This window comes from Diplotaxodon limnothrissa, linkage group LG5 (genome assembly GCF_057381915.1).
Source record: "Diplotaxodon limnothrissa isolate DT_005_m linkage group LG5, D_limnothrissa_male_GT1.1, whole genome shotgun sequence".
NCBI lineage: Eukaryota > Metazoa > Chordata > Actinopteri > Cichliformes > Cichlidae > Diplotaxodon > Diplotaxodon limnothrissa.
In genome coordinates this window covers 15731394-16013777 of record NC_140600.1, presented here as the reverse complement: position 1 = coordinate 16013777, position 282384 = coordinate 15731394, and the positions used below count along the sequence as shown (strand labels likewise).

General features: G+C 40.2%; 8 protein-coding genes across 9 annotated transcripts; 7 read left to right on the top strand and 1 right to left on the bottom strand.

Annotated features, from left to right (window-relative positions):
- The first annotated feature begins 21415 nt into the window (after positions 1–21415).
- On the top strand, positions 21416–28142 carry LOC146631845 (uncharacterized). The gene is made up of 6 exons (XM_085353148.1): positions 21416–22146; positions 22257–22305; positions 25284–26309; positions 26469–26624; positions 27441–27533; positions 27807–28142. The coding sequence occupies exons 1-6, from the start codon at positions 22124–22126 to the stop codon at positions 28116–28118; spliced, it is 1659 nt and encodes a 552-aa protein (XP_085209274.1). The 5' UTR covers positions 21416–22123; the 3' UTR covers positions 28119–28142.
- Positions 28143–153619: 125477 nt separating this feature from the next.
- Positions 153620–177590, top strand: dlgap4b (discs, large (Drosophila) homolog-associated protein 4b). 2 transcript variants are annotated; one of them, XM_085353941.1, is made up of 12 exons: positions 153620–154846; positions 155024–155238; positions 156495–156596; positions 157323–157467; positions 158608–158863; positions 159159–159311; positions 169155–169594; positions 170206–170294; positions 171629–172101; positions 174175–174266; positions 176275–176445; positions 177325–177590. In XM_085353941.1, exons 1-12 carry the CDS (start codon positions 153620–153622, stop codon positions 177556–177558), a joined length of 3597 nt encoding a protein of 1198 aa, XP_085210067.1. In that variant the 3' UTR covers positions 177559–177590. The 2 variants fall into 2 exon arrangements, with proteins under 2 accessions (XP_085210067.1, XP_085210068.1); XM_085353942.1 differs by having other exon boundaries at positions 157323–157473.
- A 6714-nt stretch (positions 177591–184304) lies between these two features.
- Positions 184305–188521, top strand: tgif2 (TGFB-induced factor homeobox 2). Its single transcript, XM_085353940.1, has 4 exons — positions 184305–184325; positions 185757–185995; positions 186667–188082; positions 188492–188521. Exons 1-4 carry the CDS (start codon positions 184307–184309, stop codon positions 188519–188521), a joined length of 1704 nt encoding a protein of 567 aa, XP_085210066.1. The 5' UTR covers positions 184305–184306.
- Positions 188522–191286: 2765 nt separating this feature from the next.
- Positions 191287–198155, bottom strand: myl9b (myosin, light chain 9b, regulatory). The gene is made up of 4 exons (XM_085353147.1): positions 198068–198155; positions 194664–194867; positions 192266–192427; positions 191287–192168 (listed from the first exon to the last, which is right to left on the bottom strand). Exons 2-4 carry the CDS (start codon positions 194845–194847, stop codon positions 191993–191995), a joined length of 522 nt encoding a protein of 173 aa, XP_085209273.1. The 5' UTR covers positions 194848–194867; positions 198068–198155; the 3' UTR covers positions 191287–191992.
- Positions 198156–200194: 2039 nt separating this feature from the next.
- On the top strand, positions 200195–211883 carry LOC146631841 (phosphatidate phosphatase LPIN2). The gene is made up of 20 exons (XM_085353939.1): positions 200195–200394; positions 204245–204445; positions 204539–204634; positions 204726–204967; positions 205690–205797; positions 205922–206030; positions 206140–206896; positions 207000–207093; positions 207271–207458; positions 207543–207636; positions 207751–207820; positions 207962–208054; positions 208235–208293; positions 208671–208821; positions 208924–209072; positions 209254–209340; positions 209561–209713; positions 210017–210131; positions 210479–210582; positions 211311–211883. Exons 2-20 carry the CDS (start codon positions 204254–204256, stop codon positions 211459–211461), a joined length of 3012 nt encoding a protein of 1003 aa, XP_085210065.1. The 5' UTR covers positions 200195–200394; positions 204245–204253; the 3' UTR covers positions 211462–211883.
- Positions 211884–212717: 834 nt separating this feature from the next.
- Positions 212718–215949, top strand: trim107 (tripartite motif containing 107). The gene is made up of 2 exons (XM_085353938.1): positions 212718–212764; positions 214357–215949. The coding sequence occupies exon 2, from the start codon at positions 214368–214370 to the stop codon at positions 215913–215915; it is 1548 nt and encodes a 515-aa protein (XP_085210064.1). The 5' UTR covers positions 212718–212764; positions 214357–214367; the 3' UTR covers positions 215916–215949.
- Positions 215950–216527: 578 nt separating this feature from the next.
- Positions 216528–222944, top strand: tpra1 (transmembrane protein, adipocyte asscociated 1). The gene is made up of 11 exons (XM_085353937.1): positions 216528–216660; positions 217446–217629; positions 217803–217935; positions 218226–218312; positions 219025–219097; positions 219295–219374; positions 219480–219590; positions 219684–219744; positions 220405–220507; positions 220937–221017; positions 221439–222944. The coding sequence occupies exons 2-11, from the start codon at positions 217457–217459 to the stop codon at positions 221707–221709; spliced, it is 1173 nt and encodes a 390-aa protein (XP_085210063.1). The 5' UTR covers positions 216528–216660; positions 217446–217456; the 3' UTR covers positions 221710–222944.
- A 647-nt stretch (positions 222945–223591) lies between these two features.
- Positions 223592–278300, top strand: chchd6b (coiled-coil-helix-coiled-coil-helix domain containing 6b). Its single transcript, XM_085353145.1, has 8 exons — positions 223592–223828; positions 224521–224620; positions 224869–224923; positions 225717–225873; positions 244176–244259; positions 251659–251729; positions 265208–265343; positions 278115–278300. Exons 1-8 carry the CDS (start codon positions 223745–223747, stop codon positions 278136–278138), a joined length of 711 nt encoding a protein of 236 aa, XP_085209271.1. The 5' UTR covers positions 223592–223744; the 3' UTR covers positions 278139–278300.
- The last annotated feature ends 4084 nt before the right edge of the window (positions 278301–282384 follow it).

Genomic DNA, 282384 nt, shown 5'->3' with positions numbered 1-282384 from the left:
CTTTTCTCCTTTTTCAACACAATTTATTGTTTGAATAAAGCAGATCAGTTTCAAGTCCTTATCAAGATATTTCCCATAGACTTTTTTTTTTCAGAAAATTGTTATTTGAAGGCAGAAAATAGATAAGTTTCATTCCTCAAGGTTGACAACTTGATCCAGTAAGTAACAAAAATAAAGATCCAGGCATCTTTACAAACAACAGGCAGCTGACCCCGGAGAAGGCCACGGGAAGCTACTAGGTTATGACCTTCTGTCTTCAGACCTCGACACATCCCACAATTCCAGAAAGAAAATAACAGATACACATGCACATGTCAGTATCTGCAACAGACAGGTGGGATTTCTTGATGGGAGATGGATTCCTGAACAGAATAGTCAGTGAAACTTTTTTGTTCCTGTATTCCTTGAAAGGCTGTGGCGATCCTATGTGAAATAAGAAGCACCTTAAAGTAGCTTTGTATTTGAAAGACCTACAGGTTGGAAATTTGACTTCCTGTGTCATAAGAATGGATTTTTATAACCTAGAAAATGCATTGACCTACTTTGCTCACCTGGCCTTTGTCTAAAACTCAATCAGAATCAGGTCTGTGGTCTATCCCACTATTATTCTTATAAAATGAATACTTGTATCACCTTTCTAACAGGTTTTCGGGGTGGGTGAGGCTCAGGAGGTGAAGCGGGTCATCTAACCCGTCATCAGCTACTCCAGCTTGCATGCAGAACTATCCTTGGGCTAAACCACAAGTTGCCCCCTGTGAATCCCTGTGGGTGCTTGTATGAATGTGTAATAATAACTTGGGTATTTTTTGTTTTTTATAATGTGACCGAAATAAAATATACTAAAACAAATGCTAAGCTACACAGAAAATGTCACTGTGGTACCGAGATTTTATTTATTTCTATCTGTATGTTACCATCCATCATCCTTCCACAAAAACATCACTCTTTTTCCTTCCCTCAAAACCTAAAAGAACGAGAAAGCACGAGTTTCATGTGTGCAGACAGACCCTGAGGCAAAGTGTTTCGTACATTTGCACATTTACATACCTGGAGGCCAAAATCAACCTCTAAACTGGTGCCGTGCATCTTAAATCACTACTCATTCATTATTTCCTAATTTAAGCATCAAAAAAGCTTGATTGTTCTATTTGAGCCACACGTTTTGTTTTTTTTAAAAAGCATACAAAAAGAAAGATACAGTTGAAGAAAGAAAATAGAGAGAAAAGGGGGGATTTGAACATACCTTGACTCCTTTATGTGACTTGCCCAACTACCACGGGAAAATCATTTGTGCTCTGTGCTGTGTAACAGCGCTGGAGGCTGGAAGCATTGGTGAGCAAGCCTTAACAACAGCCTTGACCCATGCAACAGGTGTACCCTGCAAGGAAGGGTGGAGAAAAGGAAAGGAGGAGGGCCTAAACAAGAAAGCGATGGTAGTTTTTATCAGGTGAATGAAATGCTGCGGTCATGCTACAACACAGGTGTCAAACTCTGGCCATTTGGCCCGCGAAGCCATACCAAATTACTATTAGAGCTGGCCCACTGGTATTATACAGCTAATATATATATTGTTTAGTATAAAGCTTTGCTTGTTCCATATTCAGTTTTTCAGCAAAACTTGTTTGAGTCCATAAGAAAAGATTCATTCTTATATCTGGAGGAATAAATATATTTCAATAAATATTAACGTTAGCCCACGACTTTGTTCCAGTTTTGAATTTTGGCCCACTGTGTATTTGAGTTTGACACCCCTGTGCTACAACAAGCCCAGATATCATTTAGTTCACTCTCTCTGATTGTCTGTATCTGTATTTGTAAAGAGATCTGGTTCTACAAACACTGCTGTCATGTTTGGGGGGGGGTTTTGGCTGAGCGAGAAATCCATTTTAACACTTCATTTCCGGCCTTTTAACACTGTTTTTAATGAGTGCAACACTCGAAACAGAGAAATTCTGTCCTTGTTGTAGACACAGAACACAGTGGCCTTCATAAGAGTTCAGCTGGTGGTTGCTGGAGGTAACCTCTTTTGAATAAATATAGCTGTGTACATAGAGAGCCCAACCCTGTTCTCACTGTACTGTACCCAGTGTGCCTGCTTTCCTCCCCCGTCACAGAAAATGGAGCTTAAAATGTGGGTCAAGCAGCCCCAGGAGTCAAGAGGCCATCTTATTCCGATTGCAGCATCGTTGCATGTAAAATAGTGTGTCTGCATCATTTATCATAATCACAAGCTTCCTTTTTTCCTTTATGCAACATCCCTGAAATCGAAACCATTAAAAACTGTTGCGTGTAAATGCAAAAGTGGATTTGTGGCTTAGAACAGTGAGGGAACAGACCAGACTGAGACATCTACATTAAATAAATTTAAATAAAGCACAACCACCAAAATGTTTTGCATTTCTAAGGCAGTGTTTTGGTTTCTTGAAGAACTATGAAGAATTGTGTCAGTTCCAACAATGACATACAATACACAATTGCTTCTTTTACACTGTCAACAAGATGCTGTGCTTTTCTGCTGAGCTGCTTGCTTTCAGGTCCAAAAAATCTGTAAAAGACTATTTTATCTCTTTGTGATACATGACAAGCCGTGTCTCACTAGAAATGAATCCTATCCTCTCATCTAGATATATGAACGAAAAGAATTGATGAAATATGTATAAATATAACTGTATTTCAATGCCTTGGCAATATTTACCATTACCATTTATCTGGTATCTTATTTCACTAATAAAGAACTATGAATCATTAGGTAATATTTTATTATTCTGACACAGTTCAATTCATGCAAATAAAACTTGAATTAGTCCCTGTATACATTTTTTTTTTCATTTTAAAATATCACTATTTCACATTTTTGCCCTTCTTTAAACATTTTTTGTCTCACTATCTACAATAATTATTTTGCTCCCTGCTCACACTCTACTGAAATGTGTTGACTGTTCTCTACTGTATAAAACCACTGAGCTGCGGCCTTCAACATACTCTACAGAAATGACTTTCCACCAGCCTCAGGAATGTGTCAGATACATTTATTATTGTCATCACCTAGTTGTATTCTGACGGTTAGGGTTTAGCAATTCCACTCTGACATTTCTGACAGAAATGGGCCTTTGTACATATATAATCTTTGTCCAGAGAAAATAGTGTGATGTCAGAGACAGATGGCATGCTTTTAGACAATGAACTGGATTTACTGACTGCTGCCTCGTGTGCTCAACTGCACAGCCACTGCAGTCACGGTGCAGTATACCGAATACAGAGCCTTCCCACTCATAAGACTGCCTCAGTGTGAGCATACCTCCTCCTATAGAAACTATGTTATCTCCAGCTTCTTGCTGTGATGTTCATGCAGAGATGTAGGCCAGTGTAAGTCTGAGCACTAATCCTTCCTTCTTCAGGTCTTTAATTATTGACAATGGTTCAGAGACAGGGCACAGACATGATGTCGTTTTACTCTACATGCTATGCCTTCATGTTGATGATGCACTGAAGCTCAGATACACCAGAACAAAAAATATATATTTCCAAAATGAGAGGTGAGTCATCATAGCAAAAACCAACATTACAAACTGCTTTCAGGGTGAGAATTTAAAATTTGGCACCAAAATAAAAAATCTGTTAGAGGATTACACAGACTAATATTAGGAAATATCTTCAGAAGGAGGAAAATGTTTCATGCTGCAGAATTAAAACATATACAGCACAGCTGTTTAATAAAACAGAGAAAAATGCTGTACATGTCCAGCGCTACGTCTCATGTCCCACAGGGCTTCACCATGCATGGCATCGTTAATCCACAGATCCTGACTTTGGTCAAAGCCCTCAGGAAGTTTAACAGAGGGCTCTTATGGGACACAGAAGCATGCAATAGGTGTCAAGATACACAAAACCAACTGAGTTGTTTGATTACAACAAGGCAAATCTTGTTACTTTTTCTTCCTGTTTTCCGGCACGGCTGTTTTTAATGGCTCTCTTTTGCCACACACATTTGATTGAATACCCAATAGTAAGCTGCCTTTTCTCTATATTTCAAGCTTTGCTTCCAGTTCACTGATGCTAGGTTTCACTGCGTAAAATTTAGTTGCAATCAGCTGGTGGTTCTCTGTTAAGCTTACATTTCAGTGTTCACAGCTAAATTTACCCTCGCTACCTCTTGCTCACAGATAGAAAAGATCTCGCTCCAGGCAATCCAGATCTATGCAGCAAAACTACTAATGAAAGCACTTGATATGCAATGCCGAAAGTGCGTGTGCTGCTTCAAAAAACAGCTTGTAACACAAACAGAAACACTAATGAGTTGGGTTTTGATCTGTTGTAGGAGTTGCAGGTCTGAGACCAAAGTAAAATATTTGAAATTCAGCATTTGTTTGTGCTGCCTTTCAGATCTTATCAATGATATACGTGGTGATTGCTTACCCAAACATGACTACACTTGCAGGAATACTGCACGTCCTTAGGTTAACTCAGACTTCAAAGATGTGTATTTTTGGCAAATATGACTCATTTCCTCCTGTCAAGACCCGAGCATACATTTAAACAGACATGTTGTTGGAAGCGCAGATATTTGTATGCACTGTATCAGTGAAAGATGAACTGTAGGCCTTAACTTGCTGAGGTTAAAAAAATATATAAGAAAAATTCTGGTTGACGATATTCTCTTGATCATCCAATCCAATCCAATCCAACTTTATTTATATAGCACATTTAAAAACAACAAAGTTGACCAAAGTGCTTTCATGATCACAGTTGATTATGTTTTTAAAAAAAACTTGAAAGGATGCTATAACTTGCTTACAAATCTTCATCTGGTCTTAAGACAGCATTTCATGATAGATTTTAGTGTTTTCATTGAGGGCGATCTTGCCTCCAACTTGGATGTCATTAAAAAGCCTCACCATAGGCCCAATCAAAAGAGACAGTCCTGCTGTGCAGCTGCTTGCAGAGTAATTTAAACTGCATATGAACAGCTAAGCAATCAGCACTGCTCTCATGATGCCAAACTAGAATAGAAATTATCAGAGCGAAAACAAGCCTAATAGCTCAATAGCATGCTTTCCTTAATATGAACGTCATTTTAAATTAAACGTTGCAACCTGATAACTAATTTTAAACACACGGTAACACCCCCCTCCCCCCACTATGCAAATAAATCATCTGTTAGTGTAACTACAATGCCTTCATTTCAACAACAGAAATTTCAGATGCCTAGTTGAATACTTTGCTTTTCAAAAAATGCTAAATGTTTGCCATCATTCACAGGTGACCCACTAAAACGTTGCCGTCCTACAAAGGCGTGCATGAGCAATAGCAACCTCTAGTGGATCACGACATCTTGGTGTAGGGTGTCCGCTTGGTGGGAACACTGATTGAGAGACTGCCTTGGCTGCGGTGAGTTTGCGTCTGTGTGTCTGTGGGCGTGAGACAAATGAGTAAGTAAAGGGGGTTGACGGGGTGAGCATACATCAACAGTGTAACGTCTGCAGATACTGTAAAAGTGTGGGTGTGCGCCTGCAGAGCTCAGGAAGTTGTTAACACAGAAATGTAGCTGCAAGCTAAGTCTCTGTGTCCGTGTGTCTGTCTGTGTGTGTCTGTGTGTGTGTGTGTTGGCTCAAAGTGCGGTTATTGCTGTCTTGCTGTGTGTGTGAAATTTCTATTTAATTTCCAGTTGCTCTCATTAACGAGAGGATGTTGTTTAATGACGGCAACATGCAGCACTGCGCCGCAGTTGCGCACTGTTAATGAAAAACTAGCCTGTTGATACCCACACAACATCAGAACAGAGCTGCCATTGACATCTGCAGGTGTGAGATTCTAGGAACAGGCAGATTCAACATGTTAAAGTCCTCTGCCATGCAAATGCACTGTCATATATGTGTGCGTGTTTGATCATCGCACCTCTGCAGCACAGACTGATGAGAGCTGAATGCACTCATCTACAGAGACTGCCAGCTGTGATGCCATGTGAAGGCATGAATGATGCCTGGAAATTTCACTTCAATCAGATGCCGCTGCTTCCCCCTTTTCATCTTTTTAGCCAATCTTTCTCAGGGAATCTATAGAAGGAGATAAAAAACAAAAATAGGTGCCAGGCAAGGCAATTTTAAAGTATATGGCGCATATTATTATAAGTAAATCTATTCTTTATATTCAAAGGCACGAAGCAAAAAAGGAACATGCAAAGCAGACAGCATTATAGATGAGATGATACGTCAAAAAAAAGGGTGGGTGAACAAGAAAAACAGCACCCACCCACACCTAAGACAGTGCAGAAGTCCACATCGACCCTGCAGGCACATACAGAAGCAGTAAACAGTATCTAATCTTAAGCCCGATAAAAGAACGGTTTCTTTTTAAATGCAAATGAACACGTCTGAGTTTCTTTCTGATAAAATACTGAACATATTTATGTGTTAGGGCACATGAAGAATTTCAATGAACTCCTTCACCCTAAGGTCTTATGGTGACATTGTGCTATTGATACAAATAACTTTTTGTTAAGGGTTCACACCTGAAAATACAGTTTGGTTTACTAGCTTAGTTTCCAGCACAGTTACAAAATTCTTAAACAACTGGTTACACTCGAATAAAGTAAGAAGATTCTAATCATTTTCTAGCATCGCACACACTGCCAGGCTTAATATACATGTGATTAAAGGTGATACAGATTCATGATGGAGCGTGTAATTTTACTTCAGTTGGATATAATGACCATATGTCAGTTTAAAATGAAGAACCGAGGATGACCTAATGAGGAGAAAAAACAGATAGAAAAGTATGAATAATTGAATTCCTGCTTCACATGAGGCTAAATAAAGACACTAAAGTCATTAACACCTGGGCTTCATAATTGAACAAAACCAGACATTATAGGTAGCTAATTGTCAGGTATGAGCTTCACAATCAGTGACACCTGGCTCCCTGCAGCTTCCTGTGCAACATGGTATGCTATTTTTCCTATTAGCATCCTTCTTGAGACTCCTCATTGTTATAGAGGTTGCAAACCGGTGGTTTAACAGGGCACCTCTGATCAGAATGGATATAGAGTGAGACATCAAACTTCCAAAGCTATTCCACCATCAAAACCTGAGCCAAGGCAGAGGCACACTGATCACAGGTGGGTACAGCTATTGAGTACTTGCTGAAAAAAATTTTCATCATTAAAATACTCTCCAGTCCATTTCAAGAAGCTTCCAGCATGACGCAATCGCCAAGCATTTGTTTCTAGGATCGTAAGATCACACTTCTGCTTCCAGAACAACAAAACTTCTTGCATATCTGGATCAAGGTTTTTACATCCTGTGGACTGCATAGATGCTGATTTAATAAGACAACTATTCTTTTAACTCAAAGTCAGAGGAGATGAAGTGAGCTGCCTGGCACTGTGAAGCATTCCCAATTTTGGATAAAGAGAAAAGACTAATAAGTGCAAGCTGTACACCTGCGGCCCAACAGGTAATTGCCAGATCCAACAGGACCCACTTAACCCTTAGTGGATCCCAGTGTATTTGATCCCAAGGACAATTTTTTTTTCGAACTGTTTAAACAATGCAGTATAAGAAAAGCAATCCCCCATAATGATAAGATAAAAGCAAAGCAAGGCCAATCATTGCCCATGAGGCTAAACATGGGCCCATACAGTGGGGCAAAAAAGTATTTAGTCAGCCACCGATTGTGCAAGTTCCCCCACTTAAAATGATGACAGAGGTCAGTAATTTGCACCAGAGGTACACTTCAACTGTGAGAGACAGAATGTGAAAAAAAAATCCATGAATCCACATGGTAGGATTTGTAAAGAATTTATTCGTAAATTAGGGTGGAAAATAAGTATTTGGTCACCTCAAACAAGGAAAATCTCTGGCTCTCACAGACCTGTAATGTCTTCTGTACGAAGCTTTTCTGTCCCCCACTCGTTACCTGTATGAATGGCACCTGTTTGAACTCATCATCTGTATAAAAGACACCTGTCCACAGCCTCAAACAGTCAGACTCCAAACTCCGCCATGGCCAAGACCAAAGAGCTTTCGAAGGACACCAGGAAAAGTATTGTAGACCTGCACCAGACTGGGAAGAGTGAATCTACAATAGGCAAGCAGCTTGGTGTGAAAAAATCAACTGTGGGAGCAATCATCAGAAAATGGAAGACATACAAGACCACTGATAATCTCCCTCGATCTGGGGCTCCACGCAAGATCTCATCCCGTGGGGTCAAAATGATCATGAGAACGGTGAGCAAAGATCCCAGAACCACACGGGGGGACCTGGTGAATGACCTGCAGAGAGCTGGGACCAAAGTAACAAAGGTCACCATCAGTAACACACTACAACGGCAGGGAATCAAATCCCGCAGTGCCAGACGTGTTCCGCTGCTGAAGCCAGTGCATGTCCAGGCCCGTCTGAAGTTTGCCAGAGAGCACATGGATGATACAGCAGAGGATTGGGAGAATGTCATGTGGTCAGATGAAACCAAAGTAGAACTTTTTGGTATAAACTCAACTCGTCGTGTTTGGAGGAAGAAGAATACTGAGTTGCATCCCAAGAACACCATACCTACTGTGAAGCATGGGGGTGGAAACATCATGCTATGGGGCTGTTTTTCTGCCAAGGGGACAGGACGACTGATCCGTGTTAAGGACAGAATGAATGGGGCCATGTATCGTGAGATTTTGAGCCAAAACCTCCTTCCATCAGTGAGAACTTTGAAGATGAAACGAGGCTGGGTCTTCCAACATGACAATGATCCAAAACACACCGCCCGGGCAACAAAGGAGTGGCTCCGTAAGAAGCATTTGAAAGTCCTGGAGTGGCCTAGCCAGTCTCCAGACCTCAACCCCATAGAAAATCTGTGGCGGGAGTTGAAAGTCCGTGTTGCTCGGCGACAGCCCCAAAACATCACTGCTCTCGAGAAGATCTGCATGGAGGAATGGGCCAAAATACCAGCTACTGTGTGTGCAAACCTGGTAAAGACCTATAGTAAACGTTTGACCTCTGTTATTGCCAACAAAGGTTATGTTACAAAGTATTGAGTTGTATTTTTGTTATTGACCAAATACTTATTTTCCACCCTGATTTACGAATAAATTCTTTACAAATCCTACCATGTGGATTCATGGATTTTTTTTTCACATTCTGTCTCTCACAGTTGAAGTGTACCTCTGGTGCAAATTACTGACCTCTGTCATCATTTTAGGTGGGGGAACTTGCACAATCGGTGGCTGACTAAATACTTTTTTGCCCCACTGTAGATATATAGGTCGTCATTGGTACAAAGTCAACAAAAGTGACAGTTTTTCCTTTGTCATTGACAGTTAATCTGTCTCCCCATCCTCACAGAGTCTGCGTGTCTATAGTTCTCTGTCCTTCCTTTCCGTTATTAATAATATTACCCCGTGATTGTATTTTCCATATGTAACATCAAACCTTATTCGCCACATCCTCACTCCCCATACCGCTGCTATCTTTGTTCATAGCCTTCTTACTTCTCTCCTGGATTACTGTGACTCCCTCTTCTTTGGCCTTCCTCACAAATGCCTTCTTAAGCTTCAGCGAGTCCAGAATTCAGCTGCCATATTATCACAAAGCCCACTTCCTGCTTGTAGGCAAGACAAGCAATAGAATTAGCTGCAGTGACATGAGGGTAAGGCTATTAGTCACCAACACAGCTCCAAAGTCCCAATCAAACAGTGTATTGTAATTAAGGTAAAAGGCAGTCCACAAGATTGAGAATTTGGAGGGAAGGAAAATCCACAGATGGATCTGGACAGCTAAAGAAGTCAGGAGGGAGCAGGAAACAGGATGGACATGAGTGCACCGTTTGATTAATGCCATTAAGTTTTTATAAATAATGTCCTTGGTGTTCTGGGAAGTAGTGAATACTGTGTCTGTCTGCAGTATGCATGTATGTGAAAACGTGTTATGTGTAAACTTCTTAACACACAGTGTTATGCCTATGAAACAACAGTTAACATGTCATGTCATACTTAACACTGGAGAATGTTTTAGAGATAACTTTTAAGGTGACACAGTTGAAAGAGGCAGCGTTTACAGTCTGAGAACTGTCCCGTTCACCTCCTCGTCTGTGCGTTTGCTGTAAAGTTAACAATCAGCAGTGTCGCTACTCCGTTAGTGTCTAATACAGTATTCCACAAAGGAAAAGAAACACTTTCCATGATTGCACCAAATGTTTAGTAGGCTGACTAATACATCAGTGCAGTGGTGCAGAATAAATACAAAGTATCCTACATATTTATAATGCCTGACAGACAGTTCAAAGAATGAACGAGCAGCTGTTGCTTATTTTTCCCAGAAGAATCATGACTTGTCATTTTACATTCATGAGGATTTTCTGCACTTTGTACTCAAAGAAGTATTATGTATTCCATATGTTCTTTTGTGACTAGTTCCAAATTTGCTGAAAGGCTTACACAAAGTTTTTGCTCTCTAAGCCGAGCTGCTAAGAATCTGAAATACACTGAATATATTATCTTCCAAAACATGTCACTCTGTGGATAAGAATTTTTATGACATCAATGCACGCCTATTGTAAGCGCCAGACGTCTGCTTTATATTTTTATTTACGATTGAGTTCGTGTTTGTTTTATAATTCATAGATTCATTACATAAGTCATCTTTTCAGGATTAATAAATGTGAAAATATATGTGTTTACATAAAGTAATTTTAAGTCACTGTTTTGGGATTGGAACCTAAAAGGGGGTACCTCTCACTTTAAGTGTGTAAGTGCAATAGTAGCATGAAACCCTGTGTGAGAGAGAAGGGGTGGAGCATGGACAGACAGGTTAGGAGTCTCACGGTTTTCTGACCGTGTGCACAGGTAGTTCTGGATAACTGCTATTTTTTGGAACTTTCATGCTTATTTAGGAAGGACTTCATTGTTACATCTTAAGTTTGTAATAAATAAACAGTCTTCAAATCATAATGCAACTGGAAGCATTTCTTTTGGAAACCAGGAACACACGTCAGCCATAGACTCCCTTTTTGAACTTGGTTTATTGGAAATTACCCTACACCTATGAAGTCCCCACCCTAGTGTGGATACTTAAGCTCTTCACTTATGATCTTCATTTTCAGACATACCATTGGCAGCGTTAGATAATGGCCACCATGCTGGACAGAATCGTTCTCATCTGCTCATAAATCCTTCCAATAATCTTTGCCTAAACCACAGCTAATCTTCCACATGCCCAGCTGCAGTTGACAAACAATGACGACAGGAGCACTCAAGAAGAGGAATTCCATGTTACTATTATTTAAAAGGCACAAACATTTGAGCTTTGATCGCTTTGCACTCAAGCACTCATCCTAATCCTCCAGTCTCTTTTCCGCCTTTGTTGGAAAACAGCTTCTGCTCCCATTTGGCTGATTTCATGCCCCCCCCACCCCCCACACACATCTCTAAATGTCCATGCTAGCATTAAGGAACCATCTGTGGCTGTGTTTCATTGGACACTGGCTCAAGGCTCTGATTTTTAAATAGAAGCAAAGGAAGACTTAGCCCTAAATGGAGCATCGTTAGGCTTTGGTAATATTTGTGGATATATAAGCATGAATGTTTGCATGCATTACAGGACAAACATATTTTAAATGAATACACACTAAGCATCAGCAAAGAGAAAAGAGGATGAGCTGTGAATTGGGAGAGCTTCTTTTACAGCAGGTCAGGTCATGTCAGGCTTAAACCAAACACAAGTACAGTATTTTCATATACAGAAAAGGTGGACTGGGACCTTGAGACCTCCTAACATTACTTACTGCCTTTTTAATTGCAGTTTGTCTTTGCACCCTGGGGAAGACATTTCAGAGCCCATAAAACCACAGAGAGAACATGCAAACTGTGTCCAGAAGACTGCAGGGTCGCACTACTTTATTTCTTCTCCCAGCTGCTCTTAAATTTATTCTGTATTACCTGATCGTCGTTTGGTGAAAAGGACTTTAGCACACAGGAGTCATTTAGCAAATGTAAAAACCTCTTTATACGCCATGAACTGAACGGTTTGTGTGCATGTGTGAAAGAGTTCAGAGAAATAAGCCCACTTCTTCTGGTGAGTGAGAGACGGCACATTTTTTCTGACATTTCTTGTGATGACATTTCCAGTCCGACCGCGAGGAAAGGGAATAAAGAGACAAAGAAATGTAAAAACAACACAATGTAGCAATTTGGCTGCTCGTCTCACAATGGGCTTAGGTAGCTGGTCTTGCTTTGCTCCGCTTTCACACGGGAAATAATTGGTGTGACCTGTGGGAATCCAGCATAGATCGATTATGTGTGTTTTTTGTGTCAGAGCGGTCCTGCTGCAGCCTGACAGGGGAAAAGGTCAGAGAGGCAGCTAATTGAGCAGGTACTCATTCGGTGGAAGACGGCGAGGCAGGGCGTCTGGGCACTAGGTGAAATTGACAAAGGAATTACAATTTTTACACCAATATATTTTGAATAGAACAATGTCTCTGTAAACACAACAGATCTTTGGTTTTGTTTCAGAAAGAATGAATGCATGTTCTACAGATGCACAGATACTGCTGGAAGATGAATTGTGTAATAAAATTCTGTAAGAAAATAGAAAAAGAGCTAGAAGTGACATTTGAGAACAAACAAAATGAGTTATATTAAAGAGGGTGTGAAACTTTATTTGTATAATCATTGGGGGGGAAACTGGTCTAGAGAAGAGTGCAATAAAAAATACTGTATATATAAATATATCAAACAATATATCATCTGCTGTTTGTTTCCATTTATTTTTAATCAAAAAGAAAATAGCTTACTCTGACTACTTCGGAGAGACAGAGATAAATACATTTCATTTTCACTCAGTGTGGGATAAAGAATACAGCTCACGGTCCATTATAATGATGTAGGGCATCGTTACCATTATCCTTACCCTAAACAGGTTACTTTTAATGGGATGCAATAATAATTCTCAGAGCACTTTCTTCTGATTGCACAAAGATAAAAGTTCTCCTTCCACTGACAAAGTAAAAAAAAAAAATCCCGAGCTACAATGCAGTCCTGATTGCTAAAAGCCAAGGCAGCAACCTCTGCTGGCATAATCAACCAACAGCTTCTCCCAGTGCCCCATAAATGCGCCTTTGTTCCTGCCTCCGAATTTAAGTCTCATTTTTCAGCATTCACTTCAAGGATCAGAGTTATGGAAGGAAACCTGCCTAAAACCAAAAACAAGCTCTGCACGGTCCCCCTGTGACCTACTGTTAAAACTGTGAGCCCTGAAAGGCTTATCCATTGAGCTTTGGAAAATGTTGAATCTTAATCATCTGTATAATTAATGCTGATTGCATTTATTCTGCTATATTTCAGGTGTTTGCTGTCAAAATTGCTGTTGATGTGACGGGGGAGATGTGAACAACTCCAATTGTTGGCACAGGTTAAAAAAGGGAAATGTACAAAGGAACAGCTCTCATCGTATGAATGGCACAAAAAGATTTCTAGTATTTAAAGGAGGGACTTGTGCTCTTGAGAAGAGCAGCAGTGTGTGTTCCTGACTTGCAATCCCAGTCTGATGGTCCGTGTGTCAGTAGTAAGCCCACGACTGAAGTCCAGATACCTCTCAAATAGGTTGAATTAGGATGAATTGAATATGGATGCTTTATAAGGATGAATTATGGCCACTCTGATGATGATTTTTAATCAGATATGGTATAGATTTCAGTGTAAATGTTACTGTTAGCTATGTGGAATTATCTTGTAGACCCACATGAGAGACATGGAAAGCGGAAATAAGTGGAGAACACGGCTGAAGACAACATACCAGAAATGGGAAAGGTGAAATTAATGCAAGACATAGAAAACAATTGGTACAAAAATAAAACAAGTACACAGACACAACTAAATGTAACAAGATCAACTTGACACAGGAGACACCGAAGGACAAAAACCGAGAGTAGAGATGCAAATGGGAACTTTTAGAACTTCCAGAAAGACGCAGTAACTAAGCCTAAGAGCAGAAGAATCAAATAACAAGACAAGCACAAGAAGTGGGTGTCAGTGAGAAAAATGTGCACCAACTGTAGCTGGCAGCCATGTCTAATTCTGGAGCAGAGTTAACCACACCCATGCTCACACATGATAGAGAGGAGGAATACACTCAAAAAAATCAACTAGGGCATGTGTTTGATTAACAAAGTAGTAATATGTTTACATCACATGAAGAAATCATTTTTATGCTCATTAAATGATTCATTCTTTTTTGTTGAATATAAATCAAAGAAAACTTTGATGAGTTAAATTCGTTCATGGCAATCCAATGAGAATGAGGTCCATCAAACCAAAGGCTCTGATAGCGTCATGTATTGCGCATGCTCCACGCCCACCGGATGCGGAAAGGTCCGTTGAGAAGTTAACGAGCGCACGTGGAGTTACTTCTTTGGCATACCTGATAGTGAGGTAAGTAATATTTCTTGATATATTTATTTAGGTTAGTGGAGTGAGAGATAAATACTATTAGTTAAAAATTTTTACCTGTGTAGTGTGGAGATTTATATATAGCAGGGAGGTTGTAGACCCAAACATTTTTCAAATGTAAGTCGGTGAATTTAATGTTTTTTTTTAAAAACTTAACCGGAGTCGCTAATTGTTGCAACAGAGCAAAAACTGATGAGGTTATTTTGGTAAGTTCGTTTTTTGTTTTTGTTTCTGTCGACTTTGAATGAGGTGTGTTTCATGGTTATCTGTATGGAACGCCAGGACTGCCATAATGAATTAATTAAATACACCATTAAATAATTAATTAAATGTGGCAATAATTAATTAAAATTGGAATTAATTAATCAAATAAATAGTTATGACACATGTAATTAATTAATTATTGACACATTTAATTAATTATTTATGTATTTCACATTTTAATTAATTATTGACACATTTAATTAATTATTTATGTATTTCACATTTTAATTAATTATTGACACATTTCATTAATTATTGACACATTTAATTAATTATTTAATGATATATTTATTTATTTCATTTTGGCAGTCTTGGCGCCTGGCTCTCATCATGAAATAATTTTATCTGTCAGCCTCACCCATCAAACTCAGGGGGCGGGGTTAACGCTGATCGAGTCAAAACCATTGCTTTGGCCTGGTGGCCATTGTTTCTAGCACACAACAACCGGCATGTGGAAGCTAACAGAACTGAGCTTTGAAAAACCCTGTTTGTGTGTTACCAAATACCGTTTTAATATTTTTTTAGCCGAGAATGTAGTGGTTTAATCTTCATGTGTCTGGTCGGTTTGTCAAGATACAGCCTCTTTGCAAAAGTGTTTCGATGATTTCGGAGATGTCGTCCCAGTCTCACGGCAAAGCGTGGGATAGACCCGCTCGCCTCGCAAGCAATCCCACCGACAAAGCGCAGGCCCCGGTACACAGCTGTAGTAACCCCCGCTGACTTCTTTTACTGAGGTTATATTTATCGGTGTTTTATTTCCTGATGTTCTTATGTGTCCTACGTGTTTCAGTCGCCAATTCTGAATTATAACTAACATTAAAAACATGTTTAAGGAGGAGAGAGAGCAAATAAATCTGTTTAACATCTGATCTTTGGGTTTTTGTTCAGTAATCAGCGTGACCTGTGTATAAACACATAAAAGAGATAACGTTGGTGTTTCCGACATGTAGTAACTGCTGGCTTTAACTGTACAAAGGTTGTTCGACACTATGAAACACATACAGACTTCATGATGTTCGGCTAATATTTTTATTGTGAATATTAATCATGCTGACCTCGCTCTGTACACCACGCAGCGAGGTCAGCATATCCACGATATCCTCAGCTCCATGAGTTAACACAAAGTTTCCCAGCTGACTATCTAACTGCCAACTATTCCAGAGACGTGAAAATATACAGCATAAAGAAAAGTGTAAGAGACTCAGCAGCAGATTAGAATAACAGTTATACATTTAATAAATCACCAAATGAATCCAAGAAACGAGCAAACCTGTTCCGACAATTTGAATTTGTATTCCCTCAGCTGCAGACTCGCTGCTGTTTAAATGTTTGAAAAGGAAGATTAGATATAAAAAACGTCAAACATAGACTCAGTCTGCCTTCACATTTGATATGAGGCCAGCACGTATAGTGGCCTCAGCAGGCTATTACTGAAATACACGTGCTATATCATAAACTATGATATAAACAGGGAGGTCCTATTAACATGTTTAGTTTTAAAGGACACCTTCCTGCCTTTAGTCTCATTCATGAGCAGTATTAGTTTTCTTCTAACATCCAGAAGTCTGCACAATGTGTTTCATAGTTTGTAACAAGCCTTTGACAGGTAAACATAACATGACCGAAAAAGCAAAAAAAAAGAAAAAAAAAAGAGAGAGAGTGTTGACATAAGAAGAGAAAATTCTCTCAATTATGGAGACAGACAAATGGTTCATTTATGTTTGATGTGTGTTTATTCCTCCCTAAATATCGTCGGTGAAGTTCGCCATGCATGTCAGATTTTCCTGCGCATTTTTATACCTCTGCCAACAGAGAGAGAAAAAAAAATCACATTCTAACAGACAGCTGGTGCTTAGAATACAGTTGAATAACTATTAAAAAACAGATGATATTTAGATGATAGTTCAGTCTAACACATGTGCCAGTGAACCATTAAACGTCTGTGAAACTATGCAGTTATGAAACGTAACTTTAACCTCAGCCAAACCGATTTGCTCAGTTGTAAATAAAACAGCGAAGTAAACGTGACCCGACAGACAGAACCTGAGTGAATGAAGTCCAGCGTTTAACCACTGAGAGCTAAAACTCAGCTGAGGTTTCAAAGCTGTGTGCTGGTGATTGGACATCAGCCGCTGATAAAGCTGTTCGCCTATAAAGTGCTCTGTAAGGAAACGAGCTCCAGCAGCTCTGCGCTCGGGGAAAACACTATATTTACTTATCTTGTGCAGAAAAATGCGCTGACATTGCGTTATATCGAGCACCGGCTGCCCAGTTAAACTGTGACTATCACCAGGGCCCTGTTTCAGGAAGCCGGTTTGGAAAACTCAGAGTGAAAAACGACACTCACGGTTGAGTAACCCCGAACTGTCCAACTCGGAATATTCCGTTTCAGAAAGGCTGATAACAATTAGTTCAGTCAACGCGGAGTTGCTTTAACCCCAAGTGAAGCGCGCGGACGAGGATACATAAAGCCCTGATAAGCGGAGCACAGATTAAGCGAGTCACCATGGAGACGGAGGGAAAGAAGGCGCGGTCAATGTATTTCACAGCGCTTGAGGCCGAAATTCTGATGGCAGCATATGCCGATAACATGCAAATTCCGCGGAAAAAAGTAACACAGCCACAGCTGCAAAAGAAAGGGAGCATGCATGGCAAAACATAGCCGACAGAGTCAATGCGTGAGTGTTAATTTAAACATTGATCGAGGGATTTCCACCCATTTAACACGTTATTTTATCATATGTTATTTTATTTGTTATTTTATACATTTTATTTTGTGATGTGATGTGAGCGCAGGTGCAACCCAACAGGCCCCAAACGTGCCTGGCAGCAAGTAAAAATGAAATATAAAAATATAGTCCAAACAGGTAAGGTGTAATTGTATCATGGGCCATAGTGCTTGGTCTGTTTGTCCGATGTAAATCAATTGCAGTTAGAGGCTACATTAATTTTCTTTCTGTAAGCACTTATTGAAATTATCTGAGCACATTACAAGTACATATTTGCTTACTCTGTATGCTCAAATGTGGCCCGTTATAGCCAACAGAAAAAAGCGGAGGCCCGAAAAACAGGTGGGGGTCCTCCACCACCACCACTCACAGAGGCTGAGCAGTTGGCCCTCAGCCAAAACAGTGGGCGCCCTGTGGCCAAAGGCATCTCTGCGGGGACATCCTCTGAGGCAATAACCCCGCAAGACACAAGTGCCTACATAAGGGGTAAATTCAAAATAATACATGATGTGCATACATCCTTTCTTCACAGTCACCTTTGCAGTGCGACATATTCATTTGATAAACTCTCAGCCTTGGTTGTCTTTGAGAGCATAATGACAATGAAGTGTAAGGTGCTTGGTATGTTTGTTAATTGCCATTTGGTCCCTTGTAAGTTATAAGTGACCTGTATAAACCTCATATTCTATCAGTTGATGGTGGTGGTGTACTGCATCTGGTGCAGCCTCCTGTTGAGCCAGACCAACATGCAGTTGTGAGTAATACTCCACAGATTATATGAGTTTACAGTAGAACAGCAATGTTGTCTATTTCTTTACTACAGGAAAATAATGAAGAAACATTGACAGCTGTTACAGAGGAGGAAGCAACAGAGACACTTTATGAGGTTTACATCTTTTAATACTTTGTGTACAGGAAACACAGGCGACCAATAAAGCCAGTTGAACAAAAATCTGTTTATTCTTCTTTCAACATGTTGAGGTGATGGGTCAAAAGAAATGATTGTGACATATGGTGTCTCTGACTGCTCTTCCATCTTGTATGTCCGTGGGAGGGTCAGGATGTTCATGGTTTGGATCACTGCTGATGTTTGGTTCAGAAGGACAGTGTTCTCCTCTAATTGTGGCAATGTTGTGAAGAATCACACATGCCACAATAATGTCACATGCCCTTTCTGGGGTGACCCTGAGTCTTTGCAGGCACTGGAACCGGGCCTTAAGCATTCCGATAGTCATTTCAATTCTGGCTCTTGTCCTGCAATTAGCCAGATTATATCGCTGCTGTGGGCCCGGTTCAGGGTCAGAGTAAGGGGTAAGCAAATAGGGTAAACATGGATACCCCCTATCACCAAGCAAGTAGCCAGTGAACTCTCCTAAGACAGAAGGATACACTTCAGTTCAAATGTCCCTGAAGCAATTGGTCTTTATATATTTTAAAGTATTCTCAACTCACCATGTCCAAATTTTGTGCTCAGTGTACATTCACGGAATATTTGTGAGTCATGGACAGAGCCTGGCCACTTGGCTTCCACATTTGTGATAATGTTGGCAGCATCACATATGATCTTCACAGTGCAGAGAACACAAATTAGCATCCATTACTATAATGAAATGATTTGTTAGTTTGACATGCTACAGGGAACTATGTACCTGTACATTAATGCTGTGGAAAGACTTCCTGTTCACATAGTCTCCTTCATTTACTGAAGGAGCAATGATTGGAATGTGAGTGCCATCTGTACAGCCAATCACGCCTGGGAACCCTGAAAATAAATGTGCAATTTAAGTAGTAGTCCAAGTATCACCACATCATACATTAAGTTTTGGTCATCCTGATACCTGCAATTTTGTGGCATCCCTCTTTGATAAATCTTGTGGGTCTATGACCGGGGAACACCACAGACGAGTACAGGAGACGTTTCAGTGCAACTGTAACATTCCTGACTGCCCGACAGACGGTAGCCTTGGAAACGTGCTCAGCGTCACCAATATTATACAGAAAGCTCCCGTTTGCAAGAAACCGAAGTGCAATACAAATAATATGCAATGAACTGAGAGCATGTCCGCGATGTGTCACATGCGTAATATATGGCCTGAGGATGTTATCCAAATAAATTATAGATTGTGCTGAGAAACGGTAACGTTCGCACAGAAAATCATCAGGAAATGATAAAATGTCCAAACGCGCTCTGATCACTCTCTCCCGGCGGAGAGCTCTGCGGAGAATTTGGGCTTCACGATCTACTGGCTCTTCAAGGAAGTGGCACGCCATGTCCGACACTTCCTACTGTCAGGTTTCCGACAAAGGGGCGGAGACAGTCAGGGTTAGTTGTAGTAAACCTGCTAGGGGGCAGGTTAGCTTCACGGAGTGTGTCGTCATAGTGACTCACTCAGGCTGCAGCTGAACTCGCTTTGTGAAACCGAAAACCCAGAGTTTTCGTTAACTCAGGGTATACTTACTCAGTTTTTCCACTAAACCGGCTTCCTGAAACAGGGCCCAGGTAACTAGGCGTGTTTCTTGAATTAGCAGCAGGTGTTAAACAGCTGACAGATGAGGAGGAGGATGCATGCAGGTAAACTGAGGGTCTGTTGAGCTGATCGCTGGTTTCGTGAGAAAAATGTCAGCTCGTTCTTTATGTTACAGAAGCACAGAGACACAAGACCAGGCGGAAAGAGACGATCGTTCGGTGAAAATGAGAATCTGCGAATGCAACATGTGGAACACGGAGAGTGGAATATGTAAACAAACCGGTTAACGTAACCCCCTCGGTGCACTCTGCATGCTAACTGTTAGCAGAGCTAGTGAAATCTCTGAAAACATCTGAGCACTTTTGCAAACATGTTCTATGTTGACAACCTGACCAGACATACGTCGCGACATTCGCGGCTAAAACACTGTTAAAAGTGTAGCTGGTGACAGAAAAACGGGGTATTTTAAAACTACACCACCACCATTGCTGCTTGTGATTTGATCTGCATTCTGGGATAACTGGCTGCCCCAAGTCTACACAAGCAATCGATTTTCTAGGATCGACCTGTTTTGACTTACTTTGCACGGCAACCAATCAAATGTTAGAGAAGCTGCATGGGCAGCGTTAACCCCGCCCCCTGAGTTTGATGGGTGAGGCTGACAGATAAAATTATTTCATGACGAGAGCCAGGCGTCAGGACTGCCAAAATGAAATAAATAAATATATCATTAAATAATTAATTAAATGTGTCAATAATTAATTAAATGTGTCAATAATTAATTAAAATGTGAAATACATAAATAATTAATTAAATGTGTCAATAATTAATTAATTACATGTGTCATAACTATTTATTTAATTAATTAATTCCAATTTTAATTAATTATTGCCACATTTAATTAATTATTTAATGGTGTATTTAATTAATTCATTATGGCAGTCCTGGCGTTCCATATATCTGCGTTGGTAGGACTGTTTTTCTTCTCTGGAGTTAGCTAACTTTGAAGAGCGGGAAAGCCGCGTAGAGCCGTAACGTCTTCGCATATAGCTCCATGAATGAAGGGTTACTTTCTGCTTAACCGGAGTTGGTGATTGTTGGTAGTAGTGGTAAGACTGACCGACATGGTTTTGGTGATTTTATGAGTGTTTTATGATGCTCTATCTAAAATTCCTGTTTTTGTCAGTGGAGTTTAGTCGCGGGCAACCGCATTAACTGGATTGATGAAAGGTTTAATTCAACTAAACCAGCGTTTAGGGGAGTTAATAACAAGGAGTAAGATAAAATCTGTCACAATAATTGCATGTGCATTTTCTTTTTTTGTAATATATTCACTTAATTTTTGAATTCAGAATGATTTAGGTGGATAATTGTTTGGGTTATAGTTTCTCTGGTGCTCTGCATTAGGCTGACTAACGGTGCGTTCACACCGAACGCGATAGATGCCCCTAGCTGATCTCGTGCACATTTGTATGGCAAGCCATTAGTGCCATAAATCATACATTTGCACCTCGAAGCGCGTCCAGCATGAACTGGTCGAGGTTTATATGCAATTTTCACGCGTATGAAGAAGAGATCTGGGAGGAAGTAGTGCCAGACGGTATGTTATTAAAATGGCAGCTGTCAATCTAGCGTTTGAAGAAAGAGTCTCCCTTCTCTATTTGCTGTGGAGAGCAGAGCAGTGCCTAAAGGACGTCCTCACTGTACCTGGGTCCATCAGGTCTTCCACAAGCGTGAGCAGTTTGGTGAGTTTCACCACTTGCTCCAGAAGCTCCGTCTGGATGACGGCCGCTTTCAGCTGTACCACCTTCTGTCCCTTGCCGAGTTTGAGAAGCTGCTGTCCCGCAGATTTTACCAACTCGAGCGGTAGACGTGATAAGCGCGAATGCACAAAATGCACCACACAAACTGCAGTGCGTATTTTACTTCGCGCTTCAAAGGCGTCAGTCGTGTGAAGTAGGCAGAAAAGCGTTTTCTCAATGCAAATCTGCTTCCGAAGTTTAGCTGGACCCCCAGTCGCGCTTCATCGTGCTCCTCCATTGACTTTACATGTAAACCTGAAGCTCTGGTCGCGTCTATCGCGTTCGGTGTGTACGCACCGTAACAGTCTTCACATTTCACAGTATGTAGATATTAACACAAATTTGTCAGAGTAATAACTTTGTTTTAATTAATTTCTCTCCCCAGAAATACATCACAAAATAAAGCCACATTCCCATGCTCTGAGATTCTTATGCACCTCCTCAACAATACATGGTAAGTTCATGTTTGCCTTATTATTATTATGTTATTTATTTATTTTTTTTGGATGATGCAGAAGTTTAATCTCCTTGACGTTTTCTAATGCATATTTCATTTTTTATCAGTGACGTGTATGTGGCAGTGCAAGCATTGTGTTACCAGAGAGAGCAGCAGGTACAAATTACTTCAACATTATAAACTACATCATCATTACGGAATAGGTCAACATTATCTGTGCATATATGTTAATTGTCCGTGCACATTTAAGACTTGGAGTGGACTGAACACTCATGTCTATAAAGCTCATTCATCTCAGTTTACACAGACAGCTTCAAGTTCAGTAACTTTTAAATGTGAGTTATGTGACTGCAGTGACGTCTTCTCTGAGAGAGATTTTTTTGTCCATATTGGAACACATCTGCGAAGTAACGAGACAGTTAGTTGTGTGTTTCTTGGTTGCCCTTTCAAGACAAATATTTACAATACATTTTATACACACAAAAAGAGGAAGCATCATCCACACACACTTAAAGATTTTAAAGCCAGTGTAGTTACACGTGTGGACCCAGTTCAAGTGATAGAGTCCTCTGATAATGTAAGGGCTAGCTGTTCTGAAGATGTATCCTATGGTGAATTTGAAAGTGAGTCAGTGACAGAATGTGATAATAGTGCTGTTGAAAATCAGCCCGAACTAATTGAACGGAAATTAGCAGTAATATTGTTGAAATTGGAACACATATTTCATGTTCCAGCAAAAGGATTAGATGAGTTCTTAGAGGAGTTAGTTTTTCTGTTGAGTTCAGCTAGTGTACCTCTGACAAAACGTACAATTACAGAAATTTTTAAGAGCCATAACCTCCATATTAGTCAGGCTGTTATTGAAGAGCTTGCAAATTCTGTATGTGTTTCTAACCCTGTGGCTAAAATATTGGGAAAGTGTGGCCCTCTTGCCACTCCTTATAAAAGAAAACTATACTACATACAAAATTTTAGGGTTGTAGAGCCTGTTGAGTATTTTTTATCGATAGACCAAAGGAAGTCATTTCAGTACATCCCTTTATTACAGTTATTGCAGGAAATATTGAGTCACAATAAATTGCTGGATAGAGTGATTGAAGAACAAATAGCTCAAGAAAATAGAGAGAATCTGAATGGTGATCAGAGGGTTTACAGATCTTTTCGAGATGGGGAGCATTATAAAAGAAATAGCTTTCTAGATGGTGAGAAGTTGAGAATTTCTATTAACCTTTATATTGATGATTTTGAGGTTTGTAATCCTCTTGGGACCTCACGGAAAAAGCACAAGCTTTGTGGTGTATATTGGGTCTTGGGCAATTTACCACCTGGTTCTCATTCAGCCCTTTCATCCATTTATTTGGCAATCCTTTGCAAGAGTGAAGATTTGAGGACATTTGGGTTTGAAAAAGTCTTTGATCCACTTTTGAGAGATCTGGTAACTTTGGAGCAACATGGTGTGTTCATCAGTCAGTTGAACGAGTGTATTAAAGGAACTGTGAGCTGCGTCATAGCTGACAACCTAGGAGCCCATGGGCTGGCAGGTTTTGTGGAAAGTTTTTCTGCTGAATACATATGCAGATTCTGTACAGCTAAAAAATCTGAAATAAAGTCAGTGACTGCTGGTGATTTTGAGCATAGAACACTGGAACTTCATGAATTCCATTTGAAGCGTGCACAAGAAACAGCAAGTGCTTGTTGTGGAGTTAAGCGAGATTGTATTTTGAGTAAGAATCTGAGCCATTTTCATGTCACTGCAGGCTACCCTCCAGATGTAGCACATGATCTGCTAGAGGGCATAATACCAGTGGAGCTTGCGCATTGTTTTTCTTTTTTAATCTCTAAAAAGTATTTCACCTTAGAAAAACTTAACAACTTGATCCAAAATTTTGAGTATAAATGGGCAGATAAAACCAACCGGCCTCATGCAATTCCCCAGACTTTCTCATTAAAAAAAAATATTGGTGGAAATGCACATGAAAATTGGTCTCTGCTTCGTTTGTTGCCTCTAATTATTGGTCCACTTGTTCCAGAGGATGAACCTGCATGGCATATTGTTTTGGATCTGGAGGACATTGTGGAGCTTGTTGTAGCCCCTGTCCAGTCTGATGAGTCGATTTCCTACCTTGAGTGTAAAATCAGTGAACATCGCCAGAGATACCAAGAACTTTTTCCAAACAACAGTCTTCTCCCTAAACATCATTATTTGGAGCACTACCCTGCTCTGATTCGGCATTTTGGGCCTCTTGTCCACAAATGGACAATGAGATTTGAGGCGAAACATAGTTTTTTTAAACAAATTGCTCGCCATACAAACTGTTTTAAGAACATACCTGTTACACTTGCCAAAAAACATCAGCTCATGATTGCCTCTGACTTGCACTCTTCTGACCATAAGACACCTTTAATGGTAAATGTTGGCTCATCAGTACCAATTGATGTTCTGAAAAGTGATATCGCAGTAGCTATAAAGCAAAGATTACCAGATGAAACTGATGTCCATATTACAAAAAGCGTGTCATACAATGGCATGAACTGCAGCACAGGAATGATAGTTGTTCATGGGCAAATATTTGGTTTGCCAGAGTTTGCAGAAATTCTGCAGATTTTTATTTTGCATGGCAGAATATACTTTTTTGTAAAAAAGTTCTCTGCTTGGTATCGAGAGCACTTCAGAGCTTTTGAGCTTGACATGTCACATGCGAGAGAGGTGTCTCTGATTGAGCATGGGGAACTACTCGATGACTACCCGTTAGCTGCCTATTCAGTGGGAGGCCTGCGTCTGGTTACTCTGAAGAGACACACTAACTTGCAGGGTAAACAGGAGTGATGTTTGTAAGTATTTTCCCCCTATATCACCTGGCACAGTAAATAATACATCATACTTTGCAGACCAATTGCTACTTAATTTATTGAGAGTAGATTTCTTTTAAGCATCTTATGCAAGAATTGTCATTAATTAGAAGAATGCAAGACAAATCTGGAAAATGCACTATTCACTTCTCCAGTAAAAAAATTCCTCGAGGCCAAGGTGACATCATCAAATTATCGTTGACATTAGAATTTGTTACACACACTCGCACAATAGTCAATGAGTACATCTTTATTTATTTTTTAAATATTTGATATTTGTCCAGGTCAGCATGATGCCCCAGCCCATAAGACTGAGGATCATTCTCGGAGAAGATGATGCCAGGAAACTAATTTTACCAGCTGGGATATCAGACTCCATTGAGGAATTGTGTCAGGAAATAAAGACAAATTTTGGAGTGCAACAGGATTTTCGTCTTCAATATCAAGATCCTGATTTCGGAAATGATTTTGTAAATCTGACTGCGATCTCTGAAATTAATGATAAAGCAACTTTAAAGGTTGTATACTTGGATAGTGTGCAGTTGCAAAGTTTTACAGAAGATGGAGTGACATGTCAACCAGTGCGAAGTCCAACACATTCCTTTTCAAGCTCTTCAGACACAGACAATACAAGGCCCGTTTCATCGTCAGGTTCATCACCGTCTACAAGACTGTCAGTGTGGCCAAGTGTCTTCACAGTCCCTCATTTCAGCTATGAGGCTGAACTGCAACTTGAAAAGGCCAATGCTGAGTTCATTGCTGGTGGAACTCATTTGACCCCCTCACCAAAACTGAAATCCCACCTTTTAGAAAGGCTGGCTGAAGAAATAATAAAATTTAAAGTCTATCCAACTGACAATGACCTGAATGAAGTTGCAGAAGCCCTTGTCAAACAGCATCCTTGTCTGAGGGAGCAGGGATCCTTTAATGGCTGTTATGGTTGGAAAATTAGCCTCAAGTATAAAATGGCCAATGTCCGGACCAAACTGAGAGGCCTGGGCTGTGCTGAGGTGTTGGTAAATTCACTAAAGAACAAGGCCCAAGACAAAAGTAAGGCAGCATTGAATGTGAAAAAGCCTAGAAGAGCAGAAGTCAATTACTGTCCGCAGTATCCAAAAGGAGAAACCACTGACAGCCTGGAAAAAGAGAGAATTGCACTGCTTTCAGAGGTTCAGAAGAGAAACAATGACAATATAGTGACAATGAAAATGCAGAAGACTTTTTCGTACAGAAGGCAAGAAGTTATTCAAGGACAGCCCTTTATTGCAGATTTTAAAAGCAGATGGCCAGCTCTGTTCACCGAGAAAGAGGTGCATGTCCTATATGTCTAACTTTTAGAGTGTGTTTATGGTTGACCAGTTATTTCTTGCTTCACTAATATTGACATAACATAGTGATAAAACAGCTAATAATTCCTGGTATGTCCTTCCTCTGGTGCATATTATAAGTGCATTGTTCATGTTTTTCAGATTGACAAGGAATTCCTGCGCATATCGACAGTACCGCTGCTATCTAGATTCTTTTATGAGCTAGACTTGTACACTCCACGCATGATGGAGCTCTTTCGAGGCAAAGGTGGGGTGGCTGGCAGAAAAATGAGACACATCATGGTGGCCATCTCCAAGGTGGGTTAGATCTGTGCTTAAGAACTTTTTATGCCCATAATCTGGCAATTTTATGAGCAAAGATATCTATACATATGGTAGGCAAAAGTCCTAAGAGGTTTTCATATTTTATACAAATTATATAAGCATCAGTCTTATATTAATAAGTAATTGATAAAATCGTATGGTTAATTTTGATCAAAATGGGGAAAAAAACCCCAAAAAAAACATTAGTGTTGCCTCATTTTGTGTCTGATTTGGTTTAGACAGATGTTTTGAGGTGGCTGTAGCTCAGGTGGTAGAGCAGGTCAGCTACTAATCAGAAGCTTGGCGGGTTGGTCCCAAGCTCCTCCAGTGTGCATGCCAAATATCCTTGGGTAAGATACTAACCCCAAGTTGCTCACCGATGCATTCATCGGAGTGTGAATGTGTATGAATGTTAGACAGTAAGCACTAAACCCGGTGGCGCCAGTGTTCGACAGCCTCGACCTCTGTCAGTGCGCCCCAGGGTGGCTGTGGCTACAATGTAGCTTACCATCACCAGTGTGTGAATGTGTGTGTGAATGGGTGGATGACTGGATATGTAAAGCGCTTTGGGGTCCTTAGGGACTAGTAAAGTGCTATATAAATACAGGCCATTTAAACAGTTTAGAAAAAGTGATTGGGTGAATGAATTGTTGTATAAAGGCAGCTTTGAGTGCTCTGAGTAGAAAAACGCTATATAAGAACCAGTCTATTTACCATGTGGCCTTTTGGACTCTTCCAAACTAAGTATTCCTTTTTCAAACTGCTGCCTAAAAGTTAAATATTGTCATTATGGATTCCCTTTTTTCTTAGGATGACACAATACATACAAGACGAGCATGCATCCTGAAGTCCTTGTGTGTCTACCTGAATGAAGACCATGAGAAACTTGTGAAGGAATATACGGTCAGTTATATTCACAAGTTGTTCTGTGTTATGTAATTTGCTCCAGGAGTTATGGGTAATTTCGATATATGAAATGGTAAAATGTGACACCACGTGTGAATAAAAGATATTGCAATTGGTCCTTGTTTTGTTTCATGTCAAATTTCTGAGGTGTGAAACCAGAGACATAGAATTTAGTAAATATATCAGCATATTCACGCTGATTGCTGAATTCCTTTTTTTTTTTTTCATATGTAGACTCAAACAAATGTATTATTATATTTTACGTCACAGAACACTGAGGCCAACACTGAAGCCATGGAACAAACTGTGATGGGAGTGTATGTCATACATCAGGAGGGTGCGGAGCCTGGAGATGACCCAGAGAACATCGGTGTCCTGATTGAAGGCGTGGAGGTTCTCACTGGTTTGAGGAGCATTGCAATTGCTTGTGCTCTGTTATTTGGACTGATATACTGTCTGAACCTAAGCTACCCACCGGAGCTCAAATGCACTTTTGAAGTCTTGCAAAAGATTATCATGAAGCTGGATGGACAGAGGTTGTCATCCAAGGCACAGTTCCTAAAAAACAAGCTAATGGGGTGAATGAGCTTGAAACGGACTCATGCAAGCCAGATTTTTTTTTTTCAAGGTTTCTGCAATGCAAATATGTGTTTACTGTTTTAAAGTTTAAAATTGTAAGTTATAAAATGTTCATATAAACTATGTGGTTTGCTCTGTGGCTATTACACAAAGATTGTTCGTCCATAACTTAAAGTCTTATACACTTGAAGTGTAAACACTGATTTTTGCCAGATGGCAATTGTTACAAAGGCAAATGCACACTGGTTTTCACAAATTGTTTGAGTGGAGCAGTTATGCTCAAAATTGAATGTTTTCTCCACACGTTAAATAGCATAAAGTCACTATTAATGGATACAGCCTGATTAAATGGAGGACTAATGTATGCAAGCAACATAGTAATGTTGTAATATTATAGTAATGTTGAATGTTATGTCTGAGCTTTAAATTGTGTTAAAATTCATATTGTTGTTTGCAATGCATATTTTACTACATTTTACGAAAGTTGCTTTGGGGATAATATTTTTTGTCTGCAAACTATTCAACAGACTTATTTCATTTTTATTATTAGGGTTAGGGTTATTTTATTGTATTTTTTCTTTCAGTCAGCATGTCTTGATCTGGAAGTTCTGTGGTCTTGGTATGAGATCGTTAAAGGGGAGAAAGCTAGGCTGAACTGGGATCCTGCCAACTGTTTTAAGAATGTTCAAGCAAAATAAAAGATGGTTTTGCAAGTTATCATTTATGTATGTTTCATTAATTTAATTAAAAGTAATGTTTACATAAGCAATACAAACACTAACTGAAACATGATTGGTGTAAGTACTACAGACATAAATTACATTTGTTCATTCAACAAGATTAACATTGGTGAAACAAACAAATATTTTACTAGTTCATGTAACAAGACTGACTTTTGATGTGCCAAAGTGTTTAAACAATATAACATGAATTTAAATTAATTTAATTAGACTAACTTGGTACAAACATGTTAACTGAATAAAAATCAAATTAACTGAATGTTAATGTTTAAATTATGTTACACTTACAAACATATTTAGTGTTGAAACAACACAATCAAGATGGATTGATTTAACATGATTTGTTTAGATGGAATATAGGTGGCAAGATGAAATTAAGTTCATCCAATGAATTATTTTTTTGAGTGTAGATTTCCTTCTGCCTTCATGTTAGTATTAGTAGAAACATTGCTGTGCATGTATATAGCCACATAAAATCTCTATTGTGTTCTTAGTCTTGTCAATTTGGAGGAACTTAAACTACGACACACATCAGATGGCCCCGCCCTCCCTGAGCCTGGTTCTGCCGGAGGTTACTGGTTACTTCCTGTTAAAAGGGAGTTTTTCCTTCCCACTGTCGCCAAAGTCCTTCCTCATAGGGCGTCATATGGTTGTTGGGTTTTTCTCTGGATGTATTATTGTAGAGTCTACCTTACAATATAAAGCGCCTTGAGGCAACTGTTGTTGTGATTTGGCGCTATATAAATAAAACTGAATTGAACTGAATAACAGACACAAAACCAACAACAAAGATAACCTACTATTATTTAAGATTTGATGACCCTTCATAACAACATGCATTTTTATCAACATTTAGACTTAAAATGCTTAGCTCGGTCTTAAACATAGTGAAATGAACTAAATTCTACACATGTGCATACATTACTGACTGGAGAAGCTACACCCAGAATATACACATTTATCCTCATCTGTAAGCACCCAAGGTGGTAGTCAGTTAGATCGCGTTTGTATCATGTTGACATGGCATCAATATGTAGCACATAATTCTGAGTCTGCAGAAATCTCACATGTAGTATAGAGTTGTACTTTACACATTCTGTAAAACTGTATAATGTGTTCATTGCAGGCAGTGAGTCCTCATTAGATGCGCTAAGAAATTCTCATACATAACTATTTTTCCTAAAAACCATTTAATCAACATGAACTGAGTGAGTACGTGTGCAGAGGACCAAAGCAGCATGCCCTAAAATTGCTCTCAAATTCTCTGCATATTTTTTACTACATGACAATCTGGCATAAATGCAGCATTTACCAGTGTCAGCAATAGAAGCAATACATTCATCAGGCAGCCTCTACCTCATAGTTGAGTAGTGCATATGAAGGACAAGGCTGCGCAATTAATCAAAGTTTAAACTCAATCATGGTTTTGGGTCCCCACAATTAAATGAGCACGCTCCGCTATTTAAAATTCAAAGCAAAAGCAAATCAGCACTTGACCACATGCCACATGTTACAGCTGGTCCTTGCACAGTGCAGCTCGAAGTTTCCTCGACTAGCCTGAATGAGTAAGAAAATGTTGAAGGACAGATATACATCACAATTCAGATGTATGACACAGCAGAAGTTGAAGAGCTTGTTCCTCAAGCTGTTTGGAAATACTTTGGATTTAGAGCAAGTGAAGTTAACCAAGAAGAAATTATATATATGATCAGATACAGATACAAAAGATATAAAAATAGGTTAACTAATATACTTAGATTCAGCAAAAAGGAATACTATATGAAGCAATTAGATATAAATAGAAATAATAATAAAAGATTATGGGAAATACTGAACAGTGTTATAAAACGTGGGACTGGACAAAAGAACTATCCCAAGTATTTCATTTGTAATGAGCATGAAGAATACAATATGGATGTTGTGGCAAATAGTCTCAATGAATTCTTTGTAACTGCTGGACCAAATTTAGCAAGAACAATCACTCATCCTGGGAAAGCACAGGAAAAACCGGATACACTGATTGACAGAAATCCATATTCTATGTTTCTCACAGCCGTTGATAAAAATGAAGTTTTTGAAATTGTCAAAAAATGTAACAATCAGAAATCTTTGGATTGTAATGATATTGATATGATAGTGGTTAAAAGAGTCATTGAGGCTATTATAAAACCGTTTACATACAATTCATCATTTCAAACTGGTCGATTTCCAGATAGAATGAAAATAGCAAAAGTTATACCTCTATACAAATCTGGCAACAAACACCATTTCACAAACTACAGGCCTGTCTCTTTACTACCTCAATTCTCAAAAATTCTTGAAAGACTGTTTAAAAACCGACTGGAAATTTTTATAGATAAACATAAACTACTCACCGAGAGTCAGTACGGATTCAGATCAAGCAGATCAACATCATCGGCACTATTAGAGTCAATAGAATACATCACAAATTCCATAGACAAAAAGCAATATGTGGCTGGGTTATTCATAGACTTGACAAAGGCATTTGACACTATAGATCATGATATGTTAATAAGAAAACTGGAACGTTATGGTGTCAGAGGGGTAGCTTTAGATTGGGTCCGGAGTTATTTAGGTGACAGGAAGCAGAAATTAAATGGTGGTTGCTCCTTATGTATGGACATTGCTTGTGGTGTACCCCAAGGGTCAGTTTTGGGTCCAAAATTCTTCAACTTGTACATTAACGACATCTGTAAAGTGTCCAAAGTATTAAAAATGGTTCTCTTTGCTGACGATACAAACATTTTTTGCTCTGGTGATGATCTGCAGAATTTATTGGAGGATATGACTAATGAAATAAGTAAAGTGATGTTCTGGCTTGATAAAAACAAATTATCATTAAATTTGAATAAATCTAAACTTATGTTATTTGGAATTAGTAGTTTAAATACAAATGCAAAGATTCAAATAAATGGTGTTGTTATTGAAAGAGTCAGTGAAAATAAATTTCTGGGGGTAATAATAGATGAAAAACTTAACTGGAGAGCTCACGTAAGATATATTCATTCCAGAGTATCACGAAGCATTGCAGTACTAAACAAGGCAAAGCAGGTATTCGACAGAACATCACTTCATATTCTATACTGTTCACTGGTTTCACCATACTTACGCTATTGTGCAGAGGTCTGGGGCAATAACTATAAAACATTCACTTTTTACTCTTCAAAAAAAATTCAATTCGAATCATCCACAATGTAGGTTATAGGGAACATACAAACTCACTATTTTTGCAGTCTGAAAAATTGAAAATTGACAATCTGGTGAAATTCCAAACAGCACAAATTCTATTCAAAGCAAAAAATAAAGAACTGCCAGGTAATATTCTGAGTATGTTTTTTTTTTAAAGAAGGAAGTTATAATTTAAGGGGGTTTTGTAACTTCAAAACAGGGAAGGTACGTACTACAAGAAAAGGCTTTTGTGTTTCTGTTCATGGAGTGAAACTATGGAACAGTCTGAATATGGAATTAAAGCAACGTCCAAACATAAAACTGTTCAAAAAGAGTTATAAAAATATGATCCAACATCCAACATCAGCTCAGACGTCCACAAAAATCAGTCTGTACAGCGCATCATGGTAGCCATTCAGACAAACTGAAATCACCAACCAATCCATTTGATCAAAGATAATTGCCCACTAAACATGATGAGTAATGAAGGTTCAGGAAAAATGGGCTAAAGATATGTTATCCCTTCACACAGTTATTTTTTCCAAAGCGGCAATATCTGCACTGTATGCATGACGCATCACAGCCATCGAGTACTTTGCTACGCGTTTCATTTAACACTCGTTGTGGAGGCAAAAGCAATAGAGTGAAAAACTATTATATTAATTGTATTGTTGATTTCATATATTTCATACGTACTTCATATGCATGTACACATGTGAGCTCCATTACTTTTTTCTGTTTCCATTTTGAAACATTTTCCTATTTGTTGCTTTGTCAACTTCTCAGGGCCACCACTAATTTTATTTTGAAGCAAAATCAAAGCTCTGTTTACATGACAGTAAAACTAAAATAAAAATGTCTCTGAAATCAATGAATATTCATTAGAAATAACTGTGAACTCAATATTGAACAAAATAATTGGCCATTTTGGCCATGAGCCCTATGAAGGACAAACAGGTAGCAGCTGCATTTTTATTAAACCAACTGAAAGACCCTTAACAGAAACAAATTTAATATCTCTGCTTACATCCTCTTCAGCAATGCTGCCACCAACACATTGTGTGTGTTGGTTAGGTGACCATGCCCTCTCTGCGGTGCAGAAAGCTCTAAATCTGGAATTAAATTACCCAATGAGCAAAAAGATGTGCAACTGACACCAGCTGCCTGTTCAGATGGGAACATTTAGCAGAGGTGGACAGGTGCCTCAGTGTGACTGCATGCATGTGAATGTGAGTGTGTGGGCACGTGTGTGTGTGTTTGAGCAATCATGGAGGAGGACGGGTGTTTGGCATGGATAGATTCTCGCAAGTGGTTGGTCACAGCATTTCCAAACTGAGAGTCAGTAGGGAAAATCTTAAACTGCAGGCATTGTTTACATTGTAAATCATCCCCACTGAGAGCATCTTCGTATGCAGGCTTTTGTTTTTAATTAAAGTGATATGATTCCAAAATAACTAAATAAACAAACAAACAAACCAATTTTGTTATTAAACAGCTTTTAAGCTGCACTTCAAACCAAAAGAATTTCTGAATGAATGTTTAATTAATCTATTTACTACCAATAAATATGTGCTTTCATTCATTTTTATGTAGATTTTTTTATGTAGGTTATGTGATCCTGGTGACGCCTTCTGTACAAAGGCAAAGTGCTTTAAGTATTTTGGCAGGTGCTTTGTCTGTCTGTCTGTCTGTCTGTCTGTCTGTCTGTCTGTGGGTAGATTTTGTGAGAACAAAAGTGCAAGGGGGTGGAGCTGACATCAAGATGAAGGTCATATTTTAATTATTAACAGGTCCAACAAAAAATCCAAACTGCTTCAATTTTTGTTCCCAATTGTTAATATGCTGTCAAATTCTATTCTTACACCACATGCAGCTAATTGGTGTTGTCAGGGACGTTGATGAGCAGGTGCAGACATCATGCATAAACAGAACTATTTCCTTAATTAATCACACCATTGTTCGTGGAACAGAGTGAACGGTCCTGAAAGGTCCCTTGGTTTCTGTGAAATGACACTACTAATTCCCATATGCAACTTGAACCAGCAACGTACTGACTTTTTGTGACTGTGTCAAACTTTATGTTAAAGAAGAATCGGTGTGTGTGTGTGTGTGTGTGTGTGTGTGTGTGTGTGTGTGTGTGTGTGTGTGTGTGTGTGTGTGTGAGAGAGAGAGAGAGAGAGAGAGAGAGAGAGACCATCTGTTTATTAGTTGGACTATGACGTGCCATTACTAGTCTTCCAGAGTGACGTTCTTATATCTCATTTTAATCTATTAACAAATTGCAAACAGACATGTTTACCTCAAACATTGACATGGAGCTTAAATGTACTGTAGTGTATGAAATGTATCAAATCATTCAATCATATGGCAGAAGCCACTACATTTAGGCATTTAGACAGTGGTTAGGATGTCTTTCTGCTGAAGCTCAAACTGAGCATCAGAAGGGGGAGAAAGGTAAGTTAAGTGACTGAATGTGGTGTGGTGGACAAAAAAAAACCTGACAGGCTGGTATGAATATTCTGAATATTTCAGAAACGGCTGATCGACTGGGATTTTCCCACACAACCATCTGTAGGATTTAGAGAGAATGGTTTAAAAAGAAAATATCCACTGAGTAGCACTTCTCTGGACAAAGATTTCTTATTGATGTTAGAGGTCAGAGGAGAAGAACCAGACTCCTTCCACCTAACAGGAAGGCAGTGCTAACTTGAATAACAACTTGATACAACTAGAAAAAGCAGACGGGCTACCGACCACGGCAGGTGCCAACTGGTGCGCAACTCAAATTCACCAGCACAGCACAACAGATCTACTGATGAATTTTGATTTCTACTTCGACATTTGGATGGTTAAACAACATGAAACATGGATCCATCCTGTCTTGTTTCAGCAGTTCATCCTGATGGTAGTAATTAAATAATGTGGGGGTTGTTTTCTTGGCACACCTAGGGTCCTTAGTACCAGCTGAGCATCTTTTAAATGATACAGTCTACATGAGTATTTCTGCCGATCACCCTTTATGACCACAGTGTAAACATCTTCCTATGGATGCTTCCAGGAAGTCAATAACACAAAGCTCATTGATGTGAAGCTTGCTTCTATCATGTGTGATGCTATCATGTCAATATGAACCACTTTTAAAAGGCAAAAGAGAGTCCAGAGAGTCTAGAAAGGCACTCATAATAAAATGTCTGGTGAGTGTATGTGTTTATAGGGTCTAATAGAAGTTGCAATTACTCACTATCTTGTAAAGCGAATGCTTTGGGAAAGATTAAATAAATGGTGTTTGATTACTTATGATTACACTCCTGATGTATTGCCCTCACACTAACATACAAAGTTCCCTAATTAAGCAGGTAATCCTCCCTCACATTGCCTTCTCACAGCACAGATGCTGCTGAAGTACACGCTTAGAGAGAAAGGCAGCAGAAGGGAGTTGCTTTAATATTAATGCATGTGAGCCAGGATTATGCAGGCTTCGTGTTGCAGCAGATATGACAAGAACACATGTAGAAATGCCTGCCATGTGTTGCAAGAAAAGGTCTGGATCTTGAGAGTTTTACCATCAGAAAGCCTCCCTTTAGCTTCATTGTATAAGGCAGCAGAAATGCCAAGACACAGAGCCAATCATTTGTGCACCCTGGTGTATAGACTGTGTTCTTGCTCCAGGAGAAAGGTGTCAAGTGAACAGTGGCTGAGGCTTCACCTCATTACCAGTTCAGTTCAAAAATTTTGCTCAGAAGAAAGTGTAGAGATCTCTAATGGAAAAGTGATCAATAAGCAACAACACTGTCCTGTTTTGGAGAAAATTGCTTTCCGTAGTGTGTAGAAATGCTCTGAGAGAGACTGATGAGTTGGAATAGAACCGCGTTCTCTATCACCCCAGTGTTCTTCTATCAGTTTAACGCATTGATTTTTGTACTTCAAATACAAGAAAACTAAAATCATCAACTTTGGCAAAAATGTTTTTAAAAAAGTGCGACTAAAATAGAAGTCAAGTGCTAGTTTGTAATCGTATTGCTAATGAGAAAACTAATGAGCTAATTATAATTGGGGCTAATCTACCTGTGTGAGCGCATGTGTGTGAGCGAGACAGAGAGAGAGAAAGTGATCTTGTGTGTGTAAAAGGTAAAAAGTCAACCTTTTAACAAACACTTGTATTTTTCCACAGCTTTAACCTCCTGGGGGACAAAAGCAATCAAACGTGACAAGTGGAAACAGGCCTACAATAAAGCCATAAACATGTAGTGCTCTCGGTGCATTAGCTTGACTAAATCTTCACTGATGTCTCGCCACACTTGCCGTGCCTCCCTGTCTTTCTTAGTCAGTACACTAAGAGTTTGTGCCTCAGTTTGTGAACATCATAATTTTTTAGTACAATGGCTCTAATCTTAATATAAGTCTGTTCCGAGCTGAATTTAGATTAACTGACATAATTACAAAGGCGACAGCAAGAACAAGAGCAGCGTTTGGCCTAGTTAGGCTGCAGACCGTGAGCTGTCCATGGTACTGAATCATTTCATATCTGTGTCTTTTGCTCACTTTCATTTCAGCCTCTACTCTTTTTGCATAACATACAGACTTCATACAGAGGGCGACAAAATTAATTACTTTCCCTGTGCAAGAGAGGCCTGATAAAAACAGATGGGCAGGTCCAGTGTTATTTTCTGTTCATTAAGATAAGATAAGATAAGATAGAACTTTATTAATCCCTCGGGTGGGTTCCTCTGGGAAATTCGATTTCCAAAAAAGCACAGCACCGACAGAAGTTACAGAGTTATACACACACACATATATATAAATACAGAGACAATATAAATAAAATATACGAAGGGGATAAATAGAATAAATAGGAATAAAAATAAAAATACAAGTGAATTGCACATTTCAAGTATTGAGTCTATTGCACTGTTGACTATTTACAAAAGTATTGCACAAAAGGTATTGCACAGTGAGGTGAAGAGGCACTACAGCTTAGTTGTTCCCTCCTTTGTCCTCCTGTTTCCCCTCCCTCTCCCCTCCAGAGAGGAGTTAAACAGTCTGATGGCGTGTGGGACAAAGGAGTTTTTAAGTCTGTTAGTTCTCATTATGGTTCCCTATCTCCCTAAATGTGGAACATCTATCTCGCAGAAAGGGACTCAGTAAATATGTTGATTCTCTTTTGTCAGAGGAAAGCTCAACTGAAAAAGCTTTTGCATTATCATATAAGAGACGACAGGTTTCTAACGTGCATTTTTGAATGTTTTTGTTGTTGTTGTTGGGGGCCACTGGTATCTATTTATGGTTTGAAACCACAAACTGCTTAAATCTGTCTGTGAGCGGTTTTGTCACATTTAAATTGGGGGATATTTCAGTTTACAGTAGTTGCTGGATGATTCTGAAAATCTGCATTTTTATTGTTAGCTCATTGTGATATTAATAATTCAAAACACTCACACATACTATTGATGAACAGTAAATAGCCACAATTTCCTCAAATCCATGATAGAGTTTACATTTTCCTATCATGATTACCTTTTTATCCCAGCTGGAGTTTACAGATAAAGCCGAAAGCTGAATTTTTTTATTTTTTTTTTGCAGATGATTTTAACTGTGAAAAATGTCGAATCCAGTGTTTTTAGCTAGACTCGTGATTTGGATATAACGCTCAATAAGTCCATTATGGTAGTTAGTTAAGAGTCATCTTTGCAGATGGTTTTCATGGTGATGGATTACACAACTCCAGATTAAAGCCTTTTGCTAACTGAGAAGTCAATAGCTCACTTATGCCTCTCTCCCTCTCCCCCCCCCCCCCCCCCCCCCTCTCTCTCTTTAGAGTTTGTTGGTTGGTTGCAGCAGCGTCTCAGTCTCTCTCCTCGCTTGCCTGACAGACAGAGGCAGTCCTCCTCTCCTTCTTCTCACCTGCCTGTGTGTCTCTTTGTTCATGTGCCTGTCTGTCGTCTTTAAGCTTAGAAATATAGAGTGAACACAGAGCTCGGTTATGGAGACCACGGTGGACCGGCGTTCCCGCTTTTACCCCCGCGAGAGGCACACAAACTCACCGGACAAATAAGGCGTCAAAGGACGGCACGCCGGGTTTCAGCGGAAAGCGCCTGTCACTGCTAGTTACCACAGCGGCGCTCGCAAGTGTGATCTCCTTCATCCATCCTCCTCTTCCTCGCCGTCAGCACGTCTTGAAAAACAGATGCCCTGCACGGGAAGTTACGGACTAAACACGGATACATTCTCCAAGTCGTCTTCTCCAATTTCCCAAAAGCGCTCTCACCCGAAGGTAAAAAAAAATAATAATCATTTTTTTAAAAACCCAAAACGGCTCCACAGAGACTAAAACTGTTGATTTACTTGTTGTTGTTTGTGTCTAGGAGCCCACGTATCGCCCACTGAATTTCTCTGTGTTTTACATGTTAAGTCAAATCTGTTAGACAGGAGTGAACATTTCGTCCAAAGTGGGTGGGAAGGTGACTCATGCTGATTCAAAACGCTGTTTTTTGGTTTTTTCCTTTTTTTGGAGCCAGTATTTACACTGCGCCTTTGCGGGTTTAGAAGACATAACAGGCTAAAGGCTATTTCTTGAAAATTCACAGGCGCCCTCATATGATTTGGGGGCTTGCTGGTTTCTGTGTGGTTAAATAAAACAACATGGGGCTGTGGGATGTTTTGATGTGTGCCTGAAATGATTGATGCAGTTCCTCCTCCACAGCTTTCTCAGTGTCATTTTTTTTGACAGGCACCGAAGTGCTTATTGGGGGTTTGGACTCTGACATTTGACGAGTGGTTAACTATGTTGTAATAATCTGCAGGATTTGTTCACATTTTGTGTATGGAAATGAATAGAAATATAGCATACAACTGAGATAGTTGTAAAGTCTGAGAATTCATTTTTAACAGTTCCTTCTTACAAGCAGTTAAAAGCTTGATTATGGTTTCTCCTTTAAAAATAATCATATTCATGCTATAATTGGGTAATACTTATAATAAGAGCCTTGCTGGAAATCTAATGTATTCACAAGTTTTTTGTCACACATTGCCTATCAAAATCATGAACCTTTTCTCCACCAGCTTCTACAGAACCTGAAACGCCCGACTGTCCCTTAATCTTGATGTTCATTTATCAAGTTTTGTGTGTGTTGGTGACAGCCACCTGCTCCATGACTACTGGGAGCCATACATTTCATGAAATATTAGTTTTTATGTAAATGCTTGTACTGTTTCAAGTGCTAAAAAATGAAGAACGGCTAATTCAGAGATAATGATTTAGCACAGACTCCCAAGTTCCATATTTACAAGGTCAATTACTCCACAAACTCAAATGAATCACCCATCCGACTGAGCTGAACAGTCCCTTTTCCCACAGCATTGCTGAGTAGAGCCAGCTCATCATACTGAGGATAGGGACGATGTTTTCAGCAAAAGGAATCCGCAATGTTGACTAAAGACTTTGGCAACCTGCAACCTGAGTGGTATAAACAGTAAGAAGAGTATGGCAGTCTCTATTTGGCACCTTAAAAAAGGAGCAACACTGTCAACTGATTCAGAGCCAGCTGTGCTCAGCCAGTAATCAAGATTTTTAATTCAATCAAATTAACTCCGGTGTGGCTGTCCTGCACGCGTAACATGACGACATGAGACAACTTGTAGCGACACGTTGTGCGGCAGCATGCTTTGATCCTTTACTAGGTTGCGGTGTCTTTTATTCCATCAAATTAACAGTGGATTTAGGTCTAGCTACCCTTTTAGTACAGCTTTTTGAGTGACCTGAAAAGCAGCCTAACTGCTGCGTTAGTGGCCTCAATTTGCTTCAACTGTAATAAAAAAAAATAGTAGGCCATGCTAACTCATAGCCATTTATGTCTATCTTCCCTCTCTTGTTCTCTCGCTCATTCTCATCCACTTTCTCACACACACACACACACACACACACACACACACACACACACACACACACACACACACACACACACACACACACTATCCCCACCACCATCACGACCCCCACTAGTATGCACTCACTCAAACTGTGTCTCATCGCATCTCATCACTCTCAGCAGCACTCTGCCCACCCCCCTCGCTTGTCTCCATCACACATGCACACATGCACACATGCACAGAGAGAAGCATACCAGCCCTCAGCCATGTTGTTTCATTATCCACTTACCTCACATGTGCTTTAACATGCGTCAAAGCGCCTTTTTTCATGTCATTTATTGATAACCCTGCACTTATTCTGGAGTCGTTGGGGGGGTTTATCTTTGCGAGAACCTTTTGACCTCAAAAACAAGATAATTAATGTCACATATTGTATGGATGGAAACAGTGGGCACCAGAATAGGATTTCCACACCCTGGTGGTATTTCAAGGGCAGGCCGTTTCTAGCTTTGCTTTAGAAGGATGCAGCGGTGTATGGCTTAGGGCCATTTATTATGTATAGAACAGTCCTGTATTAAATATCTGCTCGGTCAGGGGGGCCAGATTACACCATATTGCATCAATGGAGTGACGATGGCAAAAAAATCTTTTCCTTCTTGGGTTTCTGCAGAGAGCCGTGAGGGACCTGTGACTTGTTGAACGTGTGGGCTCGGGGATGATTAATATTAAAATGGAAGTTTTAATGTTAGCGCAGTAAATATGAATTATTATGTTGACTTCCTAGAGGAAGAGTTCAGGACATAAAGCTGATGTCACTGCTGCTGAAGTTCAAGGATGGCAACGTAAAAGGAAGTCTGGTTCGCAAATCAACAGACTCTCACGCTGTAGGAACAGCTAAAGCAGCGGGAGTCTATATTTAAATGGCCTCACTGGAGAGATAAGATGTCGTCATTCCTCCCAGTTGGAAAAAGGGTCCTCAGAGGAAACCGAATCTCTTATATCTTGGTGTTCCTTTTTCTACTTGTTCCCAATAAACCTTTTTAGAAATAGATCACAGCTCTGCATCTATTTGCAACATTGTTTCGGGCTGTTTTGGATTAAGAGTGCGTTAGTGTTGGGGCGGTAACACACACACGCACACATTATTTCCTTGTTTACTTTCCGTAGCAGTTGGTATGTCGTAGCTGTAGTCAAAACTGATTAATGCACATGCTGAAAATCCCAAACAAACCTTTATGCTTATTGCCGGTCTGTTATTATCACACAAAAGATGCCTGTGAGATGTTAGATGACAAGCAACTTTCTTTTTATAATTTACTTGAGATGTGTTTTTTTTAGCAAGAGTGCTGTCAGAAAACCGGATTATGCTTAACAAAGGCTCAAAGTCTCTATTAGTTAGGCCTGATTTGTTTAGAAAACTGCGGTGATACGCAGAAAAGATCATGGAAGTTTTGTTTGCTATTCAAATTGTCATTGTCTGCTGATTACAGAACACAGCATTCAAGAAACCAAAACTGTGTGTAATTTTAGACAATTATCATGTCGGTGTCAGGGCTACATTTTCTTGTTTTCTGTACTTTTTTTAAAAACTCTTATCTGCTAGACATTTAGATTTCAGCTGTTACAAACATACTCTCTCTAATTTAAACCAAAGACTTGGTTTTACTGCCTCCCTTTTTCCCCAGTGAAATCACAACACCGCACAAAGTAAGATACTTCTGACATCAATTAAAGCCTCCCCTACTTGTCCAAAATGCCGTGCTATCTACTCTAATTAAACCTTACGTCTCACTTCTCCAGAGGCACCAGGCTGAGGAATGAGTGCCAAAGCCCCTTTTCCACCTGCACTGGAGCTAATATCCATGCTAGCCAGGCTGCGGTGGGATAGTGGGGTTGGCACAAGTTCAGGCTGGCCAGGGGGAGCTACACCGCTCAGGCTGTTGTAATTCTGCACACAACATGATGAGCTACTATTGCTGGTGTGATGCCAGGAAAGGCCCATTAACTGTATGAAAAAAAAATCTGTTTTGTGCGATCAGTAGTCAAAGATTTTAGCATGAATTAGAACACTTTTTACAGCGAAGCATAGCAAACATGATGTTTATTTTTCTTTCTACAGGAATCCACAAACCATGAGAAATGTATAAAGTTGTTTTAGGTCTTTGTATTAATAATTCCTGTGTTCAATAGGAATTATTTCCCTTTTTTCCATGTGATGATCAACATGACTGAGAGACAGTCGGTTTTCTTTAAGGTGATCTGGTGACTGTAGCTGGTCACTGAGTGTGATTCTAAGTCTTTTGATCTGTGTTGTAATAATATTTCTGTTCTAGCTGTATGAAATAATTTGCTGTATCCCTCAGCCAAATGGAGAAGAGAGATATTTCTTAAAGACAGTCATCTATTATAAGTGTCAGTGGTGAACTATTTTTAGATTGTAATGCGTTAGCGTTACACACCTCGAGAAGGAAAAATCACGAGGGAAAAGAAATCATTTGACGTTATTAAAGACAAAATAGTTAAGCATTCAAAATGTAATGGTAAAGTTACCTTTTCATTGAAAATATAATTAGATTTTAAGAGGTAAGATCTTTGAAAAAGTGCTAACTACTGGATTTTAGATAGCAAATGTTGTTATTTTCACAAGCAGCCACCCACCCACCCAGCCGCTGCTCTTTTTCCAGAGAGCCACCTAATAACAAGGCTGTTCCACACTCAGGCCTGCATTAAGATGCAGACCCTTCTCTCTCCTGCTCTTTCTCAATGGCCTTAATCCTTTCCTCCTCTGTGCTATGAATGATAGCCTCAGCAACTAGTCTCCTGTCTCTGGCAGGCAAAGGCCCATTGCTTAACATAATGGTGAGAAAATGGCCAGAGTCAAAAGATGTGTCTTAGTGAGAGGAGGTCAGCCTTTCAGCTGCTTAGCTACAGTGTTTGGGGCAAACAGAGCTGTGAACCTGGGGTAAAGAAAGGTTTCCTGTTGCATTGTAGACACACATCTCCTTGTCTTATTTTTAGATTCGGAAATACAAGATTAGTAAGTACAGTACAAGAGGTCAGGAAATTTGCTTATGCTGTGGTTGATAATTTTGTTTAGAATGCACAAAGCAAGCTCTGTCTTTAAATTCAGATCAGATTTTTGACTCTGAAGAATGTTTTCATGAGCAGCTCAGCAGTCGCGTCACACTAGTTCTGTTAATTGTAGCTTAATTCCATTATATATATATATATATATATATATATATATAAACACCCAGCACGCCCCTGCGGGTGGTTTATCCTTCAAGCTCGGGTCAGTATCTTAACTGTTCCCAGGACTGCGCTCTTCTGGACAGAGATCTCCGATGTTATTCCTGGAATCTGCTGGAGCCACTCGCCTAGCTTGGGAGTCACCGCACCTAGTGCTCCGATTACCACGGGGACCACCGTTACCTTCACCCTCCACATCCTCTCGAGCTCTTCTCTGAGCCCTTGGTATTTCTCCAGCTTCTCGTGTTCCTTCTTCCTGATATTGCTGCCATTCGGAACCGCTACATCGATCACTACGGCCGTCTTCTTCTGTTTGTCTACCACCACTATGTCCGGTTGGTTAGCCACCACCATTTTGTCCGTCTGTATCTGGAAGTCCCACAGGATCTTAGCTCGGTCATTCTCCACCACCTTTGGGGGCATCTCCGATTTTGACCTTGGGACTTCCAGGTTATACTCGGCACAGATGTTCCTGTACACTATGCCGGCCACTTGGTTATGGCGTTCCATGTTTGCCTTGCCTGCTAGCATCTTGCACCCTGCTGTTATGTGCTGGATTGTCTCTGGGGCATCTTTACACAGCCTGCACCTGGGGTCTTGCCTGGTGTGATAGACCCCAGCCTCTATGGATCTTGTGCTCAGAGCTTGTTCTTGTGCTGCCATGATTAGTGCCTCTGTGCTGTCTTTCAGTCCAGCTTTGTCCAGCCACTGGTAGGATTTCTGGATATCAGCCACCTCCTCTATCTGCCGGTGGTACATACCGTGCAGGGGCCTGTCCTTCCATGATGGTTCCTCGTCTCCCTCCTCTTTCTTGGGTTTCTGCTGCCTGAGGTATTCACTGAGCACTCGGTCAGTTGGGGCCATCTTCCCAATGTATTCTTGGATGTTCGTTGTCTCATCCTGGACTGTGGTGCTGACACTCACCAGTCCCCGGCCCCCTTCCTTCCGCTTAGCGTACAGCCTCAGGGTGCTGGACTTGGGGTGAAACCTCATGCATGGTAAGGAGCTTTCTTGTCTTTATGTCATACATATATATATATATATATATATATATATATATATATATATATATATATATATATATATATATATATATATATATATATATATATATATATGTATGTATGTATATGTATATATATATATATATATATATATATATATAGATACATATATATATATATATACACATATATAGATATATAGATATATAGATATATATATATATATAGATATATATATATATATATATATATATATATACATGTATATATATATATATATACATGTATAGATATATATATATATACATGTATATATATATATATATATATATACACATATACATATATATATATACACATATACATATATACATATACATATACATATACATATATATATATATATATATATATATATATATATATATATATATATATGTATATGTATATATATGTATATAGATATACTGGTAATATAACCAATATTAGCGATTTGCTAATATATCTATATTTATAGTTGCTTATAAATGAAATTTAAAAAGTATATTAAAGACAAGAAACACCCTTCAACTATGCACTGAGGTTTGTTGTTCTTACAGTTTGTCCACCAGAGGGCTCTCTGGGACCTCCCTGTTGCAACATGTGTTTGTAATGCCACAAAACAACAACCAGCTTGTCATATAATCTTAGTAAAAACTAGTAAGTAATAACTACACTCAAGCAATGCTAGAGAAATCTTTTTGTGTATCTAAAGGATAAAAAATGTCAGCCACGATATTATATTTTTACATCACCAAACATCGATATCAGTATTGGTCTTAAAATTCTTATATAAAGCAGTTCCCCAATAAAAAGCCACACCTTACCCACTTTGAGCTGTTTGTTAGGATCTAAGTTATATTTTTGTGATAGGAACAAAACTGGTATATTTTATGTATATTTTATGTATATGTACGAGTAATGTTCTTCAGATATTACTCATGAACATAAAGCAAATCAATGTTTCTAAAATTTATGTTAGAAATTAAACTTATTATATTATAAAGAAACTTTTTTAAGACAACAGTACAGTTGTGGACAGAAGTCTACATACTCTCATTATAGGCATGATAATTTGGGTTGTTCAGTAATTTCTTTTATATCTTCTTTTCCAGAGTGGCATGATTGTTGGATGATTTTAGTGTATAAGTTTGAATATATTTTATTTTTAGTATACAGATACTCCTTTACAATTCCACCCCAACCAGATGCTTTTGGGTTTTGGTCAATAAGCTTCCTGCACAATTCTAGCTGGATACTTGACTACTCTTCTTGACAGTTTGTTTAAATTAGTTGGTTTCTTGTGAATGTGTGGAGGTGCAAATTTCAGTCTAGCCTAGAGATGTTAATTTTAGAGCGGTAGCTTCTTTCTTGATCGGCACCCTCTCTGTTCATAGCAATGTAAATGGTAAACGGCCTGTATTTGTATAGCGCTTTACTTAGTCCCTAAGGACCCCAAAGCGCTTTACACTACATTCAGTCATTCACTCATTCACACACTGGTGATGGCAAGCTACATTGTAGCCACAGCTGCCCTGGGGTGCACTGACAGAGGCGAGGCTGCCGGACACTGGCGCCACCAGGCCCTCTGACCACCACCAGTAGGTAACGGGTGAAATGTCTTACCCAAGGACACAACGACCGAGGCTGTCTGAGCCGGGTCTCGAACCGCCAACCTTCCGATTACAAGACGAACTCCCAACTCTTGAGCCACGATCGACCCAATGTAAAACTCACTTCACTGTGGACAGTGACACTGTCACACAGTGAAAAATTCAATTAGAGAACAAAAGAACAAGCAGAGAGGCGGCCCACCTCTGTGTTCAATTTACTTGTTAAATCTACTCACGATGCCTGAGTAATCATCTCTCCCTGTCACTTACACATACAAAGACACACTCAAGTACATACAACGTGTAGAGAATGGATGTTTAATATTGTCTCTGTTGGTTGTGCAATGCGGGTGGCTAACCATGAATGTGTTTTACAGTTACACTCACTTTGTAACAAGAGTAAGGTGCTGTGAATCGATAAGGGTACGATGTCACATATTTCAAACATGCTTACAGAAACATGAAGTGTTACGTTCCCCTGAGGGGTCTAGGCGGGGAGGGGGAAGTAACAAAAGTGACCGGGTCAGAAAAAGGAGTCAGGGAGGCAAAACAGTTAAATAAAACAGTTTTATTGAAGTAATTCAACTAAAAGAGACGGACAAGCCGTTATCACCATAAAAGAAACAAACAAAAACTCAGGCGTCGGTCAGTAAGGCAAAAAGTCAAAAGGAAAGCGCAGCTCACTAGCTGGAAACCACAATACACAGCTCACTAACTGGAAACACCACAAGACACTCAGCTCACTAGCTGGGCCCACACAAAATGGCACTCTGGCCCAGAGCTCACCTTTCCCTGGGCTTAAATCTCCTTGATTACTGACGAGAATCAGCTGCACAAAAGGGAAAGGTGGCACCTCAGGCAGAAGAGGTAGTGTGACACGCCCACACAGGCACCTTCAGGAGGAGGCCCTGCTAGGGCCGTAACATGAAGCATGTATCTAACTCTCGCAAAAAAAGCACACGCACACAGACTACAAAAAACATTTGGTCTTTGATCACATTAATCGGGGCTTGATCTTAACACCCTCCAGTGATTGGTAACATGCTTTTTTAACTCTCTATCACTCTTCTGCTGCTCTCCTGTAACTTCAGAAATAACCCGTCTCTTAGCACCAGATAGCTGCATCAGTATCTGCTTTACCTGCATGGTTTCATCTGTGAAAGAAACTGGGTGATCTCTTTCTTTGAACTGGGATTGCCTGTCTTTTCTGTGGATGTAGTTGATGTACAGTAGTAGAGAGGAGTTTCTAGCTGTACACCGAGGTTCCTATTACTGCCCAAAAATGAAAACGAGATTTTGTTTAATACCTTAGGAAAGTGTACCTATTAATTAATGTCTAGAAGAGCTGATGGTATCAAATGGCCTGTAAATGGATCATCACTGGCTTGTGGCAAGGAAGTTGGTTATAAAATCATATCTAAGATTGTTTGGCAGCAAATTAAAGTGCATGGAATCCATGATGGATAATTGCATTGTTACAGTGGGCTGACTTTTTGCCACCATTTGTAAATTAACTAACACAGTGTGGCACAAATTAATGACGCTGAAAAGATTCAAGGAGCCAAGCGGCAGAAGAATATGGAGAACGCCTGGTTTTCCTCACTAATTGCCTGACATAATGCTAATTGAGCTGCACTCTGCTGCTGTTTCTGTTACACAAGACATGACTTATTAGTTGCCACATCACAACTGTTTATACCTAAAGAGGTTTTTCTGATTAGTTTATGCAGCTCTTGAGAGTGATTTAGGGTCTCATTTCCAAACTCAAACCAGAGTGTTTTTCCTAATGAGAGCTGGAAATGGTCAGGTTGATAATTATCTGGATTTGAAACGGTCTTATCCAACGAGGTGACTGATCGACTCATCTAGCTCGTTCGCACGAAAAGCAGTTGTCGATTAAAAAACGATCTTTCCAACCAGGATTGCGGCAGTACAACAATTAGCCAATCAGCACAATGGGTGGGATTAATACTGTTGTCAAGTTGTTGTTAAGAGTTCTCAATCTGTGATGCGCTACAGTAATAATTGCTTGCGTGTTTTGGACACCCCTGAGGCGTGTCTATTGACATGAAGGAAATGAAGGAACAAGCGGAACTGTTTTACTTCGTTCCACTCCACTCTTTAAACCCTTGCAAAACCTGTGTGCTGAGACGGTTATGCCTCAGTGTGTACTTAGAATAACATTAATTCAGGGTTGATAGGCCGGGCTCAAGTGATTGGTTAGGAGAAATCAAACCCCCCGTCCTCCACAGATGTTGTTTTGAGTAGACGCAGGAGATGGAGGCAGAGTGTAATAAATTCTGTTTGGTAAAAGACAAGCTTAATAAAACTTTATTAAGTGCTTCTTTATAACATGTGATTGTTTATGTAGTCTAATCACTGTAGTCAATGCTGCTTGCATACTGAATAGATGGTATGTTGCAGTTTACGTGAGCAATGTATTTGGACCAAAATGAACGAAATGTAATGAAATCCAGCCTTACACCTGTTGTGTTCACTGCTCTTTTTTATTATTTTCACCTTTTGCTTTGATTCTTTATTCATTCTTTTTATGCTACATTATCTACGCATCCTTTTGGTCTGTTGTGACATTTCTTTCCTTCCTTGAATTTTTTAAGGCGCTTTAATACACCCAGTCTTTGAAATATAAATAAACCTGCCAGGCCAGTTGTTCTGGAGTAATTATTGGAGTCCTCTGCAGCAGAGACCTGCAGGTGACTCATAAAGGATATCACTGAGTGAGAAGAAAAACAGGAAAGCAGGAAAGGGAGAATAGTGCAGATAAATAGACAGGCACCGAAACTGCCAGGTTCAGAAGCCAGCTCTCAAAATAAAAAAACGAACGAACAAAGATGCGGCAGAAGCTCTTGAGACACACACGTATACTTAATGGAGTGTATTAACAAATCTGCATATCAGGGCAATTTCCTTTAATCTGACACAACTGATGTCAGATTCATATTCAACAAGTCATTGTTTTCTCTCATTTTTTCCTGCAGTCACGTACAAGCACAATTTCTTTACTTTTCCAGCTGACGACATCTTTCAAAAGGCAGAATGCAAAAACAGATCATCGAGTTGTCTTTAAAAAGATGACAAGTTACTATTTGGTCATCAGTTTGTTGTATTTATACATTTCTGCAGACTGCATGATATATTTGCACAAGAGATTTTCTCTCTGTCTGGCAATGTTTGTCTGTCTCTTGGTGCACCACTGTACTATCTAAATGTGCTAAATGCAGTAAACATAATTACTATTATACCATCTAAATCAAATTTTAGCATTGTCGTCATCCATCTTCACGTGCGCACTGCAGCCCTGAAATTTTATAGACATTTACAGTGGGGCAAAAAAGTATTTAGTCAGCCACCGATTGTGCAAGTTCCCCCACTTAAAATGATGACAGAGGTCAGTAATTTGCACCAGAGGTACACTTCAACTGTGAGAGACAGAATGTGAAAAAAAAATCCATGAATCCACATGGTAGGATTTGTAAAGAATTTATTCGTAAATCAGGGTGGAAAATAAGTATTTGGTCACCTCAAACAAGGAAAATCTCTGGCTCTCACAGACCTGTAACGTCTTCTGTAAGACGCTTTTCTGTCCCCCACTCGTTACCTGTATGAATGGCACCTGTTTGAACTCATCATCTGTATAAAAGACACCTGTCCACAGCCTCAAACAGTCAGACTCCAAACTCCGCCATGGCCAAGACCAAAGAGCTTTCGAAGGACACCAGGAAAAGTATTGTAGACCTGCACCAGACTGGGAAGAGTGAATCTACAATAGGCAAGCAGCTTGGTGTGAAAAAATCAACTGTGGGAGCAATCATCAGAAAATGGAAGACATACAAGACCACTGATAATCTCCCTCGATCTGGGGCTCCACGCAAGATCTCATCCCGTGGGGTCAAAATGATCATGAGAACGGTGAGCAAAGATCCCAGAACCACACGGGGGGACCTGGTGAATGACCTGCAGAGAGCTGGGACCAAAGTAACAAAGGTCACCATCAGTAACACACTACAACGGCAGGGAATCAAATCCCGCAGTGCCAGACGTGTTCCGCTGCTGAAGCCAGTGCATGTCCAGGCCCGTCTGAAGTTTGCCAGAGAGCACATGGATGATACAGCAGAGGATTGGGAGAATGTCATGTGGTCAGATGAAACCAAAGTAGAACTTTTTGGTATAAACTCAACTCCTCGTGTTTGGAGGAAGAAGAATACTGAGTTGCATCCCAAGAACACCATACCTACTGTGAAGCATGGGGGTGGAAACATCATGCTATGGGGCTGTTTTTCTGCCAAGGGGACAGGACGACTGATCCGTGTTAAGGACAGAATGAATGGGGCCATGTATCGTGAGATTTTGAGCCAAAACCTCCTTCCATCAGTGAGAACTTTGAAGATGAAACGAGGCTGGGTCTTCCAACATGACAATGATCCAAAACACACCGCCCGGGCAACAAAGGAGTGGCTCCGTAAGAAGCATTTGAAAGTCCTGGAGTGGCCTAGCCAGTCTCCAGACCTCAACCCCATAGAAAATCTGTGGCGGGAGTTGAAAGTCCGTGTTGCTCGGCGACAGCCCCAAAACATCACTGCTCTCGAGAAGATCTGCATGGAGGAATGGGCCAAAATACCAGCTACTGTGTGTGCAAACCTGGTAAAGACCTATAGTAAACGTTTGACCTCTGTTATTGCCAACAAAGGTTATGTTACAAAGTATTGAGTTGTATTTTTGTTATTGACCAAATACTTATTTTCCACCCTGATTTACGAATAAATTCTTTACAAATCCTACCATGTGGATTCATGGATTTCTTTTCACATTCTGTCTCTCACAGTTGAAGTGTACCTCTGGTGCAAATTACTGACCTCTGTCATCATTTTAAGTGGGGGAACTTGCACAATCGGTGGCTGACTAAATACTTTTTTGCCCCACTGTACCTCAGTTGATTGGAAAAAGGTTTGCGCAATGTCCAACTGAGGCCATGTAACAGGGAGTGGTCTTTCTGTGTCATACTTCTGTGTGCTCTACCCATGCTTAAACCTAATGAAACTTTTCCTCTTAGACAATGTCTGCAGCAGACACTCTCCTTATGTGTGCACTGCATACGAGAAAGGGCAGCTTCAGACAATTTCCCAGTGTGATTATCCCAACCATTATCAGTATGTTGGCATGCTGATGTTAGTATTTAGGTTGAAGCACTGCTGCACCTAGGTATAACCTCACAGAGCTGTGGCTGTAGAGTCTAATGTAAATAGTTGCATTTAGCAGCCCTTATGCATCTGTTCTGAGTATTGAGGAAGACTAACAAGATGTTAGCAGCAGATCATTTAAGTCCTGGAAGCATTAATGGTTCAGACTTGTTTTTCTAGCCCATCCTTCAGTTCCTCAATTGGAGTCATCACCTTGAACTCTGTCACGTGCCGCAAACCATTGTTTAACAATGGTGGCTGTGTGGCACTGTGCATAAAACTTTAGAAAGAGCCAGTTAATATAAAGTGGAGTTTGTAGTTTGCAACAGCGACTAAATGGCTTATATCTGTCAGAGTAACAGCCACATGAATGCTAAAACCCAAGGTCTCTCTGCATAGCTTGCATACCTTCTTCCCACAGTGCATCCTGTTGGCATCTCGACATGAGGTTAGAGAATACACACAGCTAACAACATCATTTCAGGTAAACATTATTCATCAGACCAGACCACCACTCTTTAATTCCTCCATGTTCCCACTACTCTTATACCCACTGTAGGCACTTTCAGTGATGGACAGGCGGCAGCATGGGCCTTCTGACAGGTCTGCAGCTGCAGCTGGGAATAATTACTCCACACAGGAAACACCCTACAAGACCTGCCATGTTTACAATAGTCCAATTCAATACAATTGCAGTTGCTCAGTTCCTTGCCTGGACACTTAACTGTTTTTCCAGCAAGAACTCACTGTTTACTTGCTGCCTTATATATATCCTATCCCTTCAGGTGCCACTGTCAATAGATAGCTAATGTTCTAATGATAACCAGTATATATTTATTTATTTCTCAATACATCTAATTTGCCCTAATCATGTTTACATTACATGTTGCTCCTAACTAATCGTTGTCAAATAGACAGACAACTTTATATCTGTGATCAGTAAAAATGAACTGAGATGTTAGCTAGGCTCATGTATCATCCGAGCTTCACTTCTGCTTTTTTTATGATTTCGTTTTTTTAATACATCAGTCTGTTTTCAGACACACTGGACCCAGTGCATCCTCTTTAACCAGCTACAATAGAAAATATGATCACTTCTTTGAAAGTAATATCAAATGAAAACTTTGGCCTTCTAAATAACCTCAACCGTCATCAACCATGTAAAATAAGCTGAACTCTTAGTTTGTAACTTTAGCCATGCATCCCCTACTGCTAATCCAGTCATAGAGGATTAAGCAGGTTATCTATGCCATGGGTCATGGGTTAGTTTTGATCAAATGGCCTGAAGTGACCCTGGCTTGTATGAGAAGAGTGGAGCTAATGTTATTTCATCTTTATTTTTCTTTTTTTGCTGCGTCACCGCGGGTCAGCACTGGGGAGCTAATTCACACTAACCCTTCTCCGTCACTCTCATGGGGCTGAGTCATTGATGACTTGTCAGTGCATTTGAGAAGTTGTGAAGGGAGCAATAAGCCCTCTTGGCACTACAGCACTAATCATATTACACTTTGTATTGCACCAACACCAGCAAGGATAAAGGCTCCCGATACAATATTTCTGTTAAGAAGCAATAAAGTATAATTGTGTTAAGAATCAGGTCTGTGTTGATGATTATGTAAGGTGTGCAGGCTATAGCTGTTTTTTCAATTTAGCAATTTCTGTACATTCTGGGAAGCTTTTCCGATGTGAGAAAAACTTGAATACACTGCATGAAAGCATTGTTGCCCTTGACCTGAGTTGGACTTGTATTAAAGAGTGAAGGAGTTCAGACACATACCAACAAGATAAATGTTGTCAGTGATGCCAGACAAACTGCAACGAATTTAAAAATTGGATTACCAGCACACTGATGCCAGAGCCAGAGTTTTGTGATGGTTGATGCTGTATTCTAACTCTAACAGGCAAAGAAAGAAAAACATGCCCTTTACTTGATAGTTTGCTCTGCTCTCTAAGACGTTACCATAGCTTGTATCTTGGGATCTATTTGGTCTCTGGATGACTTTATTAGAGTTGATGCTCTGACTGATGCACCCATGGTGGAGGTTATTATGCTTTTATCAGTGAGTCATAAAAGGTACAAGCAAGTAATGAACAGCAGTACCACACAATAAAAGAGAAAACACTTTATAAACAAGTGCATTCGATATACGATCTCTTGGGCTCCGCCAGTGAACGCTCCACAATCACAACCTGGTTTTTAACTCTCGGATTCATCAACATCTGTGACTAACTAAAAAAAACTGTTTTTGAAGACTGTGATTGTGTTATAATTGCATCATTTTCCACCCCAAAATATTTCATTTTATATCAGGTGGAAATTTATTTATCTGATTACCTACCCCCTACCAGCAACGGCATTAAGTAAATGACGGGAAAACACAAATTCACACTCAGTTTAGTTTATTTGTGATATTTCTTCCATCTAAGTGTGTGTAGACTAAAATAAATGTGCCGTACACAGTATTGACTTGTTGTCTATTTTATAAATAAGACGATACACACTGAATAGCATACTGAGAAGAAAGAATATTAGTGCTGAGTGTTTTGTTAACCTTAAAAGTGCCGTCTGATCCAAACCTTGTGTCGTGTGGCAGCAATAATACACCCTGGTGTCTGTAATTTTAAATAGGCTTCATCACTGCGAGACAGAAGTTCATTTCAAAGGAATGAATCACTGTGGTAATAATGTTTCCCTTAGTTCTACTGTGAATTGGTGACATTTCCAATATTACTGACATCTTGTCATGTCACTGTATTGTTTCCTGCCATCATATGAGTCACGGCGCCTTCATATTAAATGCCCATGACCTGATTCTTTATTTTCATGCTCTATGTGTCAACTTAGGCAGGCGTACCAGCTGCATAGCTGCATATAGCCAGCTTGTATCTGGCCTATTTAAGATAATGCCATTACTGAGCAGATTATAATGAAATCATATTTGACCAAGAGCATTTGTTCGTACAGTAAGATGAAAAGAAAAACACAATCTCTCTAATAGAAATAATACATTACTGTAGTACTAGTGAGCTGTATGGTTGATGGTCTATGGCTGTCTTATCAGTATAATCTAACACTGTTATTTAACTCTGACAATGATATAAAAAGGAGCAAGAGGGAGGTTAGTGAAATTAGAGAAAATTACAAGCGTAAGGAGCATTTTCCTGTACAACAACACTTTGTGTGGTTAACTTAAATTTTTAGAATGAATAATGTGTTTTAAGACTTGAGGAGTTATATGAAACCAGAGTTATTTCAGTTGATCTTGAGAGGCTGCGAAAGTGTGTACAAAATATCAGTCCATTCAATAGTTTCTGAGACAAGAGCGCACTGACTGAAACAGGATGGTCATTGTTACCTCAGGACATGTCTCTTCCTCCTCCTGTGGTGGCAAGTACTTATCCTGAAGTATTTTTTGTGTAATACTGACCTACAGCGTGAGTCATGTTACTGGTTGCAGGAAAAAAAGGTGTAAGGATAAAATCTAACATTGTAGTCTTGCTGCAAGAGTGAGTGAAGCATTACTGTAAAATTTTCAAAAGCAGTGATTAGTCATTATGGCCCTAAACTGTGGTCTAAACTCCTTCAATTACTGAAATGTGTGCTCATCTCATTTTATTATAATAATACCAAAGTATAGCAGTGTGTACTGGAAGTCAATTTAATTACCAACTCATTAAAGCCTTAGAATTAGATTTGGAAAAACGAATCATGTACAGATGTTTGGGGATACAAATATTGGTTTGTAGTGGTAATACTTAGAAACATTAGGTCATCACTGTTTCAAGATCAATGACACGAGTAGTAATTAGTTCTTGTAGACTTCTGGGCTTTAGTCCATTCTCTGACTTGTGTAACATCTCGTACGTCATGTTGTGTGACCAAGGTCACAGACAGAATTAACAGCAGAATTCGCTCTCTGTGACATTGCAAGTAAAGACATATACTTAGTGTGCTGAGCCATCTGGATAACCACTGTGTGTGTGTGTGTGTGTGTGTGTGTGTGTGTGTGTGTGTGTGTGTGTGTGTGTGTGTGTGTGTGTGTGTGTGTGTGTGTGTGCTTGTGTCAAAGAGGCAGTAAGAAGGTTGACCTTCACAAAGACAGCTCTGCACTTGTCCTGGGCTGTTAGCTGGTCGCATGAGCCCGTGCATATTTGATACAAAGCCTCACTTGACCTCCTTTAAGGTGCAACAAAAAGCATGCTTTGTGAAACATCTCCTCAAGTGTGCATATTTAGATGTTTTTATGCCTAGCTTATGTGTTATTTACTCCAGCATAAGCGCTTAAATGACTAAACAAGCAAGAGGCCTTAAGTTTGTCGTGCCTTAAATAGGCCAACTGCTGACCTGATTGTCAGCCCTGCTGTTAATAGAAATAGGAGTGGTGCTTCTGTGGAGCTAAATGATGCTAAATGAAGAGGAAGTATATGTAAATGTACATGCTTCTAGGCTGTGCAGGCCGTTAAAATGGCCACACATGACCATTGCCTTTGTGAGCATGCACACACAAACAAAGACAAACAACTAGCCATTTGGACATATTAATAAAAGTGACATGAGGTAAAAGCCCTGCTTGGTAATCTGTAGCCCCAGCAAAGGGACTGTTTTTGTTAGGCAGAGACGGTGAAGTCTAGAGTGTGCTATGTTTATGTGAGTGGGAAGGACAGAGAAATGTTCGTGCATCCGTTTGTTGCGTCTTCTCACTAGTCAGTACCAATCAGGCTGATAGGATACTATCAAATGTGGATTATTTTACAGTGGAAAGCTCTGATTTTTCCAAATCCAGGCTCTGTTCTGAGCAAGCTAATGCCAGGGTGCTATGAGGTCAGCTTCTGTCTCTTTTAATGCTGTTGCTTTTATTCTCTCTGCATTCTTTACCTCCTTTTCTTTTCCTCTTTCTTTGTCCCATCCCCCCCTTCTTTCTCCCTCCCCTTGCAGAAACTGCCACTGTCCTTGTTTTTGACCTATATCATGACCTGGACAATGTCCTGACAACACAAGGAACCATCAGATTTTGTCCCTGTGCCAGCTTTAGCTCCACTCAGCCATGAGCCATCGTGGTTTAATATGTCTGGATTTCGTCATCGTTGACTCATAGCAAGACCAAATGTATTTTATGAACAAAGTGCTGGATCTTACATAGGCTTGATTTGTGTCATTATGCCTTCCAAAAATGCTAATGTTAATTTTAATAACTGACACGTCATCTTCAGTTATTTCAGTTTATTACTTAAGCATTTAAATATGGGGATAGGAGGATTATCACGGCACTGACAGTTGCTTAAGGGACTATATCATCTGTTAACACTGACGTGACTCATGCCATCAGAATCTGTTTTTCTTCTGCAGGATTTCATGCACTACTTTCTATTAATGCAGCCAAAGTATCTCGAGCATATGCTGCCATTCCTGGGAACGTTTATGTTAAATATGCAAGGAGAGAGAAGCGCCGTGAGATCCTCGACTGAAGCCGACTTACTTTTTAGCTCCTCCTCTCTCGTCTACTTGATCTCTTGCAGCAGATCACTTTGTTTTAATTTGAAAATAATTAAACAAAGAATAATCTCTCGAGAAGAAAAGTAACACAACAAAAGCAAACATCTGTCTAATAACAGCAGAAGAGGAAGCTCTGAACTTCTTGTGGTGACAGCTGCAACAGGATTAGTGAATCGCTGTGACAGCCTGACATCTGAACCCAAGGGTAGAGCTAGCTGGTAAAGTTATGCTGATAGTTGTTAGCGACTGGATTCTGACATTGCCTGTTGGTATTATTATAACTGTTTGTAGAGCAGTATCCATGCAAGAGCTTGTGTCATGGTTTTTATGATGAGGGCAGATTTAAGAAGGATTTCTGGTTAATCCTTTAGGGGTTGCCCATGCTGGGAGATAATAGCTCACTTCAGCTGTAGTGCTGACAGTACAGATGAAAGGTGGATATCTCCTCTGGTCACTGGATACTGATGTGTGGCAAAAACAATACCAGGAAGCGGTATTCTGGTACTTCAATAGAGAGAGGCTATTTAACTGTCAAGTTCTGATCCAATTCAAGTACAAAAAACACAGAATATTTGAGATGTTTGTACATTGCATGAAATGTAAGGACCTAGCAACTGTGACCCACCTTCCCGTATGTGTTCTTCCATTAGAAAGCCTCAAGTTTAGCATTTTGGCTGTCACGATCTTTGTTTATTGAAACCAGATGTTTTAATGATAGTTCGGAGCAGTCAGACTAGATTACAACTACAAGCTCGGTTTTCCTACCGATGCGTCCTTTTTTTCCGTATTTTTAGGTGTGTTACTAATTTTGGCTTCTGTTAAATATCATCCTTTTACACCTCTGGTAATTAGAAGAAAGTGATATTTCAGGGATTAGGGGGAGGGTTAGAGAAACCAGAAAAGAAACAGCTTGTTTCAGACAGAGGATAAAGCTGCATAAAGGGCCACCTGCTAATCACTCTAATACAGTTCTGGAATAAAATATAGAAGTTGAAAAGAACATAACAGTTCACCTTTAACGTCTGTGTTTCTGTGTGTCTCTGTTCTTTGCTGGATGACTGTTGCCCTGAAACATTTCAAAGATTTCAAGCATATAACATTTTAGATTATACTAAAAATAGCAAAGCTAATTTCAGTGAGGTGCTGTTAGTGCGCTCTACAAATTAGAAAAAAATCATCACCGATCACTTTCCCCACCTTTGTCTAATCCTAAGTGTGCTAATGCAGAGTGTCAGCTGTAGCCCTTGCTAAAATTGTAATCAGATTGAACCAGATCCTTATCTGTGCAAAGAGTTCATTATCTGACCACTTGGTAACCTCTTAGCGACCAGAACCTTCTCTGAGCGCAGAGGTCACACACAGACTCATTCAGCTCATTAAAATAATGTGCCACTACTACATCTGGATTGCGCTGTAAGCTTGTGAGTCAGCTTCATCAAGCACTGACCTCATTTGGTGATTTATGATGGGTTATGTGTTTATTCAAAGATGCTGAGGTATAAATTTGGCTCAGGAACTTCCTTGTGGCAATGAGGCGCTGACATTTGGGAGTTTTTTTAAAAAGTGGCATCCCGGCCCCGGATAAGCAGAAGAGGATGGATGGATGGAATTTCATCTTAACATGTTAATATGGTAAATGATGTCACAATAAAGTATTCGTTTTGGTCAGCTGCAGTCACATTGCCACAGAGCACAGATATGATCCTTAAACTCACCACATATTTCTGTAATGGGAATTTAATGCAAGTGCCAAAATGAGGGTTTTGTCCTAAGACAGTTAATATCCCAGAGCGCAAAGCAAATTCACGATTATTATAATTTTGTGCTCCCCTGGCTCCATTTTGTTCTTTCCACGCTAATTTAGTTTGCTCTGTGTTTGCATGGTTTACACCTCCACCACAAATGTAGCGAAATATTCATGTGCCTGCAGTCAAAAACAGCTCCAGCAACAAGATGTGATTAATTTATATGTGCAGAATTTGAGTTTTAAATATTACATTTTTGTATGTTTTGTCCTTCTCTTTATGACTGTAATTCTATTATGGATGGCCATGTACTTTTTTATTTAGTGTTACCATTAACACCGTGCTTGACTTGTGTATATGTAATTATCAGCTTGCTATCAGTACGGTATACTAGGATTGTCATCTTTTTATGACCATTTAGAGTATTTTTAAATGCTGATTACCTTATTTACCTATACAAATATTGTTTATTAATATTTGTTTTCCATCATAAAAAACGAATTAATCATACATTAATTTAATTAGGACAATTAATTAACTGTAAGGATTTAACACCGATAACTGGAGTTAAGAGATTACATTAAAGGTTGTCCACTGAGGGGCATAAAATAATTTGTCTGTGTTGGGAGAACAGTTGTCAATATTAATTATGTGTGAGGAATATTTTACTTCAACTTTTTTTATCCAGTGGTTTCATATAAAAAGCAGTGATTTCACATACTGAAAGCAAAGCACAGCAGATGGAAACAACACAAGGTAAACACAGGAAGATGGCTTTCATGCATTTCAAAGATCGTCTGCAACACATTTCATAGTAGCTCGAAGTAAAAGATAATGTAGGACAACACTATGCCTCCTTTAGGGCAGGTTGTAAAACACCTTTTAAAGCAGGAAAAGAGGCGTCGCCTTTGTGCTGCATGAAAGGTTAACTTGCTAGTATGTTGGTGTTAGATGGGAATCACCTTGAATGAAGACCAAGCGGCAACAACTGCTGCAAATTGACATGTCTTGTGTCCAGACATGGCTACTTTCTCCACAAAATCAAACTATTTCATTTTGTATAGCACCATCCTAACTTACTGCCATCCCTGCTCCCACTTCTTTACACCCTCTCTGTCAAGTGCCCTCTCATGCTTTTTATCAATGAAGGGGCAGAGATACAGAGGTGCTGCCATCCATCTATTCCTCCACAAATAGCTATTAGAGTGCACAGCTTGTTGTAGCCACACTGCTCTCAGTCAGCAAGGCCGAACCATTACATATGTTTGCATGACCTCATACATACAGAGGTAAGCTCATACACACTGTACTTTTGTGATTTGCACACATGCATATGCACAAACCCACATTAAGTAATTATTCCACTTGTGGTTTTCTCTGTTTTTGTACTTTTGTGCAGTTGTCTGAGAAACTGCTGAAGAGCTACACGTCAGACTCTGCAGGCCTTAGTTAGCATGTTAAATGTTAAAATTCAGTACTGTTGGGAATTATTTGGAAGGGCAGCCACCAGGAAGCTTCTTACATATCTAAAAAGAACATGGAAGTGCAGGTTTGTTTAGTAGCATGTGAATAAACCAAGACTTCTGGAGTAATGTCCATCGGACAGACAACATCAACTTAGAAATATTTGGCCACTACACACAGGGAAAAGATGTTGCGTTGGGTTTGTTGAGCAGTCACAGGACCTGAGCCACTTACAGCTATTCAGTCGACCATGAACTCCTCTGCATGTTCAGACCTCAACCTGACTGAACAGAAGCTGTCCATGAATGAATGTCTGCAAACCTCAATGAACTGAACTGTGGACCAAAATTCCTTCATACAGAAAACAATCACTTCAAGTTATTGCTGCTAAAGGTGATTCTACAAAATACTGAATCATTGGGTGCATTTAGTTTTTGATATGACCGCATAAAGTCCTATGAAAAACATTCTTTTTCACAGGACTATATGTGTAATTTGGGGAGAAGAACCCAGTAAGATTTGGCACACGAATGTGCAGTTCTCAGCTCGTCAGAGGATATTTTAGCATCTTTCAGCCATTTGTTTTGGTTTTCTCGCCCACACCTTTTATATTTTGGTTCTTTCTCACGTCTTTCATGAGCACTGCTAGCAAAAAAGCAAGTTTGAATTCCTAATACCAGCAAACAGACACTTTACTCTGCTTACTCAGCACCATATGAGTGACTCAAAACTTCCTATACTATAAATCCATATTCCTCTTTGAATGACTAAGGGAGTCTCAATAAGAGTTGAGTGAATATTAGATTTACATTAAAAATGTAGTTTCAAGTTCTATGAATGTTAATGTTGCACCTTGTTTGTTTGACTTATGACCTTTATGGAACAGCAATGAATCCATCCGGTAGTGAGCTTGTTCTGTCCTATAAGTCCAATAATAGTAACAGTAATACATGCTGCAATTACAAATGGAAATGGTACATTATAAACAATAGATTACATTTCTGACTCACTTGTGAGAAACGATATGTGGTACAATTTTGGGTTTATTTGACTCAAGATTAAACTGTTGCAGTCTGGCTCAAAGTTAAACACTCTGATTTCTGCTGCAGTCTGAAGTAAAACTCAGCAGCTTGCTGCACCTGAGGGAGTCAATGAAAGAGGCAGCCACAAGTGTTTCTTTCTAAAATAGTTTATTAAAAATGAATTTGGCCAGTGGCTTTTTTGCCTTAACATCTGTTCTCTTTTTTTCTCCTTCTTTGACTGGGGTTCAGTAGATACTGTGGTCCTCTGATGGTAATGTATACCGCAATCGTTCATGTAGCACACATATGTAGGCTATGCACTGCACAAAATAAACACATATATCGAACATAGTCTCTGTCATAGATCAAGTACTACCGTGTTTCTTTTATTTACTTAAGTATATCCTGTAAATATACATTTAGATTTAGAATCAATGCCTAGAAAAAAGGATGGCCCTAATATTGACAGGCAGCTGTGAATGTCTGCCTACGTCTGTGTGAGTGACGCATTGCAGACCTGATTGAATCTCACATACAAAACAACCAGTGGGCAGAAAATTTGTCAGTGAAAAAGCATGTTTTCCTTTTTTGGAATTCAAATGACTTTATGCTACTGAGTGTTCTCCTCTTTATGTATGTGAAATAGAGAATAACCGTGTCACACTGGAAAGGCAACACGAATTTCTTGTTTTTTACCCTTTTATCTTTGAATGATTTTCATGTACGTGCCACAGCTGGATTGTGAAATCATAACACGGATCAGAGCAGCTAAAGACAAGAAACTAATTGCTTATCAGCCCATTTTCGTACAAAGAGAAAAGCTCTTGCTGTGTACAAGCACATAGGTATATAAACCGTAGCTGCATTTGCGCTTTCAGTTTTTCTCACCTTATCAATTTTTGATCAAGGCTGCAACCGAATTTCCAACCGCATTTCTGCCACTAAGAGGTTTAAAACAACAAGAAATATGTGTTAACCACATAGAGACAAACGAAAATGTATTTATTCATCTTCTGCATGAAGACGGTCCAATCTAGTACTTTTATTTACTCTGCTCAAATCAGTGTTTACAGTTGATGCACATTAGCATGTGACAGAGTTTCAGGCATATTCAGCTGAGTAAACTACTGCTGGACAAAGTAAGCAGTGTGTCATCGTTTAATATGACACACACTTATTTGCTATCTTCCTCTAAGTGTTTTGGAAAAGGGGTCTAACTTCAGTACAAGGAGAGAAGATTTATTCTTTGGCCATGAAGACATTTGCCCCAGTCCAAGAATGCTATATCTCATTTTGGAAATTAGACTTATGGGTCTTTCAAAGCTGTTTAAAACAATAAACATATAACCTGGCAACTGATTTAAATGAAATACATATTAATCAGGACAAGAGCTATGCTTACCCTAGAAATCATGAAGTAACAAATCCAGAGAGACAGAGAATGACAGAGATGGCGAGTGCAAGTATCATAGTAATTTGAACCTGAGTGATGGGACTGTGAATCTGGAGTCAGAGAAAACACATCTGTAATGAATCTGCCTTCACCCCGTTGCTTTCTCATACTGCCTTTTCCTGTTGCCCCTCCCATCCCCCCTCTCTCTCCATAAGCATTATCCAGCTGGATGCCGTCTCCATGGCAATTCTTATGGATCCTTTTGACAAGGTCACCTTCACTTGAGAGAAAAAGTCAATAAGAAAAGAAGGCAGATGGCATCTTTAGGATACATAGAAAATAATATATTTTGTTAAATTTAAGTCTGTGATTAACAAGAAGAAAATGAGGAGAGAGGAAGATGATGGGTTTCTTACTGGGGAAGAAAGATGTCAAAGGAGATGGAAGAAGATGGTGGAAAACAACAGAAGAGAAGAGAGGGATGGGGGAAGGGCACATAAACAAATAGATCCGTTAGCAAATCTCAGACTGGAGAACTGTGCTTAGTCCACAAGGAATAAGGGAAAAAGGGGGGGAAGGGGGGAAAGCCACTCATTAGTTCACTCTTTTCTTACACACACATTCTTGGATAAAGCTCCAGATTACCTGGGAGCAAATTACCAGATGGATGTGAAGATGCCAGCTGGCAGTTGGGATAACATGGTTTTTCTCATACGCGCACATACTCCGTCATGTTTCACTGCACCTTGCCTCCATCCGCCAGGGCCATTCATCATGCTAAAGTTAACCCACTTTGACTCGACCTGGCTGTGGCCACAGCCTGTACCCCCTGCAGAGACTGCTGGAGGTTGCCATCGCCTAGGGACATCAATATTTCAGGCTCTCTCAGCACTCTCGCTCACACGGGCCACTCGCAGCCCAAGGGGAGGTGTTGATGGAGAGACAGAGGCAGGGAGAAGGTTAGAGCTGGAGACTCATAAAGAAAGGTAAATTACAGTGTGAGGGATGAGGTGGCAGAAGCCATGAGAGAGGTGAGAGGATATGATGCAAAAATTATAGTGTGCAACTTGAACAAATGAATAAGGATGCTAAAAAGAGGGGGATGGAAGAATCACTAGGGTGGGTGAATGACATTAGGTTGATAGACGAGGGAGCTGCTTAACACATATTGTTTCTGTTTTCTTTTTGGGTAGAAGCTGCTGCAAGAAATGAACAAAAGAGAGGAATACTGTAATGGGGATGATGGGAACAATTTCTGCATTTATGAACTGAAAATCCATTTGTCTGAGAATTAAGCGGTCAGTTATCTCTTGAAAATGAGGTAACCTACAGATAAAAGACAGATGAAGAGATTAAAAAACAGGATGAATCGAGAGGAGCTTCACCAGATGCTAATGCATGCCCCATCTGACTGCGGATGACAGAAAGCCTCCTGCCCTCTCCTCCTCCTCACCCTCTTGTCCTTTTGTCTCTGTGTGAAAAAGCTGCAATAGCCAACTGTTGCTACGACTGCAGCTGTTGCCACAATGGTGGTCATTAGTGGGGTTGTTACCATAGCAAGGAGTCCCATGGGCAATCAGATGAGAGACACTCTTAGCTCAATGATGGCTGATACACTGAAGTTGGTTTTAGGTGTATTTTTCCAAGCAGTCATCATGGTGATTTATAGTTCTCTAAGCAATATGATGTTATCATTGATCTAATACTGAGTGAATATTTCCAGTGACCAGTGATTTGTCTGCACTGGTTAGGCTGGATAAGCCATTGTACATCACATGGCAGTATGCGATTGTGTAACGTTTGGGCACATTTCACAGTTCAATATCTTATAGAACCTGTATTCTGTATGACTTTCTCGATCTCTCACATGCTTGCGGAGGAATTTTACCCTACTCTAGATTTTTGCCTCGTTTCATTTGCTGGCATTCATTTATAATGCTCACTTAAGGTGCCGACACAGCGTTTCAGTCAGGTTGACATTTGGACTTTGATCCTATTCATAACCCTGGACAGCACCTTGATTCCTTTCTTTTTGAGAGGTTCTTTTGTAGATTTGCTGTGCTTTGGATCATTGTCCTGTTGCATGACCCAGTTTGGGCCAAGTATTAACAGTTGTACAGATCATATTTCCCTCTAGAGTACATAGGTATACAGAGAAGTTTGTGGTCGACTTGAAGAGTGCAAGGTGCCCATCTCCTGGGGCTGCAAAACGAGACCAAATCTTCACCTCTCCACCACCATACTTGACAGTCAGTTTGAAGTGTTTGTGCTGACATGTTTCTGTGCTAAACATCTCCACTCTAGCCTCATCTGTCAGAAGCACATTGTTGCTGAAGTTTTGTGGTTTGTTCAGAGTCAACTTTGCGAGCCTAAGCCGGCTGCCATGTTCTTCTTAGAGAGTAGACTCTTTCTCCTGACAAGCCTTACAAGAAAGCTATACTTGTTCAGATATTTTCTAATTGTACTGTCATGAACTTTGACATGTTACATACTAGCTGAGGCCTGTAGAGTCTGAGATCTAACGGTTGAGTTTTTTCTAGTTTTTTTGAGGCATTGCATGGTCTGACCTCAGAGTGAATTTGGTGGTAGATCCATTTCTGGAAAAACTGGGAGCAAATTAGCTAAAAAGCTCAAGGCTGCTTTGCTTATGATCAGTTAATCAAATGCATCTCATTAGCAGTAGCTGGGTGCTGCTTATCCTCTTACTTCCAATGCAAGCAGTAATGATGTAGTTAGTTTTTCACAGGACAGCATAGATCCTATGCATCCTATAACTTGGTAAGTGGACTGATTATACTACTTTTCTGATTCTGGAGTACTCAAAGGGGCGACTTCAATCGTGAAACTGATTAAGCTGATCGGCTTTTCTGTCGCGAGTCCGTCTCTCTTGTTTGTTTATCACCCACTTCGCGCCAGAAAGAGGAAACCAGCAGCTGAACAACAGCAGCACGTTTAAGCTTGATAATCTGTCGTTAGAATTTATTTAATATTACTTTGTACACCAGGATCTTTTTCTACATAGCTGACGCTGGTAACTGTGCAGGGGCAGATCTAGCAAAGTTTAGCCAGGGGGGCCGATAGGGCATTAACAGGGAAAAGGGGGCACAAAGATATACTTTTCTTTCTTATTCTCATTTAAAATGTCTAGCTTTTAATAATGAATTATCTGAATCTTATACCCAAAGTTTTAATCTGATGTAAAATGAATAGAAGTCCATTACTGTATATAGTAACTATTAAGTCTAATAAGCTATACTACTTTTTCCTTTGGGAAGGTACCATCTGTGCAGTCTGCAGTTCTGTTGAAGAAAGATGTTGAATCTATTTAATTATTTGAAAAATAATTTAATTCTGTGCATTTTTTTCACACTGCATCAAATTAAAGTTGATTACGTCGATTAAGCATCATAAGGTGGAGGGTGGTTCCCTATTTTTTTTTTTTGCTGGGAGTTTGGAACCCTATTAGTTAGGTTGCTTACTCTTTAAAATACCAGAATAGGGAGGATAGACAGTATTGCTGAACTATGAAATATTTTGGGTGCAGTGTATTTTTTGCATACAGGTATAACAGAATAGCTTTAGTGTTTTATTTTTTAAAACTTGAGTTTGAACTTATACAAAATGCAGCAAGATATTAAAAAAACAGTTTTATTTATTAAAAACCACTTTATCGGATTCATATCGGTATCGGCCAATATCCAAATTTATGGTATCGGTATTGTCATGATCTGGTTATAGGGACTCAAACGCAGAGCGGTTAGATGTCTCCAAAATGCAGTTTATTTACAGTTCCAGTGCACAATATATATACAGTGAAGGGAATCCAAAACTCCAGGGAATCACAGGGTAGCTCTCTCACACTCGCTCACGTCTTCTTGCCCACACTCACACACGTTCACATGGCAGGGAGGTCGCAGGTCCGGGGGGGAAGGTCTGAAGCAGAAGAGAAGGGAAGTCACAAACTAATCACGAAGCACAAGTCCACAGGAGCTGTGAGAACACTAACGTCAGTAGTACAATCATCCAGCGACGAGAGGATCTGTGTTCCATCCTCAAATAGTGCTCCCGGTGATGACATTGTTGTTGTCAGGTGTGTGGGCCAAGGGCGGGAGCCCACAGTGAGCTCCACCCAGGCAGAGAGGGAGAGAACCGAAACAGCAAATGTAGCCTTGTGGGGCCGGCCGGGCAGGCACGGAGACCATGACAGGTATCGGACATAAAAAAGTGGTATCGTGCCATCTCTAATACAAATACAGGCCATTTACCATTTATACAACATGGCTGATTCATCCATATTCACCCATTATACTTAACCCTTGTGTGGTGTTCGTATTTTTGTTACTCAGCCAGTGTTCATGGGTCTGGTGGACCCGCTAGAGTTTTGGCTTTCCAAATTAACACTATCAAACAATTTTATGTTAAATTACTCAACAGATGTTTACTTCATCCCAATTACAAGACATATGAACAGCAAACATGGTTAATTTTTTCCCTTTACCTTTGTTAGATCACATTTATGAATTAATGTGCTTCTCGTTTTTCTTTTATATAAAATGTTATAAATAAATCAGTTATAATCAAGTGGAGTGAGTGGAAAGACACAACACATTTACACGTGAAAAAATAATTAATTGTTTAATTTTTCTTTTGAAAAAAACTGAACACGGGTCTCACAGACCCGAACACCATACAAGGGTTAAATGGTTTCTATCTACCAGTCATACTCCGATGGATGCATCAGAAAAAAAAACTTGGGGTTAGTATCTTGCCCAAGGATATTTGGTATGCAGACTGGAGCAGCCGGGGATCAAACCACCAAGTTTCTGATCAGTAGATGGCTCTAACTATCCAGCCTAGCCATCCCTATCCCAACTCTCTATCCCCGACTTCTATTTCACCCCGACTTCTTCAAACAACTACATCAGAGTCATCTCCAATTCTACTAGTCTTCTTAAGGGCACAGCAAAGCTTTGAAGTTTTAGTGAGTAGTGAGACAGAGAGCGATTGTACCAGTGGTCACAGAGTGAATGGTAAAAGTAAGTGGTGTTAATTTGAACAAGGCCGTGAAAATGAGGGACATATTTTTCTGATTGTTTCATGTGTTAAATTATAAAGCACAATGAAACACACCCTCCTCTGCAAAACCCTGAGGCAAGGTGCCGCATTGCAGAATTTTGTTTAATTGCTGTCTAACTGCAAGCTTGATCCACGTTTCGCTGCTCTGTGTGTGAGGCCAGTGGTTGACTGGGTATTTCACTCAAAACCAGAAATTGCATCTTCAGGGGGACCCAAAAGAGCAAATCCTGTTCACCAGGCTTGTTAACATTCATCGTCTCAGAACCGTAAATGCCTCTAAGAGTTTTCACAGTAATCACTGTATAAGATATTACAATCAAATTCATAGTGGTGGTTAGTTGGTGCTGTATCTTCTATTGTGTCTTGCCTTTTGTTATCTTACCATTTAAAAGGTTTTAAACATAATAAAGAAAAACTCTTACAATAGCATCAACATTTGTCAGCATTGATGGACTAGCTAAAGAAAGTATGCCACAGCAAGGTCACTTATAGGGGACAAGAAGTAGAGCAGGAAGTAGAGCAAGAAAGTAGCACTCACATAGCAAAGCAGCCTTTTGCAGTATTCTCTCAGGAGCGAGCTTCAGCAAGTGACATTTGATCACAATAGGGATAGCCAAACATTGCTGTTCAGAACAAAGGAAAAATATGAGAGCAAACTGAGCACTCTGCCCTGTAATTTAATGTAACCATGGAGCAAAGTGAGTGTGGTTGATTAAAAAAAAATACTCTATGTTTTGCTTACATGACTAACAGATGTAATGACCACATAGTCACCTAGTGGAAAAATTAGCATCATAGTGATCTTAACATGTGTGGGTGACAGTGAGCCCAGTAGTGGTGGTGACGGTGATGTACATGTGTTTTCTATCTACAAATCCTTTTCAAACAAACAGATAGATAGATAGATAGATAGATAGATAGATAGATATCATACGTATGTACAGTTTACTATATACTGCAGACAGAAACAAATGAGACAGGAATATGATGTGATGTTTATGTATTTGAAAACAGAATTTTTGGCATCAGTGTCTCAGTGGGGTATTCTCTGCTGGCATTACGCCTTTTGTTATGTGATAGTGAAAATGAAAAGAGCAGGATTAAGGAGAGGAGGGGAGCGTGTTGATTGTTTATTTGCAAAGCAGCTCCTCCAGTCAGATCAAAGCAGGATTGTGAATGATCAACTCCCAGCATGCAAAAAAAGATAAGAGAAAGAAAATCTGACATATGAAAAGCAATGTGTGCGCAGGGTTTATGAGAAAGCAATTAGACAGAGTGGCAAAAAAAAAAGTTTTGTGGGTGAACAATAAGAGGCAGAAGAGATGAATGAGTGATCACAAAGACCAGGGGCTGATGAGCAGCAGACATGCTATGCGACCTGCAATGAAATGTTTAGATCTTGCTCAGAGACGCTGCCTCCAAGCCAAAAGTGTGTCACAGGAAAGCTGAGCTAATTCAGCAGGATAATGTTGCTTCAGTGAGTTTCTGCTGCATTCAGGCCTCCTGGTTAGCACTTACTGTTACTGTTTGTGCAGTTCAAGCTGCGAGAAACCAGAACACCGTGAACTACAATGAGGAGTTTAGCTTGTACACGGGCGAGCCAGCCCTGCAGCAAAACTCTGCTGGGAGGATCTGCACTCGTCACTAAACACTGCTCAGTCACTTGAAATTGTTTTTTTTTTCCTCCTCATGTGACCCTAAGAGCTCCAGAGGCTGGCAGTGCACCATAATTCAAAATGCAAAAATCAAAGCCTTGTGCACTCTCCAAGATCAATGTTATATTGGCAGAATTAATGACCTCAATATATGCAGTAGTGTATATGCAGTAGTGTAAAGCCAATGTATTAGCCATCACATTATTGTTTCTTATTCATGCAGCTTTTGTTTTTCAACTTGGATGAACACTGCGGTACTGACCTCATTTATAATACGTTTGAGCAATGATCAGTCGTTTCCCAAAATCAACGCAATATATCAGCATACAACTAACTATATTATATACTAGAGGCTGGAATGATGTGTAATCTAAATGCAAATCTGAATGAGATATTAGACATATTATGAGCACTCTGAGCTCTTGACATACATATTTCTTCGTGAAATCATATACATAGTAATAGAACGTCATATATACATGTTTACTCATGGTTTTATGCATATGGCTTCAGCTGTTAGCTGTTTTCCAGGCAAAGTTAACATAACATGGTCATCTTTATGTGCATGTTGGTAGAAAAAGATTTAAAAAAAAGATCTGGTGGCCAAAAACACTTCCCTCATGCAAGCCCACTGAGTGTGAAGGGTTTTTTGGCCCTAGAAGATATGCTTCTCTGTCTTGTTTATGCTGTTTGTAATATTACTTTGGTGAAAAGGTTAATTACAGTTTCATGAATGCTACAGACACGTTGATTATGGCTTGAAGGCTGTCAGTTATGCTTCAGGAAAAATTTGGAGGGAGTTGGAAGTATTTGACATTTCTATGTGTGTGCGTGTGTGTGTGTGTGGGGGGGGGGGGGGTGAACTCATTCACTCATGCAAATTTTGTCACAGGGAACTTACTGTGGCACATTAACACACATGAAATGCACAAATGACCCGTGGCTAATGAAAGATGAACCCAAGGGAGCAGACTTAATTTATGCTTGAAGTAGTTCAAGGTTAGGCCTGAGGTGTTGGCCTTAAAGTTACTGATCAGCCCTACCTCTGTGGCTCATCACGGCCACATGATGTGGGGGCAAATAAAATAAACAATGTGCAACTCTGGAGCCGTGTCGTTCTCTTTCATGGAACTTAAATGTAAGAACAAGAAAAAAAGAAAAAACCTTTGCAGGTGAGCAACATAATCTTCACATTTTTTACATCTCACAAAGCCAGTGTGAGGATTTATTGTTGAAATACTAAGAAGTTAAACTTTCAGCAGTAAATACTTGATTAGAAATTCAAGTAATATGAGTTGAAGTCAAGTTTACCTTGAACTGCTATTTTTCAGTCATTTGGACCTTAAACGGTGGCTGTGCTTACGTAATAGAGAAACTGCTAAATTTAACAGCTTAATACATTACTTGGCCTCCACCAACAGCAAACAACAAATCATTTAACGAATACTAAAGACACAATATGTACTTTTCATTGTCTCAGTAGCAGATGATTAATTCCACCGTGAACTGTTGAAACTCTAACATTGTAAAATGTGCATATACCACTGTCTTGGTTCTGTTATTTTTCCAATACCTGCTGGGTTATATTCATATTCAAAACAAGAACTATCAGAAATTCCTTATAATCCAGTTATTGCAGCAATAAAAATGAAACAAAAATTAAACGTATAAAACAACAACAAAAATCAAAGATACTGTGCTCTGATCCAGTGTTTCAGACTCTTGAGTCTCTAAATTAGGGAACGGTTTACCAGCTTCCAGACTACTGTACTCTGGGTGAATACAGTGTTTATTAGTCCCTTGGTAATAGTTGTAGTAATAGATAGTGCATAGATCACTCCAGACATTACCAAGAAGTTCATCAGCAGTTCTTTGGAGATCTCGACAAAGTCACGTAGAATGACTTTCACAGGCTGGTAATCAACGTGTAACAAACGCTGGTAATGGATTACTATAACCAGGGCTGCTGCATCATCTCAGATCTGGCTCATCAGATCTAAGATGAATGAATGAGAGAGAGTGGTCGCAAACTAATCCACTAACTCACAAGATGGTTTTATGACAAGCCGTCTCTCCAATTCATCATCTTCATCGGAAAGGTGGTTTACGCTAGTTGAGACCCAGACGATTCTGCAAATTTTCATAATTATGTCTTTAAGCAGCTTTTGGTGTGTAGTAGTTATGTTACAACATGTAGGACAAAAAATTAAGTTCACAGTGTGGTTCATAATATCAAGAGTATGTTAGGAGAAGGTCAGGAGAGAGATATACCACTGAGTATCTGCAGCCGTCTCTAGAACATGATGGAGGCTGTGTCATGTTTGATGCTGGGTTTCAGCCAGTGGTGTTGGGGATCGTGTCAAAATTGATGGAATTATAAACACAGAAAAGTGCCTTCAGATTTTGATTGTGATCCACCATAAAATACTAGAAGGCAACTAATTGGAAACACCTTCGTGGCGATGATCCTAAACACACTGCCAATGCAGTAAAAGTATTGCAAGATAGAAAAACACAGAATGGAAAATTATAAGTCATGCACTGGACTCCCTTGAGCTCGGACCTCAGCATCATTAAAGCAGTGTGGCATCGTGTTAGGTCCAAAGAAGAGCTCTTTAATATCTTTTAAGAAACCAGGAGAATTATTCCTGAATGCTATTTAAAGAAATTACAAGAACGCTTGTCTAACAGTCTTCTGTAGTGATGAACTATAGCATCGCTGTAATTCTCCTTCTCCTGTCTTTTGTGCAATATTCATTCATTTTCTCTAGCATTTAGGCTGTATTGCATCAAAGTCATAGTCACTTACAGAACTGTGATTGTGCCAGCAGTCACATCCAGTGTCTGATTTTGAAGACCTTGCAGCTGTTTTAGCAAGAACAGTAACTTAATGGCTGGATGTAATGAGGTCTGCTCTACAGTGTAGCAGACCCAGCTGAAACACTTCAGTCCTCCTCAGAAAAGTATCAGTTATATATTCCACTTTGTCACTTGAAACAGTCGTCTGTTTTGCACAACACCGGGCTGATATAGATGTAGTCGGTGAGTTTTTATTTATTTATTTATTTTTTACAGTTTTCCTTCAGATAATTTGGCAGATTTATTGCAGCAACGGTTCTCAGCTCTCAGGGTGCATTTCCTAAATCAGGCGGTCTGCAATACAGCAACAAAGCATGAGTGAATCACTTCCTGTGTGAATGTCCCTGAAAAAGCCAGGCCACCAGATCAGGGAACACGCCGTCACTCCATTTTCACAAATTGTCACTGAACTCACACCAAATATTCCCCCTCGGGAATCAGAAAAGAGCTTACATCCACTGCTTCTTCCTGTATTTTGTTATCTTTTCCTCGCTGGGCCACCACATATCCTTATTCCTCTTCCGTGACACTGCTGTTTCCTCTGTAAAATGTTTATCTGAGGAAGTCCCTCCATGTTCACAGTTGTTTCTTTATTGCACTCAAGCTCTCTAAATACATTTGACAATACTTGGACTCGTGGCTCACAGCCGTGACAATTAGATGGACTGTGAAAATGTCAGAAACATTTTTGACTCTGCTTTGGTAGCAGATGCATATACATTATTACAATTATGCCTAGTTATTTGCCTAAATGTACGCAAATACTAACAAAGAGTGAGAAATTCTTTATTCTCTCCTGATGTGCTCACGTAACAAACTGTTTTGAAAGATGTCTCACATTTTTTGACAACTTCAACCTATCTTTCAGAAGAAAAAAAGAAAAGTAAAGCTAGAGTGACACAGCAGTCTATATTTAGTGCCTTTTTAAAAAATATTTGGCTTTTAAATTTCTGTATGACTGTCGCAGCACAGAGTAAAGCTGAATTGTTTAAAGCGTTTTCTGTTGCAGGAATTCAAAAAAAGAAAAAGAGCTTCTTGTAATTGATGTACATAGTCAAATTACTGCTTTATAATTTTAGTGAGCAATTTGTTGAAGGCATATTGCATAAGCAGAAAAATATTTCTCCTGTTCTAGTTCCTGCAGATTTATTGCCTCCAGAAGCATTTTCCTAATCTAATCTTGGGTTTTTAATTAAAATATTTTATCTCTTAAGATGTGATGTTTTCTTATCTTCAAAGACTTATTGAATTTCTAAATGAATGGAACACAATAAGCAATATTGAAGAGAATGAAAAACATGAAGAAAGGGCAATAATAATGCTCACTTCTGCAAGTCAAACTTAAGCTGTCTAGCGAAAGTCTGACAGAGTCTTAGAGGACTTGGCTCGTAACTTCATTTTCATCATACTATAAATTAAAATGACACAGTCTGTTATAATCCCTGAAGTTGATAAGGCATCTTTATTTTTACAGGATTTCTTCCTCTATGAGCCAGCTCTTCACTGACCTCAAAAACAAGCTCTTTGGCCGCCCCAGTGAGGTACAGTAGATCTACTTCTTTTTCCCTCCACCCCATCACCACTTTGATGTTCCGTCTTCATCTATTGCCTATTTTAGCATCTTATTGCCAGGAACAATATAAGTGCAGTACTAATGTGATGTTCGCTGTCTGGTTGCTGTTGTTGAATACATGAAAGCCGCTTAACCACCAGGAGAACTGGCTCATAAAGAGCTCCATAAAGACAGCACGCCTTGACCTTGCCTAGACTCATAGATCCTGAAGGCTGTGGGAGGCAGAACTTGTTGTCCTTTGCCGAGAATAATAAATCTCAGAGGGTGTGTGGTTGCTGAGGCTAAAACCCGATCAGAATAGAAATGTCAGAGTATTTGATTTTAAATCATTTGAATGTAACACGAGTACAGTAAGTATGCTAGTGTTGGATGAACATGAACAGACATGTTTTGTCATTTAGATGCTTGTACAGTGTTGCCCGCGAGCAGCAAGCATTGATGGAACGTAGCTGTGGTGCACAGCATCATGGCTACCCTCGCTCTTGCAGGGCTTCCCTGAGGTACAGCACTGACTGGACTGATGATTTCACACTGGATTAATTTCAGTCTGAGCACAAATCTCTTCTGCAGTGCTATCTATAGGAGAAAACTCCACCAAACAACCATGGGGAGGTACCTGAACGTCTTTATTCTGCTAGCAAAGGAAGAATTCGTGTATGATTAGATACATAGAGAGATTAAGAATGATGCTGGATTTCATAGTCAGTTCAAATGTGAAAGAAAGCAGATAGATTATGTTTTTTATTCTTTTGAACGTGCCAACAGAGAATAAGAAAATGTGCTTGAATGCCCTGTGAATGTGTATTTTGCTAACTTTGCAGCGTCATTAAATGTAGCTCCTTAGTTTTTGTACTCAAAGACACAAATCAATACCCTTCCTGCAGTTCCTGCATTAGTGATTTCTTTTTTCTTTTGCTTCACTGAGTTGCAACACAAACACACACAACAGTGGCCCATTCATTGGGGCATGCTGAAACATCACAGGTGACAAGTTTAAAAGCCTAACTCTTTTGCAGTCTTACAAACAAAAAGATCTTTGATAAATGTTTGAACACATACTGCCCCCTGTATTGTACTGACTGCATTGAATCAATGTTGCCTAAGAAAAGTACACTGAAGGGAGGAATCATACAACTCCAATACCAGAAGAGTTGAGAAGCTGTGTAAAATGTAAACAAGACTGCAATAATTTGTATATCTCTATCCATCCATCAATCCATTCATTCTGTTTGTCTAATTCAGTGTCGTGGGGGGCTGAAGCCTATCTCAGCTGCCATAGGGCGAGAGTCTCAAATCTCACACGTTCATATTTTATTCACAATAGAAAATCAAATGTTTAAACTGAGAAAATGTTTAATTTGAAGATAAATGTTTGCTCATTTTGAATTTGATGAGAGCAACACATGCAAAGAGCAAAGTTGGGACAGGGCTATGTTTACCACGGTGTAGCATCTTCTCTGTATTTAACAAAAGTCTGCAAACATCTGGGAACTAAGGAGTTTAGTTGCTGGACATTTAGGAGAGAAATGTTGTCCTATTCAAGTCCGATATAGGATTCTAGCAGATTAACAGTCCGGGGCCTTCTTTGCTGTATTTTTCATTTCGTGATGGTCCAAATGGTTTTAGTTGACGAAAGGTGCTGCTTGCAGGCTATGCTGCTGTAATAGATGCAGTATGCACTTAGCATTGTCTTGATGAAATGTGCAAGATCTTACCTGAAAAAACATCCTCTGGTTAGGAGCATATTGCTCTAAAACCTTTCAACACTAATGCTGTCAATTCCAAAGGCAGTAATTCTGCTCTGTACCATCAAAAATGCAGGTTTTTGGAGATCGCTGTTTGGTCGTGTTGGCGAACATAAGACAAAACTCAGACCACTAAAATGTCAGCATTTTTCCAACACACGCTTTCTAATGATGCCCTCGCACATTTCAAACTAGAATGACTCACCTCACATTCTTAAATGGATTTAAAGCACATGAACAATGTGCGTTAGCAGAGAGAAAAACAAGATATGCCTGTTATATTTGACTTTACAAAAATCAGCCTCTTCTTAGTTAACAGATGTACTTTGTCTCAATAATTTACATAATTCCCCTGTTTTCTCTACTCACCATTTAGTATCCTCTTAGGATTTGATCCAGTATTGCTGTTTATTAATCACACAAACATTATACGCTGCACTTTTGTTTGCTGTTAATATTGTGTTAATCAACGGCTGTAAGAAGCACCATCATATATAATACTGCATTTCATATTAGTGCTAATTAGATACATAAAATCACTACATGCAAAATTTTATTTTGTCCATTATGTGAATTTAATTGGTGACAGTGAACAATCGAACACTCACACATTTGGAATTCAAATGGTTATTGTCATAAATGCATATGTTAATCGTGTGGATGCTGTCTGCAAAGATAAAGTGAATGCATTTATTCAGGATTGTTTATGTAAAACTAAAAGGGCAGAGCTGTTTGCGATTATCCAGGAGAAGCAACTGTATGTAACTCCATCAAATATTTGCCCTGTTAAACTGAACTGAGCGCACAGTAAACATGCTCAGATTTTCCTTGTGTTCTTTTTTCAGGGAAACACACTGTAGAGCATCAATGTTGAAATAGGGATTATGGCGTGTTTAGTTGGTTTCTTCACATCTTGAAACTGGGCCTCACTGCATAAAAGACAGCCTGCTTTCAGCCTGCAATCGATTACTTTGATCAGACTTGGTTTCAATTTTCTGTTTTTATTTCTGTTTCTGTTTTTATTAAGCGCTGTACTGATCTGTCAGAAGCAACTGACACGCTGACAACCTTTACAACTTTCTTATTCAAGACAAAACAGACACTGTATTCTAATGTGTGGCCAGGAATATCTTCCGCCCACTCTAAGATCTTCTAATATATTTCTTTTGTTGTTCTAAACTTAAACTAATTACACAGCATTGTAGATAATGGTGGAGAAAATTATGTGCCTCTCAGCTGTATACAGGAGCCCTAAGCCAAGGTTGCAGTCCTGCAGGGGATTTTGTGTCTCATGAGAACACTTTGTTCCATTAATTTGCATAGAGGCAATGGATTGGCTTTAATGGAGTTGCAGTACATCGCCTCACACAAGGTGATTTCATACAACTTGTTTTTAGAATGCTGAGTCTACTTCGGCCAAACGAACAGAAGTATTGCTGACACGATAAAAGGCACAGCTTCGCTTGTTTTAATAATCACTGGGAACTATCCCTGTACAGTGAGTCATTAGATGTTTGCATCATTTTTTTATTATAAAATTTACATTAATATAATAGATTTAGTCTTTGTGCGTGTGTGTGTGTATGTGTGTGTTGAGCGAGAGTGCTGTGTGCACTGTGTCCAGTTTGTGTAGGCATGTGTTGTGTTGCATTAACATGGTTTAATCCTCACCATGGCTTATTGGATACAAATCCTTCCCAAAGCTTTTAAAGCTTCTGCCTTTTCATTTCTGTCTCTCTGCCTCTCTCCCTCCCTCTCAGTGTCTTCTTTCTTATTTTTAACCTTTTTTCCCAAAATCAACCTATGTGGGGGTTTGAATAGATTTTTTTTTTTTGACACAATGTTAATAAACCACTCCTGATGATTAGCTGACCTGCCATTGCCTGCATGCAGTATTGTCAAACCTAAGCGGTCACGATACAATTAATGAAAGTACATACACGTTGTAAACTTCAGTCTGTCTCTTTCCCTTTTGCTAATGTCTCTGTAAAAAAACGTCTGGGCAGCACAGAGAGTCTCTCTTACTCTGGACTACTTGTTTGACAACTTCTGCACGAATCACTAGCTTGTGCCTATCCCTGATTACCCTTTCGCTAGATATAGTTGTGTCTGTTTTAGAGCAGGGCGATATGACCAAAGATATTTATCACGATATACATTTGAAAATTTGCGATAACGATATAACTGACGATATAATTGACACTAGACAAAATACTTTACAACTCCACAACTTTATTAGTGCAAAATACCCCATCTATGTATTTTCACTTAAACAAGCAGCTGCTTTTTTATGTGCATTAAAGTTATATAAAAATGTAACAGTGCAAATTCCTTGCTGACAGTTTAACCAAAAGGCATTTCCAGTGGAAATTGGCAGACATACCCTGAGCATAACCATGTATAATATCCACAAAACTTAAAAAGAGGTTGGAAAAGAAATAGTAAAAACTTATATGTGATTACTCATGAAAGTCGCCACTTTCTCATTAATTTCATACATTGTTTTAGTAAGTATCCAAAACATACAAGTTTCATTATATAATTTTTCAAGGGATCTTATATCTGTTTTCACTCTTATATGCTTTTCATACAAGTTTCACACAAGACAGGTACAAACTTTATAAGATTTATATATATCTTTTCCATATGGGACACAATACAGTAATATTATGTTGAAGCGCAGTACGTATCACTCCACGAGGCGCCTGCCTAATATAGCCGTAATGCTCCGACAATCCATCATGTGGTGCGGCTTCGTAGCTTAGCAAAGTCGCACTAAAACATTTGACAGCTTTTCGAGCGCCATGTACATAAAATCGTTTCGAGGTCAGTAAACACAACCAGAATTCATACATAAGGCACACGGGATTATAAAGGGCACTGTCGATTTTCAGAAAAATCAAAGGATTGATTTTAAGTGTGCTGTATAATAACGGTAATAACGACGGCCTGCTAGCATGCGCTACCAAAAATAGTGCTTTGTTGTGTATCTGACGGACGAAAGCCTAACCAGTTCCACACCACTGAAGTTCCAGCATTTTTACAAACCAATTCTGGTTCATCTGTTTCATTTAACGATCCACTTTCGCTCTTCTCATTCTGCGTCGCCGCCATGTGCGTATGTAAACAAAGGCACTGCGCATGCGTGTTTTACCCATATTCTATCGCGATATGTCATTTTCCTATCGTTGCCCAAAATTACACCGGTATTACCGTGAATGGTATGATATAGCCCAGCCCTAGTCTGTTTCACTGTTTGCCATCATGAACCACCACCAGCTTTTATATCTCACAGACAGCTCTGCCTAAAAATGGAAATCACCAAAAATAGAAATACGTTTAATAGCAATGGTTTTATTCTGCTATTCTTTTTACTCATTATTCTCATTTGGTTATTTTGTGAAATGAGAAATTAATATCTGGGTAAATGTGCCTATTATTAACCCATGAGTTCTATTTTAATAACCTCACTTCCAATTAATGGTTCCCTTAAAAACCTCTATGATATGAATGATGTAACCTAATTACTGTGACAGTGATGGATGCTTCAGTTTCTCATGTGTGATCTCATTTCAGTTAACATTTGAAGAAAAAAAGTATGTTTAAATAGACATGCCGAGCCTCTATTAATATTATTTTAATGTATTAAAGAAACATTTACTATTGTTAGCATGTAACTGAGAAAAGGTCTCTGAAATGTCCAAATGATTACTATGAGAACCTAATGTAGGGCAACTGTGCATCTACAGATTATTAAAGAATACTTAATGCAAATAATAGGTTTATAATACAAATAATTAATAGGTTTTAATCCCTGTGGCGTGAAATGAAACATTCATTTCAGGTGCATCACCTGATCCTGTAAATTACATCAGATCCTTTGTATTCTTACATCCTCATTCTATATGGAATTAATATCAAAGTCCCAGATAAAGTTCTCATCTCAAGGTAATTTTTTCACCCAAGTAATTTATTTATAAGCTCTGTCTTATCTGCCACACTTGGAGACTTTTGTAGATTATCCCACCGTATGGCTGCTCTGCCTGTTATTTTTATCACCACCGAGGAGTGCAGTCATGGAAGACAGGTTATATTTTACATTGAAGTTTAAGCTTGGACTGTGTGTCACATCAAGGGCCTTCTTTTGCCTGAAAGATGACCGCAGCAATGTATCAATAAAGTAACAGAGCTGAGGTCATCTGTCCTTCTGTGATTCCCTGTGTGGGTTTTTTCTTCTTCACATACATGTGTTGCCGCTTTTGTCTTGATACCTGACTTAGTCTTTATCTTACCCCCACCCATGCATAATTCAACAGGGATCTGTATTTCTGCCGCATGTAATGACAGAAAGTTGTCAAGGAAAGCACTATGACTTAACATCTGAGAGCCAGTGACAGCAGGAGCCATAGCCTGTCATTTTCACTGACTCCTTCATCCATGTGAATGTCTCTCCATGATGTCTCACTCCTGAAAAATGTTATCCCTTCCCATTCTGCACTTTTATGGGGTGCTTTTTGCACTCAGTTTCTCTCCTTTTTCCTCTTTTTATTGTTCTCTCCATTTTGCAAAGCCATCTGGTCCCCTGTCCTGAGCTGATGTCTGTCTATAATATCCTTGCTCTCTGAATCCATTTGACAAGATTAATAGACTGAACCTCAGTGAGCTGCTCATTTGGTAGGGATCGCTGGATGAGGAGATGAGCAGACAAGGAGGGTTTTTTCCCCTTTTTTCCCAATTTGATATCAAATAGTGTTCTGAGAGAAAAAAACAACAACAAATCACTCTGATGTGAATTGAGGATGACAACATGATGCGTAAAATTTGACCCTGTTTATCACCTTTGTGTCAGGCTAGGTCACAGACGCATTGAAACCACCCAGCTGGCAGCATCAGCTTCACTGCCCTGAACTATATTCTGATTAAAATGCTGCCAGGTGGAAACCCACTTGATAAGCTGACTGGTTTGACATCAGCTATATTTTATTATCTGGATAGAGCAGGATATGGGTCAATATTCTTGATTATTTTATTTCACCTTACATTGCTTTGCATTACAGTATTATTAGGATCAAATATTGTCTAAATCTACTAATATGATATCACTACACGATGACATGGCATTTCTGTACTGTGTATTAAGCCGCTGACATAAATGACATTGATCATCTAGGAAAAATTGGGTTGTGGCATGGTGTGCAGACCGTACCCGGTGAGTGAAAGTGAAGTTAAGACATGAAAATGAAACCAGCTGGGAGAGGAAAAAACAGTCTCCTGAATGCTACTCTCCACCCCTCCAGCAAAGAGTCTTCTTTAGGCGTCCCAACAGCAGATCATTGACCTTCATCTCACCTTCTCTCTAGCATCCTCCTCTGTCACACCAACCCTCTGCATGTCCTCTTTTAATACATCCAGGAAGCAGTTGTTGTTAACCCAGGTCCTCATGGATCTAGTATGGAAACCAGATTTCTTATGACCCGCATGATTAATTTGGTGATGGATGCCCTTCCTGACATAACTCTTTATAAGAGTCGCACATTTTGTTGCAACCAGATGCCCAACTCTGGCTGTATGTAAAAGCAAGGTTGCTTGTTGTTGTTGTTGTTGTTGTTGTTTAATCGCCGTCTCGATGCACCAAAGATGCTTTGAAGATTCCAACTGACTGCGAGTGGTCGCAGACCTGGTCCTCATCTTCAAAGCAACAAGATGTGAAGTAATTCCGGTTGTGCCCCAGTCTCCAACCTCTGTTTTCCCTAGTCTGACTGTGGCATTTTACTTCTAAATCCAATCTAAAAGGCCCTTTGTGTACTATAGCGCCTGTGTACTGCCAAATAAAATGCCTCCAGTTTCTGGTGCTGTGCTTTGTGGGAGCAAGACATTAGCATTCGACTCAAGTCCCCTTCTGACTTGAGTTGAATACAAAGATAACACACAGACTCTTTCACAATGTAGTGATCAGTAATCCTGCTATCAGTGACAATAACACTGCATGCGTGCATCACTCAATGAAAAGTGGAAGCTTTAGTTGTACAGCACGGTACAGGCCTGGTTTTTTATGTTTAATTTAATTTTTAGCTCAAATCACAGAAACTTTTATAGAGGTTTATACACACTACTGAATAAGCACCACTTATGAGGTGTTTGACTTGATGCTTGCTTGGCTGGCATTAATTAGGCTTTTATCTTTTTTAAAATATGCGGTGATAATAGACAAACACTGCTTTTGAGAGTCAACTATGACTGCTTCTAATATATTTGAGTGTCATACACAACTGATTTAAAATATTCCTGTGGTTTCCAAAGGCTGTTTTAGTCCATCGTTATTCAGTCGTCCAGTCATGGGCTTAGGATGAACACCATTTTCTCTTTGCTCTTTGGTTCTTTTATTCTCACCAGTGTGGTAAAATGCATAAATTCTAACCAAAAGATTTATTGCATCACATTCACAGCAGATCCTTTCCTCGGGAAACCTCAATGAAAGTGTTTTTATCCATTTTCTGAGGTGCCAGCACCAACTGAATGTCACTTTTGAACCTCTGGAAGTCCTGAAGCACTCCATTCAGTGGGTGCCATCAACGGTTCATTCCTGTTTTACTTTTGGTTCCTCCCTCTTCACCTTCCTTGTCTGCTTTCACAACAGGGCTCTTTTTCCATTGTTATTCTAAATTTTCGATTATCCCTGACTTTAACCTGGTGACAGGTACTAGTTGGTAACCTGTCACCAGGTTAAAGAAAAGCATTATCCTCTTCCTGTTTTGGTTGCAGAAATCAAGCCTTCATTTTTCCAAGAGATTTTGCACCCAGAATTGCACAGTGAGAGCTGTCTGTATGCTGATAGTGTGTTTGCTCTACAGCCACTTATTTAATCAAATATACTTTATAATAATAAGCAAAAGCAAAAACCAGCAATGTGATGATTTAATGACAGTGTCAACGGTAACAATGTTTTTGTGTGTTTACAAGTCCAATTATAGTTTCAACCTTTCAGACACCTTGTGTTCTTTCTTTTTCTCTGCACGTCTCTCAGCCTCTTTTCATCTCCTCCACACTCGTGCTTCATTTTTTCAACAATCCAGTTTATGTTGCTAATTAACAAGACTGGCCTCAATTAAAGCAGTAATTGGACCGTATGGAAAATTCAAAGTGCGAAACCTCACACTGATTCTTTGTTATCCTCCCCTGAAGATCTCTTATAGAGTGTAGCTTGTTTTAGCTGTGATTTAAACAGGAGCTAGAGTGACATTTGTTTGCTGGGCTCTTTAATTGGACAGAGGATGCATTTTTATAAGTAACACAGCTAATGTCAAAACAAGTTATTCTAATTTAATTAAGACAACCGGATGACTCCCAAACTGATATAACTTGCTGTTTTTAAAATATTTGGTCAGCACTAAAAGAGACGAGAGAAGATTCCAGATTTCTTGACTCATCAGGCCCCATCTAATCTTAAAGACCTCACAGTACCGTCTCATCCCAGTAGAGCGTTTCCCTCTGAGACTGCTGACTTACTTGTGGCTCTTAGGATATTTAAAAGTAGAATGGGAGGCAGAGCCTTCAGCTTTCAGGCCTGTCTTCTGTGGAACCAGCTCCCAGTTTGGATTAGGGAGCCGGATATCTCTACTTTTAAGATTAGGCTTAAAACTTTTCTTTTTGATAAAGCTTATAGTTTGGGCTGGATCCGGTGAACTGAACCTAGGATGCTGGGGGCTTCCCATGATGCACTGTTTCTTCTTCATTCACCTACATTCAGATGGCTGCCTCTCCCTGAGCCTGATCCATTTTTATAAGCCTTGTCCTGCCAGAGGTTTCTTACTATAAAAGGGAGTTTTTCTTTCCCACCCTCACCAAATGCTGCCTCGGGGGGTTGTTGGATGTGGTGATTTGGTGCTGTATAAATAAAATTGAATCCAATCGAATAAACTGAATGAAATTAGAATAATGATGATGATGATGCACTGCTGCTGGATAAAGTAGATACAGTATTTACTAGGTCACATCTGTGAACTTCTTTCCCCGGCAAAAGCCATCACTCCTTCCACTGTTACCTTTTTAAATCCTTTTTTGTGGATGTTGATTTAATTATCCAAATCAGTAGCCATAGTATTTGTCTCTATATTTATCTCTACATTTACATATATCTTCAGCAGCAGATGTGCATCATTTCCCATTCTTTCGTTCTGTGTTGTATGTCACTGGAAACTCACTGTGTGGTTTTTGTAGTGACAAAGCTTTACTGCTCTGCTGGAGAGCAGCTCACTACAAAAACATTTAACAGTAGGCTTCTCACCTCCACAGCCTTTCAGAGAGGCTTTTCTTCTTATTAACTGTGAGAGATGGGCTATGCATGCAGTGGAGTTTGTTCTGTATAGTAATGGAGAGATGGAGACCGTGCAGTACATGTATCACTCTCATCCTGGAGAAGTGAACATAGGGACATCGTGGATATAGGCAACAATTAACAGTGGAAAGTGGTGAGCTTAAGATGTTTGCAGAAGGAGTGGTCATTAGAAAGCCATTGAGAATGTGAGATTAGGATGTTAGAAGTCAGATGGAGGAGGTGTTTTGGTATCCTAAACAGCAGGAGTGTGAATATGCAAATACATGTGGTCCCAAATGCCCCTGTGGAGCTTCCAGAAAAAAGCACTGGGCAGCTTCCTTGTATTAGTTTGGTTGAAGTGTCAGACTCTTTCTGCTCTTACTACTTTGACTCTTGTTGCTGTGGTGCTCTCCAGACATGAGGCTTGATATGTCCCTACCACAACTATTGAATTATAACTTGCATTTTATTTTTGTCATTTATCATCCCCTTGTAGATGATTGACAGCTTTCTTGTACTGTGTGATTTTTGACAGTTAGGGGCGAAACAGGAACTGTTTTCTCCACAAAGAAGCGTATTCATGCCAGCGGTCCTTGTACGTTGATCAAACTGAGTTAGTAGATGTCTTCACTGAAACCTATTTGAGTCAAATCTATTTCAAACAGTTAGTAAAGTTATTTTTTTTAATAAATCTGTGACAGTCACCATTGTAGTAGCTATAAATATCCATCCATCCACCCATTCACTTCCTTTTATCTTTATCAGGGTTACCTTTCCTTGCTACCATAGGCCGAGAGGCGGGGTACACCCTGGGCAAGTCACCAATCTGCTGCAGGGCTAACACAGAGAGACAAACAACTATTCACACTCACATTCATACCTGTGGGCAATTTAGAATCACCAGCTAGAAATATTAGCTAGAAATATTTTGCTAAAAAATATCTCTGGTAAAACTTTACAAAACAGCCTGCGAATAAGGGGCATTGCAGGAAAGAATGAAACAAGTACACTGTAAGTACCCTGTACTTTTCCTGCATATTCCACATGTACTTGTTTCATTGTTTCCTGAAAAAACCTGACTTGTTGGCAGCAAAATGTGCGTAAGTACAGGGTATTTGTGCCTTATTTGTGGATCTTTGTTTCAACATCTACAACTATCTGCCATGCGTTTAGCGAATTTATATTTGGACTAAGATTTCACATGGGTCTGCTAACCTTAAAAATGGAGCATATAGATCAGACTAAAGGCAGAAGATCAGGATCATAACCCTGCAGCACGATAAGCAGTCCATTTTTCGTCACGAGAAATATTGAAAGACTGCACTGATTAAAAGTAACGTGTTAGTAATATTTCACATTGGATTAGCTTTTCAATTCCTTCTCTCAACTCGTTGATGCCAAAATATTGTGAGAAGACGAGCTGCTTTTCAGGAAGTCCTGCAAGCTGTCATTGTCCGACTTTAATCTCAAATTTTGTATTACAAGCGTCATCCACCATACACCCAATACAATTTACACTATTCATCTGGATGTCTTTATTATATATCACCCAAGAAGACTTTTACCAACCACTCATGTCAAAATTCATGCCTTTGTTTATCCATTTTCTCATCTTGATCAAAGGCTTTTATGAGAAGTTACTTTACCCATTTTTGCCAACTTGCCTATTGCAAAACTTTCTTTTTTTGAAGTAACAGCAGATGACATCTGAGTTTTGTTTTGTTTTTTTGTTGTTGTTGTTTAAATGCACAAGTGGCCGCAATGGACTTTTTTCTTTCACTGAAGGGATCGAAACTATAAATGAACACATATGGAATTATGTAGTGAACAAAAAAGTGTGAAATAACTCAAAACATGTTTTATATTTTAGATTCTTCCAAATCGCCACCCTTTGCTTTCATTACTGTTTTGCACACTCTTGGCATTCTCTCAATGAGCTTCATGAGGTAGTTGCCTGAAATGGTTTTCCAACAGTCTTGAAATTCAGTTCTTAAAGTAATGATGGACTGTCATTACTTAGCTGATTGGTTCTTGCCATAATATGAATTCTAACAGTTGTCAAATATGGCTGTCAGCTGTGTACCAACCTGCACAACACAACTGATGGTCCCAACCCTATCAAGAAGGCAAGAAATTGCAAAAATGAGCCCCAAAAAGGCACACCTGTGAAGTGACAACCATTTGGGTGACTACATCATGAAGCTCATTGATAGAAGGCTGAGGGTTTGCAGCACTGTCAACAAAGCAAAGAGTGTCTAGTTTCAGGAATCTAAAATATAAACACCTTTTTTCTCTTTGCTACATATTTCCATATATCTTGCTTCATCTATTTGATGTCTTCAGTATTATCTACAATGTAGAAAGTAGTAAAAAATATATGTAGTAAAAGCATTAAATGAGGTGTGTCAGAACCTTGGAGGGCTCTTGTGAAAACTACAAATAGAAGTAATACTTGTAAAATAGCCTCTTAATAAGGTGGGTTAGTTGTAGGTAACTTGAAAAGATAAGACAAAATAATTTATGAGTAAGTGGTTAATAGAGAAGAGAGAGCCAGCCAGTCATGGTCAGTACTTTTGTGATGCTCTTCTGCTAGCGGTTTTGGACCGTGCATTAAATAAGTAACCCTGTGTGTGTGTGTGTGTGTGTGTGTGTGTGTGTGTGTGTGTGTGTGTGTGTGTGTGTGTGTGTGTGTGTGTGTGTGTGTGTGTGTGTGTGTGTGTGTGAACTAGACAAAGACATAGAGCTGTGGAAATAACACAGAAGATTTCTTCTTTGTTGTTGAATTGTTTGGTCTTGCAGTAGATGATAAAGTCATCAAGAATATGTTTTTCTGAGGTTTTTCAAGGTCTTACAATTAAAACACAGTCTCATTTTTCAACTCTCTTATTGCTGCATTTCAGCTTTGATAGTTCGATGGCTTTCTGAGGCAAAGTCCTTCCTGAGTTCTGGCCAGAACCTGTCTGTCAGGTTTATGGTCCAGACTTGAGGTCATCTTTTGGCCAGTTATGTGGAATATTAGTTCGTCCTATACTTCTGACTTTATCTCTCAAAAAATAAGTCATGCTAATCAGCTCTGCATGCTTCTTTTTTTTAAATCTACATTTCATGCACATTTGTAGGCTAAGCTGCCAGTTACCATATATAGCAATGTAGTAACGTCTCAGCTATGGAAAGTTGTTCTCTTGTACTTACTTTTGGCATTTCTTTTATTGGAACATTAAATGGCGGTATGTAAGCCTGGAATTTTATATAGGAATGATTCTGAATCCATAGACAGATCCCTTGAACAAGACAGCAGAAGCAGCGATGCATTTTCCAAGTCTGGATCTGAAACAGTTCACTTCTGTGGAAGAAAAAAAATGCTGTCTCATTCTTCCTAAACATGAACATAGAGGCAGCCTCTAGTCTGAGAATCTAACTGCATAAACCTTTTTAAGAAGCCATGCACTATTAATCCACTAGAAGGGGAAAAAAAAGGATTTATATTAAGCTCCAACAGCTGCCACGCAGTGCTAACTTTAGCATTATCAACATGTCACTTCTGGGAAGCTTATTTAAATAATGAAGAGCCGGCTTGCACCATAAACTTATCACGAGTGCCCAGCTAATATTTTACTTTGCACCAGATTGAACTGCATTAATGCTCTTCGGCAAATATAATCAACAAACACGTTTAGCAAGAGGACTGTGTGGCTGTGCTTTGGTTTCTGCTTTAAGGTTGTCTTCAAATAAAGACTAATGCATGCAAATCGAAAACAGACACTAGAGGGATGGGAGAAGACGAGATTAAGGCCACATCAACCGGATGCAGCGAGAGCTTTGGCATCATCAACACGTCGCTGCAGGATGTCAGAATGTCAAGCTATGTGCGAAGCTTTATTAAAACACTCCTGTCCAGATCATCCTACTAAGAGCTCATTTTTTTCCTCTTTGTGTCACACAGACACACACACAGACTGCATATTATGATATTGCCAGCTGCAGCCAGCTTTAACTGAGGGGGTTGCTGTACTGTATGCTCACCATCTCAGTCACTCCCATGTTTCTCTTTCCACCTTTATCATTTGAAATTAACTATAATTATGTCATCATCCTCAGTGCTTCTCTCTCACACTTTGTTTTTCTCACTCTTTTTCTGCTAGTGTCTTCCCACCTTATGTAACTGCTTCCTCCATCTGTGATCAACCTGTCTTTTGCCTCGTGTCCCACCCCGTCAGTAAGCAGGCTCATTAGCATAGCATTCTTTGAGCCTTTCCTGAGATGTGACACGTGACCGTGTCTGGCTTAACGTTTTAAACTACCACTGCAGGCAGGGATGGTTAGCTGAAAACGGTGAAAACATGGTGGATGATCAACAGAGCAGTAGATATTATTTTTAGCGTGTGTCTTGAGTGTGGCATTTCTTACTTGTTTGTTTGTTTTCCTCTTTTCTGAGCCACAATTGACCATGACCTCTGGAGGTCTGATGCGAGGGAGTGGAGGAGCACATCTGGTACTTGGATGTCTGTGTTTGTGTATGCTTCTGTGTGTGTTTGTGGATTGTGTGTAAGCTGAGCATCCCATCTGGCCCGGCGAAAAGAAAAAAAAGAACAGGACTGAAGCCTGGAGCAGACGGCAGGAGGGGGCTGTCACTCATGTCTGCGAAGATGCCCACATCTGTTTATCTTCCTTACAACAAGGAAAGTAAATAAAAAACAGCAAATAGCTGGATAACAGATTTTACACACACCATAAAGCCCTTTTTTTTTTTTAGTAAATCTTTTTATTGTGGGTTAGCTTCCACTCACGCTACAGTAATAGTGTAAGACATATCTAATGCTGCCAAATGCACCGTATAGGCCTGAGGCGGGTGTCCAACCCTGAAGAAAAGAATAGCAAAAATAGAATTGCCACAGAAACACACACAAACTTGCACTTAGGTTGACTCTGTGTCTTTGAGGCTGTAAATATCACAAAACTCTCACAAAGGTAAGCCTCTTTTTCTTCTTAGTCTCCTTATCTTCCAGACCATAGCTGAAAATATTAATTTGTCATAATTAAATACTTGTAGCTTATATTTTATTTTCAAAAGCCAGTGTGTTTGTTGCTTCAAGTGCTTTGGCCTTTAGGTTTTAGTCTATGAATATGCATCATTGTCACAGCAGCCTGTGAACTTGTATGCGTGTAGTTACACGCTCAGGAATGTGATGGCATTTAACGGTCCTAGAAGATACTTCAGTTTAATGTCCATGTTAACACGACAGCTTTCGTTTTTGACTACGTTTATTATATTTCATTTGAACGCAAGTGGACAGACCAGTGAGTGTCCAATCACTTATTAACCAAGTGGCAGCAAAATGTTCTGATGGTATGCCTGGCATGCCAGAGGCTAGCAAGCCTGAGGTCCTCTGGCTGACTGGTAGCAGTCTAGGAAATTGGCTGAGCCAGGAAGGGTGATAGATATGACTTTTAGTGCGTGCATAACAGCAGCTCCGAGATCCACTCCATGACACAAATGTATTAACAATAAAAAGTGATTTTGTTGACTTTTCACTATTTGACCTAATTTTCGCTCATATATATGAAAATTAGATTAATTAGTTTACAAGTTTAAAGCTGGATCCACACTGGAAGCGATTCACTCGTTGTACATCGATTTGAAGCTGCCTCCTGGTCACTGGTCACATTCCAGCCTCTGGTTGCCTAGGTGACCCTCTGATGCAGTGTTGTCGGGCTCGTTTTACATCAAGGGCCCCATACAGACCACACTGATTGGCCTGAACCAATGAAACTCCTCTTTTTTGTTGGTGTAAAAATGTTTAACTACCCATTAAATTCCTGAGCTATCTCAATATAAGAAAAAGAAAAGTACATTTTCACCTCTCAGCTCTAAAAGGCTGACGGGGTATTGTCGTCACCCTGCTGGCCAGGCGGGCAGCAAGAACACCCAAGTTTGTAAATTTGATAACCATAGGTGCATCTACTATGTGAGGCCCAGGGGTAGCACTGGTGGCCCCCAGTATTATTCTGTACGATAAGCATGAAGGAAAGCATGAAATAAATGTCTGAGTTAAAGAAAAGGTTCTGGGAAACATTGCTGAGATTATCTGGTAATTATAAAGCAAAAAGGTAATTTACATATGTATTTTTATTTATTTATTTATTGTTATTGTTGATATTCTTTAAAAAAAAATCTGTCATTTAATTCTTCATTTGTTAGTTCAATACTGAGTGAGATGTTTCTTTAAGAAAAGCTGTAAAACATATGAAAACACATTTAAAAGTCCAAAATCTACAGATTGCTTCACATTCTCTAAAACTGTCCAGTGTACAGCTGAATCTTTGCAAGGCTGATTCTGGCTCCCTGGCTCTGTGTTTGACACCCCTGCTCTTACTAGCAGGTCTTATGTCAACCAATTCGTTGCTCGCCTGAAAGTTTATCGTGGTTCCTGCCCACCATCACCAGTGGTTATCAACAAATATCATTTACTTTTTATAGTCTCCGGTTTAACCATTGCTGCAAAACACTTCCAGTGTTTACGCGATTTGAAGCTGGATGGGAAAGCAGTGCTTTTTACCCATCTAAAAAATGTAATATTAAGAAAGAAACCACATTCCCTCCAACTGCTTGATAGTCTTTTGGCGAAGAAGGAGTGTGGTTTGACGGATGTGAGTCATTGGGCTGTTTAGATTGAGCACCACATGGTCAGGGTCTAGCTGGACAGAATGCTGAGGAAAAATAACAGATGTAGCTAAACGCTTTAAATGGTTTGGATTTAGTGTGAATTTGTATTCTCTGATTTTCAGCTTCACTGAAGTCCAAATATAACAATGTTAACAAAGAAAAGAGCTGACACATTTGCACACGCTCAGTGCTATTTTCAGTCCACCGTCAAATTTATTTGGGGATGAGATCTCGCTAAGACTTTGTTGTAATTCGCTCTTAATCTTTGGATTTCATTGGGCGACAGCCATTGTGAACGTGGACCTGATCAGCGTGGGTGCCAGGATGAGACACTTCCCTGCATTCTACAGTCACCCCACCCACCCCCACCAGAGATACACTGTGTACTTGGCACAGGAAGTGGTGCTATCACATTCTGTGTGACAGCCACACAGTCATATTAAATGTGAGAGGAGGACAAGCAGTCTGGGAAATATGAGTCAAGTGCTTTTTTTAAGTAAAAAAAAAAGCTTTGCAGAAGTCATCACATCAAGGTTGAAAGAAAGAAAGAAGAAAGGCGAGCTTACCATAGCTTACATACCATCTTCAAGTACTTATGTATGCATGTTTATATCTGATTTTATTTTTGTTTTGTTCTTCTCCCATTCAGTCCCTGCTATGTCCTTGCCTTTGGTTCCAGAAAGCATTTTTCCCAGTGCATGAAGCTGTTGAACAAATGTCTAAGTCAAACTGAGCTGACAGGTCAACTGAAACCCAACGTTCTTTGACAAATAGGGACACTACTACCAAAGTGCAGCGCTTTTCTTTGTCTTTCTTCTCTTTTTTTTCTAAAGTTTCTTGTACCAAAACTTTCATAGTGAGTGAGGGCTGCAGTGCTCTCTTTGAGTGATAGTTGAGTTGATTTATTTAATGTCGAAATCCATAAAAAGGGGTAGAAGCACTGATGTACTAAATAGAGCAATGTGCATTTGGGACAAGGAAGTGGGGCACAAATTAGGTGACACGCACTACAAGTTGATATTGAAGCTCTTACGCTAATAAATAATTTAAGCAAGTCAGTATGTAGAAGGGCAGTCTCATATATCAGTCTCATATATATATATATATATATATATATATATATATATATATATATATATATGTGTGTGTGTGTGTGTGTGTGTGTGTTAGTGCTGTCAATAGATAAAGAAAAACTAATTAATCGTACAATTTTCTATAATTAATCGCGATTAATCGCAATTACTTGATCAATAGCCTGCTTGCAATTACATTTTTTTTTACTTTATATTTAAGCTTGTAACAGACATCCCAGACTAACGTATGCTTCGCGTCAACGTGATATTTTAAGCTGGAAGTGCTCTGCATGTATATTAGTCCTGTCAGCATTAATCTCGTTAAAAGGACGTTAACGCCATTACTGCATTAACACGGCAAATCTCCGTTAGCGAATTAGCGCAATTAGCTTGTTAACACGTTAGCGCCGTGCAGCCCCACGCACGGGGTGATCCGCGCAAACTCACTAACGGAGATTTGCCACGATTTGCATTAACGCCATTTTAACGAGATTAACACTGACAGCACTAATATATATATATGGGCATAGTCACTACAGTGGAAAGCTAGTCAAAGGCTGTTTGCTAGTCAAGGGCTGGTCGTTTAATGTTACTATAGATGTATGACGTGTTTCATTGTAATTATTGTTATTTAACCCTGTCATGCATGAATTATGACAACCTCAATCAGGATTTTTTTTAGCATCTTTATTCATCTTTTTTATTTTTATTTATCTTTTCATGCCTAAAGATGAATAAAAATCCTGATTGAGGTTGTCATAATTCATGCATTCAAGGGCTAATAACATAAAAATAACATTGATAAAAAATGTAATGCAATCACACAAACAACAACTATTGCAAACTTGACTAAAGATTTCTAATAACATCAACGTCAAAGTTTCATCAACTAAAGACGGTGAGCAGGTACCGTGTTTAAACTGACAGCTCTATGCAAGAAACTGTGACACATATTGAGTCTATGAAGTAACTATGAGTACCTGAAAAAGACTGTAATCATTATCCTTCTCCATGTTTTTCCTGTCTCCCCCTGCTTGAATATACCAGTAATTACAAACAGGAATGTGTTTCAAACCGTTAAGCTAATCACAAGGATTGATTCAAGAAGATGTGTTTTCTTCAAACTTCAGTTGTCAAGATCAAACTGCTGTTGGAGCAATGTGTTACTGCAGAGCAACATATGCACTACCTACGATGCAAATGAAGACAGTATTCAGGCTTTGCACTAACAATGTTTGCTGCAAATAATTACATTGTTAAAGGTGTGCAGCAAATCTTGCAGGCTATTTGTCTTAAAAAGCTCTAAAAAACTGAGTAGGATATTTAATCTACATGCCAAGTTGAATATTTAATTGAAGGATTTAGTTAAATAGTGGACATATGTGATTAAAAAAACCTCTGTCTTATTTACAAGTCCATCCATTTAATAGTTAAAAACAGAGCAAGAATGAACCGAGTGTCTGTCTACACTCGCCTCCTCCTCTTAGCTGCTATAGCAAAGATGTAAGCTTCTCAATTAGCTTGGGATTGGTTTGAGTGAGACAGGCTCATGTAATATGTCAAAGTGGTTAAGCCCCTGGGCATCTTTAAAGAGCTTTCAGCAGCCACGCAGGGAGAAAGACAGGAAAGAGGGCAGCTGGGGATGAAAGGATAGAAAGGAGTTCAGAACAACAGAGAGTGGAGGAGGCCTTTTTTAAGCACAACCAGGGGATGGAAAGTTGAAAGTAAGATATCATCAGGTTAAAGTGAAATACTGTAGCAATTAAGAAGCAGACGGACAGATTTTAAAAGGAGAAAGAGGAGGAAGTCAGCAATCTCACACCAGCGAACAGAGAGCTCGGAGTCAGAGATGACTAAGCTTTATTTCTGTGGATTTGTCCGTGCTGAGCACTTCTAAAGCCTCTGGCAGTGACACACTTATGTTTCCACTCTTCAAAGGAATCTCCCAATGCCTCTGTGATTTACATTAAAAAGCACTAATAAAGTCTGTGTAGTAATAGGTGACATATTCAGTTCTACTTAGCATTTTTAATGTGTTGCATTAAGTCTTGGTGGGCGGCGATAAAGAAACCAATCCTGTCAGGTCTGACATGCTGCCTGTGTAGTGGAGGAGGACGCGTCAAAACGCTTCAGTCTGCCCCAAAGGCTGGACCACACTGCACGGCTCTCTCAGAGCAGGGGTCATTCTGCTTATTTCTACCTTGCTGAATGCTTCTTCTACCCCTAGTAATGATGTTCTTCTCACCTGTGAATTGTCAGGCTGGCCATGACCTATAGTAGTTTATTAATGAACCAGCAGGATCAGAGCAGTATACAAAGTCATACTCCTCTTGAATCGGTGTAATAATAGCCTCATTAGGAGAAAACATTTGATTGTGACAGTGAGTCACCTATTGACATCCCGTCTTACAGACTCTCAAAACTGCTTCAGAAAAACAAGGATTCTGTGCAGCTCTGCTGTCATTAAACAAACATTAAGTGAGGACCTGTGCTGATAAATGGCAGCACTCAGGCAAAGCACCAATTGTCCTGGTCAATCTTTTTTTTATTTTTTTTTAATCCAGGTGCCACTGGATTATATTGTGACAGGATAGCATGGTTGTTAGTCATAGTTCCACAGCTCGACTTACGATATGAAGTGGAAAATTAAAGGACAGCCTCAAGCAGGATCAGACCTATTTATTCCCACCACTGGAACAGATTTTTTTTCTTTCTTTTTATTTATTTATTTTTCTGAGAGAAGGAAATCTGTATGAATAAGAAAACTGTCTGAAGTTCCCTCAAGATATTAAGTGTTATTTACAGAATGCTCATCATTCGTTGAGCTTATTGCTCCATAAATGAAGTATTACAGTTGTGTGTGTGTGTGTGTGTGTGTGTGTGTGTGTGTGTGTGCGCGCGCGCGTGTTTGTGTGTGTGTGTGTGTGTGTGTGTGTGTGTGTGTGTGTGTGTGTGTGTGTGTGTGAGAGAGAGAGAGTCTCCTCCTATGCATATTAACACATGCACAGTAGCCAAAGAAATATTGAACTCAGACTGTGTAGTGATGTGTAAAGTGTAGTAGATTAGATTTAAAAGCCAAAGCATAAGTAATTCAAAATTATATAACATGTATTTTAATGTGCAGCAAATAAAAACTTATTTATCTTGAGATGTAATACTTCCATGTGTCTTTTCATGATTCCTAATTTGTTTAGTGTTATGTAACCAGTTAAAACTGATCATACTCTTTGTATTTAATATTTCCAAATACTTCAGTAGTAGTATTTGGAAAAAGTGAACATGTGTTAGTGAGAAAGTAGTGTTTGACACTGGCATTGGAGAAGGTGGAGTAACTGGGTGAGACAGGGAGTATGAAAGACACACACGCACATATTCATATTCATCTCTTGCCCACCGATGCCTTCTTGTTCCAGTAGCCCACTTCTCGTCAGGGTGCCCTGGTTCCTCAACACCTGATATGGACCTTGTTGATCCGGGCGATGTCCGAGCCGACATGCCTTCTTGTTTATCTGTCTCGCTCATGTCTGCGGTAGGCTCGCTTAGCATGGGGCGTCTAGCCTTAGGACCCTTACTGGATACAGAATTGAACTTGCGATCCTCCGCTCCAAAGGCGTGTAGTCTAACCTCTACACTATCCAGCTGCTATCCATTATGCTATCCGTCTCTATCTAGATCCTGTGGGACTTCCAGATACAGACAGACAAAATGGTGGTGGCTAACCAACCGGACATAGTGGTGGTAGACAAACAGAAGAAGACGGCCGTAGTGATTGATGTAGCGGTTCCCAATGACAGCAATATCAGGAAGAAGGAACACGAGAAGCTGGAGAAATACCAAGGGCTCAGAGAAGAGCTCGAGAGGATGTGGAGGGTGAAGGTAACGGTGGTCCCCGTGGTAATCGGAGCACTAGGTGCGGTGACTCCCAAGCTAGGCGAGTGGCTCCAGCAGATCCCGGGAACAACATTCGGAGATCTCTGTCCAGAAGAGCGCAGTCCTGGGAACAGCTAAGATACTGCGCAGGACCCTCAAGCTCCCAGGCCTCTGGTAGAGGACCCGAGCTTGAAGGATAAACCGCCCGCAGGGGCGTGCTGGGTGTTTTTTTTTTTTATATATATATATATATATATATATATATATATATATATATATATTAGGGGTGCAACGATATTCGTATCGATATTGAACCGTTCGATACAGTGCTTTCGGTTCGGTACGCATATGTATCGAACAATACAACATTTGTAATTTATTTTATCAATTTTCCTTCTGACGATGCTGTCTGTGTTGAGCGCTCAGTGAATCTGTGTTCGACTACTCCGCCTAGGCTGCACTGTCCAGCGCAGATCCACTGAGCGCTCAACACAGACAGCATCGTCAGAAGGAAGAGCGCAGGGCAAGCTAGCGAGACAGAAGTTAAGCTCTCCTTGCAACAAGCAAATTGAACCTCATTCAGATCTGGCGTTTGGAATTATTTTGGTTTTCATGTGACGTATGACCCTGAAGGTAAGCGAGTCATGGACTAAAGTAAAACAGTATGTTGGATGTGCCATGCAATGCTCAATTACATTGGTGTGAACTAGTGTGTTAGCGCAGTTAGCTCGTTAACGTGTTGGCCGTCTAGCCCCATGCACGGAGCGATCGGCGGTAGCTCGTTAACGGAGATTTGCCGTGTTGTGGCGTTAAGGTCATTTCAACGAGATTAACCTGAAAGCACTAGTGGGAACACAACGAATATGACTGCACATTTACGCCGACATCATCCTAGTGCAAAGACAAAAACAACAAGCATGCTACTAACTTTAGCCGAGTCATTTAGACAGCTGTTAGCACATGATTCTCCTTATGCTGCTGAGAATATAGCCCAGAAGAAGCGGATAGTATAGCTTTTATTTTGGAAAGAGCCATTTCTCTGTAATAAACTCTCTTTTCCAAAGATGAGTGATTCCTCAATCAGATACAGGGCTTGCAATATCGCTAGCCCGACGTCCCGGAGCTAGCGATTTTTTCAGTCGGGCTACCAAAATCTATCTCTTCCCTGCCCGTCGGGCTATTGTACGAAAAATATATGTCAATGCTTTTGCATTCTTTCAGAAATGTAGCTGGGTAATTATGTCATTGGCATCGGTGAGCCACTGTCAATATGTGACATATTGAAGTCGCGTTTGAATTTGCGCTTGTTTTTTTGCTTTCACTTTGCAATCGTGCGAACTGTGTATAGAGAGCGACAGCACTGATCTGTGAGTGATGATAATTTGTGCACCAATTCCTCTGACATCGTCTTATCAATCGTTAGCTTACTATGCAAACATGACAAGTGAAATCTCCCGCAGCTTAAACATGTGAGAGGTTGATCGCGCAGAGAATCGCTGAGCTTATGTGAGTGCGTGTGTAAAAGCATTTCAGTTCTGCTGAGCCAAATAAGACAGGTCAGGGTGAAGAAGTGACAGCCAAAGAAAAGCTTACCACAAAACGGAGAAGTTATGACAAATCAGACTATAAGGCAAAAAGAAAGTGCAGCTTTATGGTTTCATGGACAAAAGAATTTCTGTGGCTGCAATATGACGAGCTAAATAACCAGGGCTGCACATAAGTGGTCCGCAGGTGCGCATTCGCTGTCAAAATAAAAAACACGCACAAGGGTTAGGGTTAAATTTAAAAACTGTACTTTTGAGTTAAAATATATATTTATAATTTTAATAAATGACAAATTAAAAATGCATGAACATTTTTTTGTATCGAAAAAATATCGAACCGTGACACCAAAGTATCGAACCGAACCGAACCGTGAATTTTGTGTATCGTTGCACCCCTAATATATATATATATATATATGTGTGTGTATATATATATGTGTGTGTGTATATATATATGTGTGTGTGTATATATATATGTGTGTGTATATATATATATATGTATATATATATATATATATATATATATATATATATATATATATGTATATATATATATATATATATATATATATATATATATATATATATATATATATATATATATTATATATATAACAAAGAGAGGGAAGGTAGTCAGAACTGAGGGGATTGAACTACCAGAAGGCAACATTGCAGACATAGAGGACAGTTACAAGTACCTGGGGATCCCGCAGGCAAATGGGAACCATGAAGAGGCCGCTAGAAAGGCTGCAACCACCAAGTACCTGCAGAGGGTCAGGCAAGTCCTGAGGAGTCAGCTGAATGGTAAGAACAAGATCCGGGCCATCAACACATACGCCCTGCCCGTGATCAGGTACCCTGCTGGGGTAATAAGCTGGCCAAAGGAGGAGATAGAAGCCACTGACATAAAGACAAGAAAGCTCCTGACCATGCATGGAGGGTTTCACCCCAAGTCCAGCACCCTGAGGCTGTACGCTAAGCGGAAGGAAGGGGGCCGGGGACTGGTGAGTGTCAGCACCACAGTCCAGGATGAGACAAGGAACCCCCTGCACGGTATGTACCACCGGCAGATAGAGGAGGTGGCTGATATCCAGAAATCCTACCAGTGGCTGGACAAAGCTGGACTGAAAGACAGCACAGAGGCACTAATCATGGCAGCACAAGAACAAGCTCTGAGTACAAGATCCATAGAGGCTGGGGTCTATCACACCAGGCAAGACCCCAGGTGCAGGCTGTGTAAAGATGCCCCAGAGACTATCCAGCACATAACAGCAGGGTGCAAGATGCTAGCAGGCAAGGCATACATGGAACGCCATAACCAAGTGGCCGGCATAGTGTACAGGAACATCTGTGCCGAGTATAACCTAGAAGTCCCGAGGTCAAAATGGGAGATGCCCCCAAGGGTGGTGGAGAATGACCGAGCTAAGATCCTGTGGGACTTCCAGATACAGACGGACAAAATGGTGGTGGCTAACCAACCGGACATAGTGGTGGTAGACAAACAGAAGAAGACGGCCGTAGTGATCGATGTAGCGGTTCCCAATGACAGCAATATCAGGAAGAAGGAACACGAGAAGCTGGAGAAATACCAAGGGCTCAGAGAAGAGCTCGAGAGGATGTGGAGGGTGAAGGTAACGGTGGTCCCCGTGGTAATCGGAGCACTAGGTGCGGTGACTCCCAAGCTAGGCGAGTGGCTCCAGCAGATCCCGGGAACAACATCGGAGATCTCTGTCCAGAAGAGCGCAGTCCTGGGAACAGCTAAGATACTGCGCAGGACCCTCAAGCTCCCAGGCCTCTGGTAGAGGACCCGAGCTTGGAGGATGAACCGCCCGCAGGGGCGTGCTGGGTGTTTTTTTTATGTATATATATATATATATATATATATATATATATATATATATATATATATATATATATATATTATATATGTATGTATGTATATATATATGTATATTATATATGTATGTATGTATATATATATGTATATTATATATGTATGTATGTATATATATATGTATATATGTATGTATGTATGTATATATATATATATATGTATGTATGTGTATATATATATATATATATATATATATATGTATGTATGTATATATATATATACATACATACATATATATATATATATGTATGTATATATATTCTTTTGTCCATGAAACCATAAAGCTGCACTTTCTTTTTGCCTTATAGTCTGATTTGTCATAACTTCTCCGTTTTGTGGTAAGCTTTTCTTTGGCTGTCACTTCTTCACCCTGACCTGTCTTATTTGGCTCAGCAGAACTGAAATGCTTTTACACACTCACTCACATAAGCTCAGCGATTCTCTGCGCGATCAACCTCTCACATGTTTAAGCTGCGGGAGATTTCACTTGTCATGTTTGCATAGTAAGCTAACGATTAATAAGACGATGTCAGAGGAATTGGTGCACAAATTATCATCACTCACAGATCAGTGCTGTCGCTCTCTATACACAGTTCGCACGATTGCAAAGTGAAAGCAAAAAACAAGCGCAAACGCGATTTCAATATGTCACATATTGACAGTGGATCACCGATGCCAATGACATAATTACCCAGCTACATTTCTGAAAGAATGCAAAAGCATTGACATATATTTTTCGTACAATAGCCCGACGGGCAGGGAAGAGATAGATTTTGGTAGCCCGACTGAAAAAATCGCTAGCTCCGGGACGTCGGGCTAGCGATATTGCAAGCCCTGTATCTGATTGAGGAATCACTCATCTTTGGAAAAGAGAGTTTATTACAGAGAAATGTCTCTTTCCAAAATAAAAGCTATACTATCCGCTTCTTCTGGGCTATATTCTCAGCAGCATATTAAACATATAAGGAGAATCATGTGCTAACAGCTGTCTAAATGACTCGGCTAAAGTTAGTAGCATGCTTGCTTTTTTTTGTCTGCTTCCACTTGTCTTTGCACTAGGATGATGTCGGCGTAAATGTGCAGTCATATTCGTTGTGTTCCCACTAGTGCTTTCAGGTTAATCTCGTTGAAATGACCTTAACGCCACAACACGGCAAATCTCCGTTAACGAGCTACCGCCGATCGCTCCGTGCATGGGGCTAGACGGCCAACACGTTAACGAGCTAACTGCGCTAACACACTAGCTCCCACCCATGTAATTGAGCATTGCGTGGCACATCCAACATACTGTTTTACTTTAGTCCATGACTCGCTTACCTTCAGGGTCATACGTCACATGAAAACCAAAATAATTCCAAACGCCAGATCTGAATGAGGGTGGGGGAGGTGCCCTGCCCTCTTCCTTCTGACGATGCTGTCTGTGTTGAGCGCTCAGTGGATCTGCGCTGGACAGTGCAGCCTAGGCGGAGTAGTCGAACGCAGATTCACTGAGCGCTCAACACAGACAGCATCGTCAGAAGGAAAATTGATAAAATAAATTACAAATGTTGTATTGTTCGATACATATGCGTACCGAACCGAAAGCACTGTATCGAACGGTTCAATATCGATACGAATATCGTTGCACCCCTAATATATATATATATATATATATGTATATATGTGTGTATATATATATATATATATATATATATATATATATATATATATATGTTTTAGTCTCTAAAGCTCTTAAGGCCAAGCTATTGTTGCTCCCTTGTTGGTTAAGTTTTCTATACTGTGAGGGCTTGATATTCATTTTCTCACACCTCTGTGTCAAGAATAAGAATCTGACCTTTTATATGTACTGTGAATAACAACAGTCAACCATCATAATGGTGTTTCTTGTGATATTACTATAATCTGTTTTTTGTTTTTATTTGGAACCCCCCTCTACACTGTTGTAGAAAGCTGAGGAAGTATATCAGCGCGTCACTGCTGTTTTCAGGAGACCCCTGGGACTGTGTCACAGATGTGGAAATAGAGATCTGGGGCACTGTTTGATTCAGCTTAGACTTATTCACTTAGAGAAACTATGATTAAACACACACCGGCACCACGTTGATGGCTGATTACAATATTGCTTGAGACCTGAAGGTTGACTGTTGTCATTTACGTTTTTCTTTCGAGATAGTTCACGACCATACAGCAGCCTTTGAGCGTGTCAGTTATTGTGCCAGGTACTAAACTCTCTCAGACTCTGGTAAATTAGAACAAGAAGGTGCAATTGTGTGTAATCGCATAAATAGGATCACTTTGCAGTACATCTTGTGTCAGTTGCTTTTGTTTCTGTTTAGTTGAAATCACCCACTTTCATGCATTAGTTTTACTTCTGGTCTGTTTTGTGCACTAACATAACTAATTATCTAATTAGTCTTCCTATTATATATAAAATACAGGCAGCTTGTTTTTTCCTAATCCTGTTTTCCTTCTGAAAGGCAGTCTTATCAGTATCCTGGATTGTACAGCAGAGTAGAGTCTATTCCTTGTGCTTTTTTTGCTAGTTTTCCATCGTTTCTAGTAATGTCTTCTGTCCTATTTTTTTTCCTTCTCGCATTCAGTGGGGTTCGTATATAATATATAACAGAAGTGTAAGAAATGTCGGAGTTTTAATATCTTTATTTATTTATTTCCTATTATGTTCCTATATTTATTTTTCTGTATATTTATTTCTGTTATATTTATTGATCTTTCTTCATGGAAGAAGTTTTCTGTAACTTCTTCCATGGATAGTTTAATAAATCAACCACCCACTCTCGTCTGCACACATGGTAGTGATACTGGCTTACATTTGCAGGCAGCAAAGTGAGAAAGTTGGAGGGAAAAATGTTACATTAGTCACACACAAAGAACAGAGCCATCTGTACATCTGTATGCAGCACATATCTCTTTTTTATAACTCCGCTTGCAGTGATTGCTGGAAAAGTGCTACCAACTCTGTACAGTCACTGCATTCAATAAACCAATCACATAATTCCACAGATCCAATTTTAGGTTACTGATTACGTTCCAAAAGTTTACTGTAATTTTCCCCTGTGACTGGCATTTCATTTCTAATCACAGCATTTTCTTCTTTCCCTTTTTTTAAAATTAATTAATTTAAAAATAACCTTTTCTACAGATGTTAACAGATGACTGTTGAGTAATAGCAGCTACTAATCATTTCCAAGCCGTAAAATAATCCAAATAAACTGATTGTGGTTATTTCCTGTATGAAGAAATCTAAATATTCGTGGAGGAACACCTGCAGCATAGTTTGCGCACCATCCTGTTGCTGCTGACACGAAGCAAATGTTTGTGCTAGTTCTCAAAGACTGACCAGATGTCTACTTCATGCTCATCTTTATTTGGAGGAAAAACACAAAGCAGACTTCAGGGCACACATGGACCATTTAGACACTATTACTCAGAGGGAAATCTTATTGAAGCCATTCTGTGTTTAGCCTAGATTCCTCTCCGTGCCCTTCTGTCCCACTTTCTTCACTTAAAGTGGTTTACTGAAGCTACTTATTCTTTGGCATAATCACTGTGAAAATGGGAGGATAAATGTAATTGGATTGTTTATGAAATATTGAAGAAAAACGACTTTTTAAACTGCCAGATTTATTTGCAACTATGCATGCTTTGTGTTCCAGGCATCTAAGTGAAGTGACCTCTGAGCTGTTGCCTGGTAGTGACACATGGCAGTCTTCTGAAATGGCCATGCATATATTCAGAAGCTAATCTTAGAAATGTTAAAATTCCATCCTGCCTGCAGTGATTTCTTTGGCATCGGTAGCCGTTACGGCATGTGGCTAGCAAACCCCTTCAAATCACCACCACTAGGAAAATGAAAAGAGTGTTAATGCTCAGTTTAAAATAAAAACCTTTAATACAGGTGAGCTACTCTATTGCTGCAAGCTAATATAAACGTTAGAAACAGCATTAATAAAAGCTGATGAACACACATGCTGCACTCCTGCTATCTTGCTGTCTTAACATGCTGTTGTTCCAGCTCAGTAAATGCAGCACTCTGCTGTCAGTCTGAGTGGTCTTTCTTTATCTGTGAGCTTCCCATGGGCTTTTACAGTAGGCCAGCCTGTTCTTGTCCTACTTTCCAGCGTTCCCGTCCTCCCTCCTTGTTGTCTGCTGAATATGACGTGCTTGCTCTCCTTTCGCTGACCTCTCTGAGGTATCAAACATAAGCGCCGGTAGATGTAGCGATATAGGGTGGCTAGGTATGCGTCCATCCATCTTGTTTGCCTCTGTGAAATTCAATTCTCTCCTCTTGTGCACGCATCTCCACAGACACTCATCCATCTTTTGCTTCCCATAAATCTGTGCCGTCTTGCCAGGAGGTGCGAGCACGTCATTTGTTTCAGTTAGGGCTTTATCCCTCCCCCCTCCCTACTTTTTTCTGTACTCCATTCTCTCTCTTTAAATAGCCAAGCCACTGGCCTGTAGCTCACAAAGGGCCCGGTGACGCTATGTCCATTGTAACAACATCACACTGGCAGGAAAAGAATGAGATTTGAGCTTTTGCCGTCAGCAGCTGCTCTAAACCAATAAACAGGATGTTAAATGGAGAATCAAGGCCATAGCCAGGTTGTTGGCAGCACCTTTGGCCATAATCCAAGAAGCAGTAATAGCATCATTGGTAATGCTATAGGTATCAACGGGCTGTAATTGAATGTGGCTTATTAAGTTACACATATGAATCTATGTCTCCCACCCTGGCTTGGAAGGCGCCTCCTGTGGTTTACCCCACAATAAAGACAGCAGAGAGTTTAATAAAAGCTACAGCAATTTAATGGTGGGTAACTGCAAGAATAATGGAAAATATCTGGTGTCACGTTGCATCGTTATTTTCAGTGATATAATAGCATCCACACATTGTTTTATATACTGAATCACTGCATGTCTCTCTGCTGTTTTTATTGCATACTCCTCAAACTGCATCAGAAACAATCTTGTTATCAGTAGCACCGCACACTCACACACAGCGGTCGGTCTGATGTGAATACTTGTTAACCTGAGGCGCACGCACCATTATCCACATTGCCATTCTGCAGCCTTGCTGAGAGGCAGAGCGGGCACATTGTTCTCTTGTAGCTTCTCTGACAAGAATTTGCCTTGGTTGTTTACAGAGTTTGGCTGTAAGCTGTTACCTGTTGTTGCACTGCTGTACTTGCCAACAAGGTTACTTAATGTCTTAAGCATGACATACAGTAGCTGTCACTGTGTCTGTCAGCCTCCACCTTTGTGTTGCTCGTACTAACGTACCTCCAGGAATAGCGCTCGGGATCCATTTATTCTGAGCAGGAGCCTTGCGTTTCCTCTGGCAGTGTATGTCAAAAGGTGTTTGATTTTTAACCAAGTACTGAATGGATTGCCATCACAATCATCAACATTTTGTATGCTGTGTTGTTATGTTAACATTTAACGTTTTCATTTTCATTCAGTGCAACCATCAAATTAAAATGACACTAATGACATTTCCACTGGATGGTGGATTTCTGGCTAAGAATAGGACCTTGAGCATGATCAGTCAGCTACAGTGTGTCCGTCTAACCACATTTGACAGAAATCTGTGCGGTTTTCTGTTGTTTTTCATTTTTACTGCGTGGATTACATCTAAGATGTGAGGATAGTGACCTGAAGTATGTAAGAAGCAGAATGAAATAATACAAAAAGTGCAGGATCATGTTTGCCAAACAGAGAAGGTCCAAAAATCAGTATTATACTTTCCCTTTGTTGTTACAATGAACATCTGTACAATTGATTGCACTCATTCTTTTAAATAATAGTGTGAGATGGTTGGTTTTCCATTTCCTAGTCTAAAACATCTGCTAATGGGTCACAGTTCACACTTGTGTTAGTTTCAGTAGAAACATTTTTTTTCTAGAGACAGGAAGGAAAAGGGGGAATTAATTAGAAAAACACTGAGTGCATGCAAACATCTGCTATGCTCTTGTTAGTGTTTATGAGCCATGTTTTTCCATTTGGTTATGAATCATGTGGTGCTATCGGTAAAGGTGTGCAGGCTCGTGAGCAAATGTCAGATTGCATGTTTCTAGGTTATATTTGTATAATGCATTTTGGAAGAGGTATGTGGTGCTATATCTCATGAGGTGTTGTACTTAAATAGACACAGGTCAGCAGTAAGGGTATTCCATTTTCTACAGAGTTGTCTGGAAGAAAAATGTATTTTTAATGAAAGGATGTTTGCATGACTTGTGACAAATTGGTTCAATATTTACTTTGGCTCTATCTGATAGAGTCTGTTGGAGTTTGTGATCAGGTTCACTTCTCTGCTTGAAGTAATAAACTCAGGATCTGCCACTGTAGCTGTGGAAAGAGGTGGGGGAGTTGCAAAACGCAGCTAGCAAAGTAAAAAGACTCCTTACTGTGTCAGGTTGTTTCCCAAACGTCTCAGATCTTTAAAACTGACAGGAAGGGTTCATATGGCTTCACTCTAGATGTGAAAACTGGAATCCTATGAGTGATAGCTTTCAGTTTTAACTAACTAACTTTTGCAGCCATTTGTGGAATAAATACAGATGAGATGAGAAGGTGTGACTGCTAGAAATCAATTGTTTTCAGGTTTAAGCAGATTTGTAAACTGTGACATCTTTTAAGTTCATTTAAAATTCTCACATTTATTTTAAAAAATTACCAGTTATGAGAAAAGTTAAGTTAAAGAGCCATTTTTTGTCTTCCACTGTTTCCATTTTCAGCACCAAAGCTGGACTATAAACCTTAGACAGTGTGCAGTGCATTGAAGTGTCTGGGCTGCCTTTAAGGTTATTAACGAGGGTCAGTGATGAATGTCGGCTTTGTTGGCAAAATGTTTACAAAGACTGTAATTTAGTTTATTAAACACTTGCAGCTTCATGCAGTGGGCAGAGCAACAATAATGTTGGTAATTGATCTAACTATAGTACCATTGAAATGAACTGTTGACTGGTGCAGATAAGATCCATAAAGATCAAACAGAAAATCACACACAGGTGAGATCTCACACACAGAGTTGTGTCGTTACTCGTAAAAAACGAGAGAATATTGAGGGGCAATTCTGAATTTTATATATGGAAACATATAAAACAACATTTATGTAGCTGATATGGCATAACTCAGTCATAATGTTATTACATGCACGGGGAATTATGTATTGCAAGAAGCAATGAAAACATGATTGATTGTGACTTCAGTTATTTTTCTGTAGCCTCATAGAGCCAATAGCTGTTTGTAGCATTAACAGTGCAAACATACAAAGATTTTTACACAGATGCAGAACCTGCTATTCTCTCCAATGTGAGAGGTTTATCCAGGGCAATCAGAAAGTAGACTTTGCACGCTATTATAAAAATTAAAAATACATTGGAAGATATCCTCTTTAAACACTGGCATTCATTTAAGTGAATCTTTCATTGAACACTTCTGAAACAAATAATCCTGCAAAATCACACGTACACACATTCATTTGGAAAACACAAGCACAAACTTGTGAATCTCAGAGATGAAAATAAGTGGAAGTCTAAATTTTAAGGGTTTTTATTACCATCTTAGCACCCTCGATCACACAATTTCAAGTACGCACTTGTACAGTCTTGTTACTACTTAACACTTATACACTGATGTAAATGAGCTCTTAAAGCACTCTGAAGAAATGTTCCAAGCTAGCTCCATACTTACCCCCTCTGCTATGCTGCTCTCACTCTCCATCTGTCAGTGGAGCCCTATACGCTTGTCATCTGTGTTGATCTGCATGTGCTCGTTTTCATGTATTACGTGGTTGGTAAACCACATGCATGAGGCTGCATTTCCCGTCGTCTGTTTTCAGCTTCTTAACATTGCCTTATTGCTGCAGTCTGAGAGAGACAGACATTCAGGAAGGGAGACGGGTGCTTTCTGAGTTCCTGCCTTTTTTTGTCCTGCGTCTGAGTCTGTGTTAATGTGCCAGTGTGTGTCCTGGGGTTCATGTTTCTGTGTTTCTGTGTAATTGCGTACGTGTGTCGCTGTGTATGCTTCTTGTGCATTTTGGTTCCATGGTGTATGCATCCATTGAGTGTGTGTGTGTGTGTGCATCTGTGTATCTGTGTGTGTCTATTAGCTGAAGGCAGTGCCTCGCTCTCTCTTGAGCCAGGTCCTGCGGAGTTAGCCTGCTGCTTTCACAGTCAGCCTGCATTTTATCAGCAGTCTCCATTTATACCGTCTGCCACTCGACAGTCCACAGCTGAAACATAGTAGATGGATTCTCTTGCTTCCAATATGTGCCACTGAGGGCAGCTTAGTGTGGACTATATTTAATGTTCAGTCGTATTAGAAAACAAACACCAGGGTCTTTCATTTTCAAAACACACAGAGTTACTTCCAAAGTTAATAAGGGTATTTACCAGCAGGTTCTTGGGTGTTTGTGGTGTGTACTGATTAAACAGACCCATATGTAGCTTGCATGTCAATGGAATACGTAATGCAATGTATTTTTATATTGCAACATGAAACCTAAAAACCAATGCAAAAGCATATATTTACTGGCAGAGAGAGCTTTCCAATCTTAAACAGAGTATATGAGACCAGGGATTGGTGTTTCCAAGCTCATCTATTTTTAATTAGGGGTTTCTCTAATTGATTCGGATAGCTAATTGATGGTCAGGTAACATTTAATTCATGGAAATAAAAAGGAATCAACTTTCTTGTCAACAACCACTTTCCTCTGGAGGTTCCATTAGATTAATGTCATAAGCTCATTATAATGATCCAGGCAAAGTAAATGTTTTTCTTCTCCATTATATCCATGGGTCTTCTCTGTGATCTTCCTCTTTTCCGTCTGCAGCATCCTGGATATATGCACTATCCCTTCTCAGCACATGTCCAAACCATCTCATCCTAGCCTCTCTAACTTTGTCTCCAAACTGATCAAACCTGAGCTGAACCTCTGATTTCTAATCTTGTCCATTCTGGTTACTCCCAATAAAATCTGTGCATTTTCTGCTCTGCTACCTCAAGCTCCATCTCCTGTCTTCTGTCAGTGTTGCCATACACCATAGTAGGTCTCACCATCGTGTAAACCTTCACTTTCAGTCTTGAGGCTTTGGTTTAGTCACAATAAATAAATAAGCTGTGCAAGTTCAGTAAAGATTTTTTTTAACTTTCTCGAAGCATGAAATCAATATATCAAATAAGTAGTGCCTTTCCACTGCACTGCACAGCGAGGTAAAGTTGTTTACTCAGCGCTCTAATGAAGTTCATCTAAATGTCTGATAAAAACACTGAATTTGCAATGTCTTCTTCACAAAAAATATGCAGTCATTTTGCCAGAGGAAAGCTTTTAGTGTGCATTAGCACTAACTTAACACAGGTTTGGTACAAATAAGATGTCAAAATAAGAATTATGCATGTGTGAATGGGGGAGGCAGGAGTGAAAAATAAACTTCAAACCACAGAGCTTCGAGTAGAGCCCATAATAGTATTGAAATTTGGACATCGAGAGGCTTTTAAAAACAACTTCTTTGTCTGGGGGAGGGCAGCTCATTAATGAGACCATGGCTGAGCTGAGATTGGTTCTGCCACCTCAGCATAACTTTTATACTTGATTCTTCTACTAATATCTGGCTTTTCATTTTCAGATTGTAGGTGGAATTTAAACATTATGACCACCTTTCTGATATCGTGTTAGTCCCTCTTTTTTGCCAAAGCAGCTCTGATCTGTCGGGCACAGATTCCATTCCCTGAAGGTCCGCTGTGGTATCTGGCTCCAAGATGCCCCCAAGGATTGGATTTGTTTGTACAGCAAATCCCATAGATCGGAATTGGATTGAGATCTGGGGAGGCCAAGTAAGCGCCTCAAACTCATTGTTGTGCTTCTCAAATATTTCCTGAACCATTTTTGCTTTGGGGCAGGGCGCATTAGCCACAGCCACAGACATCAGGGAATACCATTTCTATAAAAAGGTTACACGGTCTATAACAAGGCTTAGGTGACTAGCGTGCGTCAAAGGACCCGAGGTTTCCAGTTGAAGAATTCCAGAACGGCCACACTGCCTCGGACGGTTTGCCTCTTCCCATAGTGCATTCTGATATCAGCACTTCCCCAGATAAGCGATGCGCACACATCCAGCCATCCACTTGACGTAGAAGAAAACGTGATTCATCAGACCAGGCCACCGTCTTCCTCCATGGTTCAGTTCTGATGCTCATGCATCCTTTATTGGCTCTTTTAGCGGTGGACTGTGGTCAACAAGGACACCCTGACTGGTCTGTGGTTATGCAGCCCCATACACAGCAAACTCTGATGGACTGTGCATTCTGACATCTTTCTATCAGAACCAGCATTAACTTTTTTGGTGATTTCAGTTTCAGTAGCTCTTCTGTCGATCGGACCATACGGGCCAGCCTTCACTTGCCACGTGTGTGTCTCAGTGAGCCTTGACCATGTTCATCACTGTTGCTTCCTTGGACCACCTTCGAAAAATACTGACGGAGATGTTCTGAGTCTCTAACTTTCACAGTTGGGCTGTTGTCAGACTTCCTCAAAAATTTACTTCCTGCTTCATACACACCTTGTGGACAAAATGCTCCCTAATATATCGCAGCCACTAACAGTTAGCTTAATGAAGAAATAATCAGTGTTATTAACTTAATCTGTCAGTGGTCATAAGGTCATGGCTGATCGGTGTAGAACTATAATTTTGCTTTTAGTTGTTTTTTATTTATTTTCAGAAGAGTTTGAGTTTAGTCATCCTGCTCTGGATACATATTTTGTCAATGGCACGTTTGAAAAAATTGAGAGTAATTTTTTTAAGTAAATTGGTCCTGCTGTAATCAAGTACTTATCTGGTAACCCAAAATCAAATAAAAAAAACTAAAGGGGAAGACCAATTGATCTTTGTCTAGTGCCCATACTACATTCCCTGTAGACCTAATGTTTTATATGGAAGCTATTGGAACCCAACTGAAAACTCATTAAACTTCAAGAGTAGAAACTTGGCATCCGCTGCAGCAATTTGATTTTCAACTTATTCATGTGTGCAACTTTTTAGCTCATAGGATAGCCTGAGCGGCTGTTTTTCCAGCACTTTCTCTCCCTCGTTTTTTCTGTATTTCACCCCCTCGCTCGAAGCATGGAAGCAGCGAAGTTCAAAGAATGAATATGAAAAAAATATGCTAGTGCGCAAACATTTTTTCATACACTGCAGAGCACCGGAGTTCTGTACTTTCACTGAAATCAAATAGCTTGTATGAGCACCAAATATTCTAAATGGATCCATGTTCAAGTTGAAGAATGTTTTGACTTTGCCCAGTAAAGAGAGAATGTGAAATCACCCTTTTACAAAGAATCTGTCTTGTTTTTTCGGTGTTGTGTACGTTTTCCCTCTGTGTAACTTTAAATCTGAAAACTCTAGTGGTAAAAAATAGTTAACATGTTTCCCAGTTATGCTGCTCAGTGGGTCTTACTGAACCCCATAATAATAAAAGTAATACCTTATATGGTGTCTCTGATATCCCCGTGTTGGTGCTGTTCCTGCATCATTACAATAATTAGTTTTTTTGCTTATATAAAACTCTCTTCTGGAACAAGTGGTAAGCATTTAAAGTGTTTTCTTTATTAATTTATATAATAGAACATATGATAGGTTACATGTTGGTTTGCTAGTGTGGAATTAAAGAAATTATTTTATGGCTACAATATATCCTGTATCATTAATAATATAATCTATAGTATTGATACTGCATTAAGATGTTTATTAAAACCTGCTGGCTTTACATTAACCTTTTATTACAGGGGCAGCCATAATAATTGTATACACACATTGCATTTTGTGCTTATTAAAGAGTTAAAGCTCAGTCAATTAAGGAAAGGTCATAAGCCTCGTTTGGCGCGATGTCCGGGCGATCTATTGTGTAAGTGACTTGGAGCATTGAAGGATAAACTGCCTGCACACTTACAAAACACATATAGTACATATAATCTAGAGACAGGCCTGAGCAAAGGCCTGAATGTATTCAGCTTCTTGTTTGTTTGTTTTTGTTTGGGGTTTTTTTGTTTTGTTTTTTTTGCCTGTCCCGTTTGGCTCTTTTGCCATCAGAATTGTTGTCTAAAGGCAAAGAAAGATGCCCAACGGATTTACTTTACCAAATTGACCATCCCAGCCTTGCCGTAATGGTCCATTTGATTCACCTTTTATTGTTTATTTTATTTTCACTTACTGAATACGGGACAGACTTGACTGGGGGAAAGAAGGGGAGAAAGAAAGAGGGAAAGAGAAACAGCTGAGAAGAGGGACGGGGGAGAAGGGCAAAAGACAAAAACCAACAGAACGGGCAGAGAAAAAAAATGCATATATCAATCACCTGGATCACCTGCTGAGAAAGAAAAAAGAAAACAAGCAGAAGAGAACAAGAGTAATAGAATAAACAACATCACAATGATATATGGGAATATGACAGTAAATACTAAATATTAAACATTATTGTGCAGCACATAAGATCAACAGAACACAGTGTGCTTTGAGGTAGGAGCCAAAAAGGGTGTAGTTTGTGGGTGTGATCACCCGTGTGTACACCTGTGAGCATGGATGCGCTTGTTTTTTTTTTTTTAAAGGTTCCTTCATGTAATGATCTGCTAGAGGGTGTGGGGGGGCCACAGCCCCGTCCTCCAGGGCATGAAGCAGGTATGGAGGAGATCAAAACTCCAGACATCCAGAGGCCCCCAGAACACAAGAGACCAAGGAAGACCAACAGAGGGGCAGCCGCGCCACTGTCCCAGAAAGAGCTGAGGAGAGTCCCAGATGAGGGCTCACTCAGCAGCCGCGGAGCAGAAGCCAGGGGGAGTTGCAGTGACGCGCCCGTGAGCTCCGCCGGCAGCCAGCCGTGCCTGAGTGACCGAGCCCCAGGCCGAGAGGCCGGGGGCACCCCACCTCCGAAGTGGCCCGAGCGAGCCCCAGGCTCCAGGCCCCGATAAGCGGCCGCCAAGGAGTGAGCCGGTGTGTACCTGGACGCCCATCCCCGGACACAAAGAACCACCAACGCACCGATGTCTGAGGGAGTCCGCCACTGGCAGGGGAAGTGGTGGTAGGGGGAGATAGGCCTCCAAACCTTGGAGGGCCTGAGATGTCCCCAGAGAGGTGGCGCCTGACACCCAACCTGACATATAGACACAGACATACAGGCACACACAGATACAAACATCCATTCCCACCCTCATGCTCTCATATGCACTTACTCCACACTCAACCAACGTGGAGACAGACATAAAGAGACGCTGTACACACGATCACACTCCCCAAGCGTACTCTACAAACCGGGTCTAGGTACCCTTGCCCCTGGAGGGGGGAACTGCACCCAGACCCAGGTGGTGTTACCCTTTTCCCTGCGGTGGGGGGAGGCAGACCGCCCCGACTCCGCAGCAGCAGGAAGGCCCCACACTCCAGACCGCAGTCAGACGGCCAACTCCTCCTCCTAGCCCCCCCGCTCCAGCAGGTCGCAGAGAATGGGGGTGAGAGAAGACTCCAAACCTCCCTCCACCCGCTCATTGTAGTGTTGATGCATGTGTGTTCTAAGGTGCAATTAAAACCCAGGAGGGCATGGAGCTACCTGCCAGAGAGCAGCAGGTAAGCGCATGGTCCCTCCTGCTAGCCCTCAATGTCTACGTGTATTTAAAACTGAGAGGTGGGCAACGACGCCAGGGGTGGGGTGTACACCCTGATGGTACTTTGGATTCCGTGTATCGTGCCCACCCCCAAGATCCTATATGTATGTGTAATGAGAGTGTGAGTAATGTGAATGTCTAAGTTGTGGGATAAAATTGAGGCAGAGGCAGCCAGAAGGGGACAGAGGGGGGGGGGGGGGGGGTTGCCTCCTCTGCACCCTGCTGACATACCCCTACTCCAAGGTCCTGCATGTGTGGGTGGTTGTGGTGGAGCGGGAAGAGGGAGGCAGCTGGAGATGGGGAGGGAAGGAAGGGAGGGGCAAGTGACCCCTCCCTGGGGCCAGCTCCCCCGCTGACCCCAGTAGGCACCCCCATACTCCGCGACCCGCCAGGGAAAGGGGGCCCAGGCCCATCCAGACCGGGGCCCAGTGCAGCAGCGCCTCCCGGCCCCACAGAGCCCGGGACAGTCCACCCAACCCCACCACAGAGAAAACTGCACCCACCCCACCATCCACTCATCTTCCAGACTACATAAGACAATAAACGCCCAGGCTGAGATCTTCCTCCACCTCTCCTGTATCTCCCCCTCCTGCAGAGAGAGCTCCCGAGGAGAGGAAAGCTCCTGCAAGATGTGACAATCTCCCCCACCAGTTCTTTTTTTTTTTTTTTTTTTTTTTTTTTGCCTGTCCCGTTTGGCTCTTTTGCCATCAGAATTGTTGTCTAAAGGCAAAGAAAGATGCCCAACGGATTTACTTTACCAAATTGACCATCCCAGCCTTGCCGTAATGGTCCATTTGATTCACCTTTTATTGTTTATTTTATTTTCACTTACTGAATACGGGACAGACTTGACTGGGGGAAAGAAGGGGAGAAAGAAAGAGGGAAAGAGAAACAGCTGAGAAGAGGGACAGGGGAGAAGGGCAAAAGACAAAAACCAACAGAACGGGCAGAGAAAAAAAAATGCATATATCAATCACCTGGATCACCTGCTGAGAAAGAAAAAAGAAAGCAAGCAGAAGAGAACAAGAGTAATAGAATAAACAACATCACAATGATATATGGGAATATGACAGTAAATACTAAATGTTAAACATTATTGTGCAGCACATAAGATCAACAGAACACAGTGTGCTTTGAGGTAGGAGCCAAAAAGGGTGTAGTTTGTGGGTGTGATCACCCGTGTGTACACCTGTGAGCATGGACGCGCTTGTTTTTTGTTTTTTTAAAAGGTTCCTTCATGTAATAATCTGCTAGAGGGTGTGGGGGGGCCACAGCCCCGTCCTCCAGGGCGTGAAGCAGGTGTGGAGGAGATCAAAACTCCAGACATCCAGAGGCCCCCAGAACACAAGAGACCAAGGAAGACCAACAGAGGGGCAGCTGCGCCACTGTCCCGGAAAGAGCTGAGGAGAGTCCCAGATGAGGGCTCACTCAGCAGCCGCGGAGCAGAAGCCAGGGGGAGTTGCAGTGACGCGCCCGTGAGCTCCGCCGGCAGCCAGCTGCGCCTGAGTGACCGAGCCCCAGGCCGAGAGGCCGGGGGCACCCCACCTCCGAAGTGGCCCGAGCGAGCCCCAGGCTCCAGGCCCCGATAAGCGGCCGCCAAGGAGTGAGCCGGTGTGTACCTGGACGCCCATCCCCGGACACAAAGAACCACCAACGCACCGATGTCTGAGGGGGTCCGCCACTGGCAGGGGAAGTGGTGGTAGGGGGAGATAGGCCTCCAAACCTTGGAGGGCCTGAGATGTCCCCAGAGAGGTGGCGCCTGACACCCAACCTGACATATAGACACAGACATACAGGCACACACAGATACAAACATCCATTCCCACCCTCATGCTCTCATATGCACTTACTCCACACTCAACCAACGTGGAGACAGACATAAAGAGACGTTGTACACACGATCACACTCCCCAAGCGTACTCTACAAACCGGGTCTAGGTGCCCCCGCCCCTGGAGGGGGATCTCCCCCACCAGTTGAAGAGCCCCCCAAGTGGCTCGATGCACCGGCGGCACCCTGCTCCAGGGCTGGGCCCCCATGCACCCACCCGCCCACAACCCCGGCAACACACCAACCAGGACCCAAGCCCCCGAGGCCCGGTCCGGGTCCCAGCCCAGAGACGGAGCGCCCCCAGAACCTCACGCCCATCCCGGACCCACCCAGGGGCAGCCAGGCTACCAGGTCAGTAACCCACGTCCGTCAGCACAGACCCTCCCCTAGCCCCGCTGCACGCAGCCGCGAGGAAACAGTCACCTGAGAGCCAACAGAGCCCCTAACCGGACATGACCGCTACCCCGAGTTGAGCCCCCCAAGGAAGATGCCTCCGGGGAACCCCCCGACGCCCTAAGCCTGTCCCTACCCCCACACCAATCACAATAGTGAAGGCGGGACCAAACTATGACCCCCCACCCCCACTAGGTGATGGAGCTGATCAAAGGAGCCCAGAGCAATTGATCTGATGTGGTGGCAGAGGCTGTATCAAGACTAATGTAATCTAATAGGTCATTTCTATATTGGTTAGAATTAAGATTATTTTTATTTTTCCAGTTCATGAGGACTGTTTTCTTGGCTATGCATAGGGCGATATTCTTTTCTGAAGTGACATTATCTAAGCTGCCCAACAAACACACTAAGGGGGAAGTTGGAATGTTACATTTCAGACACTTCGATAAGTCTTCACATATCTCGCGCCAAAACTTCTGAACTGGTGGACAGAACCAAAGAGCGTGGATATAATTGTCCGGTGAATTGGTTTGGCAGTGTAAGCAGTTGTTGGTAGACGTAAAGCCCATCTTGAACATCCGATGACCTGTATAGTGCACTCTATGTAATATTTTGTATTGAATTAATTGAAGACTGGGATTTCTAATTAGATGAAAGGTTTTTAAGCAAATCTGAGACCAGAAGTTTAGGTCTAAGTTAACTGATAAATCCGCTTCCCATTCTGCAATAGGAAGTGATATTGATTCATCTGTTTTAGAAAGCATTCTGTATATTTTGGATAGTAATTTGGGGGTTTTAAGAGTAAGAAATTGAACCACACTTGGTGGTGTTTGTAGTTCAACTTGACCCGGTTTAAATTTCTTTTTTACTATGGATTTAATTTGTTGATATTCTAAAAATCTTTTCTTGTTGATCCCATATTGTGTAACTAGTCCGTCAAATGAAATAAATTCTGTTCCTTCTAGTATATGTTCTAAATATTTGATTCCTTTACCACTCCAATCTGAAAAGTTTATCATATTATTGTTTTGTAATATGTCAGGGTTGTTCCAGATAGGTGTACGTTTGCATGGGATTAATGAAGACGCCGTCAATTTTAGAAACTCCCACCATGCTGTCAGAGAAGAGCTGATGTTGATGCTTTTAAAGCATTCATGTTGTTGGATGTTTGAGCTGATAAATGGTAGGTCTGAGATCTCTAGATTATTGCAAAGTATTCAGCTTCTTGTTGCAACCAGTTGCATTTGAGTTTGCTCAGTAACAGGTGACAGAAGATGGGTCAAAAGGAGGACAAGTCCATGGGGAGCTCCAGGGCCTGAAATCATCGCCATATTTGGAAAAAGATGCTAGAAAGAGGAACTTCTGTGTCTGACTTTAGCTCTAAAAATTGCTCATTGTCTGTACAAGATGCAAATGACATTCTTAAGATGTAAATTATGTTCTTAAAACACAAGAAGGGGCGTCAAACCCTGACGTTATAAAAACAACTCTCTGTGTATTTTTGGGAGAAGAAGTCTGCAGATGTGATGCTGTGTGCTTCTTCCCATGCGTGTGTTCTTAATAAACTCTTCATCTGATTGCATTCTACTGGGCCTCCATTGGTTTGTTTTTGTGCCACATTGTCGAATTCGGGACACTAGTCATAGTTTTTAATAGCATTAGCCGTCTTCTTGGCTAATGCTAACTGAGTGGCAAAGTGACTGGTCAGTTGCAAAATATTAATCCTGGACCAACATTATGATGATGATATATGAACAACACCAACACGTGGATATCAGATCGTGTTATCTTTTATACCTACAGTAATGTTTTTTTCCTAAACAATTCCCAGATTGTTGCCCACGATGTGTCCCTTGTGTACCAGCTAAAAAACTGTCAGCAGGACAGCATCTCTTAACTCAGAGACTTGAAATGCTAAATACAAGGACATCATTTTAGGAATAACTATCAAGAATATACCAGCTTTTTAGTCTCCAAATTTTGATTAGCTTTATTGACAATCTGTTAATCATAGCTTTTCATGAATCAGAGGATGTCAGAGGGTAATTGTTTTCAAAGCTGTCTTTGCATACAGTTGCAAGGCAGGATTACAAAAATGTCTTTATTTCACCTGGATGAGATATTCAGAAAGGTCATTTTTTAAAATTCAGCAATGAATAATGATGTGCAGATAATGTCGGCACATGTTTTATATGCACTCACATACCTCGCTGTGAGTGCACACTCCTTTAATTATTGCAGAGATCACATTTAATCCAGTTGCCGGATCTGCTGCCAGCTACTGAGTCATTAGAATAATTATATCACACAGAGATTTTGCGAATGAGCGTGTGACTCTTTCCAAAAGCGTTGTCACACCGCCTCACTTTTTTGGATTTATCTTCAGTCACACTTAAGTTGCCTCCCATCTGCTCATTGAATACTACAAATTGTATAAGTGTCCTAATCCTGATCCTCCTCCTCGTCATCTTTAATGAAATGCCTCAACAGATTTCTTAAACACACTCACACGTCTTGGCCTTTTCATCAGTCTTTTCCTCTTTAGCGTCTTTTTGAAACATTTATGTTACTGGGTGGACAACCATGAAGGAGTCAGAGCCTTTGAATAATCAGTGTGGTTGATAATGACACTTAGAACTGGAATTTCATAGTGTAGAACTGATGACTAAGAATAGTTTTTTGCACAATAAAGTAGATATAAAAAACAAGGTGGTCATCATGGTGACAAGAGATTGAAGAATATTACATTTCATGCGTAATTGCGCATAATATTATGCTTCTTAACCTGCCTTGGCAAATTTTCTTAAGTATGCATTTGTTAGGTATTTTCCTGGCACTGATCAAATGTGCATCCAGGCTCGAAATTGCATTTGGTTTGCATTTAAACTTGCTCAGACGATACATTATTGCAGATTTTCTTTCTTTAGGCACACATGCATGCAAACATATTCACAATAAAATATTCAAAAAGATCCAAAACCGCAACTTAACTAATGTTCCACCAATACGGCATCTGTACCAGTCAGGTTCTAACATTGATAAGTGGTGTGAACGCTTTTAGTTATTCTTATTCTTATTCTTAGCAGTAGTGTTAGTATTAATGTTATTGTTTCTGTTTTGCAATTTTAGCATCCAACCACATCAATGTTACCTGTATCAGCTCAACTCTATAGCCTCGATCTCTGAGTCATTTCAAGGCCCGACACTTTAATATATCAGTGTCCTCAAGGTTTTGTCTTTACAATTTTCGCAGTTATTTTTAGGCATAATTTATAAACTCGTTCAGGTTTTGATTAAATATAAATAAGCATGTTGTAACTCATGTGTCTGTGCACTTTTTCTGTAATAAAAGGATTAAACTTCATCAGATGAGTGCCTAAAGAGAGCTATGATTGTATTAATGTAAAACAGCTGTGATTACATTTCCCTCAACAGATATTTGCTGTTTTAGTTCAGGTATATAGAAATATAATTTCTAACAACCAGGGTTGTTATACAGGCCTTGACCCGAATCATAATTAAATACCGGCTGGAAATTGCCAGTGCACAAATGAATCAAATTATATTCATTGAGCCACTCAAAGTACACCAAACATATGATGGTTTATTTAACACTAGCATATGTCTGGTGTTAAATACCAGTAACTGTCGTTTAGTGCGATTTCATGTCCTCACGATTTAAACATCATCACAGATTCTTTTTTAAATTTGGCTCAAACGTTTGCTTGAGTAAACTGACTGTCAGTGAAAGTTCCAAATTTACACTGACCTCATAAAATTTAATAGAAAGTATTAGCATTAGTGCATATGTGGACAGATGTGGATATTAACTGCAACTGTATTAAGACAAATATGGGATGAACTGAAGCATTTGAAGTGAGTTGCATCTGGATTCAAAGTTAGAATGTGGTGTGTCCTACCTCTATGAGCTGCTGCTTCTGCTTTTGGTTTTATGCAGATGGGGAAAAAAGTGGATTCAGAATGTGCTGGGTAACTGGAAATTTCAGCTGTATTGCAACAGATCAACAAGAAGTTATATTTCAAAAAGAGTGGTAACACAGCAATAACCTTTCTTGTTCTTTAGCGGTCTCTCTGGGTTGCAAAGGAAACTTTGTAGAACTTCCACTTCAGACTACAATGAGAGTCAAGAGCACTTAAAGAGGTCTTTACAGGCCAGCGTTTATATGTAGTTCAATAGTATAGCGTAGTGTGTTTATGTGCCCCTGAATGTACTAAAACATGTATACCAAAGCTTCACTGAAACACACAGCAGAAATACCTGATAACAAACTGTTTTAAGTATAATCCATGTTTTAGCTGTCATGAGACGTGGTGACATTCCTCGGAGGCTTATATTGATGTGATAGCCTCTCACAGTTGCTGCAGTTTTGTCGACTTCACATCCATGATGCAAATATCCGGTTCCACCACATCCCAAAGGTGCTCTGTTGGATTGAGATCGGGTGATTGTGGCAGCCATTTGATTACAATAAACTCTCATGTGCAAGAAACCAGTTTGCACTCGGTTTGGTCTTCTGCTGTTGTAGCCCATCTGTTTAAAGGTTTGATGTGTTGATGTGTTCAGAAATCCTCTTTTGCATACCTTGGTTATAACAAGGGGGCATTTGAGTTACTATCGCCCTCCTGGCCTCCTCTGACCTCTGGCATCAAAAGGCAACCAGGGTATTTTCTGTTTTTCACACCATTCTCTGCAAACCTCAGAGACACTTGCTGATCTACTGGGATTTTCCTGCATAGTTCCTGAAATACTCAGACCAGCCCATCTTACAACAACAACCATGCCACATTCAAGTCACTCAAATCACCTTTTTCTCTGAACACTCCCCCATTTCAACATCGGCAGGTCATCTTGAAGATGTCTTCACACCTAAATATATTAAGTTGTTGGCAAGCGACTGACTGAGATGTTTGTTTGATTAGATGTTTGCTTGAAGGAATAGTTGAACAACTGTACCTAAAAAGTGGTGAGTTTGTGTATTTACCTGCAAAATCAGAAACATTGATCTTAATTTAGCCCAGCTTAACCATTTAAAGCCGGTCAGAGCGGGCACGCTCTGTTTTGCGTAACTATTTTTAAATCCCGGTAGCTCTGCAACCACATAAGCTAGCGCAATAATTTTTTTTGCATATGAAACCGGAGGAGTTGTACTTACATCTTATGCCATCAGCTTGTCCTAGGTCACGGTTTCCTTCCACATAAAGCTTTGCAAAAACTGCATAAAAAGCACTTGCAGCAACAAAAACATAATATTCCAGAAACACGCTTTGCCGATCTGATCAGCTGTTCGTAACACTTCCTACGTCCATCAGCGCGAACTATCGCATGTCCACCATGACCTGCCCGAAACCGGAAGTGACACCATTTTGCGGAAATGTAGTTTTTTACCATCAGGGTCTTGCGAACCTGTACTGGCGTTTTTAAAGGTTATGTTTGACTTTATGACTTTCTGTGTCGTTTCTGGGATGCTTAGGACTCATATTGCACTGCTGGAAATAGTTTATTTTGATGCATATGCTGTTTTTTTGCAAATTTGCACTATAATATTTATTTTTGTTTTTTCTGCAGTATATAAAAATTGGTGTATTTCAAAAATAAAACTATGAAGACACTTGAAATAAATATCCTGTGGTGGGAAACTATTTTGTGCAACTTTTTGGTATTTACAGTTTTGAGGGATAAGCCTCTTAAATTTCTCTAACTACAAATATATGCTAAAAAAAACAAAAATGATTTTCAATTTTTTGTAGTTTATTGCACTTTTTTGCAATTTATGTAATTACTATGCACTTAATGCATACATATTATTCAAATGTGGGCTATAATAGTTGTATTGATGTATATCAACTTGAAATGCTCCAATAAATGGCACTACAGCATGTATAAATATGATATAAGCCCTGGCGGACTTGGTTCTATGGTAGGTCTTAAAGGGTTAATAATCACAAATTCCTCTGCATACGTTCAGTTCAATGCATTCCACCCACTGGAGAGATTTCCCAAAGCAGATATTTATAATGCATTCCATAAATGAAGAACCTAATCAGCAGATCCCTCCAGTCTGACGCCTCAATCGGTTTTCTAATCTCATTTCTAATTTATCTCACTCTGGCCCGCAACAAACCTGGTGCTGTGAAGTGCATTTTGACATTAATCCTTCAAATTTGCAGTGGGCAGTGAAGCAAGGCAAGAGTGGTTTGGCATGAATCCCATTCACAATTCAATGCATAAAACTCCATAAAGTTCATTTGTCTTCCATTCAAGGTCATCTGTGCTCTGTGAATGGTTTTAAAGTTGTGTAGATGTGTCTGTTCTCTCAGTGAGTTGAAGAAATCCTTAAGGTGCATGTGACTGCACATGGGAAACATGAAGAAGAATCAGCTTTACCATAAACATTAGCTGTAGGTACATTTTTTACTCTGTGTCAAAATAACTGCGATCCATACTGGTGATTGTTCTTGTTAGGGGCCGGGTTTGGTTATGTTCTTGTTCTTGCCATTTAGATTCTTTTGAATAACACTTTACAGCCAATACGAGATGACCTTTAACACTGTTAAGAGGTGTGTGTGTGTGTATGTGTGTTTGCATCTTTGCAATTTTTCTTGACATTTTATCAGAAAAGGTCACAGCACTTTTGAGTTTTGTGTTTGTTGATTCTGTCCCGAAAATCAAAGCTAACCTGTGTGTGTGTGTGTGTGTTTTTCTCCTACATATTTCACAATGATTGTGGATGTTCAAGGCCCAATGCTGTGTCTATAGCCGTTTCTGAGTTGTGGTTTAGGAACATGGCATTTTCTATAAGGGTCCACCTCTGAATGTGGCTGAAGCCTGCTGTATCATGTCACTGATGCCAACAACAGGGACACTCCCATGCTGTCAAGCAACTTTAAACTCATCCATTAGTTTGATAATCTGCTCAGAAATAACTTTGCCATTTTGACAGTGCTTTAATAGGTTCTACTATTTTTCTGATACTTAGGGGTATGACAAGATGTTGAGGTTGTCAGGGGTCACCACTAACATTGTTTTGCCCATAGAAATATGTAACACTTTGAGGTTACAGGAAGGAAACCAGCTCAGTTAGTTCACGGTTCCGTGCATTCAAATGTCTGAAAGAATTACAGTTTACGTGTGCAAAAAGGCATCGTGGCTGAGAAAACATAACTCTTTTGATCAACAGAGTTATAATATTAGACCGCCTCAATTCTGAATATTAAAGTCACTGGTCAATGTTTTAATTTAAAATAACTACTGTTCCCTCACAGGACTGTTGTCGCACTGATAGAAATGCAGATGTGGCATGCATTTCTCTCTAAAACTTACCCACATAGTATAAGTTGCCAGAAATTTATTACTACTGCTGTCAGCTTTAATTTCGTTAAAATGACGTTAACGCCATAACCGCATTAACGCCGCAAATCTCCGTTATCGAGTTGACGCGGATCGCCCCGTGCATGGGGCTGGACGGCGCTAACGCGTTAACGGGCTAACCGCACTAATGCATTGACGTCGTGCAGCCCCACGCACGGCTTGTCAACTCGCTAACGGAGATTTGCGGCGTTAATGCGGTTATGGCGTTTTCATGAGATTAACCCTGGATCCGGGTGACCAGATTTAAAATTGCTCAAACAGGATATTTTGAATTTTAATTACCCTCATCTATTTTAAACATAACCTACTCTCATCAGTTCTTGTCACGGTCCGGGGCAGCGGCCGTGTGAAGAGTGGAAAGGAGGACTCAAATGCAGCACTTACTCAGATGTGAAGGCGATTTATTGACAATATCAAACATAAAGTGGAGATGGCAAAACAGAACTAAGGATGAACTAAACTGGGTGAAACTACACAAAGGAGTGGCAAACCTGAACATGAAGGGAGAACAGCAGGGAGAGCACGCAGGGGATTTCACAGGGTATGAACACAGACGACGCGACGAGGAGCAGAGGAAATCACACACTATAAGTACACAAAGAGACACTGGGAAATCACACACAGGTGGGGGAAACAGCTGGACCTGATTAACCTGACGAGACAGGGGAACACTAACACCAGGGACCAACAGAGGGAGCACAAACCCAGAACCCAGTGTCTAAAATCCCAAACACAAACCATCCCAAAACAGCCATGAATAATAATGAAAGTAATAACAATAAAGAACATAAACATAAAGTCACTGAGTCATGGTCGCAGGACCATGACAGTTCTGACTGACAGCTCATTTATATATATTTATGTCTAAACTTTGCTGTTGTCTTTAAACCTGCACGAAAGATCTTATGGGCGGGTTCTGTATCTTCGTTTGCATTGTATGTTTGTGTTGTTTGTGTGGCATCCACACTCTTTGTTTGCTTCCCACATGAATGCGTAAAAACATCAAAGAGAATATTTTCGAAAGTTGTCATACTTCAGGATGAAGCCTTGGCATGACACATTCTGCACACTGAATACTAACACCAAGGTTGTGCCCTTCTACCAACTGTATATTTTAGTCCTTGTGGCATTGATGAACAAAGCCTTCTTTTCACTGAAGTCCTGAGGAGAAGCTCAATCCATAATGCAAAATAAGAGTTCTGGGATGCCGTTTGATGCCTGACCTTCGAGGGTGGTTCTCCCAGGATTTTTGATGGCACTTGTCAAAGTGTGGACCTTTTGTACTTTCCGGTGAGAAGCCTGAACTCCTTCTCTTCTTTTCCTAACTAAGGCAACATGAAATTAAAAAGAAAGCTGTCGACAGAGAGACTTTTTTTGTCCAAGCACTGATCATACTCCTCTGTGTGGAGTCTATTATATCACAGAGTCCACATAGGACAAAACAGTGAGTGGACGGATTGCTTTGAAAGGCCTGGGGTCAAAAAATTTGTGATCCCACGCTGTCATAGTTTCTGTAACACTGCAGGTGTTATAAAACCAACAGGAATATGAATGAGTGGGAGATTGCCATGATTGAAATGTCCTAAAGCAACTCTGTGCCTTTGTAATATCCTCCAAGGTGTGGGAGAGGCAAAAGAGAGCGAAAGTAGGACACTCGGGCGTAAAGCAGAGACAAAAAGGTGGAGCTGCTTGCTACTTTGCTGGCCTGAGCCTGCATACAAGTTGCCCTCAGGCACTGGTTCACAATCAGTATATTTTGTCCTGATTTGCAATGCTGCATGGCAAAGCCTTATCCTCAGCTCTGTGTGCTCCCCGTGGGTATAATGTGTGTGTGTGTGTGTGTGTGTGTGTGTGTGTGTGTGTGTGTGTGTGTGTGTGTGTGTGTGTGTGTGTGTGTGTGTGTGTAGGTGTCTTTCGCAAAACAGCTTAGGTTTTCTTGTCACTTAACAAGGAAAGCATGACATGATTATATGAGTTCATAACAGACAGAAATGTTGAAACACTTTTTCTTTGTATATCTTCCAGAAGAGCTCCACCAACTCAGATCGAGGCTTCTGAGAAATGAGCTGCCAATGTAAGTCCCTTGGCTGACCTCAGCGCTTCGCTGGTAATGTTGCTTTTAAATTAATTAAACTGACTGAAAGTTATAATTGAGTACACAAACACTCGTGCATGCACAGAGTGATAACCTTGTACCCCAAACCTATCCCTCACTTCACCTCACTACCCATCAGGGACAGAGTTTGCCGCTGACATACACTAATTTATTAGCAGCTAATTGCTATCCCTTGCAGACATTCTGGTGGGACATCAAAGGATGACACTCCTCAGGAGAAACGATTGAAATTCAAATTTCAAACAATACCCTTTCCCTCTGTATGGTGCTACGGACTCGCCGCCTTTGGTTTTAGTTTGTCATCCCAAGTGCATGGAAGGCTTAAGGCTCTATCAATAATGGATGAGGATTTGAGACTTTACAGTGGGTTTTCCAGGAGATTCGGTGCTTCCATTTAAAGCCCTGCAAGACTGGCACTCTGTATACCTGGAAACTGCTGTTGTCGCTTTGAAGCAGTTCTTGAGGCAGTATAGTCGCTCAGTGCTGCTTACAGAAAAAGATAAGAAGCTGTAACTTTCAGAGAAGCACCGCAGCTGTACACATGGGATTTTAGGGTGAAGTCTATGCTGCGGTCTTTCATAGTGCATTCACTTCTAAAAGCATGCTGTAGCAAGCTGAGGCCCACACAACAAAAGCACTGCAAAAACGTCCCATTTGTATCATATTATGACCCGGTGTGAAATGCAGCCTGTTTTCTGTTCTTAGCTGACAGGAGTGGCACCCAGTGTGGTCTTTTGTTTCAAGGTTTGACTCAAGACTAGATAACAAAGACACTGCAAAAGCATTGCGTTTGTGTCATATTGTCCTGTAAACATTGTAATGATTTATTTTGTGTGGACAGCTTGGGGCAGTTCAAAAATCTGTTGACTATCTGGTATTATTTAATGGCGATCATATAGTATGTTTCCCACTTATAAACTATGAGAATTAGCAGACACATCATTTGCATTTTGTTTACTAGGCAATTATAAAATCAGCTTTCAGCATTTACGCTTTGTTTCTTCGCTAACTCTGGAGGGAAAAGCTAAGTCATTAGTAGCTAAATGCTTTATATGCTAGTCAATGACTTTGTGTTAATGGTGGTAAATATTCAGCTTTTTGGGGGCACATTTACTGTAACCGCGGCTAGAAATTCAACTACTGAAGACCGTGAGTAATAAGCTTAGGCCCTAGAGACTGTTCGACGACCTCCTGTGTATTTCCTGAATGGTTGGCGAGGAGTTGTTGGAGGCTGCTGGCTGTCGCTGAGTGAAATGGGTAGCAGAGAGAATTCTACACCAAAAACTTCTTTGTGATTACTTTAGGGGCTAGCGGATTGCCAAGGTCTCCCTTTGTTTACATGAAAGATGTTGGCTTATGTGCAAACATTTGCTAATTAAACACCAAGCTATAATGAAACAGAGAGCACTCTCCTTCAAAATAAAAGCTGTGCCTTACACTGAAACCAACAAATTTCAAAAAGATCCACTTTTTACTTATTTGTCCTATACCCATCACAGTTTCACTACAATTTAGTGAGTAGCTGGCAAGTGTTTTGCAGACAAATCAGCATCTTCTATGGGCAACATCAGCAATCTGCAACAACCAAAGAAATCACAAGGAAGTTTTCAGTGGAGCACCATCTCAAAGATGACCAATTTTTGACCAATTTCACCTAGCGATTTCCAGCAACCTCCAGTTACCCATCAAAGTCTATCAGGGAATACACATTTTTCCTAGCAACCGGTATTTACCAGTATGTCTCTAACTGATCTCTAGCCCTATGTGGTTGGGGCTTTAGCCGTGTACCTGCCAGCAGCCACTCACAGCTAATCTGGGAACACAAATCTTTCCCTACCAAGCCAGGGTGGCTAGCATTAGCATCAATCATTAAAACAGACAGTTGTGTCTGTTTTAATAGGTAACTGCTTATGGACCCTACAGAGATGGCTTTCAACCCATGCAAACATTCCCATGCAGAGCTTCAGAAAGCCAACACCGCCTAGCTCAACTCTGTGTGGGTCAGATGTCGATTGATTGACAAGTGGGCTGAAACAGGAAAGAGAGTGACAGTAATAGAAGAACAAACAATAACAAAAATCAGTGATTATAAAAATAAAAAAAGCACAGACAGTAGCTACAGTGGACATTTTTCATTGTTTTTAACACTTGGTTTCACTTCAGCTCTTTGTATTTTGTAACTTTGCTCCTCTGTGGAGTTGGCTGGAGGATCAGCACCACATCCTTTCGATACTTCCTCTTTCTGGCAACAGGCGTTCCCTGCTGTCTGCCGATGCAGTGCCAACAGAGAACTATGTTGAACCCATAAAACACTCTGTAGAACTGAAGCCCTCAAAGGTGGATAATAATATTTTCTCACTAGGATTGCAAGTCAGCAGCCTCTCATGTGTCCGTGCCAGGATGTTGTAAACCAGCAAGGTGGAAAAGTGAGTTACATTTTAGACGTCTCATAAAAACAGCACAGTTGGGCATTCATTCATTCATTTATTAGGGTCACATTCATTGCAAACATGTTAGTTGATGTAAAACTGCAGAGAAGGTTAGCCACACTCACCAAACATTGTGTAAATTCAATATTATGTGTGTTGCACAGTGTTTGAAATATTGATGGCGTTTAAAATTAGATGATTTTAATTAGATTCAAACTGTATTTTTGACCTTGTCCATTACATCCTGATTGTTTCTTGCGTGCTTTCCTCTTCTTACATAAGTCAGTTTATTTGGGTTTTTGCCACATTTAATCAACTAAGAAATTCATCCTAAGGAACATTTCTCATTATTCTAGAAATGTCTATAATTTGAAGGGTTTTTCTCATTCTTATTTTTGGTTAAATAAATTAAATTATCTGCCTATTTAAGCTTGTTGATTCTCTGGGAAACAGCTTGCCCTATTTTTCTACCAGTTTATTTCCTTATATATATATATACATATATATATATATACATATATATATATATATAGTGGGTAAGTATAGAGACAAAAATGACCACAGATATCAACTTTTAGTACAAATCTGGCATAACTGTGTAATGTAATAATGTTAAACCGTGAAAATAGAGAAACCGCAGTTGTAATATTTAGCATTGTGTCTGCAATGTCACATTTTAATGGAAGTTTTACACTGTGTCCATATTTAAATGAAGGATTAGGACACAGCATATATCCAAAAGCTGACTAGCTCTTATATACTCAGTGTATATACCCCTAAAAACATACACAAAGACGATGCAGTCTTTATGTTTTCTTATATCACGTCACACATACACACAGAGAAATGCATTAGTATGCAGATATGGCCCTTGACATTTATACTCACAGGCAAATGAACAGACACTTCTTCAGGCCAACACATCGGCACACATGTTCACACATACAGCCACTTTCCTGCAGAAACAGTGGTCCTGCCAGCTGTGTTGCTGTGGTAAGGAGATAACAGGAAACTCCAATCACAGGTCTTCTCTCAATCCATTCCATAACACCCCTGATGGGAGTCTCCCTGGGGTTGAGGATGAGAGGGTATAGCAGACATCACACTAACAATAGGCCATGCTAGAGGTGTTGAAATTGGATCCAAAGTTTGCATTCGACACAGGCTTTTGTATCGTACATGTGTACCAAAAGTGCACTGATAAAAAATTAACCACACAAATCTTTTTTTCAATTCAAGCAGCATTTGACAAGAAATAATATGAACAATGACGGCTTTGTGAAGAAAGGAGGAAAAGGGGTGCAACTAGAGCTGGGCGATATATCGAGTTTTTAAAACATATCGATATATTTTTATACGAGATATAAGATGTGACAATATCCTTTATATCGATATAGTCTATGTTACGTTATAATTATAGTTGTGGAGCCGCAAGTTTGCCTCTCTTTCGTCCACTTTTGTCTCTACGCAACGTTACTCCGCCTCGCCTTCACTGAAGACAACTCCCCCTCCTACCCCATCGCTTCACGTGCAGGCAGCGACAAGACGGACACGGCAAATCTCCGTTAACGAGTTACTGCGCATCGCCCCATGCGTGGGGCTGGACGGCGTCAACGTGCTAACGAGCTAAACATGCTAACGAGCTAACCGCGCTAACGAGCTAACCGCGCTAACCCTAAAATCCTTTCATTCTCTCAAAAGTTGATAGCGCGCCTTATGTATGAATTCTGGTTGTGCTTGGTGGCCGCGAACCGATTTTATGTGGTACACGGCGTTCAGCAATCTGTCAAAAATGTTTGAGTACGACTTTGGTAAGCTACGGAGCTGCACCGCTTGATAGATTGTCGGCGCATTACGGCTACCGAGGAGCTTCGCGGAGTGATACGTACTGTGCATCAACGTAATATTACCGTATTGTGTGTGTATAAGGACCATAAATGGCACCTGTAAGAGACGTGGTTATGAAGCGGATTTCAAACTCCAGGCTGTCAGTCACACAGTAAAACTTGGGAACAGAGCAGCTGTAAAATCTGTCTGTCTTTGTTATTACGCTCAGCGTCTTTTAGTTTACATTTTGACTGCACAATTGTGAGCTCTTTGTTTAGCACAAAAACAACCTTGTTTTCTTTTATTTATGGAGCATTATTATTTAATGAATGCTCATAATTTAATTTTGAGTAATTTTTCATGTACATCTGTGCTGTATGTTAATAAAAGTGCCTGTGTGACATCTGGGACACAGCTTTGACTAAGATCTCTCTTTGTTCTTACTTTATGGCTTAAAAAAAATATCGAGATATATATCTTATATCGCCATCCAGCTAAAAAATATCGAGATATGAATTTTGGGTCATATCGCCCAGCCCTAGGTGCAACTGCAGTACTGAAACATTGTGATCAAAACTGAGCACGCTCTGAGAAGGTAGGGTTGAGAGCGGGGCTGCAGTGCACAGTCATGATTGATGCATTACTCTGCCCTAGTTGTCTGCACACAAGAACAGGAAGACTGTGGCAATTTTACCCAATCCCAGTGTAAAACTTCTTTTGTCTCTTCACTTTCCCACTCCTGTTTTGTCTCTCTATGCACTTGCAATATGAAGAGCTCATCCTTTGCTATTAAAAAGCCTCTTATGTGTGCAGACAGTAAGAAGCAAGCGTGGAAATCATTTTTAGCATTAAAGGGCTCTTACTGTCCTACACATAGGATATAAACTATCTCTTCCAGAGAATGCAGATTATTTCATCCCATTTCCTGCTGCCTTTTAATATGCTGCACACAATCACATCGTAACTGTGACATGCACCATTCCGTTTTTCTATCCTTTGTTGCTAGATACCTAAAAAGCAAAAATGAAATGCTGTTTCATCCCCAGAGATGAGATGTACAGTGGGGCAAAAAAGTATTTAGTCAGCCACCGATTGTGCAAGTTCCCCCACTTAAAATGATGACAGAGGTCAGTAATTTGCACCAGAGGTACACTTCAACTGTGAGAGACAGAATGTGAAAAAAAAATCCATGAATCCACATGGTAGGATTTGTAAAGAATTTATTCGTAAATTAGGGTGGAAAATAAGTATTTGGTCACCTCAAACAAGGAAAATCTCTGGCTCTCACAGACCTGTAACGTCTTCTGTAAGAAGCTTTTCTGTCCCCCACTCGTTACCTGTATGAATGGCACCTGTTTGAACTCATCATCTGTATAAAAGACACCTGTCCACAGCCTCAAACAGTCAGACTCCAAACTCCGCCATGGCCAAGACCAAAGAGCTTTCGAAGGACACCAGGAAAAGTATTGTAGACCTGCACCAGACTGGGAAGAGTGAATCTACAATAGGCAAGCAGCTTGGTGTGAAAAAATCACCTGTGGGAGCAATCATCAGAAAATGGAAGACATACAAGACCACTGATAATCTCCCTCGATCTGGGGCTCCACGCAAGATCTCATCCCGTGGGGTCAAAATGATCATGAGAACGGTGAGCAAAGATCCCAGAACCACACGGGGGGACCTGGTGAATGACCTGCAGAGAGCTGGGACCAAAGTAACAAAGGTCACCATCAGTAACACACTACAACGGCAGGGAATCAAATCCCGCAGTGCCAGACGTGTTCCGCTGCTGAAGCCAGTGCATGTCCAGGCCCGTCTGAAGTTTGCCAGAGAGCACATGGATGATACAGCAGAGGATTGGGAGAATGTCATGTGGTCAGATGAAACCAAAGTAGAACTTTTTGGTATAAACTCAACTCGTCGTGTTTGGAGGAAGAAGAATACTGAGTTGCATCCCAAGAACACCATACCTACTGTGAAGCATGGGGGTGGAAACATCATGCTATGGGGCTGTTTTTCTGCCAAGGGGACAGGACGACTGATCCGTGTTAAGGACAGAATGAATGGGGCCATGTATGGTGAGATTTTGAGCCAAAACCTCCTTCCATCAGTGAGAACTTTGAAGATGAAACGAGGCTGGGTCTTCCAACATGACAATGATCCAAAACACACCGCCCGGGCAACAAAGGAGTGGCTCCGTAAGAAGCATTTGAAAGTCCTGGAGTGGCCTAGCCAGTCTCCAGACCTCAACCCCATAGAAAATCTGTGACGGGAGTTGAAAGTCCGTGTTGCTCGGCGACAGCCCCAAAACATCACTGCTCTCGAGAAGATCTGCATGGAGGAATGGGCCAAAATACCAGCTACTGTGTGTGCAAACCTGGTAAAGACCTATAGTAAACGTTTGACCTCTGTTATTGCCAACAAAGGTTATGTTACAAAGTATTGAGTTGTATTTTTGTTATTGACCAAATACTTATTTTCCACCCTGATTTACGAATAAATTCTTTACAAATCCTAGCATGTGAATTCATGGATTTTTTTTTCACATTCTGTCTCTCACAGTTGAAGTGTACCTCTGGTGCAAATTACTGACCTCTGTCATCATTTTAGGTGGGGGAACTTGCACAATCGGTGGCTGACTAAATACTTTTTTGCCCCACTGTACTTCTGCCTCTGAAATCTGTTTATTTTCAGAAGAGTCACTTGAGACAAAACATTTGCTAAATGTATATGGTCTAATATATCAGGATGAATATGCTCAGAAATGCGCATCCCTTCTTGTCAAGGTCAATATCTTCTCTGACTCAGAAATCCTATTAGCGGAGATCCACATTACCTGCTTTAGTGCAGTTTAATAGGGTAATGAGTCTCAGTGGTGATATTCAAACACAGAGGGAAGGAAACCTCACGGGAAATTGTTGATTAAGAAGACTTATAAAGTACTAAAATGCCTTAATTTGTAAATCACACCCTAAAAACGACTCAAAAGAGTAATAGAACTTTTTCAGCCTTTGTGGATTGTAGATACAAAGACGCAGCACTGAACTTGGATTACTTTGTTTTTGTGAGTTTCAAAATTATGGAAATACTTGCCGTATTTTTCAGACTATAAGGCGCACCGAATTATAAGGCACATTACGTGAAATAAAACAGTCAGATAAGCCAAACTTTATTCAACTCATTTTTCTTGCTTCCTCCACTTCCGTACCATGCATTCATTAACCCTTTAAAGCCGGTCGGAGCGGGCACGCTTCGTTTTGCGCAACTATTGCTAAATCCCGGTAGCACTGCAACCACGTAAGCTAGTGCAATAATTTTTTTGCATATGAAACCGGAGGAGTTGTACTTACATCTTATGCCATCAGCTTGTCCTAGGTCACGGTTTCCTTCCACATATAGCTTTGCAAAAACTGCATAAAAAGCACTTGCAGCAACAAAAACACAATATTCCAGAAACACGCTTTGCCGATCCGATCAGCTGTTTGTAGCACTTCCTACGTCCATAAGCACGAACTATCGCATGTCCGCCATGTCCTGCCCGAAACCTCATTTTGCGGAAATTTTTTTTTTTTTTTTACCATCAGGGCCTTATGAGCCTATACTGGTGTTTTTAAAAGTTATGTTTGACTTTATGACTTTCTGTGTCGTTTCTGGGATGCTTAGGACTCATATTGCACTGCTGGAAATAGTTTGTTTTGATGCATATGCTGTTTTTTTGCAAATTTGCATTATAATATTTATTTTCGTTTTTCTTGCAGTATATAAAAATTGGTGTATTTCAAAAATAAAACTATAAATGGTAAATGGCCTGTATTTATATAGCACTTTACTAGTCCCTAGCTACATTGTAGCCACAGCCGCCCTGGGGCGCACTGACAGAGGCGAGGCTGCCGGACACTGGCGCCACCGGGCCCTCTGACCACCACCAGTAGGCAACGGGTGAAGTGTCTTGCCCAAGGACACAACGACCGAGACTGTCCAAGCCGGGGCTCGAACTGGCAACCTTCTGATTACAAGGCGAACTCCCAACTCTTGAGCCACGATCGCCCTATGGAGACACTTAAAATAAATTTCCTGTGGTGGGAAACTATTTTGTGCAACTTTTTTGTATTTACAGTTTTGAGGGATAAGCCTCTTAAATTTCTCTAACTAGAAATATATGTTAAAAAAACAAAAACGATTTTTAATTCTTTTGTAGTTTATTGCACTTTTTTGCAATTTATGTAATTACTATGCACTTAATGCAGACATATTATTAAAATTTGGGCTATAATAGTTGTATTGATGTATATCAACTTGAAATGCTCCCAAAAATGGCACTACAACATGAAAAAATATAATATAAGCTCTGGAGGACTTGGTTCTATGGTAGGTCTTAAAGGGTTAATGTTGAATTGCTATTGCAGTATATTAATGACTAACCTCGTATTCTGGAAGGAACTCAGTTGTTCTCCTGACTGAAGTTTGGTCCGTTTACAGCATCCTGCCATGCGATTACATTTTTTTCTCTAACCATCGGGAACCTTCACATTAACTTTTATCGAGTGGAAAAACGTTAGCGTTCATCCTCCAGCTTTATGTTATGTTAATATAGCTGTGTCGCTAGCGATCACATAGCACATCATTAAATAACAGCTAGCCCAACTTCAGTAACTCTATAAACATCAGTACCGTTTAGTTTTCTGTCTTCATTTATGTTGGAAGTGACAGCAGAGCTGTACATTTGAATTTTTTCAGAAATCTCTCCCTTCGCGGTCTACGTGGTCCGGGTCCTCAGAAGGTCGGGTAGGCCGGAAGTAAACGGCTGTGAAATTGGACGGTCTAGCCTTCAGATTAGCGTCACCGCTATCTCGGTGGAGTTTAATAAACTCAGCCGTCTGCTCCTTGCTATCTAAAATATGACAGGACACTGGCGTAAATTCTCGACTGTCTCATACTTCTGTTTAATCAGTTTCTGTTTGATGTTTAGTCAGCTGTGTAAAAACCAAGGAGGAACCCACCCAGGGGATTAATAAAGTTTTATTTTATCTAATCTAATCTTATAACTTTAATCTCAGCCAAACCGATTTACTCACGAACAAACAAAACACTGAAAAAAGCCCAACAATAACATTTTTAGGTTGTCTAAGTGACTTATATATTACGTTTAACCAGAGCAGCGAAAGTCCGCGGTGATCTGAAAATGATGTGCCGGGAGTTGTGCCGTTCTCGGCCGCATCAGTAACACTCGAGCTCCCGGCTAGCTATCGAGCTGGTGGGTAGCAGACGTCTCCGAAAACGTCGAAGCACTTTTGCAAATATGCGATAACTTGATAAACCGAGCAGATATTTGATGTTTACACAGCTACTACTGAAAATATGTTAAAAGTTTATTTTGTGACCAGAAAGATTAGTATGAGTAATTTTAAAACTTAGTAGCGGCCGCCATTGTTGGAAACTGGAGTTTGGCTGGGCCGCGCTATGAATTCTGGGATATGGTAGGCCACGAAGGACATACCCGACCCATCCTTCAAATTCGGGGAAAAGGAGTACGCATTTTTCGGCTGCATTCGGAGGAGTCTACGAATTTGGACAGCCTTCGGCACGTCGCTGTGACGTAATCGGTCTACAAATGGGGCCTCAGGAGGATGCAGCCCATGAATTTGGACACGACCAATAACTGTTGTTGGCATCCCAATACATCAGATCAAAAGGGCGAATGCGACTGTAATGATTATGCTTAGCACCAGTGTGATAAGATTTTTTTTCCGACCAGAACTTGGAGGGTTTACAAACACTGACTTGGACTCAAACTGAACAGAAACTGTCAAACAGCAAAAAACAAGAATAAACTGAATAGTAATTAATGCAAAAGATCATGAAATGTCATAAGACGGGAGAAAATGATGAAGGTTTGACATTTTAATGTGTCAAGCTTTTAAGGTCAATTTTAGAATTTTCTGGAAAAAAACAAACTTGTCTTGCTTGCATTATTAAACAGTATAACTCAGGGGTAGAAAGAGGCATTTTGATCATAGGTCACTGTATCAAGCTATGGTTTGGTATAGGTCAACTAGATGACAGCCTAGGGCAGGGGTCGGCAACCTGTGGCTCCGGAGCCGCATGCGGCTCTTTAGTCCTTTTAGTGCGGCTCCGCGTGGTTTGGAAAAAAAAAAATTTTTTTTAAGTAATTAGCTGAAGTGTATTTTATTTATGTTAGTTCTTTTTTAACTTGTAGTTCTAAATTGGAAGATATTTGTGATATTGAAATATAAATATAAAATTATATTCTATTAGTTTTTCATCGCTCAAAATAAGCGTCACACTTGCGGAAGCCGGTGTACCCGCCGAAACGCCGTGCATTTATCGAGACTTTCAACCCCAGGTAAGCCAATAATGGATCTTCGGATCCATGTTATGTCAGCAGCTGTTCTCCGCCGTGAACTATGTTAAAAACAAACACCGCTCACGCCTCACAGATGACAACTTACAGTCCTGTGTAAAGATGAAACTGACTTCGCACAGCCCCGATTTGCAGATGCTGTGCGCAGAGGTTCAGGAGCAGAAGTCCCATTGTAAAGATATCACAGCAGACTCGACGATGTTTCCATGAACACGCTTTTCAGCATCTCTTTATTGACCACTTTTCACACACGGTTGCTGTACGTATACAGTCGGTGTTAAAGCTCACAGCCCGACACATACCAACACAACAGCATAGATGGCACAGACATTAAGGCGGCGAGGCGTGATTGCTGGTGCCGCTCAGGTGCGTCCGCCTCCCCTGCAGCGGCGCTGCAAACCACGCCCCGCCACATACATTAACCAGGTAAAATACATATTTAGGCAGAATTTTGTAAATATCTATTTTTCATTTTTCAGCAGCATAGTGCTTTTTTTTCCAATTGTTTTTTAAAAGTCAGGTCCAGGCTCCAAAAGTCCAAAGGCAATATAAGGGTGGCGGCTCACAACAGTTTTTGTTTGCTACATGGATCATTTTAGTTCCGAGTCTTTCCTTTTGTTATGTTTCTTTAAGAGTTCAAAATGTGTTAATTACATAAATAAAATGTAATTTTCTCTGTAGCACTTCATGGATTTAAGCAACACACCTTAGTTGTTCACACAAAGCATAAAGGTAAATATATATATATACAGTGTTATCTTCATTTTAGATGTCAAAAAGTATTTGCGGCTCCCAGTGTTTTCTTTTGCGTTGAAATCGCGTCGGTGCTAAAGGTTGCTGACCCCTGGCCTAGTGTGTCAACAATTGGATGTGTGCATAGGGGGGGCGTGGGGGGATATTTGCTGCTACTTGTGCTACCCTACATCTGACATATAGTGCAAAATGTATATTATCAGAAACACTGTTATTAGGGCTGAACGATATATCGCATTTGCGATAATATCGCGACATGATCAAGTGCAATTTTCTAACCGCAAAGGCTGCGATTATACTCTGGACATGTCCAAATTCATGGGCTGCATCCTCCTGAGGCCGCATTTGTAGACCGATTACGTCACAGCGACGCGCCGAAGGCTGTCCAAATTACTACCATATCCCAGAATTCATAGCGCGGCCCAGCCAAACTCTAGTTTCCAGCAATGGCGGCCGCTACTAAGTTTTAAAATTACTCATACTAATCTTTCTGGGTCACAAAATAAACTTTTAACATATTTTCAGGCGAGAAAGTAGTTGTGTAAACATCAAATATCTGCTCGGTTTATCAAGATATCCCATATTTGCAAAAGTGCTTCGACGTTTTCAGAGGCGTCTGCTACCCACCAGCTCGACAGCTAGCCGGGAGCTCGAGGGTTACTGATGCGGCCGAGAACGGCACAACTCCCGGCACATCATTTTCAGATCACCGCGGAGTTTCGCTGCTCGGGTTAAACGTAATATATAAGTCACTTAGACAACCTAAAAATGTTATTGTTGGGCTTTTTTCAGTGTTTTGTTTGTTCGTGAGTAAATCGGTTTGGCTGAGATTAAAGTTATTAGATTAGATAAAATAAAACTTTATTAATCCCCCGGGTGGGTTCCTCCTTGGTTTTCACACAGCTGACTAAATGTCAAACAGAAAACTTATTAAACAGAAATATGAGACAGTCGAGAATTTACACCAGTGTCTGGTTATATTTTAGATAGCAAGAAGCAGACGGCCGAGTTTATTAAACTCCACCGAGACAGCGGTGACGCTAATCAGAACTAGACCGTCCAATTTCACGCCTTTAAATTTTAAAGGCGTGTTTGTGTGTGTGTTTATACAATTGCTATTATGTTTGCACTTTATGTGTAATGTTACTGACTGCAGAGATCAGTAAGATGTGTGTATTTTTTATTTATTAGTTTTATTTATTTAATATTATTTTTTAATTGAATGACTGTCTAGTAGTTCACAGATGTCGAAAAACTGAGTGTGGTAAAGCCACTGATTTTTTTTATGTATATTTCTGCAATCTGCACATTGTACTGACTTTCATTTTAATGTTTACACCAGGGTTCCTTGTCAGCACTTTATGCTCAGATGTTTGTAAGCTAAAAATAAACTATTGTGTATGTTCAAATATACTGTTGTGATTGAAGAAGTTAAATAAAAATGTCAGTCATCAATTCATGCATCACCTCATGTCATCATAACAGAGGTCTGTCTTCCAGGAAAGAACAGTTTAAAATTAATGTAATATAGTATTGGCCATACTATATGATGTATTGCTTGTCTTTGTTTAATAATACAGAAGACAAAGACCTTAAAAAATAATCGCATATCGCATCGCAATCGCAATATTGGGGCAAAAAAATCGCAATTAGATTATTTTCCATAATCGTTCAGCCCTAACTGTTATATTATAATACTGAAAGGAGACTGCAGGAAGACATTCTGCAGATGCTGACTGCCAGTGTTGCCCACACTGCTGATTACTAAGCTGAGGATCATGTATGAGTAACAAGCTTCCTGTTGTTCCCTGCAAAAATGACTGTAATGTGATTCAGTTCAGTCAGGCCACCGATCAGTTCCTGCATCAGGACAGATGAGTCCCCCCTTTCCTTCTCCCCTAGAATTCCCGGCAGCAGCTTCATTGCCTCCATTAAATGAGAGCTCATCGAATTATGCCTCCTTTGCTTTTGCGAGTTTCAAAAATATAGAAAAGCTTGTGCTGCTACACAGTAAATTTACTGACTGTCCATTGAGGGAACCATGCTTCCAGATTGCTCGTTGCTCAGTGGACTGTGGCTTGATTCCTCATGAGCACAATTGGGATGTTAGCATTGTCACCGATGCATTTCTATCACATTGAATCTCGTGGCCTGACTGGGACCTTTCTGTGTGGAGTCTGAATGTTCTCCATGTTCCTGCTGATGTACTCTGGCTTCCTCCCACATTTCAAAAACATGATTTAAAGGCTAACAGGTGATTCCAAACTAGCCTTACATGTAAAGCTGAGTATGAATGTTTGCCTGTCTCTCTGTGTCAGCTCTGTGATGCTCGGGTAACTCATCCAGAGTATACCCTGCCAGTAGTGACAGGGCTCCTTGTTAAGTTTTAAGGATTTTAGTACGAGCACATGTGTTTTGAGCTTGAGTATTAGCGAGTCAGTAGGTTTAACGAATACAAAAAATAATAATCTTCTGAAATAAAAAATAATGTTACTGGTGTAAGGTAGATGTTTGTCATCTGATACTGATAGCTGTAATGATATAATGACCATGATTTACATACATCCAAAATGACAAACAAGTTATTGCCATGTGTTCAGTAGTCACGTGTCAGCAAAACCTCAATTATGGAGACCCACCAGAGTCTAATCTGGGATTGGCACAGCCTTAAAACAATCTGATCCTGTGTCAGTGTCCCTCAGGCTGTTTCCGCTGAGTTATATCTTATTACATCTTATTTAAATACCTTAGTTATTTACAATTATTTGTGTGCATCTGACACAATATATAACTTCATATATTACTTTTAACTCAAAATCAATGTATTTATACATATTTAGACAAGTAAGTTTAATTTAACTGGTTTGCAGTGGCAGTTCAAATGTAATTCAAACCCAATGTTTGGATCTAGACGTTTGGCACATTGATTCACTGTGTCTAATAGCTGTTGTGGCTTAAAGCAACTAAGTCACCTTCATTTCCTGGAAGTAAAAATATTCCTGAACCCTTTGTTCAGGGACACTTGCAGAAACTTGGGGCTGCTATGTTATGAATTTGTCAAGTCTAAACTACTAGCAAATAACTGCCAGCAATACTGAGAAAATGTTCATGCTAATCTTTTAAGTTACTTTCATGACACAAGCCGTGCATTTATTTTTATGCTCTCTGCTTTATGCATATTTTAGCCTGTGGCTGAATTCACTCAGTATGCATTATATAGTACCATTTATTTACTTATTCCCCAATGTAATGCACCACATTTTCCAACTTTTAGAATGACCCTTTATGCAGCTGTCAGTGATGATGCAAAATGATGATGAATAGTGCCTGAAATGTCAGTGAGTCAACAAGAGTATTTTGCTTAAAATGGTTTTTGGACCCAACCATACCAAATGTTGCTAAAATACTATAGTCATTATTATTAGACATAGCTCTTAATAAATCTGTGTATATTTATATACCTCTTTACTCTGGCATACAGTCAGCTTGCCTTTTGTGAAAGCATGTTTTTTTAACCTTCATCCATGTGACTTTGGCAGCAGCAGCTATGTAAAGGCTGCATCTCATGTTTTCTAAATGTCAAGGCTCTGTTGAGATACAACATGTAGCATCTCTGCCTTTCCTGCTGACTTTTTGACATGACAGTGGCTCGTCCCAGTGCTACCGACGGGTTGATAACTTGACAGACTGCCATTAGGGTATTACTGTGATGTCGCATGGGGATTGTGAGTCATGAACACAGGGTTGACCCACTTCCTGATGATCCCACACCTCCTAACAGGAAGTGGCATTAACTTTTAAAGCAAAAAAACCCTGCACTGATGCTTCCTGTGTGTGGGGTCAAGGCTGTATGCGTATGTCAGACTGAAGCATGGCCGTTGTGTTTAACACCAAGGACGTTTTGAGTAGGTGAAGTTCGAAGCATATCCCGGTGGAATTTATAGCTGCGCTGTGGATGTTCATAACAGTCTGTGGTTGACAGCTCCGAGCTCATACACATGCAATGCAGCAGCTCACAGAGAGCACAGGATGTCACTAAGATGAAGCTACGCACTGAGGGCTTTAAGCTGTTTTTTAATCTTTCACATTTGACAAAGTTTACTCTTGATCACTCTGGAAATCCATCAAATAGGCAACAATGGGGCTTCCAGTGTAACCAGTGGACCAGCATCTCCTTTTCTCCCAATTGTTCATATATTTATAACAAGTTAGTAAAGGGGTAAGTCACTGTCAAAAGAAAAAGATGGCTGTCTCATATATTTTTGCAAACCATCTATTTTTTGCCCTTTACATCCTGTTTACTATCTACATACAGCCTGATTAAACCGAGTGGCTAAATACTGAGGACACCAGTAAGGATACCAGGGTGTTTTTGCCTTTGTAGTACATCCTGGTGTACAAAATGGTTCTCTTTGTGTGAGAACATGTACTTGAATGGTGTCTTTGCATTCAAGCATTTAATATACATTCATAAAAACATGCTAGTCTCTCTGTGTTTGAATGCACATCTCACTGTCTGTTTGCATTAGTCCTTCAGATTTGCCCTAAATCCAGAGATAGAGGCCACAGCTGCAGCCCACAACCCTCTTTGTGCTTCACTGTGCACAGCATATTCATCTCTATGTTAGTTACAAATATGAAAATATACAAAGTTTTAGTAAGCAATGTCCATTTCTTCTGCGAAGACTTGGTTTCAGATTACAAATATCACAAGGTTCAAAGAGAATATAAGTTCACAGTTGTTTTTGTGTGTTTTGACTTTTGTATTTTAGCTTATCTCTAAATGTTCTATCAAAGTTTCTTAAAAATAGTTTAATGACTGGCTGAAGTTGATCATGAACTTTATTAATATTACATTTTAATCCTACAACAATGGAGTTTCCATCCATTTGTCCTTTTTTTTTACAGTTACAGGTACACAGCAAATTCAAAAGTGTTAAATGTTTTGGTGTTAATAGTCTTCTTGCAAAAGTAGAGTTAATTTTACTCTAAGCAGAGTCACATTCTTTTAATGTAATTCTGAGGTGTAAAATGATAGTAGTTAAAATCGAGTGTTAAAAATGAGTGTTTCTCTGTCAAATCTGGAGGTGTTACAATGGAAACATTAACTCTTGACCTCTTAACTCTGAACTCCTACAGGGGCTATGACACCAATAGAGTAAATTCACAGACTCCGCCCCCAGCACGGCTCCAATCGAAGCTGAAGTGAAGCCGTTTCAGAACATTTTGCTCTACATATTTGAGTTGTTTGCCATGCTTGGTAAGTCATTTTTTCAAAGATTGTTTCAATTATTATTATGAGCTTTTACTTCTGTGGCTCTTTGGAGTTGAGACAAAGCTGTGTGAAAGGCATTAGCCATGTTGCTCGCTGATAGCATAATATTCTGTTTTAGCTAGCTGAAAGGTATTGTTTGCGGGCAAATACCACAGCCTTGAAAAAAAGCTTGCATGTGAATTTTCAGTCAAACCTTTGGTCAAATACACCTAAAACAATGTCTAGAATGTGAAATGTTGGTATAATGGTGCTACTTGAAGCCTGAAAACGATCGCCAATAAAAATAAAATAAAAAACGAGCAAACAGCAGTAGCAGACATCCTGACTGGATTCTACGTTAGCATAGATCCCTCCAGAGTTTTGTGCACACGGTTTAGGTAAAAATTAAAAAGGTTGAGGTTTTACATTTAGTTCAGTATTACCTGTTGCCTGTGTCTTTGTCTTTTGGGAAAATACTTAACACAAGTAATGGCTCAAAGAGGATTCCTTTTTTTTTTTTTTTTACTGTGCTGCAATTGTTTACTGGATTATTTGTGCCATTAATTAGTGTCAACTAATTTTTATTCAATCTCCGCACAGGATATGCTTGTGAAGATGGAATATGGGGGAGAGCAGAAGTGCGTTGAAGTTCCACAAAGGGATGAATGAAGGACATGCATATTGTATTGAAGAAATAAGTGATGAGAATGCTGTTATTTGCATTTACCATGTCAGACCTTTTGATAAACAAAATTCTAATGAAAGTGAGAACATGTATACTGTTACATCTTTCAGAAAATGTTTTGAAATTGTGGTGCACAGTTCAGAATAAATGTTTTTCAAAAACCATTGCATCTTTTTAGTAAATGTTTATTTCCAAAAGAAATGTCTAGAAGTTCAGAACAGTAAAATTCCCGCTTTTTAGAATGAATTAGAAGATAACTCTTACGTAGTTAAACTAAAATACTCTTTGAGAGTTAATATATAAACTCTTAACACCAAGTGTTAAATTATCAACTCCAGACAGATTTGGTGTTTAACACTAAATCAGAGTTAACGTACCAACTCTCCAAAAAGAGTTAAATTAACACTTTCTGGTGTGGACCCATATAGACACTTTAATAGTGTTGAAATCAAATCCGACAGTGTTAATTTGGACATGCTGGATGTTGTCCCAAAAGATCGTCAGGGAATCATCCACAAGTCCAACACATGATAACCATTGATCCTTATCCGGTCGTTAAGTGATGACGTGACGAATCCTACTTACGGGCCTAAAGTAGTCTGCGTTTAATATGCACAGCAAATCCAGCATGTCCAAATTAACACAATAGTATACATGTTCTCACTTTCATTAGAATTTTGTTTATCAAAAGGTCTGACATGGTAAATGCAAATAACAGCATCTCATCACTTATTTCTTCAATACAATATGCATGTCCTTCATTCATCCCTTTGTGGAACTTCAACGCACTTCTGCTCTCCCCCATATTCCATCTTCACAAGCATATCCTGTGCAGAGATTGAATAAAAATTGGTTGACACTAATTAACGGCACAAATAATCCAGTAAACAATTGCAGCACAGTAAAAAAAAAAGGAATCCTCTTTGAGCCATTACTTGTGTAAAGTATTTTCCCAAAAGACAAAGACACAGGCAACAGGTAATACTGAACTAAATGTAAAACCTCAACCTTTTTAATTTTTACCTAAACCGTGTGCACAAAACTCTGGAGGGATCTAAATGCTAACGTAGAATCCAGTCGGGACGTCAGCTACTGCTGTTTGCTCGTGTTTTTGTTTTTTTTGGTTTTTTTTTTATAGCCGATCGTTTTCAGGCTTCAAGTAGCACCATTATACCAACATTTCACATTCTAGACATTGTTTTAGGTGTATTTGACCAAAAGTTTGACTGAAAATTCACATGCAAGCTTTTTTCAAGGCTGTGGTATTTGCCCGCAAACAATACCTTTCAGCTAGCTAAAACAGAATATTATGCTATCAGCAAGCAACATGGCTAATGCCTTTCACACAGCTTTGTCTCAACTCCAAAGAGCCACAGAAGTAAAAGCTCATAATAATAATTGAAACAATCTTTGAAAAAATGACTTACCAAGCATGGCAAACAACTCAAATATGTAGAGCAAAATGTTCTGAAACGGCTTCACTTCAGCTTCGATTGGAGCCGTGCTGGGGGCGGAGTCTGTGAATTTACTCTGTTGGTGTCATAGCCCCTGTAGGAGTTCAGAGTTAAGAGGTCAAGAGTTAATGTTTCCATTGTAACACCTCCAGATTTGACATAGAAACACTCATTTTTAACACTCGATTTTAACTACTATCATTTTACACCTCAGAATTACATTAAAAGAATGTGACTCTGCTTAGAGTAAAATTAACTCTACTTTTGCAAGAAGACTATTAACACCAAAACATTTAACACTTTTGAATTTGCTGTGTGGCTTTTGTGTTGTTAACATGTTTAATGATTTGTATTTTCTTCTATTTAATCTCAAGAAGCTCCTAAAACAGTCAGTGATCACTGATCTGAGTAACACTCTGGGCAACTTTGGGCTGACTCAGCATGTAACAGAGGCCACACATAATAGAGGACACACTCTTGACCTACTGATCTCCAAAGGCCTGAGCATTTCAAACATTACTGTGTCTGATGTGGGCGTGTCTGATCATTACTGTGTTTTCTTTGAAAGTAAAATCTCAGCCCACACAAATATATCAACAGCAGTGATCACAAAACGGTGTATAACTGAAGACAGTAGTGAGATATTTAACCAGGTCTTCCCATTAACACCTGACCTGTCCAGAGGTTCAGTCAATGAGCTCGTCAATAGCTTCAATTTAAAAATGTTAAATGTAATGGATATAATTGCTCCCATTAAGGTGAAGGTTATCTCTGGAAGGAAAAAGTCTCCATGGAGAAACTTCACACTAGTGAAAAATGAAAAAAAGAGAGTGTAGGAAAGCTGAGCGCAGATGGAGAAAAACAAACCTCCAGGTTCACTATGACATCTATAAAGAGAAACTTCACAATTATAATTTACAACTGAGGAGTGCAAGGAGGTCCTACTTCTCTGACATCATCACTAAAAACAGTCATAATGCTCGGGTCTTATTTTCCACAGTTGACAGGCTAACAAACCCTCCTGTGCCAGTGGCAGCTGAACTTCATTCAACCATGGCCTGCAATGACTTTGCCAAATTCTTCACAGAAAAAATGCAAAAGATTAGACAAGCAATTGGTACATCAACAGCAGATCCAGGATATGTACTGTGTCCACCGAAAAACTGTTTAAACACCATCAAACAGTTTCACCCTATTAACAGCAAAGACCTGGAGGACATCTTAGGTCAACTGAACTCCTCCTCCTGCTGTTTAGATGTCCTGCCAACAAGTTTTTTCAAAAAGGTCTCAAAGACTTTGGAGTCAGACCTGTTACAGATCGTCAACTTTTCTTTAATGTCAGGTGTGTTTCCAGAACCACTAAAAACTGCTGTAATAAAACCTATACTGAAAAAGGACAATCTTGACAAGACACAAATGAACAACTACAGGCCGATCTCAAATCTCCCATTTTTAAGTAAGATCATTGAAAAAGCAGTTTCTCAACAGCTCAGTTACTTCTTAAAACAGAATAACTGCTATGATGCCTTCCAGTCAGGTTTTAGACAGAACCACAGCACTGAATCCGCTCTGACCAAAGTGTTCAATGACATATGTCTAAATACAGACAGTGGAAAAATGTCAGTCTTAGTTTTACTGGATCTCAGTGCAGCATTTGATACAGTTGACCACAACATATTACTCAAACGACTGGAGAACTGGGCAGGTCTTTCAGGAACTGTACTAAACTGGTTCAAAACATACTTAGAAAACAGGAAATACTTTGTATCAACAGGTAACTTCACATCTGAGCAGACAAGTATCACATGTGGAGTTCCCCAAGGTTCCATCTTGGGACCCCCTCTGTTTAACATTTACATGCTCCCACTGGCACAGATTATAAAGAACAACAAAATAAACTATCATAGCTATGCAGATGACACACAAATATATATCACAATGTCACCAGGAGACCGAGGCCCTGTACAGGCTCTTGGTAAATGCATTGAGGAAATTAATGACTGGTTGTGCCACAATTTTCTCCAGCTAAACAAAAACAAAACTGAGGTAATAGTCTTTGGTGCCAAAGAAAAACGATTACAGGTCACCAGAGAACTTCAATCTATACACCTAAAAACCACAGACCAGGCGAGAAATTTGGGTGTAGTGATGGATGCAGACCTAAACTTAGAAAAACACATTAAGACAATAACAAAATCAGCTTACTATCACCTCAAAAATATTTCGAGGATAAAAGATCTGATGTCTCAACAGGACCTGGAAAAACTAGTCCACGCATTCATCTTTAGTAGGCTTGATTACTGTAACAGCATCTTTACAGGTCTACCTAAAAAATCAGTCAGACAACTACAGCTCATTCAGAACTCTGCTGCTCGAGTCCTCACTAAGACCAAAAAAGTGGACCACATCAGTCCAGCTCTGAGGTCTTTACACTGGCTGCCTGTCCGTTAGAGAATAGACTTTAAAGTTCTGATGCTGGTCTATAACGCTCTGAATGGTTTAGGACCAAAATACATCAGTGACCTCCTGACCCAGTATGAACCTTCCAGATCCCTCAGGTCATCTGGATCCGGTCTTTTATCAGTTCCCAGAGTCAGAACCAGACACGGAGAAGCTGCATTCAGCTTTTATGCTCCTTATATCTGGAACAAACTCCCAGAAAGCCTCAGATCAGCTGAAACACATAGTTTATTTAAATCCAGGTTGAAGACTCACCTGTTCTCAGCTGCATTTGAATAAAGCACCAAATCCACACTTTTAAGCTTAAACTTCAAAACTTACATTTTAACTACTGATTTTATCTATTGTTCTGATTTTATCTGTTTTGATTTTACATACTGTTTTGTTTGTTTGTTTGTTTGTTTGTTTGTTTGTTTGTTTGTTTGTTTGTTTGTTAGTTAGTTAGTTTGTTTGCTTGTTTTAATCAATTTTAAATCATGCTTTTTATTTGTTTTTGTTTCTAATGTCTCTGTAAAGCACTTTGAACCACCTTGTTGTTGAATTGTGCTATACAAATAAACTTGCCTTGCCTTGCCTTGTTGACCTCCCTCGGGTTTTATTACCGCTAATCATTTATTTAAGCTCAGTTTTTAAAACCTTAGGATGTAACTACAGCCCAGCCCATGCAGCAGTATATGAATGACTAACCTCGTATTGTGGATGGATTATCTCAGTTGTTCTCCTGGCTGAAGTTTGGTCCTTTTACAGCATCCTGCCATGCAATTACATTTGTTCCTGACCACCGAGAACACTCACAGTAACTTTTATTGAGTGGAAAAAAAGTTTGTTTGTTTATATTATTCTAACATAGCTGTGTCGCTAGCGGTCACGTAGCACATCATTATATACCAGCTAGCCAAACTTCAGTAACCCTACAAACGTCACTGCTGTTTAGTTTTCTGTCTTTGTTTATGTTGGAAGTGATAACAGAGCTGTACGTTTTAATTTGTTTCCAAAACCCCGCAGTCAGGACATGCTATATTGTATTTAGATAGAAGCTAGCGAGCTAACTTCCTACTAACTTCTAACTCCGTTAAATGTCATAAATTTCGTTTTCATGGATGCCTGGATGTTAAACTCAATTGTTACACCTGGTAGAGCAGAACGCTGATCATTTTATTAAAGATGAAAGACTTTAGACAGTTTTTCGACTCTCAGTAATGCCATCGTGATCGTTTCATATATGGACCTGCAGCGGAGTTTAGGCCCAGACACGGCTAGTGACGTCAGACTTAACGACCGGATAACCGTCGTTGCAACATCTGCACCTGCCACGAAGCTGTAGTGCACAGTTTTTCTGCTGATGTTGATGACAGAGGTGGTTTGGAAGGCTACAGTTATAGAGTCAGCAGAGCGCTGGTGACTTTCATGCACTAAGCGCCTCAACAGCCGGCAACCCCGCTCTGTAACTTTATGTAGCCTGACACTTTGTGGCTATGACTAAGCACTTCCATGTTGCACTAATACCACTCACAGCTGATTGTGGAACATCCAGGAGGGGAGAAATTTCATGAACTGATTTCTTGTAACCGTGACACCTTTCACAGGACCACACTTAGATTCACTGAGGTCTTTAGAACAACTCATTCTCTCACGAATGTTTGTAAAGGCATATTGCATGTCGATGGGGCTGAAAACACCTGAATTCAAAGATTAAGAGGCATGGCCCAGAACAGAACTCAATAGTTTTGAGGACATGGAAAGTTCCATCACTGCCATCAGAAGTAGTGAAGTGGTGCCACTGTCTTCCACTGACTTCCTTTCTGGCTCACAGTCTTTAGAGAAGGGCTAAAATGAGTGGGTCATCTATCACAACAGAGGGGAGAGTGGTAAATTTATAGCTGTGAAAATAGGCCAGAGCACAGCACTGATGGAATAGATAGACTGTAATTAGGACAAGGTTAGCCTGCTTTGCTCACACACACACACCAATGCACATCCATGTACACTATTTATTATTAATAATATAACTCACACATGCATCCAGGTATGCATACGTGTGTGTGTGTTCGCTCACACACACATACACGAAATATTCAATTACTTTTCACCTGAACTTGCAAAACCCTTACAACATAAAACAAAGGTATGGAAATTCTAAGATCTCAGCCAGCCGTAGGCAATTATTATCTCTCACACGCATATGTCTCACATATTCACACTTATTTACACCTTCACACCTTTCTGGAATAAACACATGCATCAGACGTTACGCTGCCACACATCTCCTCCTCCAGTACCATCTGATTACCGTTCCTCAAAGAAAAAAAGAAGAAGTATCTTCTTTGCTTTATCTAGGCACTCACTGAACTCATTGAAAAACTGACCTCATTGAACTCTTTTGCTCCCTTGGCAGCCATTTTTCTCCCTTTTTCTTTCTCTCTTTCTTTCTTTTCCTCCCTCTTACTGATTTCTGTTCTTTTGTTTTACTGGATTTTTACCTTCTCCCCAGTGCGCAGTTTACAACACATTGACTGATTTTCACACCTTCTCCTTCCTTTTAGATTGCTTTCATTTTCACTGCTGTCAAATCCCACACCTTTCTCCCTACAGATTTTCCCTCACTTCCTTCTGTCCCTTCCTCCTCACCAGCAGTCTGTAAGCATTCATCAGTCTTGTTACATGTCTCACACACACACACACACACACACACACACACACAAAGCTGCCCCCTGTCTTTCAGGGCAGTGCTGTAAGCCTATGGAGCAGATGGGCTCAGGGCTGACTGACTGAGCTGTGCTCTGACAAACTGCCTCTCTGGATATTGTTGCTCAGATGAGGGGATGATTTCCTTTCCACAGTGGCTCATCGAAAATTGTCCACCCACAGACTTGCCAATCTAAAAACTGGCAACTAGTCTAAAAATTTGAATACTTGTGCTACAGCTAAAACTTTTTTAATACAGAGTTTAGCAACGGTCTTAATATTTCCTCGATTCTTGGGTTTGCTAATTAATATACTGGGAATAGGAATTCTCGCTATGTATTAAATCAGGGCCCACATTTAAATTTGGAACTAGTTTTGTGCCAAGAACTATGCAAATTGAGTAATATTAATTATAATAGGAATTACTGAAATTTGTATTTAGGGTTTTTTCACTGTCAGTGCACAGGCTTGTGCTTTTATATATTTTTATATTTGTATATGAAAAATACATTAATGTCCTAGACATTATACATTTACTTGCATTTTTCTGTTTTGTAGTGCTATTTTACTCTTACCCACACATTCCACGTGTAATCCGTATTATATTTCTTAGTTTACTAGTTTATGTCTTATTTTCTACATACTGAGAAAGTATAATTGTCATGGTCCTGCGACCATGACTCAGTGACTTTATGTTTATGTTCTTTATTGTTATTACTTTCATTATTATTCATGGCTGTTTTGGGATGGTTTGTGTTTGGGATTTTAGACACTGGGTTCTGGGTTTGTGCTCCCTCTGTTGGTCCCTGGTGTTAGTGTTCCCCTGTCTCGTCAGGTTAATCAGGTCCAGCTGTTTCCCCCACCTGTGTGTGATTTCCCAGTGTCTCTTCGTGTACTTATAGTGTGTGATTTCCTCTGCTCCTCGTCGCGTCGTCTGTGTTCATACCTGGTGTAATCCCCTGTGTGCTCGCCCTGCTGTTCTCCCTTCATGCTCAGGTTTGCTATTTCTTTGTGTAGTTTCTCCCAGTTAGTTCATCCTTAGTTCTGTTTTACCATCCCCACTTTATATAGGATATTATCAATAAATCACCCTCACACCTGAATAAGTGCTGCGTTTTGAGTCCTCCTTTCCATTCTCCACACGGCCGCTGCCCCGGACCGTGACAATAATTGTCTTAAAGATAAAATCTTGAACTCAAGCATAAAAACTATTGTCATTGTTTCAGATGTCTTGGTTGTTGTTTTCATCTTCATTTAAATCATCATTTGAAGTCTAAACAATTTGAATTTAAAACCCACGATTCCATGAATGAAAAGCACAAAATATAACTCGACCGGCATATTGGCCAATGAATCTGTATCAGGATCATTAAGAGATGATGAATAAAAATTAAGAAAGTAAAGGAGAGACAGGAGAAGCACACTCTGACCCCATTATGAGTGTTGATGTTGTTTAGTTTGTCCTCCAAGTAGTGAAGCAGAGGCAGTGAAGGTGCATGACTTTAAATGGCAGGGGTCAACCACAGTGCAGAAGAGAGGTGAAGAAGACAGCCAGGGTACAGGGGTTAAAAATCAGTGTGAGTGGTTATTTGTTGACAGAAGGATGGCAATGGCAGTGACGACTTTATTTATATATCAGATTTTGTTATACTTAAACCCACCTCTTAATACAAAAGATAAAAACATAAACACATAAGTAGGTTTACAGTGTATTAAGGATAGCCGCAAGAGTGAAAGGGACGGTTTAGTGAGACCTGCTGTGATGTTTGGTACAGAGACACTGCTGCTGACAAAAAGACTGGTGGCCAAGCTGGAGGTGGAAGAGCTGAAGATATTAAGATTTTCATTGGGCGTGACCAAGATGGACAAGATTAGAAATGAGTGTATCAGAGGGACAGTTCAGTTGGAGCAATTTGGAGACAGACAGGCAAGGTTGAGATAGTTCCAACCTGGGAAAAGGACAGATAGTGGATATATCAAAGAAAGCATGTTGAAGATGGAACAGGAGGACATGCAGAGGGTTGGTGTCAGAGAGGATGCTAGGAATAGGGCAGGTTGGAGGCAGATGATCCGCTGTGGCGACACCTAAAGAAGAAGCAGAAAAAGAAGTTAACACTTCCTGAATCAGAAGAATCCAAGCTGAAGTACAGTAGGTTCCTGAAATTATCCAACCAGTCCTTCATCTGTCTATCCATCCATTCTCTTACACTTATCCGATTCAGGGTTATTGGGGGACTGGAGCCTATCCTAGCTACCACAGGGTGAGAGCTGGGGTACACCCTAAGCAGGTCTGCCATAGTGTTTAATTGTGAATTTATCTTTATTTGAAATCCACACACATTGTCCGGAATCACACTGACACATTAAAAATCTGCAACAGATAAATTATTCTGTTAGCTCTGACTTGAACAAGTGAATTGTCAGGATAAATACTTCCACATGCTGTATAAAAACATCAAAAAATAATGGAACTCGGCAGAAACACCAGTACAGCTTGTGTTGAGTGTGTCGCCCTCTTCTGGTTGACACTGTGAATTGCCTGTAGCCCTGACATTGTGATGGCTGAGAAACTGAGTAAGGTCATGAATTGGACACAATGCCAAACACTCCTTCTCCCATTGGAAGAGCAGATGGCAGCTCCCCAGTGCACAAGGCAGGGAGATGCCACCACCAGACGCTCAAGGGTGTAGAAGCACACACGAGCACAAGCGCATTAACATTCTTGGTATTCATGCATTTGTGTGCGCACCAGTAGTATACACTCGGAGCACACAAATACCAAGAACGCACACACGCGGACTCGTGTCTAGGACCCAGCTAACAGAGGCTTGACCTAAATTCCTTAATTTCCAATGTCTGAGGGTTGAATTGTCTCTTCGCCTTTCTGTCACGCAGTGAAGTAAAGTTGTGGCAGGTTTGCATCATAAGCACTCACATCACTGGTTATATGTCACATATATACATTATCTGCCAAGCTTTATTTTGTTTAATGACAGTCATAGTAACATGCAGTGTCTACCAGTCCCATTGAGTCATGATGGTGAACTCAAGGCACCACGTTACCCAACGTTTCCATGTAAATCTAACTATAATATCTACTTTTCCACTGTAGCACAGAATGAACTATAGCTTGAACTTGAATGATTAATGTCATTATAAAGTATAAGCCTCTGTGACATGCACTGGTAAGCATCCCTATTTAAACCAAGCCTTCTAATAATAAACACTTCATTAGCACTTTTGTTAAATACGGATGCACTGCAATGATCGTCTGCTCAAAACATACAGGAAATGTCAATTAGCAGACAAATTTGCTGTGTGTATTTCACTGCATATCCTCGATTAGAGTGCTTGAGATCCTGGGCATTTAGGCACACAGATTTGTCACGTTGCCTCCAATACATAATGCGGCTATCAGTGTCAGTTTGAGCCATATTGGTTGACACACTGAGGAGGGTATGCTAAGCTTAGCTGAGTGGCATGTCACGGCAGGATATGAGTTAGCTAATGTGGTGTAAAAGGATTTAGAGGATTTGACCCTATCAGCGGAGATGGCACTCAGAAAGGCTCTGTTAATGACACTAAATGAGTCTGTGCCTGGAGCATGCTAATAATGGTGGAAATAAAACCAGTTCATAATTTATATGGAGATTTTTTTTGTTGCAATTTCTTTTTGGCAAATAGTTAATTGCAAAAAGTGTGTCAACGTGGTGCATACTTTTAAAGGTGAAGTAACACCAAATGTTTCGGTGCCTTCTCTGAAACAATGAATTGTAATCAACTCAAATTGCCCTTCAAATGAGGTGTAATTTTTAGGTGAGCTGCTTTGTCATCACTTATTGCCTGTCTCACACTGCACTGTGCCATTATCTGATTTTTATGCATGTTTGTAGCTCTCCTAAGGTGATAATAGAGATTTATAGCAAATATCTCCTCGCCATTTCTCCAAAGAAACTGTCTGATTGATAGAAACTATGACAGAGAAGAAGAAATGTCTGTTTCTGGTCTGGTGGTTGATTTCCAATTTGACTTTCAAATTTTATGAATAGGGAAGTGGTATAAAAAGCCATTAACTGCTAGGCTGACAATTCACATTAGCTTTCTCAATATGGAAACTGTGAATGATGAAAATTAAAGAGCAATGTTATTTTGACGATTGTTTTTTATGGAATGTGAGTACCTGACTAAAATTCAAATGAGGGAGTGATGGTTTTTATCTGGCCCGAACCCAAAACCTCCGTAGCAAACAGCAGTCTGCGTTTGTGCAGAGCGACTGTAAGTTAATACATTTTCAGGGAACTGTTGTTGTCCTGCAGAGCTGACTTTGTCTGAAAGTAATTAAGATTAAATGTACTGTGCTGAATATAAGATTAAGTTTTAACAGTATTATTAGTTTTCCTTGCATCTGCTTCGGAGGTAGTCTCTAACATTAAGACATCCATATTTTATCCCAGTTTACCTCCAGTTTACAGCGTGATATCATAATATACTAACAGTATTTATTGAAAATGGCAATTAATTCAGTAGAAATGTACGTGTTTATTAGCTGTCTGCCAAAATGTACAAAGAATTATTCCAGTTATTAATTCACTCGACTGCACCAGCAGAGATAAGGAAGCAGCATGCTTTAAAAAGCTGAAATGTAATGTATTTACAGATGCTCGGTGGGCTTGTTTACTATTCTTTTGGCTTAAAAAGTTAGCAGAAATTGAGTAATAATAATTACACTATTCAGCTATTAATAACTACATATCCACACAGGATAACAAGCCTAATACCTGTCACTATCACCTTTGCATGATATCCCTCCATTATAATCGTTCATGGTCCATGACGAGAAGCGCCATTCTTGCTGCCCTGCCGGGCAGGGCATTGGCACAGCTTGACTAGGAGGACAAGAAGTTGTAGCTGCCAACTCCTGCCGCACGCCGCCCACTGGTCAAATCCTCTTTTACTGGTTTCACTATGACACTCTGCCCGCCATCCTTGGCTCACCATGCAAAGCTAGGACAGGAGCTTCATCACTCATGCCAGGGATACCCACTGGAGGTGGGAAGTGGAGAGAGAAGTGACAGTGGAGGAGGAGAGGGAAAGAGAAACAGATGGAATAAGAGAGAATGATACAAGCTGAAAGAAAGGGCTTTTACAGAGATTTGGCCATTGTGTATCACAACTTACCTGGAGGAGATACAGTGAGTCAGCCAGAGACAGCAGGTAGTGTTGTTAACTATAATTTTTTAAACTGCCTTAAGTGTGTAATATTATGTTTTGGATTTTTTTATTATTATTATTAAAGGAAAATCAAAATCAAATCTTCTCATGTGTGCATTTGTTTGTGGGTGCTCATGAAAGGAAATGTTTGTGCAATGATGATTGACCTTTTTTTTCTGAATGTGATTAGGCAGAAAAAGGAGATATTTGTTCGCTGGCAGCTGCAAAGACCCACATAAATGCAGAGGCGTCTCGAGGAACTCAGCGCTGTCAGCAGTTTTTCTCCTACTGATAATCTATGCCCTGACCCACAAGCTACTGCGCGCCTTTGTTTAACGTGTTGTTTTTCTATCCATTTCTAGCATTTTAACACAGATGTTCATTTTGGGAGACAGTGGGAAGCTGGCTCATTCACTGTACAGACAAAAAAAATGCCTTCCAGCTACTCTGTTTTAGTCTGGTTTAGCACAGAAGTGGGCGTATTTGTGTGGCCAAGCTGATATGGATGGTTGAGTTTGAGTGTTTGTGTTATGTGTTTTGTATAGTGCTGTATTAATCAGCTCTTAAACCTTTTTCCTTCTGTCTTTTTTGTTGGGTTGTTTGTCTCTCTTTTTTAGGAAATATCTTCAAAAGAATCTCTCTTCTGGCCTGGAGGTCTTCTAGAGGGTTGGACCTCCTCGCCATCATGAAAGGCTTAGGGACCAACCGCAGCAGACACCTGTCTGATTCCTGCGACACTTCTGCAGACCATTCAGAGGCCCTCTTTTCTCATAAGACCACCACACTTCCTCGCAGCCCTTACTTGCTGAGTCCCACAATGGACCACTATGGCACCATGGACCCCCACCTTTACTCTTCAGCCAACCCAAGCTCCCTTCCACCAGAATGCATGCTGCCCCTCAACAACCAGCTGTCCAACAGCAGCACCTTTCCTGGGATTCACTACAACTCCTATGACCAGTCTGATTTTTCTCCTCCTGGGGACAGTATCGGAGGAATAAGCACAGGGACCATGGGGACCTCCATGTCCATGGGCATGGGCATGGGGACGGGAATGGGCATGGGCATGGCAGGGCTGAGCGCACGAACACCTATGATTACAAGTGGCTCAGCAACAATATCACATCATATGACCAAGAACCAGACCCCACCAAGTCTGCTTGAGTTTGATAAACAGTTACCTGGCGGCCGTGATGGATTCAGCACATTGCAGTTTCACCGAACATCTGCTGCTGCTGCTGCCAAGCAGCGTACGGACAGTCCTGGTCGTATTCGTTACATGCTGCACTCAGTGCAGAAGCTCTTTGCGAAGTCGCAGTCCCTGGAGAGCCACAACATGAAAGGAAATGTTAACGGACGGTCGACCGGCAGTGGAGGAGGTTCATCTAGTACGGAGGATGGAGGGAAGCACAATCGCAGAGCCAAAAGTAAAGATCGGGGTACAAAATCAGAAGCAACTGCCAAGCGACGGCCACGCTCCAACATGTCAGGTTACTGGAGCTCGGACGATCTGGACAGCAGCGATTTGAGCAGCTACCACAACACCATGGCCATGATGACTCTCGGGCGTCCATCTGGCCCCGACAGCCACGGGGGGCAGAACAGATACATCCACAGTGGCTACAACACTATCAGCTCATCTAAAAGCAGCAGTGACTTAAAGTATCAGGCACTTCCTAGGCCAGGGGGTGGAGGAGGTGGTGGATTAAGTGGACTAGGTGGATTAAGTGGACCAGGAGGTTTGATGATGAATGATAGTGACTATATGAAAGGAGGGTCATGGTCCACATTAACCATGGGTCAACCAAGACAGGTTATTCAGAAGGGCTCAGCTACACTGGACAGGTCCATGCTCAAATCCAAGTCCTGTCAACAAGAACTAACCTGCAACTACCTACAGGTTGGAAGAAGGGTGAGTAGCCCACAAAGTAGAGTGGATAAAAAATTATATTCTGTCTATTTGTTGAGTGTTTACTGTATGTTTATATAAGCTATTACCATCAAGGGAAACACTTCAGTGCTTAGATAACAACATAGATCGTTAAAAACTGACTGAAGACTCATTTTGTTCACTTAATGGTGGCTATAGGGTGACTGGAGCAGCTCATTAGGTCACAGCGGGGGTGCCAATGAAATCCCATGCCGGCGGATGCGGAGTGGTAGCTATGTGAAGGCAATGGGAGACATGGAAGACAGCGATGACTCTGAGGGAAGTCCCAAACCCTCACCAAAAACTGCTGCTCGGCGTCAGAGCTACCTCAGGGCTACCCAGCAGTCTCTGAGTGACCAGTTTCCCCCACGCAAGTAAGGGCACAAACTGAACTATGGTTTATTACACATTAGCATAAACAATAAGGGAGAAACCCTTTACATACAAACAAGGATCAAAGAAGAAGAAAGCGTATGGTTACCATTCATGAGAACAACTAGAAACCATGTCTGTTTCTACAGTCATGATAAGCTGAGAAAAATACAACATGTTGTTTTTAATGCATGACTATAGTCAGAAGAAAAGTTACTGATTGGCCCTTTAAAATGTATGTAGCCCCCCCCCCCCCAAAAAAAAAAAAATCTGCTGATTTTCAGAGAACGCCCAAAACACTTATTAGAACACACTGTTATAAATACTGATTGGCAAAAGCTCTTAACAATCAAACAACAGTAAAAAAAAAAAGCCTCAGCCTCAGAACAGACACACACACAAGTGCACACGTGTACACACAGTCCACGCTGCGCTTACTCACGCATAGAAGTGGTGTCAGACTCCCTGCTGCTGTCCACATGTCACTCTTACTATCATACCTCAGCTGTGATTTACCTACATATTATTGGCCATAGAAAGCGTCACTAAGATAATACGCTATACAATAGTGCAGTTTACACAATACGACACTGAGTTTTGCTTGCGTTCAGCCAGTAAATCAGCACAAATCAGCCCAATCGCTTTGACTAAGTGGGATTGTGGCTCACTTGCCTCTGAGTGACATGGTTTCTGGAGCAAAGCATTGCACAATGTGTGATGCAAGCACAGTGGGACATTGCTAATTGACTGTGCCTTTTCATGCAAGGCCAGAAAATATAGTCATATTGTTTCATTTTTATCCACAGCGATGTTACACTAATTTAAGCCACAGCTGTCATGCTTTCTAATGTATAATCAACTTTTCAAATATTGACTTGTTAGAGAAATGTATGAAATTTTAATACCCCGCGATAACATCTTTTCCCCCAGATTATCATGCTTTGACAAACTTTAGTGTATTTTGGGCTTGTTTTTGTCAGTGTCTATTACATTCAGATACATACATGACACAAACCTTGATGCAATAATGTGTTGTATAGTTTCCTTTTGAGGTATCTTATGATTCTGGTTGGATCAGAGGCAGGTTGGGGGGGGGGGGGTGTTGATAATCATGGGCACAGCTTACCTACCAAACACACCGAGCAATTTAAAAATCTAGAATTACGCTTGAATGACTTATCCTAATACCCCCCTGCTAATTCCTGATCGTCCAACCCTACTTTCTTCCGTTCTGCGCCTACCTGATTGGCGTGAGCAGCAGAACCCTGGAATACACCTTTTTGCAAGGGGAGCTAGATGCCCTGTGGTCTCCACTCCACAGTGTGTCCTCTCTGCACCAGCTGGGCAGGTCAATGAGCAGGTTAGTGATAGGTCTGCAAGTCACTTCTCAGGGGCGCGGTGCAGAACACTTCAGATCGGATTGGTCTATGATCAGTGACTTTGCACTGCCCCCCTCAGATGTCTGAAAGTGGAAACTCCAAATGCAAAAATTCATGTCCTGCTGCCAACAACTGCTAACCTCCCGTAAGCTTGTAAATACCATCTGTCCAGTGCTTTTAGGTGGAAAGTAGCTTCAACACTATTCAAATTAGGGAATGAGGGGGACATCTGTGTCCATACACTTTGCCATGGCATTTTACTGCCATGTCACTATCACTGTGTGCCAACAAAGAACATGTATAACATACTATTTTTAGCTTAATAAAAACCTAAACATGTTTTGTCTTGGCACCATGATGGCATAGAACGCTGTGCACTGTACATGCCTCGCCTGACATCATTGGCTTTGCATGCTGGGATGCTAAAATGACTAATGCTAAAATTAGATGAAACAGAGATGAGATTTGGAGCATCAAAGTGGGAATTAAAGGGATGACTTCAATAATAAACTTGTCCTCCTTTTATCTCTCTTTCAATTTCTGGTTTTGCTGGTCACTCATTTTCTCCCTTGATCAAAGTTTTCCCTTCTGCCTCTCTGTCATCGTGCATTAGCAACAGCATATCCTGTTTACAATCATTTTCCATCAGTTTTTCTACTTAGACTTCATATCCCTAAAGGATATCTTTTGGTTACTTCCCTTCCCAGCTGTCTTCCAGCTCTCAGAGAGTTCTCCAATAATCGCAGCCTAGACAACCTAGACTGTATCGGGAGTATAGGCTCATCTTTGCCACCATGGGACGACGATGACTTCAGCCAGGCTTGCAGTACCTTGGGCAGGCGCATGGGACAGGTCAGTGTTTTCCTGGAAGACTGACAGGGAAAATGTGGCGTCTCTTATCTTTCAGAGGTTAAAAAAATGTTTTCCATTTCTGCCTGTGTCTCATTTGCTTCCATTATCTTCCTAATGAGTTCCGAGTGCATTTGTTCTCGATCATAATTTACATCATTTGGCTCCTGGCAAACTTTCTACTCTCACATCACCAGTCAAAGACCCTTTTGTCTGCCTCGAGCTACACTCGTTTACTTAGTATAATTTACATTTTCACAGATACAGCCCGAACGGCTGTAATAAAACGAGCTCCCAGCGAACAAAGATTCCCTATTTTCTGACTGCATCTCACTGATAGTTTAAATTTCCAGTTCGTCCACTTACATAAGAACTATTAGCCTCCCAATGTCAAGGTCGGTGAGATGATGAACAACTGTGCAGCGTGGCTCTGATCTTCCTCAGTGAAATGAGGCAGTGCAGGCTATTAGTACAGGATTTACAGCCAATCTCCGACAGCTCACTCACTGCATTACAACACATTCGCCCAGTATATCAATTTAGGGATTGAACTTACATGCACAGTAGCGAGCCATGCAAATTCATTATGCATTATATTTTTAACTTAGTGATGTACTTTTTCCAGAGCAGAAAAATTCAAATTACCTGAAACATTTACATGATTGTGCCAATGTGTGCTGACACTCACCTTTAGAAAAGTCAGAGCAAAAGATGAATTTATATGAGCATTGAGTCACTACATGAAAAAAGTCACATCTGTTGCCTTATTGTTTGTTTGTTTTTGTTTGTTTCTTTGTTTTTAGCATTATTGTTGTACAGTTTTATGTGAGGAAAAAAATTAAAATAACGGTGCAGATCACTAGAAGAAAAAATAACTTTAATGCATACAAATGTAGCCTATAAAGTAAATCAGTCTAATATATCATTATTGGACATCATAAAAATGCATTTATAGCAAATTCGACATACCCTTAACCATACACACATTTGCACAAGTGCACACATTTGGTGGTTTTACTGCACATCCAGAGGCTACTCCTAGCAGCTACTCTCAAGGCAGCCGCCTTGAGTGCGAGGAGCAGCTTCAGTGAACAAAATAACTACTGCTACATCTTGTTTTGTTTTGTTTTTCCTTCACTCTAGCTACGAGACCTAGAAAGGAGCCATCATTATGAAGACCGCAGCTCAGATTCTACATTTAGAGATTCCCGTTCCCATTCTCAGGACAACTCAGAGCCTCCAGACCTACCCATGCCAACGTGCTTCCGATCCCGCAGCCACAGCTACCTGAGAGCCATCCAGGCTGGCTGTTCCCAAGACGACGAAGTTGCATCCATTGACTCGGGCTGCTCTCCGCCTCCCATTGACACCACGGTTCGCACCTACAGCACCAGCACTGGTAAGTCCCAGACTGAAAAACTGATGGTAAATTGCAGATTTTTTATAAAACAATATAGGAAGAGTCATTGCCACAAAGCACAGTAATGTGTTCCCAAACTGATAAAACCATTTTCTTTCACTCCTTTTCAAGTGTGACACAATCACATGAGCCCAAATTCTTTGCTTTGCTTTGTGTTTTCCATGGTAGTAGTTTGAATGTTCATTATAACCTTGGTCTTTGGCGGGCAACTGATCCTCCAGCATGCACGCAGCGTTACATGCAGCTCAAATGCAGCCTTTTTTGCCCATGCTAGACGAACTTTCTGGACAATGGAAGACATGGAAAGAACAGTTTGGCTCTTACCTGAGAGCCACAGGCTTGGACAAAGAACCAAAGGAGAAACAACTTGCAATTTTTCTTCAGCGTTTTGGGACAGACAGACCACACATCCTACCCCCACGCACAGGTAACAACGTGAAACCAACCCCTTTCCCCCCTAAAATCATTCTATCCATTTACCACTTCATGAACTACAAAGAAAAATAAATAAATAAAATGTTTATCAGTACAAATATAAAGTTGTCAAACTGCTGGACAGAGACTAGATTAAAATCATACTCTAAGTATACATTACTGTGTAACTTGTGATTACAGGACATGGTAGCACAAGAAGACAGTGAGCAGTTTGTTTGCTAACCTAACTTTTAATTTCACCGGAATGTTTTACTGGTTGTTGACATCTCAGTGGCCCCTGATGCATATTCCTAGGCTATGGGTTACTATTAAAAAACAAACAAACGAACAAACAAAAAAAACATCCACTTTGTGGCGCTCTTCACACAGTGTGTAAGTCACAGACCACATGCTGCCTTCATGGTAATGAAACTTTTCAGTGCTACTTGGGGATTATTCTGTAGCTTCAGTCTACATATTTTAACCAAGGATTTGTTTTTTGTTTTTTTAATTAAACGTGTTTACTTGTGCATAAACACAATAGGAAAAATTAGCTTGTCTATTGTTTTGTTTTTCAAAAAATATTGCATTAAAACTTACAAAAATTAAAATTACATTTGAGAAATTAAATCCAATTTAATTTCTGATTATCAGAGTTTAGAGTGTAGACATCAGATAGAGTTGCTTTTTTTGTTGTATAAGAAGCAATCAGATATTTTTCTTAAAAGGGTCTTTGTTGCAGTTATACTAATACTTAATTTACTTGTGCAAAATTTAAGGCATTATGAATATGGTTGTGTAAAGTATATTTAATGTCCAAAAGTGTCTAGAATTGCATTTTAGAGCAGTGGAACAGAATTAAAACTAACACTTTCATTGGCAGCAAGCCTGTGATCTTGCAAAACTTTACAGTTAGAAAAAGAAAATTTCATTTTAGATCTAATTTTATTTCAGTTGTTGTTATCCTTACTGTATTTTTTTATGTCTGAATTTTAAAAAATAAAATAAAATAAAATAATTTTTAAAAGTTGTAGGACCTTGCCGATGCTATTATTAGCATTTAAAAATGGGGGGAGAGAAAGGAAAAGAAAAAAGCTTTTGGTCTTCTGACGGTGGTGATAGAATGTCCGAGGTGCTCCTGAAGGCATCAAGTAGAGCTGCCACCACGCCTCCCTGGAGCTCAGAGAGACGCTCCAAACAAAAGGCAACAAAACCCGGCTTTTCGTTTCCACAGGCGTGACAGGTAGTGCGTGTCGACAGCTGTCATTGAAACAATCTAAGTCTTTACTCAAGACACTTCGTGTGTGTTTTTGACTGCGCTGTGAGAACAGGGTAAGTAAACTAACCGTTCTCAGCTTACTGTTTACACGTTATCATCAATTAAGCTCAAGTTTGGTGTCCCGGCTTGTTCGGTGACAGGATGACGTTTAGCTGTTGCCCACGGAAACGGACGTATGCTTTGTGGTGTTAGGACGATAATTGAGCATTCCCGTTGATAGTTTGTGCTGGTGTTTCTGAGCATAAGTCTAAGTGGACGGCTAAATGTATTCACTTGTCTTCATTAAAATTGGCCTGCACAGGGGGATTATTTAAGGGCTGCCCCAATATTCGCCCAAATGTTGGTTTAGAGCCCTTTTCGGGTTACATTTAAGGTTCTGCAGTTTTGTAACTGTGAAAAATCTGTCTGTGTCCTGATGATGGTTTCGATGACAAGGGAGTGGTGGTCATGGTTACAGGCAGTGTTGTGTGTTTCTTGTGATGTTAATGGATTAAACTGTACATAATCCATACTTTGCTGATAAACCCAGCATCACAGTTCACCTCATGCTGTTTCTGAACCATCAGTGTCACTTGAACCAGTTGTTGTTACTGATCCAGTGTTTATATTGGTTTCGGCTGAGCTGGAGCTGTCATCCACTATGTTCAGTCTTTCCAGTCTTTATTGAGAATGTGGTTGTGTCCTGGTTTATTAAATAAGCATTTTGGGATGAAGATTAGTGTGTTCTTTAGTAAAGTTGTGTACCCTTTAACATGATGGATTATATGCTGGATTATAGCTGGTGTGCTGGTATCTTAAGGCTTTGGTTTTTACCTTGTTGTGTGCTTAATTATTTAATTACTATTGCAATATTCTCCCTGAGGGGGAACTTTAACTCACTCAAGCTTCTAAAACGAATTGATCAAATGTTCCAAACCCGATGTTGGTAAATGCCCTTCAAACAGTGGTAGCTTTGTGGGAACTACCAAATAGTAAAAAGCTATTTAGAGAAAGGAGATTGCTGTTTGTCCTGTAGCACATGTCCCATTTTTCTTTTCTCTCAGTTTGGGATTTATTCTTTATTCTTTAGTTAAGGTTTAATAAATTGGGATGGTTTTTAAAACTGATTTATATCCTCCTAAAACCTCAGCAATTCTTTTTTTTGTCCTCTGTTAGGGATATGAGTCTAAGACCTCTACATCAAGCACCATGAATGCAATCTATACGAGTCCTACTTTACTGTCAAGATGACATCCTGGTCTTTCTATTGATCCCAATTTGTTCTCTGTCAATTAAATTTCAATCATACTGAAAACTGGTTGAAATAATTTTTTTGGATGAAACATGAAAACAGGACAATACTGACTGAGACCACCAAAGAGGTGGTCCTCAAGCTACATCAAGCTGAAAATGGGCAACCAGGTGCTTTTAAATAAATAAATAAATAAATGTCAAAGCACACAAACCACCTGCAAAGGTTTATCTCTGAAGGTAGCATAAAAACCAAACATTAAAAACACCAGCTTAAATCATTCTTCAGCATATCTGTGTTCACAGCATGACTCAGATAACCTATGCTCTAAATTTACTGGCTCCTAGTTATAGATCGAGACAGATTCTTCAAGCTTACTCACTCCAGAGTAATACTTGATCTTCATGCCTCAGATAAGGACGGAAAGAATAAAGCCTTCTGAAAGGTAATGTAACAAGGCTGCCTCATTCTGCTGATGCAATAGAAATTTCCTTCACAGGCCAGTGTCTTGTGCGGCAGAGCCCTACTTTTTACAGAAATTCTTATCCATACAGTGGGGGAAATAATTATTTGATCCAGTACTGAATTTGTAAGTTAGCTCGCTTCCAAAGAAAGGAGCAGTCTCTAATTTTTATGGTAGTTTTATTTTTAAAGGAGAGAGACAGAATATCAACCAAAAATCCAGAAAAAAAACACATCAAATAAAAGTTACAAACATGTCGTTGAATGAAACAAGTATTTGTTCGCCTACAACGCAGCCACAATTCTGGCTCCCAAAATTTCTCTATATGCTCACGTGACAAACAATTTACAGTATATTACAGATACTACTAATCTCAACTTGTTTTGTGTACAAAGCACTTCTGTCAACAGAATCAATTTCTTCCATTCCAACCTTTCCGCCAAAGTGGGAAAGACTAAAGAGGTGTCAGAGTATGTCATGGGAACGCAAGACCATCAACAATGATGAGAACGTGACAACTGCTCGTGCGATTATTCAGAACTGGAAGAAATATAAAATCGGTCACAATCATGCAAAATTTTTCCTCGTAGGGTGAAGATGATTATGAGAAAGATGGTGGATCAGCCAAAAAACACATGAGAGGAGCTTGTTAGTGATCTGAAGATAGTTAGGACCTCAGTCACCAAGAACACCATCGCTAACGCACTATACTACATAGGAATGTAGTACTATAAGTTTCTCCTGCTCAAGAAGTTTGACAGTGAACATCTAAATAATTCAGTGAAAATTTGGCAGAAAGTGCTGTGGTCAGATGAAACTAAAATCGAGCTCTTTGGCACCAACTTGACCCGTCGTGTTTGAAGGAAAAGAAATGCTGAGTGCGATCCAACGAACACCATCCCCGCAGTCAAGCAGGGAGATGGAAACATCGTTTAGAGCTATTTTTCTCTTAAGGGTACAGGATAACTTCACCGCACTGGTGGTTGAGAAAACTGCCATAACTAATAGAGACTGTTAACCTCATTGTAAGTGAGCAAACCTACAAATTGAGCAGCAGATGAAATAATTATTTCCCACACCGCTATTGTGTCTCAATTGAAGATTAATCTAATTTTTTTTTAACAACAACAACAATTGATGCAGCATGTTGCTTTCAACCATAATGCTGAAATTATCTAAAAAAATCTAGATATCAAAACATTTTTTCAGCAATCTACTTTTTTTCTCTCTCTCCTTTGTTAATTTTTTTACTCCAAAGACCAGCTATATGTTTTTAATTCAGTGCATCCCTGTTGAGGGTTATTTTGTGTAACTAAAAGGCAGCAGTTTTTTGGCTTCATGTCTGTTTTGTAGCTCTTTTCTGCAGTTCTGAACAAAAGCTTAGGGTTAGAAAGAGCTGGCTGCACTTTTGTTATACGATTTTAAAATAAGATGTTTCTGTTTCCACAGCTGTGTATGCCTGTGTGGCTGAAATCTTTAACCTAAGCAAGTACAGGAGACAGTCTGATGAGAGAATGTGCTACTTGCTGTTCCTCTGTTGTTAATGCGTTTCTGCACTGCACTCTTTCTGATAGCAACAGGTAGGGCTGCTCAATTAATCGAATTTTAATCACGATTACGATCTGGGCTTTCAACGATCATTAAAAATGACTGAGCCGATTATTAGCCCCTCCCTCATTTATCCGCGACACCTTAAAGGCCGGTCCGTGAAAATATTGTCGGGCATAAACCGGTCCGTGGCGCAAAAAAGGGTGGAGACCGCTGATTAAGAGGACCCGAGGGAAGCTCGGAAAGCTAAGCAGAAGTTATTTGGAGAGGAGAGTGACTGCCGTTGGTTGAAAAGAGAGTTTAAAAAAAAACTTCAGTGGTGTTGCACACTATTTTATATTATTATTTTAAAGTCATTGTTAACCCTTTAAAGCCGGTCAGAGCAGCACGCTCCGTTTTGCGTAACTATTTTTAAATCCCTGTAGAACCTGAACCGTGTAAGCTAGCGCAATAATTTTTTTTGCATATGAAACCGGAGGAGTTGTACTTACATCTTATGCCATCAGCTTGTCCTCGGTCACGGTTTCGTTCCACATATAGCTTTGCAAAAATTGCATAAAAAGCGCTTGCAGGAACAAAAACATAATATTCCAGAAACACGCTTTGCCGATCCATCAGCTGTTCGTAACACTTCCCACAGTGAAAATGATGCACATGCTGTTTTCTTTGCAAATTTGCATCATAGGATTGTTTTTTGTTTTTCCTGCAGTATATAAAAATTGCTGTATCTCCAAAATAAAACTATGAAGACACTCAAAATAAATTTCCTGTGGTGGGAAACTATTTTTTGCAACTTTATTGTATTTAAAGTTTTGAGGGATAAACCTCTTAAATTTCTCCAAGTAGAAATATATGTAAACAAAACAAAAGCGATTTTCAATTTTTTTTGTAGTTTATTGCACTTTTTTGCAATTTATGTAATTACTATGCACTTAATGCAGACATATTATTAAAATATGGGCTATAACAGTTGTATTGATGTATAGCAACTTGAAATGCTCCCACAAATGGCACTACAGCATGTAAAAAAAATAAATAAAAATAATATAAGCTCTGGTGGACTTGGTTCTATAGTAGGTCTTAAAGGGTTAAATAAATATCGTCAAATAATCGTGATCTCAATTTCAGTGAAAATAATCGTGATTATCATTTTTGCCATAATCGAGCAGCCCTAGCAACAGGCTTTCTACATCTGTTTTCTGTGCTATCATACAGTTGACTTTTTACACTTTGCTCATTAAGCTGTATGAACAACAGTGGATTGTGTGGGTAAACTCTAGACTTGTTAAAAACCGGTTGTGTCACTCGTGTGGTTATGGATGCCATTGCTAATCTGTATGTGGAGGAATCTGCAGTCTCGTGGGAACACTGTGGCAGCGACGGTGCTCAAAAAGACACGGGAAAAAATGTTTGACAGTTTGTCAAGTAGACACAAGGTTCGACACAAGGCCTTCCTACCCACTGCCCATCTAAAATATACAGTCTTTGGAATTAATGTTATTTATTCGACAACATACTGATTGTATTTGAGTGTCCCGTTTGTTGTGCGCAGCTCTGCTGATTTATCTCCTGACTAATCTCAGAGGCAGATGTCAGTTATGACAGTTACGTGAGTAAAGCAGATTCGGCGGCATTAAGAGTTAAGAGGGTGAATTCTGGTCAGATGACGAAAGCGTGATGTGACACTTGGAGATCTGCGGGGCAGGTGTCCAAAGACAGACATGCACACTATCTATGCCCTCTAACACCTCGTCACGGTGACAGTTACCCCGCACGCTGGGATGCATTAGTAGTGCCAGCGCACCACATCACACGCTGTGCTCTGCCTAGTGTCTAACTCGCGTTAGAAAAAGGAGAGGAAACGTGGACTTTTCAGCTGTATCAGTGAGGATGTTGGTCATTCTTGGTGGATAGTGACGTGCATAGCTATGATGAATGTTAAAGTGAACGTTTCTTGAATGACATTTGTTTGACAGTGTTTGTGTGCAAAGATGCCAGACACTTTACAGTTTTTGTTTTGTCAGCTTTCAGGCTAGCTCAGAGTTGGTGCCTTCCATCTTTGAAATGTGTGTTTCAATGCATCAACTATCGATGCATCAGCTCAACAAGAAGAACCGTTACAAGTTTTTAAGGCTGATGAGGAAACTCAAATCTGATATTTGTTAAGCTCTACAAATGGCTGATTATGCAAAAGTCAGCGAATAATTGTGCTGAATAATCGTGTTCTCGATATTGACCGTTATGACTATTCAGGCTTTCGCCATATTGGCAACACCAGTGGATCCTTTATTGTCAGTTTATGTTTCCTATTAGGAAAGGGTGTGTAAAAGGGTGTGCATGTTTGCACTCCTGTCTGTGAAAGGAAGAAGACACGCTCTATGTCTGGAGGTGGGCCAGTTTAGGTGTGGACTGGGTATCATCTCCGCTGTTTATTAATGCTGTCATTGTTCAGGCTTCTCTGGAATGTCATCTTGAGTGCATCGCTGTTTAGTGTCACAGCGGGGACAAAGGGCAGCAGTCACAAGCGAGACTTCTTGGCTGTTGACAGGTATTAGTCTGTCAGTAGGAAGTATTGTATTTTCGATTTTTCCAGACGTTTATCTTCACAGTCCTGAATTACTCCATACAGACTTTTTTGTGCTATTAAATAAAGTAACAGCACTGTTTTTAGATTGGAAAAAGAACTCTCTGTATTCATACATCTTGGACTGCCAGAAGGACCTTAGATCTAGTGACAGTCCAGTACTTCAGGCTGGTAACTGACAGCAAATTGACAAAATTGACTCGCACTTTATCAGATTAAACTGACTCAATAATATGTACAAGGTCAGATGAGCTGTGAGTGTGTGTATGTGAGTGTTTGGAGGTAAAGATAAGGAGCAGAGTGAACAAATGACCCTTTTGTTAGTGATTCAGAGCAGCTCACATGTTTGCTGCAGGGCTTTTTAAAAACCCTTCTTGGAATTTTGACCGCAGCTTTCAGTGAAACCTGATGAAGCATAAAAAATGTTGAATGGAGTTCACCAGATGCTGTTGTGTTGTTTCTTCTAATCTAAAATGTAAAATTTAGCACGTGACTATATGAATCTGTGATCATGTCCTGCTGTTGTGCCACGTTTTACACTTTGATTAAGTGGTAGTGAAGCTAAGCCTGACTATGATGTTAAATAGGCCAAGTTTAAATTTATATTAAGGCGTTATATATTATATCTAATGCATGAGTTTTTGTGACTTTTTGAGACTTTCACATCATCAGTGTGCTTTTAACAAATCTGATACAATTAAAACTCATATATGCAAATATTTACTTGATTTTATTTTATTTTATCAGAACGTAAAATAAAGTAAACAGTCTCATTTAAAAAAAATTGAATTTTCTGGCAATTATTTCATGGTTCAGGCTTTAAAAGGTAAGTTTCTTCTCTCAACTTCAAAGGCTCTTCTCAGTGCCAACTCTCTTCCGTGGTTTTTTTCCTCATTCCTCTGTTTTTCCTCATGTGATGTCAAATAAATCATCTATTTGAGGGATTACACAGCAACCAAAGGGTTTACAGTGCTACAGTAACATTCCCTGTTTAGATTAGACATTTTTAGTGGTACTCCATCGCACTCTGCCATTACTGTGTGTGTAGCATGAGGGGAATAGTGGTCTCTTCTACAGAGTCCTTGTGTTTAAACTAACTATAGAAGCCTGTGAGTGTGTTTACATGATCTTAATGGGAATCTGTAGCCTGACTGAACATCTATATAGCTTGTGATTGATGACTGGATTATACGCAGCTCCAGAATGGCCAAATGTTCTATTCTTAAAAAGATTTATATCACAAATTCTTCTTCTGATTTTACTAATATAGATCAGAGGGAAATGAAAGCTATAAAGAAAACTGAATGAATGGCCATGCTAGCATTGAATCATTGTGGTCTAATAGGCAGAGGGCAGACGTTGGTATGAGCTGGAAAATCTGCTTTTTATATTGCGTGATGGTCTCATGTTGTGTGGATTTCATGTAAACTAACACAAACTGTTACCAGTATAAGGAGCTTGGCTTGAGAATTTTAACCCCTGTATATGGTACGCTGCCATGTGACCATGAAACTGGAGCATTGCGACGCGGTGGAGTATTAACACACAGCTAGCATATTTGTTTTGTTGGTGCAGCATTGAACATGTCAAAGCGTACAGACGCGAGCCCCTTTCAGATGAGCGCTTCTTTCCATTGATCTGATGGCATCTGAACGCCTAGATGAGCGTCTGACTGGGCACTCTGGTTACTTTTCGCCACGGCAATCTAACTCGCTCAGTCAGAGTGTGAGGTGCGGAGGGAGCTACTGTGTCACATGCAGCACACACACGCTTACATTGATTTAGTTACTGAGATCGATATTAACATGTATAGTTACACTTAATGAGTTAATGCTTACAGTTTTCATTAATATAGGTGCAAAAAGTATTTTCTCACGAGTGCAATGGTGCTCTCCACCACTGTCACTGATGTATCTGACAGAACATTAAAAGTGACCTGTGTCAGGGTCACTGCAAAAAGCTTATGTATCCCATGTTTGAAAAGCCCAGCTGCTTGCTTTTTTTGTGTCTTGCCAAATTGACATTTATTACTCAACATGCTGTAACAACAAGCATAAATGCACTATTAAAGCTGGTGGAAAGAGAGAATATTTTACTTGTAAAGGTGTTGTAAAAATGTTAATTGCATGTTATCTCTTACTACACAGATTTTATTTGAGTGGTTTTCTCCCTCTTTTGTGCATACATTCTCTCTGCGTTATCTTTTATGACTGGAGGGCATTTTTGGACTGTCATTAGTGAGCACTGCAGATAAATCTATCTCCCTCAGCTGTTCTACCATATTTGGCTTTGAGTGTCAAGTGGCCAGCAATTGGTTTACTGATTTCATCACCTGTCTTGTGATTGAGTCTTTGAAGCACACGGGGTGTGTGTGATTTAATTTAGCAACCTTTATGGGATGATAAGTTTGTTCAATTTTCTGCCTGATTAGATTTTCCACTTAATGGGATGCTTCCCCAGTTCAGCTGTAGCTCCAGCTTTCATGCAACAGTGTCTCTGTGTGTTTATATGCAGCTGAAGAGTTTTGCTTTGGACATGTTGAGAAAAGTGATTAGCGAGTTCTTAGAACTACCCTGATAAACAAATGGGTAATGCAGTAAGCTGTTTGCAGTTCTACTTGTGCATTTTATTATCATTGATTCCTCCTTGTTTTGTGTTCACAATCCCTAGAAGTCACTGGCCAGTTCACTGAAACTCTTATTTATAATCCTTCTCTTCTAATTTCTCCCTCTCTGCTCTTTTCTCCTTCAGTCTCCTCGTGCATAACCACCTGTAAGAAAGCAGCTCCTCCACCAGTGCCACCCCGTACAACCTCCAAGCCCTACATCTCAGTGACCGTGCAGAGCAGCACAGAATCGGCCCAGGACAACTACTTGGACCAGCAGGACAGGAGGTCAGAGGTCAACAGCCAATCTAGCCACGCTCAAAGCAATTCTTCTGACAGCCTTGACAGCACCCGTGCCAACAGCCTGGCCCGGGGCATTCCCCGCCCTCCGCACATCATCCCCACTCCTATTGCTACCCCGAGAGAACCAATTGCCCCCGCTACTGCAAATGCTTCCACTGAGACAAGTGACTCTGTAGTCCAGCACGAACCCCTAAAATCGGGATTTAATAAAGGAAATCTTGCAGCAGAGGAGCCCCTAGTAGTCCCGGTGCCCAGGCGGAAACTTTCCTCCATTGGCATACAGGTACGACAGGGGTGGCTGTACCACTGTTGCACAGTTGTGTAGAAATCAGACGTTAACTACACATCTAACACAGAGCGGTGCCAATAGTCACATCCTTGACTGAAGTGTAACTCGTTTTGCCTGCTGAGCTTGAATCCAGGAAAAAGCTAATTTTGTTCATGATCTCTGTCTAAGTGTTTCCCATCAAACCTAAAAGTATGCCTGGAAGTTAAAGGTGTCATTACTGTGACTCTCGCCCTCTCATTACACCTGGCGAGAGCAATCTTTTTATTTATTTTATTTTTTTTCTGTGGTATTGAAGCCAAACCACATATTTTTGCTTCACCTTCTTCTCACTTTCTGTTCTGAAGCGGAAATATTTTATCCATTTTCCAGATCCGGCTCTCAGTGACTCATTTAGAACAACCTTTGGTTTCGACATTGTATTGAAACCAAGCATAAATTATACAGGTTTTTTTTTCTTTTCAGTTTTTCCACTAGTGTTTTGTTTTGTCACTCTGGAATGCCAGCTAGTAGCCATTGCTCGGTGCCATATTAATTGATTCGTGATCGTAGTTTTGACAAAACATTTGACTATATTTTTGTTTGTGTCATTGTTCCTTACTTTTCAGGTGGACTGTATTCAGGAAGTTGCACGAGAAGAGACTCCTCCCCTGACCAGATTTCAATCAATTGGAGTACAGGTGGAGGACTGGTGGCAGTAAGTCCTCTTCCTGTCCTTTTAACAACGTGAGGAATTTATATTATAGCCACACATATTCCTCTGACTGTTCTTTCCCTTTCCAGGAGCTTTGTAGATGTTAAAACACCCTCATTGTCTTTGTGTGTTGTGTTTTCAACATTGAACCATATTCCTATAATGAATATTAACTACTCAAAGATCCCCCCCGGGCATGTTCAAATAAACAAAAATATTAATCATGTGTAATGTAATGGGGGGGATTAATTACTCACCTAGAAATTCTTAAAAGCCTCCTACATTGAATTCAAATTGTCAAATATGAAGCTATTTTTTGTCGTAATTGAAAAGTTTAATTGCTGGTTGTAAGGCTCCTCATTCATTACTTTCTGTGAGTGATAATTGTGCAGCAGACCCAAATTATCTTAGTTTGCTAAAGTCTGTCTTTTGAACTCAACTTGTAGCAAGTAAATGTGAAAATAGTCTTGAAGTGTTGGACTGTGAACATGCATAATGCAGTTAAATGTGAAATGTGCACACAATTTAAACTTGCCACAGGGTGATGACTCACACTTTTTCTACAGATTATATTCAAGTGCTGCAGACAGTCTGGAAAGTGCAGATTGAGTGTTTTACGCATTTATTAGGCGTGTATACAATCAGGTATCTTGTATAGTAAGTGACTGTCTGCTTTCTTGTCTCCTTACAGTCTTTTGCAAAGTGCTTGAATATAATCAAGATAACAGAGAACAGGGCAAATGCACGTCTGTCTCTGGCAGCTAGTTTTGGCTACGCACCGCGGGAAACTTTAAATATGTCTCTGTTTAATGTGTGGTTAAGATTCATTTGTTTGGTGCAGTGCATTCTGTGACCTGTTTGTATTTTGCTGGTATTGTGCTATGTGACTCTGTTATGTCAGTTTTGGTGCAATGATTCTGTCATTCTTCAGGGTTTTTTTTTTTCTCCCTCTTCTTTATGTTTCATTATTTGACTGAACGCAAACCTCCTTATGTTCATTTTCTGACTGATAACAGTAATGCTCAGTCATTGCATCCATCATATCTAATCAGCCTTAGAAAAACAAGAAGCTAGAGTTCCAATCCTCACAAATCATTTGATGCTGGTCTGAGTGCATCATAATGTATGCAAGGCCCAGACTCCATTATATCCTCTGTATTTATAATGTCTACATTAACCAGTGGAATTGGCTCACTGTTTAAACTAAGAAAGACCTGTTTGTTCCAGTAAGGAGTAAACAGGTTTTCTTTGTTAATGCTGTGCACATAAAATGTCACAATGTTCTTCTAATTATGAAAAAAGGCAAATTTATCACAGTGTCAAATACTTTTTTTCAGGCTCAGTCACTCCAGCAGCATGGCCTCAAAGCACGAAACAGACTCAGACACGCAGGACATCTCTATCATCTCCCATGTAATTAATGCCAAACCCACTGAGAAGAAAGTCATGGTCAATTGTGCCAGTCAGTCCATGAGCTCCCCTCCTGGACGAGACTCTTTAGACAGCGCCGACCCCACCTCTTCACCTCCACCTCCCAGGCAGATTCTCAACCGCTCCACCACAAGAAGCAGCTCTTCCTCTTTTTCGGAAAGTCTGGACCCAGCGTTGGACCCCTCTTCTCTTCCACCGCCAGACCCCTGGCTGGACAGCGGGAATAACAGCAGTGTCCCTCAGAGCGGAGGAGGGGGAACGCTGTGTCGGAGGGACGGCCAGTGGTTCTTGAAGCTACTGCAGGCCGAGACGGGACGCATGGAAGGCTGGTGCCAGCAGATGGAACAGGAAACCAAAGATAACCAGCTCTCAGAAGAGGGTAAGGATGGCAGGGTGCTCACTGTAACACAGTTTTCTCATTGTTTAAGTACCTCTGCCAGCTGGAGAAGGTTGCAGAATAGAAAAAGCATAAATCAGTTTACTTTGTTGTCTCAGATATGGTTTTGGTTGTGTTGACACATTTTGTTATTGTCTGGAACAGAGAGTGTTAAATTCACAGCAGAGCCTATGACTCCTGGGTATTGTTGTATACCACAATGGCAAAATTACAGGAAGAAAAGCAAAATTTCTCAGAAATAAACATGAACTAATTAAACCTCGTGACCATAAACCAAATTCACAAGTTCATTGCACTACCAGTGATAGTTTTGTGTGCAGTAACATAAAGGAAATTGTTTAAAAATTCATACGTAAATCAATCGGGACACACTCCTGAAAAACATCATAACCCTGCGATTGCTCTGGTTTCCTCCCACACTCCCAGAATAATAGACTGAGCTATGGTGGCCATAGTTTTATCGGTCACATAAACCTTAACTAAACAGTCAGTTTCTCCAGGTTAGCTCTGTGATGGGCTGGTGACCTGTCCTCTCCACTGCCCTAAGTTGAATGAATGGATGGCATATTCCAAAGATATTTAGGGTAATTGTGTCATGGCATATGTCTGTGTAGGTTCTCGTCCTGGTCATCGTTATTTAAGTAGATTAGAAAGAGCTTGAAAAGAAAAAACTCAACTTTTTTGAGTTTATTAAAGACATTTCACCTCTTATCTCAAAAACTATGTTATGACATAGTTTGTCCAGTAGGATGCGCTCTTACTCTAGTATTTACAAGAGTCAGCAGGAGTAAGCAGAGTCTGCAGCACATGTAGTTGAGTCCACTTTACAGCTCAGCAGACCGTGGTGCAGAGGTGATTAGGGCTTTCATAGCAGGCTAAGTTGCTAACTGTGATCAGGAGTAGCTTTTTCATACATAAAAATGTTTTTAAGTAAAACATGTTTGTTCTTTATAGTTTTTCTTGCAGATAAAGTGGTTGCATATGTGTTACTGCATAGGGATCTTTTTCATTATAAGCTAGAGATACAAACACACAATTAAAACACGTTTTTTTTCCATTTAAAATTTGAAACTTTCTATCTATGGTTGACATAGCCATAATTTAAGCCAGAAAGTTCCAGAAAGAGCACGCCAAGGCTAAATGTCAAATCACTACCGAAGCGCTTCAGCTCTTCCAAACGTCTGTTGTTGTCTCGCTCCGGCACTTGGTGTGGAGCTCCGTTTATAGGGTCTTGCCTCAAGGCCTCTTCTCACTCTTATCAGAGTTGCACAGCATGGCAGGGATGAGGCGGTAATACCTGGGGTTACCGCACACAAACGGGCCTCTAATCTCCAGAATTACACAAATCTAGTCTGGACCTGATTAAACCCCCAGATTAGATTAATGCCTCCACATCAGCCTGTGGCATAGAGCAAATACACACAGTACACACAAGCAGGGCTGTAGGTGGTCAATATTCAGACAAGGCCCTTTCCTATATTTGACTATATATTTGACATATACTCAGGTGTGTGTGTGTGTGTGTGTGTGTGTGTTTTACAGTAAAATATTCAGGATTAAATCTGATGTCGAGCTGTTTTCCAGACCCAGGTGGCATAACACTATAATCATAAATAGTATAATACATTTGAAATGCAGTGATTGAATAGAAGCCGCAATTTTGTCAGGACAGATGTTTGTCCTGATTTTGACAAAGCAAAAGACTAGCATAGTAACAAGTGACAGACAGAAGGCTGGGGTATCTATATAGGCTTACATTCCTTTAAATAGAATCACAATGTCCAATACACTGTAATCCCCTTCATGACATCCTGTGGAGTCTGTTAGATTCACTGTTTCCTACACCTACGTCTAGACCCTAAAGTTTTGCTTTGTATGATAATGTTCTGCACCAAAGAAAAAAACCAGCAAGTGTTTACCCAGTGAGACCAACTGTATGCAGGTCAGTGTGTAAAGTGCCACTATGAATTCTGTCTCTACTTTAGGAGGTAGAAAGAAAGAAAAGAGAAAATCTTCAATGATTGTTACATTTTTTTTTTCTTTCTCTCACTGTAGTGCTGGGGAAGATTCGCAGTGCAGTAGGAAGTGCCCAACTCCTAATGTCTCAGAAGTTTCAGCAGTTCCGGGGACTGTGTGAACAAAACTTGGTGTGTACATGGCCTTTCTGTGATGATTCCACTTTGCAGGCTCGCTCACGAGACTGAAAGTCCCAGCTAGTTTCTTGTACCCGTTACCAATTTGGGAATTTGTTGGGGTTTTTTGTGTGTCCACAGCAAGAGCTGCTTGCTTTGATGATTACAAAAGCTATCGCACATATGACAACTAATCTGATATACAGCATATTAGGCCTACACAAAACAAGTCATTGGGATCAACCCACACAAAAGAAAAGGAGCTTAAAATAAAGAAATAAGCCCTTGTTTTAGTGAAAATGGCTATATACCGCAGACTTTACAACAAATGCTGCAAAGTAAGAAATATAGAGCGACTACGCGGTTTATCTAGAATATATAAATATAGATCACGGCAGTGATATAAAGCTGCATAAATGTAGTGCACAGAAAAAGAAGGCACAATCTAAAAGCCAGCCTTCCCCAAGCATTACAAGCAGTGGCTGTGTGAGAGTAAAAGATCTCAGAGCAGCCTTTACTTCATATCGGGCAGTATCTGCAGGTTTAATCAGCAGAATAAACATAGAGGGAACAGTTTGATTTGACACTAGATGCTGAGTGGTTGCCTTCTAGATCAAAGTACTGAATTTATCAACGTGGGAGTTGGAAATGTATGATGTTATTGAAATGACTAAACCGTGCTGCGATAGTAGTCCCTCCAGCTCAACAAAAAGAGTTAAGCTGTGATGTAGCTCCCTCTAGTGCTAAATATGAAAACAACAGCTTTTCTGTGCCATAACTCTTGCTGGTCAAAGCAGGCAGTGCTATTATGCAGCTTTTGTCCTCCTCCATTGATACTTTTTTAAAATTTAATAAGAAGATAAAACTCTTTTGTGATCGTGTGTTGGCCAAGAGAGGCAGCGGCTTAATCAGCAGAACATTACACACACAACAGGCACACATTTGCATTATAAAATAATGGAGGCTCCTGGTTTGTTCCTCAACATCCTAACCCATTTCCTGTTATCTGAGGGTGCCGGTTTGGGTCTTCTTCCAGACCTTGTCAAATTGGTGACATGTTTGAATAACTTGCATATGGTTGTTTGAGCTGATGATCTTGGAATCTGCATTGTCTACATATGACTCTCAATCTAAACTGTAAATAGCATTGTTGTAATTCAGCTAAACACATATTAGCAGCAGTTCTTTCAAGCCTCAAAGGAGGTTGGTTTAAAGCCAAAAGAAGGGGAAGGGTCTGTTATAGTTTAAAAGAAAAGAAAAAGGAGCAACCAAATAAGCTTTCCGGGTAAGAAACAGTGCTCATTTTAAAACCAAACCTACAGTCAGTGCTATCTACTTTCTAGTCAAACAGCTGAAGGCTTCCATGGACAGTGGTGGTTCCAGCTGTGGTGAAACTACAATACACTGAGGTCCTGAGGTTCCAGTGACAGACGGAGTGTGATGTAAAGAAACCATCCCACCAAGATGATGGCACATCATGGACATAGATACCGCCCTTTTACTTGCCAAGATCATCTCAAATAGATTTAGCCAACTTTTACATTTTCAGTGGTTAATTTTATTTGTATTTATTTATTTTTCATATAAAATTTGTTTTCCATTTTCACACATGCATCATATTCCTGGACAAGACTTCTCTGGTACACTGAAAAGGTTGAAAACAGGCAAATTTGTCAGAATCCTTCTTTTTTGGAGCTTTAGAGGCTACACCGTGATAGCAGGAAAACAAACTAACCCATAACCAGAATGAGTTTGATTCACATTCTGGACAAAAACTCCAAACTCCAAAAAGAAGTTAAGTTGTTTGGGCTTAAGGGTAGTAATAAAAAAAGAAAAAAGAAAAAACTGTTTTATTTTTAACAAGGTTTCATCAGCTGTGTAACACTTTGTACACTTACGCTTGACTGCAGTCAGCTTTTATATCTCATGATTCTTTTCTCATTGTAATATTCATTACAGTGTTATATAGATTACATGTATTGTATTCTTACTCCTCAATCATTTTCATCTCTCTTCTGGTTAGAATACAAATGCCAACCCACGCCCTACAGCCCAGGACCTGGCTGGTTTTTGGGACCTCCTTCAGCTATCCATTGAAGACATCAGCCTCAAATTTGATGAGCTGTACCATCTCAAGTCCAATGACTGGCAGCCCGTGACATCTGCAGCTGCCCAGTCAAATTCTGAGCGGAAGGTACTTCCCACCCCTGCTGCCCAGTGCCCTGGCTGGGGTAGGAAAGCCGCCGAAACCGGCCTCTCTCCTCCCACCACCACTACCATTGCTCCCACTCTTCTTTTACCCCGCATCCCCTTCGTGGGATGAACTCTTACAAGGCCTCCCTGTCCAAAGGGGCCAGAGTGATCCCTGTAGGCATGCATGGAAAAATTAAAACATCTCAAAGAGGGCTGACGCTTGTGTGTTTTTATGTATGAAGCCCTACTTTGAGCATGCATGTGTCATTTTTCTGATCTGTGTGTTGCAGCGAAGCATGGCTGAGATGCGCTGGTTCATGTGAAAGAATTCTGGCTTTTGTTATTTAAAAGTCTGTGTGCTTGTGTGTCCTTTGTTGATTGTTAATAAGTAACTGTGTGTATATGTGTCTCTGTGCCTGCATCTTTATGTCAGTGGCTGTTTTACCTGTCTCTGAGGTGCTTTTGCTTCTGTTGCTTGTCAGTATACGTGCATCGGGTGTGTCTTGTGAGCCTTATAATTTAAACTTAATGTAAACTCCCCATCAGTTCATGTTACCATTTCATGTCTTTGAAAATTTATATTCAAATGACTGTTTAGTCTTTTTTTTCTCAGTGTCTGTTTTTCAGGTGTCTGTACTGTCAGTGTCTCTGTTTATCATGTAAAATCACTGTTATTTCAATCTTAATTGAAGAGAATTAGCCCTGTTGTACTGTCTTGTCAAAGTCCTGTCTGCAGATCTTGTCTAAACTGATGAAAGACCTTGATGTTTCTTGATTATATTTTCTCACTGGATGATATCTGTCTTTTTCCCCCCTTATCTCCTCTTTTCACACATTACTCTTCCCTCTCTGTCACTTTCTGTCACTCCCAACACGACAGGACGAGGAGAAGGCGGCGTCAAAGAAGCCTGGTAAGGTACGACCACCGCTGGGCCGCGAGAAGAGTGCCGACTCTTCATCCAACTCTTCCTTGAGCTCGGCAGAGAAACAGCGACAAGAGGCTCGCAAGCGTCTGCTGGCTGCTAAGAAGGCTGCCTCGTTTCGCCAGAACTCGGCCACAGAGAGCGCAGACAGCATCGAAATTTACGTCCCTGAGGCCCAGACTCGTCTCTGAAAGAAACTGTGAGAGAGGGCCGTTGGGTTGGAACAAAGGACAGTTAAGTGTCAGTTAAACACCTGGAGAAAGGAGAGGAAGCTTTTGCAATGTAAATGAGTCATCTCAGTGAAGATGGGTACGGGTGGAGGGAAAAGAGTGGGAAATTCCTGAGTTTGGAGGGTTTTGACACATTCATACAATAATAGGCTGGTCCTGGTGACTTCAAATGAGCAAACAAGTCATTGAATATTTCTCGGACCCAACGGACTTTGAAGCAGGAGACTCCTCATTTGAGTCTTGCCATTGAAAACCTCAGCTGATGAACTTTATCTTTTCTTGTTACGGTTCTTGATATCATCATAAAAAATTGTTAATGAAGGTATTGTTATAATGACAATTATATCCTAAAGAATCTATATGAAGACTGTTTTAAATGTTCCTGTATCTCGGCTATAAGATATTTTAAGCAGACAGAAGGCAAGCGTTTATGCTTTTCTGTCTTCCATCGTCCTGCTCTCTTCCCAGACCATTGGCCATCTTGTAGCTTTTGCACAACACCGCCTTGTGGCCATCACAGACACTGCACACATACCACAAACTCACCTGTGTGTCTTCCTCCTATTTATTTGTTTGTTTGTTAACTTTCTTCATCATTTGAGTTATATAAAAATCAGTTTAGATCAGGTTATTACGAATAGTTTTGGTGTGATGAAACTGAAAGTCAGGTTTAAAGGGGTATTTGTATAGGTAGCAGTTACCTCTTGCGTATGTCCTACAGAGTCGATTGTGTCAAAGATGTTTTTTAACAAACTTTAGGTTTAGTGTCTGAATAGATTTTGAATGAGAACGCATCCCAATAATCAGGCAAAGCTTGAGGACATTTTAGGATACGCACTACCGCTCGAAAGTTTGGGGTTTTTTAGAAATGTTTTTGTTTTCTTTGTTTTGTGAAGAGAAGCTCACTTGTTTTAAGCTAATGTAGCACTGACCAGCAGAAATGTTATAATTGGCAGCAATTAATTACAATTACCAACATTTCAGGCATACTTACCTTCACTCCTGTGTTCTAATGGCATGATCCCTAATACCAGTTTGTCATATTAAAAGAATAATTATTAGGAAACCTCTTTCAGTTATGTTAACATAGCTGACAAAACTTGTGCCATTAACAGAAGCCATTACATTACATGCCATTACATTTAATGTTGTTTCTTTCACTGTGGATTAGATGTTTTAAAAAGACATTTTAGATAACTAAAATTAAAACAAACTGGGGGGAATTTAAGACTATAACTGAAACAATTTTGTGAACTTGGAACACTAATAAATATATAGAAATAAATATATAGAGGAGAGATCCTTAATTACTATCTGTTAGTTATGTCAAGAAGAGGCTTTGATGTGTTTGAAACTCAGGATCTCTGGACACTGTGAACCAGCTGCTTTCAAAAAGTTATGTGATTTTTATTGTAATACCTGGACTGATTTTCCTAAATCTTGTCTTTTATTTATACAGTCCATATAATATTAATTTAAATGGACACTAAACCTAAACATTTTCAAAGAATAGAAATTACCGGTAAATTGAAATAAGAGAATCACCCCTGGGAAAATAACTGAAAAACAAACAGTCAAAATAAAAGGTAATTGGAAATGGCTGAAGCAGGTCCAGATATTGTCACTTAATAAAAACATTTATTGATTCATACAATGTTTTGTTTTTTTTTGTTTTTTTACTACTCTGAGAAGTGCAAACCAGCTCTAAAGAGAACAGAAAGAATGAGATAAAACCCTGTAGATCATTGCGCTAGGAGATGTAAATCACTCATAAATCAGAGTTTCTAGTCTTCTATTGGCAGCTTTATGAAATGGTTCCCATAAGAGCCAAATCATGTTGGTTTGTGAAAAGAACAGTACACACTGTTTAACTTTTCAGGCATGTAATAGGTAGTTCCCTTTTTTTTAAGAGCGTTTTGAGACTACTCTAAAACCCATAAAGGCTGATCTATCAGGCTCTTAACTATCCAATATTTTTAATCAGCGATACAGTTTTCATAACATTATCAAATAGGTCAGGAGCGCACTGCTTGCATTACCAGTACCATGTTCGCTTCTCGTGTTAAGTTAGAGCAGTCTGCCTGAGAAGCACGAGTCAGCACTCTGCATCTAAAGACCCAGAGTGTCAGTTTTTTTCTCCCCAAGTGAAACATGCAGCTCTCAGCAAAATCAGTGAAAAAAATAATCTATTTATAGTCATGTTGTCAGGCTAGCAGCACTATAACTGATATTTTTGGTATAATTTAAAGATGTGGAATATATCTGAGAAACGTTTTTCACAAATGTGGAAAAATGCAAGCTAAATAAAATGTCATTAATCCGATATAATATAGGAGATAATTACCAGAAACACAACGAGGGTTATAATTATTTTATTATCAATAAGTTACCAGAATCTTTGACAGGGAACATCTTTCCTGGTGCACTCTTTCTTTCTGTACTGTGTGTGAGCCACAACACTTTATCGAGATAGCTGTCATGCATAGATAGAAGTTAGGTAGCTATCTTGCACTTGCTGATGTAATCTGCCACTGGAGCACAGGATTGATCCCTTGATATAGATTCCAGTAATGATTGATTAATACATTTTGATCTGCAACATTTTTGTAAACCTTTACTTTATACGCAGCGTAAGGTTTATCCTGCAGCTGCCCTAAATTAACAGTATTGGCAATTACAAAAATCTTTTTTTAATGTTCGTCTAATGGTCAGTCCACCGGCATGCGCACGCTCTTTAATAAAAATGATGTGTTTAATTCTAAATATAATTATTGTTGGTAACCATGAATTATCAAAGTTGTTGTTTTGCAAAAGAGTTTTTTTTTTCTTTTTAATGAAGATCCCAATTACTGTTATTTGCTTGCATTCATGAATTAGTTTTTGTGTTTGAATGTTATAAGTCTGATTAATTTCAGACTTGTCTGAGAAGTCCAGTGTACCAGCTCAAGTTTGGGTATATTTTGATTGGTCATTTTTAGTTTTATACATGTTTTCACAGATGTGAAGTGGGAGTTTTGCAAAATTACCTCAAACTTTTGAGGGGTAATGTTTACCCGACAGAATGACACGGGGAACTATATACCGAATATTTATTCCTGTTGTTGGGACGAAATCTTTCACTCCTCCTGGTGTCTTTTGTCTTCTCTTTTCCACTACCTTAGCATTTTCTGTTTGTGCTGTAACTGCAGATACTTAAATATTTGACTTCTTTAAGTGCTTTCATCTAGGCTTCATGCAGCAGGCACAGTGAGCAGGTTTCGTGTTTCCAGAAGTGTTTTTTGATTTTATTTTGCTTCCCATCACTCAACAAAATAACGAAATCAAAGTTCATTGTTACATTATCTCCCCCCCCCATCAGAGGAGCACCCAAAATACCTGCACTTATTTTTATTCAAAGAAGACTTTCTTATTAAAGCATTACATACATTAGTGATTGTGTTTTAATCATTTATTCAGTTGCTTTTTTTTCTTTCCACTGAAGACTGCGTAAGCCAAAGATGAATTCACTGTTTTAAATTCATCTTGTGTATTTAAATGTCAGCTTCAAGGAACTCAAATGTCGACTGTGAAAATAGATTAAGTACACTGTAGCCATAGCAACATATAGATTTAAAGATTTTGATAAGTCCATGTTTGACAGCAGAACTGGCCATCACTTGTGGATCAAACCTCTTCGTTTGGTTCATGAACTTAGGAGTTTGCATTTTGAAAAGCATCGTTTCTGAAGTCTGCAGCAACAGGGGCTGATTTTTCTTTTTCTTTTTTTTCACTCAAGAAAACATATGATGTCTCTGCCATGTGTTTACAGTGAAATTACATAGCTGGCATTGCATAATTTGCATGAAGGGGACACATCGCTTTGATTGCACATATCCCCTCACTTTAGATTTTTACACTGCGAGTAGCATACCGAACCAGCGAGTCACCCCTGACATGCCTTAGATCAACCACTGTCATTTGCCTGTCTTCCACTTTCAGTTGGTAAGCAAACAAACTCCAACTGTCCTCTCCTAATTACTTGCCACTGGCCTTAGCTGTTGCAGTGTCTGTTTCTCACCTGCTGTGAACCAGAAGTACATAATTTGAATTGGAAATACCAAGTAAGCACCACTTCTTACTCTTGATTGCTCACCATTCTTTCGCTGTTGTGTTTGCCTGCTGGGGATGTCTCTCAGCCAGAAAAATGGCACAAAGGTGTCAATAGTTGGCTCCGTGATGGCTGTCAGTATACCCCCTTCCGTTTGACTGGGGGTGAATAGGGCCGTTAACATCTGAGGCCTACAGTGTGACTCAAACTTGGTGGTTGGCTTGATTTAATTTCTGACTGTCTGGAAGAACTCGTCTGATGAAATCTTCTCCTAAAATAAGCATAGATGTCTCTTCTATATGTAAGCAGGGCGGCTTCTAGTGGATATATATGTATCAACGACAAGATGACAGTGTCTTCACTCTATGCACTCACTGCCATGTTTTACAATACCTAATAATTATGTAATATGTTACATAATTTCATGTATCATTTTCTTTTCTTCATATTTTTCCCCCACATATTGCTTGCTTGCACAAAACCGTAGGACTTGAATGCAGGTAAAACACAAATGTGGCATCTCCGGCGCACTAAGGGGAGGAGGCCAGGAACACAGAGAAAGTTGTTCTGTGATCTGTTTCAAACTGAGAGTCGAGACTTTTTCCAGCCTGCTGATGACTGTGTCTGTGTGTGTCTGTGTGTGTGCATGTATGGGAAACCAGGGGATGTAAGTGGGGTACTTAAAGAGACAAAAGAAAGCTCATCTCATACATTTAAACAAAGCTGTTCTTTAGCACACAAATAATCACTGGGGCACACCTAGCTGGATTTCCTGGGTAGGTTTATCAGTGACTCACTCAGTGGCACTGTGGGGGGGGGGGGATTGCTGCTCTAAACTATTGATTTTTATGGGTGATAATGAATGGGCTTTTATTTAGCATCACACTAAATGCATGATGAGTTTCATATCAGAGCATAGCTTTGATGAGCAGTCTATATTTTTTTTTCTGTGAAAGGGTAAAAGTTTCATTTTGGGAATCCAAGTTTGATACATGTTTGCACATTTAAATGTGTTTCCATCAGACAGTGTGAATCTAGTGAAACTAACCCCACGCAGTACTCTGAAGAGAGGGGGAGGACAAAAAGCTCTTTCGTATCCCTTCATTGTTTCTCTGACTTTGGAATATAACTGGGAAAAGGGGGTGAAGGGCAGGGGCAATACTCTTTTAAACATGAGAGATATGATGTAGCAAAAAGTGTCTGTACAAATCCTAGAAGAAATACTTTATGAAGCAAGCACATACTTTAAATCTGTTCTTTAAACTACTCTTATAGGCTGTGTGTAATTCAAGGTCTGTGGGTTTAGTAAAACTGGTTGTGCTGTCTGAGACAAAGTTGTGAGTGAGTGGATGTGCTCATAAAGTGAGATTTACTTAGATTCTTGTCACTATACTCTGGTAATATTTAAAGTATATGCGCAATACTGAGTAAAAGGGTTGTTTGATATTAAGACAAAACTAATAATCTTGCATTTCTCCCCGTGCTTCTAAAAATGTCTTCTGTAAATAAGAACAAAGTCGGACTAAAATCCCCATCTTTTACAATGCTGTAGAGCTATTTATACTATTTCAAGGTTGTTCAAATGTATAATGCAGAGACCTAAAATTCAATAAATGCACACAGTACTTTCTCAAAAACGTCATCATGGCTGCCTTTATTTTAGTGTTTTGCTCTTTTAAAAAGGTGATTTCCTTTGCTTTTTTGTTTTAAATAAGTGTAAAAATCGTTTTTAACACCGAAAACATACTATGATCTATAGTCTTCATTTACAGTCATCTTACGTTGATTTGTTTGTGCTATCAATCTCACGGAAACCAAAACTCCCGCTTATTTTCTGGAGGAGTTTGAGTCTTCCACAGATGTCGAGAAATCAAAACAGTCCCATTTTTGTCAAACGAGCCTCTCGGGCTTGAACAGAAACCGAGCAAAATGAATAAGAAATCACCAGTCAACTCTTAAGACGCTTATGTTTTTGTGTTACGTTTTACATATCTCAAACAGAGATATAAGCTATCCCCTGGAGACGATAATAAAATGACCACAGTGGTCTGAAGGGATTACACCGTTGTTATATATACATCCCGCTTGTGTCTATGTAACCACTGGGTTGCTAGTTGCTCCCCTCCGGTTTTAACCGCGTCGAGATAATAAGAATGTTTCAATGACTGCGCTGTATTTTGAATGAAATGGTTCTCCCGTCACTCACTGTGACACCGAGCCAGTCTTCTGCCTGAAAACGCGCCGCGATTGGCGCATGTTCGCCTAGGAATAAACGCCGCGACGCGATTGGCCGACAGCTGTGAAAGGGGTGGGACGGACTGTCAAGATTAGCAAACCGCTGCAGGTAAAAGGAAGGAGCGACAGAAGACAGCCAACATTTATCTTTGCAAGAAAGCGAAGAGTGTGGTGGAAATGTGACTTTTGTTTTCTCCTCACCTCCGTGCGGCACAACTCTAGCGGCGACGGCTTTTAGTTTTTTTGGAGTCGGGACGAGAGCACCAACACCTTCGGCGCCTTGGAAGAAAGTGTCGCTGTGTCAACCATCGTTTGGCTCCCGGGCACGCTTTGTAACAACGAGCAACTTGGACAGCTGCGTGTTTTCCATACAGCTATCGACAAAGAATGAAAGCAGCCAAAAGAGGTGAGCTCTACTCGTCTTTTGCCGTGTCCGTTTCTCGCCAGCGGAGTGTCTGCCTACGAGCCCCTGCGTGGCTTTTCGCTGTTGACTCTGGCTGGTATGCGGGGGTTTTTGTTGCGAGCAAATGCAGCGTGTGTTTGTGTTGAAATTTGGAGGGACAGCTAGCCAGCTAGTTATCTCTGGAGGCAGGCATGGTGTCCATCTGGCGGAGCGACATGCGGGGAGGCTGTGCGTCCCTGCTCGCCTCCTTTTGTGCCTTCCACATGGCTAATTTACCCGTTTTCCCTCCAGGTTGGTCATATTTTATTTTATGCAAGTAGTGGGGGTTTTTGTTTTGTATTTTGAAATGCATCCTAATTTCTCTAACAAAGCGGTCTGTTGTGCATAGCTGGGCGATCATTTTTTTCTTTTTACGGTCTCAGCAGCCTGAGGCCGTGACCATGTATTAAACTTTTTTACTTTTTCAAGGCTTTCCAAGGCGACCCCGAGCTCCAGATGCCTACAAAGGTAGAGAGGACATTTTGTAAACACAAGTTGATCAGCGTGATGCTGATGTGACAAGCTGGCCTATCGGAATGAAACCTTACTAAGCCAGCCCTGCACTGAATTGTATTTGCTTGCTGTCAGTAAGATAGTTTGGAGAGTTTTTTTTGTTGTAGATCTTAAAGGGTCCGTGCCGTGAGCCAGTGGAGTTGTAGTATCACGTACGTGTCACGCCTCTTCGGGGCACTGCAGGGAAAGCCTCAAATCTCTGTCAAGCGAGAAGTCCTGTTTTTTTGTCAGACCCAGTTTGACCACATTAAGGCTGTTTTTTGAAATATCTATCCTATTCATAGAGTCGGGCTGTCTGAAATGTTTTTATTAATAGTAATAGCTGTTTTATTTCCCTCCTGCCCTTTTTGTTGAATCGGCTCGAGGTGCTTTGCATTGTCAATAGATTCCTGGGCCACTAGCTACTGTGATGTTGATATGGCCACAATGTCTTTGTGAGGACAGGCGCTACCCCCGGGGGTCAGGTTTCACCCAGCCCCACAGAAGGACATTTACTGCATTCACTTGCCCACCCCTGGGATCAGGCATGCTCCATTTTGAGGGGAGATTCCCTCCAGTGCCAACCATAAGTCTTTTTTTGCAAGGCATGTGTAGCACAATATCACAAAGCTCTTGTAAATCTGTTTGTTACTATGTAATAGTTAAAAAAATAGCAGTAAACAAGTACTGTTACTTTTATGTCCTTGATCAAACGGTTACCTTCCTTTAATGTTTGTTTACCTGGTGTCTGAAGAACTGTGCCTAAACCACACCATGCATGAGCCAGAATAAGTGATGGGTAACATCAGAATCAGAATACTTTATAAGGACTACCTCCTACAAACCAAGTCAGCCAGGGGTGTAAAAGTCAAAGTGACTGACGTCTTGCCTATTTTCTCTCAGCTCTCACAGAGGATACTTGCCCGGAGCGTGAGGAGCACACCTCAGCGGACAGCGATGATGGCTCCCCGCTCGACCTGTCAGGAAGGGGACTCTCTGGGAAGCGCCGTCGCCGTGGTAACCTGCCCAAGGAGGCGGTGCAGATTCTCAAGAGCTGGCTGTACGAGCACCGCTTCAACGCCTACCCTTCAGAGCAGGAGAAACAAAGTCTGTCGAGCCAAACCAGCCTCACGGTGCTGCAGGTAAGGAGCAGGTTTTCATTTATTGATTTATTCTTTTCACTCGCGAGAGAAACTTGCATCAGAGGCACGACGCTACGTCTGTTAGTACAAACAAGTGTGACGCGTATTTGGCTGATGATGTCTGATGGATTGTGCATGTAAATCTAAAAGCACTTGCTGCTTTAACTGCTCTTTCTGATTGTGAACAAGTGAAAGCAAAACAATAGTTGAATGTTAGTGGAATGTATGCATTGTACTAAAGAGAATAGCATTTTTCCCAGCCTTCCTTTTTTTACTTTGTTGCATCAGTGGTAGACGTTTCCTCTTTCCCTCCCAACACGTAGGCATGCACAGACAGGCTGCATTAGATAAGGCATTTGCAGATCAGTATGAGGCTGCAGCAGAGTTTCTTGTTATGTAGTCAGTTCACTGGAATGCCTTTGACTGGCTTCTCTGTGGCTCAGCATATTTGAGCTCAAACCTTCATTGCTGCCAGCTGTATGGGGGCACTCACGCCTTGTCTTGTCATGTGAGAGGCTGTACCACTAGAGGGAGTGGTGCTTGGGTACAGGTTTAGGTGAAGAAACGTTGCTGTTTGCGTCAGTTGTCTGACACTTCTTTTAGGCTGGTAAGCAGAAAATATTGGTTCTTCTCATACCTGAAATCTACAGTTTTTGTATTTATTTTCCCAGATCTGTAACTGGTTCATCAACGCACGTCGCCGCCTGCTCCCTGACCTGCTTCGCAAGGATGGCAAAGATCCCACCAAGTTCACCATCTCTCGCAAGGTTGTAGGTAGAAATGAGGGCCACTCCTCTCCCAACCCATTGCCGGAGCGCCCATCTGTCATTCATTCTGCCCCTGTTTTCGACCTCGGTGTTCTCGGAAGCACAGCAACAGCTATTCTGACAGGAGCAGGTTACCCTGGTAAGGAAGTGTCAGTCCAGGCACTGATGAAGCTGGATGCACAAAGTCTGCTGATGAAAGTGAAAGAACAGGGGCCTTATTTGGCAAGTCTTGCCAGCAGAAATACAGCAGCTAGCACCACCAATGGCCTCTTCAACACACCTCCACCAACTCCTCCAGATCAATGCGCTCCCCCGGACTTTAGTGCTTTGCGCCTCCTCGCAGATGTAGCTGCGCAGAAAGCTATAGAGCTGGAAAACGAAATGAAGCTGAAGAGCCAGAATAAACCCACAGAGACTGAACAAGCAGAGTCACAGAGCAGCACTTGTAACCGAGAGATAGGCCTCACACCTCCTCCAGAAGACAACCAACAAGTCTTGGATCCTTCCAGGGTGCAGCATCTAATGGAGACAGCTATGACCGTTCCAGCATCAGATGTGCCTTCGGGAAAGGATTCGGTGCCTGCGAGTACAGAAGCATCTCTTCCAGTCCCAGCTCCAGTCTTTTTCTCAGCTCCAGGGATATCACCTCTTCATATGAATAAAGTCATCGTTTGCCACATAGAGCAGGATCAGCCTCAACTTCTTACAGCCCATCTGCCAACCATGATGCCAGTACCTGCCTTAGTCTTAAAACAGCAAGATCCTCACAAACCAGTAGCTGCTCCAGCCTCACCAGCTTTAGCCTTCAGCTCAGTTGCAACTCCGTTGTCCACTACATGTCCTGCAAGTGTGCCGGGCTCAGTGCCATCCCCAGTCCTTCTGCCAGTCACAAATGTATCTTCCGTCTCTGCAAATCAGGAGTTATCCACAAATGTAGCTGTTGTTCCACCCACCAGAGGAATACCACTTCAGCTGCCATGTCCCAGGTCCCCCTCAACTCCAGTTGCAGTAGCATGCCCACTGCCATCTTCAGCTGTCATGTCTTCTGAAGCCCCAGTTACAAGCCCAGCATCAGCCTCTGCCCAGGTTTCAGCCGCTGCCTCAGTTTCGCCCCAGTCCGCATCCATCACACCTCCTCTTGGCCTCAGTTCCCAGCACACCGCCTCCCAGCAGCCCACGTCCCCGAGCAGTACCAGCACAAGTAGCAGTAGTTCACAGAGGAATTCAGCTTCTGTGCCCCGTGTTTGGAGCATGGTCACCAGGCAAAGCCGCTCCCTGGGGAAAACCCCCATTAGTGCCGTGTGGGGCCCACTGCACCCGGTGAGTGAAACTGTCAACTAGGAGCTCTTTTAAAAATATATATATATAGTTGTGTAGACCAAACACTAATTTTAGTATGGACAACACTATATTGGAGAATGTATTATTATTTTTTTTTTTTTTATTCATCACCAGTACGTTTTGATATGATTTTTAAACCTGAGCCTGTAGAATGTGCAGCGGGGAATTAGTTAATCAGATGTGCAAACTGGGATGAAGTAAAGTAACCAACATAATGGTACTTATAAAATAGAAAAAGAGATGGGAAAGAGACTGTGTTTATTATGCTGTTTGACAACAGAAGGGGGTTTTCTTAAATCACTTTCATAATGAACATTCCTGTAGCGTAAATGCAAAAAAAAATTTTTTATGTTTGTTTTGTTTTTTAACCTCTTACCATTTTTACCAGGATGTATTGATCGCCCACTTTTTGGTGTAATTGGCACCACCAGCAAAGTTGGCCTCTTTAGTAGCAGTACTGGATTTTATTGAATGTACAAAAGACACTGACTGCGAAACATCCACTCCCCTCTAGGATAAAAATGAGGGCATGGTTTTGTTTTAATATTCACATCACCATCTTCTTAGTTTAGTGCAATGTGTTTATTTTATTATTATTATTATTATTATTATTATTCATTTTTTTGGGATGAGAGAAACTGATTTTTACAGCAGCAAGCTCGGACCCTTTCATAATGTATTCCTGTTGTTTTAGTTAAAAGGGGAGTGACTTGTTGTGTCAACTTTCTGCGAAGTATATGCTTTTTTTTTTTTTTTTTTTTTTTGCCCTTTTTTTTTCTACAGTTATATCTGTAGTTTTAATTAAAATCAGTATTATAGTGATTTAGCCAAAAACATGTTTTTCTTCTAGGCAATCATCTGTTAACATGAAGCCCTCACAACTCCACGACGCATTCAGTTTAGTGAGAGAAATGGTGCTTTTATGGTTTATAATATTTATGGTTTCTATGTTCCCATTTTATTCAGCAGATATTTCTCTGTGCACATAGGTTCTCTGCAAAGCAAATGTACCACACTCAGTAGCTGACTTTTTGTATATTTAATGTTCTAGTATTTCCTCATCTGTGATTTCCACTTTTATTTACAAATGGTTTCTATAGACTTTCTAATCATAAAGTTTTAGTTTCCATGAAACTGTAATAGGATGAACCACAATTTGTGGCTAAATGCCATCTCAACTTTTAACAGTAGCAGTGTTTGTGGGAAAGTTACATTTGTATGAGAATAATGCTGTAGCAAAAGTTAATCTACAATACTATCATGTTTACCAGTGTTACCGAGCTGTGTTTAGCTCAAACGGTTAGGTTTATTCTGCGTTTTTGTTTAAATAAATGTGTGGGTTGTAAATGTTGTCATACTGCCAAGCATCGACCATCACAATCATTCCTGGAAAAAAAAAAAAAAAAAAATTTTTTTTTTCTTTTTTTTTTCTTTCCTGTCTTGCTCTTGTCAGATATGAACATGGGAAAATGGTCATACATTTTTATTTTACTGTTGTTGTTTTGTTTGTTTTTTTTGTTTCCTCACTGCCACTTGTATTTCAGGATTTAGATTTTTCTTTTTAAGGCTTTATTTTGTTCAGGTATTCTGTCTGATGTGCATTTATACCTCAATTTACAAAAGTCATGTCAGACTTGGGTCATGTCAAGGATATTAAGTATTAAACGCAATCTTTCTTTCTTTTCTTTTTTTTTTCTTTCTTTTTTTCCATTGATGCTAAATCATGTCACTGTGAGTACACCTTAATGGTTGTAATACTGGATGGATGACTAAGGCGTTTTTGTTTAATGGCAGTGCTTTATATTAAGTTTCCTATGATGTGCTTTTTTTTTTTTTTGATGTTTTGACTTAAGCTTTATAACTGTGTGGCCTCTGTAGAGCTACATGCATTCAAAACGTGATCATTCAATTTCATGTGACTCGCAACTGACTGCTGGTAGTATGGCTGACTGTTGTGCCTTAAACCTACAACTGATTAAGATGTCTCATTTTATATTAAAGACTTAAACAGTCTGTGCAATATATGCCTTAAATTTAAAATGTCTTGTCTTTTTTTTTCTTTTTTTTGTATGAGCCTTTCAAGGAAATAAAATTTCAAAACTGTTTATAAATGTTTCATTTGTCTTTGTTTTGCTTCTGAAAGCAAATTGATCACTTGTGAGTTCCTTCTGTGCAGTAGTGGGGTTGACCTCGATTTCTTCAAACATCTTGGCTAAAATTCAGAAATTTAAAAACCTTTGAAGCTGCTTTTAAAGGTTTAAATATCGAAGTTTCTAACTTGCAATCTGTCTATCATTGTGAGATGTTTCGTTTAAAAAAACAAACAAAAAAAACAGGAAGCATTCTTTTTTTACTTTTAGCAAATTACAAAATTTAAATGACAAAATATCTATTTGAAACAGCTTTCAAATAGCATGTTTATTTTAGCCCATCTACTACTGTGTGTGTGTGTGTGTGTGTACATGTACTCCCAGATATGTTTTTAATCTAAACGAGTAAAAATATGATTCTGTAGGGTTTATGGTGGCACTTGTCTTTATATACAGAGGCAAGAAGTTTTATTACAATTGGACCAATTTAATGGGACAAATTGATTTGCTGTTGAGGAAAATCTTTATTTTACTGTCCAGATGTTATAATAGCAACCCGACACCTAGATTTCTTCTGGTCTATGATATGAGATTTAAAAATTTAAGCAACTAGAAAGGGGTGGGGTGGGTGGGGGGGTTGCAACATACAACAGCTCATGCATATTTGTTTCTGTTCATATGCAAGTCATGTAAACATAGCTGGGATGTCATATTTCTCAAAATGAATCCAATGTTTCTTTCTGTCCTACCTCAAAGGCTCAGCCTAACAAGCAGAGAAAAAAAGTGTTACATTTTAATCAAATTTATTAAAAACTGGTCCATTCTCTTTAAACCCCTGATAAAGACACAAAACAACCAAAAACCATTCATGTCAGTAAATGTGTGTTAGTGAATATGTACTTATTTAGTTAACACTGCAACATGAAGTAGCTGTAAGTAAATATTTATTGGTTGCATTCCAGCTCAATTTAAGTATCTGGCAGTTATGTAAAGCACAATACTGTACTGCAGCTTTGTAGGAAAAAAAGCGCTGTCATGAAATGCTAGAAATGTTTGAATGCAGGCATGGTGCAATATTTTAAAAATACGCCGAACACACTCTCCACTCACTTTATTTGCCTGAGAAATTTCGAAACTGAATTCCTTCAACAACACAGACATACCCGATCCTTTAACAAATACACACAACCAGCTGACGGGAGGATGATCTCACTTTTGACTGCCATTCCTAGTGACCATTTCAACTACAGGAAATATTTGCACCACATTTGATTGTCTAAACCGAATAAAAATGATGAAAGGTCAGGTTTTTTTTTTTTCTTTAATCTGTTTTCATCATACAAGGATATATATTAGACAGAAAAGGAGACAAGTTGCGCAGGTGTGGTAGCTAACTGGCAGGAAGAGGTAAACATGGCTGGTATTGTATGAAGTACGTCAAATGGCCTCTGCACAAATACACAGATCTGCTTAATGCATCTCCAAAATCCAATCATGTTGTCTACAAAGGCCAGAAAAACTGCAGTCAATATGGATGAAGACAGGTGCAACATCTGGAATGATGTTTAAATGTAAAAAACAAAAAAGTGGATCTCAAATTACTTCAGACATGCCACCCTTGTTAAACATGTAGGTATTTAAATGTACAATAATTTATTTCTGCCATTTTATAAAAGATATACTTCAGTCCTACATGAATTCCTTTCAAATCTGCAAGATTGACAAAGACAGGAGCTACAGATGGATTTGTGGTGCAGCATGTGTGCAGGGGGGAGGCCAGAGGCAGTCATTTTCTCCCTCTACTCGTCATCCTTGTCTTTGGCGCCATGTTTGAGGATGCGGGTGAACTCTGCATAGTTGAAGTTGCCCTTCTTGTCGATGGGAGCCTCCCGAAATAGCTCGTCCACTTCTTCATCTGTGAAGCGGTCACCCATGGTGGTCAGCAGCTCTCTCAAATGGTCCTCGTGGATCACACCTTGGACGTGGAGAATTGAGAGGGGAGTTAATGATCCGAGCCCTGGCAGAGTGAAACGGGATTTGTGCGTGTGTGTACAAGATGCGTATTGACCCACCAGATCCCTCCTCATCAAAGCAGGCAAAGGCATTGCGGATGACATCCTCGGGGTCTGTTCCATTGAGCCTCTCTCCAAACATGGTAAGGAACATGGTGAAGTTAATGGGCCCTGGTGCTTCGCTCATCATCCCCTCCAGATATTCATCAGAAGGGTTCTTACCTGAGGAAGAATATCGTCACATGCATCCATCGCTCATCTAGGAATTAACATCTTGTTGTCTGATAATAAGAAATAATCGGCCCAAACCAGCAAGTGTGGATGAACATTTAAGTGTCACTTATAGTTAGTTTACCTGGAATCACAGGTCTTTGCTATTCTTGTTGTGGTCCTTACATACTCAACCCAAGATCCATTTTAATTGCACATTTTCCTGCTTTTGGTAATCCTGTTTTAATAAATATTTCAAGTATTCTTTCGTACTCTTATGTACAATTTGAAGTGGTAATGACTTCCACCTCAACACCCCTCTAAAAATCAACGTTTTCTGTATATTATTTGATTCAACTTTCAGCCATGTGAATCTCCTTTCTGTTGCAAATCCTATTTAACAAGTATATTGACTAAAATCGCAAAAGTGTCTTTAATATAGTCAGTGTTGGTCAAGTTACTTGAAAAAAGTAATCAGTAACTAATTACTGATTACTTCCCCAAACAAGTAATCCCGTTACTTTACTGATTACTTATTTTCAAAAGTAATTAATTACTTAGTTACTTTTTAAAAACACAATTTACAACCTGAATAGGTGATAAAGCGATAGATCTTTCAGCCCAATTCTACTTTTTCTACATAATCCATCATATAAAATGTAATCAAATGGAAAAGTCTCTTTTTAAAATTTAACGGGAGGTTGAGACCTACTACAGCCGGGAGGAACACCGCTTTCCCGGCACATCGTGCCTCAACCTCCTGGTCGGCTTCGAGCCGCCATCCGAAGAATGCGGCTAAAAGTTTTGCGAGATCTCGCAAAACTAACTCGGGATCTCGCAAAAGTCCGTCTTAATTTTTTTTCTCCCATGTCCCCTGCGGGGCTCCGTATTTAACTTCATGCATCAAGAAAACATTTAATTATATGCAACATTCTCTGACTTGAATAAATTAGTTTAACATTTAAATCTATTTTCTGCACATTCCGGCACATAAAATAAAATATTTTTTGTGTTTACACTCAGTCTTTCAAATAGATGCAAGTAAAACACAGCAGTAAATAAATAAAATCAAAGACTAGCGGTCCTTTTGCTCTATTTTCACCTGTAAAGCAGGACTGCGGTAGGCGGAGGTTTACCCTGGTGCAGGTGTGCCGCAGCGGTCAGTGGAAGAATCCGCGAGTTTCTCTGTGAGTTTCCCATTACTTCATAGCGCACTCGGTGCTTGCTTGGAAGTTTAGGGGTTGTTTTCGCTGTAAAAAGAAGTTTTCTTCCCACGCACGATGGACACTAATGTTTTTGTCACTTTTTATGGAATCAAACTCAAAGTAAGGTCAGTACTTCCACGCTTTAAACGCTGCAAGCTCATACTCTCTCCTGCACTTGATATTTGATCCATTGTTGATCTGCACACAGCTTACGTCACTGTCATGAGACATTCTCGCAAAAAGATTCACGGTTTTAGTAACGCAGTAACGCAGCGTTCCTACGGGAAAGTAACGGTAATCTAATTACCGTTTTTGCAATAGTAATCCCTTACTTTACTCGTTACTTGAAAAAAGTAATCGGATTACAGTAACGCGTTACTGCCCATCTCTGAATATAGTACAGTTGGCAACCTTGTCATACTTGCACTTCTTATTAAACTTAACAGAGTATGGACTGATCCCAGATTACCATGCATCTCATTTGCACTGGTTCTGTACTGCAGTGCAAAGTGTGCAGCTACTATTTGATTTCTTTTGACGAAGCACTGGACTCGATCACACTGCAGTAACCAAAACTGTGTCAGAACTAATGCATTTAGACCCAGTTTTAAGTATTTGATCTCTGTTACAGTTACTATGTTACACTTCATTTTGGGATTATTTAACATATTTATTTTTTAATTAAAAAGGCACATTTGACTAGCTAAAGCCTCAGTCTTATATCTTAATATATATGTATTAAAAGGGCTGTTCCAGTACTTTGGCGCTGAACTTCCACACACTTGGAAAACATTTTTCTGATTCCCTAATTTTTCACTCTCTTTCTGATCTCCCTGCCTAAACTTGGAAAACAGAAATAACCCTGACAACATCATCACCATCATCTCTGGCAATCACCAGAACTGCAGTTTTGCTAATCCTCCAGTTTTATAATGTGGAAAAAACAATGCCCTCAATTCCTAAGGGAAGTTCCTCTTACAAGTAAAATGTGACCTGTTTAGTAGTATATATTTTGTCACGTCTATAAATGTAACACTGTTTACCCAGAGAGGCCAACATGTCATGCAGATCTTCCTTGTCGATGAAACCATCTCTGTTCTGGTCGATCATGTTGAACGCCTCTTTAAACTCCTGAATCTGAGACTGATCAAACATAGCAAAGACATTGGAGGTGGCTCTCTGCGGGCGCTTCTTGGTGGTCTTTCCCTTGGCACGTTTGCTCGACATGGTGGCGTCTGGATCTGGACCTGTGCACATATTCGTAAATTAGATAAAAGCGTTGTAACCCCCAAAGACATTATACAAAGAGAGAGCAGTCTTTTTTTTTTCTTTTTTTTTTTCTTTTTTTTACAGCGAATGAATTGTGAATTAATGACACGCGGTAGTAACATCACCTTAGTTACCCAGCTCAAGATGTCGTACTTCTTTGGGACTCGACCACATTTATCTACTCTTTTCCTGCACAAACCTGCCTGTCCCTCTATTCTCCGCATCCTATTGCACGTTGGCTCCAACACAATCAAACAATTGAACACACTCACATGCGCAGACAAATGGAAAATCCCTGCAGACCCTGACACGAGTGGCAGGTTTAATTCTGGAAGGAGATTGAGTTAGCTGCTGCTTGTACTGTGAAGACATGTCATTTTCACACTCATCTCAGCACCTGACATTTAGCGAGACTGCGATTCCCTCTCTAGGGGAAGTGAGAGAAAGAAATTTACCAGCATGGGGGCAAGCTGAAAAAAAAGAAAGGAAAAGAAATGACAAACCAACCCCCACACACACCACCTAATGTACATAATGCCAATTCTCTTATGGTTTAATGATGATGTGGATAATGGTGTCAAACTCCACATAATGTGCCTATAATTTACATAATTTTTATATCCATCAAACCTTTTGGTGACTTGTGCCTTATAGATCAGACCATTGCCACCCTGGAAGAGACTGCTCCCATAAGATTAGACACGTTTCATCACAGGATGTGAAATACAAGAGTGAGTCAGTGACAGCTCATTGCTACTTGTGCAGCCTGAGAAAACAGACAGAATGTAGCATCGCGTCTTTTCTTCATCAGCGTCATGTGATTCTATTAGAGTGATTAGAACAATAGCAAGGGAGCATTTCTGTTTATTTTCAACTCTTCTGTTCTAGACATCATACTAGAATAAACTTCCCAAACACTGACTAATACATCTTGTGTCAAGAAATGCTACCTAACAATGATTACGAAAATAGAAAAGCAGTACAGTAACGGTCAATCAGCAACACACAGACACACTGTTTGTTCTTTCAGCATGTGCTGGTTCTCTATATCGGCTCTCAGTCATCAAAAATAAATAAATAAATAAATAAAAAAATACAGTAGGCTGTGCATATTTCCACAGCAGACAGCAAGTTTTGTTTAACTGCTCAGATAATATGAAAAGCTTTTTTTAGTTTCTCCTCACATGAATCTGTCGATAAGTTGGCCAAACTGCTTTAGCATTGGTTTAAATGTGTGTACTTAACAACTCTGTGCAGAAAAGGTGAACACAATTCAGTGTTTGTTTGGTTTTTTGTTTTTGAGACAAAATGAACTATAATCCCTTTATTTAATTGCATGCTTTAATGGCTACGTGCATTCTTCACTGCTCCATTTTCACAAAAGGTAATGCCTCTGTAACAGTGTCATCGTATTTAAAGGGCTGGGCTAGTCTTAAATTTCTGCGTCTCCTGTGCATTTTGCCAGCATGATTCATAAAAGGCTTCACCGAAAAGCATGTGAAGACAGGTTTGCCTATCTAACTGGTCCTTTATCTTTTTAAAACTAAATATAAAAAGGTTCTTCTTGTGTTGATTTCTATACAGATGAATGCACTGTGATAGAATTTGAATTTTTATTGCCAATGCAAATCAGGATGTCCGACCTAGGCTCTGCCCCAAGTTTCCAAATGGCTAACATTTACATAAAGACATAAAAATCCAGATATGGATCTGCATGCTTGGGTTCCCGCTAAAAATGGTACAGGAAGGGTGTTTATACAACTGTGTGCCAAGTGAAGCAGAGACACACACACTCTCATTCCCTCTTTCATCACAGACACGTGTTGGATTAATCCTTCCTTTCATTTGGCTACTGTTTGGCTGGTTCAGTCCCATTGTGTGCCAGAAAAATGAAGCAATCTGGAAGGTGTGCAATTGGCCCAAAGCCTTCCCATTCTCCATCTCTCAGTCGTTGAGGAAGCTGGAAACAAAACAGTGTATAGCTCTACTTGATGGTTTCAGGAACAGAGGAATTCCTCCGCCTGATTACAGCGTCTCCCTCCTGCCTAGATGGTAAAGTCCTCACACAACACAAAACGCTTGGATTATGCAGACACTTTGCTTAAGTCTCAAATGAAGTGGCTCAAGCGTAAACAGTCCAATGTGAGGTATGTAGTGGAAATTAGTTATCTGTATTGTGGAGTCTTGTTTGGCCTCACTGATAGAATTCTTGCAGTGTAATGAGAGAGGCTCACTGGTATGTATCTCTACATCGATATCGCTTTGAAATGAGATCCATGTAAACTTCTGACAGACTCTGTGAGAGTGAGATTATGTCATAGCTCACATTTTTAAGCTGCAATAAGACAGAACCTGGTTTCAAGTCCCTCTGTATCTGGTGCTGTAGCAACAGCTAAAAACTCCCGCATTCTCCACAGAGTGAATCAACAATGATTCATAAAGAAGCTGAAAAAACAAGTATTTTTGACAGCAACGTAAGCGTTTGGCTGACGTGCCTCAGCTCAGCTTGTGTTAACAATTGTATTTGTTCTCCGGCTGCCTCGGCTCCTCCATGGACCCTTTTATCCACCGAGGAGTGACAAAGCTTCTCTGTCCAACGAGGACAGACACCCACGCTCACACTCTGCTATCATCAAACATTCAGGCTGTCATCCCACAGCCTTACATCAGGTCGTGCAGGTCAATATTACTGAAGCGCAGACCAAGAGGCCAACGGTCAGGAATTCCAAAAGCAAACAGAGTGAAGAGAAATCTCATCGCCTATAAAAAGACATCATCAGAGGAGTGTGTGTGTGTGTGTAAGACAGTGTGAATGACACGGCTCTAAACGGGTCAGCTGCATTCAGAAATTCCCCTGTTTAATGTGCCTTGGTGATGACATGGAAGTAAGCACACATCCATACAGTTTATGCACAAATTCAGACTCTGAGATAAATAACATCTTCAAGTTTCTCCCTGTCTTTATCAAGGGATGAAAATTTCCTACTGCTCCTTCCTTGTTTCCCATTTCAGCAGCTCCCTGTAACTGTATCCTCACTTTCACCCTCGCCACTGACAGATGAGCATTGTACCCAAAAATCTACACATCAAATTCACTTGTGGCCCACCAAACAACAGCTCTAAAGCTATGTATTGTCTATTTGTTCAATCCAGGCTTAAAAACAGCTTTTATTCTCACCTTTCCTTCAAGTAGAAATGTTTGGGAGTACTTCAAACTCCTTTTGTCTGGCCCCGAAACAGCAGTGGGAAGAGAAGCAGGCACTGAAAAGTTTGCTCAAAGAGTCAGACTCCCAGTGGGTCCCTCCCCTTTCTATCCGAGCCAATGGAGAGACTGGCCTGTCCTGCACAAAGACATCCCAGGCCAGGCCATTTCTCCATACAAGGCAAAAGAATGCACAGGCTACAGCTTGCTACTGCCACAGACGCTGCTCGGGATGTTTGGGGGAAAAGGGAGAAATGACAGGAACTACGATAAGGCTGCCTTATTTAGAGAAAAGGGCCTAAACATTTAGAGGCTCTGCATGGTGGAGCGGTGGAAGCACAAGGAAAGAGAGTTGTGAGCAGTTGCAGAGCCGTTTGGGAAAGGAGTGTTTCTTTCGCAAGACCGTGGGTTTCCTTAAATAGGCAGTGTGGCTGGTCACCACAGAGGCCTGACTGCAAAAGAAACACCTTGAATGATGTCATTAAGGCAACGTCTGTTTTGTGGTCGCCTACCCATCCTGTCCATGAACAATGCTTGCTATGAAGACTAGTCTGACAACCCCTTTTCCTCACTTTTTGTCAGTTTCTATCAGGTTGTTGTCAGAGAAATATATTTTGTCTGTGTGTAACATCTTATTGTTTCTTGTTTGGTGTTGCATAATGCATTATATTTTTATGCTTTTTCGATTAATGTGGGTTTAACATTTCAAAGTTTTAAAGGATTGTTTGTCCTTTCAGTGTTGTTGCAGTGAAAATGAAGTTCTGTGATACAATCAGATTGGCTAATATAAAAGTAACAGCAGACAAAATATTAAGCACAACCAAACTTAAAATGAAGTAGAATAGCTCCATAAATTACAAAACAACTCAAACAAAATAGTTCAATAATCTATAAATTACACAAAATTAAAGGGCTCAGAAAACCAAAGTAAATTAAAGTAATAATCAAAATATAATACAATAGAATGCTATTTAAAAAGTGGAATATAATACAAAAAGGGGCTTAGTAGGGTAGTGCTACCAAGTGTTACTAAAATAACAATATTCTGCATTTACATGTATTATCTACTTTGGGGAATTTATCAACATAACATAATCTACTTTCATTTGTTTTTGTAATCTTTTAAGTTTTAATCTGTGTATATAAGGTATTAACTTCTGTATTTAGGATAAAAATTACAGACTGATCATTGTAAAGCTTGAAGATATGAATGATTTCAGGCAAAGTGAGGCAGGTTAATGAATCTCAGTGCAGGTCCATCGATGTCCTCTGCTGGACCAGTCTAGTCATGATCTCTGAAATGTTAAAAAGCCACGTATGAATGGTGTTGATTCACATTGTACATTTATGAAGATGTCAATAACAAACATTAAAGTTAATTAATTAATTGTAGTTTATCTTAAAATATAACTTTTGAAACAGTCATCTGTCCTTTTTCTTAGCTGCTTATCGGTAGAGGGTTGGAAATTATCCCCAGCATATGCTTAAAAATATGTATATCTATCTATATATATATATATATATAAACATATTACCGGCATAATCTTTTCAATCCTGTACTTTTCAGGTCCTTAACTTCAGGAAAGTAGCAGTTATGTGAACCTTAAGAGAAGTATTTAGGCTACATAGCTTTAGACCTTTTCCTGCAACTGCTCAGATGATTTATTATCACTAACTATATAAACGTAACATTTCATAATGGATTCGGGTCAAAATTTGTGCAGTTTCCAAGGCTTTGACACTTTGTGAGACTGATTTTCGAGTTTTTGTCAATCAATATCTAAAATCAACGTTTGCCATTAAGCAGCAAGATAACAAAAGACTATTTACAGATTCCATCGCTTTGATAAATTACTGTACATACAATAAATGTTCATTTATTATTACACTGACAACTGAAATCCCCAGTGAATACATCCAACGCTGATGCCTTTGTTTACTATTCAAAATTGGAGGCGGGTCATGGTTTCTTTTCCAGCTTTCTCATTGGCTGTTTGTTGGCTTGGGGTCGTGCATGCGCAGGCGCACTTGTGCAGGAAGAAGGATGGATGGATGGCTTGTCAATCTAAAAGGCAACACGAAGGGTAAGCTACTGCCTTTAAAACCTTACTTCTAAAGAAGTGAGAAGGAATGAAGCCTCTGTAATACACGTAGCTGTCAAAGAAGATGTCAAACAGCCAGTGGAGCAGAGTTATTTAGTGAGTTTGTAAAACTGTTTTGTGCTGTGAAACTGAGACACATCGCTTCACAAGATAAGTCCTGAAGATGGTTCAGCGCTAAATTCCCGGTCAAGTTAAGTGAAGGTGGGTGAAGTACTTCACAGTAAGGCTAAGAGTACGTGTAAGGTCCTTTTATTTTTAGCGCGTTTGAAGTGTGAGGAAACGTGTTTTCTCAATAGTTTGAGTGGCTATTGGCTGGACTGTACCAGACACCTTTGCGGAAGTTGTTTGACTTAGAGGTGTACCTCCATCTAACTAAATATATACACAAGTCAGTAATACAAACTTTAAAATCGTTTGTTGGTTTACAAAAGTAACTCGCGGTCGAAAGCATTCAACTATTTGCGTAATATGTTAATGTTCCCCGTGGGTGACTGATTTGAGCGAATCTCGGATGGTGCTAATATTATGCAATCATAAAATCTGACGTAATGGATCTTTCACAGCATTTTTTTATGAAACGCTGAATAGAAAAGATGACACGTGTTAGGCTAATGTGCGATAGGGTGAGGCAACTTCGATGTCTGCGCCTTAGAGGTAGCAAAGGTCAGTAAAAGCAAAAGAAAGAACAAACTGATGGAAAACTGATTAAATCATTTGTGAACGGGTGTGGTTTTGCAAGTGTGAGAATTTGTTGACTTTAAAGTAAGTAATCTGCATTTTTGGACTGATGGACAAACAAACTAAGACATTAAACTAACCATGGGGTTTTATGAACTGATGACAGTTTCTGTGAATGGAATCAGTGGTCGTGATGATAGATGACATTTACTTAAAGGTAAGTTATTCCTCAGTAATTAGGCATTAACGACAGTGATTCTTTGAAATATACAGTCTTTCACTTAAGGGATGAGTATAGGAAGCTTATGAATGAATAAGAAGCACTGTGAATTGCAGATCAGGTATTTGACCCATGTATAGCACCTTTAACCTTTTTCCTCACTATGTGATGGCAGTTTCAGTTTTGAGATATTAACTTGTACAAAACCTACCCTCCAGAAAACAAAATGTGCAAAGATGGGCGTAGCACATATTAGAACACATTCTCATACGGTGGAGAGTCATCTTTTTTCCCTTAGGCCTACCTCTTTCCCTCCATAGGGAGAACAGGCAGGGTTTTCCATTCAGATTTGCAAGTCGTTTGCTTGAGTTCTTCCAAAGTGAGCTAGGATTGTGAAGGGCTTTCCAGTGCTGTCAGAGCATGGCTGCTGGAGAGTGCCCTCATCTCTGATGGGCCAGAGAGCTGTGGTCATTCCCAGAAACTGTGTGGCCGAGCAGTTCACGCGCGTGAGCGGTTTTATGCCACGCGTCTGTGAATAGCCTGTCCGACCCTTTTAGAAAGTGCTGGTCTGGCTGTCATGTGCACAGCTAGTGGGGAAGTATGAATTCAGTGTGTGTGTTTTAGTGTGCGCTTGTGAAAATTGTATAAGATAGAGGAAGCAATAGTGTGAGTGAATATACTGGGACTCTCTCACAGATTGCCATATTTTTGCTTTCAACTTCAGAACTGAGAGGACTTGATTGCTGTCATCGCTGATGATTAGTGGTAGAAGCGGAGGTTCTGATTCCACTTAGCTAGTTCTAATCGACTGTTCACACTTTTGTAGCTGCACAGTTAAAATAATGTAGCCTGACAAATGTGGGGCGGTTAGCGACCTCAAGAGAAAGGCGAGCACTCTGGGGGATCATAGCTGACAGGTTGCTCAGGTGGACATGGAGGTAAAGTGTCTTAACAAAGTTTCTTAGTTTCTGCTGTTGGAAAAGTGATTCTTGCGGTGCCGTATGGCAGACAGGAGATCCGGGAAACACAGCCTGGTGTTGAGGGGCCGTCTGCATCCTTCTCTGTGGGTAAGACATGAGATTAGCATAATGTGAAATTTAGATGGGTAATAGACAGGTGTAGCGGTTTGCTACATGATAAATAGGTGTTCTGTTGATTTTTTTGTCTGTTATTTTTTCGCTTCTTAGTGTTAAAATCATAGAAAAAGTCTGTTTGGGGGGATTTTTGATAATATTATGGATGGATCCTCACACATCTCGACCATTTCTCTTACTTTAAGTTAACATTTAAAGCATCACAAGCTGTATTAACTTAGATAACTCTAGGCATTTTCTTTAGTTTTTTTTCCCCAAGTGCGACTTTTGCCCTTTGTTTTATTACGTTATTACTTTGCCACAGAATCAAATACGGCACTTCAGGGATTACCTATTAAAACGAGGGGGAAAAAGACGTCAACAGGCTTTGATGTCTTTCTTTGAAGATGTACTGTATTAACATCACTAGGGCTTGTAAGACCAATTCAGGTAGAAGTCCTGTTTACAGATCCCACAGAAGCCAATTTCCCAAAACAGCGATGTTGATGGAGGCAGAAACGAAGTCAGAGCTGTTTAAGTAGATCTTGACAAAGTTTGGATTCCTTTCCTGTTGTTTTCAAATATGTTAGAACCTGTTAAATCACGTATAATGGGTTTTTACTTGTGACCATCATGACTACACATAGAAATGTTACCGTGATATTTGCTTACAGTCATGATAAAAAGAAAGTAAACCCTCTTTCAGTTCTAAGGTTTGGGAAATATATAAGTCTTTATTGGGGCTTAAAATGAGGTAAATACATCCTCAGATAAACAACAACAAAACATAAAATATAACACAGTGTCATTATTTATTCAGCAGTGCAGAAGCAGTGTGTGTAAAGCTACGTATGCACCATGATCCAGTAGCTTACTGAACCCTGTTTAGTACCAGTGACTTGAAGTAATCATTTTCTGTTCTTTATCAGTTTCTCGCATCATTGTGAAAAGGTTTTGGCCCTCTCCTCTTTACAGCAATAATTTCGCTCTCCTAAGCATCAGGTTGAGTTCTGTGCTTTGACTGCACCATTGATTCTTTTCATTTTGTTGTAGATTTCTTGGTGAGCTCGGGCTCATTTGACATGGGAATATATTGGTACACAGAGGAGTTCATGGTCATCCAAATCCAAGTGTCCAAATCCTGTTTGCAAGGAAAGCCCAAAATCAGTTGACAGTTGGTGTCAGGGTGTCTGTGCTGATATGCTATGTTTGGTTTTCACCAAACATGGTGCTGTGCATTATAGGCAAACATCTCCACTTTGGTCTAATCTGTCCAAAGGACATTGTTCCAGAAGCTTTGTCACTTGTTCAGATACAACTTTGCAAACATAATTTGTGCTGCCATGTTTGTTTTTGCCTAGAAGAGGCTTTCTTCTTGCAACCCTTCCAAACAACTCATACTTGTTTAGTCTTTTTCTAACTGTACTGTCATGAATCTTAATATTTAACATGCTAACAGAGCCCTGCAGAGTCCGAAATGAAAGTGGCGAAAATGAAAATGAAGCTATTGGTTTTTTTTTTAGTTTCTCTGATCATTGCATGATCTGACCTTTGGGGGGATTTCCTTGGATGCCCACTTCTGGCAAGACTGGCAACTCTCTTTGTTTTCCACTTGTGAATAATCTTTCACACTGAAGAATGATGGAATAGGAATTGTTTGGAAGTGTCCTTTTAACCCATCTCAGACGGTCGCTTCTCTAAAATCAGTCTTCGCTCCTTGGCATTTCTTGGCAAACTTTACCCAGTTAATTACGACAGTTAACTTACATTTAACTACGTGTTTTTTATCAGCTAGCAATGTAACATATGTGCATATGGATGATATATTACAGGTTGAATATGAATTTTATCTTTGTCATTTAATTATTTTAATGCCTATAGGACGTATGACTGTACTGGCTTTTGCCTGCTATACTTGCTGCTGAAAATGTTAAACAAAACAAGAATTAAGGGTCAAAGTGCAGACCACAGACAATTCAAATTGCAGAGTCGACACTTTTTTATTTATTTTTTTGGTGTGATGTGACACATGGTCTCCCTGGTTCTCACGTCTTCCTTTTTGTTTTTTCCTTTTTGTTAGTCCCAAACCATGAATATTGTGAACCAGCTAGCAGAGACGGTGTTTGTGACGGTAAAGGAGCTGTACCGCGGCCTCAACCCCGCCACCCTCACAGGAGGGATTGATGTCGTCGTAGTGCGACAGCCCGATGGGTCTTTCCAGTGTTCCCCATTTCACGTCCGCTTCGGCAAGCTCGGCGTGCTGCGCTCCAAGGAGAAAATTGTTAGTGTTTTGGAATATTTGTGTCATTTCAATTTCAGCATGATTGACTTCCTGTTGTCCCTGTGATGAGCCCGTTGTTTACTGTGACTATAGGTGGACATTGAGATAAATGGAGAATCTGTGGATCTGCACATGAAGCTGGGTGACAATGGAGAAGCTTTTTTTGTGGAGGAAAATGAAAATATGGAGGTGACCGCCAAATTATGTTTTTTTTTTTTATGTTTGCTGTCTTTTATATTCATTTTAAGTTTATTTGATTGTTTATTTATTTCTGTCTCAGGTGCCAGCCCATCTGTGCACCTCGCCAATACCTCTTGAGGTCCTAGATGAAATGGAGGAGACCACTGAGGGCTCCTCCTTAACCGGGTCCTGTTCCCGCAAGAAGAAACGGCGGCGGAAACGCATGCGCTCCGAATCTCACCTCAAAGAAGAGGTCAGCTCCTCATCGGATGAGAGAGAAAGTGATCATGCTCAACAAAACTGTACTCCTTCAGAGGAGCTTGCCACAAAATTGCAACTCAGGTAAGTCATCAGAAAAAAATAAAATAAAATGTGGTATATCTTTCAGAAGAATTCACTCTTTAAGATGCCTTTTTTTGTAAATATAAATTTGAGTCTGTTAGAACTTATGGTTATGGCTTATAAAGGTTAATCCTTGAGATTCTTTTGGTAAAGAGACTTCTCCAACTTCAGCTGAAAGATGACTCATATTAGCTTAAATGTTAATTTACTGTTTGAGGCAAAATCACTGTTGAACACTTCTCTTCTCTATGGATTCATTCTGCATCTGGTAGTTTCTATTTTGTCTCTCGAAACAGGTTAAAAAAATGCAATTATTCATTGTGTAGCAAGTTTCTAATCGTGGGTTTAAGACGGCATGCTTGAAGGAGGTTTTATTGTTGCTTGACATTAGCATGTTTTGTTAAACCTGATATGGAATTTAAACGTGTCATCCATCTTTAAACATTGTGTGCAGGACCAAACCTGCCAGAACAAAATAATGAGCACAAAGCAGCTGGAAACTCCATAGAGCTGCGATGATGAATTTCAGTAGAACTGTCAATGCAAGCGGCCCGAGGGAGTAATGTAGCCCAATATTTGTCTAAAACAACAGTGGAGCTGTAATGATGGTTTAAGATGAAACAGTATTTTATGTTAAGTGTGTGTGTGTGTGTGTGTGTGTGTGTGTGTGTGTGTGTGTGTGTGTGTGTGTGTGTGTGTGTGTGTGTGTGTGTGTTTTCAAGTAAATCGGTGTACTATTCATTGTCTGAGGAGGCAAATGAGGATCCTGGGGCCACCCAGACCAGAGAGACTCATCCACATTCAGATGGAGAGCAGTCACCTTCAGAAAAGTGAGACAAGTCTATTAACTTACTAATCATATTCATTTGTTTGCATCAGTGGCTTGTTATATCATCACTTTTTTCTGTCTCTGCAATTATGATCCTTCTCCTCTGTCTTTGTACTTTGCTGCAGTGTGTTCTTCAGTCGCTCGTCTTCTCCTAAGAGCGACTCTGAACTCATGGTTAAAACTCAAGAGTCAGCTGGTCCTCAGATGCAGTGGAACTGGGGAGGCTTTCCCACGGTAGGGCAACATATGCTTACACATGCAAAAGTGTACTATCTTCTGCGTACCTGTGTTGTCATTACTGACTGCCTGTGTCATATTTCTTATCCTGCTCTCCCTCTCGTAGCTGTGTCAACCAGAGAAGACGGCTGTGGATTCACAGGGTGGTTCTTCTTCCGACAATTTTCATTTCCGCGCCATTAAAAGACAAGACTCCTTTGACATGAGCTACGATCCTGTGATTAGCTGTGGGACTGTGGGCAGGGTCACTGTGGTGAAACCGCAACCTCTGACTCACGCGCTCGATTTAGACGGACGCAACAAGCAAACCATTGCTTTATCCAAAGAAAACACTCACATTTCCATGTCTGCCTCCAGTGACGTCTTCAAGTCTTGTGCCTTATCGATGGATATGCCTCATGCTTCTGAGGCTGCAATGGAACAGGAGCCCAACAGAGACTTGTCTTCTAATTCAGTCAGTAAATGCACCGATTCCCTTACTAACAAAGGTAGCACACTGACTGTTGTTAGCCCAGTTAGCCCTGAAAATGAAAGTAGTGTGGTCAAAGCGGCCACACCAAGCAATGCACAAAAACAACTCATTAAAGACCACACGGACCTAGAAACAAGTCCAAGTAATCCAAAATCCTCTAATGCACAACATCAGGGAGCGTTACCTGACCAAAGTGAGCAGAGTTACAGCAGTAGCCCTCCTGTGAATGAGGGTGACAGTGGAATCGATCCTTTCTCTGAGGGAGGGGAAGAGAACGGTGAACCCAGAGGGAGTGAGGGGTCAGCAGGAGCGACAGATACTGGGGTCAGCCTGCCCGCTGCAGAGGCATCGGCAGCATCTTCTAAAGCAGAGCAACAGGATAAGATAAAAGGTGAAGCCTTTCTTTAAGCATTCCTGCTGTTTTAGGTATTACTCCATCCTCATTTTGTACTCAGTCTACAGTGTATCAGTGTTAATGTATCAACTGGTCACAGGTAAACGTAATCACCACCTAGGACCAACAGATATTTACCTGGATGATCTGACCACGCTGGACCCGGAGGTGGCCGCACGTTATTTCCCCAAAAGGTGAGATGTCACATTAAGGTTACTTAGTTATTTTAACTGAGCTCGCTGTTCCAATCTTCATCATTGAAAATGATAAACTAATGTTTGAAATTGAAAGAACATACAATCATCCAGCAGTTGTGCTCGAGTATTGATTAGGTGTAGTTAAATTACCTAAAATCCCTGTGTTTCCTGAAGTGAGGGAGAGGGAGCGTTTCAGAACGGGGCAGAGCAGGGCTCCCGTTCAGGAAGCCAGTCGCCTCAGTCAGTGGGTAGTGGGGCAATGGACAGTGGCACCGAGTATCTGTCAGATAACACCTCCTACAACATGGACGTCAGCATGTCCCTTTGCGGACGAGAAGGCAACACCAGCAAGATCACGAAAGGTGAGTGTGGTTAAACTGCTGCTGATGCCTGCAGAGTGTCTGCCGCTGAAGTTAAAGTATTTCCTGCATTCCTTCTTACTTCAGAAAAGTTTATGGAGCACCTTGTGACATATCAGGATTTTGCCAAGAATCCAGGAATCATTGAGGATCCAAGTCTTGTCATCTGCATAAACTCCAAGTATGATTCTAAAAAGTATATAATAATGTATTTCTAAAGTCACCACTATGTTATTACTCCAACAGGTTTATATCCATGACTCTTCATCAGCTGTTTTTCTTTCTTTTCTCACAGCTATTACAACTGGGCAGTGGCTGCTCCAATGGTTTTGTCAATGATGTCCTTTCAGAAAAACCTACCAAAGGTATTTTATTGTATTAAAACTAAACCACAAAAATGTTACCTAAAGAAGCTTCCTTTATATTCTGGTACAATTTTTATATTTTATTTATAAAAAGATAATCACAACAGGGGGAATATATTTGTTGTCTTTTTTCCCCCATAGAGTACAATAGAGCGACTGGTGAAAGACAAGATGCCCAAAAAATCTGGACGCTGGTGGTTTTCCTGGAGAAGGAGAGACATGGACAGCAGCCAGGTAGATGCTCAGGAACTCATCACAGTCGTTATTTATTAGGTTTTGACAGTGTACCCAGAAGAAAACACACTGGACCTGCAGAAATTAAACATAATATCTTGTGAGGACGCAGCCTTTTCAGCCAACATCAGCTCGGATAAAATGATGCCAATGTTGGTTGGTTTGTTTTGTTTTTCCCAGCAGAAAAACTCAAAGGAGGAGCGAGAGGAGCCACTGGCAAGTGTTTCTTCCACAGTAAAGTAAGACACCTTTAATTACAGTAACTATCATTGTTGCAAAAATATCTTCCAGAGTTGTCTTTGTTGTGCTAGGCATAAAAAATGTTTTTGTCTTCTGTGGCCTTCTCTTTCTAGTATCAGATTTTATTCTCAAGTCACAAATTTTAAAAGAACTATCTATAAACTGTAGCAACAAGACGAGTGCTTTTTCTTTGTGTTGTTAAATGTTAAATGTGGCTGACAGCTATCCAAAGCTTCAGTACATGTTCTCTAGTTTTTAACATTTTTATAGACTCAAAGCAGTCAAAGGGTCGTTGTCTGTAAAACAGCCTCCAACTCTTCGCAAACAGTCCATTGCCAAACAAATTAGACACGAAATTTTAATATTGTTTCTTCAGAGCGACATTGGATGATGTGGACAGTGATGAGGCAGCGGGCCTTGGACGAACAGCTGTCATTTCTTCCAGTCTTTCAACAGAAACCCTCAACACGGCTCAGTCTATCAGCCAGATGTACCGCAAATCATTACGTCTGACGTCTAAACAAATAGTAGGAGATAAATTTGCACAAATGTTCATGCACCTCGATAAATTCTTATGTATCACAATCAGTTTATGTTAGGATGTATTTAACTGTCCTCCCCATACCCAGGAGCATTTAAACTTGCATGAAGGAGCTAACAAGGTGGTGTTCAGTGTGACCACACAATACCAGGGCACCTGTCGCTGTGAGGCTGCTATCTACCTGTGGAACTGGGACGATCGTGTGATCATATCTGACATAGACGGCACCATCACCAAGTAAGAACAAACACGATTTCATGCAAAATTATAGTGTCTTAGATTAACAAACAGCTATGGGCACAAATTAATATACACTATTCCCCAGAAAGATTTACAGCAGACTCCATCTGTCTGTTTTTCTTTTTTTAATCAGCCTCATTCTTTTGCATTTTGAGTCTTCTCTTTTGGTCTCCTGCAGGTCTGACGCTCTCGGTCATATCCTACCTCAGTTTGGAAAAGACTGGACGCACAAAGGCATCGCCAAACTCTATCACAAAATACACAAGTATGTTAAATTGAATATTATGATATTTAATATCGTACCTGTAGTTTAAACATTACAGAAACGTACAAAAATAATTTTGGAGATTACCAATAAGGTTAATATAGGGCAGCTGTGACATGAACCTTACATTGCCTTGTAGTCTAATACATTTTTAACCACTGTAGATAAATTGTTCCCACATTCAAGTGAAAAATTAATATCACTGTCGCTTTCTTTGCAGAAATGGCTACAAGTTCCTGTATTGTTCAGCACGAGCTATAGGTATGGCTGCTATTACCAAAGACTATCTGCAGTGGGTCAATGACAAAGGTACCGTCCTGCCCAAGGGCCCCGTACTGCTGGCTCCCAGCAGCCTTTTTTCAGCACTGCACAGGTACCACATATTCGTACTGAACTGTTAAACAGAAAAGAGATGTAGCATGAAGCTGTTTAAAAATGAAAATAAAATTGTATTTTAATGTACTGCTGACCCCTAGTGGCCAAATTGCCAATGCTCAGCTATTGCCAAAGACAAAAAATGTACGAAAGGGACAATCAGTTGAACAGATGTGTATTTTAACTCATTCACTGCCATTGACGTCTATAGCCGTCAATGGCAGTGAATGAGTCAATGGGTTTAACTCATTCACTGCCAATGGCTGGCAGTGAATGAGTTAACTGTAAACCATGTGTGCAGAGAGGTGATTGAGAAGAAGCCGGAGGTCTTTAAAGTCGCCTGCCTCGGTGACATCAGGGACTTGTTCAGCCCACACAGACAGCCTTTCTACGCAGCTTTCGGCAACAGGACTAATGTAAGCAATGCTACGGGGCTGCTTTTACCACAGCTGTGCATCGAACCATCAAGTGTATTTGAAGTTTTCCATTTATTTGAAGTTTCCCAGGTATTAAGCTGTTTGTCTGGCAGTTATTTTAACCCCTGGCACAAGACTGTGTTTATATATCATTGCAACACATGTAGAGTTAAATTATGAGAAATATAGTAATAAAGTGTTGCTTGTGGAAATGAATAAAACATTGGATAATGATTTATAATTATTGATTTGTGCTCCAATGGCACAGTTTGGGGCACATAAATGCTGCAGAGGTTAAGAGAAGATTAACCTTAAACTCCTGTCTGTTGCTGCCTGGACTTTTACAGGATGCATATGCCTATAAGCAGGTTGGAGTGCCTGAAACCAGGATATTTACCGTCAACCCAAAAGGAGAGCTCATCCAGGAGAAGACTAAAGGCAACAAGTCTTCGTAAGTATGCAGGAGACAAGTGATGGGAAATTACATTGCTGAAAAGCAATACTGTTTTCTTTTTAAAAGGGAAACAAAATGTGTAGATATAGGACACTTTACACATGTTTTATTAGACCATACAAATCAAGCAATAGTTAAAAAGCATAGTTTATGCTCTTTAGGGGATGAGGAGCTTAAACTAAAAAGAACAAGGCTAAAAATACAAAAAATACAGGCTAAAAAGTAAATAAAACCAAACATCTGTGTATAGCAGTGATCTGGGTTTGTTGTTATAACCCATCTGTGGATTGATGTCCAGTGGTTAAAAATCCTTTGGCATTTCTTAAATTATTTTTCAATTTTTTTGCTCTTTCGGTGTGATAGTTTTCTCAGTACATACTCTCTTCTTCCATGGACTGCTTAAGAACTAGAGTTATGATGCATCTGATGATATTTCTCTGGCTTATGACAAGGAGTACACATCTGATTTTACATTACAGCTGATTTTAAGCACTCTTGTTTAAAAAAAAAAGAAATATCAACAATTTAAGATGTTATATATTTTTTTTTAAACCTATAATTGAAGTTTAAATGACTAACACGATAATTCTCCACGCAGGAGCACAGCTTTCAGAACATGCCTGTAATCTTTAATGTGGACATTTTTTTTTTAGACCCCTCACCTTCCATATATAAATATTAATGGTGTTCTCATTTGTGTTTTTATAATCCTTCATGTTTTGCAGGTATAGCCACCTCAGTGAGTTGGTGGAGCATTTCTTCCCTTTGCTTTCTGCTGAGGGCAGAACATCCTCTGTTCTTGACTGTCCTGACTACAGTAGTTTTTCCTATTGGAAGGAGCCTCTACCAGAGCTGGACCTGGATGCACTACTGTAGACACGCAGTGCCAAACCCGCACACAAAACATACACAAGCTAAGGCAAGCACATATATTCCCAGGTTTTTCCCGGCTTGAGTGACTGTTGCCTTTGTTAACTGGAGTGCCTGTGTATGAGCCACTGAATAAACTGAAACATAAAGAGACCGCTCTCTCTTCTTCTGCTGCACTCAAAGGCGGAGCCCAATCAATGCACTGCTGACTGTGTCTGTTATATTTTGCTGTTTGTGTATTATACTACAATCAATATGCCACAACAGGAAAACATATGCCTTGAACTGTTTTGAACTTGTTGTTACTGTGTACCAGTGTTACAGCAGCACAAAAATATAATATTTAGCTATTGGCCCAACAACTCAGACATCAGCTATGAACCTGTACAGATATAAAACTGAACTTTATTAGATGTGTGATGCCTAAACCCTCCAAAACATTAAATTAAATGTGTTGTCCTTTATTCTAAGAAGATTGTAGAGAATTTATGACTGTGTGCTGCTGAAAATGTCTTATGGATTTGAGTGTTTGGGTGTAGATTGCAGCTACATGTGCTCAGAAACCAAATATATATTCAACACATGTTTAAAATGCTTTACTTTAGAGGTGGTTTCCATTCATTTGGATGTAGCTCGTGAGGTATTGCCTGATCTGCAGTGACTGTTAATGGAGTGTTTTTAAGTTAAAGTTGACACGGGTGAATGCAAACCCCCTTGAATGGAAAGCTGTAATAGAATACTACCACTTTGTCAAGTCTAAATATAAAGTAAGCAAGCAGATTACAGTTTGTACACTACATGAGTGAGAGTGCCTCAGACCTACAGCGAATTACATTTCAGTTGAGCAGGCAGCTGTTCCACTTTGTGATGACACTGTTGTGTTTATTTTTTTGTATTTTCTTGCACATCTTTTGTCCTCAAACTGTGTGGCAATGCATTGAAGCTGAGGATACGGCTGTTACTGTTTAGACCAAGTATGCAGAAATACGCATGTCGTCATTTGTTTTTAATGATATGCTTGACTTCAGTTTAAAAGATTAATTATTGCAAGAGTGAGGTTAAATTGCCAGGTGGGATTTTTTTTAAAATGTGCATTAACATCTGTAATACAATAAAATGCAATACAAAGTAATCGAATAAAGAGCTAACAAATTCCATTGGTAGCTGCAGTTTTATTAGCTCCACGTGGGTAGGTGACGGCGTCAGTGTTTGCTGAAGGCTACCAGGGTTACAGCGGACCTCTGCGCAGGGCGTTTTGTTGACGCACCTGACACGGAAGAAGCAACACAAAAAATTACGGTTCCTTCAGGTAAGTCTTTAAAGCTGGATGGTATGTTTTAAAATAATAATAATAATAATTAAATGTTTCTAAATAAGTGTTTACGCTTTACACGATGCCCCAGAAATTTGGGGCTTGAGAGGCTTTTGAAGAGCAATCGTGCAATGTGCGATTTAATAAGAAAACAAAGCCGAATTAAGTGAGCTCATCTTTTGTTCCCACCCTAGCAGGAAAACGTTCATCGTACATGTGAAGGAAAGTGACCTTTGGATTCCGCTTGTGTGCGTCCTGTTCTCAGGAAAGCGAAACTTAACCAACAGGTTAACAGTCTTCTTACCAGTTACTCGTAGATCTTTCCGTTTCCCCTTTTATGGCCATGACTGCAAGTTTTCATTTACAGCAGGTATCATGTGAAAGGCATCCTGTGACGATGCTGACATATGGTCTTATTTTGTTTTCAATGCACTACAACTCTTCAGTTGTTGTGCTTAGTCACTGGTGTAACTTCCGGATTTTACTACTGCAAGAAAATATGTGAGACACGGGGAACAATGTAGACGTTACCAGTTATGGGAAAATATCTAATTATCATTTTTATTGTAATGCATTTCAGAAAACTAAAAAAAACAAACAAAAAACCGTGGTTTGTCCGTCTGTTTCCATAATGTGTTTGCTGTTTTCAGCTTATCAACCCTATCTAGAAAAGAAGTCGATATCGCTCAAATACATTATGCATCCAACCCCCAGACCATGAAAATTAAACCAGATTAAACCTTTTGGAAGCCGAGAAAATAAATATTTGTTATTAGATAATGACAAAAACGTAGCCGGGATAGAAGTAACAGAGCTGCAAATCAATGTTACGGTTGCACATATATTTTTCTGATAGTGATTCTAACTGTAAATCTATCAATACTGTCGAGGTCATGGCCAAAGTTCTGTAAATTACGTCTACCCACATCAGCAAGTCCTCACTGGTGTCCTTTCCCCTGTGTTTTGTTGTAATAGTTGTTTTTCTCCTCTGCCAGGTGAAATACACTTCATTTCAATGCTCAAACAAAACAAACAAATGTAAAACTTGGTTGGTTTGCAGTTTGGTCATTAAGAAGACAGAAGCTAAAGAGCTTGGTATTTAATCGCTGTCAGCATTTTTTTCTTTCTTTCTACTGTGTTTGCATTAGGTCTGGACCGCTGCCAAACCAGTTTAGTAACATACTGCTGTAATACACGCACAAAGTGTCATGGCAATGCCTTGCTGACATCAGCACGCCTTCTTTCTGGTAGCATATATTGTTCCGAATCATCTGTAATGCCAATCATCATTAATGGTGCCTTCAGAGATATGCAGTGCTACTCCAGAATCTCTTATAATAATGTATTTTTCTTTCCCATTGTTGTTTTAACTTGCATATGTAAAATCAATACTTTTACATAGTAAAAAGTATTGAAAATTGATCTGTGATTCATACATGTAGTCATATATGCATTCATTCATAATAATTAGTGTAGAATGGAAGCCCTTTTTGATAATCAGTGCAAACCTTAGCAAACAATTACATTAATTGTGTATTGTGAATTACTTACCATTGCAAATGTTTACCCCAGGTTGTCTTTTTTTTCAGCACCTGTCATCATGTCTGAGAGTGAGAATGAAGAGGCTTTGGCTTTGGAGCTTACATGTCCCATTTGCCTGCAACTATTCTCTGACCCAGTTTCTCTTCCTTGCGGTCATTTCTACTGCTTTGCCTGTCTTGAGACCATGGCAGAAGGCCTTGACCATCACAACTGCCCCGAGTGTCATTCTGAGTACCAGGGATCCGATGCCCTCGTGAAGAACTTCAAAATGCGTAGTATTGTAGAAACCTACAAAGCCACTGCTGGGAAAGTCCTCCCCCCTGGAAACCCTGCTGATGGCAGCTATGTAACAGTCGAGAGCGATCATAGCTCTATGACAGAGGAATCTGAAGCCAAATATCACCAAGTGCAAGAAAAAGCTGGAGAGCTCCAAGAGGAGAGCGAAGAATGCAAAGCAAAGGATGGGTTTCGAATTGGGTCTGGATCCACAGAGCATCCCTTTTCAATGGATCAGGAAAAAGGTGGTGGCAGAGGTAAAATGGAACTGGATGAACCAAAGTTTAAACTGGCGTCGCAAGTGACTGAGCTGAACGTCAAGTTAGAGATGGCAGAGGGTATCCTTAAGAAAGAAAAGGAGTTGGAGTTAGAGGTGACCACTGCTAGTGGTCGGCTGAGAGAGAAAGCATCCGGCCTGTTAGAGAAGATAAAGGAGCTGTCGCAGAACTACATCGAGGGAGTGACACAGATGATTGAAGAACAGTTAGGTCTACCTGAGGCCATCATATGCTCTCGGGTCAGTCAGGCCTCTGAGCTGACCGAGCAGCTGAGGCAGGCTTTGCAAACAGCTGAATCCCTTTTGAAAGAAGACGATGGGGCAACATTTAGTGAAGAGCTCCAACGTTTGCAACCACAAATTGCAGATTTGATTTCAAAACAAGTGGGAGAAGAGGAAGAGCTTGTTAAGGTAAAAGTCAACCTTGCACAGGCTTGTCCCAAGGTGGAAGACATGAATGCTGAGCTGAGGGAAAGACTCGGAGAGATTCAGCGCTCTCTTCGAAACACCCTCAACCCTTCTGAGATCACCTTTGATCCAGAAACAGTCCACCCTAACCTTGTTCTCTCAGAGGACTTGAAAACGGCCACATTTAGTGCTGCCAAACAAAACTACCCGTCCTCTCCTAAGAGGTTCGCCAGCTTCTTCCAGGTCCTCAGCAACCAAAGCTTCTCTGAAGGTGATCATTGCTGGGAGGTGGAGCTGGAGGGGTCACCTTGGATCATTGGCGTGTGCTACAGTGGGAAACTAGAACGCAGCGGGGTGCCATCTGCTCTGGAAAGCAGTCGAAGCTCTTGGTGTCTGATGTGGTTCAACAACCTTCTGACTGCCTTCGAGCAAAGTCACAGTGTGCCTTTGAAGAGGACCACAGTGTCACGCAGACTTGAGATCAAGCTGAGCTTCAAGACCCACAGGCTGAGCTTCTACAATGTTAGCCCTACCAGTGGAAAGACTCACATTTATACATTTAAAGCTAACTTAACTGAACCAGTGCACCTGGCCTACAGGATGATGTCAGGTCACCCAAAAGGCCGTGTCACAATTTATTCATAATTGTAACCACAATTTAACAAACTGTGCATAGAAAAAAATAGTAAATAATTTAAGTTAAGACTTGTACAATAAAACAGTTTTGCCTTGTACTAGAGGCTTTACATAATGACGGAGGGATGCTTCTCAATTTGGCATCAACATAAAGTTGTTAATATGAGTGAAATACTTGCTGAATGACTGAAAGACTAGCGCAGACATGCAGAGTTCAGAGGGGAATGTGGATAAATATTTTTTTTATTACTCCAGCATAATGCACTCCTAATATAATGTAAACAAGGAAGAACACTTTAAAATAAAGATGTAATTTTAAAGATGTTTTTCTACTTTAACTGATAAATAAACTCCTTACAAAATCCCCAGGGCCTCTGTTTCATAATATATTATCATTATACAATTAGTCTTCACAACCATACACGCTATTTTACATATTTGTGAGAGATCAGTCTTTTGTGCTTTGTGTTTTACTTGCTTAAGTATTAAGTAAACAAAACCTCCCTACTACCACATCCATTTCATTAATAAGTATGACATCTCGCGAGACTTGCTCATTCTGTTTGGTGGGTGAGAGTGTCAGCTGACCCGACGGGAAATTTGTTAACGAAAGTATCTGGCATAGCTATGTCCCCTGTTGGAGACCAGTGTGTCGGTCGATTACTATGTGTATGACAACACATGTGCTTGAATTACATTATTGAATAATATATTTTACAGCAGTTATATCCTTAATTCCGAGTCTTCTGAAAAGGTAAGATGCTAATATTTACTATTTCATGCTCCACGCTGTGTCGGCGTCAGTACACTGCCACCAGTTTGTTTTGTTGCTAACGCTAGTCCATCGGCTTTTAATCTCTGGTACTTTATGTTACATAAACAAGCCGCATGTACCATGAGTGCTATCGTCATTGACGAATTTGTTTCTGAGGAATGAGCGAGTAGTTTCGTTTAATAAACAACACAAATTCCGACGGGAGCTAACGAGCTTAGCGGCTTAGCTAACGTCTGAAATTCCCCTTCCCTAACTGAAAGTATTCCGATAAATAATACGCAGAAGTCCTGCTGCGACATGATTCCTGCCCATTTTCAACTTTAGCTGACTCTAGCAAAAAATGTACGTATGTTAGTCTTAGCCCCTGGTATTTTTGTAAGCTGTGGACAAGTTTGGAAGGCTACTGTAACTTGTCTCTTGTCCAGTTGTTGAGTAGGCGTCAAGTAAATGTTAACGAGATTAGTGTTACTGCTTGGCACTGAACACTGCATGTCGAGTTTCTCATCATGTAACGTTCAAGTACATGAGCTGTGATTTCTTGATGCATCGACTGCACTACTTTTTAAATAAGTGTTCCCGTGTATATAGCTTTATCTAGAAGACCAACTATAAATTCTTTAAAGGAGGATACAGCAATCTTGTATGTAGCTAAAGCAGACCCCTTCAGTACCTGCAGCACCCCTACAGTAAAGTTCTTACATATTTCAAAATGACTAACCGTGTTTAAAATATTATTTGACTTAATCAGATATGTCTTCCCTCAGGCTCTGACACCATGCTAGCCACAGTGACTACTGTGGTTAGTTTTTCTCAGGACAATGGCAGTGTTTCACCTACGCCACTGGGAAACACAACAGCATTCTCGACCTGGCAACCTGATACCCAAAACAACATCACCAAGCCTCACAAATGCCTACAAGTTCTGTATGAGGACATTGGAGAATCCAGGTAATCAGTTGATTGTGCAAAATTACTGTTGAAACTACTGTTACTATAAGTGCAAAACAGAGACTGTTCAAAGTAGAAATTTACCAGATTATCAAAAATGTTTATAGATACGCACTCTTTGCTGAAGGACTTAATCCCTTCATTTACCCTTCACATTCACCTGTCTGCTTCAGGGTGCGGTTCTGGGACATTTTATTGCTTGTGCCTAATGTGGCCTTCTTTGTATTCCTGATGTGGAAGCTGCCCTCAGCCAGGGCAAAGATCCGCCTCACCTCTAGCCCCATCTTCGTCACTTTTTACTTGCTGGTAGGACACAAACTGTACAATCAGTGGATGTGCTTTTTCCTCTTTGAACTGGTATACCAAAGCATTTAAGATGTAAAAGATTGATCTATTTGTCAAACCGTATATTAATACACCTTACCTCAGCCTGGCAAAGCAATAAAGGAACTGTTGTCAATAGTGTGGTTGAGTACAGGATTGTTATCAGCTGTACTTTGGCCTAATTTTCCACCAGTATATGATTTTTATTATGACCATGTTATGTTGACAGACTATATCATGTAGTCTAACGTGTTGTGTGCTGTGGTTCTTAGGTTTTTGTTGTTGCAGCAGTTGGAATTACCCGGGCTATAGTGTCCATGACTGTCAGTGCATCCAGTGCTGCCACCATTGTAGACAAAGTAAGCAAGTGCATGATCCACAAGTAAAACTTTACAGGTTTATGGCTACAAGTTGTAATTTAAAGTAAAATTATAATCTGTGATAGAAATGACACCCGTTTGGTCGTAGCCACGCCCAAAACGATCGAGTCTGTTACGGTGTCAGTTTGTTTTCAGAAAAAGGTGTAAAACAGAGCTGAATTTCAAGTTATTATCTACTGTTTCAATTTAATGTGTCTTCCCATTCCTAATGGTACTGCAATGTACAAATGGGAGCATACCTGGAATTTGTTAAAACGTCTTTTAATTATAGGCTTATAAGAGACTGAAATGTATGCCTTTTCGAAGTCTCTTGTGTACAAAACAGTTTGGGTTTCTGTCAGTATAAATATTTGACTTGTACTAAAATGACAGGGACAATATCCTGCAAGAGATAACTTTTTATTAAGTGTCCAAAAAAGTTTTTGACCTTTCATGTTTAAAAGAAAAGGCGTAGCTTCATTCCACACATACCAGGCAGATCACTATGGAGCTTAGAGAGATGGACCTGTTATTTCCATTGCACATTATCAGGGCTAAACTATTAAATTTACCAAAAAAGAATGAATGAATATATAACATAATGGTGTGTCTGCTGACCTTTAAAGTTATGCACTTCGACTTAACACGTGTTAATACACAGCTGATCTCCTTAACAACAGGAATTCCTCCTAAAGATTTCTTTTCTCTTTAGGTGCTCTGGGAAATCACTCGTTTTTTCTTGCTGGCTATTGAGCTCAGCGTCATCATCTTGGGACTGGCTTTTGGTGAGTTTGTCATGTTGGTTTCAGTTCTCATTTACCATACATTTTATTTTTAGATGTGTAATGTTTCTAGCTTTTTACATGACAAATATGTTTAATATGTTTTTTTGTTTTTTTTTTAATTTTCTTTTCAGTGCTAAGTGCAATTAATTTAATGCAGCTGTTTTCCTGTTAAGCATGATTCTTCCTCTGTTCATTAGGCCACCTGGAGAGCAAATCCAGCATAAAGCGTGTGCTGGCTATTACTGCTGTGTTGGCTCTGGCGTACTCAGTCACACAGGTAATGGCAGATGGGAGGTTAAATATAGTTTCAAATGATTACCATCATGACATATTGTGGCAGGAAATTCTGCATGCAGATGAACTGAATAATACATTGTCTCAGGGCACGCTAGAGATACTGTATCCTGACAGTCATCTGTCAGCGGAGGACTTCAACATCTATGGTCACGGGGGCCGGCACTTCTGGCTGGCAAGCTCCTGCTTTTTCTTTCTGGTCAGTAACTCCATTATAATGGCAGCATGAGCAAAAAGATCCTTTACCATAAATGATCAGCCTGTTATCTCATATTTGTCTTTTTTTAAATAGGTGTACTCTTTGATTGTGATCTTACCAAAAACTCCAATAAGAGAAAGGATATCTCTGCCATGTGAGTTAAAAGTTAAATTGCATTAAACAACAAAGTTAAGATTGGAGAAGTAGAATTGCTCCTAACTTTTGATATGATAAAAAAAAAAATGTTACAGTTTTTCAATAGCAGAAGTATTTTTGACCTAATTGGCCACATAAAGTCGTGTCTTGTCTTTTAGAGTTAACTTTTTAAAACCACATCTATACTTACCTCACGCAGTTGTATTTCCCCTGCTGCGTTTGTGTCATTGTCTTCATTTTCACATCCTCACACAGTTGATCAGAAGAGCCATTGTTGTTGACCTTTGCTATATAGTTAGAGTAGTTGGGGGATTTATCAGCGAAGTTCCATAAAGGGTCTTATTTATAGTGAGTCATTATCCACAGTAGAGGCCAGTAGGGGGCGGCAACGAGAGAGCATAGATCATTTTGATGGCTCAAGTTTCCTGACATAAAGGGCAGTAAAAGTATCTTAATTATAGTCAAACTTTCGCATGTCCCACTGGTTTTGTTTTTTGTTTTTTCATCAAGTGAAAATTAACAGACTATAAAGACTGAAAGAGAGGGGTGGGGGGGACACTTTTCTTACTCAAATATCGTTAAAGCCAAACTTGGTATTTAACATATTAAATTTACCTGCAAAGCCCTGATTGATCTCTGTTTGGCTTCCTTTCTCCAGCTAAGAGGAGTTTCTACGTCTATGCTGCCATCCTGTCATTGCTGAACCTCGTTCAGGGCCTCGGCAGTGCTCTGTTGTGTGCTGAAGTCATAGAGGGACTATGGTCAGTATTCTGAAGCATATTTGCTTATATTACATCAAAAATACATTATATAGCTATAAAGCCAATTTAGATTTTTTTTGGTGATTAAAATAAGTAAAATAAGCCTCATATTTAATTTTATGCTTCTAAGAAGAAACAATAGCTGCATTCAGAGCAGCTGTGGCTCTAATGCTTTGTAAGCCTATTAGAAAATGCCCTTGATATGGAGCTGGCTGCCTGTTTTAAAACCTCTTAGTATTTTAATTTTGTTGGCTGAGTTGCACCCACTGGGATGACTCACTGTTTTGCTGGGTCCACCAAAGTTCAGTGGAGTTTATACGGGCGAATCTGAACATAATAGTCAGGCAGCAATCTGTTGGTTATGCTTTTTGTGAAGCTGAGAGCTGAATAAGCTTACTGAGATGGTTTGCTCTTTCTCTTGTGAACCAGCTGTGTGGATGTCACAACGTTCCTGTACTTCTCTGCCTTCGCTCCGCTCATTTATGTCACATTCCTCAAAGGCTTCTTTGGGTATGTAGTCACATGAGATGTAGAGAATAAGAGTGTAATCAGCACTTATTATACATTTGGGTTTTTTTTCTTATTAGTTTTGATTTTTTCTACTTCCTTGTTTTTTAAATTCAGCTTTGCTTTTGGTTTAGTTTCCAGGTGAATTTGCTAATTTCAGTTTAGCTTTTTTTGTTTGAAAATGTAATATTTTAGTTTGTTTTATTTATTTTGTTTGTTTCAGTGTTAGTTTTAGTCTTTGTAATTATGTTTGTATTGAGGACTTATGTCAGACAGGATTCAGGAAATGTAGCCTATAGATATGACCACGAAGTGGTTTTCTCTTACATCAGTTTAGATGCTTGATTTATTTGATGAGCACTGCAGGAGTTGACAGTTTTCAGTCTGTACAAATAAAAGCTTACCTTTTCCCTCATCTCTGCAGTTCAGAGCCCAAGATCCTATTCTCCTACAAGTCGCAGGTAGATGAGCCAGATGAAAGTGATGTCCACCTTCCTCCAACCATCGCTGCAAACCTTGGTCGTAAGGAGATGAATGACCAGGGCCTGTACTATTCCTCCACCCAGATTGATGGCTCTGGTCCGAGCAGTACTCGCATGGTTGGAGCATACCTGGATGATGTTGCCTCCGGACCCTATGGGTCCAGCAGCGTTAACAGCATTGAAGCTGACCGCTGGAGACCTGTAATTGTGTGAAGGGGTCAAGAGTTGTACAGCTGGACTAAAATTGTTGTGCATGTGTAGTGTTGTCAGCAATATGGGGATCAGTGAAGTTGGTGCAGAACAAAACAGTTGGACACCAAGGAGGGTGATAGTGGTCTTTTTTTGGAGGCCTGAAAGAGTGGGCGCTTAAAACAAACAAACAAACAAAGAAAAAAAAACTTATTTCTGAAGGACTGTGAATTTAGCAACTGCTTTTGTAACATTGTCCAGAGTGCATTGCTGCTGCTGCTGCTGCTGCTGCTGCTGGTGCTCCTGCTCCTGCTCCAGCTCCAAACTGGGAGCGCTGCCCCTCATTGTGGCCCCAACAGGCTTGATAATGATTCTGCTCTGCAAGCTCTTATTTCTGGGAGTTTATTGACTCGTCTCACCACATTTTCTGTCATTCCAGCACTAATGCAACAATGAATATCTCAGTTCTCACCGATGATGTTTTAAACCTATTTTAATTACAAAGGTTTATAAAACTGATCAAACATTCTTGTGATGGAAACCTTACATCTGTACATTCCCACTGAAGACTTTCAGTAACAGCATCTCATCTGACTTAAGATTTGTGACCAATCAGGCTAATCAGTTTGCACTGGTCACATTGCTTATTGGAAGCACTTCAAAGACTTGTGCTAATTCATTTGGTATGTGTTGACAAGTAAAACAGTGTTGTTGTGTTGTATGTCACTTCATTATAATAGGGAGCTGCTGAATACAGGCAACGCATTGGTGTTAAAGGGCAGAATGTCACAGACACAAAGGACAATTCCTAACAATTGAAGCCAGATCTTGTGGATGACATCTTTTCATTTTTGTTTGGTTTTTTTTGTGTGCTTTTTACTTTAATTCCAGATTAATCAATGCTGCCAGTGAAATGACATTTGTTTGCAAGTTATGTGTTTGAGATAAAAGACAAAATTTGCACAAACTTATTTGTGTATTCCACGTCAATCTTGTGATTGATACCAGTGGTTTTCCAGTTTTGCTTGCTGCCAAAGGTTGCTGTTGCAGATTTGATTTTTTTCCCCTATATTCAGAGTTACAAATGTTACCACAAGTGGTGAACGTACACCAAAAACAACTGTTTTCATAGTATCAAATGGGGGTATTGATACAGTTTCATTACATAGTTTAAACTTTTGTCTTTTGACAAACAAGGTCAGGCACTGGCATTGGATCATTGTAATACATTGACAAGGATAAGTATATTGCATACTGTTGCCAAGGAAAATACAATATTTGGTATGAGGTGATTGCTGTATTTAAGCTAGCAGTATTCATCAGCATAGTGTTGTAACCAATATGCAAAAAAAAAGAAAGAAAAATAGGGGGTTGCAATGATGTTTTTCATCATATGATTCATTTGCATTTTTCCTGATTTGAAATATTTTATCCTCAAATGTAAATTTGTTGTTTTATGTGGGGTAATGGATTAAAATATTCTTTTCCTTTTGTTGGACAAGAGTTCACAAGTTGCATCACAGCAAAATTCCACTCTTGAAAACATTTGATGGTGAAATCCTTTGGAAATGATGTTTAAAATTGCGTTTTTATTGAAGTGCATTTATTGTACAATATTCCAGCCATGTCAAATCAAGGTGTTAAGCATTCCATGAACTAAAGAATAAACAGTGAACTCTTTGTTTCAATTGTTTTTTTCTACTATCTATAGTGTGTGTGTGTGTGTGTGTGTGTGAGAGCGCAAATGCGCTCTGTATGATCTTAAATATACCGCACAGGTCGCATTTTAGATTCGTCAGTCTTGTGTTTAACTACAATTCCCATCAACCCTTCGTCCGTTTACGATAAGCTGCTGTTAGCCATTGGATCTGTAATGTAAAATCTAGCCAATGAGCTTTCAGGATACTGAAGCGTTAAAATGACCTTTATTGGAGTATTTTGACCAGCAGTCGCTGTGGCGGCGACTCGAGCTGCTCTCCAATTTATGTCTTCTTCACATAACAGTCGACTTGGCTTGTATTGCGTGATTTAATTGAGTGGGAACGGAAAACTGGTCAAAATGGGAGGAAACGGGAGCACGGCGAGGAAAGTGTCATTCGGACTGGACGAAGACGAGAAGGTCACAGTAATTGAAGGAGTGAAGGTATAGAGTACAACGTTGTTGCTTTAGGGGTAATTCACACCACAGTTTTAATTATTATTATTATTATTATTATTATTATTATTATTGTTACGGTATATCGGCTAATGGCAGAGGCAGTAGTGGGATTTTGTGGTGGTATCCGTCTGTCTGCTGCGAGCCTGACAGGTCCAGTGTCCTTAAATGAACCCGGGTCAGAACTTCTTTTTCCTGTCATGTCCAGCTACTGTTGCCCTTTTTCTTAGATTAGTAGGTTATTATTTTATTAGTATAATAATGACTGATAAAATGCTAGCACAGCGGACAATTTCACAGCACTAGGTCACATGAGATGCTGGTGTTATTTCCACAGCAAACCGCTGATAGCTAAGACGCTATGTCAGCAACAGCAAACACGTTAAGTCCTTTGCTGTTGTTGACTTCTGTAATCAGAAGTACATGTCATGAAACATGGGGATTGTCATCAACATATTTGCAGTTTTGCAGCATGAGAATATGTAATCTTTTCTATCCATGCAGGCAAATAGCTAGCTAGCATTTGTTTCAATACCTTGTCATTGGATTGGTGAGGTGTACAGAAGTATTTTCTGTGTTATAGGACACTTGAATAGGCTAGGCGATGGACTTTAAACCTCTTAAGATTTAATCTGGTATACATTTACACTGCATTGCATGTGTTTATTAATCCCATCCAGCTCTCAGAAGATGTGCTCCGCAGGATGAGGGAGTCTCAGGGGTCTGATAGCAACAAGCCACCAAAGTCCTTGCCGGACAGTCACAAACCACCACCATCAAGTATGTCGCTGGTCAAAGGCCTTTCCTGTCTCACAAACTTCCCATTGTAACCGCAGCAAATATGTTCCCATGCACTGATTCTTGAGCACAGCATCAAAATATAGTATAATTGCAGTAGATAGCTTTGCCATGATTCATGTCTGAAGGGATCTTATTATACACACCCCTAACCCTGCTGCAAATCCTGCAAACGGGTTCATACTGTCATTTTTATATGCATCAGTAATCCTTATCCAATTGTGTGTTAGGTGCAAAACCATCAGGACCATCTTCTAAAGAAATTCAAGAGGAAATGCGGAAAAAGTAGGTGCTCACAATGTCAAGGTCACTGTTCCCTTGTGTTCAGTCATGCTTGTTTACATGTTTAGAATTTGTCCTGTAAGTTGCTCTGTTTTGTACACACACTACCTGTTGTTTGTCACTCCTCTGGTGCTTTTTCTGAAGTTTCTTCTAGCAGTTACTGACGGGAGCTTTTTTTTTTTTTCCTTACCATGTTCACAAGGCTAAGGACTTGGATTTTACATGCCATAGACTGTAAACCTGTTTGAGACACATTCTTGATTTCAGATATCAAATTGTCACAAATTGAGTTGTATTTCTGTCATAGTTGGTTAAGGAACAGCTGCAGCTGAATACATGTTGAATACATGTAGTTGACAGATATTTGAAATGACGTGCACACAGTGTGCAATGTTTTGCAAACATACACATGCCGAGTGACCTATTGACACTGCCTGTGCTACATTACTCTGTATAACAGGCATGTTTCTGTGCTGTTGGAGTGCCTATATGCTGTGCTGAGCCTCTGAAGACTTGCATATTGAAGTCCAGCAGTTCTCACTCATGCTCATTGCAATGCAGTTAATTTACTCTATGTATATTTTACTTTTCTATCACATTACAGTGGAAAACCATGTGTAACATTCTGGAAGTGACTTCTGTAGGCGTTTTCCACATTTATTTGTAATGCTTTGCATAAAGCAATATCTGTAAAACCTCAGTGGCTAACCCGCTATGCGAACAAAAACTTCAGAGGGCTTTCCATTGCAAAATAAAGTGTCAAAGGTTAATAGATCTCATGTTTCAATTACTTTAGCTTTGAACGTCAACAGGCCATGGTGAAGGAGGAGTTGGCCAAACTGGCCCAGAGGGAGAATGAGAATGCAGCAATCACTGGCCTGGATGAGCTGACCTCTGCCCTCATCATAGAGAAAGGAAAATCCCTCGAAGAGCACGAAAAGTCCAAGATACTGGTGAGTGATGTTTTCTGGATCTATGCCAGGAGCACATTTATTTAAATCTTCACGTCCTGCATAATTTCACTAGACACATCTTGATAAAAATATACTTAATTTGTTAAGGCTTAACCTTGGTAATGCTCTTATATGAATTTAAAGATGTAGGGAGACGTGTTTGTGATTGATTAAAGTTCCAGAAAGTTAAAAAGAGCAGTGTTAATTTGTTGAGATGCTTTGTAGATCTATTTATTTATATTTTTTAGGCTAAGTTAATTGTTCCAAGACTTTAAGATGAAATAATGGCTCAATTTATCATTAAAATTGTAAAATCTAGCAGTAGTATGGATGCAGAGTACTACGCTGATGTAGTGGTAAACAGCACCCTCTACTGCTTTGACTTCGAATACTGAAGCTTTAGTGAAGCAGGGGATATCTGTGTGTCCATGTTTTTGCTCTGCACTTCTGAATAACATGTTTGTAAAAGCAGATAAATCAGATATTTGGATATTCAAAATCTGATTGTCTTCTTGTTGTTCAGTTAGTAACATTTGTCTTATTGTCATAGTTTGTACATGAAAGCTTAGTTCAGTATATTGCAAAACTCAATGGTCACAGGTGTTACTATGCTATTTGTGTTTGGCATTGGTTGGAGTTTCTGATGATGTGAGAGCAACATAAACGTCATGATGGAAATATACAGTTCTTGTAGTGCTTTGTGGCCAGCAATGACTTACTTCAGCAGGTCATGTCAGTAACAAGAATATATGATCACTAAGTGTCTCCTACTATGAATATTAACACTCCACATTAATGTCCTAGTGTTTAATTAAATGTAGGTAATCACGTCTCCCTCGCCTTTTAGAAGCGGCCTGGTATTAACAGCGTGGCAACAATAAACTTGACAATTGGATACAGAACCTGTGATGTTTCAGCATTTTACTGTCTCAAAGCAGGCTTGTTGAAACAAAATGTTGTCTATATTCATAATTTAGACTGGTAATGAGTCAAACTAGCAGTGTGGTGTGTGTAGGATTTCAAACGGAGACGTTAGTGAGTCAGATGTGTGAGGAGTTTGATGTGAGATGGAAAATAATGTCTAAAGGCAGTAAGCTTGACTCAAAGGCTGGAAACCCTCGTGTGTGTGTGTGTGTGTGTGTGTGTGTGTGTGTGTGTGTGTGTCTTAAACAAGTGTGTTAAACTTGGATAGTGTTTCTCTTGTTAGTGACATCTATGTATAATTATGAGCAATGAACTATTGCTGATGATTAATTAGCAGTTCTCTCCCTGGTGGCTTCACTTGGCTCTGCTAAAGTTAAACATTGTGGATTTCCTACAACCCCGTCTCCCTCACTCTCTTTCTCCCCTCCAATTGATTTGTCCTGCAGTGTCTTTTCAGCGTGCCAGCCCGCTGTAATGAACACTGAATGAAGCCGCTGGCTTAGCTTACGCTGATACGGGCACCAAACATTTAATAATGTTGCATTGCAATGAGAAACTGAGCACTTCCCCTCAAAGCCTTGTTTTCTACTTTTTCTGTCAGGACAAGTCAATACAAGGCGTCAGTGTGTGTGAAGCTGTGTGTTTGTGTTCAAGGAGGGATGGACTAAAAGTGTTGCCTGTCTGTGGTTGTAAAGAGCAGAAAAGAAGTGTTGAGGAGACTCTGTCATTGCTTCTAGCGTGTTTGAGAAGGTTGAGCCTCACAGGTACAGGTGCAAACTATTTAAGTAAAAGGAAAGGGATTTTATTTATTTATTTATTTTTAGCCTTTAGGTGATGATAGTTGCTGTAGATAACCTGCACCTAGAGGTTCCCACCTTTTCCTCTTTCTCACTTGTCTTTCTTTTTCAGTCTCACCTCTAACTCGCCCTTATTTCTGCTCAGCTAACACATTTATTATTCCTCAGCTTGATTTCTATCCTGCTTAAACAATAACCCATCCTTAATTGACCAAAAACGATAAGACAAAACCTAGAAGACCTTAGTTCTGAGATAATAATAAGATGATAAACATTTTCCTGCTTGTGCTGTATTGCTTCAACTTTTTAGTGCATTCAAAGAACTGATTTAAAAGCTCCTCCATTCTTAGCGGGTGGGCTTCCCTCTCTTCTTTGTATTTTCCATTGACCTTACATTGGAAACGACCTTGCAAAAACGCAGCTGGAGGCTCAAAGAACAGCTTTCCCAAGCCCCCTGTCTTTCCCCATTACACTTTCAAATGCACTTTGTGTAGTTTCTGCGCTTGCCATGTTCCTTAAAGGCAGATGCATTCTCACACACACTTCTGTGACACTCGCCACAGTATATTGGCACATATAGCGCACGCTTCTGGCCTGTTTTCCCCCCTGTGCATTTTTAGCTCTCCAGCATCAAAACTGTGTGTTATGGGGAAATTCTGGTTCAGCTGTGGTGGTGTCCGTGGGCCCATCTAACTGCAGAGACCACATGTGTCTGCGTCTGTTATCAGATGGGGGCAGTATTTAAAAAAAAAAAAAAAAAAAAAAAAAAAAAGGGGGGTCTGACCAGCGTACTTGTCAGTCAACTGAAAGGGTCATCCATGTTGAACAACATGCAGTTGAGATTTTGGAGGCCTGCACAGGAGCATGTTTGTGTTGGTTGAAAACCCCTCTCCGGAGGCATATGCCTCTGCACACAACCTCAGTAGCATTAAGCATTACTGGTGGGTTGATTAGGGGTGTGTGAAGGCATGTACCCGCTGAAGAGCTGCTCCTCACACTGCCTCAGGCTGCCTGTCACAAACATTCACATTAGCCATTTACCCCACACTCATTACCGACCAACACCACCACCGCCATGAGTATTTGTGTCTGTCTGTGTCATTGCATATGTATACCTGTGCATTAAGCTGGCTCCATCTGCCAATCCACTCATAATGTTGACTCTTTCCATCTACGGCCCATTAATTCTTTCACATTAACTATAATACTATAAGAGTCTAGCTATCTTTTCTTTTACAGACTTGTTAGTGATTTTGGTCAGACTTTTTCACACTTATTCTCCAAATGTGTAACACTTTCTCAAATTGTAGCTGTGTTCTTGCTGTACTCCCCAGTTAACACTGTCTGTTTTAACTAATGATATCATTGTGGAAGAAGTGTGTTTTCAGAAAAGTGCCACTGAAATTTAGGGTAAAGATTAGGACTAATAATAGCTAACAATCCCTATTATTAGAGGAGCTTCTTCTCCTTTTTGCTCGTCGGGATCACCCGAGTGGATCAACTCTCTCCATCTCATCCTCTCGCCCTCCTGTCACGCCAAGTTCCTACACATCCTCCTTCACTACATCTATGAATCTTCTCTATGGCAAAAATATTACACCGGATGCCATTCCTGATGCAGATCCCCATTTATCAAGATTGGGAATGGCACTAGAAGTGTACTGGCTTGCCACCCTAATCGTACCCCACCACCACACAGTTGTGGCTATTATTAATATCTGAAGATATTACCCTTAAAATACATTTGTAATGGTTTTTTGGGGGCAGATGATGCTTTCAAATTGGGTTTATTTATTTTTAATGTGTATCAGGTGATGTGGGGAATCTGTGTACTCCTCCAAAGTTTATTTTCTGTACAGTGCTGGATTCTTTTCTACTCCTACTTCTGACTCATATTTCACCATGTCCAAGTTCTCACCCCACCTACAAAGGTGCTCTTAAGAAGTGCATTCAACTTGGCTCTTGCAGTGTGTCATCCTGTCTCATTCTGAGACTATATTTAACTGTTACACCACGAGTGAAGACACAGAAGAGATGACGCGTTACATTAACACCTAGTCCCTTCTCCTCTCCTTTCTTTCATTAGCACCTCCTGTGTTTGTTTTTTCCCCTGCCTGTTCTCTCCACCTCAGAGGTGTCATTTCTGCTGCAAGTAAAATGCAATTAGTATGCACAGGTATTCAGTGCTAAGCATCTAACACCCGGAGACGTGCAGACAACAACAAGCATCTGCTTGAAGCTATTGAATTTCAGAAGCCGGAAGGGTGTGAAGAATAGACTTTAATACCTGTGTGTGGACCACGGGTGAATGTTTGTATTCCTGTATATTAAAAGCATTCTTTTATCTGCTGTCTCCAGTGAAGAAATCGTGATAAACAGCAACATGAGTGCTCATACTATTCTAATTCAGATCTGCTTAGCAGAGTTCCAGATGGATCCATTTCAGTGACAATATTATGAAGGAACTAATAAAAACTAAAGGCACTGATATATATGAAGATAATCTTAGGAGAGAAGAACAAATAGACTGAGTGCCAGCTATGAATCTTTTTATAAGAATTTACTGTTGATCAGTCTTTTGAGCTTTTTCTGTCGTTCTTGAAAGTGTTTGTATTATTATAATTCTGCATGTTATAGTGTAGAATTTATATTTGCACTAAAGATGACGACTCGTTTGTGTTCTACAAAACAAGAAGAAGCCCTGCCCCCCCACAAAATTCAAGGGTCAAATATTTATTTATTTTTTTGTCAATTTGCTTCTTGTACAGGACATTCGAGAGAATCAAAATTCTGTTTCTCTTTCACCTTCATATAAAGAAAAAATGAGAAAAGATGAAGCACTCGCCAGGGAATACATAAAAACGAAACCTAAAAAGAATAGTGGTAGTAGTGGAAAATATAAATAAAGGAATAGAATAGCTTGAGAGATGTACAATAATGGTAGTGCAAATGGCCAACAGGAAAGCTGCTTTTGCGAAGCTTTGGTTGAATCTGTTGAACTGTAAAGAATGCTTTTTTTTTTTTTTTTTTTTTTTTTTTTTTTCATGTGGAAATATAGTTGGTAGCACAGTTTTAGCTGAAGTGTGTGCGATAAGAGGTGATGCGCCCGTTTGGTCAGTCCTCGTGTTCTCACACCTCCTCCTTCCTTTTAACACCCTCACCAGATTGTGGGTTATAGATTTAAATCCTGCAGCAGGTAGTTCTGTAAGTCTAAAAATGTAAATGTTGCTGTGAGGCGATGCTTCTAGGAATTTGATGTCTTTAGTCGTTTTGTTTCCTTTTATAGCAACATGCAGCCTGTTTCTCTTTAACATATATTTCTAAGTAATTTCCATTTTCAGTTATAACTTGATATGCCTGCTATTTGGACGTTTTTCATGGTGACATAATAGGATGTAAGCCAGTAAAGTTTCACTAGATGGCGCTGTTGATGCATGTTTGGTTAGCCGGAGGATTAAAAGAAGGATGAATGTGTGCTCTGCACAGCAACATGTGCTCCTGGGCAACATGTTCTTCCAGCATTTATTCCTCCTCCTCTGTGTCTCATCTTTTTATCTGCCGTGTGTGTGTGTGTGTGTGTGTGTGTGTGTGTGTGTGTGTGTGTGTGTGTGTGTGTGTGTGTGACTGATGACTCAGAGTGAAGCATTTGACACTGTCCAGAAAACCGATGATGAAAACCAGGGTGAAAAGCACAGAATTCATTAAAGTCAGACCTGAGATGACAAACACTCAGACCACAGGGTTGATGCCACACATGTTAACAGTATTGCCCAGCTGCTGTGTAGAAACACTCGGAGATGACACTTGACAAGACTGGAAATGTTGTGTTTTGCACTGAATATGCAGCCTTTCAGCTACAAGATGTTCTCACTAACCAGCAGGCCCCCCTGCTGTCTAAGTCTAAAAGACATTTGTCTCATTACTGAGTAGAATTCTCTGCAAAAGATCTCTCTGCTGTTGTTTCAGCACATTGCCACACTTTTATTGATTACTTTAACCTTTATCTTTTAATTAACTGTTTCCATTATCTCTGTGATTACATACACTAAGCGTTAGGATATTATTTATTAACATACTCATTTATATGCTTGCCTGGAATTGTATACCTCCTTGCTGATTTGGCCTGTGGCTACGCTATTCTGTCTGTTCTAATTACTTCAAGTATACGAATCGAGCAACAAGCGTGTGGCTTCAGCTCTAATTCATGGGATACTTTCTCATTAAGGCAAGATAACCTACACCTAATTCAATAGTTTCACATGATTATAGAGCAGATTATCTGATCTTGTAGGTGTACAAGATCAGGTGATCACTGCTTGAGGTTGTACTTTCATTCAGTATTTATCTTTCCACATTTGTTTTTTTTTTTGTTTTGTTTTTGTTTTTTGGCTGCCTGACTAGAAATCTTTATGGAAACGCCAACATTTAATTTAGTCTGACATTTTAGATGCAGTCACATTCAATGTGTTTGCTTTTCTTTGTCTACCACCATTCGTTTTGTCTTGACCCACCCATTATAGTAGCCTGAGAAGTAATTGTGACTGTTACGATGGCTGGTTGTGGTAGAAAATGGCAGCATTAGGCTAAAGATGATCCATAGAGCTCAGAAGTAGAGAAACACAGTTGGGGAAAGACTGTAGTAGCTGAAAGGCAGATAGAAGATAATTTATTATTATAGCCCTTACAAATGAAGACGTCTCGCTATGACTGTCTGACTAGATAGCCAGGCCTGGTTATTGGCCAAAGACACAGAGGCAGGAGGATGACAAGAGAGAGGAGATACTTGATCAATAAAAAGAATGCTTGTGGAAAAGCATGTGTAGATATTGCAGTGGATTGAGAGGACTTTGTACTGAAACTGAGTGGGTTCACCATAAGAGAGGCGTTTGAGTCCAGCAGAATGACGTGCTGTGAAGGTGCACACGGCGTTTTATAGAAGCCGACTGAGGATGAAGTACAAGCGATTCAGACACACACATTCACACACGGCTAAACCACTTGTTATCAGCTAGTGTAATCACAGACTTGACATCTTTTCTGCATGTTAAAGCAGTTAAGCCCTTTGTGCACACTCTCACTCGCTCACACACTCGCACCGTACATCGTCTAAAGCAACAGTAATTGCTGACGAGCAGAGCGCTCACCAGATGAGGAGATTTTGATCGGTGCCGAGCAGCGAGTGAGCGCCTCGCACAAATCCTGTCAGTTCAAAGGACAAATGTGTAGGACTGGAATACCTCTCCACTCTCCAGGAGAGTGGTTGTGATGTAATGAGACGGCTGGACAAGACCTATTATCCACAGGAAAAAAAATAATTCCTCTCAGATAATTGTTCTCATAGGAGGCTATAATGATTAATGTTTGAACACTCAAAGTATGAGTCAAAGGTTTTAAAAATTTTAGGAGTTTTTGCTAATTGTTAAAGTAAAATGTTAGGTTGACTGGGCTGAAGCTTCCACAGAGGAAAAACAAAGGCAGGAGTGCTGACCCTGAATTTGTTTTATGTGAAAGTTTTATTTGATTCTAGCTTTTGTTTTTGCTTCATGTGGAAGTCTCAAGATTACCAAGATATTACTTAAGAAAATTATATTTGCAGCTTTAACGTTTAATACTATTAATAATATTAATGATTTATATGATAAAGAGTAAACATTGAATCTTGGCCCTGTTTACCAGAGAACACATTTTAAAACAGGTAGTAGAACATAGTCTAATTTCAGGAGTCAAAGAAAATGAAATTCAAAATCTATTCTAGTTATTTATTTACTTATTTAGGCAAAACTTATTCTTCATAAGATGAAAAGACTCTTCAAGACAGAATCATTTGGTAAGGTTTTCTTTTGCTTTCTTTTACGATTCCCCAGTTTTCCAACAAAGCCTCTTTCTTTTTAGTTGAATTGCATCATTTTGCCTCAATCCCTCCTTTCACTTTTTTCATCTTAGTGTCTTTTTCACTCTCTGTCTCTGTGACAGTCTGTGGTGCAAAGCAGGCTGATGATGAAGTGTTAATTCATTTAACCTCCCCCAGCTATGTGACGACAACACACATTTAATGAGCAAACAGCTAGACTAACCAATTCATGGCTTTTGTGTTTGTAGTACACTGTGTGTGCGTTCTCATGTTTGGTTTCACGTGTCTCTTGTGGCTGCATGCAGCTATGTACTTCATAAACAGATGTCAGGCTGAGGATTTATGCTCATGTATGTAAACATCACCCTGTTTCTTACTAACACCCCCTGCTGTTTGTTTTTGTGTATCAACTATGAATTGTAAATTCAGTCCAGTTGTTATAGAAGATGTAAACTCAATGGCCACGTTTGTCAAGTGCAGCTGTTCAACTGCCCATTAATGCAGAGACCTAATCACCCAATCACATGACAGCACATCGATGCTGCAATGCGTCTAAAGTTCAAACCAGTAAGCACTCTTTCTAACCAAGGTTTGAAGAAGAGTATCTCTGTTGAACTCTACATGTTTAACATTGGAGCACAATGTCTACAGCTGCTTAAGACCACACCAGGTGCCATTCTAGTCGGCTAAGAACTGAAGCTACAGTTGGCCTGGGTTCACCAGAAGTTGGGCAGTAGAAGATTGTTGCCTGGTCTCATGAGTCTAGATTTGTGCTACAACAGTTGGATTGTATCAACAGTTCCAACTCATCAAAATTGCTGATGAGGTGACGTGGTGTTAAAGCAGGGTTCTACGCAGCTGGTTCAAAAGCTTGACCATGAAATACAGCTTCCCAGGTAGAAAATATTTTTCAGTTTTATTGTGTGACAATATTGCTCAGCTCTGGCCAAGATAGAAGGTTAATTCAGTTCAGGTCAATTCAGTCACCTCAAGGCGCTTTATATTGTAAGCTTGAGTCCCTACAATAATAGAGAAAAACTCCAACAATCAAACCATCGCTCTTTGAGCAAGCACTTGATGAGTGGACATAGTGTAAGTAAAAAAAACAACAACTCCCTTTTAACAGGAAGAAACCTCTGGCAGCACAACGCTCAGGGAGGGGCAGCCATCTGAAGGTGGGAGGTTAATGGAATAGAATTCAACTTTACTGTCATTGCACACGTCACAGGTACAAGGCAACGAAATGCAGTTTGCAGCCATCCAGAAGTGCTTTAGCCATGATATAGATATATTACAAATATATATTAGCAATAATATAGATATGTAAGTATATTACAGAAATGGGTCTATTATGGTATGTAATAATGTACACAGTATGAAGGTATGTTATGAATATGCTATAACTAGAAGTATGTACAGGCTGTAGGAAGTACAGGCTATGAACAGGATATAAATATGAAATAAAAACTATACAGAATATGAGATATACAGAAATGTGAACTATGCAGGTTATAAACAGTTGTAGAATTAAAAATTATCGTATTGTACAGAATGATCATTTACACAGAATTATACAGTAGTGCAGTTAAGATATGTGAGATATGTGGATAATTTCTACAGAGGCTATATAAAGTGCTAGTGGTTGTGAGTGGTGGTTCAGTCCATGTTATTATTGTGTGTATGAGGGTACAGTTGTGTGTGTGTGTGTGGGTGATTGTGGGTGTTTGTATCTCCTAACTAAGTGCCTTTGGTTACTGTTAAAATAAATGTAAAGCTACCTTTGTGCTTGACTTATGTTGTGTTATTGCAAATAATGTGTCACTGTTGCGCTATAATCCCTTAAAGATAACTATGAGTTTGCTATATTCAAATGGCCACAAAGAAGTAAGGCAGTTCTGAGGGTGAAAGGGGCTCCGACCCAGTACGCCCAAGGTGTATCTAATGTAGTGTCCAGTTTTTCTGTTATTCGATTAAAAAAAAAAAGACTTGATTTATGACAGAATCATAGTATGGTAGCCAATTACTGTTTTAGGAAGCAAACTTTGTAAAATTAAGATATTTCTGGAGAACTGATGTGAATGTATGTTTGGGATATTAGTTGTGACTGTGACATGGATGTAATACTCCAACCTGCAGCTGTGAATACAGTGTCAATGAGTTTTTTTATAAAACAATGGATGAAAATGTTTGACACGCATCACACACTGCCTCTGGCTTCTGTTACTCATTGTTTGATGTATCTGCCCTTATTCATTGGAGAGGGCAAGTAATGGTGCACGATGCCCCTGCTGCTCCCTGTAAATAAAAATTAACCCAGTTATAAATTGTTTGGTTCACATTTTGAATTAGTGGAGTTTTATTTAAATAAAAGGGGGAAACGATTAAAAAAAGTGATAAATAATTAAAATTGTCAGTGACTTGTACAGATTGTAACGTATGTCTTTTTAAAAGTAATGGACATGTGTAAGCTCAAGTTCATACAAATGCTCTTCATCAGTACCAGTAGATTTTTAGTGAAGATGGCAACAACCAAACGAGAGGTGGGGTGACAGCACTTAGCTTTACCCATGGTGTTTATTACTGGCACAAGTGATGAATGTGCTTACTTCATTTGAGATGGCAGGAAGAAAGCTGTCACTGAATTAGCCCTTATTTTCTCCTCTCTGTCTGTGTTGGTGCCGTTCTCTCTTCCTCTCCACCTCTTTCTCCCTAATTAAAAAGCCAAATCAGGAGTTAAACTGCATAAACTGTGACTGCCAGTGACATTCTCCAGCCTAATCCTCATTTTAGCCCTCTTTCCTCATCTTCTCTCTCGCCTCTCCTGACTGCGAGTATAAAACCACGGCAAAATCTTTTCTCCCAAAACACAGATTTATTCAAATGTACCATTTGCATAATTCAGTATTTACATAATTGATTTTCAAGGAAGCATTTCTCACCATGTGAGGTGGCTTTGCAGACCAAAAGGTCTCATTTTGACACGCATGTGCACGCACGTTCTTAGTGAAGTGTCACATTCTCTGCCACTGTTATTCAGTTTTTAACTCCCACAGAGAGACAGACGTGTGTATACACACACACACACACACACACACACACACACACACACACACACACACACACACAGTGTTGCTCTAACATTTCAAGTCTAAATGAAGCATCTGTTGACCCTCATGATACACCCAGCAAACACAATTCAGCTCAGCATAGATAAATCAAATCTATTGAGATCCATTAAATTGGTGTGGTTGTGTGGAGGGGGTGTCATTATTTTGCTTCCTTGCACTGCAACTTCTCCCTAGAAGTCAGTGTCCTGGAAAAACGACCAAGAGCACAACATGCAAACCCCAAGAGGTGTAAAAGCAAAAACACCCTGCATAAATCTCTACAACTGTACAAATTTTACTTCTCTAAGGGTAATGTTAGTAGAAGGACTCAAACAAAAATGAACACTGCTTTCCAAAAAAACATTTGAGTGTGTCTGTAGTTTGCCACAGACCTGGATGTTCCACAAAACTTCCTGACCACTTTGTTCTTTGCCCACATGAGACAAAAATGCATAATCCTATGTTTGGAGGATAAAAGGCAATGCAGACCAACTCCAGAATCTCATCCCATTTGTGAAGGATGCTGTATGAAGCATCACAGTTTGGGGCTGCTTTGCTAACTCAGGTTCTGGATGCCGTTCAATTATTGAAGGAGTGAATTTAAAAAGGGTTTAAAGAAATTTCACATTAGACTGTTAGGGCTGTCAACTCAAACCACATGAAAGATGGATAAAAACTTGTAGATTCACTATCTACAAAATACATTGATGAAATATGAAAATTCAGATTTTGGAATGGCAAGGTCAGATACTGTGGGATGACCAGAAGATGGCTGTTCAACTGAGACATGGAAGTAAGACTGAAGGAGGACTTTAGGGAGGAATGATCCAAATGTTTGTTCTGTAAGACTCAAAAGTACCAAAAAGCATCTAGTAAAATCAATGCAGCTGAAGAAGCAAATAACAAAAAAAAAATTTCAAGTTTTTTTCCAGAATTGGAAATGTCTGAAACAGTTTGATCAGACTTTAAATGAACCCTACCACTCCCCGCCATAAACTCCCTGTGATATCTGATTGCACACGTCTGAGAACAGCGCGGGTAATTGTCTGGAGAATTCACAGTGAGGAAGTGAACGTCACGTGTCCTGCCTCCTGCACAGACACTAACTTTGCCTTAGCCAAACGATTCAGTAGTAAGAAGAGCAACTTTAAAATTTGTTAAAGTTTAAATTTGAAATGTTGTTGGTACAGTTACCTGCAGTCTAATAATTAAGGAATATTCCTAAACTGTTGGCCTGATCTACATACAAACATAATCTGATCTGCAGACGGTTATAAACCAGCTGTATGTGTTTCTGTTAACTGAGGGATCACAGTGAATTCTATATGTATTGGCTTGATCTAGGTTCCCTGGGAATTAACCTTAGTCTAATTGGAATTCTTCTTTGGCTGTGTTATTGCTAGCTCAGTGGATTCAGACTCTTAATGTTCACATTGAGGCTGCTAACTGCTGGTCATCAGGGAGCTCGGAGCTGGAAAACAATGAGTGGATGCGTCTGAAATGCTATGTGGGCTATGGCCCATGAACTGCACCAAACTGCTTGGGTGTGAGTTTGTCTGCATTTGTATCACAACAAGCCCCTTCACCTATCTTCTAAGTCTTTCATCTATGGAAATGGGACCGCCACACTCCTGTGAGCACTGCTGGGGTCTACATACACACAGCACAAACACAGTCACATTCAGACACATACTTGGTTTAGGGCCAGCCATTGAAGAGCAGGGAGGTTAAACAGCTGGCATCGGCTGTATCCGTTACACGGATTACCCAACACACACATGCATTCTGCCGCAACTGGCTTTGTGAGTTCACCTCATTTAACTGAATGGTGTCTTTATGAGGCATAGCAACATTCGAGCCACCTACTGCTCTAGTCTGGCCCTTTCTGTCCCGTGTCTAATGCCAGACTGGCGGTACTTGGTAGCACTTCAAATTCCTTAACAGAATGTTTTTGATTTGGTGATATTCAAGAATATGCCGTATTATAAGATTTTATTATGGTAGTAAAGACTCGTATTGAGGCTTATAAATGATCATATAAATACAGCTGGTGAACAGCTAGTCTTGGCTGGCCTACTAAGAGGTTTTAAAGCAAACAGTAATCATACACATGTATAATTGCAATTGAACTGTTATTGTTAAAACTAAAAGTTGAGGCTTAAACTAACAGTAAATAATCTGTAGGTTTTTTTTGGGTTTTTTTTGTTTTGTTTTTTGTTGTTGTTGTTGTGGGTTTTTTGTTTTTTGTTTTTTTTTTTGTGTGTGTGTGTGTGTGTGTGTGTGTGTGTGTGTGTGTGTGTGTGTGTGTTTTTTTTTTTTTTTTTTTGTTTTTTTTTGTTTGTTTTTTTTAAAGCCAGAGAGACTTCTCAGTCTCTGAAGAAGTCACTTACCTGGATTATTGAGCATAAGAACAGGATATACACATGGTCCATTTTTGCATACTTTGTCTACCAACTCTATGTTGTGGTTTCTACTTTTTTACACTCTTTTAAAAGTGTAAAGATAATCTCTTCTCTCTCAACTGAAGAAAAAAATCAAGGCACATCATGAGATACAAGGCAGTGAAGTGAAACAGGGCATATAGGTGGTCAGGACAGGGTAGTGAGGACCGTGAGACTTGTTTCGATCCAAAAACATGTATGAAGATTTTGACACTTGTGATATAAAGTTACTTGGTTAGAGAGTCCATGTTGCAATATACTGGATGTATTATGAGTGCTATGAGTAAATGAAATGTGCCATATAAATAAACTTGCCATCGTTTGAAGGCTAGAATGACATCTCGGGTGACATTTTATATCTGGCAAATTAAGTTTAAATCTTAACCACTTGCTCTGCAGTGTGATGTATTAACCTTGTTCTGTCCTTGATCCTTTTCATTTCTTTCTTCTCTTGCTTTTTGCTACTTTCATTCGCCCCCTTTCTTTATATATCTCTACCTCACCTTCCTTCACTCTCATAATATACTTGTTGGTTGTTTGCTCTTCCTCTTTGTCTCTTTAACCATCTACTCCAACCCCGTGCCTTTCTTATATCCTCTACTGTCTAACTAACTCCTGCTCCTTCTCTCCCTCCCAGCCTGCAGATTTGGATGCCTGGGTAAGCAACACCACCATCGCTAGTGCCTGCTTCTTTTCTCTTTTTTTTTTTTTTTTTTTAAATCACGTTGTTTTTTTTCTTGCTCTTCCCTTCTTGCTCTCTCTCCTCTCACTCTCTCTCCTCTATTCAAATGTCATGTTTTCATTGTGCATTAAAGCGAAGCTGTGAGTATGCTGCCGCCACCATTCCACACAACAACACTTTGGGAGGTATTCAGCTAGAAAATTACACATCATCTGTGCTGCTGGCAGAGGTGATTTTACTCACAAACACATATATACACTCACATCCCTTAAGCGTCAGTGTAGAAAGGGAAAGCTCTGTGAGCACAGTATAGGGATTTACAGATGTGTTCCTTGGGAATACATGCGACTGTTAAGTTAGGATGAGATTAGATTGGATTACAATAAATGTGATGTCACTCAGCGTAAGAGTGTGCGTCTGCATGGTTGTACCCACCATATCAGCAAAAAGCAGGGAAGATCAGTAGATCAGTCAGGGAAGATGTTGTTGTTCCATCTGATCTATATCGCTCTCGCTAATGCACAACTCAGTACAGTAATCAGTCATCATTACACCATCACACTGTGTGTGTGTGTGTGTGTGTGTGTGTGTGTGTGTGTGTGTGTGTAATACAGTCTTTCTGTTTCAGTTCTCTATAAATCCAGGGCCCATGGTTGCCTTTTGCTGCGGCACCCGCAGCCACTTACATTGTGTTCATGCACCATGTCGTGTTCATACTGTTGTAGCACTGCTTCACTCATTACCCATATTGGTTAGATATAATTTGCATTCATAAATGCCCTTCATGAACACTAATTGGCATTCATTTTTAAAATGTAGACACACATACACATACCGTACGTTCACCTTTATAGATTACAGGTAGAGAGAATTCAACCATCTCATGCACAGCGTGCTCGTTTAGCTAACTCTTCTAAGGCTGATGCAACTTGACTATCTATATGCAATTAAGATTTTGCAGCTGTTTGGGTTTTTTAACTGCTGCATGATGAAACCTTTAACATATGTATGTAAACACTTGGGTCCTCAACCAGCTGGCAGGGTTTTTGGAGCAACAGTTGAATTTAAGCTCACCTTAGTTTTATTACTGTATAATGCCTGTGTTCTGAATATCATGTTCTCATAGAAAGAGCACCGTACCTTTTTATTGCTAAATGAGTCAGTGACTGTCCAAGCAAAACACTTTCTTGCTTTTATGTTCCAGGCCATGTTTGTTTATTCAATTCACTGTATCTTTCTTTTTCCATTTTAAATGTTGTGATCAGAGGTTCTTAAATTGGCTCAGTGAATAACATCCAGTAATATCACACACTGAGCTCAAGGCATGGCTAAACAACCCTGATCTGTAGTGTGCCTGCGTGACATTTGTGACATTGCTTCCTTACTTGCACAGTCCTTTTTCTTGCTTTTGTCACTTGTCTTTACACCTTTGCTACAGTTAACCACTGTATCTTCTTTTAAGATTATTTGAATCAGTATTTCTTATAAAGAAGTTATTTTCTGTCCTTTTTTTTTGTAATATGAAATAATATCGACTCACTTTAAATTCTCAAGTAGTTAAAAGAAGGTGACTCCATAACAGTTCTCCTTTACAACAAGCATTTTCTTTGCAGCCACCATGCATGGGTATTTCTGACTTAAAGCTGATTTAAAGCTCATTTTCAGTGTATCTTTTTGACGTCTGCCTCCTGTCCTCCTCTGCTTGCATGCTGCTACGTCATGGCCCAAACTATGGGTCTTCCTACAGCCAATCTGCCACCTCGCTGCCTGTCAAAACTTGGCTAAAGCCATTCACCTCATCTTAACGCCAGCGACGCCATGTCAGCCCCTGCCACAGCTGTCCCAGTCTCATGCTACCTGAATAGTTTTGTAAGTTTTGTTACAATGCATGGACATAACCTTAAATAGCTGTTTTGTTGTTAATTGTTGTGTGTTACTTTGTGATGTAGATGTGTATAATCATAGACTTTCATCAAACTATATAAATAAAGTAGTGTATAGATAAGAACACATACATGTTCCTGGAAAAATACATAACTATAAACTTGTGAAGGATACTTAGAAAGTTCTCCTTGTGCTATCTGTGTATCCCCCATATCTAAATGTGTTGTTAAAGGGCAGGTTTCTATGTTTTGTGTGCTCACTAGCAGTGAATAGATGGAGTGCCTTTTGTAGTCTGGCTTGCATTTTCTTGGTAAAAATCTGGAAAGTGTAACTTAAAAAAGTGTTAGTGTTTTTTGCCTGTGGCTCTTTTGCTCCGGCAATTCTACAACTGTGCAATATTATATCAGTATTGAGTTCTATATATTAGATCAGTTATGTACTCAGATTATGATTGCACGGTGGGCAAAACAGTTCCAGTGCAGTTCCAGTGCTAGTGAAACTAGACTCTGCAAGTACTTCCAAATACTGTACTCTGTAGCTACAGTAACAAGTGGCATATATATGTTGTCTGTCTTATTATTTGACAGGATTATTTTGTGATTTAAAAACTATTATTTTGCATGATGGTTACTGTGAGTAACCGTGTATTCCTACTTTGATTTACAGTGGGTGGACTGTGTAGTCAGAGTTGATATTTTGCTGTATTTTTCCAGTTCGGGGTTTTGCTGAAAGTCTTGAGGCTTTTAGCGCTACATTGCAGTCTTTAAATGAGCACACATTCAGTCCTAAATGGGTAAATGGCTTGTATTTGTATAGCGCTTTACTTAGTCCCTAAGGACCCCAAAGCGCTTCACACTACATTCAGTCATCCACCCATTCACACACAAAAATGCACAATACGATCCAAAATTGATGAGCCACACTTTATTTCTTTATTTTTTTCCAAAAAATGGGAAGCTGGTGCAGTGATTAATTGAAATTTGCAGTAATACTTGGAAATACAGTATATGAGTCAAAGAAAAAGGTGTTTTTACATTTTCAACAAGCTTGAAAGTCAATATTTGGTGTGACCACCTTTATTCTTCAAACTGTCTGAACTCTCTTACGCGGCTTTCTTGTCATTTCTTCAAGTAGTCTTTAGGAATAGTTCTTCAGACTTCTTGAAGGACATTCAAAGCTCTTCTTTGGATGTTTGCTGCCTTTTGTTCCATTCTCCCAAGATGTGCCACACTGCTTCACTTATGATTTTTATTATTTTATTGTGGGGCCTTTACCTTACAATATAAAGCACTTTCAGGTGACTCTTGTTGTGAATTGGTCCTATATAAATAGAATTGAATAATGTTGACTTTATGACTTTAGTGCATTGGCAGTGTGTTTGAGCTCATTTTATGCTGAAAATGAAGCAATCGCTAATCAGACACTTTGCAGATCTGAAGATGCTTTTCTGTGTTCAGAATTTGGACGAGATCCCTAACACCACTGGCTGAAATGCATCCCCAAACCATGTCTGTGTTTTACAGACTGCTCTACACACACTCTGTTGGACATCTCCTGACCTCAGCATACACAGTGACAACTATTTGAAACAAAAATCTGGATTCCTCACACTGTCAGACCTGTTGCCACTGATTTTCAGTCTAGTTCTTGTATATTTGGCAAACCTCTCTTTTCTTCCTGTTTTCCATCTTTAAGAATGGCTCCTTGGCAGCCACCTTTCCATTGAGACCATTTCTGATGAGACATCAGTGAGCAGTAGATGGATTAACCAAAGGTCCAAATGCATCACTCAGGACCTGTGTCAGGTCTTTGCTGGATTTTGTTTTCCTGTTTGTTAAGGACATGACTTTCAGATACTGTTCATCTGCTGTAGTTATTTCTTCAGGCCTTCTACTACATTTTGTTGTAGTTGTTGTTTTTCGCTCTGGTTTTGTCTTTTCTTGTCCTTTTTTCCTTTTTTAAGGATGCACCACCCACCATGCAAAAATATGCCAGGTTTTCAGCTCTTTGGGACTCACCTGTTGGTGCAAAAATACTATTTTTATGGCGATCAAGCTGTGTTATCATCAGTATCTTTCATAGATTCAACTGGAACATTCTGCTAGTAACAAAGTGCCTAAAGATATAATTTAAAATTGGTTCTTTGCTGAGTTGTCTGTCATGTGTTGGCACAACTCTAGTTTTTCTTTTTAAGTTGGGTACCTTTTCACACTTGAATGATTCATAGATTACTGTTAAGTGACAAACAAGTCAGGTACAAGGACTGGACTGAAACTCAGTGAAAAAGAAGCCAATGTCCAAAGAAGAAATCTAAAAAGACTTTCAGAAACTTGGAGACCTGAGACCATTTAAAAATGACAAAGTCTGGCAACTTGGAAGCAAAACCTAAAGAAAGGTGCGTCTTGAATCATTTGCACACTATATGAAACCGGATCCCAAGACTACAATATTGATGTGACACAATAAACACTGACCAGTACCATCCAAGAATTTACACATGTATGTCATAAAACAAAGTGCTATGTCATTGACAGCTGGTCTTCACATGTCATTTAAAAAGTGGTATACTACTTATTCTTATTCTTTTTCCCTTTCCTTTCTCCCTCTCTCTTGCAGGCCCGAAACCTGGAGATGAAAGAAAGGGAGCTTGCTACTATATCTAGCTTCTATAGGGAGCAATTGGAAATACTGGAGAAAAAGGTAAAAGCCATGTCCTTATCTCATAAACATGACTGCTATTGCATATCAATATTGGCAACACTAACATTAGTATACTGTTTAAAACAAGAAGCCAAAACTCACCTGAATGGCTTTTCCATTTGTCCACTGGTTCCCTTGTTTTTCTGCTTTGTTTCTCCCCTCTGGAGAGGTTCCCTGATGGGTTTGTTAGAAAGATACAAGAATTTACATTTTTTAGATGTATAACAGCCGATCTCACTAATGAGATGAAAAACATCCTGTAGACTTGGAATGAAAAGACAACTTCACATATAAGGAATATCAAAACAAATCCTTAAGTGAGATACAGTATTACTCACTCTCCATAGAGATTAACATCTTGGTGGAATACAAGACACTGTTTCCTGTCTTGGAAATGCCAAGCCCACGTACCAGTGTCGGAATATGAATGTAAATGAATTAAAAGTTTCAGCAGGCAGATAAGAGGCGTGACTTTCTGTTGATGTGCCTGCACTCAAGAGGTTCCTCAGATAGCTGGAGTTGCCTAATGCAATGCACTGTGCTTTTCTGTTTTCTCATCACTGTATACCTTTGTTTTGTTTTTTAGTGCTTTAAAGGAATTGTGTGTTGTTTTCCCTCTACCTAATTTGCTTTTGATATTGTGCACAGTAAAAATCACTGCAATGGTGGTTTGATAAAGCTTTCTTTCAAAGTACCCAGTAAACTTTGTGAGGAGTAAGGCTGCACTGGCGTAGGATTTTGGTTGATACTCTAAAGCATATGCAGATGCTGCAAGGACTGAAAGTAAATTTAGAAAGAACAATTCCAAATTAACACCGATGATAAAGTATAATGAAAAATTATGAATAATTAAATGTAAAGGAAACAGGGTTTGAATGGATGAGTGAATTTCTTTTCTGTTCATTATCTTTGTCATGTTTAATTTGACTGCTCATTTTAAACATGACAAAAGTTTTAAATAATCTCATGTGAGCCAAAAGGTCAGGCTGCTGTAAACGTTCGGCTTCCATCAGTGTTTTCAACTCTTGGATCTGTTTGATGCCAAAAAGAGAGATTTCCCTGGCCGTCTCTTGGCTGTGGGCAAAGCAACCTCACCCACATGTTCTGTCTGACTCAACAATTTGCTCTGCACAGGAAATGTATAATCAAACGTAGACGAATAGCAAACGTTTGATCATAAAGCAAGCTAGGGGGCGGCTCTGGCACAGAGGGTTGAGTGGGTCATCTACTAATTGGACAGTCAGTAGTTTGAGCCCCGAATCCCCCAGTCTGCATGTCAAAGTATCCTTGGGCAAGATGCATCCATCAGAGTGCGTCTAAATGTTGGGCAAAAGGCCTTAGGCATAGGAAAAAGCATTTTTATTAGTGGGTGCGTGGATGGGTAAATGAAGCTTTGTAGGAGTGCTCAGAATAAAAAAATTCCAATATTGTTTAAGCAATCATAAAAATCAAAGCAAAATATTGAATTTGCTTTATTTGTATTGTAGTTGTAAACATTTAAAGTAAGAGTCCCTATAAATAAAATGTGCAGTGAGATAATAGTCAGTCAATGTTATAGCACATTTCCCATATAATAAACTTTATTAACAGGGACATAAATAGACATAGTTTCATACAGCTTACGATTGAAAGATTAAGTCCACCATTATGTTCCACATTAAGCAAGTGATTAGTGTTAACTTTGCTATTGATGTTTTTGCTGTCCACTTCCATTTTCCAGATCTTATATCAGCTCCGACATCTAATTGAGGGACGGCTAATTCCAATAAAGAAGAGCAAAGCTTTTTTTCTTTGTCTACAGCTTGTTTACAAAAGCTCTTTGTCAGAAAACGATGACGTAAATACCCACAAGCACCTGCTTCCGCCTGGAGGCAATGAGGAGAACTCATAGAAAGTTGGCCTCAAAGAAACGGTAGCTAAATCAGCTTTTTTCAGACAGTTCATGAACTAAGGCCCAGTATAAGATAAGGGTTTTTCTGAAATGTGAATACTATAGTGTTACCATAGTAGACTAAAAAAGAAAGATGGAACTGGAAATTAGTCCAATAAACTTTAAGATTACATTGACATAACCTGATAGCAAAATACACAATGGAAATACACAAGGAAATGAAAAGGTATCCGGTAGATGCAAATAACCTTACTCCAGTTTCCCTTCCCTTCATCAGTCCCGTTTCCCTCCTTAAATCCCAGCTTTCCCTCAGGTATTTGGTAGACACTCCTGGGGTCTTGACTCCCTTTCTGCGCCTCTACTCAGTCTCTCCCTCCCTGTAGCAAGACCCATCAGGCAGAGGGTTACTTTATCTACTCCCTAACACTCGCCTCCTTTAGGCCTGTGAGAAAACCTTTTACATAGGCAAGTTAAATGGGAGGGCCCCTGCACTCCGTGCAGCAAGCAACACGCGGTGCAATACTTGACGGAAGAGACTGATTGGCAGAAGAGTGCAGGATGGTCTATCTTTCTCCGCTTGCTGCTGCAGTCCCGTTTTCTATCTTTTTTATTTCGCCCCTCACTTGCACACAGCTGACCTGCATTTGAATGAGGAAGCTAAAAAGCAGGGTACTGAGAGGGAGAGATAAAGAGGCTATATGGACTGTGCATTAAACAGACAGTCTATCCTGAGCCGGCATCCACCCTCCTCCTCCTTTTTCTTCATTTTCCAGTCTAGCACTCCATTCATCCAGTTCTCCTTTCAAGCTTCCTCTCCATTTCCTTTGCTATCTTTTTTCTTTTCACTCGCTCATACCTGGTGCAAATTCCAGTGGGGCTGAAATAAATGGCCACTTAAAAGTTGAATTGTGACTGACACAGGTTATATACATAAATGCAAAGCACAGGCTGAAACAGTAATGTGTCTCACTTGTGACACAACTGATTCAATCAAGTCTTTAAATGGCTTTCCATACTTTAGCCTTTGTACATTCTGTGAAGACATGTCAAATGTTAGAACTGAGAAATGTTATCAGTAACAGGATTGGGTATTGTTGCAGCTCAATGTAAAACAGAGAAATTGAAAAGAATCCAGCCTGTTATCGGCACACAGTTCAAAAAGCTATTATCCGCGATTGTATGGAGGTCCATTAGTACGCATGGCATGGGTAACTCGTGCACCCAAGGAGCAATTCTTGAGCTGCTTTCTCTTTTAGCATGACAGATGCAACAGGCATGATTTCAAATGCAAATTTCAGATTTAAATTTGGCTGATGCACAGCAGACTGAAAATCTTCAGACCCGGCTAGGTCTGCAGGGCTTTATTTATTGGTTCATTGTATTATTTATCTCTAATTTTATTTTACATTGCAAATGGAGTTAGCCAAAGGTTGGAAAGGCTGTAAAAAAAATAAAAATAAAATAAAATAAAGGACAATCCACTGGTAATCTGTGTGTGGCGTTCCACTGAATCAACATTTTACTTTGGCTTAGCGTCAGATTTTTCTAACAGGTTAATAATGGTGTATATAACTGTGCGCACACTGTGTGTGTGCCAGTGTGAGAATACACACAAGCAAGCTCTAGTGTCCAGTTTGCCTTAGGGATGAATGATGATAACAGGCTGTAATGTTTGTCTAAGGGCTGCGGAGACTGTTTGAATTCACTCCTGACACGAATGTGAAAACGGTGTGTGCATGTTTGTGTGCAGGAGTTTGTAGATTTGTGGGCTCTGACAGGTTTGCGCGCATGCTGTCATATCAGAAATAATTGTGGACAATCCATTGCACAACTTCCACACATACATGTTGTGTATATACAAAACAACACACAAACGCTGCAACGCCGGCTGAACATACCAGTGCATCTTCTAATTCTGCTCCTTCCCAAATCTCCTTCCCTCCTCCTCTATTTTTTGGATGCCTCCCTAATCTCTCAACAGTGTAGAGGTAGTGTATATCTGTCTTCCTGTGGAAATATACCCTGTGACTCTGTAAACAAGCCTCACTTTAAAATTCACCTCTTTTAATCCCTTCTACCCCCCCTTTTGTCGACTGCTTCCTCAAAAAAAAAATTAATCCTCCTCTGTCCAAGCACGGCGCATGAAACAACCCCTCCCTCGAAATCCTGACATCAGCCCATCTCAGTCCACAGCTCCTGGAGGGTGTTCAGACAAGTGTACGCTCAAGGATCATCTGAACACAACAATTCAAGTAGAAACACAGATTTAGTCACACACCTGCATGTATGCAAGCTAATACACAACCACTAATCCCCTCCGTGAACCTTTCCAGCAACCCCAAAACCTTGCCTTCCCCCACTGAGGGCTGTCATCCCCTCTTTCTGCTTCTCCATATAGGGCTTTTGTCCCCATGGGTGGAAATGACTTGGAAGATCTCAGTGTGTGTATGCCAGTGATAGAGCTACCTCCTCTCTGTAGTCACGAGAGCTGAGCTAGGGCTATTCCTTGGGGTTTGTTCTTGATTAGACACAAAATAACGTGTGTGTGTGTGTGTGTGTGTGTGTGTGTGTGTGTATATATACACAACCACTGAACAGCATCACAGCCCCCCAAAGTTTCTGTTGGATTAGCTGTACCTGCCTAGCTTATTCACATATGTTGATTCTCTTGGTTTTTCCTTTGGTTTGTGTGGAGAAAAACAGACAAGATGTTCAAATGAAGCATGAAAGGCTCCAAATTGGAAAATTCCTGACAATCTCTGAAGAGCACACAGTTTGCAGGGGTAAAATATAGTGTTTCAAAGTATGTTTTACAAGCAGTGACGGCATAACTAGTGAAAAAGTTTGTTTTCATTGCAGGTTTCTGTGATTTTTTTATTTTATTTTATTTTTTTATTTATTTTTTTGCATCACTCAGTCACCTATCAACCACTGCCTTACCTCTCTGAAACCTTTTAAGATCGAGCTTTCGTTTAGGATTTGCCAAAAAATGACCCCTTTTGACAGCAAACATTTCGACACAGTCTGTATTTATAAAACAGGCATATTAAAGTCTGCAGTCCCTTTAAGGAAGGTCCTGCTATTGTGCATCTGTTTTATTGAGTTGACTTGGACACTTGATGGAGATGAGCTCTACCAGTGCTGTCCTCACTGTTACAAGTTAAAATGTTTGCTACAAAAAAGGTTCACTGTCAGCAACAAGTTCACTTTACCTTTAAACCATCTACTTGCTGCTTCTCTTTCTGGTGCCCAGCTCTCTTTGTCCTGCATAATCAGAGGCACCCATGGGTTTAAGCCCCTGTGGAGACATCATTTTTTTTATTTTTTTTTTTATCTTGGCTCAAACACTTGATGTCCCACAAGGGAACCATAAACTTTCAAGTTTCAGCTCAGCCTTCCTCGGAGTCTGTCCATTGAGCCCATTGACCTGAGGCTAAGGGCTAAGCCACTAATGGGAGACTAAGTTCTTACCACAATATTCCCAAAGGGTGAACCAAAGTAGTAGCTTCACTCCAGCAAAAAATGAGTCTTTAATGTCCATGAATTCAGGGACTGGTTGCTAGTACTGTCAGATTATGGCATTTATTAGTGATGGTTTATGCTTAGTAGATTAATAAAACATCTGAGCAGAAGTTCAGAGGTCTGAAAATGTCTCTTCTTTCAAAAGTACAGGATGGTGGTATGAAATATGCTTGACTTGAAACTTTTGAGTTGGAGTTATTACTCCCCCATCCCTGTCAAGGTATGGTATTTAAACCTAGTCATATACTGGCAAAGGAGAGACATGGCGACAAGAGGAGTCTAATCCTGAGTTCTGTCCTGGATAATCCAATATAGCACAGCTAGGAAGCATAACTGGCAGTCATACACCTGGGGATGTTTGGCATTTTCACATTTTGAGTTATTGTGCAGCCCAAACATAAACTCAGGCAGATAGGGGAGGTAAAGTGTAGCTACATTTACATTAGCATGTTTATGCACCTCTGCATTGTCCACATTTCTGTCTTAGCGACTGTTAGGTGTGTTTGAAAATGTTGTGGTTGGAAAAGGAAATTTATGTGCTGAATTGATTTATTATCATATTTATAATGGATCTTTTTGAATCCCATATAAAAGGTGATTCTTGTCTAAATCTGGTGCCTACAGCTTCACTACTTCATCAAAGTTGGTGCTGATTTGAAATATCCTCCTCCTTACAAGACTTATGACTCCTTTTTTCCATCTTTTCTTTAAAGAACAGGGATGAAGATAATGGAGAAGCAGATTATTACACCGTAGTGAATACTAAAAGATAGGATTAAGGAAAAGATGCCTATGACATTACTTGATTCAGTTCCAACACCAGACATTCAGATCAGAAATTGCATGTCTGCACATCAGCTTGAAATAATGAGATGAGAAAATGACTAGGGGGCACTGGAGGAGTAGAGGACTAGGGATTGTGGGGGAGGTTTGTGTTTGATCCCATCTCTTCTCTACTCCATCACTTCAATTATCTTCCTCTCCTATCACCCAGTCTTTTGGGAATATGGGGAATAATTAAGTAAAAGCCGGAGCACCGCGGTTATTGGTTTAAAATGGCGATTACTGCTCACTGAATGCGTACGAGAGGTTTGGCTACAGAGATTTGCTTTGTGTTTGGGGTATTCTAGACAAACTGTATTTCAGAGGTTTCGACGCAAAGCCTGCCAGGTGATCCTACGTCTTACTGAGATGATGATTTTAAATGTACTCGAGACTTTTTCCCACACAAGCACACACGGGAAAGTTCCTCAACATAACTGATAGAGGTCCATATAAGTATGCAGATATCCAGTCATTTAACAGATTGTATATTAACAGCTGCCTGGTTCGAAGGAATGTGTGTGTCCATTTGAATCCCTGTGAAAACAGAGCAGGAAGATGTGCATAAAACGTGTGTGAAAGGCAACTTGGGGTTGTTTTCTATTAACCTTCTGCTATTTCCTGCTCATTTAGACCACGATGCTGTACAGTTAGCACTGTGACCACTGATTACAAAGGCGTACTCTATGCGACCTGGCTCTAGTTACAAGATCAATTTGTGATGTAACTTTATTTAAATGCCACAGTTTGTCACATGAGAGAAAGAAAAACACGAAGTACTAACAGACTATCAACATTCAGATTTGTAAGCAGGCTGTAAAATTCAAAGGTCACTAATTTAATGAATGTGACATTTTCCAATGTTGTTTTATGCATTTTTCTTATCGTTGCTGGCTTTTAAAGCTTGTACTAAATTGGAAAAGGTAGTTGTAATTGTGGTAAAATTATGTAGATTATAATTCATGGCACTTGATTTGGGGACTTTAATGTAGTCTGTTTTGATTTTTCTGTTTTGTAATTGTGTGATCTGAACATTAAGTTATACTAAGCCTTGGAAACAAGTTCTAGTATCATTAAATGCAGCCTCCGTAGAAGCTTTTTTTTGAGCCATGAAACACTGTTGAATTCATTCTCGTATTTCTTACTTTGTCTATTTGCCTGCAGAGTTTTGAAAACTACAAGGAGACGGCTGAACAGTACAACCAGGCAGCTACTAAAGCTGAGGCTCGAATCCGGTAAATATTCTGTATTATCTTTGTAACACTATGTTTTGGTCAAAGAACCTGCTACACTGCTACTTGCTTGCTTACTCAGTATTTATTTTTCACTCATTTCATTTCTAGATTGTTTTTTGCTATTTTGCATCAGGGTTTTTTTTAAATACACCTTTAAATGATCTACTGAGATTCACATCTGATTTCTTTGCTCTATGCTAGCCCTCCAAATTTAAATGGAAGATGCACTGGGAAGTTGTCAGAAAGCAGATGTGCTTGTGTAAAGGTGTAAAGGCTATTTGCGACATTGGTATGCTGTTAATGTGAACACTAGACTCCCTGCTGCTTGGCACTTATCCACACATAGTGGAGAGGCTGGGTGATAATTTGCTATTATCACTTCATGTTGTCTCCATAATATTATTGTGACAAAAAATCTCTAATTACCATATCAATTGATATTCCTCTCTTGATAATAAGGTAATGTTTCCTGTTTTAAAATACGTGGGAATATACATGGATTTTTTTAAATTAAAAAAATGGATCCTTAATTTTGTATTAGCTTTAAATCACAGGCCATTTTTACCATTTTACATTTACGATGGATGAATATCAGAACAAAACAATGTCTAGATATTGCTGCGAGATGTTGTCTTTACTTTTCAGTTCTAGATTTGGCACAGTGAATAAAGTAAACATATCTTTTCATACCTTTTATGTTTGCTTTTCTTGCCTTTGTTTAAGCTTCTCGGTTGTTTCTTTGAAATCTCACTTTCATGTGTTACTGTACTGTGAAAAAATACAACTGAATTTCTTTTTCTTTTTGGGCTGCATCTAACACTGAATTTTCATAATCAAATGAAGATGGGAATATTTAGCGTGGTACAAAGTTAATTCTGAGGCCCTGGGACCATTGGAGAGTGGCTAGGGGGAAAAAAAATCACTGTTAATCCAGACAGGCGCACACATTATCCTCAAAGCTTTTAGGAGTTGTTCTCTGATCTGATGGTCTACAAGTAGAGCTGTTTGGAAGCAGGAGTCCTTCACATGAATAGAATTCCAGTTTGAATTATTTGAAGGCATTTAAATGTTGAAGATTACACATGTTTCTACTATGAATACCTGACTGATGTGTAGATTTGTACAATGACATAGGCTCATTTCCACTTGCAACTGTTAGGTATGGGGTTAGACTCCCGTTTGCCTTCAAAACTGACTTAGTTCTTCATGGCATAGATTCAACAAGGTGCTGGAAACATTCCTCAAAGATTTTGGTCCATATTGACAGCGTCAGTCATATCATGCATATGCTGCAGATTTATTGGCTACGCATCCATGATTCAAATCTCGCGTTCAACCACATCCCAAAGGTGCTCTATTGGATTAAGTACAGTGATCTTATTGTTATGTTCAAGAAACCAGTTTGAGATGGTCTGAGCTTTGTGACATGTGTTACCTGCCGGAAGCAGTCACCAGAGGATGTGTGCACGGTGGTCATAAAAAGGGGTCAACAATAATACTCAAGTAGGTTGTGGCATTTAAACAATGCTCAGCTACTAGGAAACCTAACGAAAATATCTTCCCACCATTAAACTAACAACAGCAACCTGAATTATACCAGTTTAATGGTATGTTTTCAAGTAGTGTAGGAGATCAATCAGTGTTTTTGAATCTTTTGTAACCTGGATTTGTAGCCTCAATTTACCAGTTGTCAGCTGACAGGAGTGGCACCCAGTGTGGTCTTCTGGTGCTGTACCTCATCTGCTTCACGGTTGTGATGGGTTGTGGATTTAGAGATGCTCTTCGGAAGATGTTGGTTGTCAGACGTGTTTTGTTTTGTTGTGTTTTTAGTTACTGTTGCCCTTCTGTTAGCTATAAGCAGTCTGGCCATTATCCTCTGACCTCTGACACAAAACATTTTGGTCCACAGAACAGAAACTCCCTGGTAATATTCTCTTTTTTAGATCAACCCTAGAAATGGTTGTGCAAGAAAATCCAGGTTGATCAGCAGTTTCTGAAATACTCAGACCAGGCTGTCTGGCACCAACAGCTATGTCAAATTCAAAGTCTCTTAAATCACCTTTCTTCCTCATTCATTCAAACTTTAACAGGTCATCCTGCCTGCCTGCCTGCCTACATGCATTGACTTGCTGACGACTGTCTGATGAGATATTTGCGTTAATCGGCAGTCAAGCAGATGTACCTAAAAAGTTGCCAGTGAATGTATTTATCTACAATATCAGAAACATCTACTCTGTTTCATCACGGCTTCTTCTGCATATGTGCAGATCAATGGATTGCGTCTGCTGGAGAGATTTCCCAAAGCAGATATTTATAATGCATTCCATAAATGAAGAGCCTAATCAGCGGGTCCCTCCAGCCTGACGCTTCCATCGGTTTTTCAATCTCATTTCTAATTTATCTCACTCTGGCTAATTAGACATTTGTGTTAACAAGCAGTTCAACAGGTATACCCAGCAAAGTGGCTGATAAGTGTGCATTAATGTAGCACATTGGAACTTCTCTGTCCGCACACGTTTTTGTTTTTGTGGTGGGGGGATGGGATCGTGACGGTCTCTAATAGCCACCAGCCTGGTCTGCTCCAAGGCAAACAGAAATGCTGTGACTTTGCTAGACACAGTGGTGCTCTCCTGGGACAACAGTGATTTCAGTCCTGTCAAAAAAATCATGTCAGTTTGATTCAACACTGAGCCACCACCACCACACCTGCACTGCCAGAGCATCTGAGCATTTCTAATTTATGCCCCTCCATAATACTTGTTCTCACTTCTTTCCAATTTTTTTGTCAGAGAGCTGTTTTCCTTTTGGTTTCCATTAACACATACTTTTCGGTCTGTACCCTGATGTCTTTTTGTACATAATTATAATAAATGTGTAAAAACGGACCATTAACAAGACAAAATTGTAATTTAGGAGGTGCCAGTATCAGGGTTTTACAGAAGCAGTGCTAAAATGATAACCCTACTACAGAACAGTTCAAGTCTTTGAACTGTTCTGTAATAAGTTGGTTTTATTATTGAGTAAACATTCTTTCTTCTTCCACTTTGTTTCCAGTGTGCACATACTTAATGATTACTATCATTTAATGGATCAGTCTGAAACCTGGAACCTGGATAGTAAAGGTAGAGCAAGTTTGTGACGAAAGTCATTAGTGGGTGGTTGGTTAGTGTAATGGCACCAAACCTTCTACAGTGTTGTTTGTATTTGAATGCAGCTGTCATTTCCTACATTGAAAATTATTTATTTGTCATCATTGTCACCATTTTCTGTTACCTTGAAGAGAAAATATTCAAATTTCCATCTCCTTTACAATAATGTATTTCCATACAGCTTTTATACTTTACCTTTGTAGTACTAGTTGTTGTGTTTATTGTTACGTTGTATAGAGCAGTAGCACACAGTTTATTTCACTTTTAGAAACGGCAGAAAGAAAAAGTTGCTTGGTCTCTTTTCTGGCTTTGTACTGGCAGTGACCTCATCCACAACATTGCCATTTTCTTGCACCTGGTCCACTGAATTCAGCGGCAAACAATTCAAGTCTAAAATTTCGTCCAAATGATTACATTAGCAGGGATTTGCTATTGTCTACGGCTGCATGGAAGAGGTTAGGAGATCACTTCAGCACAAGTTTGCCAAAGGCATAGCATTTAGTCCCACCACAATGTGTTTCTATTGCTTTTTTTCAGTGCGGCACACAAACTTTCACTCCTTTTCCGCCTTTCTATCTCTGCCACCAATACAGGCACACTTTGTATTCAGGCAGCCATGTGCTCATCATGTTCTGTCAGCATTTGGGCAGTGTTTCATTGTGCTGTGGTCACGCTGTCGTTTCACACTACACTGACCACCCAGTAATTATTCTATTTACCCACCGCTGAAAGGAGGGGCGAGCACTCGGGGATTCAGCACTGTCTAACATGCTATGTAGTTACAATATGTCTTCTTTTCTTTTTTTCTTTCTTTTTTAGGGAAGGTCTGTGTCTCTGATTTAGCATCTCTCCATCTTATTGTAACAGTTTCCTAATTTTAAAATGAAGCCTGGATAGCTGACTCCTTAAAGTCTGTTTTAGTACAATTAATAGCAGAGCAGGACACCTGTGCACCGGATTGACCACACCAACTTTTCATCTCAATGCAGTTTAAACATAGATAGCCTCACATGGCTATAAAATGGACTGCAGTTTTTAGCACTTTTCATGTCTCTTTTTTAGCCCTTGAGGTTGCTACTTGATCACGAGTTATTTACCTACACTAGTAACCATGGCTACCTGATGGAAAGATTTGGGCGAACCACAGAGCCCTATAAATACACTTAGGGAGGCTGAAATCAGGAACAGTAGTCTAGAGAAGTTAAGAACACCACCATTTCCCTTGTTTATTGACTTGTTCAGCCGTACCATTTTTTTCTTTCTGGTTCTCAGCTTTGATTCTAGGAATGACCCCAAATAGTTTAAGTGCAAACGCTAATGCTAAAAGCAGCCTCTCAGACTTGAGGTGGCTACTTTCATAAAAGCAGAGCAAAAAGATGGAAGCCCCTGAGATGTTGACTGTAAAACATTATTCTCATGTGGCGACATAGCGAACGGTAAAATGTTATCCAGTGTCATCTTCTACTTGCTTTGCCCAACAACATGAGGTTATTTAGAGGAGTTAATCCATTAGCCTTGCCTTGGGGTATCTGACTACCCATATTCCCTCAAAATGCTTTTCTGTAGAGACCCACAACATTGCAGTCAAGCTTACCTTAAGATCTAAAAATCCATTAATCCTCTTAAAAAAAACTTGTTACTCTCAAAGTGTTAGCAAAGACAGAACCTTTGCAAACCTCAGGTGGATGTCTGGATTCATCATAAAGTAACTGCTCACAGTTTGTAGTTAGAACAAACTCAGATGAAAGCATGCTTTTATCTACTTTATTGTGTGTGTGTGTGTGTGTGTCTCTTCGTCTTCCATGTCCAATTAATGAAACAGACAGGTAGCTTACTGTAAGGATCTCTGTGCCGTCCAAAGCAATAGACTGTCGGCGCCTTGAACCTTGTAATCGGAAGGTTGCTGGTTCGAGCCCCGGCTCGGACAGTCTCGGTCGTTGTGTCCTTGGGCAAGACACTTCACCCGTTGCCTACTGGTGGTGGTCAGAGGGCCCGGTGGCGCCAGTGTCCGGCAGCCTCGCCTCTGTCAGTGCGCCCCAGGGTGGCTGTGGCTACAATGTAGCTTGCCATCACCAGTGTGTGAATGTGTGTGTGAATGGGTGGATGACTGGATATGTAAAGCGCTTTGGGGTCCTTAGGGACTAGTAAAAAAGCGCTATATAAATACAGGCCATTTTCCATTTACCATTTGAACCGGCAGAGATTTACCATGAGGACAGAAGGCTGCAGTCACTTAGACACTCTGCCTTTTTGACTGCCTCTAAAAGCATATGAAGAAACACAATTGTACAAGTTTACAGGACTCATTTATTAATGGAGTAAATTAGATAGGTGAGGTTTTAGACAGGTTTATCTTAACAACTCTTGTCATTCCAACCATTAGGGTAATAGTTACACCATTACATTTATTCACATTTCTTGAGGTCTTCAGGGATCAACTCATATGCCAGAAACTCAGAGGAGCAGATTACCCCTAAATTAAATGTGCATATTTTTCTACTGGTTAGTGTTAGTTCTGTCTAACTGTCTAGACTGTTTTGATAAAACTTGCCCAGCTTGGGAGGTAGTGGCTGTAGGAAAGTATGCCTTTTATTCAATCTAATGGAACTAAACGGTAATATGTCTCTTTTCAGGTATCATGTCACGGCTCTATTAAAAGGAAATTCCACAGGCCTTGTTGTGAGTGGTTTTATGTAGGAAATATTTTCTATCTGCCGAATTGGACCCACCACGTGTGTCACTACAGAAGAAACATCCCTCTACCTGTTACTGTAGGGCCAGCTGATGATGGACACAATACAATTTTATTAACTATATAGAATATAGTTTCAAAATAAGAATGAGAAGATGAAGAGTAATTGTTGCAATATTAATAGTAATAGTGCATTGATTTAAATGATTTTCTGCTTGATATGATGAGCAGAATTTCAGCACAGGCCCTTTGTGGAGTGACTAGGTATGTAAGCATACAGTATAGTCAATAACCTGATGTGTGTGTTTAATAAGCAAAGATGTGTATTAGAGTTAAGTTAATGTGATCTTTGGCATATTGATATTAAAGTGCATTTTTTTTTGGCCTAAAAATTCCTGTATGTAGGGGAAAAAAAACTATCCATCCATCCATCCATCCATTCACTTCCGCTTATCCTTTTCAGGGTCGCGGGGGGCGCTGGAGCCTATCCCAGCTGTCATAGGGCGAGAGGCGGGGTACACCCTGGACAGGTCGCCAGTCTGTCGCAGGGCTAACACATAGGGACAAACAACCATTTGCACTCACATTCATTCGCACATTCACACCTAGTGACAATTTGGATTGTCCAATTAACCTATCCCCACAAGCTGCATGTCTTTGGACGGTGGGAGGAAGCCGGAGTACCCGGAGGGAACCCACGCAAACACGGGGAGAACATGCAAACTCCACACAGAAAGACCCCGGCCTGATGTTGGAATTGAACTCAGGACCTTCTTGCTGTGCGGCAACAGTGCTAACCACCGTGCCACCGTGCTGCCTAGAAAAAAACTAACAAGGCAAAAATCTCATTGATATCAGTATCATTTTTTGGGGGGGAGCATTGGGACCTTGCATAAGAACATGCTGAACCAGCAAATTATTTAATGATCTAAAGATTACCTGGTGCTAATGGAAGGGGAACAAAGAGCATGTCGCCTCACTGAGAGGCAAATTATGAAATCATGTTCTAGATTGTATTTTACCGTGCAGAAATAATATGCTCAGGCTTTGATGCGATTTGTATTCTGTGCTTAAAAGCTACACTGTTTTTAAGGGGAAGTGTAGTTGTTAAAAGAAAAGGACAAATGACACGGCACCAAACTGGAATTGAAACTGTTGATAGAAGGGAGAGTGATGGAAGGCGATAGCAGTCCCCTATCATTCCAAACTCGAGTGAGTCGTCCAAGCGCAAGTTTTCCTGATTGAAAAGTTATCAGTGATGAGATGTCACACAAACACACGTGCACATGCGCCTCTTATCTTGTTCCCGCATGTCACCTGTTTTAATGAAACACTGTCCTTATCCACTCCCATCTCTCTCTCCCTGTATTCCCACAAAGAGGTTGGCGGGGATCAATCAGCCAGGCCAACAGAGTGCGAATTTTTTATCCTACGTCCTTATCTGCCTTCAGCATTTCATCTGTCAGCATATGAAGATAAAGGGAGAGTTCTGTCTGTCTTCAGTCTTTGGGTTGTTCTAGATTTGAGATGAAGACTTTGTGTGTTCGCAGGAGTTGAGATTAAACTTGGTAAAGTTTTGGGCTGGTGTCATATCGTGTGAAGTGAGCTTAGGACTTAAGGATTGCTGCACACTTTGCAAAGGTAGGATAAGTGATTATTGCGACTACCAGAATAATCAAAGTTACTGAATTTAGTCAGGCATTAGACACCTCACAAGCTGTAGCTAAGTCTGCAGCTCTAATTTGATGTGATCTCAAAGTAAGATTTCTGCCGAACCACAATGTTGCGAGTGTTATCCATATGGCAGTTTAATAAAAGCTTGACAAAGCCTCCAACAATACACGATGCATGCTCTGCCATTTCTTTTGATCTCACCCCAGCCATGACATCTTTGATCCTCTCTTCTCTTCCTCTCCACTCAGCGTAATATTAAAAACCAAAAGTACAATGCCTTGGCTGCTTCTTTAAATGAAACCAAATCCTTGTCATCATGCATTAATAACCATTCACACACATCACACACACGCACAAACACAAGCAGTACCATCTCAGACACGGAGAACAATAAAAAGCGGTGTCCTTATGATCTTCTCTTTTTCTTCTTATTGCCTAATTCCCCAGTGTCATGCTTTGCAGCAGACCAGAACTTGAGCTTTCTTCATAAAAGCCGCACACTGCCAAGGTGAGACAAAAAATAATGAGAAACTTTAACGATTTGAGCCTAATCTTTCCCCCTCAGTGCTGCACGTATTTATGCAAAACGTCACAGACAGAAAGCAATTGGAGTGTTATTTGGCTTCTTTTTCCCTGCAAAAGTTGGCTATCAGACTAGCTTTTTTTTTTTTTTAATAAGAGCTCACCTTTAATTTCAGTCAAACAAGGCAGTTGGTGCAGATTAGCAGAGGCAATTTTCTGCTTCAGATTCCATTATTAAAACACACGCTATCAAAAAGTTCCTCTTGTTGAATAGAAAAAAAGGATGATTTTCTTTTCTTGGGTTTGGATTAAGACCTTGTGGTTATTGTTGCTGTTATCTGCTATTCTTGGGGAGGAATTCACAATGCCGACCAGCTCTCGAGATGCTCTCAAGTTAAACACCAGCCAATCTTATAATGTAATCAGGTGATTGAAAGCCCAAGCTGCTGATTTTTACCACAATAGCATAATTTACATTTTCTGTGCAATAGTACGAATACCTAGAAGCTGACCATTTCTGTCCCCACACATCAACATCTCTGTACCAAATTAATGTGGAATGGTCACATCACATAAAAGATTTACCCTTCTTCCTCGGCGCCGAGTGGCACGGCACCACATGATGTGGCAGAGGTTAAATGCAGATTATGATGATTGCTACTGGGCTACTGTTCGTCCATGCACGCTGCAAGGGCTATTTGTCATTTAATACATCACTGTCACATTCTCTCTCCTGCTCTCTCTCTCTCCCCCTTCTCTCTCCCAGGTTGCATTCACTTCTCTTTTCATGAATATTCTCTCCACCAGTGATTTATTTAATCCTGTCGCTCTACCCTCCACTGCACACGGAAGCGCACACACACACACAGAGCCACAGACACTGGGACTACACAATACACATACCAGTGCAGAGAAACTTCTCCCGCAGTCTTGTTTGTGCACACGGTTTATCTCATGGACACACATGCAGTGCATTCACAAGGTACAGATCAACACACGCACGCACGCACGCGCGCACACACACACATGCACTCAGGCTTATTGTGTGTATTTGTCAGTGAAGGCAGGGACTGCTGAGCTCATTCATATGTAAAGGATGCATGATTCCGTAATTGCTTTCTGCGGTGGCATGACTGCAGTTCTGTATGTGTGTGTGTGTGTGTGTGTGTGTGCACATGCATGATCGTGCACATGAATACCAAGTGGTCAGCTTCCCAAAAAATAAAAGGCATGCCCCATCATGTCAGATGGTTTATTTGAAGTGATGGAAAACGTGCCTCCTTATCAAACTTAGAATTTCTGTTCTGTCTCTTATTTTAAAGGCAGAAAAACTACCATCATATATGACATCATGAGGTAGATTAGACATTTATAGTATGTTAAGCTGTGATGATTGAGATAGTTTAGCTGGGGTCTGTACCCAAGAAAAGTTTGGATTATAAATACCTACAGTAGGTCTTGTTTGGAGTCACAGAGCAGAGAGAATTCCTATTTTAGTCTATTCTGTTCTGTTTTACTCTGTTCTATTCTAGTTCAGGCTTAAAGTTCATGCTTGATCTTGGAGAGAGCAGTGGGAAACAAATCTCACCTCAAGACAGTAAAGAATAATCATGACTAACAATTGGAAATGCAATAATAAAATAATTCCATGAAATTTCACTGCATATCATTTAACATGATCAAATGCCCGAGTGAAACTATTGAATTGGTTTTGAGGTGAGCTTTTTTTCAATTCGCATATTTTATTCTACTTCAATTTGACTCTAATCTGTATTCCGGTCCTAATTTTTTCACTTAAATTCCATTTCAGTCCTTTCTCTTAATTCTATTTTCTCATTTTCTCTTCTGATATATTTTATTGCATTCTATGCTGTGAAAAATAACCCAGCAAGAAAGGAGTGTGTGCAAAACGTCAAACGGCTCTTTCCGAAATAAATTCCATCTAGAATAGAATAGAATAGAATTCAACTTTATTGTCATTGCACATGCACAGGTACAGGGCAACGAAATGCAGTTTGCATCCATCCAGAAGTGCTTTAGTGATATAGATATATTACAATATATATTAGCAATAATATAGATATGTGAGTATATTACAGAAATGGGTCTATTATGGTATGTTATAATGTACACGGTATGAAGTATGTTGTGAATATTCTATAACTATAAGTATGTACAGGCTGTAGTGAGTACAAGCTATGTACAGGATATGAACAGGATATAAATATGAAAAACTATACAGAATATGAAATAAATAACTTTACAGAATCTGGGATATACAGCTATACAGAAATGGGAACTATGCAAGTTGTAAACAGTTGTAGGATTAAAGATTATCGAATGTACAGAATGATTATTTACAGAGCTATACAGTAGTGCAGTTAAGATAAGTGAGATATGTGGATAATTTCTACAGAGGCTATATAAAGTGCTAGTGGTTGTGAGTGGTGGTTCAGTCCATGTTATTATTGTGTTTGAGGGTACAGTTGTCCATTGTGGGTGTGTGTATGTTCAGTCCATGAGTTTAACGTGGGTCAGATGTCAGGAGGCAGAGTTCAGGAGTCTGACAGCTGTGGGGAAGAAGCTGTTCCGGTACCTGGTGGTCTTAGTCCGGAGGCTCCTGTGGCGCCTCCCAGAGGGCAGGAGGGTGAAGAGTCCATGTGATGGGTGACTGGGGTCTTTGATGATTTTCCCAGCCCTTTTCAGACACCGCTTCCTGTAGATGTCTTTTATGGCAGGAAGTGGTGCTCCGGCGATGCGCTGGGCAGTTTTCACGACCCTCTGCAACGCCTTCCGGTCCGAGGCAGAGCAGTTCCCGTACCAGACTGTTATACAGTTGGTCAGGATGCTCTCGATGGTGCAGCGATAGAAGTTCACCAGGATGTCTGAGGACAGGTGGTTCTTCCTCAGAGTCCTCAAGAAGAAGAGGCGCTGGTGAGCCTTCTTGACCAGCTTGGAGCAGTTGGTCGTCCAGGTGAGATCCTCGGAGATGTGGACTCCCAGGAACTTGAAGCTGCTCACACGCTCCACAGCCGTCCCCTTAATGTGGATGGGTGGATGTGGGTCAGCATTCCTCCTGTAGTCCACGATGAGCTCCTTGGTCTTCTCGGTGTTAAGCAGCAGGTTGTTTCTGTCGCACCACTCAGCCAGACGATCCACCTCCTCCCTGTAGGCGGCCTCATCGTTGTCACTGATGAGGCCAATCACCGTGGTGTCATCTGCAAACTTAATGATGGTGTTGGAACCACCAGCAGGTCTGCAGTCGTGGGTGAAGAGGGAGTAGAGGAAAGGGCTCATCACACAGCCTTGTGGTACACCGGTGTTCATTGTGATGGTAGATGAGCAGCGGTTATCCAGCCGGACATGTTGGGGGCGGTTGGTCAGGAAGTCCAGTAACCATTTGCAGATGAGGGAACTGATACCCAGGTCTGTCAGTTTCCTGATGAGTTGTGAGGGGTGGATTGTATTGAATGCTGAACTGAAGTCTATAAACAGCATTCTGGCGTAGGTGTTGTTGTTGTCCAGGTGTGAGAGGACAGAGTGCATTGCGATGGAGACTGCATCCTCTGTGCTCCTGTTCCGGCGGTATGCGAATTGGTGGGGGTCCAGGGTGGGGGGGAGACAGGATTTGAAGTGTGCTAGGACCAGTCGCTCTAAGCACTTAGTGATGATGGGGGTGAGTGCTACTGGGCGGTAATCATTGAGGCAAGATGGGTTGGAGTTTTTGGGTATCGGGACGATGGAGGTGGATTTGAAGCAGGCCGGTACCACAGCGTGGGCCAAGGACAGATTGAATATGTCTGTGAGCACTCCTGCAAGCTCCCCAGAACACGCTCTGAGAACACGCCCGGGGATGCCATCAGGGCCTGCAGCCTTGTGGACATTGATCCTGCTCAGCACCGCTCCTACATCGGTGGGGGAGAGAGTCATAGGTTGGTGGTCATATTAGTCATATTTCTTAGCTAATACAGGGTTGCCGGGGAGCCGAGCATTTTCCAGCTGACACAGATTTTTAGGCAATTTTAAAACAATGTTTGTCAACTTACAACTGCAAAGAATTTGCAAATGTATCATCTATAGAAAGTAATACTCTTAAATGATATCAGAGAATCTCACAAAAAGTAACCAAAATTTACAATGACAACAAATACTGAATGGCAGTGATCATGGCAGCACTGCATTAAAATGGACACATTTCTGCAAGGACTGAGCTTTCTTGAAACTACTGTTAATGCAAACAGGAGCTACATCAGTAAATTCAAGTTAATACTCAATCATGATATTAAACAATTTATTAAAAAAGATCAAAATCATCTAAAAGATCATCTTGTTGCTGCAAAAGCCAGGGTGTATGACATATGGTCAGCCTCTGCATCTGTGAAGGTACTACTAATACTGAACAACACAAGGCTTTACTTACTATAGCAACACAAAAAACTCACAATGGCAACAAGGATATCAGTTAATGGAAAGAAGAGACGGGGTCACCACATGGCCCAGCTTCTTAGTTCTTGAAGGCCCTCTTTAAAAACAAACTGACAAAGCTGAACAGAAAAGTGGTTGATGTTAACCAACAACCGAAATGGGCATCATGGATTGATTAAGCGTCTTTGTGTTCATGTATTCCCGTGCGTGCACGTATGTGCGCGTACATATCCATATCCCAGTCCTTCCAGTTGCAAGTTCTTGTCACAACAGCAGGTAAATTACCACGAGCAACAGAGCACTCAAAGATTACCCTCTTATAGGATTAGCATTCGCTACCTGTATGCGCGTTAGTGCACGTGCGTATGTGCCGATCTCGTATTTCGTGGCTGCGGTTTCGATTGTGTGCTTTTCTCTACACACATGTACTGTACGTGTGAGTCAGATAAAAAGAAAAGAGAAAGTTTGACTTTGACTCCTAAGCTGCTTTGTTGATGCATTATTCATCTCTCCACAAGCTGCACCTTAAAGCCTTTGAAACTATCTTAGCTACTTCAACTGCGACTAAAACAAACCACAAACAGTCTCGCTTTTCTTTTTTTTTTTTTGTTGTGTTGTTTTTTGGTTTGTTTGCTCATCGTATGTACTTACACCAAACAGAAGCTGTTATTGCTAAAAGCAAGCTGAACTTAAAGGAATCACACCCGCCAGCGCTCATTTCCTTTGACCTCGTCTGTGTGGCTGTGGTTGAAATTTCCATTAAGCAATCACAGTTGGAAATAACAACTGTTTTGGTAGTTATTTTCCTGATTATCTGAATCAGTGTTTCAACAAACAGACGCTACAGCTTTGTGTTTCTCATGTGTGACAACTTCTATTTCTATTGCAGCTGAACTGACTTTACTATCTTGAGTTCACATAGTAGCATTTACAACCTTGATCTCTGGTCCTGGTGGGTGGGGGCGGTGATGTTGGCAAGCAGATTTGAGCTTTTCCTTCTCTCTGTGTGTTTCTAGACCCCAACATACTGAATATCTGTGCGCTGAGCTGCAGGCCAAGGTGCTCGAGTGCTACAAGGAAAATCCACAGGAGACTCTCCACTGCTCCAGCCTGGCCAAACAATACATGACCTGTGTCCATCAAGCAAAGAAGGTAGGGCACAGAAGTCATCTTTGTCAGCTTTAGTATCTTTTGCATGTGATATTTAGTCGAAGGTTTGCTTAATTCGGCGTATTAGAGTGCAGTTTGTGTTGCTCTAAATAGTTTCTCTTATCATTCATTCCCCTTAAATTTCCTTTGAGAGATGTACCAACGTCCCTTTTTTTTTTAAAGCTGTGGTTTTCAAAGTTGTTGTTGTTATTCGGGGGTTTTTTTTTCCTGGCTTGCCAGAAGAAAAAAAGAAGAAGGAAAAAAAAGTTCCTTGCACACAAAAAAACGACAATAAAAAAGGATCCAAGTTGAGTTTTAGCAAAATAAAGGTCAGAGCGTTACCATCAACAAACTCTTGTTTATTTTCCTTTATTCCATATTTTGAGTGAGGGACACATAAGGACATATTTTTAAAGCCTTCTTCCCCCCGTGAAGACGAGAGAGAAGGCTGGCTTGAATGAGTCAGACCTAGGAGTTTGACAGCCAGACTGACAGTGGACCAGAAGGGTGCAGAGACAAAGAATCCCTTCAGTACCTGCACAGAATCAGTTAACTTCTGAGAATCACCATCTACGTGTTTGTTACTTTGACACTTCGAGTAGAAAGTTAAATCAATACAACGTGCTCATTGAGCGGATTTATAAGTCACCAGGCGTGCACTGTGTTTGGGGACTTTCTGATAGGAAGATTACACCATTATTAGTGTATTAAAATCAGTTTTGGCATTCAGTGCATTGAAATGCATTCTGTTTTCTGCAGATGCTTTTGCAAATAGTGTTCAGACCCTATGCTTATCTACAAAGTGCTTATTTTAGCCAATTTCTCCATCAAAAAAACAATAATGAATGGGCCAATTTGCACATTATTATCATGACAAAATGCACTGATACGGCTCCAAAGTAGATAAAAGCCACAAAACAACAATTGGTGAATTTGGCAGTTTAAACGGTTGATAAAAGCAAAGCAAAGGCTCACAATAAAAGCAATCAGTCTTTTTAAACTGGTTCAAAAGATCAGCTTGCTATTGGGATGTAGCTCTTTGAGGAAATACAGTGCATTTGAGTTTGTATATTAGACCAGTGTTTGTATGCATGTGCTATATAAATTCTCATAGGAAGTGTTTGTTTTTTTAAAGAATAGACGGTACTGCACAATAAAGCCAAACAGTTTTTGTTTTCTTTGAAGCCGGCCGAGTTTTAATTCATATCCAATTAGGCAGATCTTTGACTGTGAATGGAAAATGAAGGAGAAAACACTACGGAGGCTGAAAGAAGGCAGCTTAAAGGGCAAATGAATGAAAGGCAAAGATCCAGTCTATATAAAGCACATCAGCACTGTGCCCATACATTTATACTGTTTTATATTGAAGAGAAATAAAAAGTTCCTAACTTTCATCTTGGTAGAAAGAGGATGGATTTGACTGATGTAGATAAACACAACATAGTTCATTTTGTCCTAAATATAGTTTTAGATCTCTGAATTTGCCACTATTGGCCACGTTTTTGAATCACTTTATACTATATCCCAGATTTAATTTTATACTAGGGTGCTGCTTTATTTCAGTTTTTTGCTTTCTTACTTGAAAAACCAGTTTCGAATCAGGACATTTTATCACTGACATCTTCTCTGTCTAACCTTTCTTTATAGGGATAATCTAACAGATTAAATCTTTCTTTTAAAGAGTAACCTGTACTACTCGTTTGAAGATGCTGGGCTTTTCAGTTTGACCTTTAAGACTTTTGAGATTTCTATCCCAAGCTGACGCGTAAAAAGCCATATAAATGTTTCTGGATTTAAACTAGAAATATGGAAACCTAAAAGATTCCATATGTAAGCGTGGCCTTAAACTATCTCCATCTAATATTTTGTCATGTATTAGGATATCCTTTTTTCCTTCCCGCTTCCCTTATCCACCCATCTTCTATATTACCTGTTCATCCGTGGATCTTTTCCTGGTGCTGTTGTGATTGATCCCCCCTTTTTCTTTTAGTCACCATCCTCCATGGTTGCCATATTAAAGCTTTTTTCGCTGAACACATTGTCACATTAACCGGTGTTTAGCTCTGTTCTGCACTGCTGCCCGTGGAGCTCTCTTACATCTTATTCAGGTCTGACTATGTATGTTTGCCTCATCCTAAACCCACCCCTGGGGAGACACTTTGCATATTTCATACATGGGGATAAAAAATCACTAATTTGGCTAATACGGCAAGTAAACTTTAGCAAGTAATTACACATTGCATTAGGGTTACTAGCAGGGAGGGAGCACTGATAATGGACAGATGGCGCCAGTGAAAGTAGTAGTAGTAATGAATCCAGGAAAAAGGTTTCAAACAAAGATTTTATGTGAGGGACCAGTGCATGCTTGCTAGTTATTCTAGTGGAGGTAATAGTTACTGTACTCTGTGTTTATTTATTCAGCTTTAGCTTTAAATGGCTGTGAGATAGTTTGCAACACAACATCCATCATTTTCTTTACTACTTATCCAAATCAGAGTTTGAGGATTTGAGGGGGGCTGGAGCCCATCTCAGCCACTATAGGGCAACAGGCCGGACACACCCTGGCCAGATTACCAATCCACTGCACAGAGACACACAACAACACATGCTACATTCACATGTGTTTAGTTTAGAATCACCAGTGGACTTAATGCGCATGCCTTTGGACTGTTTGAGGTAGCAGGAGTACCTGGAGTGAAAAGTGCAATATTGTATAAACCCCCTGTGGAAAAAGGCCCTGGTCGATTGTTATACTGTGAGGTGACATCATGCACAAATTTATCAATATATTCGCCCATCATTAATACATTTCTCATAAAGCTCCAGTAGGCGGAAAAGTTCCCCTCCCTCTACCTGTCTGTTCCAAAACTTCCCCAACAAGATGAGCACAGGTATGTGGAAGTGCTTCATATAAGTGCAGACTTTTGGCTACACACGGGATTCAAACCAGTCTCCCTTTGCATAGCCTACTGTAAAACCTGAAAGCAAAGTGATCTGTTTTATAAATTGCGAAAAAGAAGCATTCCTTACACTGCAGGTACTTAGCTTAGGATCCTCAGATTTTTGTTTATTGTTCTTTAAGATTAAACTAATCCTAAAATATCCCTCAGTGCAAACAGAAAATGTTAATATCTAATCTGATATAATTTAATTTGTCAGTCTATGTTCACACTTTGAAACTGTTAAAACAATAAAACTCAAGTTTCACTTAGTTTTGGAATCTGGAGTGCAGATTGAGTGTAATGTGCACGCGAAAACTAATTTTAAAATTGTCTTTTGATCACAGACCTCTGTCCAGGAATTATCCGTTTTATAGAACTTGGTGTTTTCTGAGTTTTTATGGAGCTATTTAGTAATGCTGGGTTAGACTACGTTTGGAATGATGCCCAAATGAAGTATAAAAGAGAGGGTAGATGAGTAGACCTCCCAGCAGAGCCCCCTGATCAGTCAGCCTTAATGAAAAGAAATAAGTGGGTTCTCCCAAGACCCCTCTGGTCATGCAGACAGCTGTCCAGTCTGCTTGTGTGTAAATGGATCTCACAGGGCCAGCAGCTTGGCAGAACAGAGCACTTGGACGAGCGTTTCACCAGCAAAAGGTTCAGCATTTGCTCCAGGTGGAAAAGGGTCAACAGGGAGCAATATGCACTGCAGATTTAGTCATTAGAGAGAGCACTGCATCATATTTCATTATGAAATATAATGTTCTATAGACCCTGGAGAAAATGTTTTGTTATGGTCGAGACTGTTAATAATAGAGCTAGTGCCTGTGCTTGCTCCTGTTGTTGTAAAGGGAAACTGATGTTTTTTACTTTTTAAAAAATCGGAATAGGACATGTTTTAGAAAATTCTATTTATTGCTCCAGGAAATACTTGAAAAAGACTGTCACAAGAAAATCTCCAATTTTCAACCAGCTTTTACATAATGTGTGATTTCTAAATTGGATGCATCATTTGGGAAATGTCTCAAATCTGTTATCCTTCATAATTTTGTAATTTAAAAAAACAGTTTTTCCTCCTTGAGTGAATGACTGATACATCATATTTTTGAGATGTTGGTTTACAGAGATTTTTGTTTGAATTAACGAGCAGAGTAAACTGGCTTTCATAGCCTGATAAAATAGAAATTAAAAAAAGACATGCAACATTTGGATGCAGTGATTTTTTTTTTTTGTTCTCTGCGGTGCAACAATAACACAACTGCTCAATAGGCAGCAAAGCTTTTAGCCTGGTGAAAACCTCCAGACAGCTTAAAGGCTCTGTTCTTTTGTTATCTGCATTTGCTTGTAAGGATTTTCAGAAGCAGACACATTCTTCCCTATGATTAAAGGGAGAAAGCTGTATTTTTCTGACAAATTACTCGTTGTCTGAAGTGGATACCTTATGGTTCACACATCATCGTTTTCTCTCTTTTGGCTCTTTCTTTCTGAAGCATGACAGCTATTGAATAGCACGTGTCTGCCTAAAAGCTAAATCTTAGTTATTTTTGTTGTCCACCAGACACTCGTGTAAGCAAAGTTCACATTTGTGTACATCAGCAGTAGGCTCATACGATTTAGTGGTCAATCCTGTCAATTCCACAGAGCTGAGAGTGACTCACATGACTTTCCAAGAGTTTATTCATGTAGACGCTGCCATATATTTCTGTTACTCTCAATTGGAGTGTCTATGCTCGCCAATCAATCTGCCAATAAAACCAGTGGCTTGCTTATCTGTCTTTTCTGCCAGAGTCTTGATCTGAACATCACTAGAGTATCTATCTCAATTTTTTCTGTCTCTCACTTGAAGTCCACCCAACTCACTATCTGCAGCGGCACAGCCTTCCTTATGTCACTCAGAGGTTCTTTTATGTTTTATGATTCATGCATGGATGCACACACATACACATTTTTCACACATTCTACCCTCTGCCATCTATTAAAGACAGTTGGTTCAGGATATGGCCTTTCACCTCCTCTCTGCTATCACTCCCCTGTCCCTCTCCTGTCAGTGTCTCAGCTCGGGCCATTGTCATGCATATGGAACCCACTGAGTGCGTGTATGTGTGAGGAGTACAGGGTAAATGTCAGCTCACCAAGGCCCTACGTTATCATGAAGCTCTGAGCATTTTGTCTGTCTTTCGTGTGACAATATCCGTCTCATATTTTGTCATTACTGTATATAGACATTTCCATTGCAAAATTTCTATATTCTAAGCATCTGTGTGTGTTTGCATGAGCACAAGCCCACCGAATAGTCTGAGAATTTTTGGTTTTCATGATCTAGTCTCGCATTCAACCTCCTTCAGAGGAAAACAAAACACAGCCATCCTCAAAGTCATATTCAAGAACAAACATTTGTCAACCCACCACTTACAATAATTGTCACCCCTCCTCTTCTGCAGTACTCCAAGGTTTCAGTGCCAACTAGTGCAGAATGCTAATGCTATTGTTGCCCTATTTAATACAATCAGCCTGGGCTAACAATATCATATCACCACACTTTCTGTTGCATGTCACATACTTAACCCACTTGAACCTGCTGGTCTTCAGTCCGTGGATTTTTGTCTGCTCTGATGTGTTGATATGAATGAGCAGGCCCTGGTCTCCAAGGCTAGAAAACTCTCCATCCAGCACCAATTCAAATATAATCTCTATTCATAACAGCAAGTCTGAAAACACACGAACATGGTTCACATACAATAAACATGCCTCCTGCACATTTGGGCAGGTGTAACATAATAAAATGCAGAGATTGGTATAGTGCACAATAGCTGCTAGCTTAGACAACAAAGGTCCCACAAACCTGTCATAATTATTATTCTCTGTGTGGTTACAAAGTTGCTTTGAACAGGGCATGGTTGTTGGCGCCAGATGTGTATAACCATTTCTAGGATTTACAGAGAATGGTCTGGAAAAAGAGAAAATATCCAGCGTGTAGCAGTTCTCTGGGTAACAATTGGGACAGGCTCACCGAAATTGGATGACAGAAGATTGGGAAAGCGTTGCCTGGTCTGATGAGACTCGATTTCCTGAGATTCAGATGGAAGGGTCAGAATATGACATAAACAACATAAAAGCTCTGCTCCATCTTGCCTTTTAAGAACAGTTCAGGCTGCTTTTGGTGCTGGTGGAGAGGGGGACATTTCATTGGCACACTGTGGACCCATTAGCACAGCTCGAACATTGTTTAAATGCCACAGTCTATTTGAGTGTTGCTGCAAACCATTTCCACCCCTTTATGACTACAGTGTGCTTGTATTGTAATGAATGCTTTTAGCTGGAGAGCACACCTTGTCTCAAAGCTAGGATCATTTCAAAATGGTTTCTTGAACATGACAATGAGTTTACTATACCACGGTTATATTTGTGACCAGATCTTAATCTAATAGAGCACCTCTGGGATGTGGTGGAATGGGAAATTTGCATTATGCATGTGTTCCTCACAAATGTGCAGCAGCTATGTGAAGCTATCATATCAATATGGACCAAAATCTTTAACCAGTGTTCCCAGCATCTTGTTGAATCTATGCCACAATTAAGGCAGTTCCGAAGGCAGAAGTGGAAGCAAGCCAGTAAGAAGGTGTACCTGATAAAATATGCGGTGACTGTGTGCAAGTCTCCACTTGTAAATAATATTTTAGCATAATTTTTTTTAATTGTTTGTTTTCTCCATGCCTTTTTCTGTTGGCAGTTAGAAGTTAAACTTGGCACATCATTATGGGGGAGATTTATATTATTAGTTGATTTGCCTTGTGTCAGCAAATAAGATTAACAAAGAGAAAACTATTCCCACACCAAGCCAGTTGGAATGCTACACAAGCTTCCAGCTGGCTTCAAAAAGATATTAGTAATATAATAACATGACGATGGTGCAGTGCAGGATGTTGTATGTTTGCATGTTTATTTGCATCTCTTATCAGATTTGTCATCTGAGTGCTTATTTGTGTAGCATATTTGTGCATCTGTGTAGCACAATCCCTCCCGTTTCCAAACATTTTAGTTGACGTTTTCCACACATGCCACTTTGAACCACAAATTCACTTACTTCAAGTAGCTGTCCATTTCTAAATGTAGTGCCAGCAGCATCTTAAGTACCTCTCAAGACTACATTCAGCGTAGACCTCCATTGCTAGGGAAAAGAACAGGATGGCTCTAGCGCTGGCAGACTACTTCCCTCTGCTTCTCCCTCGTATTTCACCTGCAGGTAATTCTGGCAAGAAGAAAATCTCTTCCGGACATGTTCGGGCTGCAATGATGAAGTTGTCTGTTTGGGGGTTTTTGTGTGTTTTTCAGCTAAAAACAACAACAACAAAAAAGATAAGAACGTGGATGAGTGTTTGAGATGGAAGAGAAAGGTGCCCGTCACCAGGGTAATGGATGGAGACTGATGAAAGAAAAGAAGCTGGTAGAGGAAGAGGCTTACACATGGCTGTCAGTGAGAAAGGGTTCATTGAAAACTGTAAGAGAGCGATACAGAAGGAAAGAGTGGATGATAGACAAAATGTAGATAGGACGACTCTGTCAGTGGAAGGAATGGAAGGGTTGAAGTAGGGAAAAGGAAAAGAGGAGGAAGCTGTGTCAGTCACTATTGTGAGAGTGAGGAAAAAGCATAAAGATGGTAAAATTAAAAGCACACAAGGAAATAGTAGTGTGGTGTGTGTATGCGCACGCGTGTTTGTTTTTGTCTTTTTTTGTTTTTTGCATGACTATCAGTAGTAGCAGGTGGTGAGCCCCACTGTGAGCCTTGGCCTGCCTGCTAACTCTAATCTGATAACGCAGCCACTCTTCAGCAGCGGTTTGCTCCAACACACACACACACTCTTTTATATGTGCACTCATGCAGGCACACTCGTATATAGACCCAGTCAGTTCTTTATACTGTATTATCCCTGTTATTAATATCATTTTTATAGAGTCCTAGTTTTGCTCTTACATTGATTATAGCTCCTGCTTGCTTGTGAGAACACATTCATGTAATTTTGCGTGTGTGTGTGTCACATTCTCATACACACAGGCACATATTTCTGTCTTTTTATGACTGTCTTTCTCTTTCACCCTTTTACCTCCTTCCATTCCATCTCTCCTTCACATCCATCATCTCCAAGGCGACCGCCCCATGAACGCACAGGCCACATAAAGATTAGCTGGTCTCTCTCGTGTCCCTCCCCTATATCCCCTCCTGTATAAAAGGCCCCAAAGTTCATATAATAGTTTTATTGGTGTTTATAAGTTTATATAAGTTCATGTAATGTTCCGTCTTCTGTCAGTTTGGGCCAGCCCACCTTCTAGTGACATCATCCGGTTAGTAAGGTGGGCAGTTTAATGGCGGCTGGGCAGTGTTGGTCCGGAGGGGGTGCACTGATTCCTGGGGCATGTTAGGTGTGCGTAAATGACGAGTAGTGACCTGTGTTATATTCTGCCCTTGTTTGTGTCAGTACTGTAGTACGTTACCATTTAGGAGCTAATGTAGTCCATAGTTGGAGCTGTAGGCCACGCATGCAACGCGAAACCACACACACACACACCCAGACACACACTTATGTACACCCGCTGTGTTTACAGCCCCAGAAATTAAGTGGTGACAATAAAGTGCCTCAAACGGAACCTCAAGCTCCCTCCTTCTTTCGTACTCTGGGACAATTTGGCCTTAAGTGGTGTTCTGGCCGACACACCGGGGTGACCGTAGTGCTCAAAGACTGAATCAGTGCCACAGCCATGCCTATCTTTGACATCTCCACTACACCTCCACTCCCACCTACCCACCCCACCATGTGCCTGTCTCTCAAGCCTATAGAAACACTCCATCAGCATCCAGCCAAACATGTCTTCCATGCTGCTACACTCCACGGACCGCAATCACCAACATGCCATCGATCCTTGCCCCCCCCCCCCCTTTGCCAGGTTTCAGCTGCCACGTGTCTTATTTCATTTGGCTAAAAATAACGTGTCAGTGTAAATTGTGACAAAAGAGACTTGCTATATGAGGACTGGGGAGCTCTTTAATTTCAGAGTGTGACTACCATTATCGACTTAAATAATCCTCTATTTAATGTTTGCAGTCATTAATCAGAATCAAAGATACTGGATAATAAAATGCTGTTCCAAAGGAATGTTGACATGTTTGGTTTAGAAACTATTTTTCTGCATAACAGTGAAAAAGAAATCATCAAATGAATTCAAAGTGTCAGGGAGTTGGTTTATAGTTGTTAAAGAAACAAAAAGAAAGACTGAGAGAGAACCTTTTAGTGATTCTGTACTCGCCCCGTGAAGTTCACCTTGAAACTTTGATTATTTGCTAAGAGTGGAAATCTGTGAAGCTTTCAGTGATCATGATGCAGAACTGATCAAAGTTCATCATTTACCAACAATATCATAGTTATGATATTGGTGTCTTATCAATACCTCTCAAGGCTTTCATTTATGAAGCACCCTGATTGGATTTGGGACTCTTTTGCTTGGCTCCCAGCTTAAAGTGTGCCACATTTGCCTCACTGGTTAATATAACCCACAACAGAAACTCTAAAACTGGAAACACAACTCCAAAAGAGTCACACGGTTGTGTAAGTAAGCATTATTTGATAACCAGTGTGCCGCCATATCATTTTAAAAGGCACAATGTAAGCATTGTTTTTGCAACTTGTTTCCGGTGCAACCCCGCCCACCACCAACAAAACAATTTAATGTTCTTACACGTGTAACCAACCAGCTGACTAACTGCACTGGAGGCTTCCTGGATTGACTAATGGAGTGTGTGGCTCTCGTACTGACTGGGTAATGAGTGAATCGCTGTGTGTTTATAAAGCAGTCATAGCCACGTCCACTGTGAGTATCTGATTGACAGTTCTGCCTGGCAACTGTCTCTGTCCCTCCTGAGAGAGGGAGAGAACTGAGTGCTGTTAGCACTGAGCAGAGGAGACAGTTATTGATTTTCTGCTTGTCTATTATTTTTGTTTTTTGCAGAGAAGAAACAAGTGAGCGAGTGAGTGAGGCTCCTCTTCTGTGTGCTGCAGATGCTTACGCGTGTGTCCACTGTCTCCATGTTGCCTATTAGCTTAAAACTGTGGAAGTGTGAACACGCGCACGGTGTGCACAGCGTTGCTTCTGTGCCTTTTTGACGTTCAAAGTTGATTCGCAGCCAACAAACGCAACGATCTACTCCTCAAACTGCTCGCTAATTGGACAGAAACTGGCAGGTGGAAGAAAACATGCGTTTGTGTGACTGTATGTTGTCTCTGTCTTTGTGTGAATCCATGTTTTTGTGAATATTAAATCTAATTATGACAGACAGATTTACAGTGATGGTAAAGTCAACTTTAAACTTTCAGTGCTGGTGAATAGAAAGCATAAAAGATAAAGATCAAGGCAAACCACAGCTCAGTCTCCAGGTGTGAAGCTATAGTTTTCCAATCTAGCACAGATTCTTGAGGAACACATCCATAAGGCAACATTAAAACCTTTGTAAAGGGTAGGATTTTTTTTCCAGTATAGCTGCATTAGAATACATTAGCTCAGTGTACCTAATAAACCGGCAGCTGGTGTATGTCTAAACCTCAGCACAGACCTTGAGCTAGAATATTTGGCTGCCCTTGCTGCCCACAGTTTTGTGCATGAAAAGCTTTTCCTGTCTTTAAATTATCCAAGTGAGGATGGCGGCAGTCCAAATTTAGACCTGGGGCACCAAATTGAACTGTGTGTACTGTGGGGGGTGCCAGGGGTCAGTTTGAAATTCAGGAACTACTTCATACACTATGCATTAGGCATAATGTTCCGTCACAGTGCTGTGTAAGAGTGTGGCAACACCAACACCCCTCTCGCCACGCGCGCACGCACACTGGTGTATGCATCAACTCCTGCTCGCATAAACAGCCGCTTTCACACAAATAGTGAGTTTTCACGCACACATGCAGACACACACTGTCCCCCTTTATATCTCAGAACGTGAGTGGAACAGTAAAGCTAAATCCCCTTGTCACATTTGCCGCTCATCTCCAATTCAAAGGCACAGGCTGCGATGCCCTCGGATGCACTTGGCAAGTGAACAGCTAACCTGCCCGCCAGCATATCTGCCTGCCAGCCGAGCACAGGGGTAGTTAGCATGCCAACTAGCACACCCAGCAGCGTCAAGCTAATGCTTCACTAACCCTGTGTTGCCCCGCGTCTCTTCCTGCAACTGTGTGTTTGGATGTGTATTTACGCTAGAGGAGTTCAGTGTAACCCCATAGTAAATTGGCTTTCCGAAACAAAATTAGCTACAAGTGTAACTCTGTGTAAACATATAAAGACAGTACTTAATAATCTTATTTCAAGAGACTGCCAGGTCACTTGGAAAGTATTTTGATACAGAGTAAATCTCCAAGGCTGCTATTCTTCATCCCCCATTTAATCTTTTCGCTGCTTGGTTCCAAAATGAGGTGTCCTCTAAATTATTAAACCATGAAACTGGTTCTTACTTGGCAACTATTAAGTACAGTCGCTGTGCTAATATCACAATATATTGTTCTGGGATAAACGTCACCATCTGGTACTGAAAGTAAGAATCCAATAAGAAACCGCTCCAAACTGCATGCTACACCAAGAGAAAAATCGTATTTTGTGTGTGTGTGCTGCTGTGGAATAGTCTATATTAACAGGCACCAAGCAAATATGATCCAGTGCTCTTGATGACAGAATGAAAATGAGTAAAATCAGATAAATTACGATGACATCTTCAGCCTCTGCAGATTGTCTTCTGTTCAAGTGCCTGTTGCAGCTCTTGGGCTGCACAGCAAATCCCCAAAAAATCACCTGTTATGAGTGTGGCTAAAGTATGTCAAGTGTAGGTCTACTGTAGCAATAAACCACTTTAGACCTTCCCTGCAGCTACTCTGATTCACTGGATTAGAACCTGTGTGTGTGTGTGCGTGTGTGTGTGTGTGTGCGTGTGTGTGTGTGTTCTTGTCCAGCTAGCTTTGTAAAGACCAGTATGAGTTTTAGACTTTGGTGGCGAAGACATTTTCTGGAACTGTGTTTGTCTTTACATTGTTTCCCATTTTTCTAAATGTAGTTTAGCAGCAGTGAAAGTAGCTACAGGCTAAACACGTTCCTGCAGAGGTCAGACCTTCTGCAGAAGCTTGTCTTAGCATTAGCCCGTTATCCCGAGGGCTGTTGACATCTCCAGTCCAGTGAAACAAAAAATAGGTTGCATTTTTGTTCTTTTGTTTTTTCTACACAGCTTTGGATCCATCATATTGAGAAAGTAAATATAGTTATGTCTTCCACCACTTGGCAGCTACCTGAATGAATTTTGTTTACCTTTCGAAAGAAGGTTAAAAGCAGAATAAATAAGCTCTGCTTACAAAATACGGATGTGTACTTTTTGTGCATCATTGTGATGACATGTTCTTGACACTATTTGGGATACGTTGACACTTAGAAATCTAATTTAGTTTTAAAAATGGATTATTGTTTAAAGAAAATTCCATACAAATCCATATCTCTGGGTAATCATTGATATTCTCCAGACTAGAAAGATGATCGTGTCCCCAAAGTTGTTAGCTGGAACTGTAATTTTCTGCGTTAAGTTCCAGATATTTTAAGATGTTTAGGTATTTAATGTGGTACTGTTCTTTGTATATTGATCATCCATCATCAGGCTAGTTTGTTTATAGTAGGGAATAGATTTCCCATGATGCATCCTGGTTTCTCTTACTTGTCTTTTGGATTCTAGCAAAGTAAATGTATTATTTGACAGTTGTTCTTCTTTTTCCACTCCCTTGTCATACCCCCCCCCCCCCCCCCCCCCCCCCCCGTTTTCCAGAGCACTCTGACGAATCATGGTTGAGAAAGTCAAGAAATGGAGGAGATCTGAAGGAAGAGTGCATGTCAAGTCTGTCCTGTTTTTGTTGTTTGTTTTTGCTTCCCTTTCTATCAATCCGTCCATTAATTTAGCCATATCAATAAATACGTAAATAAAAACTCATCCTACTTGGTTTTTGAGTGTATTATCTTGACTTGTCACTCCAGCGTGTACGATGTGTTGATTTACGGTCACGTTGTGCCAGCACATTCCCGCTGTCTGTGAAATAAATCCCAGTGATCCAGTGGTGATGAAACTGCAGGTTTGTATCGTGTGTGTGTGTGTGTGTGTTGTGGTGAATGGCTGTCTCTTGTCACAGCATGCTAATAATGGTTCCACTACTGGAAATGGGGTCGTGTGCACCCTTCTGACAATGCTGTGCAGGCCCAAGGGCTTATTGTGCACTGTGTGCATGGTTTCATTAAGAGGGAGAAGCGAAAGGAGAGTGAAGGAAATGAGGGATAAATGAATTGGAGGACAGATGAATACTGAAGCATGCACCAATTAGAGTGTGTGTGTGTGTGTGTGTGTGTGTGTGTGTGTGTGTGTGTGTGTGTGCTTTTGCGCTGTACCGAACCTGTAAGTGTCATCACATATAGGTGAATGTGTACACATGAGCAACACACCGGACGGGGCACACATTGTCCCTGCTAGCTGTGTTTCCATGGTGACAGCAGGGGTTCGTGCTAGCAGCAAGGTGTGGAGGAACCTTCCAGATAACCCTGAAGGTCAGCACACAGAGCTACAGCTCACAGCACTACTCTGTACTCACACACTTAACCCCCTCCGTGTGTGTGTGTGTGCGTGCGCGCGCGCGTCTGTGTATATATACGAGTGTGTGAAGGAGAAGGACTGTCAAGATGCATTTCCACTTATATATGGACATGGTTGGCCACCCTTGGAATGACAGAAGCTTGTTATCACACACATGCACTCGCACATACACAGACATTGTACACGCAATATGCACACATTCACACAGTGTACCCACGCAGCTCTTCCTGAACGTAAGAATGTATTCACACAAGTGGCAGTCGATGTGAATGTAGTGGAGTGCGTTTGTTAATGATATCTGTGAGGAGTGATCTATTGATCACAGTTTGGGTCCCATTCATCACCATCACAACATGATATCAGACAATACAGTGGATCGATCCATTGACTCTGCAAAGTGCAAAGTTGTATACCCTGAAAACACTGCCCACAACACACTAATGCTAATGAAGTGCCTTAAGTTAGCCAAATATCTTTAAGAGGATAGCTGTTGACACATGCTTACCTGTATGACAGCAGGCGTGGCTCAGCTTCAGATGTGTTCTCACTACTAGGAATATTTAATTTGGTTTAAATCAGCAAGCGTGCAGAAGGCAGGACATTTACCTCCACTATTGTCACATACATGTGATCTGAATACCTTTTAATGTCTAACTGAATGCACAATGCATGTGTGAGAACAGCTTAGCCCTCAGTCACACGGGCTTGGGACTGGCCGTCAATCCGTTGGCAACCTTCAGGAGCTAGGAGAAAGTGTAAATTCTGTGAATGCTGTTGCAAAAAGAGTGCAACAAAAACATCTTTTTGATTTCTTTGGTCATTGGCACATCTCCACAGTCATCTGTAGCTTCCACGGAACACTTACTCTTCCAATTACTCTTCAAACTGTACTGAAATTTGAAAAAGTGTGATGCTAACTGGAAATGCAATGTAAAAAGTTTTGCCTTACTTTGAGGCGAACATTCTCCATTTCCAGTTTGCGTTGCACTCTACAGTTTCACCGCTGCTTGACGAGTAGTTTTAGAAGTGTTGGCATATAAGCCAGCATCATCTGTGTAAATTACTACCGACCTTTGCTACCTGCTAATGACTAATCAGGCTAGAGACCTCCAGCAAACACTTGCCAACTGGTTGCAGAATACAGAAATTTCTTCAGCAAACAGTCATTACCGGGGTGTCACTGTCTGCTCTCAAGGTCTCTGTGACTCAGCTCTTTTATCTAGCTAGCTGTAAGAATGCACTCTGTCAAAACCCTTAAGCCTAACCTACAAAAATGTAGTAGCCCATAACTGACATATGCTCATTTGAATTGTGACAAAAGTGTTTCAGCACATACAGAGTGTGAGAATCCCACTGTCTACCACAGGTAACTTCTTGTTGTTAGCATAGTGTTAGATATTTTTAGCTTTGATTTGGGGTGGGGGGTTTTTTCACTAACACAGATTAACAGTGAAGCACCTCACACGAGTCAAGGGAGAGCCATCAACTGTTAGCCATTAACTGTTGCACGCTGTCTCTTTGCTCTGTTGCAGAAAGCTAGCATAGGACAGTGACAGCAAGTCAAATGATAAAGAAATGAAGCCCAGCATGGCCATCAGTTTTGTCTGTCACTGCCTCCGTCTACAAACTCCACTTCCTCAGTTGGGATTAGGCAGCTCTAACCCAACACACATGGCGCACATATTACCTATATTAAAGTCAGCACCATATTAGAGGTTTCAGCCAGTGACTCTCATATCCCTTCCTTCTCCCTGACATTTCTTTACAAATACCAGCTTCTATTCACTCTGTTATTGCCTTCTTCCATTCAACAACTCTCTGATTAAACAAGCTCCTGAAAAGCCCAGGCACTGCTATCTGCCATTTGGCTTTTATTAGAAACCCACCCCCTTTAATTAAATTGGTTGAATTACAGAAATATCAGGGATATTTTGCCAATATATTGGATAAGAGAGCACAATGGGTGAAAAATAATGGAAGAATGGGCTTTATGAGATGCTTTGAATGTGGTTTGGTGATGAAATGAGATAAACACTATCTTGATAGTGCGGGGGATGTTTGTTTTGTTTTTTAAGGAACTGGAGTTTGTACAATCTGAATGAGTCTCATTAAATTTATGTCACCGCTAAAACTCATTTTTAATGGCTTTTTTTTTTTTGTTCCCTCGAGACTGGATTTATTTTTCGCTGCCTCCACCTTCTTGAGCTCCATCTCAACCGCACACCCTCAGCACCGTGGCTTTCTTTTCCCGCCCTATTACAGTGGAAGACACGGGATTGAGGTTGCCGTGGAAACCAGCCGGGCTTTGATTGGGAGAGGCAGCTGCTCGGTGCAAGGTTAGAAGATGGCTACTCACGCCTTGCAGTGTGCCACTATTGATTTCCAGTCTTTACCAATTACCGGGCCCAGCTGAATACAACGAGTTCCAGAAAACGTGCATAAAGCAGAGGACGCTGTGTGTGTGTGCGCGTGCCGCCGAGGGTGGTGTTACTGTAATGCTCATTTTGCAGCCAGCATGCAGTAATTGTCTTGCTTTTTTCTTTTTTTTCCACCCACTTAAGTGCATGTGTTTGTCTGAAAAGTGATCCTTTGAGCTGTTGCCACAGTTTTGACCTGTCAGACATCCCGTAGCTTTAGCTCGACACGTGCTTGACAGTCAGCCGCGGAGCCTAATGTTGTATGTTTTATCAGCTCTGCACCATCTCCTTTGTTCCGTTCTTGAAATGCTGTTTGTCGGCTGTTCTTTCTCATTCTGCTGAAGAGGTGTCAGGCTTTGACAAACTGCTGCCCTTTGAAAAGACTTAATGGGGATCAATTCAAGTAAAGTTAGACACTTAGAATTCACATGCAGTCAGATAAAAATGCTTTTTCATGCACACACATTCCCACACATGTAACTACTTCTTTCTGGAGTTCACACAGTAGTAAAGTTATTTGCCCTACACTTCTCCCTCCCTCACTGTTCCCCCACTTCTCTGTTCTTCCGTCTTCGCTCGGCCAACTTGGCATTGCATGAGTGTGAATTCGACAGTGAGCCTAATTGGAGTGTGTGGCTGCATCAGTGACAGTCACCGTTCTGTTTCTGCGCACGCTCGCATGAGGTTCTTTTGCTAATTTTAATAGTCTTTTATTAAACTGTCCGAATGTGAACTGGAACTGTCTGCTGGTGATTTTAATTAGACCCCCCACCAACAACCATATGCATAAACATGCAGCTCGGCGAAGCAGTGGAATGGATGGAACCTCAGCCTGGAGGGACGAAGAGGAGGAGAAAACGGGAATAGAGTAAGAGGTGAGTTACATTCAGCGTTATGCTTGCGATTTAGGAGATTTGTAAGGAGCCGCTGTGTTGTTACACTGTCACTTCACAGACAGGAGGCGGTTTGAACCTACTAGTCAGCTGGGGCCTTTCTGTGGGACTTGCATGTTTTCAGTGTGCCTGTGAGAATTTCCTTCC

Bases quoted from the DNA above. Each gene is read 5' to 3' on its own strand.
- dlgap4b (XM_085353942.1), top strand. From the start codon at position 153,620: ATGAAAGGCTTAGGGACCAACCGCAGCAGACACCTGTCTGATTCCTGC. The intron at 172,102-174,174 runs GTAAGGATGGCA...CTCTCACTGTAG, and splicing joins TAACCAGCTCTCAGAAGAGG to TGCTGGGGAAGATTCGCAGT. The intron at 174,267-176,274 runs GTGTGTACATGG...TCTTCTGGTTAG, and splicing joins GACTGTGTGAACAAAACTTG to AATACAAATGCCAACCCACG.
- trim107 (XM_085353938.1), top strand. From the start codon at position 214,368: ATGTCTGAGAGTGAGAATGAAGAGGCTTTGGCTTTGGAGCTTACATGT.
- chchd6b (XM_085353145.1), top strand. From the start codon at position 223,745: ATGGGAGGAAACGGGAGCACGGCGAGGAAAGTGTCATTCGGACTGGAC. The intron at 223,829-224,520 runs GTATAGAGTACA...AATCCCATCCAG, and splicing joins CAGTAATTGAAGGAGTGAAG to CTCTCAGAAGATGTGCTCCG. The intron at 244,260-251,658 runs GTAAAAGCCATG...ATTTGCCTGCAG, and splicing joins TGGAAATACTGGAGAAAAAG to AGTTTTGAAAACTACAAGGA.
- LOC146631841 (XM_085353939.1), top strand. From the start codon at position 204,254: ATGAATATTGTGAACCAGCTAGCAGAGACGGTGTTTGTGACGGTAAAG. The intron at 204,446-204,538 runs GTTAGTGTTTTG...CTGTGACTATAG, and splicing joins TGCGCTCCAAGGAGAAAATT to GTGGACATTGAGATAAATGG. The intron at 207,637-207,750 runs GTATGATTCTAA...CTTTTCTCACAG, and splicing joins GTCATCTGCATAAACTCCAA to CTATTACAACTGGGCAGTGG.
- tgif2 (XM_085353940.1), top strand. The intron at 185,996-186,666 runs GTAAGGAGCAGG...TTATTTTCCCAG, and splicing joins CCAGCCTCACGGTGCTGCAG to ATCTGTAACTGGTTCATCAA. The intron at 188,083-188,491 runs GTGAGTGAAACT...CATTTTTACCAG, and splicing joins TGTGGGGCCCACTGCACCCG to GATGTATTGATCGCCCACTT.
- tpra1 (XM_085353937.1), top strand. From the start codon at position 217,457: ATGCTAGCCACAGTGACTACTGTGGTTAGTTTTTCTCAGGACAATGGC. The intron at 219,098-219,294 runs GTGAGTTTGTCA...TCTGTTCATTAG, and splicing joins CATCTTGGGACTGGCTTTTG to GCCACCTGGAGAGCAAATCC. The intron at 221,018-221,438 runs GTATGTAGTCAC...TCATCTCTGCAG, and splicing joins TTCCTCAAAGGCTTCTTTGG to TTCAGAGCCCAAGATCCTAT.
- myl9b (XM_085353147.1), bottom strand. From the start codon at position 194,847: ATGTCGAGCAAACGTGCCAAGGGAAAGACCACCAAGAAGCGCCCGCAG. The intron at 192,428-194,663 runs GTAAACAGTGTT...ATTCTTCCTCAG, and splicing joins TGACATGTTGGCCTCTCTGG to GTAAGAACCCTTCTGATGAA. The intron at 192,169-192,265 runs GTGGGTCAATAC...TCCACGTCCAAG, and splicing joins CTTTGATGAGGAGGGATCTG to GTGTGATCCACGAGGACCAT.
- LOC146631845 (XM_085353148.1), top strand. From the start codon at position 22,124: ATGCACCTCCTCAACAATACATG. The intron at 22,306-25,283 runs GTACAAATTACT...ATATTTGTCCAG, and splicing joins GTTACCAGAGAGAGCAGCAG to GTCAGCATGATGCCCCAGCC. The intron at 26,310-26,468 runs GTGCATGTCCTA...CATGTTTTTCAG, and splicing joins CTCTGTTCACCGAGAAAGAG to ATTGACAAGGAATTCCTGCG.